This window comes from Rhinolophus hipposideros, assembly GCF_964194185.1.
Source record: "Rhinolophus hipposideros genome assembly, chromosome: 20".
NCBI classification, from domain to species: domain Eukaryota; kingdom Metazoa; phylum Chordata; class Mammalia; order Chiroptera; family Rhinolophidae; genus Rhinolophus; species Rhinolophus hipposideros.
Window position 1 is genome coordinate 38,948,380 of NC_138066.1, and position 288,358 is coordinate 39,236,737.

At 43.9% G+C, this 288,358-nt stretch overlaps 2 protein-coding genes and 1 long non-coding RNA gene across 14 annotated transcripts; 2 read left to right on the forward strand and 1 right to left on the reverse strand.

Moving 5' to 3' along the window:
* The first annotated feature begins 15,006 nt into the window (after nt 1-15,006).
* On the forward strand, nt 15,007-60,988 carry WNT3 (Wnt family member 3). Of its 2 annotated transcripts, none has more exons than XM_081027496.1 (5): nt 15,007-15,220; nt 52,059-52,300; nt 55,865-56,130; nt 56,714-57,201; nt 60,788-60,988. In XM_081027496.1, the coding sequence occupies exons 1-4, from the start codon at nt 15,141-15,143 to the stop codon at nt 57,191-57,193; spliced, it is 1,068 nt and encodes a 355-aa protein (XP_080883622.1). In that variant the 5' UTR covers nt 15,007-15,140; the 3' UTR covers nt 57,194-57,201; nt 60,788-60,988. The 2 variants fall into 2 exon arrangements, with proteins under 2 accessions (XP_080883622.1, XP_080883623.1); XM_081027497.1 differs by lacking the exon at nt 15,007-15,220 and adding an exon at nt 38,270-38,368 and having other exon boundaries at nt 56,714-57,189.
* Nucleotides 60,989-66,020: 5,032 nt separating this feature from the next.
* Nucleotides 66,021-192,839, reverse strand: NSF (N-ethylmaleimide sensitive factor, vesicle fusing ATPase; the record flags this gene model as incomplete). 3 transcript variants are annotated; one of them, XM_081027499.1, is made up of 21 exons in its annotated part: nt 192,732-192,839; nt 174,605-174,690; nt 172,638-172,737; nt 169,805-169,844; nt 164,579-164,745; nt 161,743-161,850; nt 161,176-161,251; nt 157,853-158,008; nt 130,337-130,536; nt 118,589-118,754; nt 117,461-117,535; nt 117,101-117,288; nt 109,658-109,753; nt 108,648-108,804; nt 105,421-105,554; nt 94,914-94,980; nt 92,536-92,615; nt 72,369-72,503; nt 71,162-71,275; nt 68,113-68,168; nt 66,021-67,665 (listed from the first exon to the last, which is right to left on the reverse strand). In XM_081027499.1, the coding sequence occupies exons 1-21, from the start codon at nt 192,741-192,743 to the stop codon at nt 67,647-67,649; spliced, it is 2,232 nt and encodes a 743-aa protein (XP_080883625.1). In that variant the 5' UTR covers nt 192,744-192,839. The 3 variants fall into 3 exon arrangements, with proteins under 3 accessions (XP_080883625.1, XP_080883624.1, XP_080883626.1); XM_081027498.1 differs by having other exon boundaries at nt 66,021-67,954; XM_081027500.1 differs by lacking the exon at nt 66,021-67,665 and having other exon boundaries at nt 68,109-68,168.
* A 35-nt stretch (nt 192,840-192,874) lies between these two features.
* On the forward strand, nt 192,875-213,405 carry LOC308488145. Of its 9 annotated transcripts, none has more exons than XR_013991860.1 (6): nt 192,875-192,928; nt 193,189-193,264; nt 193,638-193,791; nt 201,794-201,935; nt 204,051-204,170; nt 209,904-213,405. It is a non-coding gene; the product is annotated as an uncharacterized lncRNA (long non-coding RNA). The 9 variants fall into 9 exon arrangements; XR_013991861.1 differs by lacking the exon at nt 192,875-192,928 and adding an exon at nt 195,529-195,921 and having other exon boundaries at nt 192,962-193,264; XR_013991862.1 differs by lacking the exon at nt 192,875-192,928 and having other exon boundaries at nt 192,973-193,264.
* The last annotated feature ends 74,953 nt before the right edge of the window (nt 213,406-288,358 follow it).

The following is a 288,358-nucleotide window of genomic DNA, read 5'->3' on the forward strand; positions in this document are numbered from 1 at the left end:
TTGGGCTCCAGGCTCTTCCTCTCCTCTCCTCTCCCTCCTTCCCTCCCCCTTCCCCACCCTCAGTTGCGGGGTCCTGCTCCGGGAGGAAGCAAACCGGGAATCTTCAGCAAGGTATCTCTAAGAGGAACCAGCTGAACCAGTGGTACACTGAAGGCTTTTGCTCCCTGTTGTCCCTCTGACGACAGCTGGGAGAAAGGAGATGGGGCAGGAAATGTGCAAGGTTCCTCCTCTTCCAGGCTGTGGCCTGGAGTTGCCCCCATACCTGCTCACTCTCTCGGGGGACAGTCTGGAGGAAGATGTAATGTACAAATGGAAGAGGCTGGCAGGGCAGTACCCACACACGCAGCCCCTCTGAGCGACTTAGACACAGATCTCTCTGCTCCCAGGCCCTTTACTTCCAACGGTCAGAAAACAGTCACTACAAATATGCCTGTGAGCAAAGGGTGCCCTCCGATGTGTTGGCTTTCGCAGTGTACAACATGCACAATTGTGTATGTCAGCCCTACAGGCGGATAGCAGGTCAGTCCTCTGCCCTGTGAGGGGGAAACTGAGTCTCGCTGACCATTAGCTATTCCTCCAAACCTCCCCCCATGTGTGTTCCCAGTGAGGACCCCACCACCTTCCTGTGAACCCAGCCTCGGCCCTTTGGAGTCACCCCTCATCCCCTGGATTCTGAATGAGGTAGCTCTGGGTTCACATCCCTGTTCCAGCACTTCCTAGGACTGTGACCTTGGTGATGTGACACGGCCTTCCTGGGCCACATGTCTTTCATTTGGGAGGTGAGAGCAGTGTCATTTCTCACACGGGGCTTTTGTGAGGGTTAGATGGGAAACATATTCACGCCCCAGGACTGCTGAGTCCCCACCATGGATCCCAGCACCCTCTCCAAATACTTTATCGTTTAAACTTTAAACTCTGCCAAAGGAGGGACATCAGCATGTGGCTCCGTGGGAAGGTAATCTCTCTAGTCCCATCGTTGCAGTTTGATTATCCAAGTAAAGGGCTGAGAGAGTGAGAAACAAAAAAAGAAAGAAAGAAAGAAAAATGATATATGAAATACTTTCAAAAGTCCTAGACTGGGTTTTTCCTGAAGTGAAGGGTTACTTTACAATCTGGAATCCTTCTGCCTGGATTTCTTTATTTATACATCTAGCTTTGTATTTATTCCAGGGAATTACTGAGCAGCACACCTGTGCCTTAAATGGAGGCTTCCAACCAAGACATCACTCCGCGACCCTGGACAACGCTGCTCGCCTTCAGGCTGGCTCACCGAGGAGGCTGATGGCTCCACCATGGGTTTCATTTTATCGATGAATCACCCCCAGCATACTGAGTATTATCAGGTGTCAGGACTGTGCTAATTCATTTCCTGATCTTATTTATTCCTTCCAATGTCTTCAGAAGTTGACATTACCATGGTCACATGGACCGTTTTTAAATTATGGACATTTGCAATATTACATACTTGTCTTCCTCTTGTCAGTGCAATGCAACACAAAGATATACAGAGAGTGTACTTGTTCTTTGCCCTTAAAACTCCATTTCCCATAGACATGCAAAGAACAATCTCAGACTTCCTTCTGGTTACATCCCTGGAAAAAGCAGACCGTGAACGAAGTACAAAAAACACCACCAGTTTCAAGAAATGCAGCTCCTGTCCCTGGGAGCCCCAGTTGGAATTCCAGTGGCCCCTGTTCCTTCTTGTGCTTCTCCCCTGGAAAGGGGATGAGGGTTTAATATCTGAGGTAAATTTCAAGATCAGGGGTGAGGTGTTCTTAATTGCCCTCCCCCACCTCAGCGTTCATTGTCAGCATCTCTCCAGCTGCTGTTTCTAGAAGCCCCAGCAGGTGTCACTGTGATCCTGACCATTCTCACAGGCCCCTGTTTGGGCCTATATGCACACCTTTGAGATCTGGGGGGCTCCAGAGGTGGGACCTCACCTCCAAGGAATCCCACAGGGAGGGTCCTGTCCCGGAGAAAAGGGTCCTGATCTGTTTCACTCTCTCCCAGAACCATTTTAGGGAAGGGTTCAGTGAATGTTCAACCTCATGGTCAAGGGATACAGAAGGTGGAGAGTGAAGGGGAAAGAGGGGAGCTAGACCTTCCTCCTGTCCCTCCAAGCTGGCCAGGTCTCTTCTTCCATTGCATTAGGAGAGTGCCCCACTCCCCGCCAACCCACCTTACCACCTGCTCTGAGCTTTGGGGACAAATGTTAGTGACAGCTGAGGGCCACACGGGGTCAAGAATCCCTACACTGATGAGGAGCCAGAAGGCACAGAGGGGGCTGTAAATCGGGGAGGTTTCCTGGAGGAGGTGCGTGTGGACTAAGAGATTAAATCATGACCCTGGCTCCTATGAAGAACAAGAGGGATAAGGGGCCCACCTAAGGGGTTGGTACTGTTTGGGGGAGGAATGCTGACAGGTGAGCTCATCATTGGTCATTTGGGGCGATGTTTCTGGGGTTGCAAGAGGCTTCCAGGGACTCTTCCCTCCACAAGCCAGAGAAACAGGAGTTACAGACTAAGAGAGTGGGGTGGGTCGGAGCCTTGGGAGGAGCTGGCAAAGGGTTACGAGGGAACAACAGGAGGCAGAGTTGTGAGAGGGAAAAGGGAGACCTTCGTGCCAGGCTAAAATTGGGTTGTCTAGATGAAGAAGGGACGCGACCGCAGAGGAAAGAAGAGGAGGCAGGGAGGGAGGACTAAACCTGTGCCCAGGCTTAAGGACAGGACTGAGCCCGGCCACGTGCGTTTGCTTCCTTGAGCCCTTGACTTTTCCTGGGATGAAAAGTCAGTGACAAGCCAGGGAGATGGGCTTTTCCACGGAAAGCGCTCAACACCTGTTCCAAAGCCCAACTAGACCTCAGAGGGTCCAGGAGAGCTTCCCAGTTCCCCGCTCTGGGCTTCCTGATGGCCCATCTCTCCTCCCCTCCCACAGCCCAGCCATATTACCCACCCCTGGAGGCCCTCATGGGCTCAGTACCAGTCACCACCCACCCATCCGGCCACTGCCCAGGGCACCACTACCCACAACCCCCACCCCCACCCCATCCCGCTACCCCAGAGTTGGCAAATTTGCCCTTTGGTTATCACCTCATGGAGATTTGGCCCTTCTGGAAGCAAGTCTTGACACCTAGGGTGGGACCTGGCCCTGGATGGGGATAGAAAAGACTGGACAACTAGTAAAAACACATACTTCAGCAGGAACAAAACGCAAAGGAAGTTGGAGGAAAAGCCACCGTCCCCAACAGGACCTGACAGGTAGCCCCTCATGGGCAATCTCCCCCTGTTCCCTCCTTAGGAGTCCTGTTTACCAGGACATGGACTGGAGGACATCTCAAAGCATACATGTACGCAGCGTAAGAGATTTCTCAGAAGACACAATGATTTCTCCTTTTTGTCCAGACCTGGCCTCTCCTGAGCTACTTCCCACCTCCTCCCTCACTCACTCACAGGACAATCCCGTGGGGTGGCCAGGGAAGCAGGGCTGCCCACTGCCCTGAGCAGGAAGCCAGTGTGCAAGCTCAGGCGAGCCTCCAGCAATGTCCCAAAGTACAGCCAGCAGCCAGACAACCAGCTGGGAAGTCGGCGGGGGTTGGCTGGCCATTTCTTCTTAACTCTAACACTGATGCTTCGAGGGGGGCTGGTCATGCTCCCAGGACTAGAACTCAGGCTTTAGGGGCACGCCAGGGGATCAGAAGGAAGTGCTAGTTCTCTCATTCAATTGTTACATGAAGCAGCAGAAGCTGCAGCCTGTTTCCAGCAGGCGTGAGAACACCGCATTGAAGGAGCCTTACACCAGGAGCTCACGTTCTGGGTCAAATGAAATACAATCGGTGGGGACCCCAGACCTGCATCCACGCACGTGTAGACTTTCCTGAGAGCCCCTATGCTGAGCGTACCATGCATGACCCCCATAGTAGGTGTCTCTCAATTGACAGCTAGGGACTGAGACACTTAAATCCTTGTGTTGCAGACAGCCCTCACCCTGTATTTACTCTCGTGGTTGTGTGGTGGACATGGAAACAGATTCAGTCACTGTCCAGGCTGAAAGGACACGTCCCCAAGTGCCAAGGCACAGCCTCGAGCAGCCTGTTTCCATCCTGGGATGTGTGACAAGAGTGCAGGCCGGGCACTTGTCAGCTCCCCAGCCCTCCCTTCTAAGTCCCCTGTTGAGGATTCCTAGACACCCCATGGCCCCCTCTGAGCCCACACATGGCTTTTCCACGGACATGCCATGTTGGATTCCCCTGGTCTCCCCAACCCCACTTGCCCCGGCCAGCTTCCTGGGGCCCCTGACTGGTGAGTTTCACCCCAGAAGTGGCTGTGGCTTTCGGTGGCCAGGGCTAGCGCCTTCCCCAAGTCCTTTCCGTTGCTCTGTGGCCCAATCTCCTTCATCCATAACCCTCAGGAGTGGGGGCAGGGCTGGGGGCCAGAGGGGTTCTCTCTAGGCAGCGGCAGGGGGTGGGGGCCAGGGGCTCCCCTAACTGCAGAGGCTAGCCTTACACACCCAGCAACACATGTCCCCCTTTATGGCCAGCGCTTTCTCTCGGTGCTTAAAGGCAACTGTGAAAAGAGCAGGGCTGATTCTGGCTGCCTAGCCGTCTCCTGGCAACAGGCCTGGCAGGAGGTCTTTCTTTCTCCCCCCCACCTCCCTTCTCTCCTCCACTACCCCCCTCTCTTCTTTCCCCCCTGTGTCTTGTGTTGTGTATCATTAAAACTTCCCTCCCAGCCACTTCGCAGCCAACAACCAGGCCCTTCTGGGGCCAGTTCCTTTGGGGCAGCTCCGCCAGCCGGCCCTGGGGGTGGGGGCTCTGCGGGGTCAAGCCCCCAGAGACAGGCTTTGTGTTCTGGAACCAAGGCTTAAACTCAATTTGGCAACCTTCGGCACGTTCATGAGGGGCAGCCACTAGAACTGGCCCACTCCCCAGGCACCTCTTCCTTCTTTCCTTTCTTCCCCTCCCTTTCAGGTCCCAGTCTCTTTTGCTAGTGCCAATAGTGCCACTGGGCACTGCCCAGCCCTGCTAGGGCCTCACGAACAACCCCTCCCCTAGAAGGACAAGCCTCCACTGAAGGCTAGGACGGCTCCAGCCACAGGTCTGCAGTCAGCTCTGGACCAGTGTCCTGGTCTGTCCTGAAAGGGGCAGGGACACAAAGGATAGTGGGCCACAGGGACCATCCAATCTGTGAGTGTCAGGACCAGAGGTCCTCATTTGGCCACTTCAAGCTAGAGGCACACTGAGGCCCAGAGAGGGTAAGCGCCTTGTCTAGGGACACAGAGCCAGTCAGGGAAAGCTGGAGCCCTGGTATCCAGTTTCCTTCTTCTGAGGCTGTTTATACTCCTTGCTGGAGGGAAACACGTGGCTCTCTGAGCTGATGCACCTTCTGGGCCCTGACCTGCCTACCTCTAGTGCAGGGTTGAAAGGGTTTTTGAACTTGACCAGGTCATCTAAGGCCCTCCCCCTCCCCCACGCAAAAAGCCTCCATCAGGCCTGGACTGGAGCGTGACCCACCACCTTGCCCAGCTCCTCTGGACAACGGGGAGACAGGTCAACTTCCTTCTCCACCTCTCACCACCATCACCACGACAGTGAGGACGTATCTGCGTCACTGAGGCCTGGAGCTGGCTGGAACAGCCTGTCATCCAACATATTCATAAGTCTGGATGGACGGCCCCAAGTCTCCTATCTGACACTTCAAGGCAAGGGTGATTCTCAGCTCGTGGCCAGGGTGACTTCCAGATCCAACTCCAGTGCCCTCCAGTTCTGCCAGCTCCAGTCTCACTCACCCTCAGGGACCCCAGCCACCCAGCAAGTGCAGGCCACCCAGAAGACTCCCTGACCCCACAGGCTGGCACTGGCAGGGCACCCTGACTGCAGGCACTCATCTCAGATCCAGTGTCTTCCAGACTCTTCCATGTCACCTTCACACCACAGCTGCATGCACACTGTTCTGTTTTCTTAACCCTTTTCTTTAAATTGATTTGCTTTGTTCTTGATAACTTCAATTAAAAAGGAAACTTTAGATGACTGTGATTTTCAACAACGTGATTTCATTCTAACCAGAGACTGTTGCCCCCACTCAAAGGCTCTGACTGTCCCTGTCTTTATTAGAAAAGGATCTTAGTAACTGTTGTATTAGCATCAAACCGACTTTCTCCTTGACAATACTCAGAAGGAGTGAAGAAGGGAAGAGGGAATATGAATACATGAGCTTTCTCACTGAGTTTAAAGTTAGTTAACACCATGTTGCATCTCCTGGGGCCGCCATGGTCCTCTCCAGTCTCTGAGAAACATTCCCATTAGTCATGGAAGTGCTCTCAAGCTTCCAACCTTTGGCCAAATAACATTGCAGACTTTCTTAATTTCTGGAAAAGAAACAAGAAAACAAAAATATTTTGGTAATGCCATATTCTCTGATTTGGGAATCAGAAAATTATTTCTCATCTTAGCACCCACCCCCTTAATGTGCAGAATAAAGGGCAGAGGGAGGCTGGGGAGGGTCAAAGTAGGGTTGGGTGAGGAGGATGAGGGGAAGGAAGGCTTTGGGGCCCACCAACACAGAAGAGCTGGGAATATCATCGTTCTTACCATGGTCCCTCAATCATTAGACAGTCTGGTCAAGATTTTGCCTTTTATTTTTGTGGGGGTCACAAGTAAATGTATCTTAAGGTACCAGTATTTGTTGTCTACTATATACCCTGAAGTTCGTTGGGTCAGTTATGCCATTGGACCCTGTGAGCTGTAGAATTAGTATTCTCATTTGCCAGATAAGGAAACAGGCACACAGAGGACTAAATCACTTGCCCAAAGTCACGGTTAAGCAGTGGAGTCATAATTTGAAATTATTCAGACTGATCACAGAGGCCATGTCCCCCCCCGACACACACAGCCTGAGGCTCTCTAGCCAGTAGGAACAGAATTTAGGAGATCCTGGCCCCGCAGGTCAGAAGGTGAGGCTCATGCTCAGAGCCCTGAAAATGTGGGTGGAAGGCAGGGCACAGCCCTCTGTTCCCAAACAAGCCTCCACCAACCCCTCAAAGAAAGTGCTGTGTGCATGTGTCTGAGAGCTGCTTCTCCCCACACCCAGGGAGCTTGAGGAGGCTGGTGAATGGAGAGTTGAGATCACAGGTGGGAGAGAGAATGTGGAAGGAGGTGAGCTGAATGGCTGCAGCTTTTTTTTTTCCTGGAGATAATTCACAGACCATAAAATTCACCATTTTAAAGTGTACTATTCAGTGATTTCTATGTTCAATATGTTGTGTACCCATGTCACTATCTAATTCCCAAACATTTTCATCTCTCCCCAAAGATACCCTGTACTATTAGCAATTAAACTGCTGTTAAGGAAAAAGCAGCATGAGATGGGACTACATTCTGGATTAATTTCAAACTCCGCCTCAAGCCTACACTCTTTCTTTTGTTATTTCTTTCTCCCCCCAAGCCATCTCAGAGTGAGTCTCCAACTCCAGGCTGCAACTACAACCTTACTGCCACCCAGACCAAACCCCCAAACAAAGGAGAAAAAGCCTAACTAGCCCTTAAATTAAAGCAACTCAACTTGTAAGTCAATCAGCAACACTTCATCTAACTGCCCTGTACCAGACACTATGGGCAGGAGGATACAGATTTCAGTTAGGGGGACTTTGGTTGCAAGAAACAGCTGCAAGTGGCCTAAAAAAAAACAAGGAAAATGTATTATTTCATCTAACAAGAAGCTCCGAAGCAGGACTCCCCTGGAGTCAGCTGATATCTTAGCAATGGTGTCAGAGATCCAGCTTCTTTTTCTCTCTTTGTTCTTTTCTTCTGGTAGTCAGACTCCTTTTCTTCCCTCGTAGTCGCAGGATGGCTGCTGCAACTCCAGGCATCGCCCCTCCCTTCCCCAGACGCAATGATATCTAAAAGCAGAAAAACTGGACATTTCTTAGCTTCATTTTAAGAGTGTAAATAAAGTTTTCCCAGAAGTCCTTTTGCACCCTTCAACAGACCTCCTCTCATGTCTCATTGGCTGAACCTAATTAACATGTCTATTCTTAAACCAATCCCTGGTAAAGGGTAGGGGTCCCCGTGATGGGCTTAGACTAATCAGGATTTATCTCTGAGCCAGGTTGGGAAGGGGTGAGTACAAACTGGGGAACCCTGCCAGCCTAGAGGAAGGGGCCAGCAGTGTAAGCTACACTACAACGTAAATAAATAGAAGACTTTGCCCTTAAGAGAATCAAGAAAAAGCAGCTGAGTGCCATCAAGGAATGGAAGTGGCACTTACTGATCACTTAACGTGTCCCAAGTGCTATTCTGGACACTGCAGACATCACTCCACTAAAAATAGGCAACAGCCATTTGAGGCAGGTTCCTCATTTTTTCAGATGAGGAAATAGGCTCAGAGAGGGTAAGTGATGTGCTCAGTATCACACAGTAAGAGATAGAGCTGGGATTCTTTAGGGGTAGCGGTGGCGGTATGATATCTGGGCTCTAAGACAACCACTCAGACAGAGGGTCTCCCCAGCCAAAAATATGGAACCCTATTCAGGCCTCACCAAGGTGAAGGAGCAATGGCGATGGATTGCGTCAGGTATGGGGCAATGCCAGACAGGTGCCCCTGCATTGCCCAAGGACCTGTCTATGCCTATCGCAAACAGAGCCACCTGTTCCTGGGCTCCTGCTGGCAAGGCAGCTCTGATTCCACTGCCAGCCCCCTGGGTCCCCATTCATGTGTCCAGGCCCCCAGGACCCAGGGCCAATGGCAGGGCCCAGCCTAAGGTTCCAGCAATGGTGCTGCAGGCTGCACTCGTCTGTGGGGGGAAATTAGCTGGCAGAGCTCTGGAGGGTACAAACCAGGATTTGACCAGAAATCTCTGCACCCTCTCCAAAGATAATATTAGGCTTGTTCTACCCTATTTCCCTAACGTGCTCCCACCAAAATCTTCTCCCAAGACCCCTGAGATAGAAAGAACCATCACAGCTCATAGTTTGGAAGGAAACATTTTACTTGATCATCTGATGGATAACTGTCTTCCCAGCACATGGCAAGGCCAAAACCTGGACTGTTTTTGGTCACCAGTGCTCATGTTGTGCTCAGTGAAGATGTGTTAAATGAACGAACCAGCCAACACATGCACAGAACACCTACTGTGTGCAGCATGTGTCTGTGTGTGTGTGACGGGGTGGGGACGAGGCTGGATGGATGAGTTATTAACGAGACAGGCAGGCTTCTTGGGGATGGACCAGTCCTCCCTGGAGCTCAGCCCCAGGCTTTGCCCACAGCAGGCACCAAGTGGATATTTGTGGGTGCTGGGAAAAACAGAAACCCTTCCCTGCCCTTGGAGCCAGGTAAAGGGGAGCCTTAGCTTGGCTGAGATTGGAGACAGAAGAAACGAGGGATGGCCTTTGGGCTGCATCCGGGGCTCTCCTCCTCTCTTATGCCTGCTTATGTCCCACCCACCAGGGAGTGGAAGGAAAACTGGGAGTGACAGTCCTGACCAAGAGAAGCCATGTCATCAGCCACACACAGACAGATATGCAGAGGTCTGGCTCTACTTTCCCGCACAAGGAGCGCTTCCATGGCAGGAACTGACCTTGGATTAAAGCCCCAAGGCCTCAGGCAGGCCAGCCATGTCTGGGTGGGAGACTTAGGGCTCTGAAGCAAAGGCAGAAGAAAGGGGATGGAGGAAGGCTGAAAAAGAGGAAGGAAGAGGAGAGGAAGAGAAAGAGAGGCAAGGGGGGAACATGGTGCACGCAGAAGCACAACACAAGGCCCCACACGCCCTGTGCAGCAGCAGTTCCAGGTAGGCTGCCAGCCCCTCATCTCACTCCACCTGGGGCAGTACAGGGGTCACCTGAGAGGGAAGCAGGAGCCAAAAACCAGTGGGGTAGCTGGGATGAGCGGGGAGCTCTAGGGGCCAAGCTTTACTCGAGATGGGGAAATGAGGACCCCAATGGGCCATACGGAACCCTGACAGGTGACAGTGGTCCTCCCTTCTGTGGCCTCAGCCCCTGCTCCTCTCTCCCACCCTCAGCCAGTCATCAACAATGTTTATAAGGGGCCTACTATGTGCCAGACCCTGCTCTGGGCATTGGGGCTTCATCAATCCCAAGGGGTTTAGATTTTAGAGTAGGAAATGGACATTAAGTGAGCAACTTAACAGGTGTATTTGATGTGTCATGTATGTAAGATAAGGTCAAGGTTAAGGGCTATGCAGAAAAATAAAGTGGAATAAGAAGGCCAGAGGGATAGGGTAGGGGGGCAGCTAGTCGTCTGGAGGGGTCTCTCTGAAGAGGAGATTTTGAGGTGGGTCTCCAGGGGGAATGTCAGACAAGATTTTCCTGGATAAATCCTTCTGGAGGAGGTTCCTGGGTGCCTGAGGACGAACTGCTGAGGCTGGCAGGGCAGAAGGAGCGACTCAAGAGAGAGCGGCCTGTTCCTCAGCTCCTAAGAGGAGAAGCAGGAAACCCAATATTTATCATTCACCATCCGCGGTCTGGCATTCTGTCAGCACAGTTCTCATTTAACGCTGACAACTCCCTATACGACGTAAAGTATTATCTCCACCTCACATGGACTAGAGGAGGGTCAGAGATAACTGGCAGCTGGCCAGCGGTGCCCTCCCCACCCCATTCTTTCTGTTGCTCCCACCCTTCTAAAAGACTTTGACCCCAAATCATTTTCCAGCCCTCGGGGAACTGGAGATGACTAAGTCTGGAGGAACGACTATGACAGGGAAAACCCCTCATGTTCCCACAGGTGGCACCTGTGATCGTGGGGTGCGGGTGGGCCAGACCAGGAAGGACTCGGTGACATCACCTCTGTGTGCAGCCTCCCATATCTCCATTGACACAAGGCTGACGCAGCCGCAGGGTCCCCGTCTGGACGCCCAGGAGTGCAAGCTGGGGACCTCACATCGCCTCACCTGCCCTCGTCCTGTATCTCGGCCGGCCCGCCCTGCCAAGGGAGCCACCTGTATGGAGAGGTGAGGGGAGACCCAAGCCACGCACACCTTATCCCCAACTAAGCTCAGGGATTGCGAAGTAGATTAAGGGCATTCACTCCCAAGAACGCCTACTTAACCCGGATCCCCAAAGAACCCAGCTGCTCACCCACAGAGAAGCAAGCTCCCCGCCCACAGGTGCAGGGCGGGGCAGGGCCTCCTTCCTGGTCTGCAGACTCCCTGCTGTATTATCAGCCCCGCCGCCAGAGGGTGCCCGGGGTCGGGCAACGGAAAGGCTGGTAGGCTTCGCGGGGAGGGGCGCCTTGGTGCGTTCCATTGACATTTGTTGTTCACCAGTGTGTTTGCCCTGTGCAGGTTTCTGGCATTTCTACTCTGGGCAATTTAAAGAAATTAATTCCTTCGCCCACCACCCACGCTATGGCCAGCGTGCTTGCAGGTTGCCCCGTTTTCTAGTGGCCTCCAAAGAGCTGGCTTGAAACCGTTCTGCGGCACCTATAGCTCTCAGCAGAAAGTTCAAAGCCCTTCCTCTTTACGGGTCGGAGATCGTGTAGCCCCACGCGCCTGCTTCATGCGGTTCCCCGCGTGGGTCACGTTGTTTCAGGCCTCTGGCCTTTCCGCACTTGCTGCTCCCTCAGGCTGCAGCAGCTTTCCCTCGCCCTTCATCCCCCCCAGGCGGGTCTGGGCGCCTGGCTCCCCGGCCCCAGCCTCCCCGGCCCCAGCACCCAGCAGCCATCCGGCATGCTCCCAGCAAAATGGGAGATTTTCTCCTCCCTCCGCGCGACAGACCGGTAGCCCCCTGCGGGCGGGCGGGGGCCAGGCGGCCTTGTTCTTTGTCTCGGCGGTGCCTTTTCAGGGGGCGCGGTCCAGCGGCCTGAATCCACTGCCGAAGGCTGTGTGCCCCCGGGGAGTGCACATCAAAAGGAACCTGGGGGCAGCTAGAGGTGGGGGTGGGATGGGGATGGGCGATCAGTCTGGGGTCCCCGATATTAACACACATAACAAAATGTCTCCCACGTGCCAAACCCCAGTCCCCAGGCCTCTGGGCCCTGGCCCTGGCCGCCCTCTTTGCCCTTTTTCAAGAGGCCACCCTCCCGGAGGGTGGCCTTGGGGTCCACCGCATGGAAGGTTCCACCTCACTCACTGTAGCTGGCCTTGGAGTGAATTTAACCCTTTCCCCATCGAATGCAACCTACCCTGCGGTCCGGGGTGCCTATTTGAGAGAGGGTGTTTCCCTTTGTGACACGTGTCACGGGGGCACCCTCCCCCTCCTGGGCAGGGACTATTCCTGTGTTCCAGCAGCTCTGGGCGGGCAGGAGGAAGGAAATTAAGCCTGTGTTGAAGGAAGGACACCTGGCAGGGGTGGGGAAAGGGCTCAGGAATCCCCTCCTCTGAGGAGCTTTCAAGTGGGGGGGAAATCCCCACACAGCTTCCATTCTCCAGGGCCATGTAGGGCCACTAGCAAGTTCCCACATTGCCTCTCCCGCGCTCTCCTTTACTTTCTCAGGCTGTGAGGCCAGCACACGTCTAGATTCCACCCTCCCACCCACTTGTTCCTCAGCCTCTATTTCATTCCCTTCCCCATGCTCAGGACCTGGGTCTTCCGGAGCTCCCAGGCTACCTGGAGGAGGCATCAGATACAATGTGGTCCTTCAGGGAATGACCAGTCTAATCTACATGGCCCAGAGCAACTGGCTGGGAATATCTCAGCTAACCCCCACCTGAAGCCTCAGAAATCTTTTGCCCCCACTGCCCAGGGCTGGGACCGGTGGAATCTTGGGGCCCAGAAATAACCCCAAGAGGTCATCTAATACAGCCCCCACCTCCCAACCACATTGAACCCATATTGTGGCCAGGGAAAGTAGCCCTCCTCAGCTCTCAGAAAACTGATTATAGGGCTCTGGAGTCCCCCACACTGTCAGGCAAGATTTGAGCTCCAGCAGGTACCTCTGATCAGAAAGCCAGCTGAGAGCCCTGGAAGGGTAGGACAATAGTCCAGGTGGCACCTAGAAGGCCATGAGGAGTGTGTGTGGAGGGCTCTCTGCTCCTAGAGCCGGGGTTCTGGGGATCCACAATTAGGGACAATGGCAAATCCACTGCGACTTCCTTTCCAGATGAATCAGAAACTAGATGCCCAGAGCCAGCCCCCCATGGCGGCATCTCTAAGGGTCCCCATCTCTGCAGCCTCCAGCCCATCCACTGTCCTTGGAGAGGTGAGGGCTTTTTCTTCACCTTGCTCATCCTTCCCCCTTTCAGCCTCTCCTCTTCCCCCCTTTTCCCTTCTTTCTCCTTGGGCTTCCTCTGCTAGTGTCCCCTCCCTCTTCTCTCTCTGTCTCCGCTTCTCGCTCTCGGTCTCTCAGCCTCCTCTCCCCCCCCCCCCACTCCCTTCTGCACTCTGTGTCTCCCTTTTCTCCCCTTCCCTCCTCTCTTTCATCTCTCCCCCCACCCCACCCCCTCCAGGCGGGCTAGGAACGCGGCAGAAGCCGTGACAAGCCCAGACGGCTCTCCCGACCCTTGGTGCCCCGGGCCAGTTCCCCAAGCTCCCCGCGCCCGAAGCAGCCTTGTGCGGAGAGGGCTCTCAGGATGCGCAGAGGCAGCGAGTTCGAGCGGTGGGCACGGGGGGCCTGCGGTGGGCACGGGTGGCCTATATCGAAGGCCAGAAACGTCTGGCTCCCTGGTATGAACTTGCTCCAGCCGTGCCCCTCACCTGGTGGAAAGCCTGCGTTCCAGGCTTCAGCAGGACTTGGGGTCGGCTCTTGCGCTGCCCCTTCTGTTTCAATTTCCTGAGCAGCGGCCCTTGCCTGCCTCTCACTGGCCTTGCTTTCTTCTCCCCAGGCCCAGCGCTGTTCCAGGGTCCCGAGTGCCTCTGGGGATCTTGGGTGGCCAGGGAAGGGGTTTGGGGGGCAAGCCACCCAAGCGACAGTGGGAGAGTCCCCCCAAGGTCTGTCCTCCATCTCAGGACCACTCAGGGATGAGACCTAATTCCTTGACTCTGGAGAGGGAGAGGACAGAAAGAATCCACCCGGGACTTTTTACTTATGGTGACCGGTGGGGTATTTGGGTGTATTTGGCGTCCACACAGGAATAAAGGGCATTATCGCCAAAACTCCAGGTTGGAGCCAAGGGCTGCAGGCAGGGGCATAGGGGGTGGGAGTTGTGCCTGGAGGGCAGCAGGGTCTTCCAAAGACCCCAACAGCTCCCTGCTGGGGTTGCTGTATTTCACCGCCTCGAGACGGTTCATCCATAAAATCCAAATGAAACTGCGGGTCGTGCTTCTGACCCGAGCTGGAGGCCGGGCCTGAACCGCTCGAGGAAGAGAAAGTGACCCGGCTCCGGAGCAGGAAATGCAACTGGCCGCTGGTGTCAGTTGCAGGAAATGCAAAGGCAGCAGGAGGTCCCGATACCGATCTGATCCCTGACAAAAGACTCAAATGACACTCCGCTCTGTCCCCCGGCGCCGCCCGCAGCCAGACCTTCGCGACTCCGCGGACCCCTGTGCGCGCCTCTCGGACACCGGGCAGCGGCCTCGGGAGGCTGGGTCGAGCGACGGGTGGCTCGAGGGCGTGGGAGGCGGGAGGCTGGGAGGGGTTGCATTTCCCAACCCCCTCCTCGACCCTCGGATCCTGTCCTGCGGAGCGAGGCTTCTGGAAACATCTCTGTGCTTTCTACTGTCGATTCCCCACGGGCCCAAGTCCCAAGGGGTCACGGTCCCCCGAGAGAAAAGGAGCCACCTACCCATGCCCGGGCCACCCCGGCACCACGTGAACGCCCCGATCAAAGCCCCAGCTCCCTAAGCCTGGCAGGCGAGGGGCCGCGGCGGTCCCGGGCCGGCAAAGGGTCCAACGTACCGTGTCCCTTCAAGTTCTCACTATGCACGGGGCGCGGGCTTTGCCCAAGTTTGCTGGGCGATGCCCTTCCCGGAGCCCGACTCGTGGGCCGGGCGGGAGGGGAGCGTGATTGACAGGCTGAACTACAGACTCATCTCTTACCTTAGGCCGCGGGCGCTGATTGGCTGCTCGCTGACATCCTCAAACCCGGCTGCTTCGCGCTGGGCTCGGGAGGGGGGCGGCTGCGGGTGGAGGTGCGCTTCTGACAAGCCCGAAAGTCATTTCCAATCTCAAGTGGACTTTGTTCCAACTATTGGGGGCGTCGCTCCCCCTCTTCATGGTCGCGGGCAAACTTCCTCCTCGGCGCTGCTTCTAATGGAGCCCCACCTGCTCGGGCTGCTCCTCGGCCTCCTACTCGGTGGCACCAGGGTCCTCGCTGGCTACCCAATTTGGTGGTAAGACTCGCCTCTTGTCTGCCCGCGGCCCGATTGCTTCTCCGAGTCCCGGGGAGGTGGAGGGCGCCGGCTGGGGGTGGGCTGCAGCAGGGCTGGGGCTCCTTTCTCCTTGCCTTCTTCCAGCCCCCCACCCACCCACCCCTCCTGGATTTTCTGCTGGTGTCGCCTTCAGAATCCAACTCCTGGCTTCTCTGATAATCACCATTTTCCCTGCTACTCGCCGCAGAGGCTGGAGGACTTTACCCACCTCAGAAGGTCTCTTGTTCTTAGATCCTGACCCTCCACCCATCTGAATGTGGGGACCCCAAAGACCCTCCATTTGCTTGCAGTTGGGTTTCTGAAAATCCAGCGCTGTCCCTGGGGCCCAGCCACTCCTCTTCTCCATTTTGGGGTCTTCATGGGCAAAATCCTCCTGTTCCTTTCCTGCCACCCCCACCTCTGCCGATGCCTCCATCAAGAGATTTCCCCACAATAACCCCCTTTTGCCTTCATATTTCAGACCCTTATGGCTTCAGGGATCCCAGGGGCAGGGGAATGGGGGGCGGATTTCATCAGATTCTCCCCACTCTGCTCTAGATTAATCTTGAGCCCCAGAAGTGAATGTGGTATTTGCTTATCTGAGATGCCATTGAATTCGGATTTTATTCATTTCTTGCTTGTCCATCCTGGCGAAAGGAGGGCTCCTTGAAAATGTACTTGTTCAGAAGGGGGTGGGTTTGTTCTTTGACCAAAAACCCAATTCTCCATGTCAAATTCGTTCCTTTTGGAAAACCAAGGACCGAGGAGAAAGGGAGAGAAGGAGAATTCCATCCCTGAGAAATGCGGGGATACAAAAGACATTTTTAGTAAATAAGGCTGGGAAACAACGCGTGGTGTTTTTTGGGGGTGTGCGTGTATGGGGGTGCTGACCAAGGAATAAACAGCCCTTTGGGAGCTCCAGTTCCTGGGAGTCCCCTTGTTTTCCAAGCGGCCCCATCGCCCCCCGGCAGGTCCCAGAGGCCAGAGGGGAAAGACACACTGAAAACCAGTTCTCTAAATTACACCCGCCTCTCTTCAGTCCCCAGCCCCCTGCATTCCGGAAAACTTTAATTAAAGAATCTTCCCCTCCTGGATGTAGGAGAGCCTCGGCCTGGGGGGGTGGGAGGTGAGGAGGAAGAATTTGGGATCTGTGAGTTAGAAGAGGGGCTGTGGCGCCTGGGGTGAAAGTCAGAGAGGAGAGCCACTGGGGTGTGTTGCCACCTGCATGTTCCCCTTTCCCTGCCTTGCCACCCCCTCCCCAGCACAGGATAAGGGAGGCAGAGCCAAGAGATTGGGGGCCACACCCTGAGTCTGCCTCCAGTTATTTGGGGGTAGCTGCATTTGTGTTTGGGTGTTTGGGGGCAGGCGTGGGGGCAGGAGCAGGGCACGGCCAAGGGTCTCTGTTTAGAGGGTGCTGAGAGTTGCTCCCAGGACAGACACCCAAGGGGTAGTCTTTCTTCTGCCTAACCCATCCTTCCCATGGCGCTGGGCTGGCCTGAGGCCTCCTGTATATAAAGAAGTCTGTGGGGTGGCAGGAGCAGCCAGGATTCCGGGCCAGGGGTTTTACTGGTTGTGGGGAAGGCCACAGTGGAAACCAGTCCTGCCTCTCCTGCCTTTCTTGACCCCCTTCTATCCCCCGGCTCAGGCCATGCCGTTCTTTGCTTTTACAGGGACACTGGCCAGGGTGAGGATAGGAAGAGAAGGCTTGGGAGCCCACAGGCTACAGGGATGAGAAAGAGAGACCAGGTTCCCCTACCCTGTGAACTGGAGGAGGACTTCCCGGGGGCAGTGCCTGTGGGGATGAGGGTCTGGTGTATTGGGGAACATCTGGATAAGGACCACCCTACAGAAAGATGTTGGGAAAACCTGGAAAGCCAGGGCACTGGCCCTAACGTCATGCTTGACATATGTCTTGTTTGAGAGTTGGGGGGACAGGGATGCTGCTTTGTCTGAGCAGAGAGACGTGAGTGTGTGTGTGTGTGTGTGTGTGTGTGTGTGTGTGTTTTCTAGGTCTGTGACCCTAAGGGCTGTCATCTGTGCACGAGTGTGCTGTGTGTGTAGGAGTGTCTGTGCCTGCAACGGGGAGACTGCTGTGGATGTGAACTCGGGTGGGATGTGCTTGGGCGATCCACGGCCCGGGCCCGGGTGTGCTGTGTCTGCATCCAAGTGTCACCAAGTGGCTGTGTGATGTGTATGTGTGAGACAAAGTCTAGAAGCATCTGTGCCCATGTCAAGGTCAGCACCTGTGTCTGCCTGTGACACTGCATGACTGTGTTCATGACTGGGCATGTGTGTGTGTGTGCGCGCATGTGTGCGTGTGCGAGCATGTGTGCGTGTGTGCACATGCCTTCATGACAGTGTAAGGGGAAAGCCCCACAGATGTCTTTGTGCATGGATATCAGAGCTCACGGCCGTGACCTGATTGTGCTTGTAAGTGTGAGTATGAGGGCTGTGTCTGGGTCTGCCTGTGACCCTGTCCTCAAGGGCCAGTGACCATGGCTGGGAGAGTGGTTATAGATATGTTTGCACACATTACCTGGGGGTGTGAATGACCTCCCACGACTGGCTGCTTGGTGGGTGTCCATGGTCCTGGAGCGACCGTCCAGCAGGAGACAAAGGTCTAACAAGGAAGCTGCAAGGGGCACAGTTGAGCTGGGATCTGGGCTGGGAGGTGTGGGCCAGAGCTGCAGAGCCTTCCTTGGCACGAGAGCGTCCTGTCTGTCTGAAGGACTGGGGTCAGCAGCCCTGCCCTCTTAGGCTGATTGGCTTTGGTCTTAGAGCTGGGATGGAGGCTGACTCATCTGCTCAGAGCTGGGGCCAGGGCCGGGGCTGGGACTGAGACAGTAGAGTGTATGGGCTTCAGAGTCATGTTCCCACTCTGCTCCCCGTTCCCCCCCCCCGGCCTCCCCCTCACCCAGGCAGTCAGATTCCAGTCCTTTTAGCATCTGAGCCCATGGTGGCTGCCCTCTTTGGCCCACCCAGCTCACATATTGCCCAGGAGGGATTTACAGGGGAAATCAGTTAGCTGGGATTTCTGTCCATGCCACCCCTCAGGAAGGCACCCCCCCACACACACACCATGTCCTGCATTACTCAGTCCCTGAGAAGGTGCACCAGAGGTAGAGCTATGAGGGTCCTCAGACAGAGAGGCTCACAGGAGGAGACGTGCTCCGGGGCCCTGCAGCCAAGTAGTGGAGGAGCTGGGACAGGAAGAGGTGACAGCAAGCACTGATTTCTAGAATTCTTCTTGTCAATTGCAGTTAGCGCCTGGTTGGAGGAACTTGTCTTTCTTCTCCTTCTTGGGGGAGAAAATGAACTATCTTATCAGGGCCCGGCTGAGAGCCTGCTACATTCCAGAGGCAGAGAGGCTCTGATGGAAGGGGCCTATGTGGGAGATCGGTAGCGTACCCCACCTCTGTGTGACCCACCCATCTGGCTGGACCTCTGTTTCCTCCTTTCACGCAGGGATCACAAGTCTGCCCTGCCTCACAGCTCCCAGGGGAAAGTTCCGCAAAAGTCAAGGGCAGTGAGCTGGGAAATACATCTGAGTTCTCCTTCCACCGTCCTGAGACCCATTCATCCCCTGACTCAAGAGCCTGCCCTAAGCCCTGCCTCAGTTTCCCCATCTGTCAGGTATCCCCCTGCCTCCCCAACCCACTCCTACCTCCACCCCCTTTTCAGAGGCTTGTGAACATGTTCAGTCAAACCCTGTGGGGGTCAGTGGGCTGGGCCCAGGGAGGCACCTGGAGACTGCGGGGGAGGAAGGCCCCCGGGCCAGGTGTTAACACTTGTAACAGGCAGGAATTACAGCTGGCTGGGCTGGGGCTGGCTGAGGAGCTGAGCTGGCTGGAGGCTGTTGATCCCACAGACAGACAGACAGACAGACAGATGGGCAGATACCAGATCGGATGGCCAGGCTTTAAGCGGGTGGTCTCCTTTCCAGGGCAGGCCTTTCCCTGCGGGGATGTGGTGGAGAAACTAATCCAGGTCTCTTGGAAGTGAGTTAACAGCTCTCCTGCCCACCCCACCCCCACTGTAGGCGGAGCTTGGTGTCCAAAGTTGGCTGATCTGTGTGTATTCTTCTGATGGGACCATATTTTGCTTTAAAAGAAAGAAAAAAAGGCAAAACAGGTCAAACTTTATAATAATACCAGGAGCCTGGAGCTGAGTTATGTTCTTGGAAGAACCTGCTTTAATGTGTGGGGAAGGCATGGGAGAAGGGGTGACTGTCAGGGAAAGTTCCCCCAGAATCTCAGCATTTTGTCAACAGCTCCAGGGCTAAGAGGTGAGCCATGGGGGGAGTCTGGGCCCTGAGCATCATCCCAGCCCTAGGGAGCCTGAGGTGTGGGAAGACTGCCCAGCGGGAAGACCTTTGGGGGGAAGGTCAAAGCAAGAGCTGGACCATGGTGCCCAGTCCTTTAGCTGGCACTCTCTTCTCCCTTCCTACAGCTTTCCCAGTGGCAAACCCAGCCAGATCTCACCAGCACCCACATTCTGTGGCATCTGGGTGCAGGCTCAGTCACCAATGGAGATGGAAAGGGTTCTAGGTGGGAATCCCAAAGAGTAGACTTAGCTATGCAGGTGTCCGCCTCCTGCCCTCCACGGAACTTAATGCCGATAAACCTGAATGGTATTTGGCAGATGTCAAATTGAAAAGGTGATATGGACATGAAGTGGGGGGAAGGGAGCTCGGACCCTAGGGTTCTCTCGATTTTGAACAGGTCTCTCCTTGGTCTGGGTAGGAGAAAAGAATCCTGGGTTTGGGGCAGGAGAGGTAACTGTTCTCAGAGAAGGATGCAGCTAATAGACCCTTCTGGGGAGAATGGGAAAAAGGAAGACCTTTCTGGCTTCAGAATGGGGTGAGCCCAGAGTTCGAGGAGGACATGGTCTTCAAGTCTTTTCTACTCACCCTGCTGTGAGCCACAGTATCCCTCTCAAGCCACCAGAGGGGAAGATATTCTCTACCCCTGTCCCTAGGTGGGGGAGGAGACATGCCGCGCTCAAAGGTTAGGGCCATCCTGATATTACACCTATGCGTCATGTTATCTTGTGTGCCCGGAAGTGCTTAGAGCCAGGAGTGGCGAGGCTTGTGTCTGAGTTCTGAGTTTACCGCTGACTGGCTGTGTGACCTAGGAAGAGTCCCTTTCCTTCTCTGTACTTCAAGACCCTGCCTCCTACTGCTCTGCCTTTTTCTTGACCATCCTTAGGGGTCCAGAGAACTGATTAATTGCTCTGAAGAATGGAGCTCCAGGCCACCCCAGGGCCACTCCCCCAGGGAGTCCCTCCCAGACTCATTCAGACTTTCAGAGCCTGCCTTAGGCAGCCCAGCCCTTTACTTCTGCAGCCCCATCTGACCTAAATCCCAAAGCAGGCAGCTCCACTACTGCCAAGCCAGCCTGCTTGCACCTCCAAATGTTCACATTCCCCCAGAGCCAGGCTGCTCACATTTACCTACGGCTTTTTCATGTACTACCTGGGTGACCTCGGGCAAGTTAACCTCTCTGAGCCTCAGTTCCCCATCTGTAAAATTAAAATAATGACTTCTTCTATCTCATAAGATTGTTGTGAAGATTAAATGAGTGAATACATATAAAGCTCTTAGAATAATGCCTGGCATACAGGAAGTATTATATAATGTTATTTTCATCCCTGTCTGCAAGCTATTTTGACCCCTTTATGTCCTGAATCTAAACTTGCCTCTTCTAAGAAGCCCTCCCAGATTGGCCCTACCTGGCTCAGTTTTCTCTTTATTCTCAGAGCCAGTTTGCCACATACGTGGCACTGGTGACCATGAGCCTATAGCTTTTTTCTTAACTTGAGGGATATAGGCCAGGTTGACCTGAACTCCGCTCTTTGCCTGCCTGGGAAGGGAAGGGAAAGAGAGCACTGGAGTCTCTGCTACCCCTCCTCCCACCCCACAGTTTGCAGACTCGTACCGCCACTGCCATTTCCAGCTAGGACCTGGAGCCACCTCAGGCTGGTCTGAGGAGGGGTGGGGGAGGCAGGCTCGCTGGAGGGGGGGAGTGGCACTGGGGCCGCCTGGAGCAGCCCAAGCAGAAGTTGCTCCTCCAGGAGCTGAGAGATGATTCAGGTGATTTATAGACAGAAGGCAGAAAGCTTGGCTCCTGGCAGAGGCCTGCTGCTTAATTACATTCTTTTGGAGGTGGAGGTATGAGTGGGGCGGCAGCAAGGTGATTGACTTCCCCCCCTCCCCCCTCCAGGCCTTGTCCCTGTAGCTGTCCCAACTCCAAGCAGGGTCCCTCTTTTTCTCCTGATGCTGAAGAGAGAATTCCCTGTTCTCCATGAGAGACTAGGTTGGGAGAGCAGAAAGGGCTTCTGGGGTGGATGAGGTGGAGAAAAAGGGAAGAGGCCCGAGTCCTGGCTCCTGAGACTTCTCCAGGGAAGTCTGGGATGCAGAGGGTGCTGGGACACAGGGCCACCTGGGAGAGATCACTTGGTCTCCTCCCTGCTTCTGGGCAGGTGAATGGCTAACCCACCTAGGGATAGGTTTTCTAGAATCTTCCTGAGGGTGGCAACCCTACACTTTCCCTTCAGTACCCTATACAATGACTACTTTTAGATCCTTCTGTCAAGGGTACTCTTTTTCTGTTAGGTTACAGGCTGGGTAGTGAGGACCGAGCTCTGTGCTAAGAGGTCAAAACCCAATTCTTTGGTGTTAGGCAACCTGCCTCTGTGGACACAATGGCTGCCTTAGATCCAGAAGGGTCTCCCGGCAGGGTCAGCCTTGTATCAGAGGGAGAGAAACTTTCCTATCCACATGTTAACCAAATGTCTCGGGGAATCACCGCAATTCAACTACTAAAGCCAAAATCACTTCTGCGCTGTTGACAAGCAGCCCCATTCTGTTCAGTTACCTGCTGTGGTGACATCTGGATTCCTTCTAGGAATGCTGACCCATGAAGCAACCGGCCTGACATTTCTTAGTTCTCAGGCAGCCTCTGTTGCAGCTCTGAAACCCCGAAACTCCGCCTATCGTTCTTGAGGCTAGAAAGGTGTGTCGGGGGCAGGGGGTAGGGAAGCCCAGGCCAATAATGCGTTTATCTGTTTGCAGCTTGGCGTGTACAGCCGGGAGGAGTTGGCAGGGGTCAGGATGGGGACACTAGACAGCTCTCTGGTTCCCCCTGAGGCAGACCTTCTCAAAATGGCCTCATTATGTGTATGGAGTGAATTCCAGTAATGTCAGGCACATCCATACATCTAGAGAAAGGACAGAGACACAGAAGTATGTTCAGAGACAGGAGGGGGCAGTGTGGGGTGGTGGGTGGTTTTTGAGCAGGGAGTGAGGGGACCTGAGACCTGGCTCTGCACTAGTGACACTGTGACATTAAGCAACTCTCTTCGCTATTCTGGGCTTTAGCAAATAGGGGGGTTGGATATGCTGCTGGCCTTGGGCTTCCAGCTCTGAGCTCTCAATGCTGGATTCTGGTCACCCAGCTATTTGGATTATCTCTGCCTTGTAGGTGGTCACTGAGAGCTGACCTCAGGCCAGGGTGCAGAGTGCTGAGCACAAAACTTTACACTTAAACAGCTATGGGATCATGGATGAGTCTCTATACCCCAGGCCTCGATTTTCTCATCTGCAAAATGGGCGATAATAATAACACCTACCTGCAGAGCTGTCAAGAGTTTCAGAAGGAATACTTCTTATGAAAACCCTTTAAGACGTGTCACATTCTTTCTAGAGAAGTTAACATTGCTTATCCTAAAAAAGCCAGCTTCTGGTCAGAGGGTGCTCAGAACGGACCCATCAAAACTCTCTGAGCTTGAGGAGATGGTATTTCCAGAAGAGGAGGAAGGAATAGGGCCCAGTGGAGTTCTCAGCTCCTACCTGTGTGGTCCGTGAGGCACTGGGGAGCACCCAGGGGAGGGAGCAGAGATTTGAGTCCAAGTGGGCACAGAGCACAAAGAGGTTCACAGCTCAGGGCATGGGCCTTGGGAGTCCTCAGAGATCGCAGGTCTGACCTGGGCTCAGCCAGACAGAGTAGGATTTCTAGGCAGGGACACAATGGTGGGAAATGTCGGTAGAGGTGAGGAGGGCTGAGGGTAAAGGAGCGGCGCTGCGACTTGTCTGGGGCCTGTGGTCATCAGGAAACCCTAATCACCTAGATAAAGACTTCCAAACTGGGAGACCATTCCCTTAAACTAGGCTGGAAAAAAAGGGAGGACTGAGAGAGAGAGTGTGTATGTTGGGGAGCAGAGGGGGATGGGAGCAAAAGGACCCAGCGCCCAGGTCTGTTGGGAGGGCCATTCTGCGAAAGCTGCCCCAGGCACAGAGCCCCACTTATCTGCCAGAGCCAGCTGGGCCAGCAGGGAAACCAATCTCTTTACAAGGCCCATTAGGAATGCAAACAGGAGCTGTGGCAGCGCAGTGAACCAGCATCCTGCCTCCTGTCCAGCTCCTTGCCGCTTCCCAACCTGCCTTTCTGAGGGTATCTCTCCCCTACTCTAAAACCTCCTGTGGCTCCCACTTCTTGTCTGGCACTGAGGCTACCTAGGATTGGCCTCTACCCCCCTGTCAGTTGTACGTTTTATAACCACCCATGAGCCCCCCAATACCCCTCTGTGGCTGTTTATTGAAATACTTTGCCACCCCCTCTCTCCCTGCCCCACACTCAACTGCTGAAATTTTGTTTTGCCTTCAAGACCCAGATGATCAAAACCCTCTTCCTTCCAGAAGCCCTCCTAGGTTCCTGAACCACTGCCCTCCAAGCAGGGAAGATGTCATCACTCCCTCCTTCTCCCCCATGGGACAGACATGCCATATATCCCCCCTGCCTTCTACCATTTTCCTCTACTAGATGTCACCCCCCCAAGGGCGCATCTGTGTTTTAGCCACTTTGGGCCCCCCTCCTCCAGTGTTCAGCATACCGTCCGGGTCAGGTAAGCAAGAGCAACTCTGTGCTGCCTGTCATATACCCCGTTAAAGCACATGGACAAAAGTGGTTTCTGAGAGTGTCAGCTGCACACGTGAATCATGACAGTGTCATAAGCAGACGGAATGGGAAGAATGAATATAAACCTCATTCCCAGATATGACCCAAGGCTCGGAGCATATGGCTTCTGCTGACTTGGAAAGATAGTCAAGCCTGGTGCCTGCTGTCCCCTGACCTGAGGGGCTGCTGTCCCAGAGGCTGAAGTGAGCCTTGTCACGGTAGTCTCAACTCCCCTGGGATTATTTCCTCCGGCCCAGCTCCATTTGCAGAGGCTTCCTGCCTGTGGACTATTTCTGCCCCCAAGTTCACCAGCTCACACTACGCTCAGGTGTCCAAATCTTTAGTTTAAAGATCCCATTGGGTGGGACTTGTTTCTCTAGGCAGGAACAGGTCAGTATGTTTGTCGCCAGTGTCTGTGGGATGGTCCCTATTCTCACATGATGATCCTGAACAAAACTGCCCATTTTACAGATGAGACTTCAGGTCACACAGCCTGTACTCTGAACCTTTGTCCCGTTGGGCCCAAAGCTTTTTCCTTCTAACACCGTTCAGGCTCAGAAGTGGACTTCTTATTTGGGGCAAGAATTTATATACTCGTATTCTACCTTGTTCCTCAGAGGATGGCTTTGAGGAAAATTACATTTGACCTTCAACTTGAGAGCTGCTGCTTTGGGTTATTGATACCGTTTCTGAACCTCTGGGAAGTCTCTTATTTGGGGACATCTGCAAGTCACTGGCGAACTTTCCACATGTCCTCAGGCTGGGATTGTATGAAGCTGGCAATAGTGACCAAGTGACCCATTTGTTGGGGGGTGGTAGCCTCAGGCAAACCACTGCTTCCTGGGCCTCTATTTTCTCACCTGTGAAAACAGGAGGGAGGTAGAGTAAATGACCCCTCACATAATTTCCAGCTACAAGATTCATCATTCTATTTAATCCTTTTTTTCTTTGTATCCACTCTCCATCATAACATACCAGAAAACAGAAGAATCCTCTTTCTTTCCTAAACCAATTATTGTGTTAGTATCTCTGATGTAGATGACTTTTTACTTGACCTTTACGATACAGTATTTAGCTTTATCACTCCCTGAGGAACTAGCATGATTTCTCCTTTTAGATAAAGTTTCCTGGTTGTTAGGAAACCCAGAGTCAAGCTTGAGGCTCAATCCTTGTACCTGTATTGACCTTGACTTGACATATTTGTCTTCTTCCACTTCTCCTTCATCCTGATTTTGTATTTCATTTTATGATTTAATCCCATGTGTTTTGTATTCTAAGCTCTTGGAGGGTAGGCACGGTCATGCACACTGCTCTATTCTCTGTGCCTGGCAAGTACAGAGTAGATGCTCAATAAATATCTGTAGTCTTTGGCATAAATATTTGCTGTCAGCCACTTCAAATCCTTTCTGGAAAGCGGCAAGGTGCACATATATTAAAAAAAAGAAAAAACCTTACTGTATTGGGGAATTGGCCCTGACTGGATAGTTTTGGGTTGCAGGAATTCTGATTCGTTTCTTTATCATCAGCTTTCTCCTCAAGTGTACAAAAGCCTTATCTCTGGGAAGTCACCATCTTTTCTCTACTCCGTGATCTACTTTATTCTAAACTTGAAGTTTTAGAACACACTTTTCCTCTTGGGTAGCTCTCTTGTCTGTGGCCAAAGCTTGTGCTTTCCTCTTTCCCCAGATGCCTTCCCATCTGGTTCCTCCCACCTTCCCTTGCCCGGGAAGCCAGCCAGAGCTATTGCTGCCATTCTGCAGGTGATGGAACGCCCTGGTGGCATCAACCCTGTCTCTCCATCTGGGCTGTTCCCCCCTCCACATCCCCAGCAGCCATCACTGTAGGGCATAGGCAGGAAGGTAAAGCAGAAGGAGGCCGGGCTCAAGGTCACGCAGGAAGAGCATCAGGGACCCTCGTTGCCAGTCAAGCCCTTACCATTAGCAAAACCCTAAAGGGGCACTGATTTGGCCTGGGAGGTACCAAGCCCCCAGCCACTGACAGAGCCTCAGAGAGGGACAGAGAATAGTGGCCAGCAAGGAAGCCCAGATGTCCTCTCAGCTCTGAGTAGCTTCTCACCTCTTCTCTGTTTCTACCCTTGGAAAACACCTCTGGAGATCACCCCACCAAGCCCCTTGACTTCAGGAAAGAGAATGCCTAGCCACAGACCTGGTGTCTTCCATCTTAATTGAAACCTCTGCAGGAGAAGCTTCTGGAGCCTTCCTCAGCTATTAGTAAGGATGGAGTCTATGACCTTGGCACTGTCCTTGAAGTTAAAACAACCCCCATGAGATCAGCATCTGCATCCCCATTTTATCTTTGAGAAAAATTAAGGCTCACAGAGCCCCAGTAAAAAGACAGGAAGCAGGATTTAAGGGCCAGTGAATAATTCATTGTGTATGGTGCATGCTGAGGAAGTATAGCACACACATTAACTCATCCTCTAATGGCCTCATGAGGCAGATACTCTTGTTATCCCCATTCTACAGATGAGAAGACTGAGGCCCCAAGGCAGTCACTTTATTGCCCAAGGCTTCACAGATGGCAAATCCAGAGCTTCAACCATGACACAAACTGCCTAAAGCCAGGCCTGCCAGGCTTCCCAGCCCTTTCAGTGATACCACATCCCAACAGTCAGGAAGTTCCTCCTTAGGTCTGACTGCAGTCTTTCCTGACTTAGTCTAAAGCCTAATTCTCTTTTGGTCTCTTGGGGACATGAGCATCACTGTAGATTTTCAGCTTGCACTCAAGAAGCAATCTATTTCTCACTGTGCCTTCCCTTTTCCAGAACAATCTCTCCCAGATGACCCAGCCTCCTGTACACCTTTAACCACCTTGTTATCCCTTTTTTATTTGTTGCCTGACTCTCTACATCTTTTTGCAAGTGCTGTGACCCACAGAATTGTCTGCCTTTAGATCAGGGCAAAGGGGGTCCTGCCCCAGGCACTTCACTGTGGTGTGGTAAGGCCGAGCCCCTCTCCGCAGGGCAAGGAGTCTGGACCTCAAGGGGTTGTACCCATCCAGGGCCCATCCCCCTACCCCAACCTTGCTCCCAGAACTCAGGTCCCTTAAGTGTCTTGTTCAAATGGCCATGAGCCAACTTCTGAACTGTGTAGACCTCTGCCTGGGTTCTTCTCATCAAGGCAGTCATGCTGCTGGCATGGGTGCCCATAGGGCAAAGAGGTGGTCAAAGGGAGGCTGTTTACAGGGCCTGTGAATGGACCTTGGTGTCCAGTGTGGGATGGAGCAGAGGTGAGCGGATTGCAGGCTTGGGACTGGCTCTCCCATGTCACTTTTCTAGCACAGAACTCTGGAGGACCTCCCCTTCTAGGTGGTGAATAAAGTATTTTACCAAGATATGAGGATAGAATGTTTTTCTTACTATTGAAGTATACACACAGGGAAGTACATATATTATAAGTGTAAAGCTCACTGAGTTTGATAGAATATGTTATATTTAACAGTTTGTTAACCTGACATGAAACTGTTAAATATTGGGCACATGGTGGATGAAACGTCATTTAGTGCTTTTACCCCATGCCCTGTCAATGTTCCAGCCAGGTCTGGGGACTTGGATGGGAAATGGGGCCCCCCAGGGTGTGACTAGCACAGAATCTGGAAGAAGGCTTGCTTTCTCCATCTTTGCATCACCTTATGTTCCTTCCTTATGAGGTTGACTGCTTTCTGCATCGACAGCACTTCTGGCTCCTTCATAGCCTGTGCTCACCTCTTACCTTCAATGCCCCTTTTGTTACACTGGAATCCTGTCTTACCCATTCTCAACCTCAAATGATCTTCCTTCGGGTTTGGTGGTGTGGGTCGTTTTTAAAAAGCCCGATCAGAAAAGTATCAGCTAGGAGCTCTGACTGCGTTGTTCCACACTCCTTAACATGGCCCAGAAGGCCCTGTGCGATCGGGCCCCTTCCTAACTCTCCACCCTAACTCATCCCCCACCCCTACCTCCTCACCATAAGACCTGCTTTTACCTGTGTGGGTAAGAGTATGGGCTTTCGGGGACATCAGTCGTGGGTCCTAGATGGTTATGTGGGTGACCCGAACCTCTCTGAGCCTGTTTTCTCTCTGTAAACTGAGGGCTACAGTGAGACCTAACACGGGTCTGACGTCCACACATGTTGCCATCATTCATCTCATTTTATTATTTGTGTTGTTCTTATAATATCTCCCATCTCCAGATCTTTGCGTTTGCCCCTGCCTTCCTTTGGAATGACCTCGGTGAACTCCCATTCATTCTTCAAAGGACAGTTCAGAGTCCAGGTGCAGCCTTCCCCAAGCGCCTGGCCCAGCTCAGCGCCCTTCTGGGCATATCTGTTTCACTGACTAGACTGTGAACCCTCTGTGGGCAGGACCAGGTCTCCATCATCTTTGCATCCACATTACCAAGCACTGGACACATAGTGGGTCCTCTAAGACGGGTCGCGGGAGGAAGGGACACTGAGAGTCACCTACCAGTCACAGGCTGTCTTCCAACCCCGCTGGATTCCCACTGCCTCCAGGAAGTCCTCCCGGGAAGACCTCTTGGCTCTTGTCATTAGTTACCTCTTCATGTTTATCTGTCTTGTTTTCCCAACTAGAGTTAGCCCCTTGAGGGCAGGATTCTGCTTTGGATGTCTTCATATCCCAAGCAAGCTTCACACGTCTTCCTGAATGTTGTAGGAGCGCAGTTGGTTGTTGGTTGGTTGGCCAGCGCACCAGGTTCCTTCCCCAGCAAGCTCGTGTCCAGGCTCAGCTGGTTCCCACTCCCTGAGACAGCACTTTCCCTTGCTCTGTGATTCCCCAGGGTGTCCAGCTCTGAGCTTCCAGCCTCTGTGCTGGGAGGCAGCCTGGTGTTCCAGAAAGAGGGTAGGCTCTGGACCTAAACAGGCCTTGGTGTACATCTCAGATGTGCTAATTTATAGCTGTGGGATGTTGGGTAGTTTCTTAAAAATATCAATTTGTTCATCTGTAAAATGGGGGTAAAAATTCTAATCTCAGGGCAGTTATGAGGATGAAATGAAATAATACACAGGAACTGAGTTAAAGGTGAATGAGTGCTGAATGAATTAAGGATTTCTGAAGGTCCTCCCATTGTAGCAAGGATTATAAAAATATTCTATCCCATGCCAGGCTTCTATGGAACAGAAAGATCTGAATTCCTTCCTAAACAGAAAAGGCCACACTCGGGAAAAGCCACACACTTTCTCTTGGTTTGTCCCATCTAACTAACCTGTGTGAAGGAAGAAGTGAGTGATGGACAATGGACTCTGGCCTGATTTTGTGTCCTGGTGTCCTACTCAGTCAAAATACTCACAAAGGCCCCTAGTTCTCCAGAAGGGAAGGGTAAGTCAAATGCGGTGGTAATTGGAGTCTTTACTGGGGTTCCAAGAACTGGTCTGTGTAGGTTTAATATGGCCCTAGTTAGTGAGTTACACATTGGCTATTTCACTGCTAAGCACAGTGAGTACAGAAGGCCTGGGTGGGTGCAAGCTGAATCAGGGATGGCAGCTACTGTGTGCTTCCAACTTCAGGTGAGAGGGGCCTGCTATACCATAGGAAGGAACACGAGGGAACTGAGGCAGAGAGGCCACGTAACACGTTTTGTTCTTACAAATATTTGTGATTACAAACTGCTAGCAAATATTTTTTTATTATGTGATACCTGACACACACAAGAGCAAAAACATACCATATAATATAGAGCACATAATAACAAGATGAAAACCTGGGCCTTCCCACACCCCTGAAGAACCAGAACATGATGGGAGGCATTGCATCTCCCTGTGGGCTCCTTGCCTTCCATCCCCCACCTCCCTCAGACATGACCACATCCTGAAGTTTGCATATTTATACCATTACTTTAGTTTCCCCAGCTAAGAATGTCTAAACAATACATATTTCATGCTGCTTATTTTTAAGCATTACAAAAATGGTGTCATACTATATGCAGTTTTCTATAATTTGCTTTTCTCCTGCTGTATTATGTTTCTAAATTTCAGACTACGTTATTGGATATTACTGGAGTTCCTTCACTTTCACAGATGTGTAATAGTCCACCATGAATATACCACAATTTGTCTATTCCATCTGCTGACAGTGGACGAGTGTCTCGAAGTGCCCATGAGGGAGAGTAGTACCTACCAGGAGTGGAACTTTGGGTTGTAGGATGTGCCAATGTTCTGTTTTGCAACTTGGCGCCTACCTGTTTCCCAAAGAGGCTGTGCCCATTTACCCTTTCATCTTTGCTCTACATTTTCACTGACACTTGGAACCAGGTGACTTCATTTTTTACAATCTGGCAGCTACAAAATGTGATCTGTGGCCTTTGTTGGCAGAAATGGGACTGGTGTAAGGTCCCAGAGCTAGAAGCAGCAGAGGCAGGGCTGGGACCCTTCTATTCATGTCGACACGTGCATTTATTTGACAGAACTTTTGGTCTGTGTCGGGTGGAAATCCTCCCCCACTTTAGCTTTCAGTCCCTCAAGCTCCTCATATTATCTGCCAAAGGGCCAGAGGGCATCACTGGCCACAGGAAAATCAACTAATAGAGCTCCAGATTTCTCTTCCCGACCTCACCTCTCCACCTTCACCGTCTCTTCCCTTTCTGCTCCTCAAATGCACCCTCATGGGCCGTGAACGTCTTGCTCACTATCCAGAAATAATGCCACTCCTTCTGGGAGAGCCCATCCCACTAGAGCCAGGGCACAGTTCCCTCCTGGCTCTCACCCCGCCCTTTGTCCCAATGGGTCCTGCCTGAGTTATAGCAACGACATGTCTCAGGTGCCACTTCAGGGAAGACCAGCAGGCGAATTCTTACCTTAAATCTTTATCCAAACACTGGACTCCTTCCTTCTGGAAGAAAAGCCCTGAGCTCTTCAGCACACATCAGAACCCAGATGTGGCAGCCATCTCCTGCTGGGATCTCTGTACTCAAGGCTGGGCCCTTCCTGCCCTGGAGCAAAACACTTCCCTGGACCTCCACTATAAAGATAGTTTTCCTTGTGGAAAACCTTTTTCATATCATTCCTCCAGCTGCCCATGACCTTCCCAGGATTTTTCCAAATCCAGCTCAGAGCTGCCACCTTCCTGGGCATCTTCCAGCCTAACTTCCACCCTCTCTCCCAGCAATTCTGTACGCATGTTGGGCCAGAGCTGGACATCACAAAGGGAGCTTCTTACACCAATCCCATATAATCCTGCTGAGAAGGGCTTGTAGGGTCAAATAAATTTGGGAAGTGCCACCTGCTACTTCCAGCCTCTTAGTGTTAATTGTACTCATTAGCATATTAACATCTTATTAGCATATTAGCAACACAGAGAGGCCCTGCAGGGATGACCCTTGTTTTCATTGGTTTAATCTGTTTTCAAAAGTATTTAACCTCGGAGCCTGTTTCCCCCCTCCCCCCCCCCACTAACAACTATTACCCATTTGGGAAACGTGATGTATAAGATTCTCCTGCCCTTGTCATGTCGTGTCAGTTTGTCCTTGTTGTCTTATTCTCCTCGGCAATTTGGCAGTGATTTCTCTGACTTGAAAATCATCCTATGTGAACCAGTTCAATCCACAGCACCCATTCCAGAGGGGCTTGAGTTGAATGCATGCATGAAAGAATGAATGAATGAATGAATGAATGAATACGTAGAGCAACCAGCCAGTCAGTCATCCGGCTGAATCTCCTCTCCTGAGAAGCAGTCAGAAACCAGGCCCAGCTGGCCTTTGGCCCCCGGAGACCCCAGGGTCAGACCCTCTCTACAGTAGTTCCACAAAGCCTGCCCCCATCACCCTTGGTAGAATGAATCACTCTTCAGTATTAGGTCTCCTGTAATTTTCTTTTTAGGCATTTGTCTGTGAGACTGGGAGTCCCTGCAGGGCACCTCTCAGTATTGTCGTAAGTGGGTGCTCGGTCCCCAGCTGCAGAGTGATGGACCTCTCCTCTGACTCCTTCCAGAGGGATGGTAGAGCACTGTGGCTATCCGTGTAGGCTGTGGGGCAGACTGGATGCGTCTCTAACTACCCAGGTAATCTCAGGCAAATTACTTAATCTCTGCACTTCCATTTCCCTGTCCAAATGGAGGCAATGATAACAGGATTTGGGGGAGCATTAAATGAGTTTGGATGTGTAAAGCACCTGAAACAGTGCCCGGCACAGAGACTGGCATTGGCCTGTGTCAGCATTTACAATATGTTCTGCCAAAACTGGTAAGAGCTTTACATACGTTATTTCGGTGACTCCAGCCTCTTTGAAGCAGGTGATGGTTCCATTTTTCTGACTAGGAAACTGAGTCCTCTCAAAGGAGCATGGTAGTAGGTGGTAGTCGTGGGACCAGGACTCAGGTCAGCCAGGTCGGCCCGCCCTGGCCTGTAAACATGATGGTGCTTATTACTCAGGGGTTGGGCAGCTCCTCTACCTCGTTTCACCTGTAATTACCCCACTGAGAACCTGGTCAGTTTATGGGTTTCCTTGTTTTTGATTCTCAATCCTTCCCAAGAAGATGGAAATCCACGGCACTGCATGATTGGGTTTTACGTGCACGTATGAGCATTAGAGAGAAGAGTATGTGTGTGTACGCAAGTGAGAATGAGTTATCTGAGAGGCCCAGGGGTTGTCTACCTTCCTGGGTGATCCAATAAAATAGATGCTGAGGCAGAACTCACTTTGAGATACAAGGTAGAAACGTCAGCCGTGAGTCCACACTGAGAGACCCTGGCATTCAGCGTGGTATCAGCACCCCAGCACCTTGCCCAGGGCTCTGTGTGCCTGCGAAATGTTTCCAGGCAGGACACCTGTGGTCAGTTTAACGCGGCAGGTTATCCAGGTGAAAGACAGAAGAATTCCTGAGTGCTAGCAGGCATGGATTAAGGATGGTTATAAAGAGGCCTCAGGACTGGGGGGCATCTCTGACCCCCATGGGCCTTCTGCCCTTCTTAGACCCCATAGACTGTATTCTTCCTTACTTAGGAGGAGAACCCCAGAAGTCACAGGGCCCACTCTTCTCTTCTTTCCATACTGGCCAGGGCTTTATTCTAGCACCATCCCTGGTCTGCCACACAACAGAAGTGAGATGTGGGGCCTTGGGAGGAGGGGTTAAATGTGGTGATGTGAACGTAGGAGGTTTAAGACGTACGTACAGAGACTGTTAATCTTGGAGCAGAGATGGTTGGGGGGCTTCATTCTAGGCAGGGGAACAGCTGCTCCCTCAGCATCTGAGGACAGACCCAAAAGTCTCAGGGGGACAGAGGTGAGGTAAGTAGGTAAGATTTCTCATGAAGTGTCACAAAGCAAAGGCACCCTTGAGTGGAAGCAGCCGCTGAATCTGGTAGAAGGAGTGAGAGAAGGGCGCTGAGATCTTTCCAGCCTGGAACGAGGAGAGAAGTCCCCGGGATGTATAGGCTCTATCAAAAGCTAGCGTGAGAATCTGGTAAGGTGCCGAATTTTAGATTTTTATCCTCTCCGTGTTGTACAGTGTGTTCTGTGAGTTCCACAGAGAATCTGAATTCCATAAAGACACGGTAGCACCCCTTCTCGCAGCCAGTAGCTCCTTAGCGCCACAGAATGCCAACTGAACTCCCAAAGTGGGGCCACAGACAGAGCCAGTGGATGTGAACACTGGGTCCTACCGCCTCCCACGGGCCAGATGACCCCAGTGTTCCTTCCATCTCTGATAGGCTCCCTTCTAGGGGGCCGGCCCTGCGTAGGGCCTGAGCTTCTTTCAATCCCCACTTCACTGCCTGTGGAATCTAAACTCATCATCTGGGACCTGTCTGGCCTCCTTCTCTCTTGGCTCCTTGAATTTCAGTATTTTGTGTCATATTGATGTCCCAGAAGTGCCCTTCCTCCGTTCCTCTCAGGGCACAGAAATCCACCTCCTAGCCCACACCCCCATTTGAGGTCTTGTGGAGTATCTGTCCGCCATCCCTCTCCACGTCCTCCTTCACTTGGTCTCCCTGTCTCTACCAGGACAGTTTGCGAGCTGGATGGTCTCCATGCTCACATCCCCAATTCCTGTGCACGTGGCCCATTCGTTCGATTGTACCCTCCTCCGGATGGAGCACTGTGATGCTGTCTGTTATCCCCCTCATGCCCGTTCAGTGCAAAGCACACAGTGGGTGCAGAATAAATGCATTCTGCCAAATGAACCCGTTATCACCAGAGGGTGGGATCTAGACAGACAGCAAAATAGCAACAGAACGGATTTGGGTCAGACAGATGGGGAGCAGGGGGTCAAACCCCACCCCCACTTACTGGCTTATGGTTTCCTGTCTGAGCCTTAGTTTCCTCACCAGTAGAGACAATATCTAACTCTCAGGGCCGTTGAGAGGATTAGCTGAGAAACTGGAAGATGCTGGAACGGGTGTCATTTACCCTGACCTCTCTTGGGAACTCTGGCCCAGGTTTGTCAACATCTGTTGGGGTTGGCTTCTTGGAAGAGGCCCTGAAACCATGTGACCTGTTTCACACACAAATCCCTCCAGCCCTCAGACAGAGGTCTGCTCCCCTGTGGGGATGCCTTAAGTATGGGTCTGCCCTTGTCTGAGATACAGTGAATTAAACGTCCAGTGTAGAAGATCCATGACAACATTCAAAAGAAAAAAGATCAATAGGCAGGAGTCCTAGTGTTTGAATTTACAGGGCTGTAAATCCAGAAAGCAGGTTGAGGGGCAGGACAGACCTGCATCTCCCCTCCTCCTTCTGGGAAAGATGTGGAACCCAGTTGGGGAAAAGCCTTGGTATCTTGAACTCCAAGAGTGTTTGATGGCATCCTGCATTTCCACCCAGAGAATGTCCGCTTGCTCCCCTCCTCCTTCAGCCCTCCATCAACATCTTCCTAGAGACCTTGTCCTAATAAATGTCTCCCCTCAACGCTTTGCCATCTCAGCACCACCATTTCCTAGCTGTGTGACTCCAGACAAGTTACTTAGCCTCTCTGAACCCATGTCATCACCTGTCAGATAGCAATAATAATAACCTCAGATGGTTCTTTGGCAAATTAAAAGATATATTCTATGCAAAATGCTTTACATGGCTCCTGGCACTAGTCAGGGCTCAATAAACATTAGCTATTATTATTAATAATAACCATTCTGAGTGTCCCAGTAAATTGGTTCCCTCACGACCTTACTTACAGCAGAGTTCAGTAAATTATTTCCTCATGATCTTATTAACCACTCTCTACCCAAATAAATACACCCCACATTATATTATTCACCATTGGGTATGTACCTGTAAAAACGTTCCTCTTTATTTCATTTATAGCTCTAAATGTCTCCATTACCTCATCTCCCAGTGTTTTGTGGGCACCTCCTCCTGTCTGTGGTGACTCTGGCGTTCTCTGAGGCCAGGGTGGTTCTTGAGGGAACCTTAACTGGAGCTAACCTGCTTTGATATTTTGCCCCTCGTGTTGAGCACGTGTCCTATTTGTAGATAAATTGGTAATTAATTTTTTTTTTTACTTTACATGTTTGCTATTTGTGTGTGCATGCATGATTTTATCTTTTATGTCCAAAGTATGTTTCCCTGGAAGAAATTCCCTTCTACTTTGGTGATGGATGTGACTAGAACACAGGACTAAAAGTATAGAAATTCCCTGTGGCACTGCCCTGGTGTGAGAACAAGCCTGGTCTGGTGGGACGACAGGGTGTCCTATGCAGTGATGGGAGGTGAGGGGCCAGGAAGTGAAGACAGACTGACAGGAGGTGAGCAGGCCTCTATCATGGATTCGTAGAGAAAAAGCATTTCCCAGATGAAAGATGAGTGGGGAATTCAAAGTCCTAGACCAAAAAAAAAAAAAAGGCAACTGTGGGCAAGAACTGGGAAAGATGTGGAACCCAGTTGGGGAAAAGCCTTGGTATCTTGAACCCCAAGAGTGTTTGATGGCATTCTGCATTTCCACCCAGAGAATGTCCGCTTGCTCCCAAACAGATATGCCCCACTACAAGGCTAAGCAAAGTGAGCTGGAAATCAGGAAGAAGGGACATAAGGGCAGAAAAACCAGAGGACATGAGAGTTGACAGCTTGGGCAGGGAGTCACCAGAGAAAGCATGAGGCTGTGGGAGGAAATGATTTCTTTTGAAATAGACATTTTATCTTGTCTTTTCCAATGCATGTTAACGTATGTCTTGTAACGCACATGAAACATGAGCACGGTCGCTGGCTGGCGTGTGATTTCGACCTAAGTGTATGTAAATGGAGGGACATGCCCAAACACACTACTGATGTGCTGCTGGATCAAAAACGTTTTGCTCCCATTGCTATAAAGATGGGGAGACTTGTTGAGAGATCAGAAGAGAGACAGTGAAGGAGGGCTACTTCATGAGAGGAATGGACAAAACCTTGGTTGGAAAGGATGGACTGGTGCCTCAAGCAAGAGGAGGTGCCCCCCCCCAGATGGCAGAGGGCTGAGGCGCCCCGCTGTGCCCCCACCTCCCCACCCCCATGTGACCAGAGGCAGGTTCTGAGCTTTGTTTGCCACCCAGGACAGTGCTTCTCCACCTTGCCTCCTCTTAAAATGGTGACAGAGAGGAGGGGGCACCCGGACTAATTAAATCAATTTCTCTTGGGGTGGGGGCTCAGGCATCAGGTTTTAAGCCACCCTGCGGGGTGTGTGTGTGTGTGTGTGCATTTGTCGTGCAGCCGGGGTGGAGCACCAGCGACCTCCCCTTCTGATGCTGTAACATTTAATGAGGTCCTGCACGGACCCAGAACACAACTCCTAATAGGTGCTGAGTAAATGCTTGCAAAACCCAGGCGCCTGTGGTAATGAGCCCTTGAGAAGAAAGGACAGAGTGAGTGACTGTAACGACCCTGCAGAGGAACTGGCAGCAGGCAGCACTCCAGGCCTGATGAATTTGGGGGGGGGGGGTGGGGGCTCAAAGGAAGATGTTGAGGCTCGCTCTGGCTCCTTCGCCTGCGGAGGGGGAGGGGGAGGGGGTGGGGCGGAGGGGCAGCCACCGCTTTGAACTTGCGGGGCGCCTCCCTAAGCCCATCCGGGGAAGTCCAGGGGCCGGGCAGGGCTCTTCTCGCTTGCGCGTGCTCCGCGCAGTGGGGGGCGTGGGGGCACCAGGCGCGAGGAAGCGCTCCCGGGAATGCGGGGAAATACCCACCTGGGAAGGCAGCGCGCGGACGCCGCCCTGAGCGCCTCCGCCCGCCCGCCCGCGCCGCGCGGTCCTCCCCGCGGGTCCTCCCCGCGGTCCTCCCCGCGGGTCCTCCCGGCGCGCACCTGCCGCCCGCGGGCTCCAGGGCCCCCCTGCAGGCAGGTCCGGGGTTTGAGCAGGTTCCACTAAGAAGTCCCCACGAATTAGTTGAAGTTCGGATTGTTATTGTTCCTTCAAAGTTTCATTATGAAAATTGTCAATCAAAAAAAAAAAAACACAGGATAGCAGGAGCACGCATATACATTTCTCCTAGTTCAATTGTTTTAACAGTTTGCCATCGTCACTCCTTCTCTCCTTTCACCCGTCCGCATCCCCCACCACACACACACACACACACACACACACACACACACACACACACACACACACAGTTTTGTTTTCACTGAACCATTTCTAAGTAAGTTATAGCCATCATGACTCTTCTTCCCCGCATTTCCAAAATATAAGGATAACCCTCATGACCATAAATCCAATTATCACACTTAAAATTATTAATGATTTCTAATGATTAAGATTCCCCTCCCCCAACTATCCTCAAAATGCCTCCATGGCTAGGAGTTTCAAACTAGGTTCCAATTTTTTTTTTGTTATGTCTCACGTTTATTTTAATCTCAAACACCCCACCCTTCCCCAACACACACACACTTTAAACATACGACACTGATCTTTTGAAGAGTTCAAGCCTGTAGCCTTGTGGGCCGTCCCACATTCCGAATCGGGTTGTTCTTCTCTCCCTCGTGTTTTCCTGATAACTTAAAGTTACTTCTAAAATCTTGGTGAGATTCAGGTTAAACATCTTCAGCCAGAGAACTTCCTGAGGGATGCTGGGTACTTTGTATCTCATCATTTCATACCATGCTGCTGTCACAGTCTGGGGGTCGTTTTTAACGATCTGGTTTCCTGGGCTCCTCTCCAGAGTCTGATTCAGCACGACTGATTTTGGAGCCTAGTTGTCTGTATTTTTCAAAACCACCCCAAGTGATCTGAGCTCCGTAATGCCACAGTCTGCATCTCTGACCCTAGCAGCAGCTGGTAAGTATTAAGACATGTCCTTGGTCCATGGAAGGGTGGGATGGTCTGGGTAGGTGAAGTTCTGAAGGCCCCAGTCCTCACCAGGGCCGGTGGTCAGTGCTGTCTGGGGATGAGCATCTAGACCCCAGGAGGGGAGGAAGATGGGCTACCTGGGGGCAGCCCCCAGGCTGAGCTGGATGTTCTTGCAAGAGTAGGAGTGCCTGATGTACATCTCTGTGCTCCCACACTCAGCAAAAGGCCTGGCCTACTGTACATGGTTGTTGAGTGAAGACAGTAAAGACCAGGAACTGCTTTTTAGAGAGTGAGCTCCCAGCCGAGCAGCCCTGCTTTCCACCTTCCCTCCTGGGCAGCCCTGCTTTCCACCTTCCCAGCCCTGCCTTCCACCTTCCCTCCTGGGCAGCCCTGCTTTCCACCTTCCCTCCTGGGCAGCCCTGCTTTCCACCTTCCCAGCCCTGCCTTCCACCTTCCCTCCTGGGCAGCCCTGCTTTCCATCTTCCCTCCTGGGCTTCTTCGAAGAGTCAAACAAAGGATTTGTGAAGCCAGCAGCTCCACAAACAGACTGAGAAGCCAGCAGCTGTGTAATAAGGCCCAGAGAACTAGTAGAGCCATAGCCTGCCCTTAGTTTGCCCTGGTTGTCACCTGTGGGATCCGGGGTGGGGGTGGTGAGGAGAGTGGCTGGGGTAACAGGTGGAATTTGCTCAGTATGGCAAGAGGAATGGGAGTGCCAAGTGCGTTGGTAAACCGGGCACTCTGCTCAGCATACAAAAATGAATGAAATCATTCATTCCTCTCAAAACAGTTCAAGTTTAGTGCAGAGAGTCAATGGACAATTCAATTGAAGGTGCTTAAAGTTACCCCTGAGGTATGTGTAAGAGCTGGGAAATGCAGTTTAAACTGGACACAATAAGAGGGGATTTTAAAATTGGACTTTGATGGATGAATAGGAGACTAAAGTGAACAAGACGGCTGTGCAGGCTATGTCGGATTTTTTTACCAGATGAGTTGGGCTTCTGAAGGGTAAAGCAGTGTGGGAACCTAGCAAAATCCCGGCCTGGGAACCAGCACACTTGGCTTCTCAGGACAAGCAACCAAATCCTCGTCTCCCCATCTGTAAAATGGGAGACTAACAGAACTTAGGGGCTGGAGGAGTGGGGGAGAGGAGAAGTGTTCTCAGACTGAAATGAGCTAAAAATGCAAACATGGTTTAGGGAAAGTTTAAATTAGACTCTGATTAGTAGACTGGGGGGTGAAGGAACTAATGGCAGAACTCTAGGGTAGAAGATGTCCAGGGTGAACTCAGCTTCAAGGCCCTGCTTGAATGTCATGTCATCGAGGTCTTCCTTGCTTTTTTCAGCCCCTCTTTCCTCAGCATTCCCATTCGTTGTGGTTTCCACCCCTAAAGGGATTTCTCACACTCTGCCACTGACAGTGGTCATCTGCAGGAATGTCTCTCCTACACTGAGGCAGGGCCTCTGAGGGGGGGCGGGGGTTGGAGGTTCGTCTTATACTCACTAGGCACACAATACATGTGTACTGAATGAAGCCCCAGCCCTTGGACTGGGGGCTTCCAGAAGAAACTGCATGGTGTAAGGAGACAGTTCTGGCTAGGGGTCAGAGGCCTAGGCTGGACGCCCTGTGCTGCTTCCAACCATTGGAGGAAAGCTGAGCAAGAGTCACATCGCTTCTCTGGGCTTTCATTTGCCCGGAGAACTGGACTGGATAATGCCCAAGGTCCTGCCCAACTTTGATGGTCTACGGTCTGATATTGTGACAGAATGAGCAATGTGTGTGGCCATTTACACAGAATGCTTCTACAGCCTTTCTAGGGCACTTTTATGTTGTCATCCCCACAAACGCCCTCCAAATAGCAAGAAATCTGCAGAAGATTCTCAGGCAGAGACTGTTCCTCAACAGGCCTTTATTATCTACCTTGTACTCAGAGAGCATTCCAGACACATCTGGCCACACCATGGTTTCTAGAAGGTTCAGCCTCTCTCGCCTGGAAAGACTAGACTCTTTTGGGGGGAACTTTGAGAGAGTTGCCCAAAACCAGTGGGCAGGAGCATTGTGATACACAGCTAGTCATTTAATGTCTTTGGGCCACAGTGGCCTCATCTATAAACCAGAGCATAACAGTCCTTTGCACATCTGAAAGTAGAGGCTAGACCCACAGCTTTCAGCTCCAAAAGGCAGGGTCTACTGAACAAGGGTGAGATCATTTGGGCTTACCTGTGAGTTCTGACTTGCTCAACAAAGCAAGTGCACTTGGGTGGTATTTCCCCTCCTGGTCACTTGTGAGCACTTGTCCACCTGTGCTTTTGGTGCCTCTCAGGAGACCCTTTGGGGACTTGGGAGTGAGGGCCCCGGTCTAGTCACCTTTCCCTTCTGACACCCACCTGGGCTCAGGCCCTTCCGTGCCTTCTTGGGCTAGTACCAGCCTGAAAAAATAGAGCCACAGCTCATTGTGTCCTTTCGGGGTGCTGAGAGAGCACCCAAATTGGAGCTGCAGAGCTCTCTTCCCTACCTCCCTCCCTGCCTTCCTCCCTCCCCCACTTCTTCCTCCTGGTCCTCCTCCTTCTCGGCCGGCCCCTTTCTCAGGCCTCTTTCCCCCTCCACCCGCCTTCTTCTTCCTCCCAGTTCTCACCCTCCTTTCCTCCTCCTCAGGTCTGACCATCCTGTTCTGCACCCCACCTCCCAATTTGGCTGAAGGGGACAATCCCTTTCTCCCAAACCCTCCCCTGCTCCACTCTGATCAACTACACTTTCCTATGAAATTGAGAGAAGAAGAAAAAAAAAACCCCAAAAAACAACCCTCATGCTCACAACACAACAAAAAACAGGTTTAAACATTTTACAGGTTTCAACATTTTTCAGGCTGCCTTGTCACATCTTATCAGATCAGCCCGGAGCCGCAGGCCAGGCGCTCTGGGAGCTGCTTTGGAGAACAGAAGCTGTAACATTCCAGCAGAGGCTCTGCCCCGCCCTCTCCTCTCCTCTCCTCCCCTCCCCTCTCCTCCCCTCCCCTCCTCTCTCCTCCTCCCTCTTCCCTCTTCTCCCCAAAGAAACATCCTACAGGGCTACCCAGGATGGAGTGCAGGGCTAGCACCTGCACCCCTTTCTCTCTGGCTGGGAACTCAGTCTTTGATGAATCCCAGGGCTTTGATAGTTTGCCCACAAGCTTCTCTGTGGCCCTTCTAGGCTTCCAGGTGGTCGGTCTTAATTTGCCTCTTCTGAGGGCCCCACTTAGCCCTGAAAGGTAGCCTCGAGAAGTGTGGGGTCTCGGGGTCCAGAGGGGAGCTGTCAAAGCCACTCACAGAATGGAGCAACAGCTGCTTGGCCAGTAGAGCCCGGGAGGTATATTGGAGAGTTTAGGGAGGTAGAGGAAGATGGGAACCCCCACCCACCCACTCTCCTGGCCAGTCCTCAGGGACTGCTGCTCAATGGGAGGGAATGGCTTTTTACATTGCTTTCTTTTTTGGGCGGATGTGTGTGGTTTTTTCACCCATGGCTCTATGGCCCCTGGCCTATAATAACTCCGTTTTCCTTACATTCAACCCCAATACTCCGCCTTCCTGTTCCTGCCACTCTCATGGTGACCTTGGTCGCCCAGTACAGGTGACAGATCGAGGAATGGCTGACCTAAATCCAATGACCCAGGTTTTAGCTGTCCAAACCTGAAGAAGAGACCCAGACCCTGGGTCCCACGGCAGGAGGGGAGAGTGGCCTTTGCCACTCCTAAGTGGGGAAGACTGGTCAGGCTGGGAGGTCCCACCCTTGTGCACAGACAGTTTCCCTCTTGCACTCCCACCTCCCCCCCTACCCCCCCCCCACACACATGCAGGGGGGCACAGGAGGACATGGCTGTGGAATGAAGGTTTGGGATGTAGGGAGGAGGGTGGGGACAAAAGTGGAAGAGGGAAGGAACCAAGGAAAGGAAGAGCAAGGTGACTGACTCTCTCCAAGTATGTTGGCCACGTGCCTCCCTGGGACCTGAGCAAGAATGCTGGGAACCAGGAGCCAGACCTGGGTGCTTGGGCCAATGCTGGCCGAGCCAGGTCCCACTAACCTGCCTCCTATAGAGTTTCAGGAGAGCCCTCCCCACCTCTTGGCCTGAAGTTCTAGCCCTCGGGTGTGAGGTCCTGGCCCCCAGCCTGGTGCCCTCCCTCCCAGGGGAGCCCTGCGTTCCTTAAGGCACCACTGGGGCCCCTCCCTTGGCACATGTCAGCCAGTGCTCTGTCATGAGGCTCCCGGGTGTCTCACCCTTTCCCGTGTGCCCACTGGGGGAGATGAGGCCTCACGTATCATTCTACCTTTAGCTCCAGGACAAAGATTCCCAAATCTAAGCTTCTAGCCTCTGTCTTTCTCTTGGGCTCCAGCTCTGCACCTCCCACCAGAGGTGCCTGGAGGTCTCACTGGCCCCACAAACTTCCTTCTCTTTGTTCCCAAACCTGCTTTACCTTTTAAGTTCCCTTTCTTTGTTGATGTCATCTCAATCTTCCTGGTCATCCTGGCTCAAAATCTTCGTCATCCTTTTCTTTGTCCTTTGTTGGCCTATGCGACCAAACAACTGCCCATCCTTACTCACTGCCTTCTCTCTGCTCCCCATGACACTGTCCTGAGACCCACGGCCACAGACCCCGCCGACCTAGACGGGAGGGGCTCAGCTCCAGCCATACAACAGACTCAGCCCAGACCAGCGAAACCTGTCCCCTGGGGGCTTGTAATGTGCAGCCAGGCCTGAGCCTCTCCTTAGCTTAAACTCACACTGGCTTCCTGCCGCTTTCCCAGACTTCGGTATCTAGTGCCCACCGCCTGGCTCCATTTTGCAATTAGATTTTGTCTAACAGATTAATATTCCAACACTCAGCTGAGGAACCTTCAATGGCTACTCAAGTCACTGAAAGATAGCGTGGCACACAGGGCCCTTTCCCCCTTCTCTGCTCTTTGTACAGTCCCTGGACTCCAGCTGGGGTGGACGGGCTGCTGTTCCCTCTCCTGACACAGCCTGGGGCTGTTCCCTTCCACCCCATCTCCTCCTGAGGGCGTCCCAAACACCCTCGCAGCCATCCTTCACCAGCTCAGTGCACGACTGCCCCTCTGTAGTGCCTTCTTGATTACCACTGGCTGGGACCCTCTCACTTCTCCTATCCAGGATGTCCTTGCTCCTACCATGTCTCTCTGGCACGGTGGTTACTTGGGTTGTAAGTTACAAGGGCCTTTGGAACCTCTGTCACTCATTCATGGTACCCAGACCTAGCAGATGCTGGCAAAGTGCTCATTGGTCAGCCGCCTCCTAGTCTGGGTGCTCCGTGGGCGTGGCTAATTTGTCTTCATGTTCCCAGGCCTGGCGCTCTGCCCAATTCAGTCATCACCCACATGTGTGTTGAGTGAATAGGCAGGGAATGAATTTGTTTCCCTGAGACTGTCACCTACTCTCTCAAGGTCAGGCACCTCCAGTCACTCCGCATAGTTATTGCTCTTGTGAGGCCCCAGTCTGCACGGCTGGGACTGAATCCAGACGGGAAGTCCAGCAGGACCTGTGCCCCGCTGGGCTCAGAAGCTCTTGCAGTTGCTTCTTCGTTGACTCCCCTCTGGACCCTGGGTCCCAGCTCAGTGTGTGGATCTTTTCCACAGAAACAAGGGTGCCCCTAGCCAAGCTGGAGACACATGACAGGCAAATGGCCCATCCATCCCTGCTGAGTGAGTGAACCAATGGCGGGTGGGGAAAGATCTAGAGAGACCACCCTGCTTCTTTGATGAAAGGCCTCTAATGGGCTATCTAGGCCTCATCTGTGGACCGTGGAACCATGTGAATTCTTTTGGATTCAGAAGTAACTCCCTGTTTTGTCCTCCACTGAGAAGGATACGGTATAGGGTTAGGGTGGGAGGGCATAGAGCTGTGCTCAGCACCCATGGGGCCAGGGAGGACCAGTAGATGGGAGATGGGTGAGGAAAGACGGTAGCTTGTGAATCTTGTCTTAGGTCCCTCCTCTCACTTCTCACAAGCTCCCTGCTGAGGCACCACAGTGAATGTCCCCAGGGTAGGACCTGTGGCCTCCCGTGTCAGGAGCAGTGATTGCCTCAGCACTCTGGGTTTTAGCTCTTTGGAAGCTCTAGGAGTTGGGTGCATCAGGACCCACCAGGCCCCACCCCTGGCCTGTCCGTCTGGGCACATGTGCCCCTGAACTTGTCAGGTTTCCCCTAATGACATCCGCCAGCCCTGAGTGGCTTTTTGACCTAACTAGAAAGGCAGTAGTAGCCTCAAGTTCCAAGGCCAATGCTTGTCTCTTTATTTCCTGCCCATTTTTTCAAGCTTTCCCTTCCTGTTTTAGAAGTTTCCGTCTCGTCCCAAGCCAAGGTGGGGTCCCTCTGAACCCAGGGGCAGGAAGGGCATCTGTCTAGTACTGCCCAGGAGCCAGCAGATGGAGCACCAAGCACTGGGCTATGGTCAGCTTTCCAGAACCACCATGGTCACTCTAGAGGAGAGAGACAACTGACCACAAAGGAGCTGGTATCTGATTCCTCCCCCTTTCCATCTCCCTCCTCCCTCCCTGCCAGCCCCTGTCTCAGTCACTTTGAGAGACACTAACCAGTTCTTTGGTTCAGAATCCTAAGGTGCCCTGTCTGTGGCTGGCAGAGATAGTTAGGCCTCACCATGGGGAAGGGGAAGGCGAGGGAACCACGACACCAAGAAAGACATGACTGGGGGAGGCTTGGCCGTGCAGTTCACTCTGAGACTGGAGGGATAAGACAGGGAATCCTGGAGCCCTTCCCTGGGCTGCGTCCTTGGATCCACCTTCCAAAGCCCCACCCATATGTGGCCATGTGACCCGAGAAAATGACAAACCCTCTCTGGACCTCAGTCTTCCCTTCTAGAGAAGGAAGGGATCAGACCAGTGGTTCTCAGGTTGCACCCTGCAAAGGGGCTATAGTTGAGGGAAGGGTAAGGTTGGGGGTTGGGACTCCAGGCCCTACCACCCCTCACCCCCCAATTTAACCATTTTCAGATGTACAATTCAGTGGCATTAGTATATTTGCTACGTTGTGCAATCATCACCACCATCTATTTCTAGAACTTGTCATCATCCCAAACAGAAATTATATTCATTAAGTAACTTCCCTTCACCTTCCCCAGCCTCTGTCAACCTCCAAGTTACTTTCTGTCTCTGAATTTGTCTGTTCTAGTACCTCATGTAAGTGGAATCATACAATATTTGCCCTTCTGTGATTGTCTTATTCCTCTTAGCACAGTGTTTTCTACGTGCGTCAGAACTTCATTACTTTTCAAGGCTGAATAATATTCCACTGTCTGGATAGCCCACACTTTGTTATTCACTCATCTCTTGATGGACACTTGGGTGGTTTCTACCTTTTGGCTCCTGTGAATAGTGCTGCTCTGGGCACTGGCGTACAGGTATCTGTTTGAGCCCCTGCTTTCAATTCTCTTGGGTCTCTACCCAGGAGTGGAATTGCTGGGTCAGGAGGTAGTTCTACATTTAGCTGTTTGAGGAACAGGTTCCTCTTTGTATCTGTTTTATGTATAGGAGAAGGGGGAGGTCATGTATTTGGAAAAAATGGCGCAAAAATAAGAAACATCCTAAACTAGAGGAGCCCTAAGGCCCCTTCAATCTCAAAAATCCTATAATGTTGGAAGAGTCCAAGGTCAAAAATATAGATAAGTTTGGGTGCAGGACAGGCTACCCAGTTGGGTGTGGGACTCCAACCCAAATGGTTCCTTGAGGGAAACATGGTGGGGACAACAGTGTGCCCCCCTAAGGCACATAGTTGGCCCATAGCCAGCTGGCAGCGGGGCAGGTCGTGGCAGAATCTGTGGGTGAGCAAAGACAGTGTCCCTGTACAGGACGCCCTGCATGGAACACTTGTTGGTGTCACACCATATGTTACGCGCGTAAGTCAGTTCAGATCTAGGCAGACCTGGAGTCTTTGGTTAAAATTTTCAGCTCTGCCCTGTGCTCACCATGCAGGCCCACCTTCAGCCCTCTGGAGACAGAAGGTGTGTGCGTAGAGGTACTAACTTGGGTGGGGGTTGGGGTCTGTTGAGGCCGTGCATGTGATGTCAGTCAGCCTGTTTGGACAGGGGAGTTGGCCCTGAGCGGTCAACACAGGTCTCACAAGCAGCCTGTTGCTGGCTGGCACCTGCCACTGCCCATCTGCCTGGCGGCCTGGCTGTTCTCAGCCCAGCTGGGTGGTGGGTGGCTGGGGTGGAAGATGAGCTGTCTTCAGGGGGAGGGTGGCAGCGCCCTTGGTCAGGGCAGGGCCAGGATCTGGGTATAAATAACCCCTGCCCAGCTGGGACGCCCTGGCAGTGCCCTCCATCCTCCCCCTCACCAGCTGCTAATGCCAGGCGGGCCCCTACCTCTCTTGGGAGCCTCGCCATTGTCTCAGGACCTAAACGTAGGAACTTCCTCAGCGGAACCCAGGAGTCTTGTCCTGTGTGTAGGCAGAACCTCCGGATTCCTGGAGGCCTGGGGAGCGGGGAGGGGGGCTGCGAGGTGGGGGGTGAGCAGACTGGCCTTCTGGGGAAGGGCTCGTTCCTTCTCTTGAGAATCAGCCAATACCTCTCACATACCTGGCCTTTCGGTAGACCAAATGTGCCTGTGCTCGTGTGGTGTGTGTGTGTGTGTGTGTGTGTGTGTGTGTGTGTGTGTGTGTGTGTGAGAGAGAGAGAGAGAGAGAGAGAGACAGACAGACAGACAGACAGAGAGAGACAGAGAGATAGGGGAGGTGTCAGGGACAATGGCAGGAGATACCTCTCTGTACTCAGGGAACTTACACAGAACAGCCAGATGGAATTGGAAACAAATCAGTCCAGCACTTGGAGATAAGAAGGTTTGAATAAGGTAGAGGCAACATCCAGAGGGAGGAGAAGTTACTACTGTGGAGGGGACCCAGGAATCAGAGGTTGAAGGATGGGTAAGATGTTTGCTGGGGCGTGGGCAGCGGAGAGGCACTCCAGGTGGGGGGCTTAGCTTGTACAAAGGCATGGAGGTGTGACACAGCCGGCTGCTAGTCATTCAGCAGCCTGGACAAATCTAATCAAAGCCACTCACACTTTGGTACAAAGAATTGAGGAGAACGCGTCTCACTGTGTGACCTCCCCCAGGGGATCGAACACTTCAGTAATAGGGACAAGAACCTGTGAGTTAAACGAACACGTGCCTGCCTCTGGTGGTGGAATTGCAGTCGTGAGCAGTGTGTGGGTAGGAGGCTCAGGGTCAGGGGTGGCAGGGCACATTTGGGAGAGGGCAGCTATCCTGCAGAAATCAATCCCACAGACACAGCCTCATTAGTCGTAACATCAGCCCGGAGAGCTAACCCCTCATCCCCGGAGGCCCTTGCTAATTACTGGCAGGATGTCCACATTGGAGTTAAAACCCTTGAATGGAGCACCCTGGAAACATCCTGATGCCCTTGCCCTTGCCCTTTGGGTCACCTTTAACACTCAGCCAGATCGCATGTCTGTTCAGCCACCCTAGTTAGGACCCAGCTGCCAGACAAGGGGCCAGCTTTGCTCTGATTCAAGGCATTCTTCCCAGTGATGGATGGGAAAGGGCTCTGAATATTCTGATGTGTTCTATCAAGTCAGGGATAGGAGGGCAGGAGGAATGAAGCTGATGACAGGGCAGGGGACAAGGTGCGGGGCATGCCCCTAAACACATGGTAACCACGATGACCACCATTTACTGAGGGCTTCCTATATGCCAGGCACTTATACCATTTGTACCTCCCATTTATGTCTATTTTACAAATGAAGAAATTGAGGCACAGAGAGGTTAAAAAAATTCCTTGAGATCAGCAGTTAGGAAATGGCAGCGCTGTATTTGAACCAGGTAGCCTGGCTCCCAGGTACACAATTTGTTGGACCCAGGCAGCAGGAAGAAAACAGGGTTTGGTGGGAGCGGGGAAATGAACTCATCATCTCTGAGGCTGGGAGTTATTTTTGGAGGACATCACATGTGGAGTCAAACCCAGGGTCTGAATTCTGACGAGGCCACTTCCTTCTGTAAGCCACCCAACTTCTCCGTGCCTCAGTTTTCTCATCTGGAAAATGAGATGACAGCACCCACCTCACAGTGCTGTTGTGAGGATTAAATGAGAAATCTGCGTGAAGTGGCTGGTACGTAAGTGCTAAATAAATGATTCCTGTTATTATTGCTAGTGTTGAATGTGACTGCAGAGGACAAGAGAAAATCTGCTTGGTTTGGAGGAGAGATGACAACTGTACCATAGGAAGGACTCAGCTAGCAAGGGTTTGGTGACCCACAAGGGACTGTGGCCTCTCCCTCCTGGGAGATGTTTGGGAAGCAGCTCTGGCATTGGTGGCCAATCACGCCATGCCAGCCAGTGCCCGGGGCTCGGGGTTCTGTTGGGCTGGGCAGGCTACCTGGGACCCTGTGGGAGGGAACTGGGGAGCAGGGAGCCTCTTGTAGGGTTGGGACAAGTGGCAGCCTCCCTAAGTGGAAATGAAGAGCCAGCAGGGGCTTGCCCATATCTCAGTCCTGCTCTGTGCGGTGGTAGCCAGCTAACCTGGCTCCATGGGTCTGGTTGTATGACCTTGGGCAAGTCATTTCTCTCTGGGGCCCTCTGCTTTCTCATCTGTATAATGGACCTTGCACTTTCTTAGGGCTCCTCTTGTAGGTTCTGATTCTGGTCCAGGGCTCAGCCTCCTACTTAGTATGAGGATACCCAGGCCTGCAGAGGTACAGGGCAAAGGATGTGAATTGGAAAAGGAAGTGGAAGGAAAACAACGAGAGGAGAGGGAGAGGAAGGATCCCTGAGTACCCTTTGGGCCCCACTTTCATCTCTCTGAGCAAAGGGAGGCTGGAGGCTTGGGAATCTGGCTTGGCTGGTGTGCAGACCAATAAATGGGCAGTGATATGGGGCAAGCACCCCAGGTGCCAGAGGTGACCCTGGGACAGGCCTGCCTAGGTTAGTGTGTATAGTGGGGGCAGGAGGCCAGGCTAACAGAGAGCGTGGGTCCTGGAGGGCCAGTCTACACCTCTACGGACAAACAGGGATGGCGGCCCTGGTGGGGAGACTGGGGAGTACTCTGGCCAAAGGGGAGGGTCTCCAAGGCTGGGGAGTGGGTGCCAGGTCTCCCCACGCTGTTCTGGGACAGTCAGGGATCAGGTCAGGGTATGGGGAGGTGGCAGGCAATCACCACCATGCTCCTCATGGTGCCCCACTCAGGAAGAAACACAGGTGTGGCCATGGGGTGGCAGCGTCCTCTACCTCAGCTCCCCTCTCCAGCTGTCGCCATATAGGGCTTCAGGGCCTATCCATCAGAGGAGAGTGTGGAAAAGGCCTGGGCTTCTTCCCAGGGGGACCTTCTCCTGAGCCTCCCTCCCACGATGGCACTTTGTGGAGCCACCGGCACTGAACTCTGGCTCAGTTTCCCTCCCCAGTGATTTCAGGACTGCTGGGGCAGCTGGCAGGGCAGGGCTGGATATAGTGGTTAAGAGCACAGGGAAAGGCCTGAACTGGGAGGGGGGCTCGACTCTGACACTTTGTGGTCCTGCAGATCGGCAGGTCACTTAGCTCCCTGGCCTCAGGTTCCTCATCTGTGAAATGGGATGGCGACGATGATAATGAAATTCCGACCTCCCAGACTTGCTGTGAGGATTACATAATGAGAGCACGCAGAACCGGCCCAAGCACATAATAAATGACAGAGCTTTGATGACCATTATCACCCCTTTTTATAACTGGAAATAGGGCAGGGCAGGAAAGGGTGACCTGCATCGCCCTGTCAAGTGCTGTGTACCATGTACTCATTGGGGGCTCTGGGCCGACTCGCTCCACCCCACCTAGGCAAGGGCTCAGTGCTGAGGCCCAGGGGGCACATGGACCAGTCCTGCAGCCACCCTCACGTCTCAAAACCCAGGCAGGCATTGCCCAGAAGGGACGACGGCACAGTGGTTTTCCCCATGGGCACTGGAGTCAGATGGCCTGGGGTCCAACGAGCAGCTCCTTAGCAACTCTGTGGTCTGTGCTGGTTACTCGACCTGCAAAGCTAAGCCATCTGAACACGGGGCTCATGTAACGCCCTCCTATGTCATAGGACTGTTATAAAGATTCAGCCAAGAAAGGACTCAGTCCAGTGCCCAGTACGAAGGAATTCAGGAATAGCCATTCTCAGTGGTAAGTCAGGCCTGTAGGTCGCACTTCCTTCTCTTTAAAAGGGCTTGATGCTCAAGAGCAATAATGTCTCGTTAACATTACCATCAAAACTCCCAGATCTCGTTCCCCAATCCCTGCCCCAAGAATAAACAAACAAATGGGAAAATGAGGGCCCATCTCATCCCTCTGATGAGCCCAGAGCCAGCCCAAGGCAGATGGCCACACTGCCCCTCTCTGGTGTCCATCACAAGCACATAGTAAGGGGTTAAATGACAGGTGTTTGGTTCATCATAGTCTCTTGTCTAGAAAGCTTTTATGTGTTTTTTCCTGGTCAACCCCCTGGCCCCCCACCCTGGGTCTTCTAGACCTTCCCAAAATGTCTGCTATCCCTTCGTGTAAGGGACTTGACTGAGGCCTTGGTCAGTGCTAGGCATAAAGGGAGAGGTTATGGACCCCGCTGTGCTCCTTCTTCCCTCTCACACTGTCTCTGAGCACAGGGCTGAGTGCAATTGGCCTTGAAGCTGACCCAGACCCAGGATCATTTTCTCAGCTCCTCCCACAAAATGTCATTCCTGCTGTTACTGTGCTAGGTAGGGATAGCAAGTAGAAAAGTAGCACCTTGGTTTTCTAGTATTTTAAACTCTTATTCCTCCTCTCCCAGCTCCCCGCAAGACCTTTCCTTCTGTTGACTCTTTATAAAACCTGAGAGATTGACAGCATGTTGATTGGAAAAGGAGGGGCAGAAGAATGCAGGTCACATAGTGCTGTGTGGCTGAGTATGATCTGAGGTCCTCTCCCTCCTGAGCTAAACAAAGTCAAGCTCCAATCTGGTGAGAGGAGAGATGACACTCTAGAAACTTCTATGGAGCTGCGGAGATGGTCATGGAGGCCATGGTGGACCAAGGACAGAGGACCTGGTGCAAGCCACCAGTTCCCTGGGGAGACATTGGGAGGCTCTGGGCTGGGCAGGCAGTGTCCTGCGGAAGAGGCAGAGGGGCATTGCCATGGGTAGCTTGTGTGTGTGCAAGCTCCCTGCTGGGACTGAGGCTACCCCGCTTCTCTGCTTTTTCTGAGATGGGGCTGAGGTCAAGTTGGCTCCTTCCACCCTCCTCTTTTTAGGTTTGAGCTCTTTCCCATGGGTCATTGGAAGTCTCATGTGGACCCAGAAACTTAGACTCCTCAGGAGGTTGCCCAGACCAATCCTTTCATGCCCATCAGGGAAATTGGCCCAGAGCCTGGGAGGGACTTGACCAAGGTCCCCAATACCATCTTTCCAGTCCTAGATTCTTTTCATGTATTGTAATGTCCTCCAAGGGCCCCCGCGAGAGGTTTCTGCTGGTCTTCCTGCCCCTGCAAGCAGATATGCCCCTGTCAGAGGGCTGACTCTGCCTCGGTCAGAGCTCTGGTCTTCGAGGGCAGCATTTGGTGCCAGGTTTCTCCGGGTTCAGGCTCACCGGCCCTCTGCTGCCCCATCTACCCCAGAGAGCTCATGAGGAAGAAACCATGCCCAGGATGAGCCATGTGCTTTGTGCCCTCTGTGTGCCCACAGGTCCCTGGCCCTGGGCCAGCAGTACACATCCCTGGGGTCTCAGCCTCTGCTCTGCGGCTCCATCCCCGGCCTGGTCCCCAAGCAATTGCGCTTCTGCCGCAATTACATCGAAATCATGCCCAGCGTGGCCGAGGGCGTGAAGCTGGGCATCCAGGAGTGCCAGCACCAGTTCCGGGGGCGCCGCTGGAATTGCACCACCATAGACGACAGCCTGGCTATTTTTGGGCCCGTCCTTGACAAAGGTACTGTCTTGGGGCTGGGTAGGAGGTGGGGGTGGGGTGGGTTGGGGGAGGGCATCAGGACACAGTGACTCTTCCACCTCAGGGTGCCTCAGCTCCGAGCCCAGGGTCCCCAGGGGAGGATGACAAAACTGGTCATGACCCAGGGCCTCCACGAAAGTGGGTCAGATCCTTCTCTGGACAGACCCAAGCTGTTGCCATGGTTGCCACACCTTCCCAAGTGCTGCTGGCTGCTGGGCAGCCCTGAGATCCTCTAGGACCCTGAGACCCAGGGCCGGCGTGGAGGCTGCCGCCTTCCAGCTTTCACAGCAGGGGCTCCAGGCTTTGAAATGGAGAGTTGTGACATTTCACCAATACTGTGTTAAGTGCTATGCAAATCTAGTTTTGGGGTGGGAGGGTGGCATTGCCACCCCTCGACCTGCCCCCCCCACAAAGAAGATTCTGGGGCTGAGGAAGACGCTGGGTGCTGGTGGCACTGCATTGCTCCCAAGTACTTCTGTGAGCAACTTCTGCTGGTGTCCATGCTCCTGCAGCTGGACATACCCACGGATTGTGGTGGGGCTAGAGGGCATGCTGGCCTCTGGGTAAGTTCTCAGCCATCTTACGACCTGGGAGTCTAACAGGCTGCGCTTCTAACGAATGGGAGTCACACAACTTGACTTTAAACATGAAGGCCCTGGGTGAGAGGGACAACTGCTCCCCAGAAGGGGACTTGGGGGCTGGTGAGTTCTGGGCTGAAAATGGGCAACTCTGAGAAACTGCAGGAATTTAATGATCCCACCTGGCCTCCAGGAGTCACCACTCTTTTTGCACAGCAACTTAAGCCTCTCGCCACCAACAGGGCTTTGCCACCCAAACCCTTGAGTCCCAAAGTCCTTCCTTTTAGAAGAGCTGCATTTATAGCCAGAAGGAAAAGGGATCTGAGAGCCAGGGGGTCCTTGGGGGAGGGTAGTGGTGGGTAATGGGGTGGGGGGGGGGGAAGCTGACCTCTCCATTTTGCAGTGCAGTCTCCCTTAACCTGTGCCTCAGGTGAGCAGGGTTTGTCTGACCTACAGCCTATTGTGATGGGACCGAAGGGCAATTAGCGAATCAATGGGTGATGATTCTGTTTACGCTTCTGTTACCAAAGCTAATTATTCCTTGTTTACATAAAAGGTTTGGCCTCTAATTGGGGCCAAGTGGCGGCGGTTTGCATTTCAAACCCGATCTTGCTGTTGTCGGTCTCAGCGCCTTCCGGTGCCCCACCTCGGGCCAGGCAGCGCTGAATCAAACAGCCTGGCGTCTAGACGCGCTCCCTGAAAGCAAGACTCACCTTCCGATTGCTCTTCCCGCTCGGGACAGTAGCCAGTGAAAATCGGGTCTTGGAGCTTATTACCCACTCACTTATTACCCATTCCAGTTTCAATCACCGCTGTAGATGCTAGAACGTGCCTTCATCTCTAAATTGCAAGAGGGCAGTTTTGTACTGGGAATGTGAGGAAAGCTAAGCCGTCTCCGGGGAGGGGTCTCCGGGGAGGGGTCTCCGGGGAGGGGTCTTCGGGGAGGGGCCCCCGCACGCACACGCGCCCCCGTGTCCAGAGCCGGGTCGTCCGTCACCCCCGCGGGGTGGGCTGCGAGGGGCTCAGCTCTGCCCCCGCTCGGAGACCGGGGCGGCAGGAGTCCTTCTGCTCCGGGCGCGCGTCTTCCGCGGGGGCCGCGGACGGACGCCCCGGGACGGGGCCCAGGCCGAGCGGCAGCCCGGGCGCCGGCGGGGGCGCTGCAGCCCCGAGCGCGCTCCCCGGGCGGGGCGGGGCGGGCGGGGGCCCGAGGGGCTTCGGCGGCTTGAAAAGCCCCGCGCGCCGCCCCCCACCGCGCGGCCCGGCCCCGCGCCCGCTGCGGCCGCCGCGCCATTCACACGCCCTCTGGCCATTCGGCGCGGCGCGGGGGCGGGGGGGCCGCTTCAATGGGGATTTCGCCGGCCGGCGCCGGGGCTGGGGGCGCGGCCCGGCCGCGGGAGCCGCCCGTTGCTACGCGGTGGCGGCCGGCCCGGCGGCCCGGGCCCGGCGGCCGCATTATGCGGGTAATGCGGTGTGACACCGCGCGAACAAAGGCGGATTGAGCGGCCCAGCGGGCCCCGCCGGCCGAGGACCGGCACAGCAGGGCTGTCAGCGCCGCTCCCAGGCTAATCCCCGCCCCGCCCCCGCCGCCCCCGCGTCCCCGGGGCTGGGAACCGAGCGCAGCCCGAGGCGCGGGCGCCGCCGCCGCCGCGAGAGGCCGCAGGCCGGGCCGGAAGCGAGGCGCTCGCCCTTGGCAGCCCCGCCCGCGGACGCTGACCCGGGAGGGGGCTGCGATGGGGCAGCGGAGGGACCGCGTGCGAAACCGGGGCGAGCGCCACGGGCCGAGGCCGCCCCCGCCCGCAGCCCGCCCTTGCTGCGCGGGCTCCACCGCGCCCCCCCGGCCTCTGCTGGGGCTGAGGACGGGACCCTCCCCTGCAGACGGCCCCCCGGGGCGCTGAGCCTCTAAGGAAGCAGCGGTGGCTACGAGGGGCCACCTGGCTGCCTTGTCTGCCGAACTGCCATCTCGCGTAGCACTGGACGACAGTCCGGGCTCCTAGGCCAGCCCAGCATCTTGCAACCTGAGTAGCCTTGGACAGGTCACCTCCCTGCTCTGGGTTCCTCGCCAGTAAAGAGAGATGGTTAGACTGCAGATCTTTCAGGCCTTTGCCTCTCTAATCGTCAGTGTGTATCTGTAGAATGGGCCTGAAAGACTCCCTGCCCCACGGGGTTAAGGGGATTTAATGGGATAAAGGATATGGAGGGCAGAATCTGGTGCCTACCAAGCACCCAAGTGGCTATCATCATAATGATGTTTGGGGGACACTCCTGAGAATCTCTCCTTTTTCTTCTCTGGACCCTGGGGCAGAACCAGGGGAGTTGCCCCATGTCTTCTGTCCTCCCAGGAGGGGCTTGGCCTTCTCAGCCCAACACCTTGGCCTCATCTGGGTAGAGGACAGGAGGATGGGAAGGGGGAGATACTGGCCACACCTCCTGGTCAGGAACTCTGATAGCAGAGGGACATTGTTTCCATTCTGTGAAGAGGGTGGCTTCAAAAAGGCAAGAGCCTGCCCAGGTGCACCAGGTAGGGAGTGGGGGAACTTGGGTAGGTTGAGGCTGTAGGTTCCCAGGCCTTCGTCTCCACAGACCTCAGGCTCTGGAAACTGAGAAGGTTCAGGCCTGTTCGGGGCTCTGTGGAGTTTGGGAAGGTGGAGGGCAGGGCGCGTGGGGCCAGGACAGAGCAGGGCCATCTTATCTATTCAGCAAACTGCCAGAGCCATCATTTCCACCCCTGCTTCTAATAGGCTGCGCTCTGCCAGCTGTTAAAGCCCTGGGTTAATAAGTTAGCCGCCCTGGGCCTCGGTTTGCTCATCCCCAAAGTGGGGATACCTACCAGGAGATGGGCCAGCCTCAGTTCCTCCTACTTCCCTCCGCAAGGGCGGGCGAGCCCTCCTTCCCAGCTGGGGAGGTTGAGGCAGGGCGGCTGCATGTCAGGACCTTGCCTGAGCAATGCCTCCCCACTCCCCTCCCGCAGCCACCCGCGAATCGGCCTTCGTGCACGCCATCGCCTCTGCTGGCGTGGCCTTCGCAGTCACTCGCTCCTGCGCTGAGGGCACCTCCACCATCTGCGGCTGCGATTCCCATCATAAGGGGCCGCCTGGCGAGGGCTGGAAGTGGGGCGGCTGCAGCGAGGACGCGGACTTCGGGGTGCTGGTGTCCCGGGAGTTCGCGGATGCGCGCGAGAACAGGCCAGACGCGCGCTCGGCCATGAACAAGCACAACAACGAGGCCGGCCGCACGGTGAGTCACCGCGACCCTGCCCCGTGAGGGAAGTCCTTGTGGGGCCCGGGCTCCCTGCTCTTCTTTTTCCCCTTGGCCAGGCTGGGACCCCACCCACCCCCACCGCCACCCCCAGTCACTCCGTTTGTTCACCCTCCTTTCTCCTTGGACTGTCCCGGGTCTTCGCCCGCCCGAAGCACGTACCAGCCAGCCCATTCTGTGTGCTCATGTAGAGCCCTACATGTGAAGCCCGTGGGCCTGGCTTTGAACCCAGCCTCCACCCTCTTCCTATGGTTGTTTGACAGGGTGAGTCACTTAAGTTCCCAGCCTCAGTTTCCCCATCTCTTAACCGTGGATAACAATCCCTATTTGCGATGGCTTTGAGAAATGGATATGATTTCTGCCAATGCTTGGAGTGTACAGGGGAGGAAAACAGTGGTCACCATTCTTTGGGGTCTTCATCCCTGATCAATTCTCATCCTGGCACAGGGTAGGCACGGAGAAGGCTCTAGGGATGGGGGATGTGCAGGGGCAGAGCGGGAAGGTCTAGGTGTGCTCCCAGGTGGGGTCAGTCTGGGGGCCAGCGGCTACTCCTCTTCCCCAGACCATCCTGGACCACATGCACCTCAAGTGCAAATGCCACGGGCTGTCGGGCAGCTGCGAGGTGAAGACCTGCTGGTGGGCCCAGCCCGATTTCCGTGCCATCGGTGACTTCCTCAAGGACAAGTACGACAGCGCCTCGGAGATGGTGGTGGAGAAGCATCGCGAGTCGCGTGGCTGGGTGGAAACACTCCGCGCCAAGTACGCGCTCTTCAAGCCGCCCACCGAGAGGGACCTGGTCTACTATGAGAACTCCCCCAACTTTTGTGAGCCCAACCCAGAGACAGGCTCCTTTGGCACCAGGGACCGGACTTGCAATGTCACGTCCCACGGCATCGATGGCTGTGACCTGCTGTGCTGTGGTCGGGGCCACAACACGAGGACGGAGAAGCGGAAGGAGAAATGCCACTGCATCTTCCACTGGTGCTGCTATGTGAGCTGCCAGGAGTGCGTCCGTATCTACGACGTGCACACCTGCAAGTAGGGAGCCAGGTAGGGTGGCGGGGTGTGGGGGAGCTGGGAGGCCTGGGTGCAGGGAGCTGGCTCTGCCCATCTCCTTTTCCTGACAACTCCATACTATTTCTGAGTGATCCAAGACACACGTTCCTACAGCCAAAATAGGAAGCCGGGCTTTCCCAGGCTTAGATGGGAATGGTCCCGGGTGGATAACACAAAGCACAGATAACAACCAAGTGTATGCACCTGAGGTCGCAAGCAATTGATTACAGTTTCCATCCAAGTTAGTCACTTACGAGCCAGGTCAAATTTTTGCACGGCCACTGGCTCTCATCATTGAGTAGATGAGGAGCCAGAGGAGGGACACCACGCGGTTGGAAGCTGGGATACTTGACTTCTGGTCCCAACTTTGCCCTTACCTTCCTGTCCCTTTACTTCTTTGGCCCTCAGTTTTCGTACTGTAAAATAAGAGGGTTAAAATACTTGAAACAGTGGGCCGAAGTCTCTTCTACCCCTGGGGCAGAGTCATTGTGCATCCACCTTGAACTTAGAGGGCAAGTTTTTGCACAAGAGTAAATCCTACCAGCCTCGAGGAGGTGGGTGGGGGAAGCGGTGTATAAGCCTATATCCTGACAGATCTGAAGCTTGGGTGGAGCGGGGCGCACTCTCACCGAGTTTATGGATGGTGATGGGGAGGAGGAAGGAGTCAAGTTCAGAGTGATGGTGGTGAGTAATCAAGGGATCAAAGGCGGGTGGATTATGTTGCCAAGCTTCCCAGAGGTGGCCGGCGTGGGAGACACCGTGCCTGGCCCTCAGATCCATAGGAGCCCAGGATAGGTCAAGATTGCTGTGGGGTGGTCCTAGGGTCTCTGAGGCTGGTGTGTCCTTTCTCCCTTTTCTCTGCCCTGAGAGGGAGCCTAATATCCAGAGGCATGAACCCTGGTCCAGCTTCCACCACTTGCTAACTGTGTGATCCAGGTAAGATAGTCTTCCCACACCTGTCTTCTCATCTGTCATCCTCCCTAGAAATGCTGTGAGGAGCAAAGGAGAAAGCATGGGGGACAATGCTTGCTTCACAGCAAAGGACTTTGCTGCTAGGTCATCACTGGCTGGGGCTGTCAGGAGAGCACCCCCCTGCGTCATGCAGTTCCACACTTGGAGCTGGGGTGCACGTCTGTGCTGTGTGGGCCTGGGGGAAGAAGCTGACATCATGGAGAGAGCTCTGGCTGAGGAGCGCCTCACCCAGCCCACCTGGGAAGCCCTTCTGTGTAGCTCAAGTTACATCCTGGTAGGGACAGAGTCCAGAAACGCAGAAAAGAGGCACCACCTTTCTTGGTGTCTGGAAAAGCAGTGTGGTGAGTGGGACGAGGACGAGGTGGTTCCCACCCCACTGCTCACCAGCCGTGGAGCCTTGGAGCCCAGTTTCCTCATCTGTGCAGAGGTGGTGATAATGAGAGCCTAGCAGAATTTTTATGAGGCTCAAGTGAGCCAACAGCCGTGACTGCTTGTCTGAATACAGTACTAATAGAAAGTGTGATGAATGCCATTAGGGAGCTGTGACATGAGGGCGGTCACGATGCAGTGAAAGGGTGTCATCAGTGGGGCAGTTTCATTTACTGCCTTTCAAAATGATAGCAAAGTCATCACGTGAGAGAGAATGCACAGGCTCCTGGTGGGCCGTCCAGGTGGAAGGAATGTTTGAAAGCACAGTGGCCACGTTCCTCTGATGTCCACTATGGCCAGCGGCAGCACAGTGTCCCCCCTGTCCAGCAGGACACAGCTCTGGCCATTCTGAGGGGGCGCTGGGGGAATCAGAGTTTAGAATGCTCACACTGGACAGAGGGCCACCTGTCTAGCTTGTCTCTGCCTTCAGAAAGCCCCAGATGTGGGTCCTGTTGAGGCCACAGCAGCACGCCGGGCCCCATCACTGGCTGCAGGGGGCTCTCAGGTGGCACAGATTCAGGACCCTGGAACTGTTTCAGCACCTCCCCTCCGCAGGTGGGCAGCAAAGATAAGCTACCTGCCAGTGGGGAAGGTGCTGCCGTGGCCCTCAGAAGGCCCCCACCTGCAACCCCTGTGCTAATACGGGTCCTAAGAAGAACCAGGGCTTTCCATCAGCTCTTGCCTTCCCATTCCTGAAGTAGTAATAGAATGGTGTTTTCCAGTCTTATGGAAAGTGCTACATAGACACAGTTTTAGGACACCATGTTCAGGTAGATAGTGACCCCCAATGTGGGACAAGCGGAGAATTTGCTCCCAGTGCTATGCCCTTTCTGTTAATATTCAACTTGAGTGATTTTGGGCAAACTGTTTTACTTTTTCCTCACTTGTGACCTGGAGATAAGTGCCATGTCCCTAGCAGGGTTGTCGTGTGGACTAGAGGCTGTGACACCAAGAGCTCCAGCACAGGGTTCAAGTGCTCGAGGAGGCAGCAGCTCCCGGGCCAGGCTGACCTCCAAGAGCAGCTCCCCCCAGGCATGCTGCTTGGTGTGGGGCCAGAGGCTGGGACCCCTCCTCCTGTCCTTTCCTCCACACTGACACTCTAGGCAAAGTGGGAACTTCCGAGACAGGCTGGCAGGGACCACACGGACAGGGCCTCTGGCTTTTCTCTCGGCTACTCTGACTCAGTGAAAGGAGGAGAGAGAAGGGAGCTTCAGGGCAGGATGCGTGCCCTCCACACACTTGGGGGACGGGGGTAACCCCAGTTAACATGGCTTTATGCCACAGGAAGGCCCGGCTCCTGATCCTTTCTTAGGAGGAAAGCATCTTTTCCATCGCTTGTAGCTTTTGTCCGATGTCTCAGGCTAACCACGGATTTCCTACCTTACAAATACCAGGTTTATTCCTTGTTATTCAGATATTGTGAGCACAGTAAACTGGAAAGGGCTGTGGACAAGCCAGGTGGCCTGGCTGACCCTGGGTGCTGATCTGTCACTAACTGGGACACTGACTGTGAGACCTGGGACATGTCCCTTGAATCTTGAGTGTGTTTCTGCCCCTGTCAAACCTGTCGGCCCCCGGGGAGCTGAGGGTTGACTAGGGATGCCTGCAAAGCTCAGGCTTCCAATCCTTTGTGAGAGGTAAATATACAATGAATAAAATGTACACCTGGGTGTCCCATGAGCAGGACTTATTCATAATCATGTAATTCAAGAGACTGTCTCCTGTTTGGACAGCTCATTATGAAATTATCTAGTGTGATACAGAAACATTGTATCTGCTTAGGAATGCCCAGGAATCTGCTTAGTTGGAAACAGGACCCTACACCTGCCAGGTTTCTCTTAGTCTCTACACAAAACGAATTCCTTCGTTAGGGTAGTGACCTGTTACTGGACCTCCAATCATGAGGCCCCAGCTAGAAGGTGGGGGAGGTGGGATTCGGTTCCCCCCGCCAGACCGTGGACGCCAAAGCTTTACTGTTCCTGTAGACCATGTGTCCTTCCTCAGCGGTGGACCCCCAGTATAGGAGGCGACGTGGAAAAGCCACTCAAGTTCCCTCCGTTACCGCCACGTCCAAGAGAAATGTTGCGATCTGTCAGCAGCCTCTGAACTTGGCAGCCTTATGGGCGGTCTCCCTGGGAAAGCAGTTCTGCTTCTAATTCTTCCTCTTTATTTTCCAAAGGGCCCCGGGAAAGGTGAAGTGTGTGGCTGGGCAGATTCACTGAAGTCCTATGGGGAGCAGGACCCAAGCCGGGCTCAGCCCTCCGCATCGGACAGCGAGGAATCCAGACTGTTGCCCGATGCACGTGGGGTAAATTACCTGGACCCAACCTGCCCACTGCCTGGGAGGCCTCCCTCCCTCTCTCCCATCTTAAGTTTCTCACCCTACTCTGGATGGTGTGTGGCATTTAAAGAAGGGGCTTTCTTTTTAGTTCTCTGGGGTCTGATAGGAACAGACCTGAGGCTTATCTTTGCACGTTAAATAAAAATGGAAAAAAAATTTCTACTCCAACAGAACAGGCTGGGCTACTGTGAGCTCTTTGCCTGGTGGTAAAGACATCAGCATGGGCAAGATTCTGTCTCCAAACTGCTTCTCATGGTGACATTCCAAGATGCCTGTGAGATGGGAGTTACGAAGTAGGACAAACCCCTGCAGTCTCCTTTTGTCTGTCTACTCCCATTCAAACCTGATAGACTTTCACGTTCTGATAAAAGCCATAGGTTTAGCGAGGATGAAGTGGTGGGGAGGCCCAAGGCAATTGTTAGAGAAGGGTTTTGAGTTTTGAAGAACTGGGAGTTCTAGGTGACCTGGTAAGTTGTTTGAAGAGCAGTTGTGTGTTCTTCTCAGCCTCATTTTCTCTGTAACCCTGTTCTGCACGAGGCTCTTGTGAACTGCAGTCAGATCTGAAAACCTTTTTCTACCATCTGCAGTTTCCACCATTAATGCAGTATTTTCTTTTTTTGTAGTGGACATTGTAAATAGGTTATGTGTGGGGGAGGGGAGTGGCCTTCTCCAGCCCAAATGGTTTCCTGAAGATAGGAGCGGGCTCTTTGGAAGGGGCCATTCTATCCCTCCCAGTCCTGCTCACCCGCAGATTCTCCTTCAACACAACGCCAGGTAGAGCAGCTGGACTCGAGGTCACCTTAGTATAAATTAGACAAAGCGTCAATGAGAGAGAGTAGCAGTCTATTCCTTAAGTTCCAATTTTGAGACTACTAGATGGGGAGGGTGAAAAAGATTCCTTGTTTTCCTCTCCAATAAGGACACGTCTTTCTGCCTCCTTTTCTGCCCTTGGCCTGCGTGAGTGAACAGAAACGCAGTTCTTTACCCCAGATCTTCCGGCCTCACCTGCATGCTGATAGCTTCAATCCATGCAGTCGCTGAGGGGCAGGATTAGGGTGTTCAAAGCGGGGCAAGCGGTCACCTCCCTTGGGAAAAGCACCTCACAGCTGAGTTCTCCTTCATCCACACTGGTCCTCTACAGTGTCCCAGAGGAAGGGAGCAGAACAGGCAAACGGATTCAACAGTGTGAACCAATCTCACAGTGCTGTCTTAAGGCGAGTCAGAAAGAGATGCAGCGGGGGTAGAAAATAGAACAAAGTGTTCTCTTCCTTTTCTCCCTTCTCTCTTTGGTCTACCTAACACTGGCCTAAAATACCAGGTCAAGCAATCTTCCTGCTCGCTCAGGCAGGTTTGCCAAGACGATCGTCTGGAGGCCATGCCTGCACTCTTGAATCTGTTGGCCACAAGCCCTGCTAAAGATACACACCCCATCCCCGCTATAGAATCTGAAATGCCCCTCCTCATCTCACCTTAGACTGAAAAGTTTTAAATCATGTCAACCGGATAATGCTTGCTTTATGTGAGAATTATTTCAGCAGAATGGATACAAATTTTCACAACAGTCTTTTCATATCTATGTATTCTATATTAAAAGTGACAAAGTCATGTTTCTGGGGCGTATTCAAGTAGCCGACAAGTAATTATTTAATAATAGTACATCGAGTGCATTGTAATTATTCTCGCCGTAGTCAGGTAATAGTATCCAATGGAAATTTCCTACCAACCTGCTGTATCCAAAGTTTTGTAAAAAGTTGTAGAAGTTGTTGATCTTTTTGATTTTATATTCAAAAAGTCTCTTTTTATAAATATTATTTATTATACAATGTATATACCTTTGAGTTAACTAAGATTATATATTATATAAATATATATATATTTGGAGAAAATATATTTCATCATGCAGTTTTTTTCTGTTAAGTCATTAAAGAGAAGGTAAACAAACTTCAAATGGATACATTGTACAATGTGTGCAGTTTCCAGATTCACGCTCAGGTCAAGAATATCAGGGTCTGAATGTGGTGGCCTCAACTTGCACTCTTAACTTAGTGGCCCAAATGAAGGTCATTTCCTTTGTTTTCTAGGCCAGATCACCTGAGACGTCATGGACAGTAGGTCTGATCTACTGTAGAACATTCTTACAGGCTTACTTTGTTCTAAATCAACTTCTCACAAAGAATTTCCCGTTTTAGAAATCAGCAATTTGGGCAGTAATTCATTTCATAGACTCCAGCACTCCCAATGCACAAATTAATGTCACAGACACTCAAAGATGTGGCTCAAGGCCAGCAGACCACGACACTGACCCTTCCTCACCCATGGTTTCAACTCCATTTATCGGGAAAATAGGATTTGCTCTGCTGAAAATGAAAGGACTGGAAATGGCCCTCCCTTGCTAGCTCCACTCGAGAGCTAAGCTCCAGAAGGGGTAAGTTGGGCGGGAAGAAGAAATGGTGTGCCCTGAGCTCTGGGATATCTGCAACAAGTGTCACTTGAAGTTTTAGGCTGGTCTGGGCAAAAGGGACCCACCAGTGGGCATGCTCTAGGGAAGGGCACTCTTTCCTTGGACTGCTGCTTCAAAAGGACTCAGCTGAAGCTCCCAAGTAACACCTTCTCAACAATGAGATGCTATAACTCAGTTTTATGACGTGAGACATAAAATGTTTTCAGCCCTACCCATAAAATGTTTATGTGTCACCGTGAAAATGTTTTCTTTTTCTTTCGTTTTCCTAATTTACCTTTAGTAAGAACAAATCTTATTCATTTCATTTTGTAGGAAAAAAAATGACAGTAAAATAAAGCGGTCTGCCTTGTGCAGCAGAGAGGGGCTGCCTGCACTCCATTCAGATCTCCAACCTTAGATTAGGAATGGCTACTAGAAGGTCATGAACTGCACTTTGCCCATGATGTGTCTTTATTTACTCCCTGAGAAGCTTAAACCACACAAATTGTTGTTTTCAGCTGTGCAAGGAATTGGACATGGAAAGGATACCAACCTCCCTTCATTCTACAGTGGCGCTCATCTTGGTTTTTCGCTTTTACATAAAGCTAATATTCATCTACCTTAGCATTCTAGGTATTTTTTTTTTAACCTACAAGATTGCCAAATATTTAAATGGTTCCTACCAATACTTACCAAGGCCATTTGTAATCCTCTCTCTAATCAATCATATTCAATGATTAAAGAGAATAGTTTATAGCTGTGCTTGAACATTTAGTTCCTCCATAAGCATAAATACTAATAAACATTTAAAAACACAAGGAAGTTTGAAAAATCCAAAAGAAAAGAGACAATATCATGAGGAGATATCTTTCAAAGCAGTATTCTTTCATGGAGAAAGAAGGAAAGTGCAGGTGAGTTCAAGGATGAGGGGATGCAACACAGAAAAGGCAAAACGAAAGAGGGCAAGGGAACAGCAGAGAAAAGCAAGGGAAAGGCGATGGAGGAATAATTCTAGGTGTACCCAGTGGCCCGATGGTGTATCCGTGCCGGCCTTGGGTGCACGGACACGTGTATGGGTGGCTGACACACACACACACGTTATTTCAGCAAAATGATGGCTGCTACTCCGTTGTCTTTTCTCCTAGCTTAACAGAGAACTTTCTAGAAGGCAAAAACTCATCTTACCATTAATCTTAAACTCCCCAAATAGTGCGACAAAGTCCGTTGTGTGGAGACTGTATGCTGGGAGATTTTCAAATGTGAGTCGTCCTTGCAAATTCTGTCTTCCCTACTTGGGAATCTTGCCGATCACAGGTGCTATGTCCTGCATCTCAGTGCCACGGGGTCCACACACACACCCTCTGTGGGCCCCACTCCAGGCCCCCGTCTCGGCACTGCTTGCCAGCTGATGAGAAATTTAGATCATTTTGCAATAACTTCTGACATTTACATGCTTTTTTGAACTCACACACGTCTTTCCCTGTCACTTCTTTGAAGAGGCTTATGGATCAAGTTGCCAGGCAAGGAAAATGAAATCTTGCTTTTACCTTCTGTGTTTGGGCTGGGTTGGTTGTTTATAGCTGACTCAATGCTTCCAGAAGTCTGTTTACCAGGATTTGATTATTATACACACTTGAATCTACCCCATTACTTGCTCCTGAAACTTCAAGGGGAGGCCGTTCACTGTAATTTTTAGGATAAGAAAAGATGGTCTTAAAGCAAAATCTGTTTTTCAGGTTTTAACCACCATTGTACAGTTTTTCTGTTACATTAAAAAAAGTGTTTCCGTGAAGACGTACACATTTAGAAAGGATAAAATAACCTCCTTTCTTGAGGTTTTAATTATATCTTCTGACAAAAATAAAAATATAGCCTGTTAACAGTTCATCCACAGATGAAGGAAATGTCCGGCTGCAGCTAGCAGGCTTTTCCCTGCGTTATCAGCAGGCCAGGCTATAATCTTGTATGCGCTCTGCCCGACAGCTTCGAGACTCCACCTTTTCAAGGCCACACAGGGAGCAGGGTGGCCTCAGGGTTCCCTCGCAGGAGCGTGTGGGCAGCCCCTGGGAGCAGTCCCTGCTGTAGAGAAACTCTGAGGGGGGCCCCTTACCACAGAGCTTTCTGACTTTCTGCGCTGCCTCTCGTTCTAACCCAAGCCAACTCGAAGGATCGGGATTTGGGCTAAGAGACCTGATGGCTCCGAAACATGCAAAAAGGACGAAGGATACTGAAATGAAGAAATCGCGGTGACAGTGTTTGAGTCCCTTGGTTTGTATGTTTCACAGGAAGGAGTATTTCTACTTGAGAAGCAATTTTCCTTTCTGGTTTAAACCCACTGATGGCTCTGGTACACTTCAGTTTTTTTAATAAGGTGAAAGAGGTAAAATCAGTATCAAGATTCTTATTGTGTATTCATTAACTTTAAAAAAACGTGCTGCCTTTGATCAGTTTTTCTTTTTAAGTAACTATACTTTCAAAATAATTAAAATCAGAGATTTTTAAATAAAAATCATCCATCTTCTTATACTAGTTATAACAAAACATCCAAGAGGGGTTTTTCTGAGCCTCCTCTTCTTCATACATTCGTATCAGTTATATACGTTGTTTTATATAAAATATTAATCTACAGAGTGTTTTCAAGTATATATACTCTTTATTGCATTCCTTCATTTGCATTAAACAATATAATATTTATATTTTTCAATATAGTTTTGGACAAAACACAAAGACATTAACGTCGTTTAATAAGAGACATAAGTTAATACACCGTGTGCCGCTTTCACGGGAAGAGAAGAGGCAAGATCTAAAACAGGCACGGGAGTCCAGGATACTGGCTGCTGGGAATCACAGAATTTCACAGTACAATCCACTTTTAGAAAAGCCACAGAATAAGCTAGGGATAAAACCCTGAAACAAAGTAGATCTGATGTACAAGACTACCAAAAATATACAGAGGGCGAGATCTGGAGATAATCTGCCTTCTACCATGTGACAGATGACAGAGCTACACCCAAGTGCCACTGCGGCAACGAACCTGGGGGCCATGCTCAGCACACTCGATGGCTTCCGACTCCTTGTGCTCACATTTCCAGCAGCAATATGGGGGAGACTGGCATGCTTCCTAATGCTCATCACCAAACAGGATGACCTATTTAAATCCCATGTACCTCAGAATACAAACCACCCGTTCTTTCCCTTTGGAAGAAGTGTGCAGAGGGTAAAGGGAATGTGTTAAATGTACTGGAATGGAGTTAAAGGGCTGAGGGAGAGGCCAGAAAATGGTCTATTTCTTTCTGGAGAATAGTGCTTTATTTAGATGCTAGATAGTACAGCTAATTTAAAATAAAGGAGACATTCTAAGTAATTAAGCTAAGGAAAAAAGAAAAGTGGTGATGCGAATAAACCTTTAATATACTAAGGAACTGACCCATTTAGAGTTGGACACTAATTCGTGCTGAGAGGTTTGTAAATTATTTTAATGACTTCTTTCTTTTTAGGGGTGTACGCTTTCTCCATACATTACTTTCCACAAGTTTTTAACAATATCTAATGATTGGTAACGATGAGCATATCTCTTACCACAGAGCAAATCAGTTACATTAAGGGGATGTCACAACCAACACACTAATGATCTGACTTTCTATTAAGAAAGGTCTGCTGATTGCAACTTGGAAACATCTCTGAAAATGATTGAGAACAGCATCAGAAACCCAAAGTCCCATGTCTTCAGGCAAAGATAACAACCAGCTTTCTGGGAGAAGCTTTAACCAAACACCGTCACCTTCAGTATTAGCACAGGGAAGCTGTACGATAATCCCTTTGAGCCCATATCTCTATTCACTGTTCCTGGTTTACCTATAGAAAGTCTTCCTTCAAACTGGCCAAGTGTTGTCTTGCACCATCATTACATTTATTGAGAGGTTTGGGGTGGCGGTGGTGGTAGTAGGGGGCTGAAAACGTGTAGTGTTCACAGTACAGTATATCTCCCACACCTAGGACTGAGGAAGAAGGAATCAGCTCAGCTTGCACGGAAAGGGAAGCGCAGAATTCTAAAGCAAATTTGTACCTTCCACAAAACAGCATCTCAGTAAGCAGAAGGAAGGGTGTTTTAGTGCACGAATCATGCAGAGCGAGCACGTGTCGAAGGCAGGGAACCTTTCACTTCAGCCAGTATCTTGAGTAGGTCTAGTGAAGATCCCAGGCCACTTTTATCTTGGTCGCTTCTCTTGGTCACTATGTATTTGCAAACAGTCCATTTTAAAGGTCAAGGGGGCTACTGAAAAAGAAATACCCAAAACACACAACAAATAGATGAGGGTCTGCAAAAAGCCATTCATCACAAATCACTAAAATCTTAACGACTTTTCGAAATCTTTCACTATGCATTTGCTATTAGATGATCATGTCACAAAAGAAAATGGTCACAGCTCCATGCATTTCAAAGCAGGTTCCCCCAAATATGTACCATTGAGTTTTTTCCTGCATTGTGACAAGGAAGTTTTGTGAAGCAGGACGGGGAGAACAACCCAACAGTACAACCATTTTCCTTGCTTGGTCTCTCAGACCTGCAACACAGCAAAGAATTCTAATAAGTGGAAACAAAGTTGTCCAAGAAGTGTTGAGAATTTAAATTTATATGCACTGTACAGCAACTCAGACTAAGTCCTGGGATTTAAAAGAGTGGTAAGTCTGCTTGACAGTCTTAAGTGTGGTTTGTACTTACGCTCCTTCTTCTCTTAAGAGAGCCAAGAATTTTCTCACACGATATTCAGGATCCATCTAAATACATCAGAAGAAATAAAGACGACGGGTTAATGGTGCCTTCTAATAACTATGCGCTTACTTCATGCTAAGGAAATGCTGAGTTTCATACTTTCATCAGTGCTCTGCTGAGTCACAGAAATGTGTTACCTGTTCCTTGACCAGTATTCTGATACACAGAAAAGCAGATTGCATCATTCAAGAGAAGTGAATGGGATTTCCTAGCCTAGAGAGTCGCTATATTTGAGGTTCCAAATAACCCAGCTGGTCACTCACAGGCACCTCAGTTGTGTGGCCCCTTAGCTAGCGCTATGTGAGGAGGCAGCACGCCAGAGAGGGCCAGTGTGGGACCAGGTGGTGGCCACTCATGGGTGTGCAAATGGCATCCAATTCATAGGACTCATCTAAGGCATAAAAGTGAGAGCAAACTTGAAGGAACCATTAATTGATGTTGATTAAACCAAAAAATAGCTTATTAATTCTCTATGATCGACAATTTAGCTTTTCTTAACCTTGGTCTTCCTTGCATAGTTTCTTCTCTGCAATTAATGAAAAACATTGTGCCGAAACTGAAAAAAACAAAGAGTGGGGCTGAGGCCACTGACAGGATCTCTGGGAAATTCGGGTCTCCTGTGACTGAGAACAGTGTCATGAGTCTAAGGAAAGATGGAGGAGCTTTGGTTCAGGTTTTGGGTTCAGGCCATTATTATTAATTATTCATTTTATTCATATTTATACCAATTTGTTTAACTATAGTCTCATTGGTCCACCAGAGATGTGAAGTTATCTAAAAAGTGATCATTAAAAATATCTTTAATTCCTTAAGGTGAATTTTTATTGTAAGAAACACACCTAACTTTTAAAAAATGTTCCAGGGCAGGAGTCTGTTTCCCAAGAGGGAACTCCCTGCCCTCCAGGAACAGCTTTCAAACGCTCTGTGCAGCTGTGGGTGAATGTGAAACTGGGTTCCCCTTCTAACCAGTTTTTTATTTTTTTCTTCTTCTTCTTTTTTTTTTTTTTTTTAAGTTTTCTTCTCTTCTATCCCAGAAAAACATCCAACAGAAGTTTCAAATGTATCAAAGTTAAGAGGTCAGACTACAAAGGACTAAGAAAAAGTGTGAATAGCTAACAAAAGAAACAGTTTTCCTCTTTGGGAATAGAATTACATATGAATCAATTGTCGAGTTCCTAAAAAAAATGGAACTGGCTGGAGCGCAGTTGTAGTCAGTACTTGCAGGTCTTTGCCCATTAAATATATTTAATATGTGTAAGCAACGACTTACTGACTTGCCTGTAGCTATGGAATTAAAAGTCAAGAGAAAGGGAGGAAAAAAGTAATCTAGATAAATGACTTTATTCCCTCAGGTGACATCCAGTCAGAGCAGATCCTCAGCAGTGTGCAAGTTTTAACAGAATTGAGTATGGTGAACAGAGAGGTAACATGACTTATATTCTGCTAAACTACATGCCTCTTCACTTAGGCTCCGTCTCTCTAAGGCAGATCTAAAGAGAATTCACTCAGCTGCACGAAATCCATTTGACATGAAGGGGTTCAAACTCAGAGGCCTATGAAGTGTCATTCGCTGAAGATTAGGCCTCAGTGCCCCACTCTCACTTTCTACCCCACGTACATAAGAGGCATTAACTTGATCACTGACCTGCAGGCATGAAAGGAAGAGGAAGGGGTAGGGATTGGCGAGAAAAACCCACATAGTTTCTTCCATGCAATTATCGGGAAAAAAAATTTGTGCTGAAACTAAAAAAATGAAGAGTAGAGCTGACTATCTGACAGGTTTATCTTCTTCCACGGAAAGAGCCAATACATCTGTATGTGGACTTTTACCCAGAAATACCCTAAGCAAAGTGATTAGTCTGTAATTTTAATTTATTGCTTAAAATGGAAAATAAATAAATTGGCTTAAAAACAGTCCAAGTGAAAGTAGAAGAGATTAAACTTTAGGTTTCTGAAAACTATAGTTTTATTTTCAAATAAATTTACCAGCAAAGATTACAAAGCATTCACTTCGTGTTTATAACTTGTTACTGGTCCAAGAGCCTATTTCAGGTGTGAATGAAACTTCCCCTCTGCCACCCACTGCTCACAGTGACCGAATGGCAGACTGAACAGTAACACACAATGCGTAGAAGGCAGCCCAGGTCCTGGGATAGATTCAGTCAATTCAAGGTTACTGAGCACCCTACTACATGTCTGGCTCTGTTCCAGGGGTTGTATATTTAATAGTGAGAGACAGCCAAGGTCCCTGAACTCCCAGAGCTTGGTAAGGATACATTTATTATCTAAGTAGCATACCAGATAAGGACAAGATGGACATAGGAAGGGTACATGGAGGGGTGGAATTCCAAAAAGAGGAAAGGTAAGTTGCCAGTAGACGTGAAAAAGTCGCAAAGAAGTTTCATTCGTCTTTGCCGAGGCAATAGACTGGGGCAGTTTCCTATGTGATCTTGGATGCTCGAACCCTACAGTAGTTTGCATGAAATTTCTAGGAGCTCAGCCAGGGGAAACGTATGGGGCTGAAGTCTAACCTGCACAACTCAATTACCTTGTCCCTTACCACAGTCTCCCAAACCCCTTTTGGTACGTGTGCAGTAGCTTCCAGACCTCGGATGGATGTCAGCCCCTCTCCATCAACTGGCAGTGACCTTGGGTGACTCATTGACACCCCATGTGGGACAGTTGGGGTTTGTCTCTAAAATGAGGAGATGCAGAGCAATTGCTCTTTGAAGTCCTTTCTAGTTCTATGATCGAGTGACTCCGGAAACTAAAACTTAAAGTAACTTTATAATATTTTGTTCTATTTTTAAAAAGCGGGAAAGAAAAGTACCAATGTTATTGTTTGATCTCAGCAGCAGGCTACTAATATCAACTTGAGTTCGGAAATAATAGGAGAATCATAACAATTAATTAAAACCTTAGCAAAAGGAAATATAAGACCTCATGGTACATCATGAAGCCTCTGAGTCTGACTCATACGGAGGAGGAAGCATCTTACCTGTAGGGACATTTCAATCAACATTAGTAACTTCTTGATTCCTATCCAGACCGGCTTCCCTTTTACTTGCTGTGCAATTGTGGTACGTTCCTTATCCTTGAAGTTGCCCAAAAGCTACAAAACAATAAAAATAACAAAAGCATTTTTATAGGAAGTGCATCAACAGCATTATTAGCTAATCCTCACGTTTATCCTTAAAAAAGCAGTGATAAGGGCTAGCTGACTGGTTCAAGCTGACAGGATTCTCTCACATTTTAAAATCGAATCTGACCTTCCTAAAGCCATTAGTGTAATTATGAAAGTGAAAACTGGTATCCTAAATCCTGTTTTCCCATAGGCCTCCATTATAATTTAGAGATATATTTACTGATGGTGGTGGGGAAATAGCTTCAGTCCATAATAAATATCAGTTAAAATTTTTAACATTCCTTTCTAGGAACAATCTGTATGTGTCAAAGCAGACTAAATTGAATTCTCTTACCCAACTCCAGCACAAAAGCTGCTCAAACAGGTAACCTGGAGACATTTATCATACAAATAATTTCTATTTTGTTGGGAGTATGCTCCAATTTTATGGGTCTTGAGGATTTTAGGACGCCTTCATCACTGCTGAATAAGTCACTAGATAATATTTTCTAACAAATCTCACGAAGTCATTTGTGCACATTGATAGTAATCAAAAGTTTAATGAAGACCTATTTTTTAAAAAAAGAAATTAAAGACTTTGTCATCCTCAAAAATACTGAAGAAAACATTTCCATATTATGAACTTGTTAGTAAAGTTGTTCCTTTTACTTCTGTAGCGTTTTAGAAGTTTCTAAGGTTTTAATCATTGCTCCAATTTATTAAATAAATACAAGTAAATGGGCTGGAAGCTACAAATGACTGATTTTTCTATGTATTGATTACTTTGCCTCCTTCCTCCCATCCCAAGTTTCTGATCCATCAATACGCATTAGTCATGTTGGGCACAGAATAATTCATTCCTGGCAGTTTGTGTGCTGCTGACACTGAGAATGGGAAATTTACTCTTACTTCTAAGTCATCTCTTCTTCAATTCCTGAAAATAACTGAAGGTATAGCCCAGGTCCCATATTCTAGGTTAACAAACTAAACACCAGCTGCGATACCTAGCACCCCTTAGCATTTTTTTCCAGCCTCAACCCCTTTCTTATAAACAGTGAGCAATCCATTGACTCATTCTCACCTCCAAAGCTTCCAACAGCTGCTCTCCTGTGGCAATGTTGGGCACGTGGATGGTGGTGCTGAAAGCATTAAGCATTTCCATTTCCTGAAGGACATCTTTGCGGCTAGTGGTCCCAATGATAAGAAGCTTGCGGCCCTGATCATAGGGAGAAAACATGTTGAAATACACAGGATAAAACTGATTGGGGGGGCCGGGCTGGTGGCTCAGGCAGTTGGAGCTCCATGCTCCTAATGCTGAAGGCTGCAGGTTCGATTCCCACATGGGCCAGTGGGCTCTCAACCACAAAGTTGCCGGTTCGACTCCTCAACTCCCGCAAGGGATGGTGGGCTCTGGCCCCTACAACTAAGATTGAACACGGCACCTTGAGGTGAGCTGCCGCTGAGCTCCCGGATGGCTCACTCAGTTGGTTGGAGTGAGGGCTCTCAACCACAAGGTTTGCGGGTTCGACTCCCACAAGGGATGGTGAGCTGCGCCCCCTGCAACTAACAACGGCAACTGGACCTGGAGCTGAGCTGCGCCCTCCACAACTAAGATTGAAAGGACAACAACTTGATTTGGAAAAAGTCATGGAAGTACACACTGTTCCCCAATAAAGTCCTGTTCCCTTTCCCCAACAAAATCTTAAAAAAACAAAAACAAAAAACTGATTAGGGAACTAGAGTAAGCCCAAACAATATCCATTTATTTAGTCACAGAAATGCAAATGATTAGGCAGTAGAGAAAAAAAAATTCAGAATTTTCCTCTTCAAATTCCAAAGAAAAGTATCAACAACATGATTCAGAAAGAGGCAACAGCTGTTTCTTTTCAGTCACATCAATAAAATAATGGCTTAGTAAATCAGGGAGATACACAAACCAAACAGACACTTCAGTATATATTTTTCACAAGCAACATGGCAGATGGTGGAAATTCGGGAAAAAATGAAATGAATGAATGAAAAGTCAGTATCACCTACTTAGCAAGCCTCTATTATGTTTTTTAAGGAATAGGGTAATAATAATAGTTTACATTTTATTTAATATTTAACTGTGAAAGGCATAATGCTTTACATAACTCTCATTTAATAGTTTTAAATTTCATTTTTATTTTTTACCCCAAAATACACAAAAAATGTTTAAAAGCTATACCAGGCTTATGCCACCATTCCTGATTCCCTCTCTCCAGAGGCAACCATTTTCAACTCTCTTAGCTTTTCTCCTGGCTTTTACTTCCTTATCTTTAAATAAGATAACACTGTAATTTTAAGATTTTTGTTTTCAGCTTTAAATATTGCTTACTGATTTCCTATTATGGAAGATGGCTATTTAATATCAATTTTGCACTTACCCCTCATATGTCCCTTTTCTCATCCTGTAAAATATAGTTATTTTACAGTCTTTGGTTAAATCTATATTCAGTATTTATTATGATTGTATAAATGTGATTTATGGCTGAGCCATGTAGTATACTATTAATTTCCTTTCTTGGGCAATATTTTGTTTTTATTAGTTAATAATTGCCATTTCCCCCCTTTGCTGTTTACCAGGTACCTATCACAAGTTCATCCCCAAACAATCACAACCATGAATATCCTTTCAATACATTCAAACATGTCAGGGGATTTTAAAGTTTTGTTTTGTTTTCTTGAAGACATTCTCCTCCTGAAGGTTTCTGTTCTCAGAGCTCAATCTGAATCAACTGCTCTCTAGGTCCCCTGCACAGCTGCAGTTCTAGAACTTTCCTCTCTCCTTGTTAGAACCCATTTCCTAGCTTTCCCTTTTCTTCATTTATTCTCTCTTTTCCATGGTGCATATACTTAAAAAGTTTCTTGAGAAAGTTGACATATGGAAGCTAAAAATTTCCTTGAATGTCTGGAAATGCTTATATTCAACTCTTAATATTGTACACGGTATTTATACTTGACAGTTTAGCTAGGTATAGAGAACAACGTCAGAAATAATTTTCCACTGAGAATTTAAGGCATTGCTCCACTGTCTTTAGATGCCAATTTAATTTTCTCTGTTTCCAACTTTTTAAAAAACATACAGTTTTAAAGAAATCTTTTCTTTATCCCTGTTCTGTAATTTCAAAATTATGTGCCTTGAGAAAAGTCTTTTTTTACTCATTTTGTTGGCACTAGATGGGTCCTTTCTAAACTGGAAACTCCAGTCAGTTCTACGAAATTTCTTTGAGATTTCCTTCCATTCATTTTCTGTCTCCTGCAGTGCACCTCCATCCCTTCCCCCCTCAGAACCTCCATTAGTTGGATACTGGTCTAATACTAATCTTCAAATTTTCTTTCTTTCTGTTTTGCTCCTGGTTTTTATTTCTTTCTCTAATACTTTTTAGGTTAGCATCAACTTTATCTTCCAACCTTTAAGCTCTTTTCATAATATATTTTTGATTTCTAAGAGCTCTTTCTGGTTTCTTGAATTTTTAAAAATTACATCCTATTATATTTCATCGATAACAATAACTAATTTTAGATCTCTGTGAATACTTCAGATTTAAAAATGTTTTCTTCTGTTCTCTGTTTTGTCTTTTTCCTCTGGGTTCCTTTTTTTTCTTTCTATTTGTTCACTGGAGGCTTTCATCAAGAGTATGGTGACCGTTGGATTACTATTTATATTTAAGAGTTAAACTAATGACTTGAAGCTCTGAGACTGAGGGATGATCAGATAAGAGTTGGCTGATTATTGAGGGTCCCTCAAAGGTCAGGATGTGTTAATTTTTTCCCAGAGAAGAATCTTCTAGTCTTCTTCCTGAGGGTTATGAAGCCTAGTTTCCAGCATACTGGAAGGAGGTCGGGGAAGGGTCTGCGCATCTCACCATTCAATATGGAGACTTTCATTTACTTCTATTTGCAGTATGGCACCTCTTTAAAGCAATTGCTCATTTAATGTTCATTATAAAACTGAGAATTAAGTACTAGTATTAACTCTTATTTTACTGATGAAGCTACTGAATCTCACAGATATAAGTAATTTGTTCAAAGATAAGTAAGTAATAAATGACAGAGCCAGGAATGGAAACCAGATCCAGAATCCAAAATTGTATACTGACTTTCTTCATGCAGAAAAATGTATTTTTAAAAATGTTTACTTGGAAAATGGAAGAGGAACAAATTTTAAACTTATGTCACTAGATTTATATACACTCATTCCACAGAAAAGCTTTTAATACAATCATTAAACCTATTCACAGATCTTAGAAACTCAGGACGTTAAAATAAATGTGGAAAATAAATCATGTGGAAATTAAAATAAATGTAGGAAAAGATTTTAAGCAATTGAAGAACAGATGCCAAAACAATTTCAATTTGGGTTTTGTAAACATTACACTACTACTCTCAATAATGCATGCTAACCTGTCTCAATCTTACTCATTGTTTTTGTCCATCTACTGTGCCAAGAATGGAAAACGTACCCACATAAACAAAGGCATGTCAAAGGAAAAAAAGTTGAAGTCTTCTGGTATAACTAGTGACTGGCGTATCAGATGAATGGGTGATCGTTATTGTTAGTCAAGAAATCAACTAGCTACAAGTCAAACACATTATCAACAGACCTTTACCAAGCTCCTAGGAGAATACAGAATAGACCTTGTAAATGAGGACAGATACAAAAGAGATCATTACAATACAATATGGAAACGTGTAAGGATTATCACAGGAAGTCTGTCAGCCGGGTAGAGGGAAGAAACATGTAACAGGAACATCCCTTTTTTCTCTAGAGGTAATACCTGAGTGGAGTGTTAAGGAATGAGCAGGATGATTAGGAAGATAATGGGGGAGGACACTATAAGCCAGAAGGAACAGAAATACGTAAGTCCAGGAACGAATGAATGGCTCAGTTGGTTCAGCTTGAGATCTGGGCAACAGGGTTGTCGGTTCGATTCCCACATGTGCTAGTGGGCTGCACCGTCCGCAACTAGAATGAAGACAACGAGCTGCCGCTGAGCTGCCACTGAACACCTGGGAGGCCAGATGGCTCAGTTGGTTGGAGCGCGTACTCTCAACCACAAGTTTGCCGGTTCGACTCCTGCAAGGGATGATGGGCTGCGCTCCCTGCAACTAAGACTGAACAAGGGCAACTGGACTTGGAGCTGAGCTGCGCCCTCCACAACTAAGATTGAAAGGACAGCAACTTGATTGGGAGCTGATGGGTCCTGGGAAAAACACACTGTTCCCCAATAAAGTCCTGTTCCTCCTAAAAAAGAAATATGTAAGTCCAAAGACAAAAATAACAAAAACTGGGGTGTTGGGGTAATTACGAATACATCAAGACTTATAAACTACTATAACAGAAAAGTGGTACTTTTAAGTGTTTCTCAACACTAAATTCTAGTGGTAAACTTAGGAACGTATTCCTGAAGCCTAATACATGCCTAATAGATGCCAGAGGCCACACAGGGTGGAACATCCTCATTACCTTTAAAGGTAACTGCTACTTCTTTTCCCCCCTGAGGTTTTTAATGTTCCATAGCCCGTAATTCAAACTCCCTCATCTTGCTCCACTCTCATGGAGGACAAGGTTGGCCCCAGAAGAATGGCATTGAGGAGGAAGCTTCTTACTCATTCCAGAAAGCTGGAACTGCTCTTTTCCCAGCGAACCTTGCTCCAAACCTTAACAGTGACTACTCTCTTCAGAGTGTTGAAAGACTGGGCAATGTAGAGCAACTTATAATGGAGACGCTAATTTATGTTTTGCTTTTCTTCTTGTTTAACAAGACTGCAAACACTGCAGAGAGGTCACGACCCAGGCAAGTTCAGGCCTTGACTTGTAAAGCGTCATCTTTAAGAAAACACTGAAAAACGTTACCAAATAATTAAATTGTGCTGGGTCATTTTGTATATTAATTAGTGGTAATGCTCATGAAGAAGCTTTATCATGAAAAAGCAGCTCTGAATGTGTTAATACAATAAATTGCACGGCAGAATGTTTTGGAGGAAAGGCTGCCCGCAGCATGAAATAGGAACGCTAGTTTTTTAAAAAACAGTAGTAGAGCTTAATCCAAAAGGGTAAATCCAACTTGTTAATGCATGGCTACTAGTCTGAAGTCTACAGCCCCAAAACATGCCTCTTGATGGGAAGAAAAAAAAAGTACAGAGATATCTTATTTGGGGCGAAAAAAATTAGTCCCAGCATACTCTTTACTGAGACTTGTTAGTCCTGCTGCAATAAAGAAGAGGCCTAAATAAAATGCCTATCGGCCAATCGGATTATCATAAACATTGTTCCAAGGTTAAATAAGTATTAGTTAACTAATTCTTAGAACCATAAGAAGTAACTCAGGTGAAAACATTACCATGAAAAAGGCAAGACTCAGTCAGGTGTTGATCCTTCAAAAAAACCACTTCTTTACATGATGAAGAATGAGCAAAGTACTAAGCAGAATCTAAGCCTTTTGCCACACAAAGGACTAACCAGATAATCCACACCCTTTCACAGGCCCTGCCCATTGATTGGCCCCAATAAACTGATTTGTAACAAAAGTGCATGTGGAAGAAAGCTTTTTTTTTTTTTCTTAAATAAAATGCCACCAATATAATACTGCAGTGCAATAGAAGGGCTGATTTTAACCTGTGAACAAAAGTAAAGTCAGTTATGCAGTAAAGAAAGGCCATTTTTTCCATATCATTCAATGGCAAGCAAGTGTAATACACCCTTGGTAAGCAGAATTAACTGTGAACAATTGGAAACCCTGAAATGGATTAAGAAGTGAGTTTAAAAGTGCAACTCCAAACTGCTGTGTGCTGGGAGGCTTAAACTTTATTTTTTGACTAGTAGGATTTGAGAGTTTTGTAAACAAGAGTGAAAATTTTCAGAATATTAAGAATTTATAAACCTGGTAACTAAAAGATACAACAGATTAGTTGATCAGACCCTTAACAAGAATATTTTTCTGTTCAGGTATTTATGGAATTATGAGATGTGGTTTGTGCCTCCAAAGTGATTACAAGTTAGCTGGGAAGAGCAAATAATATTCAGGGACCGCTACCAAGTAAAACATAAGTAAATATGAACTCGTAATGGCTGAGGGGACATGGCACAAGGGGACAGTTTCATTGGCATGGGGTCATCTCGGATGATTCCTGGTACAGTAGGGACAGTGACAAAGGAGTCCCTGGAGGAAGAGGGACGGGTCTCCATTGGGTGGTGGAGGCAGCTGAGTCCGCACTAAGGGCTGAAAACAGTCTTTTGAGAGAGATGGGGAGTAGGCAGCCAATACAAGGAAGATGCAGAATGCTAAACTAAGGAAGGAGATTTAATATAAAAAGCAACAGGGAACTAAAGAAGGTTCTTGAGGAGGAAGAACTGTGATGAAGAGAACAGATGAGCCCGGCAGCTATGTGCAGGACCACCTAGTGGCCGGTGAGAAGGCTGCTGCCCGGATGACAGGCAGTTCTAACAGTGAACAGGCCGGGCCGGGAAGTGTCTGCACCTTTCACGGACAACTCACATATGTGACATCCTGTTTCATGCAAGCCCAGGGCTAGCAAAAAGCAAGGGAAGAGAGGCAAGACCCGTGTGAGATAGGTCGCTTGACGCTGTAGAAAAAGTACAGGCCCCATCCCTCAGAGCTGTGTGATTCTGGCTAGATTATTTCACTTCTCAGGACTTGTCTCCCCCTCAACCATAAAAATGGGATTAAACATCCTACCTACCTGTCAGAGTACAGCAAGAGGTGAAGAATGCTTGGGGGAGGGAGGGCCTTTGCCATTCTTGTCAGAGGAGGCAAGAATGAAAGGAAGTGAGCCTTGAACGAATGGTCTTGAGAGGAACCTGAAAAATCGTCCTCTGCCTAGGTTGTCAGGAATCCAACACATTAGATTGGGTGGGCGAGCAGTGGGGCACCTGAGTCCTTCTTTCCAGCAAAGACACTAGCAGCAAATGATACAGAGAACGCATTCTCCCAGAGGGCCAAGAGTCACGGTTAGGAGAAGATGAGAGCACCAATCTTCAGCTTAACTAAGGTTACTGTGAGGCCCAGACGGGGCCTGAAGCTAAAGATCAAACACCCCCTCAGAAGGAGTCCTGGCGGTAGGTGAGAGCGAGCCCCCCCGCCCCCCAAGGGGCAGTGACTTCTGAGGGAGCAATCAGTTCAGGGCAGAGGGTGCGGAAAAAGCTCTCCTCGTAAGGCACTGCAGTCCATCACTTATCCTAGCTTCAGTCTTGAAATGGGAATCATTTCTCATATTTTTTACTTCGTTTGTATCGTTCACTATAGAGACCTTTATAAAAATTCTACCCACCACTGTGCTTGTACAACTTCATTGCTGCATTTATTTGCAAGTCTGAATCTTGTTTCTAGCCTGTCAACTCCCTGAGGACAGGAGCCATGTTTTATTTATCTGCGTCCTTGCAGTTCTTAGTACAGCATCCCTGGCACACGGAAAACACTCCTATGTTCCCTCTGCCTAGAATGCTCTCCCCTTACATATCCCACAAGGTTCTTCCCCTCTAAGTCAAGGCGTTGCTTAAACGTCACCTTTTCCACAGGCCTACACAACGCACCCTCCTCCCCAACCCCATTTGTAACGACACTTCCCCTCTTCTCACCTCCCTTTATCCCGAGGTTCCCCCAACAGTATGAATCACCTTTTCACATACTAAATACTTGACTCATTTACTGTCTTTACTTATTTATTGTATTTACTGCTGGTCTTCCTTCATGACGACAGGACTTCTGTCTGTCTGGTGTTAGTGATGTGTCCGTAGTGAGAAGTTAATACATTTGTGTTGAGTGAATCAATGGTGATCTCAGTGTAGGTGTCAGAAGCAGCAGATCACTCCTTCCTTGTTACATTCTCTATTGTGGCCCTGGAAGAATGCGTATTATACGGTGTTCGACAGGAAAATATGTCTCTTAGCCCCAAGTGTTGAATGCTGTGATAACAAGGAGTTTTAAAGAAAATAATCTAGAATCGATGGCATATATGCTTCATTTACAATGTAAGTAGATGCAAAGGCTGTCATCTCTGTCTTTTAGTTAATGAATTGATCACTCAATAGTTAAGCTATTGATTGGATAATACAGACTTCTCTAACAGAGGAGAAGGTAAGAGTCATAGAGACTAATTATTTAAGCTAGTAAGATAACAAGTGTTATTAAGCACCTCTTACAACTCTCGGTTTCCCCAAACCGAGGGAAAAAACTGAGTACAACTGAAAACAACCAGGAGACTGGGCAGCGAAAGGGGAGGAATGGGGCCTCTTTGCATATCCTGCATGCATTTCTGATTTCTCATGCTCAGATGTCTGTAACTTCTTTTTTTGGTAGTTAAATGTTTAAGTTGAATACCAAAGGAAGGATGTTTCAAATAAATCATGCTACAACTAGGCAGACAACTAAACTTAAACTCTCCATTAGATTTTACCCCGAAGCAAATTCTTAGGCTGCGGTCTTTGTAACCATCCTCATGGTACTGCAAGTAGGACAGAGGACAATCAGAAGGGAAAGTCGTGATGCAGATTGGAAATGAAATGAGAAACTTCACCCCAAATAACTGTAAATAATTACTATAGGTGAGCAGCCCACTTTGTGATATTAAAGGATATTTTAGTACCGATTTGTGAAAAAGATACTGAGTCATCAGATTTTATACTCAGAGTATCTCTTAAAGAGGACCTAGTCCTCTCCTCCCTCTTCCGGTTATTTTGTAGATGAGAAACCCAGGGTGAGACGTGAAGTGACCTGTTCTAAGCTTTTACTTCCAGGAGGGAGCTGAAACAGTACAGGCCACACTGGTATTTCCACTACATTTTGTTGTCCATTGTTCCTATTTGTGTAATTTTTAAGTCCTATCAGCAATGGCTGAGCCTTAATTATGAGTTAGGTAGATATATCACCTAGAAATGCTGACCTCTGAGCTCTTAGGAGAAAGGGTTAATTAAGAAAATAAAATTGCACTGAGCACGCTACAGTCTTCTCAATGCCAAAGGGACAGTTTTGTAGACATGTTTTCTCATTAGACACTTAAGATGACCACTGATGAAACCAAACGCCTCAACCTTGCATCCACAGATTTTCCCTCCTTCTCTCAGCTTTTAGCTTGATATACCCTACAATGACTCCTGCGCCTATTAGGTCAATTTTCTTCTCATTTAATTTCTACCCCTGTGACTTCTTTTTAAAATAAAATTTATTGGGGTGACAATGATCAACAAAACTATACAGGTTTCAAGTGTACAATTCTATAATACATCATCTATATATTGCATTATGTATTCACTACCCAGAGTCACTTCTCCTTCCATCACCATATTATTTGACCCCCTTTGCCCTCTCCTACCACCCTCCACCTCTTTTACCCTCTGGTAACCACTAAACTTGTCTGTGTCTATGAGTTTTTGTTTCTTTATTTGTTCGGTCTTGTTCTTTCTACCTCTGTGATTTTTATCCCTAATATTCCTCTTTATTTTTATTTATTTTTTGTTATCTCTCTTTTATTTTATTTTAATTTTATTTTTTTTAATTTATGGGGGTGACATTTGTTAGTAAAATTACATAGATTTCAGGTGTACAATTCTGTATTACATCATGTATAAATCCCATTGTGTGTTCACCACCCAGAATCAGTTCTCTTTCCATCACCATATTCCTCTTTTTTAAAATGCTTTCCAGAGTTTTCTACCAGTATGCAATTATCTCTTATGTTCAAGATTTTTCAAAGCTTGATTTCTCTCCACACTCTGCCCTCATTTAACCCTTCACAACCCAGTTTACTTCTTTAGGCCCCAACATTTCAAAACATGGATTCAATGTGCCCAGTCACAATACCTCACTAATCTGGAGGCAAATTTGCTGAACAATTTCAACTATTCAGAACACAACCAAGAACCAAGAAATAAGCAAAAATCCTCTAACTTCTAGGACTGAAAAAACCCCAACTCAAATGAGGTTCAAATGACTTTATTCACAGGGATTGCTGACCTATCTATCCATTAGGCATAATGGGCACAGTGGCAAGGGCCCATAACACTTTGAGGGACCCACAAAATATTCTTTCTTTTAAAATTGCCAGAGAAAGCCTTGATTATAAGTATAGTCCGAACACTGCATGGGCTATGCTTACACTAAAAATAATTACTTGATGTCTTTCTGAAATTCGAATTTAACTAGGCACGCTGTATTCTTACCTACTAAGGCTGACAATGCTGCTCAGAGCAGATTCAGCCCCAGACCAGAGTGGGCGGCTTGGTGAACAGGGCATGGGCTGGGTGTTAAATAACCTCAACTTGCTCCTTGGCCTTGTGGACAAACTCCACAACAGAACAGGTTGTCCTGGATTACGAGCTCTTGGAGAGCAGGTACAATGTCTTATTCATAGTTATGTTTTTATGGTGTGGAACAAATGTTTATTAAATGCACATCCTAGTAAAAGCATATATTCCTTAAAGTAATATTTCAGACTTGCCTGTCAAAAGAAATATTTTTGGATGGAAAACAAAGTTCCCATCTCCCTTCCATGAAACTCAACATAATTGTCACCATCTATCTTAGTCAACCTTAGTCACATTGGCATTCAGCTGTGATAGGTTCAGACTGGAAGCACAGCACCGAGCTGAATGCCAGGTGGGTTTCCAAGGACAACTGCAACAGTCATGAGGCACTGTCACACTTTTACTCTCAGGACCACAGGGTGTCTTATAGACCAGACCTTAAATTAAATCAGCCTTAAAGGAAAAAAATAAGGTTACAAAAATTATTACACAGACAAGTTTAGAGACAAAGGGAGATTCTCTTAACTCTGTTAGTCAAATAGCAAATTAGTTAGAAGGACTAGAATGAAAGAATTCTGACAGTTACTCTACTAAGTTAAAAGTGAAAATAATAGTATACACATTAAGTTTTTATTTTTTTCATGATTATAAAGTAATAAACGCTTATTGTAGAAAATTTATAAAATACAGGAAACAATAAAGTTGGAAAAAATCACTAATAATCCTACCGTCTAAGACACAGCTGTCTTTAAGATGGGGAAATCATAGAACTTCAATTCACAGTAACATATTTAAGGCAGTGAGGCTAGATAAAGACATTCTAGCAGAGAGAATTTGTCTCAGCACCATTAGCATTTCTCTAATGATTAAAATTTAGGTATTTAGTTATGAGTTATCTGAAAATGGTACACACACACACACACACACACACTTGTAACTTTCTTGTATTCATTTACTTTTATTTAACATTTTGTTCTTTAAAAAATGTCTTGTTTTATATGTTTTAAAATGAACATCATCTTATAAAATAATAGATATATTAAAATACTAGTAGGATGAGCTCAAATTTTTTTTACTAGTAGGGTATGTGTTCAAAAAGTCTGGAGGCCATTAATATAAAGGCAGTCACAATAAACAATTTGGCATACTTCTTCCAGTTCTTTTCTCTTTATAACTTTAAGGTGATTTGATAGTCATGCAGGCACTTGCTGATAAAGGCCCAGTTTACATAGACAATATGTCACTACTGTGTTTCCCCAAAAATAAGACCTAGCAGGGCCATCAGCTCTAATGCGTCTTTTGGAGCAAAAAAATAATGTAAGACCCAGTCTTATTTTAATACAAGACTGGGTCTTACATAATATAATACAATATAATACAATATAATATAATAAATATAATACCGGCTACAATACTCGGTATAATAAAATAAAATATAATACCGGGTCTTATATTACTTTTTGCTCCAAAAGACGCATTAGAACCGATGGTCTGCTAGGTCTTATTTTCGGGGAAACATGGTAGCTGGGTGGCCAGAGCTTCTCATCTGACTGCTGCCACCTGGTATTTCTCCGTCCTCCCTGCCCATTATTACTCCTCTTATTCCGGAAACTGGCTCCCTTCTTCCATTTGCTCCAAGGCTGGCTAAGGCAGTGTCTGCAGGAGCGAGATGGCTAGCAGCTAGGAGAAAACAACCAAAGTTGCTATGCTCTTTCTTGCCGACATTTCTAGGGCTACTTCTTCGGCAGTAGCCAGGTGGAGATGAGCCCCTTCGATAGTGGCAACAAACCAAACTTTGTTGGTTTTATATAATTTTTTGTGTGATGACAGAGTCAGAATTTTCTTTGAAGTGAATAATAAACAATAACTGAGATGTGTTTTGCAGTTTACGAAGAACTACAAAAAATACTTATTTAATTCTCTCAACTTAAATATTTTTATTGTTCCTATTTTACAAATGAGAAAATTGAGTCTCAGAAGTCTTTGAATTCTAATTCCTGTGCTATTTACACTGCCAGTTCTATGTATAGTTAAGAGTCACCATCTTCAAAATATCCATTTAACAAATATTACCATCTACATAATCTAAACAGGTTAACAAACATAAAGAAAAGAAAGAAACGGCAGGGCCATGCAAACTGTCCAGACCTCTCCTCGTGAAAAGCACTTTCTATTCCCCAATGTGACGGGTAAGTAGAACTGTCAGGATGAAATTGTGGTTATAAACCAAGTGGTGACTTAAAAAGATCAAAGAAGGCGTGGTTCCATCTTCACTCCAACAACTATCAGGAATATTCATGGATTATTCTGGACCCTTTGTAAGCTTCCTCTTATTGGCTCTTCTTACCCAATAGCTGTCATGCCATGTAGTATAAACCCCTAGAAAATCTCCAAAGATCTGTGTACTTTGTTTTGGAGACAGGAAGGTAGAAGAGAAGCTGTAAAACGCTATTCTGTTCCCCCTTCAGTTAGGAGAAAGGGGAACTTTGGTTACAAGTAACAGGTGGCTGCCAAGGAAAAAGCAAGTAGTTGGGCCAGTCTGAAGGCTGAGGACAAGTGTAACGGGTAGTGTCCTCAGGAATCTCACAAGGGCCAGAAGCCCTGGCCCTCCCTCTACTGCTTACCCTGTTGAGCTCTTCAATTTATGTCTCTGCTTCATTCTTCCTTTTATAACAGGGATCCCTAATCCCCAGGCCAGAGTATTTGTCTTAGGATTTAGGAAGCTTCTAAATTTCAGCAATGACAGATGGGGAAGCAGGGTGTCCCTCTTTCTTTTTCCAGTGTTACAAATAAGGGACGTTGTGCCTTGGCGCTCCAAGCTGGAACTCTGAACTCACTTTCCATGAAAATTTGCTATATATAGTAGTTACATCCTTCAGTTTTTCTATCTTACAAGCTAAAGGTTCTGTGGACTATCTAAAGGCACCTCTTTTCTTTAAAACAAAAACAAAAAATGAACAGGCAAATACATTTCCAGTTCCATACAACAGTCTTAACAAAATACTAGACCCTCTAAGAACTTTGAATCAGCAACAAAATAGGATGAAATAGAATCTTAGGCCCCAAGCAATGGGAGTAGTCAAATCAATCAGGACCAACATCCATTCCCTTTTTGAAGATCTTGGGATAAGACTATAAATCAGTTGTTTACAAATGGCATACTCTGTGGACGATGGCATATTCCTGCTTTTCAGCAACTCCATGCTTTATACCGTCTATCTGTGTAGTCCACGGGTTTACAGAGAACATCGATACACAGAACATCGCTACACAGTATCTTAGTTGGCTCTCCATGGGGTAGGTAAGGCAGGAGGAAGTATCTCCATTTCATAGATGAAGAAACAGCTACAAAGGTAGTAAGGGACAGTTCAAAGTTATACAGGCAGACGATGACTGAGCTAAGACTGAAACTCAGGTTTTCTGATTCCAAATCCAACACGAAGAGTAAGTTCTGTGGAGACGGTACTCGTAATTAGATTCGTGGCACCATGGAATACTATGATACTATAATCGATACTTTTCTAACACTGATATTACGTCACAGTAACATATTTAAGGCAGTGGGGCTGGATAAGACATTCTAGCAGAGAGAATACTGTCTCAGTGCCATTAGCATTTCTCTGATGATTAAAATTTAGGTATTTAATTATGAGTTATCGGAAAATGGTACACACACACACCTCTTGTAACTTTCTTGTATTCATTAATACCTATTATAGATGTGCTCCACCAAAACAACAACAACAAACCCCCCTATTTTGAAAACATGGTTTTTATTCAGCAGATATCTGTAGCAATGTTTTATAAAAGGACTCACCACATTTCTCTGTCTTTTAATGTATTTGAAATTGTTCTACATCTACATAACAGTCATGTGCCACTTAACGACGTGGTTATGTTGAGCAAGGTATCGCTAGGCGATTTTGTTGTGGCACGAACATCACAGAGCATACTTACACAGACCAGACGGCACAGCCCACTACCGCAACTGCACGTGCTATACTTTCGTACAACTAGCAGCACAGTATGTTTGTTTACACCAGCATCACCAGAAACACATGAGCAATGTGTTGTGCTGCCATGGGATGGCTCTGATGTCACTAGGCAACAGGAAGTTTTCAGTTCCATTATAATCTTGTGGGACCACCGTGGTACACGCGGTACATCCTTGGCCAAAAAGCTGGGCAGCGCACGACTGTACATGAATTATACGCATGTTCGATTCACATAGAACTCTGAGACAATCTACCATACTAAGCAAAGTATACTCATAGAGAGTTTTATACGATGTGGTAGCCATCTCATGCCACGGACTTAATAAACGGGAAAACTGGGCCCCTAAACGGTCAATCACCGTTCAGCCATTTTTCAATAAAGAAGTCCAAGGCAAAAGTCACCGCATCAGTGATTACGATTAATGTGTCTGGCAAAATGACTAAACCTCCTTCCTAAAGTGGTTATATATCTTATTGAGTCATATTGTAGTCATTAGCCAGAGTTAATTTTGAACAGATAGATGGGGAGATACTCATGTTGAGGCCTGCACGGTTTGGAGTCTCTTCCATTATCTACTTATTTCGCTAAAGCAACCCTAAGCCTGAAGAGTTGCTTAATATTACCAAGACTTCCTAACAATATCTCTGAAGTAAGACTGTACTAAGATGTCATATAAAGATCACGTAAAAAGCAATCTTGTTTAGAGACTGGTAATTGTTAAAGCGAAACCCATGGAGAAACAAATATGTCTGCCCGAGTTGCCATCAGGAGTTTACTAAGTTTCTGTTTGGTTCACATGTTTAGAGCCCATCCTGGCTCTGATCACTACCTGTTTTTATTAGATAATATTCCCAGGTGCAAGAGCAGTGAGGAAGTTATTTTTTTTCCAACAATTTTATACTTTAGCTAAAACTCTAACAACTGGTAGTTAGGTCTGAGTTCTAATTCAGTAATATTGCTATGAATTTGGAGTGGTCTTCCTTTGTAAAAATTTGTATTTTCCAAAGGGTTTTCTAACTGGCATGCTGCATATGAGTTACAGGTGGGCTAAGAGAATCAATTCTCGTCGGCCCTTGGGCTGGCTGCATCTCTGGCCAGCTGTGAGTGGTGGCCTCACACCTTTACATCCTCAAATGTTACCATTTTCTATACGCCACGATCTGAAAAAGGTTGGGAAGCACTGAACTGAATGAGGATTGGTTCTCCATAAATTACAAGGCTATTCTCGTACATGCAGATGAGATTTTCCAGTCTGACTCCAAAAGTGTTAAGTAAAACTAGCATTAAGGCAGTCACTCAATGGGCTTAACTACTCTCACACTTGTTGAGGAAACTGGGAAGTCATGTCATTTTACAGCCTGAGGAGTTCCTTTTTCAGGTACTTTATTCTGTCTCTCCCACCCCATCCTACAAAAAGAAGGCACCAGAAGAGATCTATGAGGAAAATAACAAAGGCATTGGTGCTGCAGGTTGCGGGAAGATTTACCTGGCCCTGCCACCTTACTATACTGCTGCTTCCTTGACATTAAGACCAAGGCTTTCAAACTCCTGATCTTGAAAAGCACATTCTCCTCAACTTCCATAAATCTGCAAAACTTGAAAAGAGCCCCAGTGTCATCAAGTAAAAGAGGCGGCTTTAGGGCTCTCACTGGAAGGAGGGGTGTCTTCAAGCCTCTCACGGCTAAGCCGGACATTTCCTAACACTGGACAAATTGTACGTCCAGCTCAGGGAGGGTGAACGGCAGTGGTCTTTTACCCTCGAAGCCAATTGTTAGCTTTTCACAGGAACCAGCAGGGAAGCACATGTGAAACCTCTGTGGTGACGGTGAGCGCCCCCATGCCTTGTGTGACTCTGCATGTAGATGAAGCAGCCTGGGAGCCTCTGAGCTGTGGCTGCCGAGTTCTCAGAGCAGCCCTTTTCTCCGGCGTGGCTCCCTGCTGGGACAGCCCTTTTCAATTTTTCTATCCCCCCTCGATCTCTTCTCCTGCAGAACACAGGGAAACTTGATTGAAATAAAGACCTAGGGAACATGTTTTATTTTCTCCTGTTCAATCCATTTTAGAAAAGCTTTTAATTGGTTTTAAAAAGATGCTAAACAAAATGTGATGATGTTTTTCAGTCTTCATGAACTACCGATACCACTTTTTATACTTTCAAAAGACTAATAAATGAATCATGAAATTAACTCTCCAGCTAAATTTAAAGCAAATCCACTGAACATCAGGTTCATTAAAAATCTATGCATTTACTTAGAAAAATTTTAAATTGAAAGAAAATTATCCTAGTAACTGAAATCTGACTTGAATTTTTAGTCTTATGCTGAAAATCCAAGACCAAAGCAATCACAAAGGGTAAAAAGGAAGGCTTGTGAACCAGTTTTAATAAGCCAATTTACAACGAGGAAGAAGAGTGGGGGAGGGGAAAAGTAGAAAAGAGAATATCTTGATACATAACAACATAGTGCCCCCGAAGGGGTTCTTTTATTTGAGCATGTGCACACATGCACACAATTTTTCTGTGTGAAAGCTGGAATTACAACAAATGCAAAATTAAGGATTCTGTGACTGAGATGATTACTCTATTGTATATATGTACCATTCCTCTTTTTAAAGAAAAATACCTGTTTTCTTGACAGTGATAGTTTTCTACCCATCTATGCATTTCTACAACATTCAGATTCATATACTTTTAATATTTAATGAAAATATCTAAAAACCATAAATGCTTCTGCTCTAAAATGACAAATATTCTTGACACTGGATCAGCCTGAAATTTTCCCAAGAGAATAGAAATGAATTTTAAAAAGCAAGGTGACACAGAGAAAGCATATTTTTATTTTGTTAAATATGTGCCAACAAGAAATATTTCAAACATGAATTTCTTCTGCCACTGATTCACTTATACAGGAAAGTCATCTAGCAGTCCAGGTCAGAGTCACTAAATGCTGATTAATGACAGGCTGGTATTCTCTTAAAAGAGAATCTCTGCCATTTCCAATCACTAAGGCGACCAGATCTTTTACTTCTTATGTATCTTTATATCCTTCCTTTTCATTCCCAAGAGAAATTCATTCTACATCCCTTTTTAATGGTCCAATTCCTATTTCTAAGACTTCTCCCAGCTGGGCCAGGGGCCTTGGGTGCTCACTCCTTACTTCTAGCTCTTTATATAATCCCCCTCTCATCATTAAGTAGCTTCTGAAACCACTTTTTTTTTTGGTAACCATTTTATTGAGATATATTTTGTATAACCCACAACTAACTGTTTTGAAGTGTACGATTCAATGGTTTTTAGTATATTCCCAGAGATGTGCAATCATCACCACAATCAATTTTAAAATATTTTCACCACACCAAAAAGAAACCTCATACCAATTAGCAGTCACCTTTCATTCTCCCTATGTACCCCTCCCAATCCAAAGTAACCACTCACAAATCTACTTTCTGTTTCTACAGATTTGTCAATTCTGGACATTTCATATAAATGGAATCAAACAACATGTAGTTTTTTGTGACTGACTTCTTTCGCTTAGAATGTTTCCAAGGTTCATCCAAGTTATGGCATGTATCAGTACTCATTTCTTTTTATTGCCGAATAATATTCCATTTTATGTATATACCACATTTTATTTCATTGGATGAACATCTGGGTGGGTTCCACTTCTTGGCTATTATAAATAATGCTGCTATGAACATTCGGGTACCAGCTTTTGGGTAAGCATATGTTTTCATTTCTTTTGGGTATATACTTAGAATTGTGGGGTCATATGGTAACTAGCTTTAACCTGCTGAGTAACTGCTAGATTGTTTCCAAGGCTGCATGATTTTTATACTGTCACCAGCAGTGTACAAGGGTTCCAATTTCTCCCTATGCACGCAAACACTTATTATTATCTGACTTTTGATTATAGCCATCTAGTGGTTAAGAAGTGGTACCTCATTGTGGCTTTGATTTGCATTTTCCTGATGGCTAATGATGTTGATTGAGTATCTTTTCATGTGCTTATTGGCCATTTGAACTTTACTTATTTTTGAATCTTATCATTTTAATCAAAGCTTGCCAAATAATACAAGCCACAGTTAAACAGTTAATCCTACTAAAATGACACTCAAAATATATTGTTTTGTATCAATGATATATATATATATAGTTGAATAAATTATTCATGAAGTGCATATATATAAACCTGTATCAGATGTTGTAAGGTTCAAAAGCATGAGATAATGTTCTTCTCAAGTCTTACAATGATTTTTACAAAATAGGAATTTATTCCTAAGTGTTTAATCAAAATGTTGCAGGTCATTTGTTAATATGTTGTTTATTTCTATTAGCATTTATTTTAGATTACACATAATTCTCAGGTAGGGAATGTCTCTCTGTTTAAATCAATGTGTACAGTTCTTAACAATGTAAAGACAGGCAGTTTGAAAAATACCACTGAAAAGTTATTCTTCCCTCTCTTAAGTGACTTTTAGCATAAATTCTTTTTATGTGGAAAAAAAAATAAGAAAAAAATATATATCTGTTAAGAAATAAATTTAAATGCCTGGAAAGTCTCCCAATGTAATAATTTATAAAATGCAAATTTCATAAAAAAGGATTTTTTGGTATGTGATTTATTTATGTTTGTATGTATGTATGTATGTATGTATGCGTGTATGTGTGTTTTTCCAGGACCCATCAGCTCCAAGTTAAGTAGCTGTTTCAATCTAGTTGTGGAAGATGCAGCTAACAGTGGCCCATGCGGGTATTGAACTGGCAACCTTGTTAAGAGTACCACACACTAACCAAGTGAGCTAACCAGCTGCCCTGGTACGTGATATATTTAAATACTGGGGTTATTTTTGTTCTAGAAACTTCAGATATATCTATTTATGTATTTATTGAAGGAATCAGAGAAAGGAAAAATATACTCACTTCACTTCTCTAACTTCAGCCTTACTTAGTATAAGCTAAAACTCCAATTACTGGGAATGATAGTTTATGGAAATAGGATTAAAAAAATCCTTTCACAATGCATATATGTAATAAAATTTCAAGGTTGTTATAGGTTATGTTTCTTTTCACTATTCCAGAAATTAAAAACAAACAAACAAAAAAACCCTAGAAAATCAAGACAAATCCTTTCCTTAAGGTCTAACACACACACACACACACTTTTAACTATTAAATCACCAGCTCAATATTAAATATTTTCCATAGAGCTTAGTTTATATGTCTAACTTCGAATATGAGATTTCCATACAGACATTAAGATGTTTTGCAAGTTAGTACTTAATACCTTTGTATCTGCTTTTGATTGGCATTTCTTCGAGGTAATAGCATGTAGAATCAATCAAGAGAATTTGTGTCTTGTGTCATAGCCAAACATGCTCTGGCAGCCTCTACATAATTAACATATTTAACCATCCCTCTTAGGTTAGTTTTAAATGTGTTAACCTATCAAAGTCACCAGTCTCCAATCACCACATCAGTAAAAATGCAACCATATGAACCAACATATTGGTTATAAACTCACTCCTTAAATATGCCACATGCCACAAGAGAAATAACTGAAATTCACCTGTCAAAATTAAAAAAAAAAAAAAACAGTCTGCCTATAGGAATTAATTTCCTCAAATACAAATTCTTAGAAAACCTATGAAATGATAAATGAAACAAATGGGAACATGTATTTAATCCCTTCTATATTAATATCATGATCTCTCATAGAAGATGAAGTGGGGATAGGATGTGTATGTAGTGTGAGGGGGAACTTAAAAAACAAAACTAATTGAAACTATGGGATCTTGAGAGCTTCAAGAAAAACACTGAAGAACTTTTCTGACTGTTAAGAAAATCATTTACGTTAACACAGAAGGTGAGACTAGATGACCTTCAATTCTGTATGTTTATTTAAAGAGAGTGCACCGGTATATGGAATTTACCAGAAAAACTGTGAAAATGTTCTTTTATTATTTTTACCTGAGGAGGAGCCTTTTTCAGCAACACAAGAAGAGCCTGTAACACCAGGTTAGAAAATCGAGGGCCAATTGGGACATAATCTGGAAGAGAAACATTGCTATGTTTAGGGATCGGTACACATATGCACATATTCCAAACATTCAGATTTTTCTAATCCTGTTTCCCCAAATATAAGAGCAAAAATTAATATAAGACCCGGTATTTTATATTATGTTATATTACATTATATTGTATTGTATTATATTACATTACATTATATTATATTATCTTATCTTATATTATATTATATTATAAGACCCCGTCTTACATTATAGTAAAATAAGACCCGGTCTTATATTGATTTTTGCTCCAAAAGACACATTAGAGCTGATTGTCTGGCTAGGTCTTATTTTCGGGGAAACATGGTACATCAAGAGAAAACTCAGCCCAACAGCCATGCAACTAATGGTAATAAGAAAAAATGTCTCTGATAACTTGAATGTTTAAAATATTATTTAGGAACTCCTACCAGTAAATTTTTTAAAAATAGCTTCTACATATACATTTTGAGTTCATGTAGACATCTTTGTCTGCTATTCAGAGAAAGTTTTTTTTTTAAAAAAAGGATAAAAACCTCCAGATGCATTTATGAAGCATTTCCAAGGAATTGCTGCAAACCATGGCAATACAGTAAGTACACAGGCAACAAAACACCATGCTAGAAAACGATTAGAGGGGAAAATGGTAAGTAAGGGGCTTAATTATAACTGAAAAGATGGTAGAGCCACTAAGATTGGTCCTCAGGTGGTGAAGAACAAAGAATTTACTAAGAGAACGTTCCACCTGTTAAATTTCTACCAACCCTTGAAGATTTAGCACAAATGCCAGCTCCTTAGCTTTCTCTGCACATTGCATATGCACCCTTGCCCTGTGCTTACAGCTACCTTCAGGCATCAGCCCTCTGAAGTCAAAGTGATCCTTCCCTTTTCTGATTATCCAGAACAATGGCACACTCTACTCTGCATTAAGTTTTGCCAATATATGTTATAACAACAGACAGCATCTTACTTATTTTTCTGAGACCCTAATAATTCTAACACTGTAAGGGCTCAGCAAATGCTTGTTGAATAAATGAACAGACACGTACAGATAACTATTCATACAAGTGAAAATATACTTCGAGGGCACACATTCCTGACATAGTAGTGTTGCTATGACCACACATCTCAATTGTGTTTAGATAAAGGAATTCACACAGAGCTATGAGTATGTGCCTAAAAGCTTTTAAAGAAATAATCCTATAAACTGGGCTGAAATGTATCAAAAATAGCAGACCAAAAACCCAGGTCACTAGATAAAACTCTCAATTTAAGACCTCACAGATATACCTGCTTTGTTAAGAACAAACATTGCCTTAGGATATAGAAAAATAACAGAGGGCCTAAAGCAAGTCTGAAAATCATGGGAAAAACATAGTCAGAACAGTTAACTTGAAATCATTACTACAACATTATGGATAGCTCAAGGAAGAAGGGATGGGATTCATCAGGTGTTGGGTAGTATTTTCGGAGGTTTATTAAGTCACCAGGTGGGTTCAATTTAAACACAGTTTATTACAACATCCTGAGCCACTGTTATTAAGTTTATTCCAGATTTATCTAATTTTTGCAATGAAATAGAATGTAAGAGTAACAATACTTTTCTGGCATTTCCTTGTAGATTACATCTTATGAGCTGAGTGCAGGGGCTGTCTTACCCATCTTTGTGTCCTGTAGGAGTGTACTTAAACTTAGGAAATGTTTAATAAATATTTTTTTTTAATCACTTAGAGCACTTTTAACTTTCAGAATGTTTTCAGTATTATCATCCCATTTTTTTCTTCACAATTACTCAATTGGATAAGTAAGGAAGAGAACAGTCTCTTTTATGAGAGTAGAAACTAAGGTACAAGGAGCTTGCAGCTTCTGCCCCAAGTGTTACCACACTCCAATCATAAACCCTTCTTTCATTAGTTTTGTCAAAGTTCATAAGTGGAACCTCTGAGCTACAGGCAGCTCAGAGGTACTAAATAGCAAATATATCCATTATCAAAAATTACTAATTATTTATTATGGGCAGGGAACTCCATAGAAGATACAAACTAATATGAGGCAGGAGTCCTTACAAGAAAGCAGTTTATAATAGAGTTACGGTCATATTTAATAGAGTGAAGGCATATTTAACACGAATACCACCACTGACTAGAGAGATAAGAGATAATGTTATATTTCCGTATGAGACAAAGAAAGGTATTTCTATTGCTTTATAGTTTGTAAATATCCATTATTTTTCTCTTGTGATTGGTGAGACATGAGTTGTAATGTGGCAAAGATAGTACAATGGCAAACGTTATGACTCACCAAGCAGTCTCTCAATGTCATCCACGACTACACAACTGAGCTGGGATTTGTACGCATCATCAAAGATCTGGAAGAAAGCAAAGCCATTTGTTACCGCACTGCTCTCCATAACTATGACAATTTCCCAGAAGGTGAAATTTAATTAATTCTTGAGCAATATCTAAACAAAGCAGAGTAAAACACCAATATTTCAGACTACACTAAATTAGAATTTAATAGACAAAGCAGTTATCGTCTTGCCCAAGATGATACAACTGGATCACGGCCGTGTCATACCTGGGATGCTGAAAAACAGCTGGTCATTAATCAACTGACAAATCCCATCAAGTTTGTCACAAAGGTCTCTCCCATCTATGTCAGGAGCATGACATTAGTGTTGTGACTCAAGAGCTACATGAAGCCACAAGGGAAATGTAAAATAAAATTGGATGTTATTTTATTATCTGTAAAAATTGTGGCCCCGTTAAGCAAGAATAACAGCCAAACAGCAGAAGCTGTCAACTCAAATCAGACCATAACGGTCAAAGTGTTTGTAAAAGAATTAAAGTTGGGTATAAAGGATCAGACAGATCTGGTTCTATCTTTAGAATCAGACAAAAGGTAACAGTACATTGTCTTATGACAGCCAAAGACATGGAAATTAAACCAAGCAGTGAAGGAAGTTCTTATATCCTGACAAGGAGGTAGTAATTTCAAGCCAGACAGAAGAATCAATTTATGTATAATTTGAATATACGTGCTCAAGGCCTTGAGACCAGCCTTTTTGTAAACGTTGAGGGTTCCTTTTCCAGTGACTATAATTGGGGCTCAGTGCATCCCACTGGGGTCATCAGTAAGAATTTCCTGCATCCCAGTCCAATCTCTGGTTGATAGGTACCGTCAACCAAGATGGTAACCACCCCTCCCCCCATCTTGCATGGGGTGGCATAAGGTTCCTTAGTAGGCATCTTTTAACTATAGAAGATTAAAACTTAGGTAGAGAAATAAAGTAAATCAAACCTACAATATCAATATTTTCATACAAAGTTTAAAGACAACCTATGTATGCTTGGTCTTTAAAGTATTTTTAACAATTCAAACAATTTACCATATTAGAGTAATAGATTAGCCTTGCTAGTTCAATTTAAAATACGCAATTGAATAATTAATTTTATGGTGGAAGGTAAAAGATAATGTCAATAGCCTTGCAAATGGTAAGGAAAAGCTAAGATTAACCATATTTCATATTATGTCTTAATTTATTACTAAATAAATATACTTATATATTTACTTTGAAACTTGGAATGTTTTGTTTGTTAGACAACTGAAGTCCTGCAAAGAGAAAATAAAATATTTTGTATGTGTAAATACAGTTTAAGATAGTTAAAGGAATTTAAATTGTAAAAGGGACAGCAAATTTTACTAGACTTACAAATAGAATAAGCAATGTAAGTGGACTTTTTTAAAGTTTAAGTTTTCTTTTTGTGTTGAAAAACTAGCTCTTAAATGATACAATTTTGATATATTGACTTTTAATTTTTTAGACCTCAAATTAGCTACACATGGTCTTTTCTATGCCTTTCTCAAAAGTCACCTTCAAAGGTGCCAAAAAAAACCCCAAACCCCACAAAAACAACAGCAACACAAAACAACTCACGCTGACAATATGGATGGCACGTTCCTCCCCAGCAAACTATGTCTGTAAGGGAGGCACTGTCTCCTCACTACTGTTTTCAGGGTCTGATACCTCACTGCTGCTTAATCAATGTCTGCTGCACGCATGCATAAGGGAAAGCATGCTTCAGGAATGGCTCTGCTGCTTCCCTCTGCATTCCCTTTACCTCCCAGTCACCCTCCCACACTGTGTCACCATCCCATTTACCCTTCCATCCTTAGCTGTCTATCTCCCCAATGGATTGTGAGGTCCCTGTCAGCTCCAGTCCCCAGCACAGAACAGTATTTAGTAATGATACTTGCACAATGGAGTCAGTGGTTGAAACCATACAAGTTCTAACTCCATCTCGCCATGGGTCACTTGTCTCTCTTCTCCTTTGGCACAGCATTTTGTATTTTGTGTATGTGGTATGGATACACTGTATTTTTCTGGGTATTATACTAGACAGTAAGCCTCTGGAGGCAAGTGCTCTTAACGATCTCTGTGTCCTCTTCACTTAGTATAATGCCTTATCAGAAAATAATCCATAAACGTTTACTGAAAGAATAAATTTAAGCATGTATATTCAAGTAGAAACATCGAGGAAGTAGTTGGAGATGGCCCTGAGGACGCTGAGGATGAAAGCATCCTTAGGGTCATGACTGCTGAAACCATGAGAGGGAATGAGATCTCCAGGAAGAAATGGTAGAGGCAGAAGAATAAAAGGCTAAGGACTGAATCTTGGAGTGTTGCTCTATTTAGTCATTCAACAAATGTTTTTTAAATTCCTATTGTGTGTCAAACAATAATGAAGGCAGTAGAGAGAGTAATGAATAAGACAAATATGACCCTACCTTCACAAAACTTAGTGGTGGAAGCAGGTGACATGTAACTACAATGAGCGTGGCATAATGCCAGAGGAAATACATGATGATTGGTGGTATTGAGCAAGAGAGCTGTGGTGGTCATGGGGGGAGGGTCCCCAAAAACATCCTGGTTCTCTTTCTGGCATGTTATAGGATTATACTTCTTTACCCTCTCTTAAGTTAAGTATGATTATGGGGCTTACTTTGGTTACTGACATGTGAGGAAAAATGTATCACTTTCAGAAAGAAGCTTTAAGAGCCACTAAAGCCACTTATGGTTCGCCATATTCCCTTTATCCTGCCTTGGCTATTATGGAATCACATGTGGGATGGAGCCTCTACTATCTATTAGCCTGAGTCTCTGAGAAACTACAAGGAGCAGAGTTGTCTCTCTGAGCCATGATGGACAGGTACTGGGAGCAAGAAACAAACTGTTATGTTAAGGCACTGAGATTTGGGGGTTGCTCGTTATTGCAGCGTAACTTAGCCTATCCTGACTGACAGAGGCTGATGGGAGTCAATGCTGCACTCCTAAATTTAGGAAGTGACATTTAAGTTGAGACCTGAGGACGAACAACCAGTAGAAGACAGCAAAGAAAGTGGTCTAAGCAGAGCATACTGAATATGAGGAGGCAGAGAGGTGAGAAAATTCAAGAGCACTGCAGAAGCTGACATGTAGTCAATAAGAATGAAAATGAAGAGGTGGCAGTGTTGGTGTGGTGTGTGTGGGGAATGGTGGGTGAGAGATGAAGTCAAAGAGAAGTGGAAGAGACAATGGAAAAGACTGGAAGCTGTTCCACTGTGGTTCTTTGCTATTTTTTGAAGACTGGACCAATACAACAGTCAACGTAATCTTATAAACTCAGGTGAGTTAAAGGAGTCACTGAAAATAATGCTTTGTTCTTCAAAATATTTTTCAGAATTCTACTAAAGGCTCTGATGCAGCATATAATTCTGTCTGTTGAGCTGTAATATGGATTAGAGCCACAGGACCCAGGAGCCTGCTTTCTACACTGTTCCTGAATCAGCCCTTCTCCCTTCTTAAAAGCAGTATAGAGATGACACAGCTACAGGGACATTAAGGACACTGCCTGGGTCTAAACTGATGATAAATTGTCATGTAGTCTCATCAACTTATCTCAGACACTGTGATTCAGGAAGCATTACAAATCACTTGACAGTTGACTGCATGGGCTACCTATGACATTTTAGAAAAAAAATACCTACAGCAGTCATTTCATGTTTTTTTTACAGACTGCTCTCAATGTACTAATTACTATCACAGGGAGAGGAGTAATCACAGGTGACTCTTAACAACATACTAACCATGACCAAGGCAATGCAATTCCAGTTGTAACTTGACCAGTTTCAGTGGACCAGTCAACTGAAACTTCTTTGGGGAGCAACTCAGCTCTAATTTAAATACACACACCCCTTTTACCTCTTACACATTCTTTGCCTTATCCTGTCACAAGTGCAATACAAGGTCTCACTCTCCTGCTGGATTCGTGTTTTCTGCCTCATCTCCTCAGCCCCTTCCATTCTTGGCGTCCTGGCCCAGGCCCAGGGAATTGTTTACTAAGAAGATACTCAGATTCGACTGGGAGTAGGTGCCAGTAGGTGCCTACATGGGAGTAGGTGCCAGACTAAAATCTAAGTGAGGTATTTACAGACTAAGCCGGGACATTCTACCACAACTTAGGCAGAGAAACCTGAAAAGGAGAAGTACTGGCAGGAAAGATGAAAACAAACCAAAAAGGTACAATTGTTCAAACGACCCCTGTTAGAAACCTGCAAGTGAAGTGCCAAACTTCCCCATCAGTCACAGCACACACGCCGTGCCTGCTCTAGAGCAAATGACGCCAGTGCACCAGTTAGCCGGGGGGGGGCTGACGCTGGGGCTAACGCAGCTAAATCTTACAGGCTCTTTAAAAAATTAATTTTCAGTTCTGATCCTCTCATGTAGTAAGATGAAAGTATGATGCTCAAGCCTTTTCTTGCTGGGGAGGTTATCAGTAGGGGATCATGGAAGTGATCGTGCAAACCAGGACACTTGAAAGCGGGGAGCTGTTAATAAACTTGCTGGAACAACAGGTAAAAACCAGGATTGCTCAAAGCAAACTGAAGTGTCTGATCATCCTAGTTTTATCCGGGAGTTTCCTGTAGAGCAGGTAAAATTATCAGCGCACACACACGCGTACATATGTACGTGTGTGTGTGTGTGTGTGTGTGTGTGTGTGTGTGTATACCTAGCCTTAATGTCGGGTGAGAAGTCTGAAGGAGAAGGCTAAAGAAAAACAATGGGAAGAACCGAAGAAAGAAAAAGTGTGAAAACGAGTGGCATTAGCCACCATGGAACTACTGAAGACTGTTCTGTAAGATGAAGAGCATTTCTAGAAAACACAGAATGCCATAGTCTATTTCTAGCTGTGAACATAAAGAGACTGCCATCTTCAAACTCTCTGGTACCACCTCTCTTATGTGCAAAGGTAGGTGGTGGGTCATACAAGGCGACTTAGAATGTGAGGAGCCTGGGCTTGTGGCAGGAGCAGCCTGGCTGCAGGAAAAGGAGGTCTGGGGTTCCTCACACACAGGGGTGAAGGGCAGTCTGAATGTGGTCCTTGGGGACACTGCAAACTCCCTAGGCACACAGCCCACTGCTAGAATCTACAGACAAACTGGGAGACACCTGTGTGCAGGGGAGGGGCAGCCGCTGCAGATGCTGGAGTCTGTATGGATACAAATGGAACATGCCAGCAGTAGCCCCGTGTTAATCCCAGCCTTTTAGAATCACAAACCATAGCAAAGTGTGTTCTAAGTAGATTCGGTCCTCCATTTTATATAAACTCTTCAGTTCTCTCAGGTAAATGAAGCCAAATTCTCTGCTTCTTTTGAGGCTGAAACAGTTCATCTCAGTTCTGAGGTGGTTGGCGTGAACTACCTAATTAGTAGGAATCTGATGACAGTAGCAATCGGATGACTTAAAAATCCCCAGTGTAGTAAGTCTGTCAACAATTAGTTGAAAGTATACTCTAATCATATTTGGTAGCATATAAAAACGTAAATGAGCAAATTCAAATCGGTGCTATCAGTAATAATCTCCAGTTTCTAAAAATAACTTGGGAGTACACCAAGCAAACATTAGCTGTCTTCTAATGAAACTGCCTCAGGAAGTGGACCTAAACTTCTGGCAAAGCAGTAACGCTTCCTGGAATGACCTTATTTGTTCTCCCTGCTTTTCAGGAAAAATTCTAACATTTTCACATAACACGAGCCACACAGAATGAGGTGTTCTTAATGGTATGAAAAGTCACAAGGTCTGAAAGTTCTAAAGATCTGCAGCACCCTCCTCTGTGTGCCAAACAGATGCAACCGCCAAAAGACAAAGTGCGTGAAACAAAACAACACCAGGCGCCCCGCACCCCCACCTCCGCCATCCAGGGACCCATAGTCACTTCCGGAGTGTCCACTTCTCTCAGTTAATACATGCACAAACTTCAACAAATGAGCTACATGATATATTAGGATGTTAACCCAAAACATCCAAATTCTGTTGCTTAGTAACTGCTGTCAAAAGATCCAATTTCCAGCTCTGCTCTTTGTATGGACTAAACCATGAAAAGAGGAGGATTAGGCACCATGATTCTGCTCTGTGCACACTACAATTTGCAGTGGGATTTACAGGAGGATATTCAAAGAAGATTATTTCTTTCTTGCAAAGCTAGTGGAAAGGAAAATTTCTTCCACTAATTTTCAGTCCTTTAAAAACAAGACAATATTATGTTATCAATGGGTATAGTTTTATAAATCACTGACATTTTTACTTAATTTTATTCAAACAATTTAGTCACATCAGATTGTTCATCTCAATACTGATTGTGCACTCAGAAAGCATCAAGATTAAATAATTAGTTAAAGTCAAATTCTATTACTTTCTTTTGTTTATTCAATGCCACTAATAGAACTAGTAAAACAGATTTCTAAAAAGATATAGATGCAAAAATGGATAATGAAATTAAAATTTTAAAATAGAATGAAGTTGGGAAAATAAACATAAATAGGGGAAAAGAGTTAGATCTGTGAATACTTCAAATATCTCATGGAACATATAGTACTGCCCCCCAGAATGTGAGGATAATACCTCATACAGACTTTGGCAGTATTGAGGAGTTTATGTATGGAGAAAGGACTTATTAAGCAAATTAAGAGAAGCACAAAGTGAATTTTAAATTAATTGAGAATAAACTAGTCTTATTTTTTTAACACCATCCATAGGCGAACAAAAAGCAGTAACTTAATTACAATGAAATCTTAGATAGTATTTCAAAGAAACCTAATGACCCTTTCTATTGACAAAAACTCTTACCTCTGGGTTTAAGTAATAAAATTGTACACAAATATATCCTATGAATTAACTATCCAGACCACTCCTCTTTAACAAATATTAATGTGTTATTATTAATATATTTCTGAGTTTCACAAACTATTGCCATTGTAAAATACTTTAAAAAATCTTTAAAATTGAGCATTTAGTCATTAAAATGTAGTTGAAAAAATAATTAAATGCCAATCTTTTACCTATGAAATTGGCAAATGCATATTTTAATAACATCAAGTGGGGGTGAGATCCAAAGAAACTGATGCTCTCATCTGATGGGGCCACTGGTGTCAATTGGTACAACTTTCTGACGAGGTGGTCTCCTATACATCATGAGCATTCTGACATAAAAGTTTTGATAGCAATACTGTCAAAAATCTTCAAAATATTCATATTTTTACCTTAGCAATACTGATTCTGAGAATTATCTTAAGGAAATAACCAAACGTGTGTACAACGTTAAGTAAAAATAAACACTTTACTAAGCATATACTATATCCCAAGGCACTGTGCGATACTTTACATAAATTACCATTTCATTTAATTCTTGTAATAACCCAAAGAGGTAGCTATCAATATTATCTTAATTTTATAAATGAGGAAACAAAGGTTTATAGGTTAAGTGACTATAACAGCTGGTAAATATGGTGGAGCTGGGATTCAAATTCTATTTGAAACCTAAGTTCAAGTTGTCAGCCAGTAAAATATAATGCTACTCTAAGAAAAATCTATTAAGAAAATGGGGGCAGTAATTTCCCTGGTTTGGTAGTTCTACAAATTATTATTTATAATTGTGAAAAAAATCTGGAAACAACCAAAATGTTCAACAAAAAGGGAATGTTTAAATGGATATTATGTAGCTATTAATTCAATATTCAGATACATTTTAATGACATTGAAAAAAGTTCATAATATATTAAGTGAAAAAAGTAGGATTAAAACAGTATGTCCAATGTGATCCCCAGTGTGTGTGTGTGTGTGTGTGTGTGTGTAGAAGAAAACTGGAGGACAAATATGCACTCATTTTTATTTTCTCCTATGTTCTTTTCTACATTTTCTAAATCATTTTTGTAATTAGGGAAAGCTACATTTGGGGGTGAGGTGGAGAAAAACACTTATTAGGAAAGAACTATTCTCTCAGGAATTATAAAAAAATTATAAATTATTTGTGCTCTGAAAAAATAATTAAAACATCTTTTTTCTATCCTCACACTGAAAAAGAAGGGAAGAGAACAGTGTGGGGAGATAGACTAAAACTACTAAAGAATGGCATTTATATTTCATTTTCAAAAGCAACCTGGAGGACTTAGCACCTTTAGACTGGTTTGAGCCCTAAGGCTTTTGTCAACCCATCATTAAGCAACAATCTGAAAATTCTTTGCAGGGAAAGATTTTGCAACATTTCTAATGTAGTTCTAAGACACCTATGCTTCATTCTTTTCTGTTCTGTACTTTAGTTACAAGGAATATTATTTCCCCAAGGAAACCCAAAAAGTATTTAATTAATTTATTATATATGTGTATATATGTATTTATTATACTGCTGAAACAGAAATAACTTTTGTAAATTTAAGGATGCATGGATGATCCAGACAGTGAATCATGAATCGAAACAATTTTAAATAAGCTTGTATAGACACTTATTTTCATATTCCTTAGCCTTCCACTCATTTAAAACTCTGCCTTGAAAGGCTTCAACAATTTAAAGATTAAATCATAAGTTATTAAGCCATTAATTTAACCATTTAAGCCTCTAAAATCAGCACATATTACCTTCCCCCCTCAAGTCAATTTGCAAGAGATTAAAATAATAAAAATGATAATATCTCACACTTACAAAGCAGCTTTGATCTGCAGGAGCCTAAAGTACTTTTTAAAAACTTTATAGAAAAGCTCGGACCATCCACCCACATCTCAAAGTACATCTAAGGCAGACGTTGGCAGCTGGTGAAAAGTAATGGAGTAATTTACCATCTGCACAGAAGATGACTACTTTTGAACAAGTATGAGGAACAGACTGAGTTAGAAAAATGCCAACAGAATTAGCTGTTCAATTAAATGGTAAGTTCAATGGCCACAGATTCCAAGACCTATTACGGTATTTAAATTTTTACCAGAGGAAGTGGCTTACGGGTTCCCTTTAGAAGGGAAAAAACAAAAAAAACTAACTCCTATCTACATTAGGGAAGTTATCAGTCCTGGTGATTCTGTCCAGATTTTCTCAAGGAGAGATACCACGGGTTTCACCTTAGATACAGAATAAACTTATTATGATATTTAAGTTCTTTTTGTGCCTGGCAACATTTCTCTCTCTTTCATACTCAATTTCAAAGAGCCTTATATAGAGTATTTATCTTGACATTTCAGTGTGTAGGGCTGGAATCCTGCTCCAAATTCTGCCTCCTCTGTTCATTTCAAGCGTCCTACACAAATAATTTCCTGCCACCTGCACAAACAACAGACTAACTTTTCAAACATATTTTTTTGAAGCCTGCTTCTTTTTAAATATTTCCTCTTCAGTCTCTTCTCTAAAGAAAAATGGAAGTAATTCTATCCTACATCTTTATAAAGAAAGGGCCTCTGAGGACGGTAAAAGAACACCTGGGTTGTCTTCATGGGGTAGCACTTCGATTCTCAAGATTCTTTTCCCTGATTCTGATTTTTCCACGTCTCTTTAACTTTTAGTCAGTTCTTATCTATAAAAGATCGAACATGGAAAAAAAGGATTTAAGTAAAGAAATACTCCGACTAGATACAAAATAAAATTTCTTCACTGTCTGGGAGTATACAGAATCAGAATGCCAATGGAAACACTGGCTACTAAGTGAGCGGAAACAGCCATTAAGAGTCTTCATCATTGATTTTTGTTGTTTTTTTAAAGAGTAGCCACCTACTATCTCAGAGGACTTATACGGCACTTGCTTGAATGTATGAGAGATGCACCAGATGATCTTAAGAGTCCTTTCAGCTCTGGGATTCTATTCTACGCTGTTCTAACTTTCACTGATAGTTCAAAGTGGCCATATTGAGAAGATGACAAATGGCACCTGGATAAAGGAAGAAGGATCAAGACTACATTAAGCTGCCAAGCAGACTCTGATTAGCTAATATAGCACCATCCTTTAGTAGGGAGGTTTGAAAATATCTTTCCAATGATATAACCTCTGTATACAGTCAACTTAACTGACTCCTAACAGTAAGACTTTGTACACTGAAAGAACTTACAAAAATCTTAAATGTATTTGTTTCACTCTTAACTATGATATTTCTTTCAATCAAGTCAATACAAATTTAAGAAATGAAAATTCATCATAATATGTACTAAACAAAACATAATTTGGCAGATAAAAGTACTCTAATAAAAATGCATTGTAAAGTTAAACATATCTAAAATAGTTGCTGTTCTCCCCCAAAATTCTGCTGATAATTTAGTTCCACTTGAGAAGAACATTAGTTGCTATGGTTTTTCTGTGTGTGTGTGTGTATGTGTATGTGTGTGTATGTACATATATGTATGTGTGTATATATGTACACACACACATACACAAAGATAGATATATATATGCACGTGTGTATGCATATACACACCAAAGAGATAGGAAATTAAAATGAAAGTAAAAATTTTGATACCTTTTTCATGGCCTGACACTTGGCTGTCTCAGAAAAGCCAATCATCTTATCAGGAGAACAGATCTTGATGAAGGGGAAGTTGGATTCCTCTGAAATCTTTGCAGCTAAAGCAGTCTTCCCACTGTGAGGAGGGCCTGCATAAAGACATGAGCACGTCAGGGGAAAAAAGCCAACCTAAGCAAAGGGGAAGAAAACAAGTTGAAACTTTTATCCACAATGTACTGAGGTCTCAACTAGTTGCTCATTAACATTTCCTGACACAATTTCATGGCAGACGTGTTTTCTTTTATTTATTAGCAACGAAACTTAATGAACTGATTAGCATTTCTCAAAAGTATGATGAAATACATTCCTTCTTTCTTTCTCACATAGCCTTAATCTTTCAAACTTCTGGATAAATATATAAAATACAAGGGTTTGGCTTCTTTAAAAAAAGTGCATTCAAACACATATCAGTATTTATGTTATTACCGTGTTTTCCCGAAAATAAGACTTAGCTAGACAATCAGCTCTAATGCGTCTTTTGGAGAAAAAACTAATATAAGACCTGCTATTATATTATATTATATTATATTATATTATACTATATTATATTATATTATACCTGGTGTTATATTTATTATATTATATTGTATCATATTATAATTATATTATTAAGACCCGGTCTTCTATTATAGTAAAATAAGATCGGCTCTTATATTAATTTTTGCTCCAAAGGATGCATTAGAGCCAATTGTCCGGCTAGGTCTTATTTTCAGGGAAACACAGTAGCTCTATCAAATCATTTGTCTAACAAAAAAAATACAATCTTAGGAGATGATATTGGAGACAGGGAAAAACTGCCTTATTAGAAGCAGATGTGACTTAAAAAGCTAGAATTCTAAAGACGCAGGCTTTCTCATAAAGGCAACCCATATCTACAAACTTACCTGTATTCAGACAGCTCTTCTTCTTCCCTTTTGTGTATAATAGAAAATGTGTCCCTCTTCCACCCATAAACCAACCAATTCTTCCTTCCCATCTTCTCAGAAACCTGACATTATTGATAGTACCCTGTATGTTCCATCTCTTCCTCCTCCCTGAAGCCGTTTCAATAGCATTTAAACATGCTCTCACCTACCTAACAATATAATAAACCAAAAAACTCTTTCTGGCCCTCAATGCGACTCTTTCTTCTCCTCTCAAAATGGAACTTCCCTATGTGGTTATCTATGCTGGTTGCCTTCACTCTTCACCTTCCATCCATTCTCAAATAAACCCTATGGCTTCCATTTCCATTACACGGAACAGGCTCCCATCACAGTCATCAATGGCTTTCCAGTCACCGAATCCAACAGACATTTTATCTGCTGGGCTTTTAAGAATATTTGTACAATTGATAACTCTCCTCTTTCTTTAAATGCTTTTCTTTTCTTGGCTTCTGTGATAGCACATTCTCTTTTCCTCATTCTTACCTCCCTGGTTACTCTTGCTCAGTCTCCTTTGTCAGTTCTTTCCACTTTACCTAGTCCTTCAATGCTGACACACGTCAGAAATCACTTCCAAGCCCCCTTTTCTTCTCAGCCTATACCATTTCTGTGAGTTCATCCACCCCCTTGGATTCAACACCAGTCTATATACTGACAGCTCATGAATGTAAATGGCCAGCCAGACCTCCCTTCTGGGCACCAGACCTACGTATCCAGTGGGCTACTCAACATTTCCAATTCAGTGATTTTACAGGAACCTCACACTCAACATGCCCAAAACGAAACTCATGATTTTTCTTTCCTAAATCTGCTTCTCCACTAGGGTTCCCAATCTTAGTAAATAGTACCCTTTACCAGGCCGTGTATACTAGAAACCTGGGATCGTGTTTGATACCTGTACCTTATTCTGTCTAGTTACTTAATGTTTCTAATCTTTAGCTTCCCTAACTATAAAATAGGGATAACAGCTGCATCTCTTCTCAGGATTGAAGTGGGGTTTAAAGGAGATAATATGTGTAAAGTGATAGTACAGTGATGGGCAAATAGCAAGAGTTCAAGGAATGATAACTTAATTATAATTAATAATTAATTAATAATATTCATCATAATAATTACAGTCTCTTTTATTCTACCTCCTAAATATTTCTCAAAATGGTCTACTTATCTCCATCTTCATTACCATGGTTATTTCAAACTACAATCAGCTCTCATTAAGACTAACGTAACTGCTTCTAACCATTAAGGGACATCTTTTTTTGCCTCTCCAATCTAGTCTCACAAAGCAGTTGTGATGTTTTGAAAATACAAATCTGATCGCGTCACTTCACTACTTAAAACCCTACAATGGCTTTCCTTGCCCCTTAGATGGAGTCTAAATCTTTAACATGGTCTACACATCTTTGCACGAACTGGCTCCTGTCTACTTCTTCAGTCTCATGTCTAGCCAATGTCCCTTTCTATTTCAGTCTCCTTCCTGCCCAAGGCTTTTCCACATGCTGCTCCCTCTTCCTAGAACATCTTCTCGGATTAGGCTATCTGGCCAGCTTCTACTTATCTTTCAGGTCTTGGCTTCATGTGTTTCTCTTAGTGAACCCTCACCCCCAGAACTTTGGAAGGGTTAGATTCCTCTGTCATGTGGACTCGCTGAATGTTTCTCTTGAACTAATCATAACTATAAGCAAACAATTGGTGAATAGAATGTCCTTCCCTTTTTGTCTACTTGTAAAATCCTAACTGATTCTTCAAAGTCTAAAATAAATACCACTAAACACCACTCTAAATTAAACACTAAATTAAATTTTCTCGATCACGGCTGGGCAAAATGACTTGCATTCACACACACCTTGACACATATATACTGTAGTTAGGAATTTGTTTACATGTCTTTATTCATGACCAAACTGAACTCTGTGAATGTCTTTGCATCCCCAGGAACTAGTTCAAGGCCTAAAATGTAGTAAGTACTCAGTGAATATTTATTTAATTGAATAGAGTACTATGTGGTATTACCCAGTCTATTAAGTAACACAGAAATTTAGATACAAAACTAGTTGCTATCATTCATCAGTAACATTATATCCCCAAGAGAACTTTAACTTGTATTGGTACATAGGCTGGATTACTATTTGCAGATGATGAACAGGTTTAGAAATGAAAATAATTCATTTTCCTGGAATGTGCTAAATGGCTTTGTAAAAGTGCTGATTTTGATGTGTTTTTTTTTTTAATTTTTAATGCCATCTCATCATTTTTTCTCACCTTCCAAAAGGACGCTAACCAATGGTGTGCGGTCACTGTTTTTAGTCTGCTGAACCAGCAGCTCCCCGTCTTCTAGAACTCGTGTGACTGGATCGCCCCATTTGATGATGCCATTCATAATGTAACTTGCATAGTCCTCTTGGTTTGTGCCAAATGCCTGTGGAGGAAAAGGACAATTTAAAGTCTTTTGAGCATTGATAGTAAGAATTAAAATATTTATGTAAAAAAACCTGAAAAGCAAAAAGCCCCAAAACACTGTTAATAATTTCTCCTTTAACCATTTAACTTTTCACCCAATTGGGGGTGGGGGTGTGGAACCTGCATTGGGTGATTTAATGGAATAAAACAATAGATTCTAGGCTCAGATTCTACCAGAGCCCAAGCCCTTGTAATCCCTGAGAAAGGGTACGTTCCAACATGCTTGTTTCTGTAAGGAGTATATAGGTTTTGAGTGCATTTTAAGATAACTGACACCTTTTCTTAAAAGGGCACTTAGGATGATTAAGAGTTCTTAGAAACCATAGCAGTTAGAAGAACTAGAAGTTCCTCTAGTTTCAAGAAAAAGGCATGCCTTGGAGGAGGTTGGGGAAAGGTAGACAGAGAGGAGGATATGAGAGTTCATTTTAAATATCATAAATAACTAACATATGGAGGATGGATGAATTAGGATGAATTTTGTTTTCGGTAACTTTAGATTATATAAGAACCAATGAGAAAACAAATTCTAGTTCAATATAAAGAACTAATAATTAGTCTCAAAACGGAATGATCTGCTTCATAAGATGGTGAGCTCCCTATCACGAGAAGTATTTCAGTAGTTATGGTTAATTACCCAGCCATCGGTTAGTGTACAGATGTTTCTCATACTGGACACTTCCAATACTGAGATTTCCTGATTTTTCAAAACTACATATGATATAACCTCCCATAACACTAGGTAAAATGGTACTTGTTTTTCTCCTGAATTATTATTTTTTTTGGCTTATACATCACTCGATATTCATACTCACTGGTTTGATATCATTTTCCAAAGAGGCAAGGAAGTCCCCTCTTGTCACCTGAAGGCTTTCTGCTTTCTCCATGTCCACTTCGACTTTAGTACTGGCCTAGTTAAAAATGAAAACAAAATGTAAGGACTTCCAAGATTTAAGAATATTTTCAGCCTAAGAATGTAACACCTGAAGATTTTAAAAAGCATTATTTTCACAGACAAAAAAAGAAACCTCTCTCTCAAATTTACAAACATGTATACCTTTGCTTGAACAGTTCGATTTCTAGGAATTTATCCCAGAAATATTTCACAAATGTGTGCAAAGTTATATTACCAGGACATCTACTACAATAATCTGTAATAGGAGAAGACTAGAAGCAAATTAAATGTCCACCACATGGGTACCAGTTAAGTAAATTATGACATGTCTGCACCAAAGAACACTGACAGCCATTTCTTTCTAAATGAGGCACGAGGCAGAGAAAACACATAGAGGGTCTCTAAGAACAGTGGCTCTCAGCCTTGGCTGTATGTCAGAAGAACCTCTAGAGCGTTTGAAGGTATAGCTGCCCAACCCCACCCGCTTCAGGATTTTGACTTAACAGGTCCAGCAGAGGGTCCAGGCATCAATATTTTCATGAAGTGCCACAGGTAATTCTGATGCTCAACCAGGTTTGCAAACCATTATTGTCGGAGACCAAGGACCAAAAACTGCTTTGTACTCATACTTTGTGCTTGAAGAACCTAGGTGCCAGCTCCAATATTCTGCTGACTGCACCTGGAGCTGACACAGAACAGACATCTGGAGAAGCGTCAAGGCCTTTGTCAGCCTTGGAGCTGCCTGGACCTGATGAGTGATTGAGATACCAATACACTTTTTAATGTGACTGGGCTCACTCCCAATAGTACAAGGCAAGTGAGTCTAATTCTTAAAATGGGACTATGGTTTTTTAAAAAAGTTATCTTAAAAAAAATCTGATTATAAAACAAAAGTATGTTAAGCAATATCAACTCCTATCGATTACTATGAAATATGAGTCATGTTCCTTTAGGAACAGACTGCTGAGACACATAAAATGACAGACATCTTTTTTCAAGTTAGCTTTTTATGGGTTAAAAAGAGCTACGTCAGGAAACTGGACCAAAATGACAAACAGAACACATTTATTTATCTCCCTTCTTGCCCCAAGTCCCATGAAATAACAGAAAGTGAGAAAGGTTAAACAATGTGGAAGATACATCAAGATGTTTTCACACTGATCTAAGAGGAGTCTGAGAAGGAGAGAAGGGAATGATAGAGAGAAAAAAACAATAAAAAACAGAAGAAAAACAATTTTTCCACAGCTGAAGGAAGGTGTGTTTGCATTTTAAAGGGTTCAAATGAGTACTGATCAGGATAAATGAAAAGATGGCCACATCTACCTAGACACGCTGCTGCTAAATATCAGCGCACCAAAGGTGAAGAGAAAGTCCTAGAATCTTTTAGAAACCAAAAACAGGTTCCCTGCAAAAGAACCAGGATAAAACTGGCCTGATAACTTTCACTGGCAACACTAGAAACCAGAAGAAAATCTAACCACGGTGTTTTTCAAACTACATCTGGCTATCTATCCTAAAAAATGCTTTCCACGTGTACACTGGGAGACACAGGCAAGCATTTCCATGACAGCATTATGCACTGTTCTAGGCACTAGAGACAGCAGGAGGAGATAAACTTCCTGCCCTGTGGACCTTACATTTTAAATTGTGTCATAATAGTCTAGAATATTGTGCATTTGTCCAAAACAATCAAGACTTTGAAAGCTATCCAAGACATATTGTCAAGTAAAAAATATAAGCTGCAGTACAATTCCATTAATGTTTTTTTAAGCATATATGTTTATGAATATAAATGTAAAGAAAACAGATTACAAAGTTATATCCCAAATGTTGGCTACCCCTGGAGAGGGAAAGAGAAGGGGTGTCAGAGATGGCCGTTCTCACTTTTCCTTACATACTTTGGCATCCTGGAGTCTTCTACAAGAGAATGTATTCATGTACGACTTCTACATTTTTAAAAAGAGAGAAAGTAACAACTAATATTTAAATAGATAGACCAATATTCTACTTAAATAAAGAGAAAAATTAGCATTTAAATTGTTAATTGGCACAATTGTTAATTGCTTTCATTGGCACATATTAGGCATTCAATAAATATTAATCACATTTATTTGATATCTCTAAGCTAAAAAAGGGGGGGAAATGGCGTTACAGGAAACAAGCATCTCCATGAAAGAATTATAATGCTCAGTTCATAATTTAGAAATCTCTGTTAGCTTTATAGTTTCTAAAGTACGTTCATATCCATTATCTCATTTCATCATATGCATTATTTCACTTTATCCTTATACAAGCCTGGAAGTTTTCTTAAATTAGTGGTAAGGGAAAATTAATTAAGGGTAGCTATAAGACCTCCTTCCTATGTAGTCTTACATAAAGGTTTTAAACTCTGGTTAAGATTTTCTGACAAATCTAAAAGGATTCTACAACGTGTAAACTCTCAGGTGAAAGTGAAAAGTGAGTTCCGACAGAATCATATTAAAATCCCAATGAAGCTACCAGACTCACTTTATATTCTCTCTATATACTTTTTACCACGATGTTTTGAATTTTGTCATACTTATAGTCATTTGAAACTGAATTCAAATGATATTCAGGATAAATGAAAAGAAACATGTAACAATATGAAGGGAAAATCTTGTCTTTCAATGTTTGACAAAAAACGTGATAGATTTCAGGACTGAAGCTGGTGTGAAACTTATTTTTTCACTATTAAGAAAGGACTCATCCAATGAATTAAAAGTAAATTAAGATGGATTGGGTAATTTTAGAACAAGTTGTTTTTAGGCACTCCAAGAATTTTAGAAGTTACCTAATTGTAAACAATCAATATTACAATTATAAATAACTCCTGCTTATTCATTAAAATAAGTTTTCAAAGGATTTTTCTTAGCTAACTTTCACTATTTTATCAAAATCAGTGAGATCTTATTTTTAAAAATTCTACAGTTCTAAATTTTTACTCATTCAGAAAACCTTTTCTCATTTGTCTGAATTAGAACGATTTTCCCCTGCATTTTATTTATAACAGCTAATCAATATTGAAGAGGCAACATCTTTCAGCTTATACCTGCAGGAACTAATAAACTTGTATTTCAACACTAGCAAATATCAAGTGGTCACCCTTAAATTTCATAACCTTTTAAATCTGACCTTTCAGAGTTCTTATCATTCCTGTTAAATTAAAGGTAGAATGACCTTAATCAATCAAAATTCTACAGAAAAATAAGAAATAATTTTATTGAAATTCTGCAAACATAAATCAGAGCTTTGATTCAGTTGTAAAGTACATGTGTGTGTGTGTGTGTGTGTGTCCTCAATTTATTTCCTTACAATAGATTAGAACAGAAGAAATTTGGGTTATGAATCTTCTCTACCTGAAGCATAAATTCCTTTCAAGATAAAAACAACCAAATGTCACATGAATTTTAGTTGACTACAAACATGGGTTCAAGTACAAATGACACAAACATCAGGTGTTCATGATTGGATTTTCCACTTGTTTCAGAAAGCCTGAAAGAAGTTTAACAGGGAAGACTTGTTTAGTTTGGTCCACTTGATTTTAAGTCTAAATCTTTTGAAAAGGGAGCAAAATAACACTACTAATGGCTTTTCATTATACAAAGAAAGAACATCATAACAAACAGTTGAATGTTGTGTATAAGTTCTATACTGACTTTAAATCATAAGTTTCAAATTACGTATTCATCAATCACTACTAGTGAAGCGATATGAACATCCACAGCAATGGGAATACTAAGACTGTATGCCTTTTGTTCAGCTGAGGAGTCTTGTCGGGAAAACAGTGTTTAAAGACCTTTTGACAACAGAGATTTTTAAAAATGCAGAAGAGGAAGTAAAATGTCAGTACTATTTCTTTTGGGGGGGTGAGGTTAGTGTCTTACGTATCTTTCCCTTCCTTGAAGTGTCTACAAGTCTCTTGCATTAGATATTCCATAGATACTGTAAAAAAAAGCTCTTTGGTACAAAAGGTGTTGATCACAAGTTAACAAGCATCACCTGAAGTTAAAATTAAACATAATTCAGCCACATGGAAAAAGTGAGGAAATAATGTCCACTATTTGCCCTACTTCTTATTGGAAAATCTGAGGGATAATATATTCTGCACACAGGTAACCACACATATTAGTTTTACAATTAGAAAAATGATAACTGCAAACAGTCAACAAAAATCAGAAACTGAAGATATTGAAAAGGCTATATATATGGTATCCTCTCAAATCAGCCAATAATAACAAAAATGGAAATAACAACTAACATTTACATATAGTTTGTAAGGCACTTCCACAAACAGTATTTGATTTCATTTTCACAAAATCCCAATGAAATAGGTAGTTGTCACTCCTTGACAAATCAGAAACAAAAAAGTGAAAGAAGTGTACAGCATAGCCACACTTTATGACTATGAAATGTGATCTTTCCACCATACCTCATTGCTTAAAGAAAGCATGTGCCTTAGTGAGACGATGGCTTAGACATATGTTGGGATAAGATTATTGCGGTAAAAATGGCAAATAACTAAAATAAGAGAAAAATCCAGTGGCTAATGCCGATGAAAACTCTAGTAATTATTGTGGATTATATTAAGAAGCACGGATGCGGTCTGAGGTGGAGGGGGCAATTTTCACATCATTTACACAGTTTTTCTTGAAGTCACTATCACTTCTTGCTTAGAAACTTCTTATGGCAACTAGAAAAAAGGAAAATAAAGGGAGGGAGGGAGGAAGGAAAGAAAGAAGGAAGAGACAAGAAAGGACCCATCTTGTAAAGGACCCAATATTATATTCCCACACTAGCTAGACCGTTGGCTTTTTTATTTTTATTTTTATTATTATTTTTTTTAATGCAGTAGTACTGGTATCCTCCTCCTACTGGGTCTCCAGTATTTTAAAGAGATTTTTCTTACCTGTCTAAAGTGGCTTCCTCCAGTATGGCACTGAGCTAGAACAAAGTCACTTTTAGTATGCAGGGAAATTAAGACTTATGGATGGACTTTGATTCAGAATACATAGTATATAAGTTTACTAATTAAAAAAATACTTACTAAACACCTACAATGTTTTCAGTAGGTAGACCTATTTGAGGTACTGTGAGAAATTCAGAGATGGGTAAGATACGAACTTAAAGTCTAGAACAGGGGTTGACAAACTTTTCTGTAAAGACCCAGATAGTGAATACTTTAGGCTTTGTAGGCCATGCAGTCTCTGTTGCAAATCTTCAGCTCTACCACTGTAGCATGGAAGCAGCCATAGACAATACATAAATGAATGGGTGTGGTTGTGTTCCAAAAAAACTTTATTTATAAAAACTGGTGATTGGCCAGATATCGCCCATTGGCCACAGTTTGCTGACCCCTGTTTAGAACCATTGATAGAATGTACCCAAATAACTAGAACATATTCAACCTAACTGTTCAGGCTTTTAAACTTCCTGCAAGAACAGTTATAAACGTTCCCCTCTCTTGTCTATTTCGACAACTCCCTAAATACTCCACTCGACACAGCTGCCAGCGTGGTCTTATGTTTTAACACTATGCCACTGCTATTCTTAAAACTCTTCAATGGCTTAGCACTACTCACAGAAAAAAAGTCCGTACTTCTTAGCACAGTATGAAAGGCTCTTTGTGCTCCAAGCCCTGCTTCAGTCTCCTGACTTATCCCTCACAATCTCGCTCTACCTCCCCTCCCCTCCCTTTTATGCGGAAGCAATACTGAATTAGCCTAACACACCACGCTACTTTGTGTCTCTGTTCCTTTGCGTATGTGTTCCTTCTACCTACAATGCTCTCCCCACCAAGAGACACATCTACCCAGAAATTTCTCTGTGAAGGCTCCTCTCAGCCCACATGCTGACCACATCTGACACCTTTCACTTCCTTACCAACCTCGTACTTTCTATTAATTACTGCTTCTGAGCACTAGACTGTGAGCTACCCAAGGCTGGGTGATTTACTTTTTTGCAGTTGTAGTATTAACCCCCAGTACGGTGTCTGGCATATAGTATGTGCTGAATAAATCTATGTTGCACCAAAGTCAACCAAAGGCACCATAAATGATACATCACTGTTTCAAGAAGGAAAACAATACATCATTTTTGAAAGAGAAAATCAGAAAAGGTTTGAAGAAAGTGGTGACACATGAATCAGGTATTGAAAAGATAAGTAAACAGAGACTCTCAATGAAGAAAAGAACAAAAACATAGAAGTAGAAAAATAAATTAATATCTGCTGACCAGTGAGTACTTCAGTTTGACTATAGCATAAGGAGAATAATTGGGAACACATCTGGAAAGGCTAGTTTAGGGTCAGGACTAGAGGACCTTAAAGACAAGGCTAAGAAGTCTGTACTTGGCTCTGTAGACAATGGTGAGTCACTGAAAGTTTCTGAACGGTAGAATAATATGAAACAGGAAGATTAATCAAACAGAAGGTGGGTGGTGGCCAATGAGAACTGAAAGATACTGCACCAAGACAGGACTGACAAAATCCGGCAAATGACTCAACATAGAACATGGCAGAGTGGCTAAAATCAAAGAGAATCCTGACGTTTTAAGGCTGGGAAACTGGGATAACAGCAAAATAGAAGCAAGAAGGAAAGTCATAAACAAAAGATAGCAAATTTGGTTTTGAAATATTAAATGAGACCTGATAAGACATCCAGATAGAGGTATTCAATGTAAGCTGAAAGTGGGAGACATACTTTCAAGAGACAAGATATAATTCTGGGAGTCATCTATCTACAGGTGGTAACTAAAACCTCAAGAGGAGAAGGGATGGTAAAGGATCAAATGTACTTGATCAAACTTTATTTACCAAAATAAAAGTATCCTGGTGTATATTTCTACCATGGTATCAATAGCATGATTGTACTAATTTGCAAACATGTCCATTTTTCTGACTGAATTCCCCGAGGGAAGAGGTTATGCTTTATTATCTTTGTGTCTCCGATTTAATACCTCCAAAACAGCAAGTGTTCAGTGTATTTGCCGAATGAAGCAGCCCCTATCTATATTCTAGCACGTAGAAAATCCAGCTTCCTATGACATGTTACAACTCAACACAAAACAAAGATTAAAACAAAATTCTTCAAAATCTCCATCTTTACACGTCTATCTGTATGTATCAGATGGTGGCAACCTAAGGTAGATGGGTCAGTGGTTACCAGAGGGCTGATGCCACCATTATCTTTTGTCCTACTACTCTCAAGATTTAGCAGTTGACAGTTAATTCCTACTCCTTTTACCATGTCTCTTCTCTATGAAAAGGCAGCGTTACCCTGAAAGAGAACACTGGCACAGTCCTTGTAGGGCTGCAGACTTCTCATCTGTTAGCCGACCTACTGACCTTGATGTGTCTGTTCATAGCAGTGGACTGTGCTGCTCGCACCAGACCCTCCAATTCAGCACCGCTGAAATTCTTGGTCTCCATGGCCAGTTCTTTAATGTCGACGTCAGCAGAGAGTAACTGATGCCCTCTCATCCTTGCTGTGTGGATGTGAAGGATCTGTAGTCGACCTTTCTCATCTGGTAAGCCTGATAAAAGCGAAAATAAAGTAGAGGTTACTATAACCTAATGCTTTTCTTATAGTACTCAAGCATGTAAACATCTGCTTCTCACAATACATAACTTTTCTAATGAACATTAAAGCATTAAGTTAGATGACTTTGCTCCCACTGAGCCCTGATCAGTGACGGGTCTGCTTACCTATTTCCATTTTAACTTCCAGTCTTCCAGGTCGCAGGAGAGCTTCATCTATCAGATCTGGTCTGTTGGTCATTCCTAAGCACAGATGTTAAAACAACATACAAATGATGGGAGTTCAAAAATAAGGTAAATGTTCCTCCAGTATATGTAAAAACAGTGATTTACTTACAAGCTAAAAGGACATTTCATAAAAGTCAAATAGAAAACCAGATTACTCTCAAATAACAATACCATTTGTTCCTATTGGTAGTTACAAAATAGTCACAGGGATGTTAAGTACAGTGTAGGGAATATAGTCAAGGGCGTTGTCAAAATCATGCATGGTGTCAGGGGGTATTAGACTTATCACAGGGATCACTTCATAAGTTAGATAAATGTCTAACCACTATGGTGTACACCTGAAACTAATATAATACTGAAAGTCAACTGTAATTGAACAATAAAAAAATTGTTTAAATCAATCATTTGTTCTTGATCTACTCTAGTGAAAACACCAAGACTTGGCTTTAGGATTTCACTACTGTACAAGGCAGTGGAATATAAATGCAATGAAAACTTCCAATATCTAAAAAGACTTCAGGGGCAGAGACGGTAAGTGACTTGTCAAAGTGAGGGAGGGACGACGTGAACACGATCTGTTACCCCCAAAGTCTTCCCTTTTCTGTAGGCCAGTGGTTTTCAACCTTCATAAACAGCAGACTGTTTTCCCCCCAAAAGTTATTTCAAGAAGAACCTCAGCACATAAAACAGTTAAAAAAACCCCAGTGGTAATAGGGATGCAGGATCTGAGGCTCACTCCCTGCCCGTCACAGACCCTGCAGCACCTCTGAGGTCCCCTGGAGGCCTACAGGACCCAGTGTGAAAACCACTGTATTATATTGTGCTGCCTTTTTAATTTGTGGTTGAACTATATAGTAAATATATGCTTAAACCCATGAGTCACCAAAACCCATCTTTTATTTGTCCTATTCAGGCTAGACACTCAATAGTCAGACTCTTCAGTATCACTTGATTTTAATTTGGAAACGTTGGTAACATAATATAATTACAACCTACACCAATCTTAATTCAGAACCTAAGCGTCTAATGTTTGTGAAATCACAGTATTTTTTTTCAAAGCAAACATACCAATGACTAAGATGTTGTTGAGCTGCTCTACTCCGTCAATTTTGGACAGCAACTGGTTGACAACAGTGTCATGAACTCCCGTGCTACCGGCCATGCTTCCTCTCTGCTTGCAGATGGCGTCGATTTCATCAAAGATGATGATGTGCAAACCACTGTTAGCACCCAGCTAGTAAGGAAGACATCAGACTAAAAGTCATCATTTGAATATATTATTAATCATAAAAGTGAAACAATGCTTTCCGTAGATTAACTTGGCTCCATTTTGATAAATAAATGCAGCAAGTATAATCCTGGTTGCTGCCCTCTCAAAGGTGACAAAACCACATTCTCAGAATTCTGCAAACTGCAAAGGCATTCCAGACCCTCACATTGAATAGCCATAAAACAAAAATACACATTATATACTGATGACATGAGCAGTCTATCAAATAACAATATTAATAACTGTTCATTTACACATTTCTAATCTCACTATCTGAAAGAATTCTTATACTTATCAGATGCATTTCTTAAGTCAATGAATGGCAACTCCCTCCCATTTTCCCTGAGCTCTGGTGAGAGGATTGTCCAGAAACAGGTTGAATGTTCATTTGTTTGTCATATTAAATAGCTAAATGGTAACTCCACCTAGAAGTCTGCTGGGAATTGGGGAAATGGGGGAATGAATTAAACACGCACGATTCACATTCAGTTCTATCACATGCAAACATTAACTTTTCCTAACAGTAAAGTGAGAAGAGAGACACAGTTTGTGAAAAGAACATAGTCAAAGGGGTGCTATTTCTTCTGCATTAGCTTATATAGTTTGAAACTTTCATAGATAAACATACTTTTAAATGCTAGTAATTCATTAGGTTAACATGTGGCTTCTAACAACTTATATTTAAGTAATTAAGTCTCTTATTTGGAACCAAAGGGTAAGTGCACTCTAGAAAATTTCTTTAAAAAACCACTAGGGATTAACAAAATAAAACAAAACAAAATAGGTGAGAATGAACATAACCTAAATATGACAACATATAGATAATATAAATGATGGGCATAACGAGATTCAGGATTAGATAGGGTTGGTATTCATTAAAGCTCTGGCATGGATATAATCTCTTTAAAAACATATATATTTAAAAAAAATTTTATTATAAAACTATTGAAGCAAAAGTTGTAAAATTGTAAAATGTTAAAAATAAACTATGTTATATCACTTAAAAATAAATACTGATAACATTCTGCAGACTTATTTTGTAGTTTAAATTTAATTAAAAAATGGGAATTCACTGCAACTTGTACTCGCTTGAACATTAATTGTTCTTTGAAAACAATTTAAAATGGTTACTTTTTCTTCTAATTGTAAAACAATATTATAAAAATTTGGGGAAAAAACAAAAAATTTAAAGAAATCACAATCGTCCAAAATTCAACTAGCTAAAATTAACTCCCCTACTCCACATTGATTCCTTACTGCAGGTATTTAATAATTTCTAAATTTTTAGTATTTATGTACGCTGTTACAATGAACATTTTTATACTTAAATCTTTGACTATATATTATTACTTCCTGAAAACAAATTGTTAGATGCCTACAACAAAAGCAGCATGAAGAAAAGAGGAATGAAGAAAACATGACAAAAATGAAAGATGAAATTTACATCAGAAGCAGGAAGAAAAATTGTTCCAAAAATGACTTGAAGGCAAACAGACTGGCTCTAAAACAAACCTAAGCACATAAAGTATTTTTAAAAATCAAAACCAGATAAAACACTGGTTGATTCAGCAATTTCACTCCTTGGTTTATAACAGCTCTGCTCACAAGTGCCCCAAACTGGAAACAACCCAAATGCCCTTTCGTGGGTAAATGGATAAATAAACTATAGTACATCTATACAACAGACTACTCAACAATAAAAAGAGATGTGCGATACACGCAACTACCTGGACAGATCTCAAAGGAAATATGCTTAGTGAAAGAAGCAAGTCTCAAAAGGTTACATTATGATCCCATCTATATGACTTTCTTGAAAAGACAAAACTATAGGGATGGAGAACAGGAGTTATTAACAAACTGACCATAAAGGGACAGCATGAGGGAATTTTGGGGGGTGACGTAAATATTCTGTATCTAGATTTTAGTAGTGGTTACAGGAAACTACACATGAGCTAAATTCATTAAAACTGTACCAGGAAGGGATAGTAGAAGAGGGTAAAGGGGGTCAAATATATGGTGATGGAAAGAGAACAGACCCTGGGTGGTGAACACACAACGTGATACATAGATGATGTATTACAGAATTGTACACTTGAAACCTATGTAATTTTATGAACCATGGTCTCCCCAATAAATTTTAATTAAAAAAAAAAACTGTATCAGAAGAAAGTCAATTCTACTTAATAATAATAAATAGAACCACAGATAAAATATCTTATAATACATTCTCCTTTCATAGTTGGAGTATTGTTCATTCTTTAATGCAACTCTATGCAAGATGATAAGCCATGTGTTCATCAAAGTTTCCAAAATTTAGGTTAGGTTTCATTAGTTTTTCCTCTGAATATTACTTACAAATTGTTCTTCCACAAATGTTTTAAAAATTAAATTCAAATCTGAAAAAAATTAATTTCTCAATATCATATTTATCAAACAGATGTCTGATGATAAATGATAGCTTGCAGTTTAAAAAAAATCAACACCAAAAACTATTCATCTTTCCATCTGCAGAAAAGACTGAGAATGAGGAATTGGAACTACAATCTTAGCTGTGCCAAACATTTCTATATAGTGGGGTATTAAGTCTTGCCGTCTTCGGTGAAAAACAAGAACACTCCTGTTTGTGACTAAAAAAAACTGTGGGACTCTACATTATTTTTAAAATCCATTTTTATTCAAGGTTGTCTGCCAATACAGCATGAAACAAAAAGCTGCTATAAGGTATGAATGTTGCTGTCAATGTGCCTTATGTTGCCACTGGAATCATGACTTCCTTCTCAGGCCAACCTTAAAAATCGTCTATGTGGAAGGGAAGCCAGAGACAATAAGAACACTGTGTTTGATTAAATGATCACAGGAGCAATCTGTCCTAAACATAATTCAGTACAATTCTGACCTTTTCAGAACCTTACTAATCTTGTGACCTGTCATCAGGTCCCTTCCCCCAACCTCGTCAGTGCAATAACATCAATTTTTACAGGTGTGTTATTTAAATAAAGCCAAGTTCTTAGTGCAATAAATGAGGAATCAGGTAAGGAAGATGTCAAGATTAATGTTCACAGATTAATATAGCTGAATCATCAATAAACCCTTTACTGGAATTTAAATTTCTACAATGCAGTCGTCTTCAATTCGCTGGCTTCTGGCTCTGTTCTTAGCATCTGAAAAGTCTTCTTCCATAGAAACAGAGCTGATGCTGTTGAGCCCCTGACAACAGATTTCGAAAACCACCGTTCTATATTTAACTAGCTTGACCTATATGCAAGTGTTCATCTCCGTCAGCATGGACTGTCCAGAATCAGAGGTGATGCTTTTCTTTATTATGTAACACACATATACCCTCCATGGGGTCATTACCAAGCCATTTCTGGATGTAAGAATTGAGAAAGGTATCACTGAAAAGGCTCTGATTAATACCTATCTAGAAAGTATTTACCAATGCAGTTTTATCATATTATTGTCATATTTAAACTGTCTGCAAGTTTATTTATAAAAATTGATATCTCATGACAGTTTTTTTCTTAGATGTCTTCCAAAAACACCAAAAAAGAAAATATTATTTTAAAAATAAAATAAAACTCATTCTATTTGGCAATTACCATATGGGTCCACTGCATCTTTCTTTAAATCTAAGATACATTATGCTATTTCAATATTCTAGAAATTATGTCACTGTTACTCATCAATTCCCAGCGATGCTAAAAAAGACTAAAATAATAAGAAAATGGAAAAATGACAGAACTGCTTAGAAGAAAGATGCAATAGTGAAATAAATATCACTCTGACATCCAAAGTATTGCATCATCTTTCAAGAAGGTGTAAAAGAAGTCTGGAGACACCATCCACCAACTTTGCTGCCTGACTTTAGTTTTAATTGAACACAGTTGAGAATTCAGATTTTTAAAATTCCCTGGCCATAATGGCAAAAAAAGAAAATTGACAGAGAAGATATTTCATAATTCTGGGAATCTGAATATGAATGCAAAGTGTGAGAAGCAGCACGAGACTCTAGTGAAGATGCTAAAACTGATCATTATAAGTAATCTCACTCTGTGCCTTTAGAGGATGATATCCTACACAAACTTTCTCAATCTCAAGAATGAGTGAATAATGTATTTCTAAGGACAAGAAGAAAATATGACATTTTCATCCAGTTACTTATTCAACAAGAAGTCTTCATTGTGTGATATTCTGTGACAAGAAACTAGGCCATCTCATCTTTCTTTCTTTCTTTCTTTTTTTTTACCATCTCATCTTTCTAAAAAGACACATGACAGTATTTTTTCATCTTTTATTTTATCTGTGCATCAAAATTTCCTTGATATGGTTTCTAAGTAGACAAATGCTGAAGGCAGGTCCTAGAGAGAGATAGCCAGAGAAAACAGATGATACAGACATCAAAAACTGTGCTGACCGTTCTATAAGGGGTATACAAATCTAAAACCAAAAATGTTTTGCAAGCATGGAACATCTGAGGACTGTCCTGTTTTCAACAAAATTAAGAGCCAAAGATTTTTAAAAATTCTTCAAGTATCGTGTCTTGATGCAAAGTATAAGAAGAACCAGAAGTAATAATAAGCTAGAATCTATTTAGAGATGCATTTGAAATTTAAAACCAGTATACACAAGTTCATGCATGACAATTGATGAACAGTTAGTTACATTCAGAGAGGCTCCTGCCCATTTGGGTATATATGTGTGTCTTCAAAATCAGGAAAATACGGAATAAAAATTTGACTTGCTATATTTAAGCTCTTATTAAACATTTTAATCGTCGCTCACTTCCCTTTAATCGTATGCTTGTAAATTATTTGTAAAATAACTTAAAAATAATTTTTAAGGAGTTTTCAACTCAGCAAGTGGTGAGTGACTATTTTTCTTGGTATACTGAGCATTAAAAATATATTTGAAGTAGAAAATATTGTAGTACTAGGGATGAACTGTAAAACTGAATTGGTTCTGGGACTGTCGGAAGAGTTGAGATTAGCAATTGGATTTGCATCATCCATCAGGACCCCTGCCCACTAGAACCAATGTGGCTGAAATGGCCAGAGACCTGAACATGAACAAGAACTTAATGGAATGTAGGGAAGCAGGGGAGAAAACCCCTTGTGTACAACTGAAATGATTAAGCACCCAACAAGCAGACTTGAAGTATTAAAAGGGTTGTTATAAAGACAGTGTTTAAAAATTTTTTGTGTGAATTAAAGTTTATTGGGGTGACAATTGTTAGCAAAGTTACATAGATTTCAGGTGTACAATTCTGTATTACATCATCTATATATCACATTGTGTGTTCACCACTCAGACTCAGTTCTTCCATCACCATGGAAGAATCATCTATTTGATCCCTTTTACCATCAACAAGACTAAGAAAAAGTAGGAAAGAACAGGGTAGATTCAGTAAAGCTTACTAGATTAAAAAAAATTGGATGTTATGTTTCTGTTATTCATATTTGATCCATGTAAATCTATTATTCACTTTAATATTTATATATTCCATTTCCTACTGGGGGAGAATCAAGACACTTGTGTTTTTTTCTCCCATTACAAATAGTGCAGTAATCAACATTCTAGTACATGTCATTTTGTGCCCAAGTTCAAGAGTGTTTCTGGAGGGTAGCTGTCCTGAAGTAGAACTCAGGTGTCATGAGGCTTGTGCATGTCCTTTTTTGTAAGATCTTGTCAAATTAATCTGCAAGATATTACCCATTTGATATACTCTTCTAATTTATACTATGACTAGTAATGTATATGAGACCCTGTTTCTCCACAACCTCACAAACTTTTGGTGTTATCAGTCTTTGTAAATTTTGCCAGGTCGTTCATAAAAATGTCTCTTTTACCATGCATTTTCCTGAGCATCTTTTCATTTGCTTATCTTCAGTTGGGTTCCTCTTCTGAGAATTGCCTGTTCATGTCCTCTGCCAGTTTTGTTTTGTTTTTAAAATTATGGTATTTGTCTTTTTCTTACTTATTATACGGGAATTATTACAGAGAATTTTTTATAGAAGATGTCAATTCTTTGTGGATTATATGCATTGCAAATATCTTCTCCAGTTTGAGACATTTGTATTTAGTGTAATTTGTCAGAATTATCTTTATATTAATGCAGCCAAATTAACATTTTTTTCTTTTATAGATTTCTAAATCTTAATAAATTCTTCCCTCGCATCAATTCTTAAAGCTTTTTGCCTATTTTTTTTCTTCTAAAAATGTTTGCTCTTGTAAGTTTTCGGGTTTTTTTTGCAAATCTATGTTGTGAGATAGGCACTGTATTTTGTCTTTTTACAAACAGAGAGCTAATGATCCAAGCCCCATTCACGAACAGTCTATTCTTTATCCGCTGATTTGTATCGTCACTTTTCATAGAGCAACTCTTCCTATGTTCTATTCTGTTTCCTTGGTACTTTTGCATGAATATATAACACTCTCAACTACTATAGCTTTCCGTTAAGTCTGGATAACTGATGAAATAAGTTTTCATTATTCTCTGAAATTTTCACAGTTCTTCAAGCATAAAAGAGAAGTAGGAAGAAGAATTACGTCTTCTTCCAAAAAATTCCTATTAGTCTTGATTGAAAAAGCATTGAGTTTACAGATCAAATGGGCAGAACTGTCATTTTTATATTATCAGTGTTCCCACATGTGAACATGTTCTCTTACCATTTATTAGCACTTGAAAAAAGATTTTCAAAAATGTTTATAATTTTCGCCTTTAATTTTCCTGTTAGATTTAATCGTAGGTACCTTATTCTTCTGACAGTTGTAAGAGAATTTAAGTTACATTTTCAGTATCTTCCCATTTTCTTTGTCTTGTTATTCCTTTCTTGCCTTCTAAATTATCTGAGTTTTCTTTATTCCTTCTCCAGATTCTCCTCATGCTTTGGAAAAGCTTGAGTTATACACAATTTTCACATACACATTTGACCTAAAGTTTTATGTTAATTAACATTACTAACTTCCCAAATAGAAGGATCTTACATGAATTTATTCCACTTCCCATGTTTTATTCTCTATTTTAGTTCTATTCTTTAAAAAATGTCATATTGATCATTATTACTGTTGTTTTATACAATGAATATTTCTTAAATGTACCTTTTTAAATCTTTTTTCTGAAGTATGGCATAATAGAGGAAAAGTTCACAAAATATGAATGTATGCCTCAATGAATTGTCACAAAATGAACATCCACATAACCATAACAAGATATAGCCCTTTCCCACCATTCTCCATAGGCAAACACAATCTAATTTTTATGGTAATTGTTTCTCATTTTCCTTTATAGTTTTACCATCTGAGCATGCATTAGTAAACACTATACTTTGAGCTTTATATAAATGGAATCATCCAGTAAGTATTCTTTTTTGTCTGGTTTCTTTTGCTCAACATTTATTTGTGAGATTCACAACTGTATATAGCCATAGACTGTTTATTTAATACTACTGTGTAGTACTTCATGGTATATTTACATGACAATTTATGCATTTACTGGATATAAAATTCTAAGTTGATAGTTTATTCTCTTTCAGCTCCTTAAAAATGGCATTCAACTGATTTCTGGTTTCCATCATTTCTGTTAAGAAGACAGATGCCAACTAATTGTTGCTTATTTGAAAGTAACCTTTATTCTTTAGCTGCTTTTAAGATTTTTCTGTTTTCAGCAGTTTAACAATGATAATCTTTAGCTATAAATTTTGGTATTTCTCTTGCTTGAGGTTCATATCACTTCTGGAATCTATGGACTGAATTTACTCATCAGTTTTAGATGAGTAAATACTCTTTAAATACTGCTTTTGCCCCATCCTCTTTCTTCTTGACTATCTGGACCTTTAAGCACATCCTTATGGTATTTTCTCTTTCTCATTCCTTTCATCCTTTGTCTCTGATTATTTTTGTCTAACATCTTTCAGTTCACTAATTCTCTCTTCAGATGTGTCTAACCTGCTGTTTAAACCTATCCACTTGAGTTAATTTGTTACTAAATTTTTTATTCCTAGAATTTCCATTTGACTTTTTTTTTGTTTCCAATACTCTACCAAAATTCTCAACTTTGTTTCTCTTTGAATGTGATAAGAATAGTTATTTCAAAAGTCTGCACCTGAAAATTCCAATATCCAGAGGCCCAATTTCTATCCTCTTTTGTTTCTCTTTCTTCACGTTGTTTGTGTATCTGGTTGTTTTTGCACTTGCAAACTACAGAAAGAATTTGTGGTCTTGCATGATATGACCTTCCTCCAGGAAAGATCTACAAATGCCTGGGGGCACTAGTGATTTAGGAACCCTCAATCTAATTTTGGAGAATGACATGACTCAAAGCTGATCTATAGCCTTTTTGAGAGCATATCTACTTCTAGTTAACCTTTGCTCCTGTGGTGTAGCCTGCCAGGGTCCCAACTGAAAATGAGCCATGTTGATCAAGTGTACCCTCTTTGTGGGCCATAGGCTCTAATCTCTGTCCCCATTACTTCCATTAGCCTATCAAAAGGGCTACATAGCTATTTATCAGCATCCTCCAGCAATGGCTAATATCTCCAGAGAAAGTAATCATTTTTTTTCTGGGCCTCCATCAATCAGGACCTTTTCTCCTGGACTTCCATTCTCCCCCTAGATCAGGAGTGTCCAAACTTTTTTCAAAGTTTTTCACCAAGGGCCATATGCGGTAAAATACACAAACAGCCGGGCCACTCACTCGAGGTGAAGTACGTATTGCCTCGCCTGGTTTATTTAAGTAAACTAAATATATTTTTGGAATTTGCTGCAGGCCAATTAACAATGGATGATGGGCCGCAGTTGGCCCGCGGACCGCAGTTTGGACATCCCTGCCCTAGATCTCGTAAGTTCTTTGATGCCCTCAAGCAAAAAAAAAAAATAATAATAAAAATAAATAAATAAATATTTTGTTGAGCTTTTCTGGTAGTCTTCAGTGGCAGGCATGGTTCAAGTTATCTAATCTGCCACTACCAGGAGTAAAAGTTCCAGATTTTATCAACATTTTCACCAATTTCATTGCTCATCCACTGTTTCCTCTGGGTTTAATTTTCTTCAGTCTCAAGTACATCCTGCTTCCTATTCTTCCAGCAAGCTTCTGTGACTAGTTAATTCTATTAGCCTTTGCTTGAAACAGTATCTTTATTTCACCTTTATTTCTGAGTGAGAAACTGGGTATAAAATTTTAAGTTGACAGTTATTTTCATTTAGCTCTGTGAATATTAATATATTCCTACTTAATAATTTCCACTGTTTTCAGGTCTCTCTTGCTGTCATTGAAAAGTTTGCTGTCAACATAATGGATTTCCCTTTGTATGTCATTATCATTTCTTTTTTTGTCTCTTTTTTCTTTAGCATTCTCCAGTTTCACTACAATGGGACTACAACTAAGTCAATTTTTATTTACCCTATTTGTGTTCATGGTGCTACATGAATCTGAGTATTTATGTGTTTTATCAATTCTAGAACATTCTCAGCTATTCTATCTTTGAATATTGCTTCTTTACTATTCTATTTGGACTTCTCACTTTAACTCTGTTATCTAAATTTCTCTTTCATATTTTCCATCTCTCTATTTCTCTGTGCTACATGCTGGCTGATTTCCTTAGATCTATTCTTGTTTATCACTTCTCAGCTGAAATTGCTGGCTTATGTTTAACCTGGTTGCTGAGCTTTAAATTTTGATGATGATCTTTGCCATTTATTGAAGCTATTTTTAGCTTCCCCTCTGAGACTCCTGTGGCCTGAGTTGCTGGCGCATCCCTTGGGGATGCTTATATCTAACAATCCCATGGTATCATTAGCCCAAGATTCATTTTTAAATTATTTTCTCAGCTTGGGGGCCTCAGACTATAGATTGTGTGATTGTGTGTGTGTGTGTGTGTGTGTGTGTGTGTGTTAATTGTAAGCTTCAGTAAAGGGTCCACAGTTTAGAATTGCTATGGGAGATTCCTCAGCTCCCACTCCAAAACCCAGGCAGATTGTTAGATGTTTTTGTTAGTTAAATTTTTTTGTTATTTTTCTGCGCTGATAGGCAGATATTTTCTAGTTCATTCTTTTCACTGAAGACACAACTCCTTTGAAGATTCCAATTCACAGTCCATACCTTAAGTGGGTTCAAGGACTCATTTTCTTCCCGCAGTGGGTGCTAAAACCCAAACAAATTCATTACCAAAACCGAAAGCTGCAACTCATATCTTTGCCACTCTAATTTCAGAGTTTTCTTTTCATTTCTGGAGGTTTCCTTTTCTTTCCTGAGAATTCAGTTATGCATTTAAAATTTTAGTTATATTTTGCCAGTATATGAAGGCATTTGTAGAAGGAAGGTTGCTTAGTCTACTGTATTGCCAGAAACAGAAATACCATGGCATTATTTTAAAATTTTCTGTCAATGAAACAAACATGTTAATATGAGTGGATTAGTCTGGGTTTTCCAGTGAAACAGAGCCAATTGGATCTATAGACATCTACAGATCCATTGTATTAGTTACCTGAAAATATAAAGATATACTGATATAGATATACTAATATAATTAGTCAACTGAAAAAATATATATCTATATAAAGGTCTATAGCTAGATCTCTATTTATCTGACTCGCTAGCTATAGAGAGGTTAATTATAAGGCATTGGCTAACCCAATTATGGGGGCTGTCAAGTCCCAAAATCTGCAGATCTTTCTGTTCTATCCAGGTCTCCAAGTGATTGGATAGAGCCTACCCACATCAGGGAGGGCAACTGCTTTACTCAGTCTACTGATTTACATGGTAATCTCATCCAGAAATACCCTCACAGACACACCCACAATAATGTTTAACCAAATGTCAGGGCACCCTGAGGCCCAGTCAAATTTACACAGATAATTAACCATCACAATGAGTAAATTCTGGTTTGATTCTTAATTAATTTTTTTTCTAAGACCAAATCAAGCTTGCCTTTGAGACCTAACAACTCATACTGTTACTCTACAACTGAGTTGACTCAGTGATAAGTAAGCTGGCTATCTGCACACGGACCTTACATATACCGTGTTTCCCTGAAAATAAGACCTAGCTGGACAATCAGCTCTAATGCGTCTTTTGGAGCAAAAATTAATATAAGACCTGGTCTTATTTTACTATAAGACCGGGCCTTATATAATATAAGATTAGAGCTGATTGTCCAGCTAGGTCTTATTTTCAGGGAAACATGGTATACAACTCTACATAATTCCCTTTATGGATTTAATTTCCTCCCTTTCCAAAGGATGAGTTCAAATCTCTGGAAGTAATGCGGACTAAAAGTGTCACCTAAAAATATATTCATGATCTGTTTTGGTAAAACCTTTGGTTTATACAATCATCTACCTTTGTATTATGAACATGTGGATAATGGCATCTGTTCACATCACGTAAATCCCCCATTATCCCTGGTTCAATGATGTAACTTGGCACTAAATAAATTTTACCTGTAAGTTTTTCAAAATATAGATCACAGTAACAAGTTTTCCACCATAACTCTAGGTTTCATTCATCATATAAGTGATAACAAACTTTTACTGAATTATGTTAACATTACCCTCCTTTGCTCCTCTTCAGCATCAGCGAAGAGTTTGCGAATGTTAGCCTCTGATTCTCCCACATATTTGTTAAGGATTTCCGGCCCATTGACCACTTTGGGCTCTCGTGCATTCAACATCTTGCCGATCTGCCGAGCCAAAAGAGTCTTACCACAACCTGGGGGCCCATACAACAGGATGCCTTTAACATGTTTGCAACCTAAAAAAGAGAAGAAAAGAGTCTTATGTCAACTAATTAAAACTCAAGACAAACAGCTAAAGGAAAGTTTTCTTTCTTTTTTCTTCTTCATATACACATTATGAAAAATACAGTGATGCCATATTAACATATATTAATATCCACGTGCCATGAACAGAACAACCATGAACAACTAAAGTTCTTTTTAATAGAAAATCCAGAAATAATTCCTATACCAGTACCAATACTTAAAGGGGAAAGCTGCCAATTGAAGGTCTTTGGAAAAGTATCTTTGAACTATCATTTAGAACAAATACTTTTAACTCTGAAAATGTCTCTTTGAACTAAACATCTAATTAGGAACTATTACTTATTTGTGATTACTCTTCAAAGTCGGGGCAGGGTGGGGGGGAAGATCTTTTTCTGGGTGAATTTAATCTAACACAAATCTATGATACAGTACGTTATGGAACCTCTATCTTAGTCATAGAAATGACAGGTTTACCTGTCAATACAAGCACTTGAAGAAAGGGCAAACATGCCTAAGTTAGATGGTACAGAGCAATCCATAGGCTCCAGATGGATGCTACAGACTGGATAAAGGTGAATGTCCTACTCCAGGTGACTGATGCCAAGTGAGGCACATGTTTTCCCAGAACCATCCAGATGAAGATGAAGTTTCAACAGAACAGGGTTCAATTCTTTTTTAGATAAGTATTGCTTAAATGCCTTGAAAGTATCACTAACACTAGCAAAACAGCAAGACTAATGACATAGACTTCCCAGGATTTCTCTAGCCAGCTCTACATGAGGATTTACTCCATTTCTAAAGATTAAGATGACCTATGGTTTCTGTTTATTCACTCTAGGAATTCTCGCCTTTCTAGCAGTTTCACAGTTAAGACGCATGACTTTTTAATGAGTTTTTTCTTTATCCTAGACCATAAAAGCACTCTGTGAAATAATGAACTATTAGATTTCAGTGTTACACTCAAAACTACAGGTGAAAAAGAAAATGTCTGGCAATGGAATATAAATCACGTGTTTTCATGGAAAATAGTTGGTCCTCATTTGGAGTGAAAGCCTTAAAAAGTATATCTTTAATAAAAAATTATGACAATACATTTAATAACTCACATAAAAGACATTACAAGATATAACTAATTCTACCAGAAATTTTAGATTCTGAGGAGGAAGACTCTTTGTGTTGCCAGTATGGTCATTGCTTCTATCATTATGTCAAAAAAAGCCTCCTTTTTAAATTCCTGAAAAGCAATGAGATCTATGCTTATGGAAAGGCTTGTAGAGACAAGGGAAATTCAGTGGAAACCCTTGAAGGCTTAGTCTTAACCCTTCTCATTACAGAGTAAATTCCTGTCCTAAGAACCATGGCCTAATAAAATGTCTTTCCCTTCAAGCACGAGTGGTAGGAGATAAGAAGAAAAGCCATGAGCTTCACCTAGAGGTTAAAGCCACCAAGCACTACCAGAATCCAAGTCACTGGGACACACGTGATGAGGACTCCGGAACCTGCCTTCTAATCTCCCCTCCCTGCCAACTGTTACCATCATCATTTGAGATTACTCATGTATATAAACCAGCTGCAGAGGTAGGTCATGGTGGTGGTGAAACAGGTACAAGGAGAGGAGAGCCAGGAAGAAGAAAATGAAGACTTGCTGAGTATCTACACAGTACCAGGCCTTATCCTCATCTCCAGTTTCTTAACTTTCGCCAAGTTTATCAACTTCCTTCTAACCATACTTCCTTCCATATTAAGCCAGACTTTCTTTCAAGGACTCTCAACTCATTGGCCTTCTTATACTTCCAGTATACCCATCCCATGAGCAATGAATACAATATGGTTTTATTGCACCCACACATTGGCCACAGAGCACAGCCAGAGAAAATTATACCACTGTGCTGATATCCTCACAATTTCATGCTACTCAATTTCAGTTCTACTCTCACTGCTTTCTCAATGCTGCATGCCACCCTTTACTTGTTTCAGTTAGTTCATCTCCCATGCCCCTTAGCAATTATCCAAATCTTCACTATTCTCAAGTGCTACCTCATGCCATTAATTCTTAAAAATGACCTAGATTCCTACTGTGCATTTTTTTGTTAAAGACTATCAGGTATGGACCCCCTTCAGCTCCCTGATTCTGTATCTACAAATTTATCTACAGACATATCTATTCTCAACCTCAACACTGGTTCTCAGAGGATGAATTTCCTTCTTCTTCTCCAAGGTTTAAATTACAATTGTTTGTGGATATACTTTCTACTCCATTAGACAGTGAACTAACTGTTCAAGGGCAGGTACTGTCTCATCATCTTGAATTGCAAACACGTAGCATAATGCCTAGCACATAACATGTACTCAATAAATGTGTGAATAAGTAAACTGTGGATTCTTTTCCTAAAACACTCAAAGAAAATAACAGAGAGAAAACCGTTTTTAAAAATTTATTTATAGCTCTTAATTTATGGAACAGTGTTTACTTTTATAGCTAAATAAATTTAAATACCTAAAAAACGTATTTGCAATGACTAGGACTGCAATTTTAGCAAAACAAACTACATAATATATAAATACTAGAATCTTAATGCTGTAATTGTTATATATGTAAAATGTTAAATTTAATGTGTTTTGAATTAAATTGACTCCGACCTTATACAATAAATAAATAATTCACAAAATATTACCAGGGAGTTTGAGAGAGAGAAATAGAATGTACATCCTTGGAACTTATACATAATACAGATCTCTGAAATGACAGAATCTATTCAATATAACATCAACAGAAATGTCACGGAGGCTCTACTCTGCATTAGAATTATAATTCTTTTAGGACTTCAAGAAAGCACATCAAAAATATACACTGACATGTGAAGATTTTCAAAATTTACTTCCACAAAGGAAGCAGTTACTTGAATAAGCAGTGGAAATGGGACTTTGTTATTACTATTATTATTATAGCCTATTCTGACTTATTAAATAAGCATTGGTCTCTAATTTTAAATGAGTCATAAAAACTCTTCATAAGTAATTCCATTCAACAGAAGTGTGTTAAGCTCCTGTTTGGACTAGGCATGAAACTAGGTGTTAGGGATACAAACAAGAAAAAGGCCGTCCCTACCTGCAGGGCATTCCTGGTTTAGCAGGAAAGACAGAAACAAAAATGGGTTATCTACAATATAATATGACATTATCAGAGATGGGTATGAAATGTTTTTGGAACCCAGCCAAGAGAGACTGATTCTGTCAGGGTGATGGCAGAAAATCAGGGATGGACATAGGAGAAGACGTAACATTCACTCTAGGCTTCGAAGGATAGTAGGAGGTTCCTGGAGAGGAAATGGCTCCCTGAAGAGACAGAACGGGATGATCAAAGGCACGGAGGTATGGATGTAGAAGCTGTCCTCTCCAAACAGCCAGTAGTAACCTGTTGTGGCTCAGCCTTGGAAGCGAGGAGAGGGGAGTGCCTGCAGATGAGGCTGACGGGTTTCCGTCTACGGAAAGCCTTGACACCATGCCCAGGAGTTTGTAATACGTTTCGTTAAAACCGGAGGTTTTTCATCAGGGAAGGTGCACAATAAGATATGTGTTTAAAACTAACTCTGGTGGCAAAATGGAGGAAGGACTAGTGAACAAAGAAGCAGAGGGTGAAAGTCTAGTTGGAAGAATGCTCTTAACTTTTTTCTGAGGACACTGCCTCCCTGGCCGGCTCTGGGTTTTCACCAATTAAGCTTTAACATCCCTTCAAGTCCTTTGGAAACACATGAACAAATGGGTGCAGAGGGCTAAGGAGGACACCGCCCTACTGATGCCCCGGCTGATGTCCCAGCTTTCTCCTGAGCTTCTCCAGGACATGAAAGCACGTCTCTGCTGCTGGGGAGCCTTGCTCTCTGGCTGCTGGGCTGTCTGACTGCTGAGCTACACTGACTGCTGTCACTTTTTCTTTCCTTATGTCTTACATGCCCCCTCACTACTCAGAGATCAGCGACCTGGGTTAGGAAACTAAATAGCAAAGGGCAGCCATAGACAAAGGAGAAATCAGTGAAAGTGACTTGTGGAAATGGTCACATTCTCTCATTCTCTCACTTTCTTTACTATGGAATAGTCTAAAGTAACTCCCCAGAAAAATGCACATGTACAAAAAATTTGCACATTATTTTGAGGGAATTCTTAGATCCTCTGACGTCCATCCATGAAATCCAAATTTAAAACCCCTGAATGTACAACTGAAGTAATCCAGACAAGAGACTAGGAATGCAAAGAGGCAATAGCAGCAGAAAAGAAAGGAAGGTGTGGGAGACATTCATCAGAACATAAGACGCCAAAGGAAAAAAAGAGAAAGAGGAGTCAAGGATGACCTTAAGGTACGTAGCCTGGGCACATGGGTAATATGAGGATAACTTCGGAACATAACCAAGAAGATAGCAAGAGGAGGGCAGAGGAAATCATTACTTTGTTTTTGGCTATAAGGCATTTGAGATTCAAGCAGTAATGTCCATTAAATATACAGGCTGATAATACTGTATGTCAACTATAATTTCAAAAATAATATGTTCCTGAAATGTAAAGTACAGCATAGGGAATATAGTCAATGGTATTATAATAGGTATGTACGGTGTCAGGTGGGTAGTAGACTTGGTGGGATTATCACTTTATGAGGGGTGTAAATGTCTAATCACTAAGTTTTTTTATACACCTGAAACTAATAAAAAATCCTACTGTTGTCACAAATACATATATTATATACATATGTATGTACATACACTATATATACACACACACTATATACCACACATACACACTATATACCATATATATATATATGGGCTCACAGCTCAGAAAAGATATCAGAACTATTAGTTCAATATTTTTGAATGCCTGCTCTGGGGACATGAAAAGCCACTTTTTGTGACAACAGGGACACATGCCGCAGAGATAGAGGATGAGGCCTGGAAGAAAGAATAACACATTGATAAAGCAGGAAGTTCATGCTGATCTGGGTCACAGGGTCTTAGACTGGGTCAGATAATTTCAGAATGAGGTGAGAAAGGAGCTAAGTAGTATAAGCAGGAACAGCCAGAGATCACACTTGCAGGAACTCTGGTAACTCAGAGGAGGGATTCCGGGCGATGGGATGGAATCTTATTATGAGACCAGTTAACAAAGGGGAGAAGAGAAAGTAAGCTGAGGTTTTGCCTGTGGGGTTCTGTTTACTATGTGCAGTAGGGGCTTAGGTCATCTATAAAATGAGGGATGAGACAATATTGGGAAACTTGGTAAAGGTTTACAAAGAACAGGGTAATTGGGAAAACGTGTGGGGAAATGTGCCTGAGCAGACAGATACCGTTAGGTAAGTGAACTCAGCATATAAAATTCAGGCCATTGAGGGACTCTCCTCTTTGTTGTAATTATATGAGCAACTTACAGTGTTAGGTAAGGTGTAGATTCTTACTCAATTCTCTAATTATAAATTTCATCAAAGCTGGCAATACAATATTGGCTTTTTTGGTTTTAACCATCTCCTTCCCCCCCCCAAACAATCTTAAAGTTTAGCAACATAAGGTAAATAACAATGTTAAGTTAATTTAATTTGAAATCAACATATTTATAGCTCAATTCTATTACCTAATTTTCTCATCCAAAATATGAGGTCTAATATTTGTTAACATTTTTCTTCTACTTTCCACAAAGTTTGACGCTTTAATTTTCATTTCTAAGTCATTTGCATCTTTTCTCCTTCCTTTGTAAATTATATAAGTAAGAATTATTATGGGCTAATAATATAATCAAATAAAATATAGTTCCAGTGCATTTTACTATATTCAGTTATTTAACTGCTTGTTTTACTAACTGTTCCTGTTAATCACCTTCTTAAAATTCCCTAATTTTATTTGAATGAGGCAAACACAACTCTTGGTTATAGTAACATAAAGGAAGGTGTTAGTGAAGAGCATATTCCAAAATGGTCAAAAAATAGATTTATACACGTGGTTTTGGAATTTAAGTTGCTAATTATATTTGCACATAGTTGTAAATGAAGTTCTTGGATATCATATTTCACTCATTCAACAAATATTACATTTGGTAGTGTGAAAATGATTCCTTCTATTTTCTCAGTGAAATAAAGATTCCAGGATATCAGCTACTAGTGAAGATGAAAGAAGAGAAGAGGCAGTGTTGTAGGTTTCAGGACAATGAAGAACTAGTAATCTCAGGGAGCAGGAGAGTAATTGACTAGACCAGGAGAACACACAAGGAATACCAGGAATTACTGATTCCAAGACATACTGAGGGACCACTTGAGAGTTGGTTGTTAAATTTAAAGTGAGATCGGACGTCATGGTTTTGTGCTTTTCTAAAGCCATATTTAATGGTCTGGGTGTTGATACAGAGTGGGCAGGTAGCTGAGACACACTGGGGGGCTTTGACACACGTAGAAAGTGAGGAGCACGGCCATTAGGGTGTATGTAAGGAAGATAAATGTGGGAGAACATGGGTAGAGGGAAGAGAGGACAAAAAGGCTGGAAAGTGACAGAGTAAATTAACTGCAGGGTCCCGTGGGATCCAACTTGCTGAAGTTGGAATGATGGGCATGCTAGAAGCAAGGGACAAACAGTAGGTGGCTAGAGAGCAGGATGCTTAAAATGACATCCCAGAAGTGGTGACTGGTGGTAACGCCACAGTTGTGAGTCTGACCCAAGAGTACCCGGGTGGCTGAGAAGCAAGGAGCGAAGGAAAGTTTCATGGAAATGAGGACATCAAACAACTATAAAACTAGAATGTTGAACAAATTACCAACAAGGATACGAAAGTCACCAACAGCATACAGATAAATAAAACACACAGAGAAGATTATAGGTAGGAGAAGCAAGTAGGCCAGACAGTGTCTTTATTTGGCTTCCCTGTTCGTTCTTCTCTAGCAGTGCTACTCTTGTTCTCCAAATGTTACTGATAATGAAAAGTTTTAATGTTTACTAATATATCATCAAGTAATAGCTATTACTAAAGGTACGAATGATACAAAATGTCAAAGAAATAAACATAGCAAATGACAATGCCATGTTTACTAAGGATTGAAGTGCATGAAATACTGGAACCTTGGTACAGGACTACATTGAGTAAAGAATGTAGTATAAGACTTGTCTGTAGCTCATTCTAGACCCCTCGTATAAAGTATTTTTAATGATTCCCTACAATATGAACCACAATGCTGCATTTTAATTGTTTCACAGTAGATATCTGTCCAAAGGATGAAAGTATGATTTGTGGTCAGGTGCCAGACAGGTGAGGATTGACAGAATTAAATGCATTAGGAAATAAATCAAGTGAAAAACCTCTAAAAAACATTCAAAATTATAATAGTTCCACTTTTCTGACCAGTGGTTCTCAGACTTGGATATCACAAACCAGCAAAAGAATTTAAAAAAAACCCAAAAAACAAAACAACCCTAGGGAGAAGTGCTGTCATTGAGTTGCTTAGTTTTTATTTTGCAAGATAAAGATTTCTTAAACAAACCCAAACCTTATATCTTCTATCACCACCATTTCATATAAAATATATTTTAGTGTTAAAAGTTAGAATGGACATAATCTCAGAATAAAGGACATTCTTTTGTATTAAATAAACTCAGTTTTATGTGCGTTGCTAACAGTGGGGGCTCTAGCGTCAGCTTGCCTGGATTCAAATCCTGGTTCTTCTACTTACTAACTAGAAATGATAACAGCAACTACCCTTGAAGGTTATTATGAGGATTAAGAATGATGCACATAAAGCAGTTAGCATAGTTCCTAGCATCTTGTAAGAGCTCATAAATATTGGCTACGAAGTAATATTAGCTTATTTTTTAATCATCTTGCTGTAGATGAGTGATGAAATGGAGCCAGATTACCAAATGGCATGTGAGAATTAGAGCACTATTAAATGATGATTTCGCTTAGAAAATATTTTCTGAGAGTAACTATTGTGACCATCTGGCCCTTTAAAACTTTATCTAGGGCCGGCCCAGTGGCTCAGGCGGTTAGAGCTCCATGCTCTTAACTCTGAAGGCTGCCGGTCTGATTCCCACATGGGCCAGTGGGCTCTCAACCACAAGATTGCTGGCTCAATTCCTCAAGTCCCGCAAGGGATGGTGGGCTGCACCCCCTGCAACTAGGATTGAACACAGCACCTTGAGCTGAGCTGCCGCTGAGCTCCCGGATGGCTCAGTTGGTTGGAGCGCGTCCTCTCAACCACAAGGTTCCCGGTTCGACTCCCGCAAGGGATGGTGGGCTGCGCCCTCTGCAACTAGAAAACGGCAACTGGACCTGGAGCTGAGCTGCGCCCTCCACAACTAAGACTGAAAGGACAACAACTTGAAGCTGAACGGCACCCTCCACAACTAAGATTGAAAGGACAACTATTTGACTTGAAGAAAAGTCCTGGAAGTACACACTGTTCCCCAATAAAGTCCTGTTCCTCTTCCCCAATAAAATCTTTAAAAAACAAAGAAACAAACAAACTGAACAGTAAAAAAAAAGAAACAATTTAAAAAATTTCCCCTTCTTAAAAAAAAATTTATCTAATACTATTGTCACTTAAACATTGCAAATTACAGTATCCATTCCATTGATAAACCTCAAGCTTCAAATTAAATGAGCAGTGAATGAGGTGGACCACATCATTTTCACAAAGATTTCACTAGTGTTTGGTAAGTCAGGATTCTCCGTAGCTTTAGCCTCTCTTCCTCCAGGGAGTCAATCCTGCCTGCTTCTCTTCTGCTTCAGGCAGTCAATTCCTATCTATTTCTCAAGCTTTCCAAGCTCATTTAGGGTCAATATGTAGCTAATCCATAAAAACCAAGCTACCATGATTATCAGTTCCACATGGACACACCCTTCTATAATTTTTTCCCCTGCCTGTTCTGTCGTTAACAGATTTCTTTTCCAAAGTTCTCCTGATCTTCCCGATTGCAACCATTCTCATAGACCCTAACTGCCAAATATTAGAAAGCTGCCATGCCCCTTTCTGAAGGAGCACACACCCTGCTCTGCCGGCACTCACTTGGGATGACTTGGTTCCACTGGAATGAACTGGGGCTATTTCCGGGTATGTCATCCAAAAGGGTGTTTGCAATGAGAGATTACCATAGCCCATCCTTTGCCTCTTAGTTTGAGATAGATTAATATGCTATGCCTTCCACCTTACTTCTACGTAGCTACCACTCTCAGTTGAATTAGCATTTCTCCCAACAATGTGTAAAATATGGAATACTGTTTTGAGCCCCAGGTATTGCTATCCAGTGATTATAATCATACATATTTTGGTGGGAAGAACTTTAAGAGGCTTTTAAGGTGTGTGCTACAAATAGCTTCAAATTTCTGACCTACAAGTCTAAGTAGAGTAAGACCTTATCCAATATAATAAGGCTTATCCAGCCCTGCTGACGAAACTGATACATGAAAATATGTATAAGCAATCTAATATACTAACTGTAATCTCTTTTCTTAAAATAGCTCAGTGAAAAATACATAGCCTTATTCTGTAATAAAATGAACATTAATCTTTACTACTTACCATCTTTCAAACATTATCCAAAAAAGTGACAAGTTTGTATTTGCTAAAGTCTTCTATTTTAAAAAGCAGTAAAATTTTCTTTGTTTCCCTGAGATAATATCAGAGGCAAGCTGCACTGAGGAAAAATTGTCAGTCAACTTTTAGGTTCCAAAAGTGGGGGAAAAAATTATAGCACAAACTAATTACACAAAGGTGAGCAGAATGATAATAAATCAGAAGTAATCTCTGTCAAATTAGCATCAGGTTAAGGAGTGTTTAATTCACTTTGTGGGCAACATGATCTATGAAAGGAGAGAGAAGGTGGGTTTTGAGCAATAACTGATGTTTAGAGGGGAATCCCAAATAGCTTCCAGTTCAAATGCAGACAGATTCACCATGTTTGCCAAAGACTGAGGCTATCAGCAGACTAGTGGCAAGTCAGGACATATTCACAAGTCTTACAAGCTTCTCCCTGCAGTTGTGCAAACCAGATTTGAATGCTTATTTTTAAGTAATGCATGCACTTGCAGAACGTACAATCACCAATTAATATTAATATCTGATCTTTTGCTTTAAAGTTTGCATAATTCCAACTTTTCCTAGAATCATGAGCATTTTATTTTTTTTTAGTTCTATTCAACTTATCGTTTCAGTGGTAAGATCTGATTATTTAATAAACAGTTCTGAATTTTCCAGTCATGCAGTAAGGACCTGGAGCGTAGCTTCCACCAACTCATAATACAGGAGGGCCTTTTGTTTGTTTCAAAGATTGCCAATTACCACCTAAAACAGGATATTATCTACATTTCCCTAGCTGTGCACTTATCAACTCTTTAAGAAAAGGAAGTATTTAAGACTGAAAACACAAATGCTGACCCCACTTGAGCAGTTAGGTCTTTGAGAATCCATTCTCTGGGTATCACTTTGGCTAGTAGAGACTTGCTGTTGCCCCACCAACTTGAAAATACCAAGAGCACCTTGAATTCCGCTACGATAAAGTGAAAGCGGCCTCTGCCCTGAGCATCCAGCAGCCGCGCACTGCCTACCACCTGACTGGTCTCTCCCCAAGTTAGTCAACGGAGATCGAATACAGATCGTCTCCTTAGATAGCCTAGAACGAGAGATGCGTAAGAGTAGCAACTCTCCACACTAATCTGTGCTGACACCCCCACCCTTTTACCCTCCCTCCCAGGGTGTGGCCTGGTATTCCGTGAATTCTTGATGACAAAGATCAGGCTTCTACTACAGCAGGTCCGGCCTTGCTGGCATCTGGCAGCAGGCATCCTTATTGGTTTCAGAATTTTATAGCTTTTCCTTTCTTCTTTTTTCCTCTGTTCCTTAGCTTTAAACTCGTTTTACTTGCTGTTCTCTAAGGCCCCTGCTTCAGACCAACCAGTATCTTGTCTTCTCTAGCAGACAACTTATTCATTCTTTTCCCACACCTGGAAGTTCTACTCTACCAGTTCATGTGCTTCTGTTCCTCAGAAACCCTCTCCTTAATGAATGCCACCGAATTAATTCTGATCACCTCTAATTCACTCTGTTAATACCACCTAGCTCTGATCACATCTTTGGGTTCTATTGCTGAATACTCAACAATAGCAAACAGAAGTCAAACTTTAACTGGGCACCAATTTAACAACGGAGCATCACTCCGTTGATTTCCAAGTATCACTCCTAGAAATTCGAATTCATTAAGTAGAGAGTGGAGCTGAGGAAGCTGAATATTTAACACTGTCCTCCCTCCACGACCACGATTCTAACGCCAGCCAGAGGGCACTTTGAAAAATATCATTAATACTTACAAGTGACACTGTATTAAATTGCCTTCTAAGAGTTCTTAGGCTTTTATTTTATTTAGTATATATGTTTTATAGTCTTAGTTAAATCACAAGCTGAAAAAAATACATTTTTTATTCCTTGATAAGTTGTAGCTGTAGAACAACAAAGAGCTATTCTAACAAGATAAAAGTTATCGAAAATAAATGTAAGATGTCTGTACTTGAGTACAACTGGGGGAGACAGGACTTTGTGAAAGATGACTCTTTCACTCAAGATGGTTTGTTTTACTCAACAATAAATTCAATATGAGTCAAGACAGAATCCGTGGATGTCAAAAATGTGAATGCAATTTTAGGCTGCATTAAAAGAAGACTAATGTTTTGAATAAAGGACGGATAGCTCGGGTCTATTGTATAACAGGGACCACACTTGCAGTACTCCACTGATTCCCAGGTTTCACAACTTACAGTGAATACAAACAAATGTTAAAGTTCAGAGAAATGTGAACAGAATAGTAAAGGGCTAAAAATCAAGTTATAAAAGGATTAGCTAGCTGGAGGAACCAACCAAGCTGGGAGATCCAGCTTAGAAAAAAGATGAAACAAGGGGGAATTGATTCTGGACAAAATAGTGTTCTTCACATTCCTAAGGAATTTCACAGGGAAGTAGGACGGCCCTCGTTCTGGATAGTCTTAGAGGGAGAACTAGAGCATGTAGAAGCTACAAGGATATACATCTCACCTTAACATAAGGAAGAGTCAACTTAAAGTTGTCCAAAGAATGGAATGCAGCATTCAGAGAGAATGAGTTTCCTGTCACGGGACGAATTCAAACTTAGCCTGAGCAACTTGGCAGAAGTTATTCGGCAGAAATGGAGAGAAAATTCAAACAAAAGACAAGTGTGTGAACTAAATGACTTTTATGATCCCTTCCAATACTCTGAGTCTACAATTCCTTTGATATTCTCTGATCGAATCCTGTAGTTTTGCAAATAGAATGAGCTTTAAAATAAATATTCCAGGATGGGAAGGAAGAAAACTGAAGGCTCGGAAGATAATAAGGAGGCAATTGCTATGGTTCAAATGTAATTTACCAAAGCTAGGAAAAACAAAAAATGGAAGATCCAGAAATAAAATTAGGCGTATTCAATAATGCACACATAAATATAGCCAACTGATCTTTGACAAACGAGCAAAGACAATACAATGGACAGTCTTTTCAACAAATGGTTACTGGAACAACTGGACAGCCACATGCAAAAAAAAATTAATCTAGACACAGACTTTACACCACTAAATTAGTGTTCCAATCAGCAATTCTCCAACAAGCAATTGCTAAGAATTGAGAATTCTCCAATTGCTCCAACAGGCAATTCTTGGAACACCCGCTGGGTGTCTGATAATGCAACTAAATTCTGACGTTATCTACCAGGAGATAGCATCAGATGCCACAGTAAAGGGCACAGTCCTGTAAGACAAAATACCCCACCCCACCCCAATTTCAGACATCAGGCTGTTTATTACCTGTGCTTTTGACCAACTGGCTATAGATCTGAAGTCCCAAACACCCCCTTCTTGGCAACTCAGTTCAGACGTCAGTGTAACAAAGTTTTGAACATTTTAAGAATTCATTTCAGTAAGCATTCTAATGGGAGATGGTGAAAACATCTGGAGATCCAGCCATATATTACATACAGTAAAGACCTAAAAATCACCACTAAATGGTTGAATAAAAGGATGCAGCCTCCAGAAAATAGTGAAGCTTATTCTGCAGAATGGGAAGTATGGCTTCGGGTCCAAATTGTGAAATCTGGAATAAAAAACCCTGGTAATAAATCATTTTAAGTGGCTGAATTAAGAAGCCTAAAGGGCACTAAACTGGGAGTAAGGAAATCTGAATTCTAGACACTACTGTGATTTTATAGCTTAAATACGTTGTTTACATTGCTGGGGTCCCAATGTCCTCATCTATAAAATAAGAATGAAATCATATTGTTCTCTGCTTTTTCTGTCTGACTTATTTCGCTTAGCATCATACTCTCAAGATCCATCCATGTTGTCACAAATGTTCCTATATCATCTTTTCTTACTGCTGAATAGTATTCCATTGTGTATATATACCACCTGAAATCTATGTAATTTTACTAACAATTGTCACCCCAATAAATTAAAAAAAAAAAAGAATGACATGGATAAGATCAGTGTTTCTCAAACTGGTGTTCCTTGGAACATTAACAGGTATATCTCTATGTAAGTATGTTTGTTAAATAAGTTTAAATTGGGAAAATTTTCAATGAGATCATTTCTAAGGTCTCCTACTCTAACAGTCTAATTCTGATTCAAATATATAACTACTTTAATGCATTTAAGTCTACAATATCTACAGATAAACTGTCTACTTTTGATTAGCTCACAGAGAGGAGTATTAGATAATGCAAAATGGGTGTCAATCCTTTCGAGAAAATTCCATACCTTGACAACAGCAATTGAGAGCAGAAAGCAAAGGATCCACTAGCAAAAGGGGCAAAAATAATGTTTGAGAAAGGACTGGATAATTAAAGTAATAAACATAAACAATGTCTTCTGTTCCTATCTATCCTTCTAAACTATATTTTCCTTTGAATTCTTATATGAGTTGCTAAAACCAGAATTACTGAATTGCAAGTTCAATCCATTCACTTTTAGGTAAAATGGAGAAAAGGATTAAATCTTTGGACTGTGGCAATAAACTAGCATCTCTCCTTATGTTGACACAGTATCCCACCTGGAGCCATTGCTACTACTAAGAAAAATCTGAATTTTGAACAACTGAGTTCTATGTCATTTAGTATCACATAGGGTCAGCCTTCTATAGTCAAATAAAGAAAAATCAGACTACAGAGAATGTGTAACTCAGTCAAGTGAGTCTTTCCTATCTCTCTTTTCCTACGCTCATCAAAGCCACAATTGGTTGCCTAGATGAAGAGTTACAGAGGAAGCCAAAGTAATCAGGTAGCAGACAGAAAGGCAAGAAGAACCAATAAAGAGAAGTTTTGTGGAATGAGAAGTCCAGGAACACAAGGAACGTGTCAGGCAGAAAAGTCATTGTGGGTCACCATGGAAATGTCCCAGGAATGCACTAATAATCTGCAATTTGGATAATTCTCCTATGTGCGTATATTTGAGATTTGACTGAATCTATCTGATGTGTGGATTAGCAGCATACTAATTATAGGTTTATCCTACAGTAACCATTCATTATCAAAAGGCTCTTAAGTCTTGCTAAGTTTTCTCCCTCATGACAGGATTCTAGATAGATTTTTAAAAATCAAAGCACTTCTAAAAAAATGATATCATTGTGGTAAATGCATGTATAAGCAGTACAGAAGTTCAAGCTGCAGATGTGTGTATCTTTATATATCACTTTTCAGTGACTCTGAAATAATACAACTCAAACTATTACTTGCCCAGAGACAAGGTAGTGGGTTAAAGCCAGAGGTGTTACTGAAGAACTCACAATCACATGTAATTCTTTGAGTATTGGGTATATTATCTACCATAATGTTCCATCACAAATTTCACACTATTATAAAATGGTACAGAAGGGATTTACTGCTGTTTAACTTCTTTGAAAAACCTCAAAAAATACCATGTTAATTATTAAAAAGCAAAATCCAAGTTTCTTGCGTTTTTTTTTTTTTTAATTATGGACATATTATCAAAGGTACATTGTTCCAAATAACAAATCATATAGAACTCTTCTCTGAGAAAAGTCTTTTCTGAATCATGGTAGAAGTACGCTCCTAAATAATACTGTGTTAAGTTCTGGGCAGCGTTTTGCTAACAGTATTACTAATTCTTTCTTCCACTTCCCTTCCTCTAACATCCTATTCTCTGTTGTGTCTATCAAGATGGTTGTTGTTTTTCCAAGTCAGTATATTACACGTAAGAAACTGACAAGAGTTATAGAAGTGGTAGAGCATTTATCAGCTCCTCTTTGATGGAACGTGATAAAAAGTAAATATAAATCAGCCAAAGTATGAGTTCACAAACAAAAGAAAAAATATTTCTAAGTGTCCCCTTGACTACCTTATCAACAAACACTGTTCAAAATGGGTAATTACAAAACAGCATAAGAGGATAATCTAAGGCGTGTTAACTATTTTCAACAGCAACAAAAGTTTAAAATAATAAAATACATCTAAACGTTTGATTAAAGGGAAGGGATTAAAGACTTTTGCCTTTCACAGTTATAAAAGTACCGTTGGCAATATCCAACCATGCACCATCTACAGAGTATTTCATAGTGAGCCAGGTAGTGTGAGAAAATGTATACACATGAATGCTACCCTGCAGAGTAAGTAACTTTGCAGGTGAGGATACCGAGGCTCACAGAGTGTGGGGCCCTGAAGCATGAAGAGGACCAGGGCCGTACAGTCAGTGGTCAGTGGTAATGGCCAACTCAAAGCCAGTTTTGCTTTGGCGTGCCCAAGGGCCGCCCTACTGCTGAGGGAAAGATGCTCATTTACTCTGACAGGATTATTTGGATAGACTGCTGCTATTGGTATTTATCTTTTTGAAAAACAAAATGGCATTAATGTGTTCTTACATGGAAACAAGCCCAAGATACACTATTAAGTAAATAAAAAAGTCACAGAACAGTGACTAGTGTGTTCCTATTTAAACAGAAAAATAAATCTACACGAATTCCCATCGTCAAAAAAACGTAGGTGTATAAATGCTTAGGAAGAGGTCTGAAACAATTCACACCAATTTCTTTTCAGTGACTACCTTTAAGAGAAGGAGTAAAATTGGTGTGGGTAAAATGAAGGGAAATATCACTTTTTACTCTGCATATCTGTGTTGTTTTATGAGGATGCATTACGCTTATAATCTATAAAATAGAAAATGCATATGTGCGCGCGCGCACACACCCACTACTGACCTGGTGCCTTTAAATCTGGGCACTTTTCACAGCACCCTAATGTAAGAATGCAATTCCCGTTGAAGCAGATGGTAGGTGACAAGAACCTAAGCAAAATATTTTTTCCTTTCTTATTTCTGGAGTCTTAGCTCCATTTGGGACCAACAGTAGAGGTCTTTCCTAGATTAACAAGGAATCTAGAAGGATCTACCAATAGATTTAGTAAAAAATTATAAACATCACATCTGCTCTGACTTTTAAAGGACATGGCTCAAGGCTTCACCTCGCCAGTGCATCTGCTGTGTCCCCATACTGCCGGCTTTGCTCATTTGGTTCACAATGGGCCTCATGCTTTACACAACACTGCTCTGAGATGTGCCAATATAGTGTTGTTCCCAAATACACGGGAAGCATTTTGAGGGCAGGACTAAGGTCTAACTAAGTGTCCTCCAATTGAGATACATCAAGTTCTTGGCATTTATGCCTTTCCTGAAAACTCATATTATGAGTTAGCCACCATGCCAGGAGCAGAAAATACACTAATGACAAAAATGAACAAGATTGCTTCCTTACGGAATTCATATTATGCTCTGGGGGTACAGACATGAAGAAAGGGGCTGGAATATAGACATGTAATAAGCAATTATATTATAATGTAATAATGCACAAAAGAATATATGGAATTATTGGAACACATAGGAGGAGCACTAAAGCCAAAAACACTCAGGAAAAGTCAGATCAAAGCTAGGGCCTAAAGGGAAGAGTTGGATAAAAAGATGGTGAACAAATAACCTTGGCTGTGGAGGCAGGTGAGAGACAGTAGCATGGCAAATTAGAGGACCTGAAAATAGCACAGGCTGGCTGGAACCCAGAGCAGGGGGAGGGGCACAGGCAGGCAGGCGGGAGAGGAGAGCTTGGCAGGGGCCAGACCACAGAGGGCTTGTAAGCCACGGCAGGAGTGAAGGAGAGCTACCGAAGAGTTTTAACCAGCGGAGCAACAGGATCAGACTTGCCTTTTTATAAAAATCACTCCAGTTCCAGTGTGGAGAATGGATTAGAGAAGGGAGCAATTCAGGCGAGAGAGAATGAAGGAAGGAGTCCTGAAGGAAGGAGCTGGTGGGGGAGACGGACAGACTGGGCAGACCTGAGATGCTGAGGAGATGGCAGCCCTGACAGTCCATTCTGTGACTGACTGGAATGGGAGGCAAGGGGAAGAAAGGAGTTAAGGAAGGCGTCTAGGTTTTCGGCTAGAGCACTGCCTGAGAGAAAACACAGAAGGAGGGGCATGGAGGGGGCAGCTGAATGAGTTTAATTTTGAGCTCACTTTGTGATCATGAGATAGCCAACAGGTGATGCTGGTAAAAATCCAGAGCTCTAAACTAAGACTGAGATAGAATATGCATGTTTGAGAGTGAATGGCCTGAAGATACTAATTGAAGCTACAGAGAGATGTGATCACTTTGGGGGAAAATAATTACAGAGTGAGGAAAAGAGTAGGTCTTAGAGAAACTCCTGAGGAACTCCAACATGTTCAAGGACACAAAAGAGACTGAAAGAGGCCAGCGAGAGGTAAAAGGAAAACCTGAAACGCTTAGAGAGAGACCAAGTAAAGAGGCTACTTCAAGAAAGAGTGGTCAACTGTGGACTTATTAAACACGTGTGGCTTGATTGAAGCTACCCTTCAGTAAATAAAAATAGCAGTAATTCTTACTCTCTAACTTCAATGCAGGTTCCAGTTTCTGTCCATGGCAATGAAAATATGTGCAATGATATTCTCTACTCACCCCAAACGAGGTCTTCTGGTTTTCTTATTTCTAACATTTTCTCACTGAGACATCTAATTCTGTCATCCACAAAAACTAAATCACCAAATTCTGCTAATTTTGTCTTTATAATCTTTTTCATAGCTTTTCTTCCCTTTCCATTCCCGTTGCACCACCTTAATCCAGGTTTTAAGTACCACACAACTGGACGATTAAGAGTCTACTCATCTCCCAGACTGTTCAGTCTTTTACCTCCTCTCTACAGCAATCCTTTTCACACAGTATCATCATATTAATTATCCTAAAATACTAACTTTAATTGCTTTATTCTACTGCTTAAAATTCTCAATGACTTCCTATTATAATCATTTGTTCAAAAATTTCATTCATTTAGCAAATATTTATGTAGGGCAGAGCTTCTCAAGCTATCTATGCCAAAGTCCAGTTTGTTTGATTTTTTTTCTAAGTTTTTAATCCATTGCAGTTCAATGTTTTTGTAAAATACAATTAATAAAATTGTGGTAATGGTAAATTGCTAAAAAAAAAAAAAAAAGGTTTCTACATTTTTACTTTCAACCTCAATATTTATCTTACCATTGGTAACAATGGTTCACGGTCCAGCAATGGTCTACAAACCACATCCAAACAGCCCTGATGTTAGTAAGACATGGATAAAAACACATCACAGTTGTACCTTCAAAGGCCGTAGAACAGTGGTTCTCAATGCAGGGTGATTTTGCCATCCAGGGGAGACAATTTTTTTTATTGGTGTGTGTGTGTATGTGTGTGTCTGTGTGTAGGGGGTGGGAACTACTGGCACAGAGTGGACAGAGACCAGAGACGCTGCTAATCATCCTACAATGCACAGGACAGCTCTCTCACACCCCCAACAAAGAATTATCCAGCCTAAAATGTCAAAAATGCTGAGGCTGGGAACCTGCCTTCTGAAGGTAATGCAAAGGAATAATTATACTGCATTAAGAACAGAGCTAGATTCGAAGTACATACAAGGCTCAGGGGAAGCATAGGAGAAGACCCTGGGCCGGAAAGGTTAAACAGAAACAATCCTTTCAAAAAAAAAAAAAATCATCTCCTGCATCATGGCTTTCTACAACCCAACCCCAACCTCACTCTGAAATCTAATTTCCTGCTTCTTCCCAACAACAGCTTTGCCAGACTGGTCTAAGCAGTGAATTCTGTACTTGGTCTTGTCTGTCACTCTGCCCAGGATATGGACAACCATCCCTCTGCCCCCCTGTGCAAAATCATTCACCATCTAAGGCCTCACCCACGCTCCGCCTCCTCTACAAAGTCTTTGGTGAGTCTCTTAAAATCCTATAGGACTTATCATCTATACCACTCATTGGGCATTTTATTATGTACTGGCTTTTGATGTCACTTAAAATTATGTTGTTTAACTTCTATACGATTATTTAATTTTAACACTTATGTTCCATCTCTATGTTGACAAATCACTTAAAACAGAGCTGCTGACACACCCATAGTGACCACCTCCTTCCTGGATTATGCTACAATACGTGCCCAAAAACACATGAAGAAAGTGGACTAGCCTTCTTAGACCTACAGTTCTACTACCAACTCTTCACGTCTCCTGAGCTTGTGACAATTTGAATCCATCAGGTTACTGGGAAAGCAGCTTATTCATAAAACCATAGAGTCTGAGAGAGTTCACTCACTCTCATAGATCGAGCACCTAAACTTCTTACTCCACGCCAAAGTAAGTCCACTGATTTTTGCCACATTCAAGTTCCAGAAAATCTGCCTGAAACAAGAAAATTAAGAAATCTCAATTGAGACAGTTTCTCTACTCAAATTTTAAAATCTGAACAGATAAAGAGATCTTTATGCTTTCAGGCAACATACTCACTGCCTTGACAAAAATATCTGAGATTTTGGAAAATGCCTCTAATCTGCAGAAGGGGAACAGGAAGAAAAAGAGGGGGAGAGGAAGAGGAGGAAGAGGATGATGATGAAGAGGAAGGAGGAGGAGGAGGAGGTGGCTGAACCATTTAGCAGGGGAAAGTTTAAACAGTTGTCTTGTCTGATTTCTAAATACAAAGATCTGATTTCTATGGTTTATAACTATATATACTCAACATGTAGAATTCTAGCAAATTACTAAAGTACTGGATAGCTCTGAATGCGCAGGCAGTCATTTATAAGCGCACACAGGATATGGGAGAGGTGAGACCGGACCCACACACCTTCAGAGTTTTAACAATTCCTCTCTTCCTTTTGTTCCCCAAACCTATTATAAGTTCTCAGAACCTTTATTTATGAAAAGCTTTGCAAATGTCTGAGAATTAATTAGGGAAGAAAGGTAAAGGGGAACTTGTTTACTCATCACAGGATATTCTCTGACATCAAGTTCAAGGCTTTACTGACCACGTGATTCTCAGCTGCATCTTTCAGTATTTGGAAGGCCGTTCAGAATACAGACTCGGGAACCGGACATCCTCATTTCCGACCCCAGCTCTGCCACTTACGAGTCGTACAAACTTCCTAAGTCATTTCCTTTTTCTCCTCTATGGTTCCTGAGCCAGGGCACCGAGTCCTAGTCCCAGTTCTGCCCGTGACTGCTTAGTGACCTTAGCTTCTACATCCGTAAAGAGAAGGAGCCAGGGGGTTGTACTAGATCAATGGTTCTCAACCAAGGCTGATTTTGCCCCCAGGGGACATCTGGCAATGTCTGGAGATATTTTTGGTTTTCCCCACAAAGGGTGGGGTTGGGAATACTACTGGCATCTAGTGTGTAGGGGCCAGTGATACTGCTAAACATCCTACAATGCACAGCACCCTGTGTCCAATAATTATCTGGCCCCAAATGTCCATGGTGTCACAGTTGGAAAACCCTTGGCTCTAGCTCCTCAAAGACCGCCTCAGAGGTCCCCAAGAAGTGGGGCTGACAGGACCATTTTAATGGATTTATATGATGGGCTTTCATGAGAGAACAATATGAGGGTTCAGAGTAGGAACTCTGAGCCCAGACTGCCTGGGTTCACATCTAACTCTACCACTTACTAGCTATATGTTTTGTTACTTAACCTTTCTCAGACTCACTTTCCTTCTCCATAAAATGGGGACAGCACGTATCTACCTCATAAGGTTGTTGTGAGGATTAAATAAGTTAATGTACGGAAAGCACTTAGAATAGTGCCTGGCACTATAAAAGTATTAGCTACCACCACCATCATCCCAACCGAAATATGGATGGGCAGGAAAAAACATGAACCGTTTCACTTTAGGAGTCACAAGAGTTAGACTCCTCAGCAGGAAGGTTCTGAAGACTGAAAACCAATCCAAGCACAGCTCCTCTCGTGTCAGAAATTCTGCTCTCCCTCAAGTCACCTTTCTCACCCTTCCCGCTCTAATGCTTTCACAGCTGCTTCAAGGCCTGGATGCGAATGTTCTCACAATTTGGAAAGAATATAAACCACCTATACTCATTACTATAACGCAGAAGGTAATGCAAACAGTTTGTCACATACCAAAATGTTGTTTTTATCTTTCCAGTAGAAAAGGACAGACACTTCTGCCTACCCTCTGAAAGGGGCTGCCATAGATGGCCCGGGAATGCGGGCCTTCACCCCTGCACTCTTCTCCTCCAAGGAAACTTCATGAAGGCAGTGGAGCACACCTCTCCCCTGCTCCCTTGCTGCACTAACTGTGGGGCTACCCCATGGGAGAGATAGATAGCACGTGGTATTATCTTTTTGTCTGTTTTCTTCTTTTTTTTAATTACACAGTAGAACTCTAATATCAGAGTAACACATTCAGACGTAGACGTATGCAGACTAAAAGAACAAAAATCTCCCTGTGTTTCCCATCCTAACTTCCCTTTCACAGAAGTGAACAATTTATTTTTTCAATTTAATGTGTGCCTGTAGAGACTTTTGTAATGCATTTACTTTCAGTTTTATATATATTTTTTATTAGAACAAATGTGTCTGTACATTTAGAGCTATATCCTTTACGATTTGCTCCGCTGTATTCCATAATGAGGATGGAAGGATGTAGCATAATTTATGTAATCATTTCCTGACTGTAGACATGTAGGTTCAAACTTAGACTTCAGTTTTATAGTGACCCAATTACTGATGTGTAACTCAACTGCAGCTGCCTGCAAATCTAATGCACTGGTGACTCACAGGTCGCTCTGTACCCCTAAAAGATTTCTTTCTAAAAGTCTGTTTATAAATAAAAACTGCCAACTGAACTTGCATGTAGTTTGACTCTGAGTTATAAGCACAGTCACATTATTTCTATTCAAATGTAAGTAAATTTGATTAAAATATTAAAACCAATGGGAAAATTAATTTGAGGTTAAAAATTTCAATGTAGAGGAAGGCACCAATAGTACTTTTTTATGGTGTGTGCTTGATCTCTAATTTCTGCTCTAGAGATTTTGGAAATCACATGGTCAAAAGCCAGTGTCATCTTCTAATTAAAAAGACACTTTCTAAATTTCCCAACCTGAAGTCAGAATTAGTAAATTATTAAATTATCATATTCCTCATGTCTCAGTATCATCTATAAGTACTTTGTGGAAAACCAGAAGGGGGAAGTTTTGCATCTCTAACTAGTGAGCAATTGCTTTCTTTTCCTTTCCTAATAAATTACAGGCAGACTTGAACAGATGTCAGGTTGGCATTCAAAACCTAAAATATAGCTGAAAAGCAAGTTATGACTAATACAAGGGGAGAAGATGAATGTCAGAAAGCTTCATTTTCTTCTTCTTTTTTTAAAATTTCAGATAAGCTCTTTAGCCTTAGGGTTCCTTTTACAGAGCCCTGGAGTTCGGCTAGATGTCTTAACCCCCATTTAAATTGCAATCTCTCCTCATGAGTGGGGGTGTGAAAATGCATTCTGCGAGTGTCAGTGTTTATGTTAATCTTAGCAAGGACGCCCTCTCTCCCCAACATGGCATGTACAAAACCTTAGCGCCCTTTCTTCCACTGTATTTTATTTGCACTGTTCTTAGCATCTGAAAGATGTCTGTATGTGACTGAAAGGCTCCTTATCTCTTCACAGCTCTACTTCATAGAGTAACCGGAGTCCCACTTATGATAGCAGAAAAGAGTTGCTTTCCTCTAGAATTTCAAAAGAAACTTTAAAAGTACAGATTGAAAATGGGCTTAGAGAGGCAGGCACAGAGTAAAGGGGACCAAAAAGAATACACTGTCAGTTTCAAAGAATGGGGGCACAAGACCATAACAAGTGGCTTTCCTTCCCACTTGGATAGCGGCAAGATATAGATTCACTGAAGGAGTGTCCGGCTTGGGGAGTGAAGTTTGTACGCCCTTTTCCTTCTGAGCTCTAAAACGGATAACTTCTGCCAAAGCCCCTTTCCTTGAATAGATGTGAGCCTCGTCCTAAAATTACATAAAGGGATGCTAATTCTTTAACAATTATTCCACTGTTCTTTGAAAAGGATTTGTGCGTGTGGTTTTTTTTGCTCTGACATTTACAGTTTAGAGGTAATTGCCAGGGATGCTGAAAACTCTGTCTTTGCCAACAAAAGAGCTACAATGAGAAGTGAGGTCATCCATCAATTGTTTATCCTGAGCACACTCCACAAAACTGCATGCAAAGGAATAAGTATGTCTAAACTGAAGAAAATATTCAGTTGACACCAGAGTATGCTCAAGGACAGCAATCAGCTTTTAAATTTACTCACCTGTACTTTCAGATACCGGTTTTTGGTGCCCAAATTTCTATCTGGGACTCAAAAGGTGCTTCACTGAGTATAACCCCCCAAAGTAAGGATTTAAGGTCATTCCTAACTAAACGTCTATCATTATGGGGGTTGGATGACACTGTAACGAAATAGCTACTTGGTATCCACTAAGTGCAAGGTATAGGTCTAGTTTTCTTTGCTAATGCTTTAATATACTTAAAAGGAAATGCTGCCAGATGTGGGTTTGGGTGAGTCCAACCGCTACACACAGGGAGACAGTAGTTATACTGATTCAAACAACAACAGCAAAAACAAAAGTCTTAAGCAGATATTCCCCGGCCTTTCTTCTTCTTCTTGCAGGGCTATACGCGATTTCTTTTCCTCTTGAAGTCTTTCCATGATTTTAATTCTATGAAAATATTGTAACAAGAAGGTATGTACTACATAGTTGAAAGTACTTCAAGAGAGAAACTAATAGATTGGAAACTAACAGGTAGGACACTTATTTCATGTATATTACCTCGTCCGATCCTTAATTTTATTACATAATTCTGTGCCTCTGGTTAGTCCTTTAGTCTTCCTATATCTCATCAGCAACATTTTGTATGTATATAATCTGCATTTTCAATTTTGAAAAGCAACATGAAGTTTTACAAGCAAAAAGAAAGGACTATATTACCTAAAAGCATAATTATCAGTCTCATAAACACGACAAAAGAGAATTCTAAATTTATCACTGTGTGAACTTGAAACTTTGATGTATAGGCAAAAAGATCCATTCAGTTAAGATTCCTGTTTACAAAGTAGACATAACTCTAGACTTCATGGTAAAGATAATGATTTGGTCTCAAGCCAAAAAGTTCTCTGCTTAAAACAAAACAAAAGAGACCCTTAATTATTCTTTTCTAATCACTTTTTTTTTCATTTGAATTGATTTAAACAATCATACCTAATGGCCAACTGGATCCCCAAACCACACAGGTTTATTATCTATTTAGTTAACAAAGAAGAAAATAATCAGGCAATTTTGTTTCCACCTGGCAGGGTAAAAGAACATAAAAAGACTTGTGCAGTGTTGTTTTATATTCTATCCAAATGCAGCAATTTGCACTTTTATACACTTTTACCAAAGCCTAATGAGAACTTTATAACCACACTGTACTTGGAGTGCAATAACTACTCTACTACCTAATTCCCTTAAAATTCAAAGGAAAAAAGAAGCCTCTATTGAAAAATAGGGAATGACACATGCATAGCAAGATAATTCTTTCTCAGCCATTTTACCATAAAAAGGTAGCTTTAGGACACTGAAAATCGTCACTTAGAATAAACAAAACGTCTTACAGTTCAGCTCAAAAGCCAAGGTAGCTTTATATTTATTCCTTTTTAAATAAAAATTGATAACACATGCTTCTTGATGACAAAAAGCCATAAACAGAGAAAAATATGTTACTTTTTAAAAAAGGACAGAACTTTTTTCTCTAATTAAATTAGTGTAAAATATTAGAAAAATAAATCTTAAAAAAGGTTCTTGAAAGTAGTACAAACAAAATTCAAGTCCATTGTCCTTAGTCAAAAAGCATGCTAATGACAACAAAAGCATATTATTATAATTCAACTAATTTCAATGTAGATCACAGAAACACAGATTTAATTCACTAGAAATTCCAAATCTGTTGTGGTTTAATTTCAAACTTTTCAACAGTTGGCAATAATCACAAATCGACCAACGTGAGTTTTACTCCTTTATGCATTATTTACTCAATCTAACGAGCAGGGTTTAGATAATATACAAACACAAAGCTAGTATCGGAATAACTGATTCTTCAATACCGTGTTTCCCTGAAAATAAGACCTAGCTGGACAATCAGCTCTAATGCATATTTTCGAGCAAAAATTAATACAAGACCTGGTCTTATTTTACTATAAGACGGGGTCTTACATGATATGACATGATATGATATGATATGATATGACATGACATAACATAATATCAGGTCTTTAATATAATATAATATAATATAATATAATAGCCGGTCTTATATTACATAATTATATTATATAAGACCTGGTCTTATATTAATTTTTGCTCCAAAAGACGCATTAGAGCTGATTGTCCGGCTATGTCTCATTTTTGGGGAAACAGGGTAGCTTCCAAACTGTGAGAAAATAGCTATAATGTAAAGATACAGCTTTACAGAAGCAGTTATTTCTGTACTTGTTGGCTGGATAGTATAATGTTCAAAGAAACAGAATCATTAGACCCTTTCTCCACCAGGGCTCACTCTTGAAAACCAGAAAAAAATATTCTACTAGAATAACTTACAACATTTGGAATTATCCTTTTATCTCTGAGTATACCTGAAATATACTTAAACAATATTTTCATGTCTTGATCATAAAGCTTTATGAATTTACTGTGCTTCAAAATACACATTACCAAGATAGTGAACTAGCACATTTTTTACTATTTTCCAAATTAAAATTGTTTTTTATGGACTTGGCCTTTGTATCTTTCAGATAAAAAAGTATGTTATTGCCATTTCAAGGTGTACAAAACTCAGGTGATGAGGGTCTCTGTCATTTTCTCTTAATCCAATTCCAAACTCGACCTTTACCCAGTGAACAGGTGTGTGCTCTGCCTGTAATTTATCAGAGTGAGCGACCAGGCAGAAAAGCTACCGACAATAGGAGGCTAATAGAACCAAGCACTTAGTGCCTAGAAAGCAGTTCTTACCCCCACCATTATGAATATACTTTTATCTTCCAGTAGCAATTTAAAGATAAAGAATGATGAGGGTGAGGGGAGTAATATATTCATATTCCTTCGGATTTTTTTGGATACTGTTTTTATACTAATAGTCTGCCAGAAGCTGTTTTGTTGTAAATTCCTTCTCAGATATTCTGTTACTCACATTCCAATCCACTCTATGATATGGATATGAAAGCAGTCATGACAGCATTTCCACTAAGGCAAATAACGCCACTTCACACAGATAGATTAAATAAATCTTCAAGAAGGAAAGTGATAAATGAATAGTGCATTTCTTTGTATGCAATATGGAAACTCCTATGTATACCCTGCATTTGTCTTATTGGATCAAACTTATCTAATTTAAAAATGCGCCCAGTCTCCATTTACTAGGTATGAAGATTTACCAACTGGGTAAACCAACGGCACGCTAAAAAGCAGCAGTGGCTATTAGAACAATGCCCGTAGTCTAATAGTTAATGATTACTCAGCAGGGTAAATCTTACCCATAGTGGATCTTTAGAGTCAGATGAAATTTCTAAATATTCCCTATATAAAAATATTCATAAATAACTAAATAACATGAAATTTCTAAATGTCCTATAGGAAAAAAAAAATCTGAATAAACATATAAAATGGAGCAAACCCATAAATATTTCTATGATTTCCCCATAAAATTAAAATGTAATTTTGAAAGTTCTAACACTTCAAAGATTTTTTTTATTTTTATTTTTTTAGAAAACTTTTTTTTTAAAGAAGTTAAAAGAGAAAACTACTTTGGCAGGTCTGAAGAATAATTTCAAAACATTACTGAAAAGAGACTTTATCCCACTCATTAAAAAAAAAAAAAGAATACAAGATTTTATCAAATTTTTCTTTTTAAACTTACCCATCTGCTCCACAATCTCTGGAGGAAATACTCGGGAAGCAAATGCTCGTCGAAAAATATCTGAAAATTCCTTGTCCAGACCTCCTATTCCCATTTTTTCAAAGTTCCAGTCAGGATTGATGATAGACTGGCGATTTTCCTTGGTTTTAGCTTTGCCTGTGTCAAACAAAGATACACGCACGTGAAACCAGACCTTCATCAGTAAGTGTGAAAAGACAGAGGACCCTGGGCACCCTCCACGAATAAAGAGAAGCTCCCCGTAGGCGAAGATGAACAGCATGCTCGTAGCTGATGCTCTAATCAGAAGGATGAGTTTTGCTATGTTAACTACTTTGTCTTGTCCCATTTAGGGTCGGTAAAACACTTTCAAAATGACTAGTGAAACTCATGCTGTCGTCCCTTTGGAATCAATCCATGGAGCTTGGTCTTATTAACCTTTCATCCTAACCAAGTTAACTAATTTGGTTGATGAGAAGAAACACCATGTGCATCACTGATGAAGACAACACTAGCTGCCAGAAATGCAACTGAAACCCGGCAGTCCCTCGAGGGCCCTAAAACAAATGTATTTCAATATATATGTATTTATCTAGATTAAGTTTATAACTGGGTATATAACCCCTGGGCCTGAGAAGACACACTAAATAAATTTGATGTTTTATTTGCTTTTTCTTCACTTGCACAGAGAAGTCTAAAATCATCCTAAAGTCTTCAATGATTTCAAAATTTGTATTTTCAAATTCTTTCATGACAAAAATTATTTTACTTAAATGTCATACTGCCACCTAAAGTAACTTAAGAGAATCACATTATCTCAAATACAAAGAATAAAAAGTACTTTACTACATTCTACCAGGAACAAACAAAGAGGGCCGGCCCAGTGGCTCAGGTGGTTGGAGCACTGTGCTCCTAACCCCGAGGTGGCAGGTTTGATTCCCACATGGGCCAGTGAGCTGCGCCCTCTACAGCTAAGATTGTGAACGACAGCTCTCCCTGGACCTGGGCTGCCATGAGCAGGCGGAGGTCGGTGTGGGCTGCCAAGGGCTGCTGTGTGTTGCCAGGAGCAGCTGGTGACCAGCGTGGGCTGCTGTGAGCTGCTGTGAGCAGCCGATGGATTGCCTCAGCTGGGGGGCACGCAAGGCTCATAATACCAGCATGGGCCAGGGAGCTGTGTCCTACACAACTCGGCTTGAACCAGAGTGGTGGTGGTGGTGGGAGGTGGAAAAAGGAAGGAAAAAAAAAAAAAAAGAAAGTCCTATTGTATTTTTTTTAATTAGGGAAGAAAAGGTCACATTAGAAAAAGTTTATCCTAGACGGTAATTTTATGGTGAGAGTTTTATGGACTTAATCAGGTCCTTTATAAAGCTATGTAAAATATTTTTCTTATACTCTACTGCCCTCTTGTGGCCAAATTTACTGTATGCTAAATCACTACACACTTTTATTTTCCAAATGGGAGGAACCTATCAATCACACCTTTGCATGAATTACTTACAAATACCCACATTGTATGAGTCACACAACTCCCTTTTTCAAAGTTTCAAAAACACTAATACAAAAATATCACTGCAGAAATGGATCAATAATAGGAGATTTTGATATATCCTGCATCCACAAAATAACAGTCATTAAAAATTATGTTGTAAATGTGTATTTATTGAGATACTTGAAATATGTTAAGAACAAATTACAAAATAGTATGAAAATAGAATCAAATTTTAAAATTTTAGAGTTGTATGAGCTGTTTTTGAGTATATTCTATAAAACATTTTATAATTAAGAAAAAACAGTAAGGGGGAATGATAATCTATGGATCAAGAAAAAAGGCCACACATTCAAAGAAAATTAAATACCTTGAATGTGATGGTATGTAACCAATGGAAATCCTCTATTTTCTATTGGAGTAGACAATCAACTTAGTTAAATCAATCAAAAATAAGAGTTACTATACAGTTCATGGTATCATTATTTTAGTGAGTTAAGATTTTTAAAGACCAATCTGCATTATTTTAATATAATAAAAGTAGGGCTAACGTAAAAGAGCAGCACTGAACTAAGAATCTGTTGGAAAGACTTTCGTTACCTGCACATTTATTGATGAGTCAGAAAAAGAGTCAATGAGAACGAGTTTGGAAGCTAACAGGAATAAGCCTGAAGATTAACTGATGAAGTCAGAAAGAGTTGAGTCTGAGCGCTAACAAGAATAGGTTTAAAGATTAATCTCCTGGCTAGCATTACATGTGCAGGCTGACAAACACAGGACAATTTTCGGAGGAAGCCAACTGCGACAACTGTTTTCAGAAGAAGCCAGTGGCAATAGTAAACGACTGTAAGATGACTAGCCCCCTGCATAGGAAAATACAGAACTCCAGCTCAGCAGCAACCCGCTGCAGCTGTCCACTCTAAGACTCCCCCCACCCGGCAACTTCCTCTCCCCCTCTCCCGCCAGTGCTTCTCTCCTTACTACCTGCAGCAGCTGTCCTCTTTAGACACTGCCATGGGCATTCTTTCTGCCCAACCTTCAATAAAACTTTCTTTGCTTTACTACTTTTCTGAGTCTTGTGAATTCCTTCACCTTTTGTGAACGACCAGGGGTTAATTCTACGCCAATACATTCATCATTCAACTCAATAACTAAGAGAAGTGGTGCTAGTATGGCATTTAACACAGACTGGGTGAGGGACATGCTACAAACTGACCAGTTCTCAAGGTCATGAGAAACCATGAGAGTTTGAGGAATGTCAGAGATTAGAGACGACTATGGAGACTAAACAACTAGCTTTAGTGTGGAACCCTGAATTATATCCTGAAACAGAAAAAGGACCTACTGAAAAAACTGGTGAAATTCAAACAAAATCTGTAGTTTAGTTAGTAACAACATAACAATGTTAATCGCATTTTGGTAACTGTACTATGGTTATTTAAGACGTAACATCAGAGGAAGCTGGGGAAGAGTACACAGGAGCTCTCTGAACGATTTTTGCAAATCTTCTATAAGTTGGAACTTACTTCAATACAAAATTTAAAAATTAATTTTATCTGGATCTGTTCCCTTATTTATATGTGGTTACTAGGAAATTAAAAACTACATATGTGGCTCGCATTATGTCTCTATTGGACAATGCTGATCTAGTGAAGGTTTTAAACTTTCTTCCACATCAGCACATCTGATAGACAGGAAACACTTGGTGGTTCTGTGAAAAGCTTTCTCAAGGGAGGTACCTCTATTCTCCGTCCCCACTTGAAAATCACTGTAGTTGAGTCACTTATAACAACAGCAGTAGACCCCCTTCATTCAGAATCCTCTAAAAACTGAATCTTACCAATAAGATTGAGTGATGAATTTTCTGCTTTTTCAAATGCAACTTGACTGTTTCCAACAACTAGTCCTACTTCAATCTGTACAGAAAGACAATAATTCGTAGTTAGTCTAATGGCACACTCTGAACTGCTCAAAGCAAAGCCAAAAACAAAGGGGAAATGAGGTCTCTGAGCAAAGCAAATCTGCCAACCTATCATCTAAGTTACATTTACTTTTGTCATAACTACCTTCCTATTATTCCTCTTTTCTTTATTTCAACGCATGTATCTTTTCCTAATGCCTGTCTTATTGTTACTATTTATTTACAATTAATATCATCTGCATTCAACCAGGATTACAGGTACATATACAAATTTCAAATTACTATTAGGTCTGCAAATAAGTGTTATGTTATATTTTAACAACAATGATGGCTATAAAAGCAATTTTCTCTCTCTACTATCTTAAAAGAAAGAGTACATAATATGAAGGAATCACTGAGCAAGAGAATGGGTAGGAAATTTCTATTAATCTGCACAATTCACATCATAAAGGTTATCTAATGAAGATTATTAGAAATAAAACATACCTTCTGTCTTTTACCCGTTGCAGCCTCTCCCTTCAGGATGCTAGGATCCATAGCTTCAATATCCTTTACCAGCAAGCCAAAAAGCTTTTCATTGAAGTTAAACACAAGCTATATAAAAAGAGGTAAGGAGAAGAAAATCACTTTATGATACAATGGCTAGACTCTCACATCGTCACCAATGTTTTCCAAATGCAGGAAACCAGCTTTGTCCTGTATATCCCTCTCAAATATGCTCCACAGCAAACCACCCATCTCGCCAATAAAAGGAAAAGGGAACTAATATTTATTGAGTATCTGCTACATACCAAACTAACACCACAGGAGGTTAAATAATTCATATTCACAAATTCTCTTGGACACGGAAATTATTCCTCAGTTTTACAAATGAAGAAGCTGAGATGCAGAAAGGGGCTAAGCAATGGGACCCAGAGTCACAGTAAACCATCGTGCCAGGATTCAAGCCTGGGTCTGCAACTCGGATATCCATACTTCGTTACAACAAACACAAAATGCCTGCCACACCAGTGCAGAGACAGAGTCTAAACACCCATTAGCCAAGTATTTACTGAGTGCCTTCCACAAGCCATGCCCTCTTCCCCATGCTGGGGTGTAATGGGTAAAGCTGACTGCCAATCCTGCTACTACTGACCACTCCAAAGGGGAATACATACTAAGAACAGTGCTTTGGGGTAAGACTGATTTCTTCTTTGTATTATGGAGGATTCTCTTTCATGGGATTTTAGATGTCTGCAAACACCAAAGCATTTTCTATTAAACATTCTTCTAAACATATTCTATTAAACTACTAAAGCTGAAGGAGAAGGTAAAAACAATGAAGTTTAATGAGGTGGTTTGAGCATAACTATCTGTCAAAACGTGCAGGAATCTGGAGGAATGTAGTACAGCCCAAAAAGCAATGGACAGGTAGCCAAGAGATTGTCAGCTAAACGCTTTCTGGGGGAGCCTTCTCGGGCTGTTTCATCCAAACGCTGGCTCCCTACTGCATCATCTGGTTTTGCTGACATCAAATATTTAACAGTACGTGGCATTTCTATTTTCTGTCTTCCCAAATTAGAAAGAAAGGTCTATGAAGAGTAGGGATTACGTGTATTTTATTCACTGCTGATCTGCAATGCCTAAAATAGTGGCTGGGACATACTGGTGTTCAATAAATATCTGTTTAATTCATTGGTCAATTAACTAGTGGGCCCTTATCTCATCTACACCCCTGGATATGTAGCCAGGGGCACGTCATTTATCTTCTCTGGACCTAAAATTCTTCATTTGCAAAATGAGGAGGTTAGACAAGAAACTCTCTGAGGTTCACTCCAATTCTAGGAATCTGAAAAATAATAATAAATGCACTGTATCCATTTCCTGTCTCACAGTGACTCAGTTTCTACTTGCAAAAGTTTGAATTATGTGTGGATTATCAAATCCTTTGGAGTCTTGTTCTAGATCTATTCCATTTCAAACAAAAGAATGAAAAGAAATAACACTCCTTTCAGTCCAACAACTCTTTCCTCTACCACTTCTCTCACTCCTTAGGTGAGAGGCTGCAAGGACAGTCTAGGGAAGTCATTAGAGATCAGAATGCTACAAGCAAGGATTCTCCAATAGTTTGGTCTCAGGATCCCTAAAGCCTAAAAATTTTTCAGGATTCCCCCAAAGCCTTTGTTTATATAAATTATATCTACTGATATTTACCATATTAGAAATTAGAACAACAAACATAATATTTATTTTAAAATGAATAAATCCATCATGTGTCAACAAAAATAAGTTTTAATTTATTTTTAAAAACTCTGTTTTCAAAAATAAAAAACGTAAGTTGGCAGAGTGGCACTGTCACATTTTAATGTCTGGCTTACTGGCAGACAGCTGGACCCACAGGTCTGCTTTAGCAGTTGATATGCGGCACCAGCACACAGTCCAGTGAGAGAATAAGAGGAAAAGATAGTGTCTCGATATTAATATGAAAATAGTTTGACTTCACAGCCCCCCTGAAGGGCCTCAGGGACCCTCACGGAAGTAGGACCACACTTTGAAGATCACTGCTATATAAAGCTAGGGTAGACAGAAGGAGTTAGCAATCATTAAAAGTCATAAAGAAGGAGACAAATGTAATATAAGGGCAAAAAAGCAATGATTATTAATGTGCACAAACAAATAGCAATTTATAAACTCACACCTTTTTAGAGTACCATTTTAAAAGAACAGAATTTCTCCCTAGGAGGTTAACAATATATTAAGTGAAGTACAAAAGAAAAGGGCAACATCAGCAATATCATTTTAAAGAAGAGAAAATCTGGGCTTCAGAGGTTCTATGAAAAACCTGAAAATATATATACATAACTTTTTTAAGATTCTCAAAGAAGTTCATAACCAAAAAAAGTTAAGAACTACTTTTCTACAGAAATATATCAGTAATAGAGAAAGACAGCCAAAGACTAAACAAATACTCCACAATAAGAAGTAAGAAATTTGAGACATATGTCTGCAGTATTCCCAAATTTACAGAGGGAAAAGCTGCTATAATTATATGACATTGTAATCTAAAAGCTACTTTAGAATTTTTCCAAACAGACTACTAGACGGTCAGTGGCTACATCTCCCTCACCTTTTATCACTCATCTTGGATATACCTGCTCATATTCAAAGCAATTCTCATTTAAAAAGTATTAGGTTGGTGCAAAAGTAATTGTGGTTTAAAAGGTTAAAAATAATTGCAAAAACCTCAATTACTTTCAGACCAACCTAACAGAATTGATTTTGAACAACGACAGGAATTAGAATGCCTAGAAAGTGAAAGGAATGAAAGACAATTTCAAACTACCTGTTGTCCCACTGAGAATGCCTGGTTGTTGAACTGCTGAATAAATTCCGCTGCCATCTTGTCAGTATCATAAGGGTTGGAATCGATGCTTTTTTTCTGCAGGAAATCAATCTCGATGGTCGTTGTGCCAATACACTGTTTGGCCTTGTCAAATGTATATAAGGACACTAAGGGTGGGAAAGAAGCGTTTTTTTTAAAATCACAGGGACACCAAATACTTGCTATGTTTCAAGTAACTAAAAGTTTCACATAAGTGAATCATAAAAGAACTTGACCAAAAGGAGACTATATATAGCCTTCACTGAAGGGACACACAGGCACAGATTTTAAAACATAGTAATAATCACCAGAGATTTTTTCCCCCATTTGAGTTAATTAGAACATATTGAACAATATGCTCCTTCTACGTTTAACGCCCCTCAGGGGGAAATCACAGCCCCCTGCTCCCCAAAATGACCTCTGCATCTTCCTCCTCCTCATCCAACAGAGGACATTTACATTTATAAGGAGTTGGCATAGCACACTGTTTCCAAACAGATCTTTCTTTGACACAAGAAAGAGCTAAGGTGAGAGCTGTGTGGACTCTTTTGCCCTAACAAAGTAGGACGCAGGACCCAAAAACATAAAATTAAAAAAAAAAAAGGGTTTGAGAAATAGTGTTTACTAGAGAGGGTTTGCTCCCAAGCAACTTAGAGTTTGACATTTCCTTTTTAATACTATAAAAATATTTACTGTGCACCTACTATATCCAGGAAAATACTGTAAGTTCTACATGTTTGTAACTCATCTTTGTTATTAACAGCACCTCTGGGTGTGTGTTAGATACTTAATGTATTCATGAACTATTTACATGAAACAACAGCAAAAAAAACACAAAACCCAGTCTCCTTGCTAATAACAAAGGTGGCAAGATAAAGATACTTTAGAATCTGTATGCTTTAATAAATTCTGTTTGTAACTAGAGGAAAATTTAGTGCTCTGTGCCTTGATTTGTCACATCTATAAAACAAGAAGGGTGGATTAGATATGTCTTTATACTAAATTCTTCACACTCTTAAATTCTGTTCTAAATTTATTTCTTATAGTCCAGCCACTTGAGTTATATACAAGGATATTCCATAAATTCTTTGAATGAAATTGCTTGTGTAATTGTATTAAAATATTAATAATATATTTTGCTTTGCTGTCATAAAGAGAGACACACATATTTTGAAGATAAACATTTTCAAAAGCAAAATAACACAGAAAGCCAAAATGAGGGTTAGAAAATGTACAGAAGATCACAAAATAAGTTCAAATCGCAGCTGAAAGTTTCAGAATACTCTCCTGCCTCCACTTTTGGACGTCTTGCTCTTTCTTAACATTTCCCAGAAAGTACAGGTTATATGCTGAGTAACTTTCATAAGCAAGAGAGCTTAACTGTTTTCCCACGGAGTGAAGATATGTATAGGATGAAATATTAATGTAAATATGAACACGTTGATTCAAAAATTCTATTTCCAGGTGTCTGTCCCAGAAAGACTCTTGAACATTTGCCTAAAAAGAGATCTATAGGGGGGTTCATTGCAATATTATTTGTAATAGTCAAACAATGAAAAAAATGCTGATCAGTAGGAGAATGACGAATACAATAAGGCATACTCATAATATGGAATACCGTATAGCAATTTTAAAAACTTGATGTATATTTAATAAAGGTGGATGGCCCATTAAAACATAATATTGAGTGAAAAAAGTATATTGCAGAAAGATTTGTATGGCATGATCCCATTTTGTGCACGAAAGACTCCAAAACAATTCCATGTCATAATGCACATACAGGTACGGGTGTACCATCTTTGTACCAAGAAATATGAATAAGTATATTAAAATATCATTATTGACTATAGTTTTCAAGTACATTTTAATTTAGGGTCAATGTTCTTAAATAGAAAAGAACAAGCTGCCACAATTTCAAATACTATGAGCGGTAAGTACCACGGACAGAGTCACAGGCAGCACCATGGACAGCGCCGCCATCAGCCCCCCCCCCCCCCAAAGAGACAGGTGCCCTGAAGATTTCATACAGGAGGAGCAAAGAAGGGTGAGAAGGTTGAAAATGTTTTATTTTCTGGCTAATATCAATTTAATGTCAAAGATTAATACAAATATTTTTATACACAAAAATATAATTTACAGCCAATGCTTTGAATAAACGTAGACATCACAATGACAGGTTTACTACAATGGTCAAACACCTGTGTTAATTGAACATCAGTCTGCGATACTTAAAATATGGCATTTCCCGATGAAGAGAAGACGAAATGATTCTTTTGGAAGATTCCTCAGAGTAAAATCACTGACTTGACTAAAAAAATCCTCACCTTACAGGCAGAAGCCCTGTTCCAGAATCTCTGCATCAGCACTCCTCACACCACGTCTCCTATCCAACCTCCGCCTACATCTCTACTGACATGGACCCAGCTTTCTGCCTGATGGCCGCATCATCCACATGACTCAGGCCCTCACACCCTTCCTGCCAAGCTTCCTGTACCTGAGTCCCACCTGACCACTTGGTTTTACAATTGTGCCCATTAAGTCTGTTTGATTCACTGTTTAAAGAACTGACTTTACAATCAAGATAAAGCATTTCTGGTAGCAGGAGCATGCTTTAAACATGATTTAAGCCACAAAACACATTTCTCAATTCATCAAGATTTATAACCTTGAATGTTTATACCTTTTCACAACAGAATTTATCTATATTGAAAGTTAAATTTAAACACACTCTTAATTAACCCTGTATTTAGAAAAACAAGTTTAAGACAAAATTAGAAACCTAAGCTATATACAAATACATTTTCTCATTAGATTAACAAGTGTTCGTTTTTATTTTTGCTAATGTCTGCAAATAGGGACCCTGGCTTCATGCACTGACCTATTTCCCTTTGGGGCTGAACTCCTGCACTGTCTCAGCTTTTCACTATGTTTCAGATGAGAAGGTTATAGTTAATGGAATTGCTTTTATCAGTGTTTCCCAAAATATGGCTGGTAAGAACCACTTAAGGGTGATTGTTAAAAACACAGATTCATGACTCAGACTCCCCAGGGGAGAAGCCTGGGAATCTCTTTTTAAAAAACAAACTCCCCAGGTGTTTCTTTCAGGCAAGTTTGGAAAGCACTTGCATTTTCTTTCCTTCCCCTACTGTACCTATGAAGGTGACATGAAATTATCCGACAAGATTCATACTCCATTTTCCCAACTTTGCCACACTGCCAAAGAGACAATCCAGTTTTTGCTTATAATCCACAAGTGGCTTAGTCCTATTTCCCCCTGAAGTCATAAATTGCTTTCTGTGCCCTTCCCCGGTGAACTACTGATGACTTTACTGATGACGTTTCACTTTAAAAAGTGTATCGTATTGCCACACTTTCTTCTCCTTAACCTAAATCTGACTCATCTTTCTAAACACAGAGGAAACATATCTTAGTATACAGTAAAATGTAATCACCAAATAATAGCAATTATTCCTCTTCAACATAACCTAAACGTTTAAAACATTTTTTCCATAGCCGTAATTTCACAAAATCCTATTCAACTTAATTCTAGGCAAGTCAAATAATCTCCAAGGAATTCATTCCCTTTGATTCCTGCATTCTCCCCACTCCTCACTATATTCCACATGGACATTATAATCCTTTTCTAAAGGTTTAATTTTGATAGGCTCATTCAGAAATTCTCAGTAGCTCTCAACTGTCTTTGTGTTAAATCCAAAATTTGCAGTATGTACTGCTAGGCCCTCCCCTAACTACATACTCTACTCCCACCGATACAATCCATTCAGGCAAACATACTTCCTGTAATTTGCTTGCTCCCATCTCAATGCCTTTTATTTATATTGTTTCTCACCTTAAAAGCCTTTCTTCCTTGTCTCTACCATGTAATGTTTCCCCTCTACTTCATAATCATGCTCAAAACTCCAGTGCCTAATTTACAAGTGCATCAAAAAATAAAAACAAAAAAAACACCTAGGAATAAATTTAACCAAGGAAGTAAAAGACCTGTACTCAGAAAATTAGAAGACATTGAGGAGAGAAATGAAAGAAGATACAAATAAATGGAAGCATATACCGCACTCATGGATAGGAAGCATTAACAGTTAAAATGTCTATACTGCCCAAAGCAATCTATAGATTCAATGCAATCCTTATCAAAATGTCAATGACGTTTTTCACAGAACTAGAACAAATAATCCTAAAATTTATATGGAACCATAAAAGACCCCGAATAGCCACAGTAATTTTGAGAAAGAAGAACAAAGCTAGAGGTATCACGCTACCTGACATCAAACTAACACAAGGTCACAGTAATCAAAACAGCATGGTATTTGGCATAAAAAGAGACACATAGATCAATGGAACAGAACAGAGAGCCCAGAAATAAACCCATGCCTATATGGTCATTTAATCGATGACAAAGGAAGCAAAAATATGCATTGGGTTAAAGACAGCCTATTCAATAAATGGTGCTGGGAAAACTGGACAGATACATGCAAAAAAAATGAAACTGGACCACCTTCTTACTCCATATACAAGAATAAACTCAAAACGGATTAAAGATTTAAATGTAAGACCCAAAACCATAAAACTCCTAGAATAACACATAGGCAGTAAACTCTCGGACATCATCCTTAGTAAATTTTTACTGATTTATCTCCTCAAGCAAAGGAAACAAAAGAAACAATACACAAATAGGACTACATCAAACTAAAAAGTTTTTGCACAACAAACGAAAAGACATCCTATTAAACGGGAGAAGATATTTGCCAGTGATACATCTGATAGGGGGTTAATAGCCAAAATTTATAAAAACTCCAGTGCCTAGAAAATTTTCTCTGGCTAATTTTCCAGTCTCTAATCAATGCATTCACTCCTGTTCTACGTATCTTAGCACTTTTACACAGAGCTCTTAATGGTACATAGAATTTGTACAAAGAAATTACCTTGTACATATTCTGTGAGCTATGAATGTGCAGATATTGTTTCTCCCATTAGACTGCAATTTCCCGGCAGACTAGCAGGCAGATGAAGAGGTAAGGATATAGGTACCATAACTATTTACTTTCCATTCTCAGATATCTCATCAGTAATATGAATATGATGAATGTTTAATAGCCCAACAACCAGTAACAGAAAATTTCTGTAAGTATGAGAAAACCTATCTCAGGTAACTAAAAATATACCTACCTTCTATATCTTGCCCAATAGAAAGTCCAGCCCATTTTCTCTGTAAAAGAGAAAAAACACACACAAACCAATCAAAATTAAAGAAATGAGGAATTTCTATGAATTTCAGGAACACATTCAAAGACCAAAACATGGTGTGCTGTTACGTGTTGAATTGTGTCCCACAAAAAGACATGTTGAAGGCTCAGCCCCGGCACCTGTGAATGTGACTGTATTTGGAAATAAGATCTGTGCAGATGCCATCAAATCAGGGTGAGCCCTAAGCCAATATGACTGGCGTCCTTATAAGAGAAGAGACACACAGAGAACCACAGGCAGGTCATGTGACAATGGAGGCAGGGACTGAAGTGATACATCTACCAGTCGAGGAACACCAAGGACTGCTAGCAACACCAGGAGCTAATAAGCAGGGACCGGACTCTTCCCTGAGGCCTTGAGAGAGAGCACGGCCCTGCTGGCGCCTTGATTTCAGAGTTCTAGCCTCCAGAACTGTGAGAGAATCCATTTCTGTTGCTGCAAGCCACTCAGTTCATGGTACTTTGTCACAGCAGTCTAGGAAACTTACATGCTACAGTTTATATCTGAACATTAATCCCAAAACATACAAGGTTTGTCTTTTTATAGTAAAGCCAGCAACACTGAGTAGATGTTCCTTTGCATATAACATAATGCTCCTGAAAACCTTCCTAGTAGGATATTTCAGTGCCCTAAATGTACTATGGTCAGTTATACTGTTTGTTACAGTAGCACAAAAAGAAACATACTCTAGTCATAAAAACTAAATTAAAATGGGTCTGATAATCTCTACTGGAACCCAAGAAGGGATTCAAATCATTAGGTGGTCACGACTCATCTTTGTGTACTAGCCAAAGGATTTTCAGGCATTTGCAACCAGCCTTTAGCTTCTCCTCGGGTCCTGACTGGTTACATTGGCAATAATGGATAGAGGCAGGCCAGATTGTGTTTAGGTAGGAATTCGGGACTGGCTTGGTATATTCAAAATTAGTAATTACTGTAACACTCCAAAGAACAGTGAAAAAATAATCTTTGGCTGAAAATAATTTTTGGCTGAAAATCAATAGGTTGTTTACTCATCTGAACATTGTGGGTTTTGTGGTAGATAGTTAAGAGGATGCTGAATTTTAAAAATGGGCAACATCAAGTGCTCTCCCTTCCCGTTTTCTCACCAGACGTCACTTACCCCTCCTCTCTGCCCATCACACCCCTCTTCTGTATTATCCCATCCCACTTGCAGCCAACCTGAAATTCAGCAGCATGCTGGTTAAGCCCAGACTTGGGTCACAGAGCAGCCTCAGTTAGATTCTGTAGTTCAATCCCAGAGACAACCTCAAAGGATGATAATAATACTATCAATTGTATGGAGTTGTTTTGAGAACTGAATGAGCGAACACATGCAAAAGTACTTAGAATCGTATATGGCTTATAGTAAGGTAATTGGGGAAATTCTTTTTAATAGCAAGAAGACAAGGAGAAATAGTCAGAAACCCCATTTCTGACCACCAGAATCCCAGATGGAGCTCAGGGAAAGTTGGCAAACCCTGGAATATCCCAAACCTTTGATCCACAGAAACAAATGTGAAAAGTAGTCCTGATGATGGAGAGGCATTCAAACAGAGAAAAGGGAAATGGTGAGTGAAGATTTCCCATCATTTTGAGAGCTTCAAGAGATCTTTAATAGTTCCCCCAAAACCGAGTGTTTGATTGATCTCTTTCCCTAAACCTCCAGGGGAGTAAATCAGTGCTTATTAGCATATTAGAGGAGGTAGGGGTAGTATTTACAATTGGACTTTGGAATCAGCAGCACAGGTGAGCTGATAAGGGGGAAAGACAAGTACTTGTGTGCTCCCAGGTTATGTATTATGTGCCTGGGGCAGTGCTAGGCACGCTTCCCTCCACAGAATTCACCAACAGCTAAGAATGTAACCATCATCCTTCCAGTCCCTACAGGAGCCCAGCTAGTTAGGTTGCACCGGGATAACAACGACTCATCTCATATTCTTTAGTCTGACATAACTGCATTTTAAAAAATCACTAAGAATTTTTCCAAGTAAATGTTATTTTTATATCTTTTCTGTGACCCTGGGAGTTAACATTAAAATAGCTTGACACCTTATCTGATAGCTACCTGATATTGCTGCGGAATTTTTAAAAATTAGAAAAAAAAATCAAGACAATAAAAGGCAGACACAGTAAAATTGGCAATTAAGAATATATCTTTAGGGGCCGGCTCGGTGGCTCAGGCGATTGGAGCTCTGTGCTCCTAACTCCAAAGGCTGCTGGTTCGATTCCCACATGGGCCAGTGGGCTCTCAACCACAAGGTTGCCAGTTCAATTCCTGGAGTCCCACAAAGGATGGTGGGCAGTGCCCCCTGCAACTAAAATTGAACACGGCACCTTGAGCTGAGCTGCCGCTGAGCTCTCGGGTGGCTCAGTTGGTTGGAATGTGTCCTCTCAACCACAGGGTTGCCGGTTTGACTCTCACAAGGGATGGTGGGCTGCGCCCCCTGCAACTGGAAACGACAACTGGACCTGGAGCTGAGCTGTGCCCTCCACAACTAAGACTGAAAGGACAACAACTTGACTTGGAAAAAAGGCCTGGAAGTACACACTGTTCCCCAATAAAGTCCTGTTCCCCTTCCCCAATGGAATCTTAAAAAAAAAAAAAAATGTATATATCTTTAAATTCCATATATTACCTAGATGTTTTTCTTCAATGTGAATCAATACAGTTATAGGGTGATGCTTGCTTTAAATGAATTGATTCTTCTATGACTTTCAAGAATAGAAGAGAAACAATGAACATCTGTGTTACCTGGGGTAAGCTGAATGCAATGCTCCCTGGAACCACTGACGGGTGGGTCCTCAGGGTAAAGGTGTATCTGTGGCTGGGAGAGGTCCTCACAATCACGTGCCTAAAGACAGAAACAAAGTCAGTCCTTCCTGTCAAAAAGCTGAACACCACAATTGCCAAACGTGTTCATTTCCAACAACAGAGGCTGGATATGCACCAGGGAGAAACAAGGCATATGTAAGAGTCCTGAAGGAACAGGACCACAAATTTCATTTCCAAAAAATGTTAGCAATTCAACATGTTGTCTAGGCATAAGGAGTACCTTTAGGCCAAACACACATCAAGCAGAATCAGGACCAAGTTCAAGAGAGTACACACTCGTACCATCCAAAATATCAACTTTATTACATTTCCAGTTTACATAAAACTGATGACAGTGATTTAGAGCCCTTAATATTAAGTAAAACTTAAATGAATTTCCTCTCCCGAGAATTATTTCACATCCTAAATAGAATAAAGAGAGGAGAACCAAAGATAGAAGAGCCAGGATATAACAGTCAAAAAAAAAGTTAGTTTTTAGGACTAGTCTTTAAATCTCTCTGCAGACTCCCTCACAACAGGTTGAAAAGGTAATAATCTGTAAAATTCAAAAGATGGTAAAAATAAAATTTTTTCATAAAATATATCAGCTTTCATACAGATATCAATAATTACTATTTCAAAGCATTTTGTGCTAATTCACCCTGCTCAGAAATTACCCATAAATAGATATCAGCTCATGATAATCTCTTACACCAAGAAACTACCAAGAACTGTAAGATAGAAGCTTCAGACTATTAGGCAATAGCGTTCTTTTTTAAAATTATCTTTTAGAATGCTATACTTTTTAAGTAGTAATGATTAATGTTTCTATACATATCATTTTGCCACTAGAATACAAGTTCCTTTTATCTACTATATTTTAAGTAACTCCATCATGAGTATAGTGAACATTTGACATATGTAAAAGAATTCCATAAACAAATTCTCACACTGATTATCTACACTTCACTTTATATGTAGAAAGTTCTATGTTCCAATTAGCATCAGAGAATTTTTAGGACTGAAAACAATATTAATACAATCACATAGTATAGACCCTTACACTGAAGCTGAAAACCAAAAATGATGAGCAATCCTAACTCGGTGAAACTCATGTATTTCAGATTGCTTTAAAGAAAACAAAAAGAGAGAGAGGCTCAGCTCAGTTAAAATCCTGCTTCTTTGTTCCTTATTGCTCTGGTTTGCCTTGTGGTACAGCTCCTTATCTCCTTACCTCTACCAACCTCAGAACCACGTGGATGGCACTGAACTTGATAGCAGGGTCTTCGGAAGTTCCGGCAGTGGGTGACATGAGTCAGTTAAAATAAGTGACAATGCAAAATGCTTGTGAAGATTCTACATTCGTTGTGCAACTTCCAATTGTCATGTCTTTTAGATTATCATAGTAGTAGTGGTCAAAATAGCTAATATTGATTGAGGACTTATTAATGTGCAAAGTACTGTCCTAAGTGCTTTATTTGTATAACTATCTTCACAACTACCCTGAGGAAGATACCATCCCCATTTTACAGATTAGGGCATAGAAACAGAGATGGCAAATAACTTATCCATGGTGTCACCCAGTCTGTAGACAGAGCCAGAATCCAAATTTAGACAATCTGAATCAGAGCCAAAAACCCAATGATTGCATTATATGATTCATATAACCAGTTGCTAAAAAGTAAGTTATATGTAAAAAGCTATGTATGATTTTAAAAACATTACAGTTATCAAAATTTAACACAGTAAAGACTGATATACATAAGTCTTACTCATCTCTTTCATTTTCGAACTCAGCAAGGGGAATAATAAAATATTATTCCCAAGTTTACTAAAAAATAAGGGCTCTCTAGAAGTCTCTAAAATACCACCTCGCAGGTTAGAAGAGAACAAAGTCAGAGACTCACTGGCCAGACTGGAAATCTTTCTCATTCACAACTGCACAGTTGGTTAAAGATAATTCATCCGTGGGACATCGCGCAGCTTGCATACTCTATGAAAATCAATAATTAGGAAAATAAAATTCAGTCATCTTTTACAACCGTAAAGAACAGTTTACACCTTCCTGTCCTCTATTCCTCATCACCTGTTGCACACATCTGTTGTTTTTGACTCCCAGCATCCCTTCCTTTGTGATAATAGCAAGCCCTTCATTTGGGAAGCTGTTCCCTCCCCATTCCAGAGGCTTTGGTGGGCACGCCAATCACAGCACCTGGACAACTGCAGAGTCCCATTCCACCCGGGGGATCCTATGTAGACAGGTAATAAGAGAACACAGGCATTCTGTCTTGCCTCCCCACTACATGGAGGGAGGCTTTCTGCTCTAAAAGAGAATAAAATTATCACAGAGAAAGCAAAGGTAACAGAGACACAAAGAGACACCTTGAAACACAGACCCCACAACGAGTTTTAAGACCTTGAGTCCTAAATATTGGTTATGAGCCAGTAAATTCTCTTTTTTGCTCAAGCTTATTTGAGTTGGGTTTCCATCTCTCAAAGAAAAGAATTTTGACGGATTCAAGCACAATAAGGTAAATTCAGTAAGTTGGGTAAAGTGTATCATGGAAAGTATCTTTTTACAAGAGACCCCAAGTGGCTATGAATCATATCTCCTATAGATTGAGAAAACCATCTTCCAAACATCTCCCAACAAAGATAATTACAGGGTATATCTTTTTAAAAAAGCAATTAACAACCTTTTTGATCAACAGCAACTAGTAAAACATTCCTTCATATAATGCATTTAACCAATAACCCTTCTACCACCCTCTAGGGTTTCCTAGTTAGTAAAACATGACAGTCACAGTTTGTTTATGACTAAAGTTCTCATTCTTTAAATCTCAAGCCAAAGCTGATTCTTCTTAGTCTCCCGAATACAAATTTATAGAGGAAAATAAATTACTTTTGGCTGTGCTTTTGTTTTAATTAAAAGACTAGTTTCAATACAGTTACCCCAGTTGTTTGGAGCAGTGATCTGTAAAGTGGGATATGTGCACCTGAAGGGTTTGCAAGATAATCCAAGCACCAAAATAAACCAAATTTAGAAACAGACCTCTGAATAGGTGTATCGCAGAATATTACACTGAGAGTTTAAAGAATAATGAAGCATCACCTTGCTTTCTGTCTTAATAAAAGGAAAATGAGAATATATTTTTCATCTTTAGCTCATCCTTTATTTCTATTTGTATACATTTAACTATGTACATAAACTATTAGCATATGTTATAAATAAATATGTGTATATACTGGGGATACATAAAACATTTGTTACTTATGGGATTCATGATAAACTATTTGGAATCATTATTTAGAACATGAAATGAATAAAGTCTGGGTCATAAGTTTGCTTTCTGAACGAGACAGTATTTTTGCCCACGGTCAGTTTGACCAGCCATCTGACAAAACTGAGCTTTTTAGTTTCCCTACAAGCTTCTTTCTTTTACAGTAGTCCCCCTCCTTATCCATCTTTCCACCATATTAGTTATCCACGGTCAACCACAGTCCGAAAATATTAAATGGAAAATTCCAGAAATAAACAATTCATAAGTTTTAAATTGCATGCCATTTTGAGTAGTGTGAAGAAATCTCATGCCACCCGCTGTCCCGCCCCAGATGTAAATCATTCCCTTTGTCCAGCGTCTCCACACTGTATATCCCTCCCGCTCATTAGACATCTAGCAGCCGTCTCGGTTATCAGATAGGTTATCAGAGAGAGAAAGACCACATTCACATACATTTTATTATAGTTTATTACAATTGTTCTATTTTATGATTAGTTACTGTTGTTAATCTCTTCCTGTGCCTAATTTATAAATTAAACTTTATTACAGGTGCATATGTATAAGAAAAAACATACTATATATAGGGTTCGGTACTATCTGCTATTTCAGGCATCCACTGGGAGTTCTTGGAACATATCCTCTGTGAATGAGGGGGGGACCACTGTATATTCTTCCCTCTTCCCCAACTAGGAGCCCCTTGCCTGCCAACTCCTATTCACTTTACAATTCTCAGCTCAGACATTACTTCTTCTAGAAGACATTCCTAGACACCTTACCCTCCCGACTAAACTGACAAAACAAACTTCAAGTGGAAGCACCTGACTGTATTTTTATTTTATTGTCTGTTTATATGTTTGCATTGCATAAAAGACAGTAAACTTCTCAAGGACTAAGACTATATCTTGCACCAGTTTTTGGTTTTCAAGGTTAGTATCGGGCCTGGAATGCAGTGAGTGCTCATCAAACATTTGTCGAATAAATGAACTCTGGGTCAATACAAATCTATCTCAACCGCAGAATAAGTCAAAGAACATGCATACAAAGGACATTTCAAGCTTATTTAGGAAGTGCCATAATTAAAATTATCTAATAGTTCAAAATTACACAGAACTGATACAGCTAAAGTGACTTTTTAAAATTATAAAACGCTGTTAACCTTTTTATTTATAAACTTGTTTACATGTCAAAGAGGTGGTGCCCTTCAAGAGAGAGTGAAAAAATCTTTAGAAGTCATCTGGCTAGCCAACTAAAGCAGATGCTGTGAGCAAAAGGGTTCCCTACTGGACTCTAGAAGCATCTGTGTTTTTATGGTAAGCCAAGCAGGCTATCTCATTTTTCTCATCAAAATATAAGTCCCTATAAATAGTAGCTCTTTACTTACCACAGGAAAATTCCACCGTTTTTCTGACACTGACCTTGCCTCTAGGAAACAATAAAAAAAGCCCAGCCACTGTAACCAGGTAGCTATTAAGAAATGAAAATACAAAACTGATGGGCAATTTTATATAAATGTAGTAATGTGAGTAACCAGAACATTTAGCTGTCTGAAGCCTGTAAAAATGTTTTCATAAACAACTTGAAATATAAAAAATTTTTCATTGCTGCTCGAAAAGTACGAAAATCTCAACAAATCTTTAAAGGCAACTTCAGTGAAATTATATCATTGCCTTCAAAGTGCAGAAAGAGAATTTGCTTCCCTCCATAAAAAAAACTGGGGGCATTTAACCAGGATTCCTCTGGGTAACATTATACAGTTTTTGAATTTAAATAACATACTTTCATCCAAAGGTCCACTTTAAAAATTGGATTGTTTAAGTCTATGGGTTATTGTTTACCAAAGAATTTAGGTAAAATAAACAGGGCAAAATAAACAGAGAAAAACAAAGCGTGCAGTCGCTGACTAAAAGGGCTCATTAGCAGTAACTGGCCCTTACCCTAACTAACTAACTACAACACTCGGATTCACTGGTTCTTCCTCTGTGACGCTTTGGGCCTTGGTTACCTCTCTCAATATTGTAAGGGTAGCACGAACTCCAAATTAACCTATAAGTTTAATATAATTATAAGCAAAATCCCAATGGGTCTCTCGTACATTTGATCTAAACTGCAACTGGCAAAGCAAATACAGCAGGGGAAATGGGAGGAAATTTTTTTTTTTTTAATTTGTGAAAGTAGTCAAGAAAAATTTCACAAAGAGTGAGGGTGACTGGCTCTACTAGACGTAAAAGTGTGCCATAGACCATAATTAAAACTATGTGGTATTGCTACAGAAACAAACAGCTCAGTGGAGTACAACAAACCATCCAGAAATAGAACCAGATACGCATGAGAACTTAATACAGTATATGAGATTTATAGTGAGCGGGGGAAAGCTGAAATGGTGTTGAGAAACTTACTATCCATTTGGTGGTTGGGGAGGGTGTTAATAATAATAGCTAATATGTTTTGAGAGCTTATTATGTGCCAAGCACCGTTTTAAGAGCTTTAGAGCAGAAAGCATCCCAACCCACAATTCTCTTTCCTATTGCCAAAACCTAAATAACATTATTTGCCTCATTCTAGTTAACATTCTGAATAGTGCATACTTAGGAGCGAAGACTAGTCTAATTTTAAGGTGACTAGATTGAAGATTCCATGTTTTCATCCTACAGCCATCTCTAATTTGATTCAAGCACATAACGCAGCTCCATTTCACCACATTCAAGAACCACGACATTCTCTTCCGAACCTTACAGAAGCATCTCAAAGCATGTATCTCAAATGTATCGGGGGTAGAGTCCTTCAACTGTAGGTTTGATCCCAACCTATCTATCCAGCCTTTGCTCTTTCCATCTTGAGTCACTACCAGTGAGCCTCTCTTCCCAAAGGCATGTCCAAGCCTCTCAGTGACTTAAAAAGCAAAAATCCCTTAACTCTACTGTTACCTCAGATTATCAACCTTTTCTCTGTTCGCTTCCCAATCAAATTTCACAAGTCCACTTTCTCATCCTACAGCAATCTTCTTCAACCATCCTTTGAGATTTTCCCCAGCAACCACTTGATGGTCATCGCTGACTCCCAAGTTGCCAACGACATTGTAACTGCCCAATTTAGTGGTGTCTCTCTCTCCTCAGCGTTCACTCTCGTTTCTCTTGCTGTCCTCCTCATCTCCGTTAATACCATCGTTATCCTTTCAAGTCGCTCAAATTCCCAATTTCAGGGTCATTCTTTACTTCACCACCTAACCCACCCAACACACACAATTGGGGGGCAAGACCTATTAATTCTATCTCTACACTTGCATTTGATTGCTCCCTTTCATCCTCACAACTGCTAATCTAGTTCAGCCCACATCATCTCTCCCCAAAACAAAACAAAACAAAACAAAACAAAAACAACAACCTAATTAGTTTCCCTGACTCTAATTTCCCTTCTCCAATTCAGTCTTCCCTCTGGCGCCAGACATGACCTAAAACTAAAAATGTGATTTCTAAATAATAAAACCCAAACTCCTTAGCATGATACTTATACCCACTTATGCAGGCCTATCCTCGTTTTTCTGAGTCATCTACCTCAATGTCCCACCCTGACGCCGGGTACTCCATATTCCAGCTCCAAGCCTTTGTTCACACTGTTCCTTTTGCCTGTATTTCCTATTCCAAACCCCTTCCACCTATGAAAATCTTACCCATCTTGCAAAGCCAAGTTTATGAAACTCTCTGGTCCCTAGTAAGACTGAGTATCTCCTATATCTCCTTTATTTGTGCTTCTTCAGCAGTTTTATCACCAGCTGTCTTACACTATTTAGTTGAGTACCATGATTCTAAGCTCTGATAACACCTGTGCCATCCAATGAATATGCAATATGTTAGTTAAACTTTTTATTAGCATTTTTTGAGATATACTTCTGCTATGGTCTGAATGTCTGTGTCTCCCCAAAATTCATATGTTGAAAACTTATGAAAATTTAATCCCCAAGGTGGTGTTAGGAGGTGGGGTCTTTGAAAGGTGATTAGGTCATGAGGCAGAGCCCTCAGGAATCGGTTTAGTGCCCTTAAAAAAGAGTCCCCAGAGAGCTAGCTCACCCCTTCCACCGCGTGAGGACACAGCGAGAAGTCTGCGACCCAAAAGAGGGCCCTCAGTCAACCATGCTGACATCTTCATCTTGGACTTCTGCCCTCCAGAACTGTGAGATACATTTCTGTTGTTTATAAGCAACCCAGTTCAAGTATTTTGTTATAGGAGCGTGACTAGACTGAGACAACTTCTATAACATAAAATTCACCATTACAAAGTATACACTCCAGTGCCCTCTAGTATATTCACTATGTAGAGCAATCATCACACTATCGAATTCTAGAACATTTCCCGCACTCTGAAAAGAAACCCTGTACCTATTAGCAATTAGTCCCAATACTCACCTCCCTTCCTCCCCTGGCAACCGCTAGTCTACTGTCTGGATTTGTCTATTCTGGGCATTCCATATAAACAGAAACACACAATCTGCTGTCTTTGTGACTGGCTTCTTTCACATAGCACAATGCTTTCAAGACCATCTATGTTGTAACATATGACAGTACTTCACTCCTTTTTATGGTTGGCTTATATTCCATTGCATGGATGGATATATCACGTGTATTTATCTATTCACCAGCTGATGGACACTGGCTATTCCCACTCTTGGCTATTATGAATAATGATGCTATGAATATCCATGTACAAGTTTATGCATGAACATATATTTTTCAACTCACTTGGTTATATACCCAGGAGTAGAATTGTTGGGGCCTTATGTTTAACTTTTTGAAGAACTACCAAACTGTTTTCCACAATGGCTGCACCATTTTACATCCCCACCAGCAGTGTCTGAGGGGTCCAATTTCTCCACATCACCACCACTTTTTTTTTAAACTATAGCATCCTAGTGGGTGTCAAGTTGTATCTCATTGTGGTTTTGATTTGCATTTCCCTAATGACTATGATATTGAGCACCTTTTAACGTGCTATGGGTCATCTCTTTTTTGGAGAAATGTCTATTCAAATCCTTTGGCCATTTTAAAATCAGGTTGTCTTTTTATTGTTGAGTTTTTTACATATGTAAGGATTCTTTACATATTCTGGATACTAGACCCTTAGCAGACACACGATTTGCAAATATTCTCTCATTCTGTATGTTGTCTTCACTTTCTCGATAGTGTCGTTTGATACATGCAAGTTTAAAATTTTGATGAAGTCCAATATATTTTTTTCTTTGATTGCTTGTGCTTTTTGTGTCATCTCTTAAAAAAAATCAGTTTAATCCAATGTTTTCACCTATGTTTCCTTCTAAGAATTTTATAATTTAGATTTTTGATCCATTCTGAGTTAATTTTGTATATGGTGTGAGGTAGGGGTTCAAATTTATTCTTTTGCATATAGATATCCAGTTGTTCTGGTATCATTTGTTAAAAATACTATTCTTTCCTCATGGAATATTCTTGGCACCCTTGTTGAAAATCCATTGACTGATAAGAGTATGGGTTTATTTCTGAACTCCCAGTTCTATCCCATTGGTTTATATGATTACCCTTATGCCTCTATCACATTGTCTTGTTTCCTCCACCTCTGTAGTCAGTGTTGTAATCAGGAAGTGTGTCCTTCAATTTTGTTCTTTTTTTTCAAGGCTGTTGTGGCTAAAAATAGCTTTGCAACGCTCTCTGAATTGTAGGACCAACTTGTCCATTTCTGGAAAAAGGCAGTTGGAATTTTGAGAGGATTTTATTACATTTATAGATCAAGTTGGGGAGTATGGCTACATTAATAATATTAAATCTTCCAGTCCATGAACACAAGATGTTTTCCATTTATTTAGATCTTTAATTTCTTTCGGCATGTTTTATAGTTTTCAGTATACAAGTCTTATACTTCTTTTGGTTAACTTTATTCATAAGTATTCTATTCTTTTGATGCTATTGCAAATGAAATTGTTTTCTTAATTTCATTTTCAGGCATTTGTTGCTAGTGTATGGAAATGCAACTGATTTTTGTATATTGATCTTGTATCCTGTAACTTTGCTGGATTCATTTATTAGCTCTAATAGTTTTTCTTTTTTTTGGTAAATTCTTTAGGATTTTCTACATATAAGATCATGTCATCCACAAACAGAATGCCTTTTCAATCTGAATGCCTTTCTTCTTCTTTTTCTTGCTTAACTGCCCTATCTAGAACCTCCAATATAGTAATGAACTGAAGTGGTGAGAGCAGACATCCTCATCTCGTTCTTGATCTTAGAGAGGAGAGCATTCAGTGTTCACTAGTAAGTATGATGCTTAACTTGCTCCAATTCATAACTTGCTCTGAGAATCTAACAAGAAAAGATCTGTGAGGGTGTTTTCAAAACTGTAAAATACCATTCAAGATATTTTTATTTAGTACCTTAGTGTTCTTACTCTGAAAAGTTTACTCCAAATGTTAAAAAGATCAAAACAATGCTTGTGAGTCTCTTTTTTAAAAAAATTCCCAGCATCCTGATGAAGGTTTGGCACTTGCGTTCTTTTGAAGGGAGAAGAATCTTTGGAAAACGAATTAGAACAAAGATCCAAGGTCTAGAGCCTCTCCTTAGTCCCTGTGGACTCTTCCCTTAGCAAGACTCAAGGCATTCAGGAAAGCAGAAAGTAGAAATACAAGACCGGCAAGAAGCAAGAGGCAGCATGGTACAAAGGAAAGAACACAAGATTTAATGCAACAAATTAGCTGTGATTCCAGTTGTTCAGAAGCAAAAAAAAAAAAAAGACACCTAAAAATATTACATGTAACGAACTTCACATCTTCAAAGCTACAAAACCTACTGACTTCCAGCCGTAAGTCTGCACTATACTTATCTAAATTGAGGATGTTCATCTGAGTCACTATAATTAAACATAATATGCTAATAATTCATAATGTAAGTGCTTATAGTATTGAGAGGTTTCTCATTTAATTTAATAAATTCAGCTTGATAATAAATATAAGCACAATATTATGGTATTATTTATATTTTTATTTAGAAATAATTGTTTACCAATAATTGAGTCAAAAATTGGCTATTGGAAGGTAAAAAGGAATTACTAACCTACTCTGTTTAACGGAATGAGTATTTAATATCTATCTATAATGCCCAGGCACTGTGCTCTGTGCATATACTCAGTTAACAACCAAGCCCAGACTACTTTTATATTTCTTGAATACTGAATAAGAATAAAATATAAAATATACGTAAGCTATAAAACACCATGAAATAAATACCATGTAGCTACCACCCAGTTTAAGAAAAAAAAACATAACCATTTCTTTAAATCAACTGTTTATTAAAGAAAAACATACATACAGGAAAGTGCATACATTATAAATTTGGCTCCAGAATTTCTAAAAAGTAAACACACCCAAGATAACCAACACCCCGTTGCAGAAAGAGAACATCACCAGCATTCCACACTGAGCACCCCACCGCCCCCCCAGGTCACTAGCCCTTCACTCCCAACCACAGATAACCGCTACCTTGTTTCTATCCCCAAAGATAGAAACCATAGATTAGTTTTGCCTGTTTTTGAAAACTTTATATGAGTGGAATCCTACAGCATGTATTATTTTGTGTCTGACTTCTACCCTCAATATTATGAGTGTGAGACCCATCCATGTTGTTGCGTGTAACAATAGTTCATTCATTTTCATTGCTTCTTATAGTATATAATTATATGAACATACCACAATTATGTATTCATTTAACTTGTTTTTAGTTTTTAATTATGAATACTGTTGCTATTAACATGTTTGTACATGTCTTTTGAATAATATACGAGTATGTATGCATTTCTAAAGAATATATTCTCACCACCCTTCGCAGCCTCCAGTAGAATTGCTAGGTCATAGGCATACATGACATATGTTCGCTTTAGGGAATTTTGCCTAATGTGTATAGTGTAGTGTTTTGATATAAGTATACTTTGTGTAATCATTACTACAATCAAGCTAATTAACATATCCATCACCTCATATAGTTACCATTTTGTGTGTGTGGTGAGAATACTCAAGAGCTACTCTCTTAGCAAATTTCAAGTATACGATATATTATCATTAACTATAGTTGCGATGCTCTCTTGCATTTTAAACTGTTTCTATGGGAAGGTCAGTCTGGGTACAAATGCCCAATACTGCAGGAAATAACTATGCTTTCTTAAATGTCTGAAAATTGGATACAGATGAAGGTATTAAAGGGAAGAAAAGTCAATAACCCTTTGAAATTTAGAAACAAGGCTGAGTATCTACATTTGGAAAGAAGTCTGGAAAAAATACCTTCAACAATTTATAAGGAACTTTAGCACACCTGGAGAACTCTTAAAAGAGGTTGCACGAGCCCCACCTCCAGACTTCCTCATTTAATCAGCTTGGGGTGGGGTGGGGCCTGAGAATTTGCATTTTGAACAAGTTCTCAGGTGATGTTAATTAGCTGGTCTGCAGTCCACTCTGAGAATCACTGTACTAAGGAGAAATAACTTCATAAAAACAGAATTACTGACAGGTTCATTTCCCTCAACAACATCAGAGAAAAAAAAATGTCTTCTATTTTTTGGAAAAGTTTTCAGTGATGCTCTTGGTCCATTTCATCATTTAACTTGGTAAATATAATTAAGTTTATTTTTTGATGAGTAGTACAGTGACTGGAAGGCAATATATACAGAAAACAGTTCTCAGACTCAGTATCTGCAGGTGAAGAAAGGGAATGTACTGCAGTCCAGCAGTAAAGTTATCTCTGTGCTATCTTATTAATGATTTAGATAACAGAATAAACAACAGCAGAGTATTCAATAACTTGGCAGAGAATGTAACATTAAAATGCAAACTACAGGCACTGTCCAAAAATAATTAAGTATTCAGAAATAAATGTTTATTCATTAATCCAAAAATCATTAATATTTCCATGCCAGGCTCTGTTCTAAACAGTGGGAACTAAGTCTGCTATCATCTCCCAAAATTTTGTTAACATTATTCTCTAGGAGAAAAGTAACTAGGATAACTAAAAACTTTTAATCCCCCGACACAGATGTTCTTTGGAAGACCCAGAATTAGTGATAATTACTATTTTCATTGCTTGCCAAACCAAGCAAGAAAATGTTTGTTCAGATGCACATAACACTAAAACACCTTACAATTTAAGAAAATCTACTTGTGAAACACTAAAATGCTCTTTACTACTTAATGATTTTAAAAATAAATGAATGTTGGATTTCAAAAATGATAAGTTATTTCTTAAATTAATAATTTTCCCATTTTCTCCATTACCACGATCTACACGGTTAGTGCAGAATAAATCAGAACTTTAGCACTTCATTCTGAATTTAGCACAGGACCAAAATATCCTGCATTACTCATAAACAGCTGATGCAAATTCATTTGGTTTCAAATCTATAGAGCACAAAGCTGTGATAAATTACTGGCATTTTTTTGGCTTAATGTCAAAAAAAAGGAAAAGAAACTCAGCTTTTTAGAGTAATTCAGCTGAATTTTATTGAAAAAAATGTAGGTCAAAATCAATAGCAATTGGTAAATTTAAAAATGAAGATAACTTTTTTTAAAGGAGGAAAGATTTAAGTTGCTCCTAAAATTCATATGGAAGGGGCCAAGAAACGCCAAATGAAGAAAAATACGGAGGGGACTCACCCTACCAGACAGCAAGAATAATTGTAAAGCTATGGCAGTTAAAACAGTGGTATTGGTGCACATATAGACAGAATAGTGATCAAAACAGAGTCCAGACAGATTGGATGTAAAACAGAGAGAGCATACCAATCCGTGGGAAAAAGGATGGACTCAATTTAAATGAGAGTGGGACAAATGGTTATATATATGGAAAAGATAAAATTAGCTTCCTAATTCACACCAAACAAAAATAAATTCCAGATGAATTAACTACAAAAGTGTGGAAAAAGCAAAACTTTAAACCTTTTCGAAGAAAATTTTTCTGACTTCAAGGTGGGGAAAAATTTCCTTAAAAACACACAAATACACTAATCAAAAAGGGGGAAATGAGTAATTACAAGTATAATAAAATTTAAATCTAAAACTTTATAAACATGAAATAATTACCACTGTCTGGGAGAAGAATCTCTTTGCAAATAACAAAGGATGAGAATCCAAAGCATACTCTCCAAACCTCTCCCCCCCCAAAAAGGAAAACTCTACAAATCCATTTTCTAAAAAATGCAACAGCCCCACAGAAAAAAAATGAGCAAAGGATATACAAAGGTTAATTACAGAAGAGAAAATCCCAATGACTAATATGTAAAATGCTCAATCTCACTAGTAATGAGGGGGAAAAAAAGCAAATTTTCCCCCCCCTTTTTTTTTAAGGAGGGCGCAGCTCACAGTGGCCCATGCGGGAATCGAATCAGCAACCTTGGTGTTAGGAAAAAAGCAAATTTAAACAATGAGATGGTTTTACACCTCTCATATTGTATAAATTAAAATGCCTATAATATTAAGTGCTGGAGAGGACCTGAGTAGCAGGCACTCCTATTCTGCAGCTAAGAGTGCGACTGATGTAACTAAGATAAATAACTCATCCCCCAGCAATTCGATGTAGCAATTCTACACAGGGTATATGTATGTCTCTAACACATATCCTAAAGAAACTCTTACATATGTATGTAAGGAGGCATATACAAGAATGTGCACTCCACAAAAAATAAATTGGAAACCACTTAAATTGCTCTCTGATACGCAAACAGATTAATTGTGGTATAGTCACAGAATAGAATACTACATAGTAAACAGAATTAATTGGTGCTGTGTATGTCAACATGACTAAATCTCAAATGTCATTTTAAATGAAAAATGCAGGTTGCAGAAGGAAATATACAATATACAATATTAACACCATTATGCACATTTTAAAAAACACCCTAAACAATATATTTTTGATGGGCACAAACATATGTAGACATAAACAGAAAGGATCTATACCAACTTTAGGACAGTGGCTATTTCTGGGAAAGGTTAGTGGAACCAAGAAGGGATACAAAGAGGATTCAACTGGATCTGTAATGTTTTATTTGTAAAAATTAAAAGCTCTGAAGCAAATACCAAAATATGTTAACACTACTTAAATCTGGATAATGAGTGTGTGTGTGTGTGTGTGTGCGTGTGTGTGTGTATATATATATATATATATATATATATATATATATATATATAATTTGCTGTACTTTTCATCATTCATGAAATCTCTTAAAGTGTATATGAATTTAAAATGCACAGAGTCTCTAGAAACAGTTATAATCACACGAGGAGTATTTACTTTTCATCATAAAAAATAAGTAGGAAATTAGAAATTTAGAGATTAAACAAATCACTAGGAAACTGAAGAGAGTGTAAAGTAGGCCTCAGAATCCATGCAAGGGTATTAATACTGAAGTATGAAAAGGATCTCATTAAGAGATTATTACCTAAAATACCATACCCAGAGTAAATACCCTTAAGAACAGCATTATAGCAAGTGTCTAGTGTAATGCCAATGCAGATGTTTGCGAAGATCACTGTTCTGCCAGTTCAAGAATTCTCAACAGAAAAATAACACACTTTCACCTCACACCTTTGCACCTTGATTTTAAATACTTGAAAATACATCCACGTTAAGCATAAATTCTTCTGGGTTTCAGAAAGAAGAAGCTATTTAATAATGCTGTAAAGAGTTCAATTTTATTTTCTAAAATATATTGCATTTGAAGATACTTTCAATAATCTCCACTAAGGTAATACAGAAAAGCAATAACTATTGCATATAAGATTGCAGAAATATGATATGCGTTGGTTAGCAAAATTGATTTAGAAAATGAGACGAGATATTTATATTATTTGTTTTGATTTGTGGTACTGCACCTGAGCTATCTCCAATTTACAACATGTGCTCCAAAACTTCATCTGAAGGTTGGTTATTTGGTAAAGATGTCATTCACTCATAAAATGTTATAAATGAGTAGGTTTCTGGACTAAGCTACAAAAGTTTCTTCAGTATACTACCTGATACTAAAATATTCTAGCCTGTCTAGTCAAAACAGTGGATTAAATAAATTTTGCCTCTAACATCTTTCTACACTCCTTTTAATTCCTAAGAGCTCTTTCCCTTAGATTCCTATTTAACATCTTCTTACCTGTCTTCACAACAAATCACCTCAATGAGGTGTAAGAATTTAGGAAGAAAGTGATCCGTTGGTTTATTTGCATTGACGTATGCATATTTTCAGAAAAGGACTGCTCAATCTCCAGCAAGTGAGATTTCTGGCAATTTTAAAAGACAGATTACAAAAAAATTCAGGAAATGCGGAAAGGCTTTCCCCTTCTCTTTTTCAGTAGTGGAATGGTGGTGACAGTATAAGGGGCCTACAAAACACCACCACATAGAGTAGCTTTAGTAAGAAGCCTCTTCCTACCTACAGTCAACTCTTTTAAGCTAGTAAGGTTGCATTCAGATTCTTTCTTTACTTCTCATTCCATGATTCCAGAGCAGCTATAGCATGAGAATTCTGAAAGACAGTGTGGAGGCCTAGGGCAGGGGTAGCCATCGTATGCGGAGTTCATTTTAAATAAGAGTCCATATTCAAGGTAAGCAGTAAGAATAACTTTAGAATCTGCTTTATTACTAGGAAAAATTTAGAACAGCTGGAAAAAACTTATTGCCTAATTGAATCTTTTTGAAAAGCCAAAGGGAACCAGATAACTTTAAATCAATAGGTCATTTTATTGTAAAAATGTATCCAACTTACCATTTCTTATTTTTTTCTCATATAGGAAATACACTAAAACAATAACGACAAAAATTATTTTATTTTAGGTTCTTTCCTTTTCAGATTATAGGCTTCAAAATATCTTAGGGATTAATCAAGTTCTGATGCCCTCGATGCATATACTGAATAACATTATACATTTTATTCTGTAGCCAATTTCCCAGATGAACTAAATATGATGCTTTCTTCTAAGGCCAGAAAAAGCAAAGGACAAGATATACTATAGGTAACTAATGTTATCAATGGCAAAAATCAGTGGTACAACACACACACACACACACACACACACAAAACTTCAATTACAGTGAATATAAATACCATTTACAAGATGATGTCAGAATGCCAAAATTAATTAAACTAACCAAAAGCAATAACAATTCGAAATGGCTTTTTCTCCCACTAAAAAGGAAATACAGAACCCATTTTAAGAGTCTAACAACAAGGCTAACTCTGTTTTCAAAATCTGATAGGTAGTTACTAGAAAATTATGGCTATCAGAAGAAATGATAAGACAATCAGAGATGGGCCAAAGGGGTTCAGATTTTCCAAAAGGTAGTTTTTGAAAATTAAATTTTGACAGCAATCTCCAAAAAGTTCTAGGTAAGTTAATGCACCCAAAGTGTGTGATGTGTGTGGAGGTCTCTAGCAGCATGCTCAAGGGCAATTTCTGACCCTGTCTTATTCTACTGTGTATCAATGACTTGAACGTAGACGTAGAAGTCATGAAAACAAAACTGGAAGAGAGAGCTGCTATGTTGCATAACATGAAAAAAATCAAGACTCAAGAAGAACTTCAACAAGAGCAGGTATGCCCTGACCTAAAAAAAAACCCACAAAAAACAAATGACCTATAAAGGGGACAAATGTAAGGTCTTACATTTAGGTTCAATAAAACAAATATATAAGACCTAAAATGAGGAGAAGACTAATTTTAAAAGAACATGAGAGTTTTAATTGACTGTAAGCGCTGTATGAGCCAAGATTTACTAGAGAAAAAGAGCAAACACAATTTTACTCTGTATTAATAGTGGTAGTGTCTAGCTCATGAAAACACAGTTCAGTATATCCTTCACTAATCACTGTTGTCCACTCAGCACATCTTAGAAGAAACATCTACAAAACAGAGGGAGGGAATATGTAACCTGTCTTCAAATATCTGAGGCGCTATCATGTGGAAAAGGAATTGTGTTTAGTTCTACGTAGCTAACTCTAAACAGCAGAAATAATATCTATGTATAAAAGTTACATGGAACTCCATATAAAAAAGATCTTAACATGACAGTAAACGAGCTAGCTTTATGGAGGGCGATGTACCCTCATCACTAGAGTATTAGAAGAGAGATTAGATTCATTTTCAACAAAAATGTGTTGAGCAACTAGGTCCGAGGCAATTTGCAAAGCACAGATGACAGTGAATCAAAAACTGACATGGTCTCTGCTTTACTGGAAGGGAAATTCTAATAATAGAGGCAAGTAATCAGACTAATAAATTTAAAATGACAAACATACATCTCTAAGAAAAGGAATACAGTTCAAGAGCATAATTCAAAGGATCCTGACTTGTAACGTGGGATCAGAACAGGCTTCCCTTAAGTAGCTGAGTGATCTGTGAGGAGGGAACTGGTTGGGAGCAAAACATCACAAAGAAAGAAACAGCACATGTGAAGACCTTGTGCTAAGAGAAACCACTGTAGGTTCAAAGAACTGAAAGGCTTATATTATAACCCGAGCATAGAGAGTAAGGAGGGGAATAGAGAGAAGCAGGGGCAGAACCACAAAGGACCTTGCAGGCCCGCTTACAGATTTGGTCTTCTCCCAAAAGCAATGGCATGCTATTGAGGGAGGGGTTTAATGGACATGGAAGGAATAATCAATGTGGAGAATGACGTATGGAGACCACTTAGGAGCTTCACGCAGTAGCTCATACCAAAAATGATAGTCGTGTTGGGAAAAGGAAGTGAAAATGAAGACTTCAGAGAGGTGGACAGATTGGAGAGATTTTTAGGATGTTAAAATGACAGAACCCAAGTGACCAGCCCAGTGAGTACAGGATAAAGCAGCAATGCCCCAAAGCAGATTCTTTGACCTCAATACCTTTCTTTGGGGGTGGGGGAGGAACAGAACTCAGTGTTGAATGTCACTGGGGGATGTGATGAAGAGGTAAAAAGAATGACACCCCACCCCAGGTTTCTAGCCTATATAGTGGATGGACGCTGGTACCATTCGCAGACGTAGGAAACACAGGAAAAGCACTCATTAGGTGGGCTAACATAATGGGTTTGGATTTGAACAAGCTGAATTTGACATGCCTTCATTTCGAATAGGCAGTTTGACGTACTGATCTGGAACTTAAAGGATAGGTCTGGATTGGGAGTAAAATATTAAGAAACACTGACATATAGATAGTTGAAGCTGTGAGCTTAGACTAGATGGTCGGAGGAGAAAATAATGTGAGGAGAGCCTTGAGGAATCTCTGCATTGAATAACCGGGCAGAGGAGGGTGAGTCTGCAAAAGAGACGTATGAGTAAAAACAGGAGCAAGATTTCACAGAAGCCGTAAGAGGAGCGTTTTCCATGAAGGAGGCAACGGTCAACAACGCCACATGCTGTTGAGACATCAAGTATGACCAGGAATGAAAAATGTCAATTAAGTTTAGGGACACATGTCAATGGGATGACAGGGCCAGAAATCAGACTGTGGTGGGGTGAATGGAGAGCAGGTGGTAAACAAATGGGAGACAATCAGTGGAGGCAGTTCTGCCAACATCTCTGGCTGTAAAGTGGGAAGAGACTAGGTGACAGCTGTGGAAGTGCAGGAAGGGTTTGTTTTAAGATAGTGGGAGCTTGAATAAGTTAAGAGGGAGCAGGTGAATACACAGGAGTGGGGTTCCTGAGGAGGTGGGAAAAGACAGGGTCTGAAGCATAGGTGGAGGGAATAGCCATAGATAAAAAGGAGAGGCTATGGGGCAAAGGAAGAGAAAGGTCGAAATAAACGACCTTCAAGGTCTCTTCTCATTCTGGAATCTCATGACAATTTCCTTTAGGTAGGACATTTGCATATATGCATAAATCTATGCAAACTTATTCAAATATTCTAGCATAAGCAGTCAAGCCCCTCCTTATCCCGGAATGACGCAGGTTAATGTCCCCAGGTTTATGACGAGGGTAGTCTCCGCACGGGTCCATCCCTCAGGGAGCTTCTAGCTCCACGCACACTGCAGTACAGCGCAGAACCAGCCCTATCTCCCCTCGCCAAACCCCACGCTACACCGCGATCTCACGGGCTGAAGGAGGAAGTAAAATGTAAAACCCTGAAACCATACCATATCCTGCTGCCTTCGAAGTGACCGTCATTCATAAAAGCAAAACGCGACACCCAAAACCCCCACTGCAAGCTGAAGGCATTCCTGTCGGATCCAAGAGTGGCGGTCCCCCCGATGGCCGGGGTTTAACGCGAAGTCATTTGCGCTCCCTCCTCCTTTCCCAAGACCTTTTATTGTCAAGACCCAGAAATGGGTTCCTAATGATCCTTCGCACAGCTCTCGCCCCAACGCCGCAGGCGGATCCCCCGCAGTTGTTTCCGAGGCTGCACCTAACAAGCCCCCGCAAGGGGGTACTGAGAAAGCCCCCGAGTCCGTCAGACGGGGCTGGGACGGCCACAATCCTGCGGCCGCCTTGGGGACGACAGTTACAGCCCCAAGGGATGGAAAAGGAGAATTAAAGGAGACGCGGGAGCTCCGGCAAGCCAGGGGCTCACCTCCCCTGGAGCTTTCTTGGGGGGATGGAGTGCATGAGGAGGGCTATTCCCCTGCCACCGCTCCCCCTTCTCACCCTCAAGCCCTTCTCTGCCCTGCCGCCCCCTCCAACAAGCCGTTTGCTCAGACCCCCTCCTCCTCCCCTGGGGCCGCCTGAACCTCGCAGTGCCCGCAAGCCCGGCGCCCCCGCCTCTAGCCGCCGCTCCCGAGCCGGCACTCACCCGGCCCGCCATCTTCGCGGACACGTCCGGCTTCGCCGCTGCAGCTCGGCTCTATGCAAAGCCCGCCCCCGCCGCGCGCGCGCCCGCCGCCCGGCCTCGCGCAGGCGCGCAGCCCCCGTAATGCTGCGCGCGCGCCCGGCCGCGTCCCCGCAGGGCGCGTGCGGGCGCGGCGGCGGCGGCGGCGGCGGCCGCCAGGGGTGGGTGGGTGGGTGGGGCGGGGGCGCCATTTTGAACGGGAGCTGTTGGGGGCGGGGGCTGCATGACTGTATTTCTGGAGCGTCCGTGTCCGCCGCGCGACTCTCTCTCCAGGGCTGCTTTTTCGAATCTCCTCACAGCCGGCCATTTGCGCCTGACTTTGTAGCGAGGCCTTTGAGGGTTTAATCAGTGAGCCCCTGCTTATCTCTTTGCCCGCTGCTCTTTGCCCTTTAATGGTCTTTATTTGGCTTTATGCTTCCAGACCCACTGAAATTTGAAAATGTAAGAGCACCCAGCGCGGGTACTGGCCTGCCCCTCAGGAAGAGCAGTAAGGAATGGTGGGTTTTAAATTTAAATTCTGCGTGAATTCAGGCTGTTTTCTGTAGGCAGACTTGGTTTCCTAGCTGCTGGAAAGTCTCCCAAGTCGGCATATGTGGGTATTTAGCTTATGTATGTGTAGCCTGGAAAACTAGTTAATATTTTCTCCTAATTTGAAAGTGAATTGTGATTATTTGCATATTTTTATTTTTATATTATTTTATTATTAAATATTAGATTTATAAAGGTAATCTGTGTCTTTGACAATCTTTGTCATTCCCCAGTGTCGTTTCATTTTAGGCAGTATATGTAGTGGAGTTTGAATGAAATGTGCCCTAAATTTCTTTCTTTCTTTTTTTTTTTTTCAACCTCGATGTTGTTCACTTTCTACAGCACCATTTCCTCACTGGAAATTCAGAATCGGTCATCATCAGAATAGATGGCATCGTGCAAGAAGAGGGATTCTGCCAAATGGGTTCTCTGATGGTTTTATTGCCCTCGCTGTCTCATATTTCTCTTCATATTTACAAAAGATAAATGAGAAACGGTAGGATTTGTTATCTTTCATTTCTCACAATTAGAAAAAAATAGCTTTTCCCAGCATGAGGAAAGGAAAGAAAAAAAAAATTAGAAGAGCTGGGCCTGCTTAGCAATTTAAAATTAAGAATTAATACATGAGTAAGTGACCTGAAGATGGGCCAGAGACCGAAGGAAATACTCAGGCCAGTTTCGTAAACCCTCACACTGTACCCGAGAACCAGAGTGCTTTGTTGGACAAATCAGACGTTAACTAAATCACAGGTGGATCAGAGAGTTTATGAGGAAAGAACTGTTTGAATTCTGATCCACTGGTATTAACTTGCAAAGCGATAAAAAACAATTAGAATGGATGGGGAGTCAGGTTCTTGTCCTTTACATTTCTCTGCAAGTCACTCGCCTCGTCCCTTCACCTGTCTAAGCCCCTGTTTCTTTATTTGTAAAGTGAGAGGTGTAGTAATTAGATGAACTTAATGATTGTGTCTTACGTTTTTTGATACTTTGAATTTGAATCTATAAACCAAAGAGCTGTTATTCAACTAATTACCAAATCCAAAAGATGATGTTGGCTCTCAGTTCAGTGATTTGATATTATTTTCAAGGCCAGAGAATAATGCAAATGTATTTATACCTCAGGTTTGTTACTAGGAAAACTAAATTATAAGGGAAAATGTCTGTAATCCCTCCACCCAGGAGTAATATTTATCACCTAGGAAAGACGGGTCTGCTGGAGAGGTTCCTGTGTGTCAGTTTATGAGCTTGTCTACCCATAATAAGGAGCCCTTTGTATCCTCTCTCAAGTTGTATAAATGCAATAGAATGATGTGCACAGCCCTGCGGTGTCTACTAAAGAAATTGGAGGAGGTCCCGTCCTTAAGGTTCTTAGTGTCCAGCTGGAGAAGATTCTGAGACATTTCTCCAGGTCATCACATGTCTGCCCATCCCATCTGTGCCTTGCTCTGATAGTCAAGGTCGTTTTAGAAACAGTGGAGCTGATTCGGCATCACCTTCTGAGCAATCCTTGCAATGATAATTGTCCCGGTTTTTGCTGTCTCCCTTTTTCTGGTCACAGCTCCCCCCAGTTCATGCAGCCTTGGAAATATTGTCAGACAAGGTACCCTGCCTGCCCTCCCGAGAGGGAGCACAGAACCCAGGCAAGGACCTGTACCACCCCTGTTGGAGAAGATGTCACTGTGAAGCAGACAAAGGTGGTCTTCAGAGCGCCTTTGTACCCTTCCCTCTGCACCACCTCCTCTCTTTCCTAAGTTCTTTTAGCATTGGTAACCTAATATATCACTCTTCCCAGGAGTAAATGCAATTTAAGGAATACTGCCTGAGAGCAATGCCTAACCTAAGGAAACAAATCTCTAATTGCCAAATTTCAGAGCCTGACTTCTCTATTGTGAGCTATAAGTGGATAGCAGTCCTTATTCTTGCCCCTCCAATCATAACTCACAGGTTAGCCACCCCTGCCCTAAGGCCAGGCTTTCAGGGAGCCTTGTTGAAAACTTCATTTTACAGCCCCATCTTAGCCAGTTTTAGGGAGACAGTGTTGCCATCTGTTTGTTTTCTGTCAGAGAAACCTATTTCCCAAAATGATGGATCAGACTAGAGAACGGAACAAAATGGAGAAAGGATATGGAATTGTAAAAGAACAGAAGATCAGCTGATGCAATGCAGTAGTCAGGTTTTTTTTGTTGGGCTTATTTCTAGTATTAGTATTATTAAATAGGTTTTTTGTCTTTAGAGGATCATGGACAAACACCCGTAGTCACTGAAATCAATTCATTTGAAAATTCTGAGTGGGCAAGAGAGATGATAGAATCCTCCGTGGAAAGGAATGAATGTTGCTATGGAAACCAGACCATCCTTTAGTGCAAGCCCCAAAGCACTTGCCAGGCTGCCTAACCCTGCATACTAACGTGAATCCAGAGAGCTGCCTGCATCTCTGAAGAGAGATTATTTAGATATCAGCTGATGGACTTTTATGCATCCTGAGAAAAAGAAGTCAGAGTCTCCTGGGAGTAGCTGCACGTCCTAGAACATTAAGACACTCGAGGCCCACAAACCATAGCTGACTGGGATGACTATATTGGCTACCTGTGACAGCTTTCCAGAGGGCCCCTGAGAAAAAGTGCAGGTATGTCTTAAGGGGCAGGTTTCTCCTAAGGGCAAGTTTACCCGAGGGCTGTTTCTAGGGCAAGAAATATGTATAGCAGCGCTTTCCAAGAGAGGGAGAAGACATCTCTTGAGCAGAAGTGTGACCAGAATAGAGGGATAAGTTCAGTAATACTTGACGGAAGGTGTTCTGGGTATACTGTGCAACATTTAAACTTTATAAACTCAAATGTTGTCATGTGAGAATTAGAGAATTAGCATAGATACATAATGCATTCAGCACCTGACCCAGTGGTTACACAGCAGATATGACCACTACCAAGAGTACTATAACTAATACTAATAACACTTAACCAATTGTACAGTCTAACTCAGAGATGGGGAACTAGCTCCAAGTAAGATGTTTCTCAGAGTGAAATGATCTCTGCTTCTCCCAAGAGCACTTTGTACTTTCCATGCTGTACAAATAACATTATATTGACAAGAAGTGTTTTCCATTAAGAAAAAAAAAAAAAACGCTGAATCAATATCACCATAAGCAATTTATCTTTATTGAGTCACCACAGTTGAGTTTGATAAGCTTCCCCTGAACAGCTTTCATGATTTCAATTAAACCTCTTTCCTAATCATCCGTTTTGTATTTTTGAAAAAGTAAGTTGAGTTTTGCGTTATAAAATCAGTACAATATTTTCTTTCAATAGCTTAAAAGAAGTCACAACCCCACTTCTTGAATAGTCACCAATAAATTAGGTCTATTTTCTTTTAGTCCTCCCCTGTATATTCCCCATGCATGTTATTATTAAAAAAAAAAGTATGTATACAACATGTATATAAAAATGTATGTGTGTTTATATGGTTGTAATCCTTTAATAATTGAGTGTCATGTGGGTAGGGACTTTGTTTCATTCGTAGGCACGATGAATATCTTGGGAAAACAATGCATGTTCTCAGATTGTGAGGAGTGGAGGGATAAAGCCCTATTACTAGCCCCAATATTCCTTCTATAGGTACAAACAGAAGTAGGTAAAAACGATTTCTTTGCTGTTTCACCTTTTTATGCAGGTTGGGATGACTCAACCAATGTCCATAGTTGCTGGCAAAACAACGTTACATCTATGCCTTGGAAATTAGCAGAAGGACATGAATAGATAATTTATAGATGAAATAAAAATACTATTAAAAATTTGGAAAAAATGACAAGTAATCAAAGAAATGAAAATCGAACCAACATGAGGTTCTTTTTTTGGGGAGGGGAGTTATCAAATAAGCAAACGAAACACTAACAACCCTTTTTTTATTAACCCCAACCCCATGCCCCCACCCGGTTGGTCCGAACGCTTCCCTGGGTTAGGTTAGTTCTTGTTGGTCGCACGCAGCATTGGGGCAGGGCACATGTGCATTTTTCGCCGGGACTTGATGAGCTGTCACTGGAAGGTGAATCCGGCATTTCCAGAGCTTCCTGCGGTAGCTTAGGTATTGAGGGGCGGGCCTCCTCCCGCCAGGCTCTTATTGTCCTTTGCATTGGCCAGACATGTCGTCACTCACGAAACGTCGAGCTCACTGGTACGAAAGCTCCAAGAGGGCGGGTGATTGGTTGGTTGCTGTTCCCGCCCCCGCTCCAGTCACCAACCATCTTGCAGAGTGCAGCGGAACTGCTAAAGCCAGCGGTGAGGATGGCACTGATACGTAGGTGTGGCGCAGTTGCGTCGCTGGCTGGGGAGGAGGGACAGCAGTACTTAAGGTCTCGCTGGATTTCCGCACCGTCCGCTGGCGGGGAACCAGAGAGCAGCGGGTGGCCTGTGGAGAGGGGTTCGGCTCCTTTCCCTTCTCCCTCTGTAGGGCGGAGGCTGTGGGGATCCCAGGGCCCTCCGCTTTCCCAAGGGCTGTCAGGTCGAGGGGGAGCAGCCTGCTAGCCGGGCAGGAAAGGCTTTGGGAGGCTTTCCCCGGGGCCCGGCGCGCACCTCGCCCAGCCGCTCTCCGTACCCTGGAGGTCTTGCCTCTGATTCTCCCCGTTAGACAATTAGTGCTTGTGGCGGCGGAGAGTGAACGCGCCACGGAGGCGCCGGGCCGGCGGCGTCTTCCTCCGGAGACGCGCCTCTGGCGTGGCGGGTTTGGGTGCCTCTGGCAGATGAGTAGGAAGAGGAGGAAAAGGGAAGCAGGAGGGAGGACCTCGGAGGTGTATTACGTGTGTTTAGGAGGGCTAATCGAGCAGGAGTAGTCGCCTCGCAGGGCAGTTAAGTGGGAAGTACCTCCTCACAGCATGTTCCTTACGCTTTATTCTTCTCTGTGAGACAGGAAATCTCCATAGTGTTGTCGCCCGACCAGATTTTGAGTGCTGTGAGGCCCCGGATTCTCGTATACTTCCTACAGGCCTTTTCGGAAGGGTTAAAGCATGCCTCCTTGTTGGTTGCAGCAGTTCCCGTATACCTCATTTATGTACAGGATAAATGTGTTCCTTTTCTCGGGTCGTAGGAGGGCCTGGCGTGTGCTTGGACATCATTCGTGATGTTAAACTCCCGTAGGAGTCTTGGTTCTCCGAGGTAGGGCCTCCCCTCTGGGTGTGGTGACTTCCCCTCTGAGGCCACTAGCAGCAGGATGACAGATTGGCTGTCCCCGTCGCAGCTTCCCTCTGCTCTGCCCAGAGCAAGCTTTCCTTCGGTTAGCAGTTTAGAAGGGCAATTGTATTTGAAACAAGGATGTGTGATTTTTGTTCTTTTTGAAGAATCTTTGCAGACTTCCAGGAGCTTCGTCAGAGGCGAAGACTCAATTCTAGCGTTAAGTCGTTAATTAGAATGTCAAGCTCACCCGACGAATAGGCTGATGTGTTAAAAAGACTGAATTTCTGCAGAGCTAGTCTGTCTTTAATATTGCCTTCCTTTATAGAATCTATCCTGCACTCTATGAAAAATAAAATACTGAGCATTTATGCTGTTGGAAGTCAGTCAGTATAGTGATTACCTTTCGAGGGGTAATGATTGGGAAGGGGAACAAGGAGATCTGGGTCGCCCGTAATCCTCTTTTTGATTTGGTTCATGACATTTCATTAAGCTGTACAGTTATCTTGTGTGACGTGTTTATATCCATGTGTAAATTATGTTTCAATAGAAAGTTTCAAAACATTGGTTGAGAGTAAGGCGATGGTCAACCCTGGATACTATGGTATGGCCTCAACTTTTGCCTAGTTAATTTCTCGGATTGTAGTGCAGTTTCCCAGTGCTGTATTTCCTCACCTCTGAAAATTTTTAGTTTCTTTTCTGGGTATTGATATTGTCTGCTAGCCAAAGGCAGCTACTAAATTTCGAAGACATATTGCCATTTAACCTACTTTAAGGGCTTTGCTTCACATATGTAAAATAAACTGGTTTCTCTGCTTCATAAGTTTCGTTTCAAGAGAGTTTCGATGGGGCCCGGCCCCGTGGCTCAGGTGGTTGGAGCGCTGGCAGCCATCGTGAGCCGGGGCACAAGGCTCAAAAATAGGAGCATGGACCAGGGAGCTGTGTCCTACACAACTAGACTGAGAAACAACGGCTTGAACTGGAGTTGGGGTCAGGGGGCAGGGGAGAGGAGTGTTTAGATGAATTTATTGTGGCATTGTTTTCATACTTAAGGTGACTGAAGCCTGCCACCATAGTGGTAGCACTGAGACTGCGCTTCCACATATCCTACTTGGAAACTGCAGTGGAAAAAGAATTTTCAAAAGGTTTAGTTGAGTTTCCTTTTGAAAACAAGACACACTACTACTTATTGGCAAACTGTACTTAAAATTGTTCAAATTTTACTCGATGCCACCTCTAGTAAGAGACCTGTGTTTTATGTCGTTTGTATATCTCTGCAAAGAACAATTATTTGACTTGCCTTTTCATATAGCTAACAGAATTGAATGACAGTGGAATGTTTTTGAAAAACTGTTTCATCTCTGTTTGGGAAAGAAGAGATGCAGATTCTATGGTGGGTTTGGGTGGCGTAGGAAAAACCACCATCCTGTATAAATTGAAGCTGAGACATTTTGTGACTGCTTTCCCTACTATAGGCATGTTAACGACCTGTGACAAGACCAATTTACAATTTAGCATGTTCTACTTTTACATGCTGCTTATATTATTGTATATTTCTTTTTAAAAATCTTGTTCATCCCAACAGCGTAAACTTTTTGAGGACAAAAACCATGTAATATTTACTTCCCTAATTGCTCCCTGATAGCTGTAGCACATTCCTAGGTTTACAGAGGAGTCATATGAACACATGTAGGCTCAGCAGATTTAACCCTATCTGCTTGGCAAAAAAGAAAAAGATAATAGTGATTAAAACAGTGAGGGCAGTTATGCCCTCCGTTTCTCAGCATGTGTCCCAGCCTGAGCCTCAGATGGAGTCAGTCTTCATTCTGGCTTGCCTGTCTAAGTGGAAACATCTCTCCACACTGAGTATGCGCCTCGTCTTTAAAGATGCAGACTTTTACCCGCTTCACTCTGGCTCAAGCCAACTACTTGAACTGGTGTCCAACTGAAGAATCTGATTTGTTCCAACGCTGTAGAACAATCTGGCATGTAACTCTTCCTGGGAACCTGCACTGTGTTTTGTGGGCTGTTTAAGGGTTTTGCAAACACAGCTCTGACAGGACTTAATTTTTGCCTTAAGAACTGCTTCTGGATCCAAACTCCAGAGTGAGACTAGGCTCCCGAGGATGGCATGTGAATGTCAGTGTTCTGAATGTTGGAGTAGGCACAAGAACCAAATGCTCAACTTCCAATTTGGGCAGGAGCTTCAGAGGTTGCAACATTTGAAGAAGGAGGAAACCAGATGGAGAAAATGTTCATACCCACAATTTAAAAAATGTTGTTAATTCAAATAAAAATAGCATAATTGATAGATTTTTCTCCAATTATAAAAATAATTTATGTGCCTATAATTTCATACATATAGAAAAATATAAACAAGTTTTAAACTACTCCACTATTAAGATTTTGGTGAATATCTTTGTGAAATCATACACGCACTGTTTTCCTATTTATTTTGCATTAAACAAAAATGTTTGGACCTCTGTTTATGTCATTTCCTCTCTGTGGAATGCTTTCATGCCTCCTTCCTTAGCTCCCACCCCCTTTAGCTAATGCCAGCTCATTCTTTTGGTCTCAGTTTAAACTATTATTGCTCAGGGTCACCTTTCCTGACCCCTTGGACTGGTTTTCCCCTAAGTTTCCATAGCAACCAGAACTTTAACTCTCAGCACATTTGTCATTGCTTGCTCATTGTGTCTCTTCCTCCCAACACTAAGAGCAAGAATCATGTCTGTCTTATTCACCACTTTCCCCAGTGCCTGGCAAATGCCTGGCACATAGGAGATGCCCAGTACATAACTGGTGAACGAATTGAATACCCAGGAATCGTGTCCCTCAGTATCCACACCCTTGTGTAGTCCCCTTCCACAGTGATGCAGAGCTTGGCCACCTTGACTTGCTTTGCCAAGAGGACATCAGCAAATGTCATTCAAAGATTTGATAAGTGCTTGTGCCTTGGGGCTTGTCCTCTCGGCACACTGCCACCACCTTCAGAGGAAGCTCAATGCTCTCTGAGGATAAAAAGACCATCTGGAAAGAGAGAGGCCCAGCCCAGTTGCCAAGTGATTCAGTAGCTGAATGAAGCCACAAGAGGAAGCCCAGGCAACCCACAGAACTGTTTGTTGGGGAGGGAATCATTGTTCTAAGGCACTACATTTGGGGGCTTGAATAGTCTGATACAGGTCAACATCAAATTTTAATAATTGGGTAGTATTCCGTTATATAGCTATAGTTTTAACAACTTTCCATTATTGGATGATTAGGTTATTTGCAGCGGTTTGTTTTTGTAAATGATGCATCTTTAACATTTTTGCAAACATGTATTCTGTCTCCTTGCAGTTATCCCTGGAGGGGCACTTGCCATGTTGAAACTTGTGGACATTTTAAATGTGGACACACATTGCCAAACTGCTCTCCAAAAAGGTTGTGTCACCAACTATAAAAAGTGTTCATTTCTCTGAGGAATTTGCCAATGTAATAGGTAAAGAACACTGGCTTCTATCGGAATTTCTTTTATTATGAGTGAATATATTCAAACATCCATTGGCAATTTGTATTTGTTCTTCTGTGACTTGTTTTTAATATTGTTCAGCTGTTTTTGTGTTGGGATGTTTATCTGTCTCTTAGTGATTTAAAGAAGGACATCATCATGTGTCAGTTGTTTTCCAGCCTTCCAACTTTTTTTTTCTGCATTTTGCCATACAGGCGTTTAAAATTATCAGGTAGCCAAATTTACCATTTTGTTTTTCTTCTTTTGGTTTTAGTATCAATTTTAGAAACGTCTTCTCTGCTTCAGGATCATAAAAAATATTTACCAATATTTTCTCTGGCTAATTTCATGGGTTATTTTTATTTTATTTATAAGAACATTATTTCATCCATTTGAAGTTTATTTTGTTTTATGAGTAAGGTAAAGATTTCGTTATATTTGAATAGGCTGGTACTGGCCAATAGAACTTTCTATAATGATAGACATCTTCTTTGTCCTCGCTGTCAGGTTAAAACAAGGTATGACTAGAAGTGAAATTTGAAACTGAGCAGGCCCAGGTGATGGTGAGTCTTGACAGCCACGTTGGAGATATGGGTGTGAGAAGCCAAGGAGAGGTTTATTTTTATTATATTTTAAATATTTCAATAAAACACGTGTAAAGAAGTCATATGACCACATTTTGTGTTTTTGAGAGCTTTGATTAGAAAATGGTGAATGATTGAGAGAGGAAGAGTGGCTATGGTGAGATCATTGTGGCTTTTCAGTAATTGACACCAGAAAGGATGGTCTCTTGGATTAGGGTAACTTAGATATTTAGAAGGTTGAACTGATAAGATTTGGTAATGAGATTTTGGTAGTGAGAGAGTTGGGCATGTCAGGGATGCCTCCTAGGTCCCCAGCTTGTGGAATGAAGTCTCACTGCGGGGGTGGCAGGCTGAACGGGTGGAAGTCCTAAGTTTTTTGGGGTTTTTTGACATGCGCTTTATTGGCGCCTTTGAGGCATCTAACCAAAGATGTTGGGTAGAAGGTTGGATTCTGAGTCTGAAGCTCAGAAGAGAGATTTGGGTTGGGGTAATGTAAATTTGAGAATTGTTAGCACAATGATGGTCATGAAACCCCAGGAGTGAATGAGATTACCTAGCGGGGTGTAGAAAGAGGAGAATGGATGCGGCAGGATGTAGTCATGGGAACTCCATCGTGTAAGGGTCAACTGAATGCGGCTGAGCTCACTAAGGAGACTGAGAAGGTGCATCCATAAAAATTGAAGGAAAGTGGGAAGCCAGGGAAGAGTTGCAAGATGGGAGTGAGCAGTAGTGTCAGATATAGTCAAATGTATAACAACTGAAAAATGTTTGTTGGATTCATTCCTATGGTGATCACTGCTGACCTTGCTGAGACCAGATAAGGAACTGGTGAAGCAGAACTAAGGTGTTAATGAGTGAGGTGACAAAGCAGGTGCAGTGAATGCAGCTAAACTTCTTAGAAAAGTTTGACTTTGAAAGGGAAAATAGGGGGTGGTAGCCAGTGACGATGGGAGATCAAGGAAAGGTGTTTCTGTTTTTGTTTCTGTTTTGAGAGATGTGAAAGACTTGACTACGCATGCTAAGAAGAACAAGTTGGAGATATTTGGAAAGGCGGAGAGAATAACAATGGGGAGATTCCAGACAATGTGGGTAGATTGCATCCAGCATATAGGTGGATGGAATTGGCATCAGATAGTTCCCCCTTCTATTGTTCCAAAAGGGAGGGAGAAAAGCATGGGTGAAGATGTAGGAAGGTTTCTACATTGTGTCGTGTGAAGTGGAAGTCAGTCCCATTAATGGCTTCTGTTTGCTCTGAATTACACTGTAAGATCTTTTACTGAGAGGAAGAGAGAGGTGCAAGGTTGGAGGTTGGAGAGAGTAGAGGTTTGAGACACCTGTCATGATAAATGGGAGAGCAAGTTTACACATTGCTTTTTAAGTTATAAATCTTTGACTAGCAAGCTACTTTCTAAATTTAAAGTCCAAATGTTAAAGCTGTCCAAATGTTGGTTGAAATTATTTTGATTTGGATTGTTCAATCAGCAGAAGTCTTCATTAGAAATTATCCATCTTTTCAATTTAGATTTCAGTGTGGAGATGGTGGAAAATAAAAATATCAGCTTCACAATCTGGGATGTCAGTAGCCATTGCAAAATCACTTACTTTGTGATTTTACTGGAGACATTACTTCAAGGACAGTAAGGTAAGGGTTATCTAGTCTATAGCTTTGGAACCGTTCATGTTAAATGTGTCTAAAGATGGATGCTTGAAGCAAAACCTTGTGGTTCTCTGTTTTATTTGGACTATCAGTCATTCCTTCTCTTTTGATGGCCCACTACACTTACTGAAGAGGTTTCTTTTTGAGAAATGGTCCCTGCGTTCCTAGAAAAAGTACTTAGGCTTTAATGGCCTACATAAGAAACTCCTCTTAAAAAATAAATGGTTAGAAAATGGTTATTATGATGAATTTCATGTTTTGTTTGAAAGTTATATGTACCTTAGATGAAGTACGAGTTTTTGAAGAATTTCAGTAAAACCTTTTAAACCTGTTGAGAATATCTAAAAATAATGCCTCTGGAGAGAAAGAGATGAAAAAGATGGCTGAAACCCCAAATCCCAAATCCCAGCGTCTTGTGTGGTCACAGCCCCTCCCCGCTGCCCTACTATTGTGCAAGTACCTGAGTAGGCATGAGTATCCCAGGTCATTACTGGATTTTTTTTATCATTGGTTTCTTCAAGATAAGGGTTTTTTTGTGGTTTTGTTTTTGGTAGTATAGGATGGTTACGATCAAGATAAGGATTTTAATGTGTCCCCCCCACCCCGTTCAATCAATCTATTTGAGTTTCTTTCATTGGTTATATTTTGGATAAATGATATCTTACAGAATATTGCCTGTCAAGATATTCATAAACTAGTCACATTGTTTTTACACCCTGATTCTCATGTAGAATCATAACCATATGGCATCTACAAATTACTCTTTAGAATTTATTTGGAGTCATTTAATTTTGAAGTTTCTACTACTGATGGTGTTTTCATTGCATGCGTTTCATAGTACAGACATATTTTCAGTCTTTTCAGACCAAATACCCAAGTCAGCTGTCTCTTTGTATCTTATATCATTATTTTAGCTATTACCTTTAGCACTTAGCTCTAGTTATTTTCTCAGCTTATAGATTTTAGAATGTCTTTCCTCAAGATAGTGCACTCATTTTTTTTTTTTTTTACTTAGTGGAAAATTTAAAATAAATACAAAAAAAAAGAAAGGATACATAGCGAGCCCCCATATACCCATCATCCAACTTCAACAGTTATCAATTGACATTTTGCCCAGAGTATATTATAGCAAATCCCAGACATGAAGCCTTTAACTCATACATTCTTCAGTGTTTATTTCTAACTGATAAGGCCTTTTCTGTTTTTTTTTTAAACATAATCTCCGTGCCATATCATGCCTCCAAAATTAACAATAATTCTTGAATATTTAGTACCCAGTTCTTGTTTAAATTTTTCCAATTGTATCAAATATGTCCTTTCTACATTTGATTTTTTGCATTAGGATCAAAGTTCACACTTTGTATTTCACTGTTATGTCTCTTTAGTCTCTTATTCTACAACAGTTCCTTCCTCCCTTTTTTCTGTGCCTTTTTTTTTTGTTAAGTGTTTATCCCACATTCTTGATTTGGCTAATTATTGTGGTTTCATTTAACTTGTTTGCCTCTCTATGGATATCCTGTAAAACGGTAGTTTGTTTTAGGGGCTTAATTAGATTCTGGTTCATTTTGGGGGCAAGAATACTTTATAAGTGATGCTATGTACTTCCACTTAGGTATCACATCTTAACACAGAAGTGTGGTTGTCACACTTTTAGTGATAAGTGGGTTCAGACGGTCTCAACCTAATTCCCCCAAAATGAAGTTCCCCATTAACCTTTCACCTAATGGTTTTAGCATCCATTGAAGACTATTACCTAGATCCATTATTTCATTAGGAATTACAAAATGGTGGTTTTTATAGATCTTGTCATCCCTTCTGCGTTTATTAGCTAAAATTCTTCTAAACAGTGAATTCCCTTATTAAATAATTTGGTTTCTCTGAAATCTAGTTTGTACAAGAAAGGCAGGGAAAATGCTTAATTCTTTCCCTTTATTGATTTTCAGTGAAATGACTTGATGCCCTAGCGACTTCCATGAGGACTCTTAGGTGTTTATATTGCTGTGTTTAATCCATTGCAGACAATATTCTTTTTGAACTCAGAGTAGCCATTTGTCTTGGATTGGCACTTGCCATATTGGCCAAACCATTGTAATTCCTCCTGTATAAAAACTAGAAAACATGGGTTTGAACCACAGCTCTGCTGTGAGACCTTGGGAAAGTTAGGTAATCTTTTTCTGTCTCAATTTCCTTAACTGTAAGATGGAGGTAATACCCATTATGCTGGATCACTTGGCTTAAATGAGATTAATTTTGTAAAATGCTTAGTTTTACAAGCATTTTGGCTGGAAGGTAGCAGACACTCAGATGGAAGCCTGTATTTGTCTGGGTTCTCCAGAGAAACAAAACCAATAGGGTGGATGGATTTAAATATATGAAGAGATTTATTATAAGAAATTGGGTCACATGTTTACGGAGGCTGAGTATTCCCAGGGTCTGCAGTTGGCAAGCTGGTACTCAGGATTGTACGTTCCAATGCAAAGCAGGAGAAGACCAATGTCCCAGCTGCAAGACAGGCCGAGAGAGTGAGTTCTTTCTTCTTCCTCCTCTATGTTCTATTCGGGCCTTCAGTGGATTGGATGAGGCCCCTCGTCTTGGGGAAGGCAATCTGCTTTACTCAGTCTGCTGATTCAAATGTGAATGTCACCCAGAAACACCCTTAGGGACACACCCAGAGTAATGTTTAACCAAATATGTGGACACCCAGTGGCCCAGCCAAGTTGACACACGAAATTAACCTTTACAGGTCCCAATTGTCAGAGGTTTTACTTCATTCCCTGGCAGCATTCCTTTTGCCTATCCTATGCTTACTTGGCACATTAAATCACCAAGTAGAAATGCCTTTTTGTTCTCAGTCTTCTATTTATAACTAGTCTGATTTTACAGAATTTCAGTAACTATTCCTTTGACAGAGGGAAACTGGCTGTATTCTAGGACCCTAGGGTGGGTCATTTAGACTCATCACAAAATTAGCAAATGGGGCCCATTTGAAGAATGGACTTGCTATCTGTAGTAGGTCCAGGTGTCTCAGCCACAAGTAGTCTTGGATCCTGTCCCTATTTTTTCTGCCAACTTCCCAAAGGTCAGGCTGTCTTTTTTAATAAAAATTTTCTTTTTCAGCAGTATATTGAATATGACAGACTTACTGAAAGCTTTTAGCTCTCTATTAAGACACTTAACTGCGTGTGGGTTTCACTTGGATAGTCTGGAATTTGAACTGTTTGTGTGACTCCTTAGTGGATGATATTGTAGAGAATGCATAAAATGGTCCATTAATTCTCACATGGAAAGAGTTTTCTCTTTGATTGTAGGTTATTTTAATTTGTTAAATGGCAATATATTTATATGGTTTAAAATTCAAAAAGAAATAAAAGTATATAGTGAAAAGTCACTGGCTCATTCCAGTCCCCTACCGGCCCAGTCCGCCTCCTGTAGACAATGACTTTCACTTCTTGTATATCCGCCCGAAGATATTTTATGCAATACAAGCAGCTATAGATATATATCCCTCCCCCTTTAAAAAATGAATTGCAAGAGAACTGACTCTGGGTGGTGAACATGCAATGTGATATGTAGATGATGTAATACAGAATTGTACACCTGAATCTATGTAACTTTGCTGACAGTTGTCACCCCAATAAACTTTAATTAAAAAAAACAAAACAAATTACAGTATATGATTCATGTGTACATTTACCTTTTCTAGGTTCTTTTAGTTCAAAAGTGTAGTCAGTCTGATGCTAGGTCCTTTTGTTTCTCATGTGAGGATACATACAAATCAGAGTATAAAATAGGACCTAAATATTTATAAACCTTTATTTTTGTTAAGAATAGCAAAGGGATAATATGCCAGCTTCCACCCTGTCTGTTTTGCACTGGAGACTAATGATCTAAAGATCTCTTCAAATTTCTGGATAACCTGGTTTACTCAGTGATGATAAGAGTCCAGAGCTGCTGGTAGCGTTTTAATCTTTGAGGGGAGTTTTGGATGTTTTGCATTTAAAAAGAAATCTGTGCCATAACATGCATGACTTTGACTCACATGCAAGCCCCAAACATTCAGAAGCTGTAAGAGCTCCCATCTGCCCTAGTGGGAGGCAGTGGCTGAGTGGGCCGGGGATCATGGAGGGAAAGGACGGAGGGCCAGATTGGTTTTCCCTCCCAGACATAGTGGTGAAATCTCAAAGAAGGAACCTCATGGCGTCTCACTGCCCTTTCCTTAGCAGCAGCGCCCCTAATGCAGTGTCCCTACAAGTGGTGGCTTAAGCTGAGCACAAATACCTCCATTCACAGCAGGCCGTCCTGAGGCAGCTTATTGTACCTTCACTTCTATTGACTCGTTATCACGTTGACTTCCTGTACGTTTTGCCCACTGACCTCCAATCTGCTTATAGAGCTACATAAAACTAGTTAAACCTCTCTTTATGTCATAGCCCTTTAGATATTTGAAGAAAGCTGTCAGTCCCCGCAATGAGTCTTCTCTAGGTAAAATGTCCCCAGTGATAGCAATCATTTTTCTTAGGACATGGTATGTGATTCCTTTGCCATCCTATCATTCTTTGAATCCCTCCAGTTGGACTATGTGGGCTCTGGCCCTGACCATATAACATTCCCAGGATATTCTGACCGACATACACTCAAGCGTTACCCTACTGTTTGTTAGGTTCGATGTCAGTCCAGAATTTCACTAGTGAACATAGTGGATTTTCAAAAAAGAAAATAACAATTTTTTTAAATTATAAAAACAGAGCATGTTCATGGTATAAATATGCAAATAGTTCAGAATATCAAGTGAAGTGAAATATTTTAGGCCCATTCCTCAGAGTAAAACATTGCTAAGTTTCTTACCTCTCTTTCTAGAAATATAACTTTCTCTACCTATATAAGCAGTTACATGATTGTATTCATATTTAAGTTCTGAAGAGCATATCCTACATTCTGTTTTGCAATCTGCTTTCCCCCTTAGCACATCTCTGATGTTCTTCCATGTCAGTTCATCAGATCTGCCTTATTCTTGAATGCCAACTTACATTTAGTTTGAGCTTACTATGTGCCAGGCACAATACTAGGCATTGGGGATACATCAGAGAACAAGATAGAGATTCTGCCCTCTAATTGCTTACATTCTAGTTAGAGGCGATGGGTAATAAAGAACGTGCTAAATAAGTAAATGTGTAGTCACACGTGCTGAGTGCTGTATTTAAAAAGATTAAGGAGATGAGTTTGGAGAGGTCACGGGGCAGAAGTCATGCAGGACTTGCAGACCATCAATACTGACCCTGACCCCAAGACAGTGGGAGCTGTTGCAGGATTGTGATGGAAGAGTGACTTGATCTGATTTTCACTGACCGCTGGGTTGAGGATACACTTTAGGGGAGCTAAAGGAGGAGAGGAGACCAATTAGGAGGTTACGTCAGTAATCCAAGTGAGAAAAGACGGTGGTGAGATCAGGGTGGCTGTGGAGGTGGTGAGAGGTGGTCAGATTCTGAATGTGTTTTGATGGTAGAGCCAGTAGGATTTCCTAACGTGGAGTTGTGAGAATTGAGATAGAGAGAGAGAAAAATGGATGAGTTCAAGGTTTGTGGCCTGAGCAACTGGAAGGCTAGGGTTGCTATCAGCTGAGATAAGACTGTGGGTTGGGACAGGTTTTGGGGGAAGAGTGTAATATTTAATTATATGAATACAACATTGTAAACTGACTTTTGAATATTCTCTTTCAAGGATCTCCCCAGTGTTATGAACACAGCAGAGGTAACAGACAAGTTTGGCTTACATTCTCTTCGCCAGAAAAACTGGTGCATTCAGGCTACTTGTGCCCCATGAAGATAGGCTTTCAGAAGGCCTGGACTGCTCTCCAACAAGCTCAAAAACCGGAAGTAATTGTGAGCAATCCATTCCCTGAGCATCATGGCAAAATCAGCTGGCCTCTTCTTTGTGCATGGGCGTGTGTGTGAGGAGCCGAGCGTGGATGTGTGGCTGGGAGTGGGGGCAGCTTTCTCACACCGTGCATGTATAATGCTCTAAGAAAAGCAGTCAACATTTTAAGAAAAACCAGTGTTATGTTTTAAATGCTGCCTTCCATTTCAGTAGCTTTGATGATCGTTTCTACAGTTGATGGAGGAATCCTAAGGGCTTACCTGTGCACTCGCCAGAGTGGTCTTCATGGGGCAAAGGAGGAGGAGAGTGGGTGCGAGGACCGAGTTCAGTTGTGCAGCCCTGGCTCTGTTGTTTCTGCATAGCTGGTATCTATAAAAAGGAACTGTCCTTCTTTCCCATCACTGCCAGAGCTAGCAGCTCACTTTTCAGTACTTTAAAGCAAATGGTCCTCTAGAGAGAAAAGGCATTTGCTTACCATTGGTTTGAAGTTCACATTTGAACTTTTCCCTTAAGTTATATTCCAGCTTCGACTTCCGGGTTTATGTGCTTTATTTCAAGGAATCAGTGATCTTTTTCACTAGAATATCCAGATTCCATTAACAGTATAAAATTATCCAGTCCTCTCCTTATGCTAGCTCCTTCCGTCATTTGCCTCTTATTTGCCAAATGGAGATCATGTAGGGTAGCAACCCAGAATGAGGTGAAGGCTCTTTATTGGGGCCACACAGTCAAGCGAAGAGTCTGGGTAAAGGAAGCAAGGTGACAGTCATGTTTGAGTCCTTGTGTCACTGTCTCAGGTTTCAGGCTCCTGAGACTGCTACTCCCACTTTTTTACTCTGTGCTGAATGTTCTACGCTCAAAGCAGGAGGTTTGCTCCCGGGATGGAATCATCTCCATGTACAGTATCTTAGTATGACTTCTGGTTTTGGTTAGTTTCTGTTCCCAGAACTATACCTGTGAGTCCTGAGAATTTGTGAGAGAATCAAGCGGTTCATTTAGGGGACAGAATTCTGGGCAACTCCTGATATTACCCCCGAGCTGGTGGTAAATTTTGCTGTGAAAACTGTCTTGTCTAAGAAAAAGAAATGCATCCAAATTTGTATGGAGGAAGTAAAATTGTCATTATATGCAGATGTCATGATACTATATATACAGAACCCTACAGACTCCACCAAGAAACTAGTAGAGCTGATAAATGAATTTAGTAAAGTAGCAGGATACAAAATTAATATTGAGAAATCAGTTGCATTTGTATATACCAATAATAAAATATCAGAAAGAAAAATTAAGAAAACAGTCCCATTTACAATTGCTTCAAAGACTATAAAATACCTGGGAATAAATTTAACCAAAGAAATAAAAGAACTGTACTCAGAAAATTATAAGACACTGAAGAAAGAAATTAAAGAAGATATAAATAGATGGAAACACATACCATGTTCACGGATAGGAAGAATTAACATAGTTAAAATGTCCATACTGCCTAAGGCAATATACAAAGTCAATGCAATTCTTATCAAACTACCAAGGACGTTTTTCACAGAATTAGAACATATAATCCTAAAATTTATATGGAACCATAAAAGACCCCAGATAGCCTCGGCAATCTTGAGAAATAAGAACAAAGTGGGAGGTATAACGATACGTGACATCAAATTATATTACAAGGATACAGTAATCAAAACAGCATGGTACTGGCATAAAAACAGATACATAGATCAATGAAACAGAATAGACAGCCCAGAAATAAATCCATGCCTATATGGTCATTTAATCTATGACAATGGAAGCAAGAATTTATGGTGGGGTAAAGACAGTCTATTCAATAAATGGTGCTGGGAAACCTGGACAGACACACGCAAAAAAATGAAGCTGGACCACCTCCTTATACCATATACAAAAATAAATTCAAAATGGCTTAAAGACTTAAATATAAGATCTGAAACAATAAAATTCCTAGAAGAAAATATAGGAAGAAACTTTACAGACATTACCTGGAGTAAGATTTTTACTGATATATCCCCTTGGGCAAGGGAAGTAAGAGAAAAAAATAAACATGGGATTACATCAAACTAAGAAGTTTTTTCACAGCAAAGGAAACCATCAATAAAACAAAAAGATATCTTACTGAATGGGAAAAGATATTTGCCAATGATATATCTGATAAGGAGTTAATATCCCAAATTTATAAAAAAAAAACTCAACTCCAAAAAAATCAAACAACCCAATTAAAAAATGGGCAGAGAACATGAAGAGACATTTTTCTAAAAAAGACATACAAATGACAAACAGACATGAAAAAATGCTCAACCTCACTAACCATCAGAGAAATGCAAATAAAAACCACAATGAGATACCACCTCACTCCAGTCAAAATGACTATCATCAATAAGTCAACAAACAACAAGTGCTGGCATGGATGTGGAGAAAAGGGAATGCTTGTGCACTGTTGGTGGGATTGCAGATTGGTGCAGCCACTATGGAAAACAGTATGGAGTTATCTCAAAAATCTGAAAATGGAACTACCTTATGATCCAGCAATCCCACTCCTAGGTATCTATCCAGAGAAATCCAAAACTTTAATTCAAAAAATTTTATGCACTCCTATGTTTATTGCAACACTATACACAATAGGCCAAGACATGGAAACAACCGAAATGCCCATCAGTAGGTGACTGGATTAAGAAACTGGGGTACATTTATACAATGGAGTATTACGCAACCATAAAGAAGAAAGAAATCTTACCATTTGCAACAACATGGATGGACCTAGAGAACATTATGTTAAGTGAAATAAGTCAGATAGAGAAAGACAAATGCCATATGATCTCACTTATATGTGGAATCTAAAGAGAATAAATGAATGAACTAATCAGAAACAGTTTCAGAGACATAGAAGAAAAACTGATGGTTGCTAGATGGGAGCAGGGTTGGGGATAAGGGGGAATGTGAGGGGATTATAAAGCACAATTGGTAACCACAAGATGGCCACAGGGATACGAAAGTTAATTTGGGGAATGTAATCAATAATGTTGTAAAGATCTTGTAGGGTGTCCGATGGACACTTGTCTCATTAGGGAGACCACCTCAGGGAAGATGTAGATGCCTGATGACTGCACTGTACACCTGAAGCTGAAGCTGAGCAATAAGGAATGTCAACTACAAGTTTATATATATGTATATACACATATATATGTATATGTATATAGTTACAAGAAGCGGAGTACAGCATTACGAATGGCTGTGTACGATGTCAGAGGGATAGTGGATGGGGGGTGGGGGGTTGACACAGTGTGGGGGATATAAATGATAAATGTCTATTACATTGTTTTGTGCACCTGAAACTAATAAATATAAAATTAAAAAACAAAACAAAACAAAAAAAACTGTTTTGTCTAGACCGCTCTCCAAGGTGCTGACTCCCTTTTCTGATGACAGTCATGTCTTACCTGGAAACATGCTTTATGTTGTCAAAATGTAATGAAAATTAGGTGAGCTAGGGTCTCTCAGTGGTCTCAAGCTTGTTTGCCCAGACAGCTGTTGGCCAAATTTGTACCTAAGTGCTTCTACTACTTTACCTTTTAAAATTCCTTTAAAAAAATCTATTGAAATTACAGAAGAGGAGAATATAAGGTGAATTTTAGTGAAAGTAAACTTTATTTAGTGATAACAATGAAGTTGATATTATTAGGAAGAAATTTCATGCCACGATAAATATGGGTGCAATGCTTTTAAAAAAAATATTGACTTTAAAGAATGTTCATTGCAATACTGGCAACTAAGTCCAGATTTGCTTGTTTAACCATGGCATGATTCCTGAGCAATATTGAGATTCCATCCTAAAATGGATGTGACTGTGTCTTATACTTCTGTATTCATGCTTGGTACAGTGTACTTAGTACAGTGCTAGGGTTCATCGAATACTTGTTGATGGGTTGAACAATAAAGAGCTTGCTTTGGAAGGAAGAGAGGACAGCCATGTGCTTCTGAATGTCTTGAACTGCTTTAAAATCCCTTTCCCTTTCCATCTTAGCAGACTTTCTATTGAAAACCCCCAGGGCACTTGTACAAAAGACAACCACAGGGGTGCTGTCCTGGCCCTATGCCTTTAGCAGTACTCCTCACTGGCATGACACTTTCAAATACAGTCTTTCTCTTTCAATGGTTTTTGGAGCTGGTGAGTTGGGGGTAATTGGGGACTCTTCATTGTAGTGGCTTTGAGCAGACATTGGGTCCCCGAAAGCCATGTTCACATCTCAGCTGTGTCCTTCACTAGCAGCTGGCCTCTGGCCAGTTACTCTTAGCCGCCTTGTCTCTGAGTTTCAGTTTGCATACCTGTTAAATGGGAATAATACTTACTTCATAGGGTTGTGAAGATTAAATGTCTCAGACCTGTGTGCCTTGCTCTGGGGTTTCCCTGAGGCTCTCTTGATACCCAAGTGTAAACAGCAGTGCTGGCCACAAACTGATCAGCATTATTTACAGAAGAAGTGAAGTAGGATGGGGGAAGAGGGCTATGTTTAATCTCCTACTCAGTTCACCTAATCCTGCTGAATGCTGTCTGCCCTTTTCTAACCATGGTATGTGCTAATAAGACCAGCATTCCTTTTTGGAATGCTTGTCCAAAAAAGCATATTGTTATATCCCACGCTTCCTTTTTTTTCCTTCATTTTTTAAGTTCTGTGGTATTTGGTATATTCACAGTTGTGCAACCATCACTACTAATTTTCAACTATTTTCATCACCCTAGAAAGAAACTCTAGATCCATTAGCATCCATTCTCCATTCCTCCCTTACTCTAGGCCCCTGGCAATCACTAATCCACTTTCTGTTTCTATGGATTTGCCTCTTTTGTGCAGGTGAGAGGCTTGGGGGGCTGGTGGGTGCTTCAGGAAGTGCTGAGGTGCTGTTGGCCTGACCACAGTGTCAGTTCAGAGGCATCAGTCAGTTACAGACGAGGCCGAGCCCCAGGGAAGACTGCCCCTTAGGTAGGCTACCGTGAAGTTTGTTATCTCAAGAGGGAGAGGAATGCTACTAATAATATAGTAGTAATAATTTCTCAGGGACAACAGGTGTGAAGTAGGACATACAGTCACCCTATCAAAATGGCCAGAGCTCTGAATCTGGAATCAAAGGCTGAGGCTGAAATGAGAGCTTTACCCTTTCACTGGATTCAGTTGTGCTGCTGAACCTCTGAGGCTCGATTTCCTTGCCTGGAAAGGAAGTCCCCAGGCTTACCTGGGGTACAGTTGTGTGTGAATACCAAGAATATGGGGCAGTGGGGAGGCGGGGGGCTTCATGTGTCAATTCTGTATATTGTGGATCCTGCAATCTGTTTGATCTATTTAAAATAATGCTTTAACCAGGCTGAGAGTATTTGCGTGTAAGTTGCTCAGCACAGGAGGGTATATATGCTTCCTGCAGAGGGAAGTTTCAAGTGAGGTATGACAACTTATAGTGAGTGACCTGAGTCCTTTGTCCACAGGTGTCTGGTAGAGGTTGTCAAATTACACAGAAAATCTGATGATATGCTGTGGAGATGCTCTTTCCTTCCTTTGAGGAATTTGATATTCTTTTCACCTTTTTTGGTAGCAGCTTTATTGAGATATAATTCACATACCATACAGTCCACTCAAAAGTATACAACTCAGTGGTTTTTAGTACACTCACAGATTTGTGCAGCCATCACTGCAATCAATTTTAGAACATTTCATCTCCCCCAAAAGAAACCCATATCCTTTAGCAGTCTCTCCGTATTTCTCTCATATCCCCCAGCTCTAGGCAAGCACGCAGCACTGATCTTTGTTTCTGTGGATTTGGTGGGGACGCTTTTTAAACTTTGCTCAAGAACTTTTCTCCCATTTTGATTTTCATTCTTATTTTACTCTGATGCATGGCACGCAAAGGCCTCTAGGAGGACGTCATGGCGCACGCAAGCATCGGATGGACCATCGAATAGGTGACCTCCGAGAAGTGTCCGATCATTAGAACAACTGCTACTGTGGCCCGTGGATAACTTGCTGCTGCTCCTGGCCACTAGGTGGTGCTGTTGCTCCACGCCGCTGACATCCACGCCCCCCTGGCTCGGGAGGGCCACGGGGGTTCCTGAGTGTGGGAGAATCCATCATTTTGTCTGGATATCAACAGTAATCCAGAAAACAGAGACCACAGCCAGGGATACGCCTGGAAGAGAAAAGCAAAATAGGCACCTCGAGCAGACGAGTGGGAGAACCAATAAACAGGCGGCCGCAGTATTAGCCGCAGAATCACAACGGTAAAGCAGTAATCACTGAGTCGTTGGACACACTTCTAGGCACTTTACACACACCACCTCTAAGCTCACACCCAGCAAGGCGTGTGTATTACATCTGCTTTGCAAAGGGGGAAACCAAGGATCCAGAAGGTAAAGTGGCCTGCTGGAGGCCAATGGCCATGAGTCCAACGCGGGGCTGGGGCACTGGGACCCAGACCTTCCAGTACAAACTGCTGCCCTGGACTGTGCTGAAGACCAGCCACCGGCCTCCAGAGTTCAGCAGATGGGGCGGGAAGGATGCAAAAGTGCCCGGTGGGAACCCCTGGGGGGGGGGGCCGGAGCTCTGGACAGCGCCGCGTGTGCGAACCGTGTCAGCTGACTCGCAAGGGGGCATGAGTAGGGGATGGAGGCGGAAGAGCCAGGGCACAGACGTGTTACTAGGCCAGTGGGGACCACAGCCAGGGGAGACCGGGACCTACCCTGGTCGCTGGTCATGTTCTTGTGAAGCAAAAGCGAGAACCGCGGTGTTCTGAAACGATCGTGGCGATGCTTGCACAGGTATGAATTCACCAAGAGCCATCAAATCGCTTACAAGGGGCGAGTTGCATGGCACGTAAATCATACCTCGACAAAGCTGTATGGGAGTTATAATCATGCAACCAATAGCGACCAGGGTGCCAAGCAGTGCCGTGGGCACTTTGAGAAGAGTGTGAGATTAGTATTTTAGAGTCCACAGCTGTTCAGCCTCTGCTTGAATGCTTTTCGTGCCGGGAAACTCAGTACCTCAGTAAAGCAGCCCAGTCCAGTTTGGGGTAACTAATCTTTAGAAAGTTGAAATCCATCACTTGCCCTTATCCTGTTGCACAAAACACACCTCTTTGCGTTGCTATATAACATTTCTTTCAGCACTTGTGGGTGGTCATTGCATTCCCCCCAAGTCATTTCATTCCATGCAGCAATGCCCAGGGATTTTCACAGGACAAGATTTCCGGTGTATCCCATCCTCCTGGTAGCTCTCTGCCACACTTGTTTTGATCTGTCGGCATCCTTCTTAAAACGTGGGGGCCAGTGGTGGACCTGATGTTCTGCAGATGCCAGTGCTCTGGTTAACAGTTTGGATCCTAGAGTTAAGGCTCGCTGGGTTCAAATCCTCACTGCACTACAGATCAGCTGTGCGATCGTGGTTAAAAATACCAACCTCTCTGAGCCTCAGTGTCTCCCTCTGAGTTATTGTGAGGATTGTCTACCTGTGCAACCCCCCTTTAGGTGAGCTTGGCCTGGCTTGGTGATTGCTAGGGCAAGGGATGGCAATCCAAAATAGCTGGCTGTCACAGCTGCTAATTAGCCTGGCTGATACACACAAAGCAATCTATCTGTACGACCTTTCCCCCCTTCCAATACAATAGACATCCTTTTTGATAAAAACTACACAAGAAGTAGAATGAAAGCGTTCATATAAACAGCCCAGGACCAGCACAGAGTAAGCACTCAGTAAACAAAGCTGTGGTTGCTGGGGCAGTGTGCACTGGGACCCTCTCTCCTTCATTCTCCTGTGTAGCTTAGGGTTGCCACTGCTGTGTTTTGGCAGCCACTTTGTGCTAATAGAGCACACCTGAGCTTCTGATTGTGTCAGCACTGCAGGTCTTTTAGGAACCAAATGAGTGACATTTGTCTCTCTGCACTTGGTCTAGTCTCTGGCCCATCATCCCAAACTGTTGTCTTCATGTGAAACTTGGGTTTTTGTCATGGAATGCATCAGTTCTCCCTCCATCTTGCTTTCTGCACATTGGGTACCATGACTCATAGATTATCTGAATCGATGGTGAGAAATATTGAATGAGTCAGGGGCATGCCATCAGAAACCTCCCTCCTGCTTGACTCATTCGTGCAACCAATACTTACTGAGCACCTGCAATATGCTCAAAATGGGTGCTGCTCAATTCTTTAGATGTGGGTATCGGCCACGTACAATTTGGGTAATTATACGTTAACTGTAGCCCTTATTTCTTCATTTTGCCCATCAGGAATCCTGAAAGATTCTGTTAGGTGCTTTGCTAACATTAAGTATACACTATGCCCCGCAGTGCCACCATGTACCAATCTATCAATGGCAATTTGACCAATTACCCTTAGTGAGCCACCCTGGCCCCTAGTAACACCTGTGACCTTTTATTAAGCAGGCGGACTCTATCTGGCCGCAGGTCAACATCAGGTACAGCAATCTGTAATTTCTGGAACCCACTTTCCCAAGTCTGGGCAGCTTTTCTCCGTGTCCAATTTCCCCCCACCCCTGTCTGCTTCTCGATTTCTCAGTATTTACCAGTAGGGGTTCTGCTGTCACCCTGGAAAGCTGTCGGATATATTCAGTTGGAATCAGGAGAGCTGAGCTCGTATACAGCAGCAGGGCTTTCCTTGAATTCAGAATCATCTATCTTGGGTCCCAATTACCCCCTAGTCATGTTTGTTAATCTTTCCAGGTTGGAGATTATTCCTTTTAACAAAGGAAATGGAAGAAAATTAGGACAAAGGAGGCTTTAACTTTTTCCCCCTAGTCTTTTGTTAACATCACGTCATCTGCCTTGAACAGTGAGTGGGTGGGTGTATCTCTTCCCTGTTATTCTTGCTCTGAAAAAACATTTAGCATTTAAGGGCTGCATTTGTTACATTTTATTACAAGCCCTTCTCATTCTGGGATTCAACAATAATAATCATAATAATAGTACCGCCTAATATTTATTGGATACTTAACAGTGTTCTAGGCACGGTGCTAAATACCTTACACGTACGTATTTGTCTCATTAGTAAACATTTCTGAAACCATCCATTCTTATAATTTGTCCTTTGGTTTTTCTCATTCATGTCCTCTTAAAATCTGAATTTAGCCATAAGCTCCAAGGGCAGCCACTTGCATTTCTTTCAAAGCTGCCGCTCTTTACTTTCTGCTGGGTGGTGGGTCCTGCCTCTGAGGTCAGGACGAACTGGGTATGCAGGAGTCCTGTTTTCCAAGATGTGCAGGAGGGGCAGGTTCCCTGGGGCTGGATGGATGATGCAAGGTCTTGACTCAGGGTAACTGAAGACAATGTGAGGGAAGGGAGAAGCTAAAATCTAACCGAGGAAGGATGCAGAAGGTGGACAGGGCCTGAGCATTGTGCCCTAGAAGTGCAGTGGGAAGGAGTCCAACGATTAAAGTCCAAAGGAAACCTGAGCATGGTCAGGAAGTGGAGAGAAGGAAATCATTCCAGATGGAGGTGGTCACTGTATGAACCCATATGTGAGAATTCATTTTACATGTCAACTTGACTGGGCTGAGGGATGCCCAGACAGCTGGTAAAACAGTATTTCTGGGTATGTCTGGGTGGGTGTTTCCAGAAGAGATAAGCTTTTGACTCAGTAGACGGAGTGAAAAGATTCATCCTCACCAATGTGAGCAGGAATCTTCCAATCCATTGAGGGCCAGAATGGAACAAAATGATGGTGGAAGGGCGAATTCTCTCTCATTCTTCCTGAGCTGGGACATCCATCTCTCCTGCCCTTGGATATCCTGGTTCTTGGGCCTGGGACTCAGGGCCTTACACCAGGTCGACCCTCCTTTGGGACTGAAATATGCCACCAACTTTCCTGGTTCTCCCACTTGCAGACAGCATATCATGGCATATCTCAGCCTCCATAATCTTGTATGCCAATTCCCATAATAAATCCCCTCTCATATATCACTATATATCCATGGGTTCTGTTTCTTTGGAGAACCCCAATACACAATCATTTCTTTTTTCAATAATGATGGTCAGAAATGCACCTTTCGTCTCTTTCCTCAGCCTGTTGAGGGCAGAGGCTGGCAACAAGCAGGGAAGACCTCACCGGATGCTGTCCTTTGAGCAGAATGAGTCTTTCTAACCATTTCCTAAGAATGGAATTTCCTCACCCCTCCTGGATCTTGCCTCTGTTCCATTCTGTGATTTGCAGCTAAAGAAAAGATGGCGCCTCCCCACTGTGCTTTTCACTCTTTGAGTTAAGGGACTATGTTTTTGCCAAATTCCCTGTCTGGGGCTAGCACTGCGTAGGTGAGTTCATGAATGAAATCAAAGTGTTTTCCTTATGCTCTTCTGGCTGGGTGATGTAGAAGAGAGTCCCAGAACCGTATCATTTACATTTCTTTCTCCTTTAACCCGCCCTAGAAATTCCCCACGATGCATCCATTCTTAGATGTGTGGATTTCCAGGCAAGTGTTTTGTGCACAAATACTGCACAATATATATTACTTGTTCATCTGACAAAAGGCCTCAGGAGAGACTAGCACCCCAAAGGAGCAAACAGTTCTCTTTCAGGGTTCCCCAACCCAAAGCAAACATCGTAGGGATGAGCCTGTAGCAGGCAGTTAGTAAATACTTGGTAACTAATTAGGCAGTGTAAATATGCAAAAGTGGTAAATTAGAAAAAGAGCAGCGTGGTAGATAATAAATAATAAAGTCACAGAACAGTGGAATCCACCTCTGGGTGCTCTGTGTGTAGGGAGGGGCAGCACTGGCCCTGAATCCCAGCCCCACCACCAGCCAGGCAGAGCTCCCTTCTAATTAGGTTTCCATCGGGATGATACCACCTTTAGCTCGGGATGTTATAGCAGTTCTCGTCTATTCTTGGAACAAACTCTTGGGAGATTGAAGTGGGGGTGGTGAAAGGTCATCCGAGTAATAAGTGAATTCACTGTGATCCACTTCTAAGTGAATACTCACATGTGGCTAATGGAACCTTACCCAGCAATGTAAACCCGATTGGGCTGCCTCGTTTCGGATGAATGACACTGAAACAAGAGCTCAAGAATTTGGATGGCCGACAGAACGTGGCTCAGGAAATTACAGGTTTCAAATTTCAGAAAATTTGGTGAATTTAGACGACTCGAATATCTTCTCCGCGGTAGGGTAGGCAACCTCGGCCTCCTAGTTCTGGCCGCCAAGGGTTTGCTGCTGAGATGGGCACTGACAGGAGTAAAAATATTAATGTTCTCAATTATCTTGCCAGTTATTGAGACATGTAAACATCCACCTTTTCTTCTGCCCTCCTTGACAATCCCCTTTAAGCAGCTGAATTTTCTGCTGTCATATCCAAGAGGATGGGTTGTCTGGGGGGTGTTTGCTCACCCTGGCAGGGGTAGGTAGGGCTTGGCAGGCCTCAGAGGGCCAGTGTGACAGAACCAAGATACAAATCCCAGCTCTCTGAATCCTCCAACTGGCAAATTTTCGCTTCATCTTCCACCACCCATGCTTCTCTTTCTTCTGCTATAGGAGGGACACCTACAGAGCATAGAGGTTTTTGTCAAAGGGCCTGAGCTGGAATCCTGCCTGGCTCTACTGCCAACTAGTTAGATGATTCTAGCTTTCTGAGGCCTAATTTCTCCATCTATGAAATGGGTATGACAATTTCGGCCTGAACCATTCACAAGGCTGCTGGAAAGGGTTGGTGCCTAGATGACTGCCCTAAGCATTAAAGAACTGTATGGGTGCTGGTTTTGTCGCCCACAATCATGGGATCCATGGCTCTCAGGACCAGCCCCAGTAGCCTCTGTGTCGATGCGGGGCTGCCCTGCAGATGGCGCTGTGGCCTGGAGAATGTTCTTAGAGATAAACCAGGACAGGTGGGACTATACCTGAGAGTTCAGCAATAGGTGGGTCTAACCTGGGTTCCCACTTCCTGTATGTCTTGGATGTGTTGTCCCTACAAAAGGTTTCCCACTGTCACATTTGGTTTCTCATAGGGCCAGTTACCTGCTAAATCAGTGATCCTCTAGATCTCCAGTGGATAGAGCAGTGGATCTCACTGGTCTCCTCTGCCCAGGCCTCTCCTGCCTGGCCTTGCCCTCTGACCCCTGTGAACCACTGCAGCAGGACGTGTGTGTCCTTCAATCCCTTTGGAGCATCTTAGCATTTAGATGACTTCCCTGGGCTCCACCCACCTGTGACGGAGGCCGTCCTCGTTCAGACTTGGTTTCCCATCTGGGATGAAGCTCTGAGAAAGGATCTAAGCCAGTGCTAAAAGACTGTAAGCCCCAGAACCCCACGCGGTGCTCAGAAGACAAAGGCCGGGGCTAAACAGGGAGGTGTGGCCCCAACACAGGTTGGAATCCCAGCCCCACCACCAGCATTTTTGTGATGGGGGGAGAAGGAAGAGGGGGCTCCTTATGGGGCAATGCCCTAAACCTCCCTTCCTGGCCTGAGAAAAGTAGAGAATGATACCTGCCCTCTAGAATGCAGTAGTAAAGACTAACTGAGATGAGTCATGCAGTAGGCTTGACAGAGTGCCTGGCACATGGTGATTTTTGAATGGGGTGGGGGTTATCTAACAACGGAGAAGAGGAGCACAGCTAGTGGGGGAGGATTCTAGGAGGGAAGTGATGGTGGCTTCTGGAGAACACCACTATGGTGAAAGCCACTATGGGAACCCACCGTTACTCTGCTGACCCCTTGGCACAGGGCAAAGTGAGCCAACCATCTGGTCAGCTGTTTTTGCAGCAAAAATAGATAACGTCAGAGGCTGTGAGAGCTGAGCTCCTTTGACCCATATCTGGGAGTGGAGGCCAAGGCCTCCTGGGGACCACACTGGAGACCACCGCACTCTGTCCTGATCAGCACCTTCCAGGCCAGCAAATGACAGGAGCCAGTGAGTGCAGGGTCTCATCTCCAGGAAGCCAGTGCGGAGGCGTCACTGCATTGAGCAAATCACAAAGTACTGGGACTGTGTCCCCCTCCTGGTCAGTGATCCTATCACCCAGGGACGTGATCTCCTCTGTCCCATGAAGACAACCCCTGCCACAACTGTGGTATTATCACACTCCACGGTTCCAAGTGCAGGTTCTGAGCCCAGACTGCCTTGGTTCACCCAGCTCCCACATGTGACCTTGGCAAGTTATGTAGCCCCGCTTTGCCTCAGTTTCTTCAACTGTAAAATGGAGTTCTTGTGAAGGTTCATCAAGTTAATGCATGTAAGGTGCTTGCAACAGGGCCTGGCATTTAACACGTGCCCATGTGTAGGATCTGGTACGACTCGGTGCCCCAAAACCTCATCTCTTTCTCTCCCTTTAAAACAATCAATCTCTCTGTTTTCCTCTTACTTTCCTTTCCCCTTCCTTAGCTCAGTATTCATTCAACAAGCATGTATGAAATGCCTGCTATACAAGTATGCCAGGTGCTGGGCAGGGGAGGGTATTGAGGACACAGAGATGGAGTAGAGAGTGAGCCCTACACAGGACTCTCCAAGGCCCCACAGCTCATCAGACCTGTGCTACCAGGCCCTGAAGACTGATCCAACCCAGCCCTCACAGAAGACAGGGCTTCCATCACCCTCAGCCTCCATGGAGAGCTGGTGATTCTGGAGAAGGGGAATCTTCCTTCCTGAGATGGGAGCTGCAGAGGTAAGAGTCTGGCTGGGAGTGAATGGGGCTGCTAACTGACAGCACAGTTGTCCAATCCAGCAGTTTCTCTTCCAGGGACAGCATGCCTCTGCCCTCTTCATGACACAGCCATCACTCACAGGACACCACAGAATTCTGCAGGACCAGGCACTGCAGTCCCTCCCCAGACAGGGTAGCCGATGTCATGGGGGCCTGGGGAGTTCTGAGGGGAGAGCTGAGATACCCTGCCAACCATGTCACACCCTCAGAGTCACACAGAAATGTTCTTACACACATCAGTGGCTTTGCATTGGCCGTCCTCTCTGCCGAGCCTGCCCTCCCCTACCTCAGGCCTTCTCCAGCTGCCAATGTCTCATGTATCCTTCAAGACTCAGTTCCTGGGTCACCTTCTCTGGAAAGCTTTCCTCAATGCTCTAGGGTAGAAGGAATCTCCAGCTCTGATGCCTCGTATACACTTTTATTACCACAGTGGCCACCATGAAGGATAAGCATTTGGACATCTGCCACCGGTACCGGGCTTGGGACAGCTCCACAAAATGCCAAACACCCTAACGCCAGCTGCCAGCTCCTTAAAGTTTAGCCACTGATAAAGCCTCATGCAGTATGGAATTTGGTGAGGCAGGATCTCAGGGAGTTACTAGAGTGAGAAGACTTGTGGTCACCAGGTTAATGTAAATTCTGGTTTGGTGCCAGAATTTACTGAGCCTGAAGCTACTCAGCAAAAGTCTCAGAGCACACCGAGGCCAGTCGCTGGCCACCTGGGTATGTGGGACTCTGATAGTTCTCCAAGAAAGAATTCCATGCAGGTGGAGCTGGCTGCTCTTGGAGAAAGTGCCTCCAGCGTTGGGCAGGGTAGGGTCCCAGTGAGTCAGAAGGGCGGAGCTGCGGAGCTCACCAGACCAATCAGATTTGGATTTGGCCGTAAGCGTCGGGGGAGGGCTCAACACAGGAAAGATGGCACCAGTTTGCCAGTTGCACAAGAGGAGGACCCCTCTCAGAGAAAATGCTGACGGTCCTCCAGCCCTTGTCCTGGAGCAAGCAACTCAGTCTGTTTCCCCATATGTCTCCAACACCCACCTGAGTTACTGTCCCTTCGCTGGAGCCCAAGGTGAGTGCCCGGGACTGAGAGAGTCTGGGTTTCCCATCACTTTCCATCCCACCCGGATGGCTGGAATCCCCACTGCTTTTCGCAGCCAGATGTGGGGCTCCTCTTCCCGGCACCAGTACTCTGGGCTGAGGAGGCTGGTGTGGGGCTGGGGTCCCTCACTCCTCTGGAGGGAACCTCCATGGCCAAGATATCCCTCCCAGTTCTCAATGGCCACACGATGGTTTGGGGTTAGCCAGTTGCACGTATCCGCCCCTCCCAGCAGTGTCGACATGGCTTCTTTATATCCTTAGTTATAAAACTTTGTTCAGCCAGACTTCAGTTGGTTCTCCAGGTTGATTGTTGTATAATTTAGTTGTAATTTTAATTTGTTCACGGGAGGAAGAAGGCACAGTGTTTATCTACTCTGCTATTGTGGATCTCCTCTCGGCAGTGAGTTCTTGAGACTGAAGGCCAGGTCTCAGCTTTCTCTGTATCCTACAGCTGAGCCCATAGTTGGCACTCAATAAATGTGTGCTAAGGAATGGATTGTCATTGCTGTCACCATCCACCTCTATATGAGTTTCGACACCGAGCAGAATCCAATCCCTGCTTGGTGCTTGGCCTAGAGTGGCAGGCTTGCTTTTGTGAGAGGTTGGGGTTTGGAAGGCCAGCTGGATAGAAGGATCTAGAATGAGGAGGCTTTTTCTTAGATTTGAGGCCCAAGTCTAAGCTCTTTTTTCCTGATGAACTAGGAGAGACCAGTTTGGAATTATCTCTAAATGTGCGTGATGAGTATGAGCTCAGAACTAGTTAAGCCTCTCATTCCCATCTGAGGTGACCCACAAAACATGAACTGCACCAACCAGAGGTGGAAGTGAGACCGGGCTTCATGGGCAGAAACCCAGGGAGATGCCTCACAGACCACAGAGGGAAAAACAAAAAAACAGTTTAATTTCGATTTTGTAATGCAGAAACATAAAGTGTTCCACATGTTTGCTTTTAAAATGGAGAACCGAGAACATAAAGATGACTTCACAAATGAAGGAAGTAATTAGAAAATTTTGTTCTATGTGATGGCCAGTAAAGGGAGAAAACCGGGAAGAGAGAACAGGAAATGGAAAGAGAAAAGAAGGAGAACAGAATGCAGAAATAGTAGTATGAAAGGGGCGGGGGAGAGAAAGAGAAAGAGATCTTTGAGAAAACTGGAAGAGATGTATGGACAAACGTACACACAAACACACACATTTTGATCTCATGAAAGACTTGGTTTTTAAAATTTGTTTTTGTTTGTTACTGTTGGGTTTTGTTGTTGTTGTTTTACTATTTTAAGGGGGGCAATTTCGAACACATTTTTCAGTTGTTTTCTGACATCTAGAACGAAAAGTTGCCAATGAGAAGTCTGATGCCATTCCTAGTATTGATCTCTCTTTGTTTTTACTATCTGTGTTTTTCCCCTTCTAGAAGCTTTTACGATCTTTTATCTTCACACACATCACCATGAAATTAGTGTGGGCCTTTATTCATTCATTGTGTTGGGTGCTCAATAGGCTTTTAAAATCTGGCAATGCAGGTCCTTCAGTTCTGGAAAATATTTTTTCATTATTTCTTTGACAATGGACCCCCTTTCATTTTTTTCTATTCTGTTTCTTTTGTTGAACCTCCTAGGTGGATCTTCTACTTTCTGTATTTTTCTCCCTTTCATATTTTCCATACCTTTCATTTTTCCCACTTTCTGAAAGATTTCCTTGACCTTATCTTCCAAATCTTTCTATTGGCTATTTTGTTTCTGCTATCATGTATTCCAGATCCAAGGGCTTGCTCCTTTTTTTTTCTGCTTATCCCTTTTTTTTTAAAAAAAATAGTTTTTTCGGGGGCACAATTTATATACCATAAAATGCATCCATTTTAAGTGTATGATTCAATGATTTTTTTTAAAAAAAAGTAAATTTGCAAAGCTGTGCAACCATTATCACAATCCAGTGTGTATTATTCCCTCTTGTATAGTCCTTTGTCCTAGTTTCATGGATGAAATGTTTTCTTTTATCTCTCTGAAGAAACTAATGACCATTAAAATTGATGTTTTCTTTCCTCCAAGTTCATCTCTTTGGTTGTTGATGAGCTGGTTTTTGTTTCTATCTTTCATGTTGGAGACTTTCCTTCAGTTCTTGGTTGTTGTTTGCCGTCCACTAATGTTTAAGAGTAAAATATTATTAAAAAGCCATCTGGACACTCTGTGCATGGGTATCATTTGTCAATCAATAAACTTCATCACAGGAATTACATGAGGGCCATTCCTTTGGGGTTCCCCAAATGTCAGCAGCAGGGGGTCCTTCTAGGGGCCATTCAATTTCTCCAGAGAAGAATCCACCAACCTCCTCTCTGGGGTGTGGTGGATGAGTGGGGTGGGGGTAGCACAGATCTGGTTGCTAAGGTCCTTGGAGATATATGTCATAGGGGCTTGGGGGTACGACCATTTGTGGATAGACTTTCATTTAATCCTCCTGTTTTCTCTCTGGTGTTGCTCTCCTATTGTTTCTGTTTATCTGGCCTTAGACCCTAAATTTCTCCATTGAATAAACCTCCCTGCTGGGGTAGGAGAAAGGTGGTCACCTGACTGTACTGAATGGGAGCGGGAACTTGGGCACCTTTCTACCGATCCTCCAGTTTACATTGGGAGAGCCTGCCCAGTTTCCAGTTCTACAACTCGTTCTTGTCTTTTGCAGTCTCCGGTGCCTGCAGTTCTGGTGTCTTGCCAAGATCCCACAGCTTGAATTGGCTCCATTCTCATTACCGTCCCCCTGTGTAGGCACATGGTATTCAGATTTCTCGGCTTGGATAATTCTTCCACCTGCTTTCCATCTTCCAGAAATCTGTTGACATCCTTTGTCTTCTGCTATTTTTCTCTCTCATTCTTTCCATTCTTGTGTCCTTATACCTCTTTTATTCTTTAAGTCACATTTTAGTGTAATTTCAGCGTTTCAGTGAGAAATCCATGTGTACCCTTTGCCAGGTTTAACCTCAGATGTGGGATTAAAGATCTTCCAAGCAATATTGTGTTTTTGCTACTACAGACATAAGGAGAAACCAGAGGAGGCCTCCTGTGTTCTATACTAAATATGTTATGGATTTTCTTCTTATCAGAAGGATCTTTCTAATTTGGGTCACTGGTTCTTAAAAACGATGTGGGAAATGGACCGAAATCCTGAGAAAGGAGCCTGAGATGATCAAAGGGATCCAGGGGATCCAGGGGAAAGTTGGAAGGTGATGGGTGATGCTGTTTAACTGGGAGAGAAGGCTCAGGGATGGTTTAGTTATTATTCATTTGAATTTGTTTTTCTTAAAGTGATTTCCGTCCTGGTATATTTCCACTGTCCTATTTTCTATTGGTATGAACTTCTAAGTTGCCATAGAAGAGGCATCTGAAACCTGAGAGAGAGGAGGGGTGGAGGTGGGACTAAGGCTGTATTAATCAGGATGGGTTAGGCTATTCTGCAGTAACAAATAAATGCTGAAATGTCAGTGTTTTAACATAGGAAAGATTCATTCCTACCTCATTTCACCATCTTATCACTGCTTGGTAGCTGCCTCCAAGCGGTGGCCCAAAGCCCCAGGCAATGTCTATCTCATAGCTATACTGTCTGAAACACATGGCTTTCCAAGGTTCTGCAGAAGGGGAGAGAGAACTGGAAGATCATGCGAGATGTTTTTAAGGGCCAAGACTGGAAGTAGTTTATATCACTTCTACCTACATCCATTGGCCAGGACTCTGTTACACGGTCCCAAATTACCTGCGAGGGAAATGTGGTCTTCCTGTGTGCTCTGGAGGAGGGTAGAGTGTGGTGAGGATGTTGCATTGTGTCTGCCATCTGTCTACCAGGTTTGCGGAGGGAGATGCCAATCATCTTAGAGAGATAGGAAATAGGGTCTCCGTGTCCACAATGCCTGGCCACGAGGAAATAATGGTAAACTAACGTAGGAGATAGCAGTCAGACATAAAGAGAAATTTTCTGACTTTAAGGGAGTCAAACATTAGAACAAGCAATTGAGAGGTGACAACTACCCTTGCAGAACCCTAAGAAAATCGCTTGTGGGAATGGATGGATCTACCTGCTTGAGGGATGAATCTGAGATCCCACCTAATTCTGGGATTCTACTCTCAAATATGCAGGCCTCAGAGTCTGTAAAGCTGGAGGGCCAGGACCAGGGATGGATCCAGGTTTTGTGTCTAAATTATGGACACAAAATTAAGTCCAGGGCTTAGAAGGGTCCCTTGATATGGAGGGCCTCAAACATAAACTTAATAGCTTCCCAATAAATCCTCTTCTGGCCAGTACAGGCCCACTGAGCCTTTAGAACCAGTAGATTCCAACACATCTTCCCCAACAGACTTGCTCTTCCAGATTCTATATCACCCTCATGATTTCCCCCCCCCCCATTCTTTAACTCAGCAAAAAGTTGTTGAATCGCCACCATTTGCAAGGCCCTGGGTTGGTCCCTTCGCTACCCTCCTCTGTTGTAGGGCTGAGGTGGGAAGCAGCCCAGAAAGCGTAGGTCCTGACCTGCGGAGCTCCTGAGGTCCTTCAGGCAGCATCAGGGCAAAGCAGGAAGAGGAGAATAGGCACAAAAACCAGATGGGGCAGCAGGGCCACGTGTGACTTGTGGACGTCAGGCCCCCGTCATCAGAGGGGAAATCAACTCTGTTCTCTGCCTTGCTTCTGAAAAGAAACCTTCCTGCAGAAGCTGCACAGAGACCCCAGAAGCCTGCTGTGGAACAGATGGCTCGGCTGTTAGCTGGAGCCCCCCTGTCCGACACATCACTCCTCTAGTGGGGCTGGAGTCACGTGTCCGTATGCAGTCAGCAGTCTGCACTTGAACACTTAGGCTGGAGCCCAGCTGTCAGACAGTCCCCGGTCCTGTCTGGGCCTTTCGGCGCTGATTGAACTGCAGCCTCTGGAACACTCCAGAACCATGCTAGATCCTACAATACAACCTTTGAGGGTTTTATTTTCTCTGAGAATGTTTAAGCAGCAGAAAAAAATCACAAACCTGCAGAGGTTTCTGAGGCCCTCTCGTCTCTTCAGACCAGGCCATGGATTTGCTGGGCCACCTTGTAGAATACCATCTCCCTAGGCTTCTTTTTCCTTGTCATCTGTAAAACTGAGAAAACAACCTCTGGGAAGGGTGGTTTTTGTCACTGTGGTCAAGGTCGGCATGAGCCTGAAGGGACACTGATATCTCACAGTCTATCCGCTGCTCCAGCTGCCCAGGTGCTAACCGGGGTTCCCAACCCATTAGGTGCAATGGAGAGAATTAGGCAGCTCAGGGGGCTTGAACCCCTGAATTTGCTTTAGGATGTTCTTGCAGTATTTGCACTGACTGGGGCCTGGCAAGCCGGGCGGAAGGAATAAAAAAAGCAACGTCCTTAAAGTGATATATTTGCCTGAAAATTTTCGCATGGAGACATACTGTTCTGAACACAGAGTTGAAAATGCATTTTAAAAGGCTTTCTAATGAAGCAAATGCAAAACAACTCACGTTAGATAAATCTCCTTGGCAGAGAGCTACTGGAGGGAGAAAGGAAGCTTTCTCAGTCAGAGAAGATGGGCTGAGGAAGAAGTGGGGGACCAGAGAAGGTCTGGGAGGGCAGGTGTGGGCTCCCCTCCATGGTTTACTATGACCCAATTTCTACCCAGAAACCCCAATGTACTGCTCTCCGCTGTTTACACTAGTTGTTTTTTAAACTCCTTGGACTGTCCTCTAATTTGGGGTCTAAATGCTTTTAGGAGCTTCACTGATGGACTTCGGGAGATGCCAAGCCCAACTGATAAGTGCAAAACTTCATGTATGTGAAAAATTTTTATGTGGGGGACTTAGAATTTTTTCTGGGAAGAGGAGCCTAAATTTTCATCTGATTCTCCAGTGGGTTCAGGACCCGGTAGAGGAGAAGGCTGACAGCACAGGATTCCAGCTGAATTACTGGGAGGGTGGGGAATGTAGGCCACTCCCAACCTTAGGGTGAGCCAGTTACCCAAAAGAAGGTGGAAACGTGAACCTCAGAATGCTTTTGTTCCTCTGAGGTCTGCCCCTGTGGCATTCATACTCCCTGACAAGTAGCAAGAGCCTTCTATGGGTAGACCCATTCAAAGCCCCCATTAGGTACCCGAGTGAGCCTGGCACTGTGTTGGGTGTGGTGGACATGAAGAAGATTAGACATGGTTCTTACCTGACTGTGTGTGGGACTGCCAGTTTAGGAGATTAGATGCCCAGAGAAATTCCAATACCATGTGTCATGTGCTATAAAGGAAGGTGAAAGAAAAGTCTGGGCCACTCTGAGAGAGAAAAGGTTTGCACAGGCCGGAAGCTGGAAGGCCATCCAGAAAGGGGGTGGCATGGGCCTTTGGGTCAAACAGGCTGGGGTGTGAGTCTAGGCTGGGTGACCTCTGAGAACCTCAGTTTCCTTTTCGGTACAATATAACGACAGCTAGTCATAGAGTTGTTGGGAGAGTCAGATGAAATCATTTTCACAAAGCACATCCATGGATTGGACTTGAAAGTGAGATTTGGCTTTTGGAAAGATCTAGGAGCAGCAAGGGCAGTATGAGTAGAGCCACGGCTCAGGAGGGTACTTTGTGCCGACTCAGCAATGCTTCCACACTACGGCTTGGAGAGATTCACCTTTGATGGTCCAGTGTCGTGTGGATTTAATGACTCAGCAATTCTTGATTCGATGATACAGCAATTGAAATATTTGTGAGTACCAGTGATTAAGTAAGGGGTCTTGGGGTGGGTAGGCGGGAGCTATCTCTTATCAGGCTCAGGTACACATATCCCTTTTCTGGGAAATGTGATGCATAGACTTCTGGATTTACAGAGAGAGAACGGCAGGTCTCTAAGTCATTTTACAGACTCTGAAACCATGACTGGAGGCTTCTCAGGCTGGAATATCGTAACGGGTGGGAGCACCACCTGTGATGTGCCGTGAATTGTGGAACCATGGCCACTCCAGAGGCATGGGAATTACTCAAAGGGAGGAAAGAGAAAGGAAGCAGTGTGGTACGATTGTGTGTGTGAAGGGAGCCGCGCAGGCAAGGGAGAAATAGGCAGCTTGCAGTGCAGTTCCAAAGACATCGAGGAATTTCCTGGCTGGGAGAACCACTCACATTTTCCTGCTTTTGCAGAAGGGGCTGCTGGAGGCTGCTGGGAGGAGAACTGGAGGTTGAAGCACCTTCCTAAGTCCTGGGCTCACGGGGGACTAAGACAGTCTTGTCTCGACTCGGCCTTCTGTGTTGTGCCTCTGGTTGCTCGGAGGTGGGGGAATGACTAGGACGGTTTGCAGGTGTGATGTGCCAGGTAAGGTTGGTCTGAATGCATCTGTCCATCCATCCATCCAACCGTCCATTCGACAGATACTTCGTGAGTCTCCTGTGTGCCAGACACTGTAGCAGGCATTGAGGAAAAAGCAGTAAAAAAGACTTGTCCCTCATGGAGAGCAGATCCTGGGCCTTCCTGCTCCCTCCTCTCCCTGCTGGGAAGTGAGAACTAGCCTTCCTATTGCAGCTATAAAGGGCCATGTAGTACATATTTTAGGTTTGAGGCCACCGAGGTGTCTATAGTAGCCACTCCACTCTGTCAGCGGAGCCTACAAGCAGCCACAGACAATACGTAAATGATGTGTGCGGCTGTGTTCTAATAAAACTTTATTTACAGAAACAGTCCAGCTGGGGGCACACTTCTGGAGAAGCACAGAACTGGGAAGGGCCTCACAGACCAGGAGTTTTCAACTGTAGCTGCATATAAAATCACTTGGGAAGTTTTCAAACAAAATACCGACATCTGAGCCCCACCGCAGACCAATCTCATCAGACTTTCTGGGGGTGGGGACTGAGCACAGATGTTTATTCAAGTTCCCCAGGTAGTTCTAATGTGCAATCTGCACTGAGAACCACTGGTCCAATCCAACTGCATCATTTTATTATATACCAGGGAACCGGAGCCCAGGGAGAGTAAACAAGTTGTCCAAGTTCACACGGTCAGTCTGAGCTGAGGACTCATCCAAGGTGGCAAAGTGGCATTAGGATCCGACTGTTTAACCCTAGCCAGACCTCTCTCCATGAACCCGCAATTCCGCTCAGGGCCGGAGAGAAGGCGCCTGCTGCCTGTCCTCTTTCTCTGTGACTGCCTCTCCTTCTGACAGGTGGATGCGCCCAGTTCAGATTAAGATGTTAAGATGGCCTGACCTACGGAGTTGGGGGTGTGCTGGTGATGGCACCCTGAGCGCCCTCCGGAAGAGCAGGGTTTTGAGCTTCCCCACTTGGGGAGGCAGCATAGAGGGCAGTCATAACGCAGGCTGTAGGGAGAACCAGATCTCCTCTGACTCGCTGGATGGCTCTGAGAAGGTCCTTAACCCCTCCGGGACTCTGTTTCTCTGAGAACAGGGACCATAGTACCTGCCTTGTGAGAGTATTGTACGGACTAGACGAGCTTACGGACATGAGATGTTTAGCATCGTTCCTGGCACAGACTGGTTCTATTAAACAGAAGCTATTACAGTAGTTTTAGTTCATTTGAGATCCACTTGTGTGACTTTCATAGCGTTCTGTGTGGTAGGCTTAGCAAAGTGAGAGGCAGGAGCCCAGGCGGAAGACAGAGGGCCTTCTAGGCGCAGGGATGGTGGAGGACAGGCCCTGAGGTGGGCATGACTGAGCTGTGATGAGAACGGGCTCTGAGGACTCACACAAACGTCACCACGTCTGCCCATCTCCAGACTCTGCCGCCCAGAACCTCTCCTTCCCCAGCTCCCGAGCTTTGTTCTGCTGCTGCTCGAGTTCTCACTGCAATCTATTGGTTTGGGGTAAATGGCCTCAGAGTGAGGGAAGGCACGTTGGTAGCTTCTAAGGTGCCTAGGACCCTGCGTGGCACATTATACGTACAACCAGTAGGGCAGAAAAGAAAGTGACTTGAAATAAGTGAGACAGGTGGGGGGCCATGGCAAGAAGGCCAAGGAGCTTCCATTTGATACAGTGGGAAACAAGAAGCCGCGGTTGGCCCAGCTGGGACTTATAAATGAGCCACCCAGGGGGTCCTGGGGACCCTGTACTGCTCTGTCCCAAAGGTTGGTTGCTGTGGGAGGAGAGGAGTCTCGGCCTGGCTGGGATGGCAGTACTTCCCTGCCGTCACTGTCACCCTTCCTTGTGAATCTTGCAGGCAGCAGCTCCTCCCCAGAGTTGCAGTCCACTTTCTGGGTCTCTGCCAAGGCTGAGCCCAAGGTGCCTGAGCCTGCTGCAGCCACTCAGCCTGGCAGTGCTGGGCAGCCTGCCCACGGCCCAGGGGTGGAGGGCGAGGAGGACGGATGGGCTTCGGAGAGGCAAGGGCTCCTTGGTACCCTTGCGTGCTGGTTGCAGCGATGGGACAGCCTGTGGGCTTAGAAGGAGACCGGTGTAGTGGAGTCAGGGTCCACCCATCTAGGCCACAGGTGATTATAACTGCTTTCTGAGTCCTGATGCCACCCTTTTCATCAGTGATAACACAGCACAGTGGTGCTGCCTGTGATTTATCTCAGCTTGGCTTTGCAAGCCATGTTCTTAGCCTCTCTGCTTCCTTTCTCAGGGCTCAGAGATCTTTTCTTAGGTGGGCCACCTGGGGAAAAGGTGTTGGCTTTTCAGCTGGTGCTGACGTGCCCTAATTTACCCATGCTTCACCTATCTCAAAATGGGAGTAGGTGAGCCAGGGAGAGTCCCCTGGTACATGTAGTGCCGTGGGAGAGGTCACAACAAGGGGTTGTAATTTCTCCGCAGTTTGTCCCCTGGAGGAAGCATCTGTTGGTGTGCTGGGAGGAGGGTCCCAGCTGAGCAGACAGGGCCTGTATCTGGAGCCAGCCTCACGGGTGTGACCAGGTCTCGGCCCCTGCTGCCTCCCAGAGGCCCTTGGCTTTGCTCTGAATCAGGGGGCCATTCAGGGGCCTGTCATCCTTCTCTCCCTCCCCGTGTGGCTGACTCACACGTGGCCTCCAGCCCCCACTGCCCTGAGGGACACCTGCCCACGTCTTGGTCACCTCTTGGTTTATCCTCCGTGTGAGCTGGGTGGTCTCCTCAATACCACCCTTCCCCCTCAGCACATCCAGTCAGCTCAGTCCCGCGCTGACCTGTGCCAGACCTCGTGGCGTGTCCTGCAGAGCCAGAGATGACACCCCTGCCCTCGGGAAGCGGGCTTCCCCAGGTGAGAGGGGAGGTTCAGAGACTAACATGGGATACTTGTGCTAATGGCAGGATATGCCAGGGTCCTCATAGCTCACAGAAAGAAACTCTCATCTCTTGGGGCAAGTGGTTGGCAGAGCTGGAACTCAGGAAACCAGGGTTTTGCCCCACGGTAGCCAAATATACAGGTGGTGACATTGGGGGAAAATGACTTTGGATTTTGTAACAAAAAATGTTGCTGCATTTACCTGATGACAGGACAAGCCCCTATGCAGTAAGATGCCTGATAGGAAGAATAATTATTTCAAATGGGAAGCTTCCAGTTGCATACCTAATAATTCCTTGCCCCCACCCCTAGCCGTATCAGGCACTACCACGGACATCGGGGTTCATTTCTGGTGGGTGAGGGTGCTTCAGGGAGCACGTGCTGCTTGGGCTGAGTCTTGATGAGTAGGCAAAACTTTGCCAGGCAGGTGGTGGGTGTGGAGGGAGTTCCGGGTGGGGGTAGAGGTATGAATGTGTGCGTCGTATGCAAGTCCTGTCTCCCAGCCAGATTGTGTTTTCTGTCGTGGAACATGATGTAGACACAGTAGGTGCTCACCCCGAGGATATAAGCAAACCTCACAACCCTCCCTGGACAGGCTCATTAGTTCTGGAGTCTCCTGGTCCCTTGGATGGGAAGGACCAGCCGCTGCTACCGCTGCTGTTTGGGGTCCCCCACCGTCTCCACCTTTCCCCTACTCTTCATGGGGCCAGACTCAGAGAAGGTTCTGGAGGCAGTGGCTCTAAACTGCCCCTCCATAGGACTACCCGCTTAGCCAATCTGTTTCCCTTGCTCAACCCCTTGGACCACCCCCAGCTGGCTGCCGCTCATGCAGTTAAAAGGCTCCAGAGGTCCACTGATCCACTTACCTGTCGCCACTCTTCCGACTGATGGCACTTCTCACCAGGTGTGGGACCCATGTGGTGTTGGCCCAACAGGACGTTAAACATGAACATTCCTGAGCTGCTAAGGATGGAGGCTGATGAATGATGCCACTTGGGAAGGACTGAGATATTCACATTTCTGTCCAGTGGAAGATCTCTTTGGGTCAGGAAGTTACTCGTGCTGCCCAGAGAAGTGGATGGGTTCCCTCCCACGCTCACTTACTGCTGGAGAGAGGACGGGCATGGATGGGGCCTCTTGTGGGCCGTGCAGTCATGGAGCACCCGGGTTGGAGAGCTGAGCTGGCCCACATCTAGCCGGAGCTGGACTTCTGTCAATTCTCGCCCAGAGGGCACACTCCTCCAGGTACATTGTTGCCAAAGCATCTGTGCTCAGATGAACTTTGAGCAGTTGCAGACGGAGGATGAGACAACCTCCAAATAGCCACGAAGGGCTCGGGACAACACTAAACCCCAAATTTCCTGTATTGTGAAAACAGCATGGGGCCCCCAGACAAGGCCCAAGGGCCACAAAATAAAGAACAAATAGTACGTCCATCAGAGAAAGAACCGACGTATCCTGATGAGCCAGTTCTGACCAGAGGTTTCTTACTGGCCGCTATGGTTGTTCATTACACTTGCGAGGCAGTGTAGGGTACTGGCAATGAGCGCTGCCATTTTCTAGCTGTGCACCCTCAGGCAAATTACTTAACCTTGTTGGAACTTAGTTTCCTTATCTGTAAAGTGGAGCTAATAATTTTATCTACCCCATAAGGATACAGTGATTAAATAAGCCCTTAGAAGAGATGCTGTTGGCCAGTAATGACAATCGCAGTATTTCCTGTATAATTAATTGTGTTGACCTCTCATCCTAAGCCTGGAAGCGTTCAGTCATTTGAATGATCAATTCTTTGTCCTTTTCCTGAAGTCCAAGTTCAAGAAGACTTCTAGGTATTATGGATATCTGGACCAGGTGGGCCCTACCTGACACTGAGACCCAACAATCTAGAGCCCAGAAAGGTAGAACCAGGTAGGCACCATCCCCTCTTTCCTAGATGTCATCCTTTTAAGGTCCACCTCTAAGGGCTTAGATTCGAGTCACCCAGACGCAGCCCACCCTGGACTTTTGGACCAGGCTGAAGGTAGCCCTGGACCCCGCGTCACAATTCAGGCTGTCTGCTCCTCCTAGCAATGCTGGAGGCACTGGCAAAACGGAAAGAAAACAAGTTCAGTATCTGGCTGGGATATGTGTCTTTTCCATTCCCCTGTACAAGAATGAGCAGAGTAGGCGTAAGATGGATCATCTGCCTTCATGGCTCAGGGTCTAGGGCTGGGGCGGTATGGCATCCCTGCCCTGCCTGGCAGCTGAAGGTGAGGACACTAGTCAGGCAGGTGCTGAGGGGAGGTGGGAGGAGGCAGAGGCGGGAATGGGGTGGTTTGAGGAGAGGGTCTGAACCTGACCTGGGCAGTAGCTCCAGAAGAGCAATCTGTGAATACCCAGGCGTCCAGGCAGAGGTCTCCCTTCTGGGGACTCTGTCCTCTCATCTTATTTGTTGTAACTGTTGGTGGCAGTAGGTGTTGGACTGTGCAGGCTACGGACTGGGTCTGCCCCCAAAGCCTTCCCCACCCCTTCCTCCTTGATCACTTGCTCTCCTGGCCACTGGAGCAGATGTCCTCGTACCTTGCATCTCATCCCTTTCGCTCACTTCCGATTCAGCTGCACCCGTGTTAGACCATTGCCTCCATTTCAAGAGCTGTCATTGGGCCTTGAAGCCTTGGAAACTGGCTGAGCCCCTGCACAGAATGGGGGGGGGAGGGTGTCAGGGGGCACCTGGAAGGGCAGGGGAAGGGAAGGGCAATCCTCAGCCACTGGGGTAACAATGGGGGAGAAGTGTGGCCTCCCGTGCTTCAGGGGTCAATCCTGTGGTGAACTCCCCGTGGCTTCCGGGGAGTGGCTAACCAGTGGCTAACCTACTGCGTGGCTAACCAGCGCAATAGGTCACCCTTGACTGGCTTTCTCACCACCCGTTTTCCCCTCCTCACTCCTGCTTCCTGCAGTCACCTTCCAAATTAAGCATCTGTAGCCAAGTTGTCTCCGGCTCTGCTTTCTGAGGACTGCAAGCACAGATGGCACCTGATGACCTCCTGTCCTGGCAAAGGTGATTGGTCCAAATGACGGGACCCAAGCAGGGCCAATCAGAATCCTCCCTGGATGACTGTGAAGCTCTCCTTTGTGGGAGCTGCAGAGGTGGCCAGAGTCAAGCGCCTCCCCACCGTGGAGAATGCCAATCTGCTGTCAGAGAGGGAGGCCCTGGTGAAGGAAGGGGAGACCAGCAGAAATGACACAGGGCTGGGGAGAGCCTTGAGGTTTTGAGCCCCTCGTGTGAGCTCCTGATATTCTGGTTCCTGTCGCTCTTCCTCAGCACTGGGAACCAGGAGCCTTCCCAGCAACCAAGGCAGTAAATGTCCTGAGGCTGGTGTGTCCTGGGGTTCTGCTACTCGCAACTGGGAGAGGCCTGGCTAACAGAATGCTTCCTTGTCCCCAGTGGGGAGGCGAACTCCTTGTGCTCCTGGAGTCCCCTCTGTCACTAAGATCCTGGTACAGTGCCTGAAAGCATGAGGTGCTCAGGAAGCTGGGCTGAGTAGGTGAATGAATGAAGGAGCGAATGAATGAATGTGGATACATTGTGTTTTCCCCTGCTCTTCTTTCTCCCTGCCATCATGGGCCTGCCTATGACAGCCTCTTTTCCTATGAAATGGAACAGATAATTAAGCTTTAGATGGTGTCAAAATTAAGAGTGAAAAATTGAGTAGATGAGTCAGGTCCTTTGTATGAAGAGAAATGATGGAACAAAGGGAGGGAATTAAATGTACTTAGTATCTACTATAAGCCAGACTCGATTATTTCATAAAATTTTGACAACCACAAAGACTGGGCATTATCCCTATCTTAGAACTCTATAAACTAAGGCACAGTGTTGTGAAGCACTTTGCCGGAACTTTTAAAAACAGTAATCATTAGACTCAGGGCTTGGCTTAAACCATTCTAGTAAGTGTCTGGTGGTATCTTGTGGTTTTAATTTATAATTTCCTAATGTTGAGCATCTTTTCATGTGATCATTTGTCATCTGTATCTCTTCGGGAATGTATGTTCAAGTTCTTTGTCCATCTAAAAAAGTTCTTTGGTTGTTAGGTTAGTTGTTTGTTACTGGTTTGTTATTGAGTGCTGAGAGCTTTTTATATTCTGGATACCAGTTCTTTATCAGATATATACTTTGCAGATATTTTCTATAAGTCTGTGGCTTGTCTCTTCTTTTTCATAATAGTATCCCTTGAAGAGCAGATTTTTATTTTGATATTGTTCAACTTACCAATTTTTTTCTTTTCTTTTTTTTTAAATTAATTTTATTGGGGTGACAATTGTTAGTAAATTTACATAGATTTCAGGTGTACAATTCTGTATTACATCGTCTATAAATCCCATTGTGTGTTCACCACCCAGAGTCAGTTCTCCTTCCATCACCATATATTTGATCCCCTTTACCCTCATCACCCACCCCCCACCCCCTTACCCTCTGGTAACCACTAAATTATTGTCTGTGTCTATGAGTTTTTGTTTCTCATTTGTTTGTCTTGTTCTTTTTGGTTTATATACCACATATCAGTGAAATCATAGGGTTCTCTGCTTTTTCTGTCTGACTTATTTCACTTAGCATTATTCTCTCGAGATCCATCCATGTTGTCACAAATGTTCCTATATCATCTTTCCTTAACGCCGAATAGTATTCCATTGTGTATATGTACCACAACTTCTTTATCCATTCATTTATCGAAGGACATTTTGGTTGTTTCCATGTCTTGGCCACCGTAAACAAAGCTGCAATGAACATTGGCGTACACGTGTCTCTATAGAGAAATGCTTTTATATTTTTGGGGTAGATACCCAGGAGAGCGATTGCTGGGTCATATGGTAATTCTATTCGTAATTTCTTGAGGAACCTCCACACTGCCTTCCATAGCGGCTGCACCAGTCTGCATTCCCACCAACAGTGTATGAGACTTCCTTTTTCTCCACAGCCTCTCCAACACTTGTTACTATTTGTTTTGTTGATGAAAGCCATTCTGACTGGGGTGAGGTGATATCTCATTGTGGTTTTCATTTGCATTTCTCTGATGATTAGCGATGTTGAGCATTTTTTCATATGTCTATTTGCCATTTGTATATCCTCTTTGGAGAAATGTCTCTTCAGGTCCTCTGTCCATTTTTCAATTGGGTTGTTTGTTTTTTTGTTGTTGAGTTTCATGAGTTCCTTGTATATTTTGGATATTAGCCCCTTATCAGAGGAACTGTTTGCGAAAATCTTCTCCCATTCAGTTGGTTGCCTCATTATTTTGTCAATAGTTTCTTTTGCTGTGCAGAAGCTTTTCAGTTTCATATAATCCCATTTGTTTATTTTAGTTTTTACTTCCATTGCCTTTGGAGTCAAATTCATAAAATGCTCTTTGAACCCAAGGTCCATAAGTTTAGTACCTATGTTTTCTTCAATGCAGTTTATTGTGTCAGGTCTTATGCTTAAGTCTTTGATCCATTTTGAATTAATTTTGGTACATGGTGACAGATAGCAGTCCAGTTTCATTCTTTTGCACGTAGCTATCCAATTCTGCCAGCACCATTTATTGAAGAGGCTGTCTTTCGTCCATTGTATGTTTTTAGCTTCTTTGTCAAAAATTATCTGTCCATATTTATGTGGTTTTATTTCTGGGTTCTCAATTCTATTCCATTGGTCTATGTGTCTGTTTTTCCACCAATACCAAGCTGTTTTGATTATTGTAGCCCTGTAGTACAAGGAAAAATCAGGGAGTGTGATACCTCCAGTATTGTTCTTTTTTTTTAATATTGCTTTGGCTATTCGGGGTCTTTTGTGGTTCCAAACAAATCTGATGATTTTTTGTTCTATTTCTTTAAAAAATGCCATTGGGATTTTAATGGGGATTGCATTAAATCTGTATATGGCTTTGGGTAATATGGTCATTTTAACTATGTTGATTCTTCCAATCCATGAGCACGGAATGTCTTTCCATTTCTTTGTGTCTTCTTCAATTTCTTTCAAAAATGTCTTATAGTTTTCAGCATATAAATCCTTCACATCCTTGGTTAAGTTTATTCCTAGGTATTTTATTCTTTTTGCTGCAATTGCAAAAGGAATTGTTTTTTCTATCTCTTTTTCTGAGATTTCATTGTTGGTATATAGGAAAGCAATGGACTTTTGTACGTTGATTTTGTAGCCAGCAACTTTACTATATTCATTGATTGTTTCTAATAGCTTTTTGGTGGAGTCTTTAGGGTTTTCTATGTATAGCATCATGTCATCTGCAAAGAGTGACAATTTAACTTCTTCATTCCCAATTTGGATGCCTTTTATTTCTTTCTCTTGCTTGATAGCTCTGGCGAGGACTTCCAACACTATGTTGAAAAGCAGAGGTGATAGGGGACAACCTTGTCGTGTTCCTGAACGTAGAGCAAAGGGCTTCAGCTTTTCACCATTAATTATGAGGTTAGCTGAGGGCTTGTCGTATATGGCCTTTATTATGTTGAGGTATTTTCCTTCTATACCAATTTTAGTAAGTGTTTTAATCATAAATGGATGTTGTATCTTATCAAATGCTTTTTCTGCATCAATTGATAGAATCATATGATTTTTGTCCTTTATTTTGTTTATGTGATGTATCACATTGATGGATTTGCGAATGTTGAACCATCCTTGTGCCCCGGGGATGAACCCCACTTGGTCGTGATGAATAATCTTTTTAATGCATTGTTGTATTCGATTTGCTAGAATTTTGTTTAGGATTTTAGCATCTGTATTCATCAGAGATATAGGTCTGTAGTTTTCTTTTTTTGTGTTGTCCTTACCAGGTTTTGGTATCAGGGTAATGTTGGCCTCATAAAATGAGTTAGGGAGTACTGACTCTTCTTCAATTTTTTGGAAGAGTTTGAGCAGGATTGGTATTAGATCCTCTTTGAAGGTTTGGTAGAATTCACTGGTGAAGCCATCTGGTCCAGGACTTTTGATTTTGGGAAGGTTTTTGATGACTGATTCAATTTCCTTACTGGTGATCGGCCTGTTAAGATTTTCCAGTTCTTCATGATTCAGCCTTGGAAGGCTATATGTTTCTAAGAACTTGTCAATTTCTTCTAAGTTATTAAATTTGGTGGCATATAGTCCTTCATAGTATTCTTGGATAATCCTTTGTATTTCTGTGGTGAATTTTTTTCTTTTATGCTTGGTCTTTTTTGTATCCTGGACCAGAATTTGAACCCAGATCCGTGGGTGGCAAAGTCCTTCCTCTTGTTACATTTAGTGTCATGTTTCCTCAAAATCTATCCTCAGACCAGTGCCAGGCAGGCACCCCCCAGAATCTCCCAGGGAGCATGCTGAAAATACAGAGTCCTGGGTCCCCACCCTGGGGAATCTGCTTCAGTGGGCCTGGGGAAGACCTGGGAATGTGTATATGTAACAACTCCCCAGGTGACTGTGTGATCAGCCCCCTATGGAATGGACTTCAATGAAGGCCCCTGGCCTTCAGACCTGGCTACTTCTTGGCTTCTATCTGGTACTGCAAAGTGCTGCTGCTGGTGGCATTTCTTGGTCCATTTCTTATTGTGTCTCTTCCCTTCCTTCCTCCCTAGCTCCTGAGTACAGTGTTCAACAGTCAGCTGGTAATTAAGACATGCTTCTGAACTAACCCACCTACTCTCCATCGGTCGGTGGTAGAGGAAGCCCCATTCCACAGCTGGCACTAAATAGAACCAAGTAGAAACTCTGTAATTACTGACTTTGGAATGAAGTGCTTGTGGGCTGCTCTCCTGAGCCATGGGTGGCCACTTAAGCCTGTTTCCCCAACCTCCAGACCAGCCAGAGGCTTCCCCACCCAGAGAGATTGTTATTTTAAAGTAGCTCCAAGATCGGCTTCTTGGACTTAAAAAGGACACTTCTGCAAGTGAACAGCTGTGCCAGCCTCCAAATAAAGGGAAACTGTATTCATTTACAGGGGGTGGGAGTGGGGAAATGAAGTGTGTTTTAGTTTAAGAGCATGCAGAGGTTTTTAGCCACTTTCTCTGGCATGCTCAGTTGTGACCTGCTTTCCCCGAGCAGATGGAGTTCTTAGGGGCAGAAATGACGTCCTCCCTCAAACCATGGGCACCCAAAGGCGGTAGTGAGTAAGGGAAGTGAGATCTGTTGCACCTCTACTCTGAGCCAGGGCTTGATATTTTATTTAATCCTTCTAATAACCTATCAGGTTGATATTATTATTCATATTTTACAGATGAGGAAACTGAGGCTCAGAGAGGTTATAGAACAGCCAGGAAGTGGTGGAGCCGGGATTTAGAATGTAGCTGAAACTGAGCTACTGTAATAAGGAGGCCTCGGCATACAGTGGCTTAAAGAATGCTGACATTTATTTCTTTTTCATATAAAAGCCCAGGTCAGTAGGAAAGCTGTGCTCCAGGCAGTCATTCAGGGACCCAGGATCCTGCTGTCTGTAGCTCCACAGGTCCCTACAACTGGGGTTGGCAAACTTTTTCTGTAAAGAGCCAGACAGTGAGCCTTTTAGGCTATGCTGGGCATATGGTCTCTGTTCTTACTGCGCATCTCTGTTGTATCCTGAAATAGCCGTAGACAACATGCAAATGAATGAGTGTGGCTGTCTTTTAATAAAACTTTATTTACAAAAATGGGCCAGAGACTGGATTTGGCCCAAGAGCCATGGTTTGCTGGCCCTACCCTAGAACAGTGGTTTTCAAAGTGTAGTCTCAGGGCACCAGCAGGATCAGCAGCTCCTGGAAACTTGTTAGAAATGCAGCTTGTTAAGCCAGTCCCCAGACCTACTGAATTAGAAACTATGCTGCCTTTTAGTAAGCCCACCAGGTGATTTCTTAGGCATGTTGAAATTCAAGAACGGCTGTTCCAGAGCCCTGCCTCTCAGCCCTGGCTGCAGAAGAGCACTACCTGGGGAGATTTAAAAGCTCTCAATGCCCAGGCACATCCCAGGGCAACTACATTAGACCCTTCGGGGTGGGGCCCAGGCATCAGCATTTTAACGCCCCCAGTTGATTCTAAGGTAGAGCCAGCACTGAGAAGCATTGCCCTAGAGCACTTACCATCTGCTTGGTCAGAGCTGGCTTTCCACCTGGCCTCCTACCACTCCTGCGTCTCCAAAGCGGACACCCTGAGCTCCGTGTTTTGGTCTCTTCCTTTGCGTGACCTCCCAACCCTCTCAGCATTCTGGCCCCTTCCCGGGGACTCTGTGTGGGGCTTCATGATATGGGAAGAACTTGTTTTAAGTTTGTCAAACTGATGGATCTCTGGCAGGAGTGGGGTGGGAGGAGGGGATGAACTTCATGGGGAGAGTGAGGGGAGTGGAATGGAAACAAATGAGGAGGAAGAGAAGCAGGAGAGGGAGGGGGAGGTGACCACAGTAGGAGGACTTGGGTGTGGAAGCACCTAGCACAGTGACCTGACACTGGGCCTCAGCGAAGTCCAGTTTCCTTCCGCACGCACACTGCACGGCGACAAAGAGCAGCGTCCAGATAGCTCTGAATGTTCTTTGATACCATAGCACTTACATAGCACTTACTGTGGGGCTGGCTTTCCATAAATTAACTCACTGTGTTCTCACAGCAACCCTCTGTGGTAGGGACTATTGTCATGCGGGGTGTCAGGTGGGGTCTCTAATCCCGCTCCCCACATAAGAACACAGGACATGGTGAGGCCAAAAAGGAACACCCACAGAGCCATAGGTAGGGGAGTCACACCACTATAGTCTTGCTGGCAGCTGGGTTGGAGACACAGGAAGCAGGAGCCACACTATCTGCAACCTGCCATCCACTTCTCTCTGCCAACCAACCTCACTTGCTAGCTGCACTCCGCCATGCTAACTGCAATCCGCTCTTGCTAGCTCAGCCACCATCTTCTTGCTAGCTCCCCATTTGCTGCTAGCGTAGCCACGGCAGTTATATCAGTGGCCAATGGCTCACTGGTTACAGCTGATGGCCAACCAGCCACAGCTGATGGCCATCCAATCACAGTTGATGGCCATTTACTACCCGAGTGAGCACCTTTCCACATGAGGCCGAGAGCCTGGAAACTGCACTCCTGGCTCTGTCCCCACAACTATCATTACCCCCATTTTATATAGATGAGGAGACTGAGGCTTTAAAGAGGTTAGGCGACCTATACAAGGTTACACAGGTAGTCAGTAGTAGAGCTGGGATTCAACTCAGGAAGGCTGGCTCCAGAGCTGAGCTGTTGGCTGCTATGCTCTAGTATTATTATTCTCATTTCACAGATGAAGAAACTTGTTCATGTAACAAGCCAGGAGGTAGTAGAGGCAGGATTTGAATCCAGGCCTCTCTCCGACCAAAGCCCTTGGATTTGCCTGTTTGCTCCACAGCTGGTTTGGGTTCCCCTCCCATCTTCCCTCCATCTGTCCACCCAGCATATTCTGGGTTTGCACGTGTGTGGTTGGCTCACAGGGGAGCAGGAGAGCCCATCCTCTCGAGTGAGAAGGCAGATTTTATTTCTGTTCAGAGCCATCTTGGGTTGATGCTGGGAGAGCTGCCAACCCCAGCTGACACACTTTTCCCTGCCAAAGCTGCAGAAAGGGTGGGCAGCCCCGGGGGGGCACCAGGGAGCCCCATGAGACCAACTTCTCAGGTGAGTCTCAGCACCCAAGGGAAAGACAGGCATGCCTGCTTCGTCTGCCTTAACTACAATCTCTTTCCCCAGGTCGTTTACTGGTCCCGGCTGCTAAAATCTCTCTCTCTCCTCCTCGCTGCTCTGGTCCAGAGCTGAAAGGAACCCCAATAAGCCATTCATTCCACGCTTTCCTTTAGGCAATTATGGGAATCCTGGTTATTCCCATTGCACAGATTCAGTCATGGAAGTTAGCTGCAGCCCCTCTTGGGGTTGTCCTCTTTCGGTCAGCCCTACAATTTCCCACATGTCCCTGATGAAAAGCGTCACCTGGCGCATTTGTCACCTATATAGTTCACTGGTCCTCTGCTCTGAACATTCTGAGGCTGTAGGCGAGAGCCCGGGTCTGCGAATCTTCCCGTTTGTAGCTACGCCAGGTGATTCTCATCACCAGGAATGATGGGAAATACTGGCAAAGAGGGAGCCTACAGGTGCGCGGATTCTCCCCCATTTCAGGTGCAAGACCCTGACTAGCTCTGCCTCAGCTGTGCCTAAAATTGTAACAACTGTCCCTGAAACTTGGATGAGTCTTACGGGTTTGGAGGCTCGTATAGCAACATTTCCCTCCCCACCCAACTCAGGAAGTCAAGAAGGGGCTGGTAGGACGGCGTGGGTGGTGTCTCCACCCCTCTGGCCAGTTCTGCGGTGTCCCATAGGGGATGTTTGCCGAGGATCATCAGAGAACTCCCAATGGTCTTCAGATGTATGAATGTCTTATCCCCATTTAGCCAAACCCTCCAGGCGCTGAGGGGCTCCCCACTTGCCAGAGGTCCCTGGCCCATTTGTTTCTGGTCTCTGTGGGAAAAGGCACAAGGCATTGGAGGGGAAGTTTGTTTCAGGTGTAATGGGTTAACGTATGCGGATTCTTTGACACTCCGTCCTGAACAGGAAGAGCCCGATTCCTCTCCCCTTGAGCATGGGTGAACTTAGTGACTTCTCTCTAGTTAGTAGGACAAAGCGGAAACGGCACATGTGGCTTCTGAGACTAGGTCATAAGAGGCACGGTGGTTACCTTCTCTTTCTTGGATTACTGGCTCTGAGGGAAAGCCAGCTGCCAGGTTGTGAGGACACTCAGGAAAGCCAATGGAGAGATGGTCAGAAACTCTTGCATAGTGAGAAACTGAGGCCTCCTGCCAATAGCTAGCAAAGAACTGAGGCCTTTGGCCCATGGCCATGTGAATAAACCATCTTGGAAGCAGCCCCAGCCACCCCAGTCAAGGCTTCCGATATCTGCAGCCCAGGCCAATGCTTCGTCTGCAACCTTGTTAGAGACCCTGAGCCCAAACTCCCGAGCCGAGTGGCTTCTGAATTTCTGATTCACAGAAGCTGTGAGATGATAAATGTCTGCTGTTGTGAAATAGTAGAAAATACATATATCAGTCTCTGCTCCCAGGTCCTGGCTCAGAGCTCCTAAAACCCTTGTGATTTCCTAAGTGATAAGAGCATTGGGAGTATGGTTTGTTCTAATATTTGGTCTCTGACCCTGGTTTCTGACACAACGCTCCTAAGTCCCTTGGAATTTCCTGGGTGACAGGAGTCTTTTGTTCTAATGAGGTGGCTCTTGGTGAACTCATGGATAGTTTTAGGATGGGGGCTGATCCCCAGAGAGACCACGCCATGATTAGAAGCTTGAAACTTTCAGCCCCACCCCTCAGTCTCTAGGGAGAGAGGGGCTGGAGATTGAGTTGGTGACTGCCGTGCCTGTGTGATAAAGACGCCCGAAAAATCCCCAAAGCGTGGGGTTTGGAGAGCTTCTGCGTTGGTGAACACACCCATGTACCAGGAGGGTGGCACATCCCAACTTCACGGGACCCTTTAGGATCTCACCCTGATATCTCCTCATCTGGCTGTTCACCTGTATCTTTTAGCATATCCTTTATTGTATAATAAACCAGTCAATGTGTCTTCCTAAGTTCTGTGGACCATTCTAGCAAATTAGGGAACCCAAGGAGGGGATTGTGGGTTCCTCAGTTTGTAGCAGGTTGGTCAAAAGTATGAGGACGACCTGGGACTTGCCTCGGCATCCGGAGGAGGGGGGCAGTAGTGCAACTGAGCTTTTAACCCGTCCGACCTGATGCCATCTCTGTGTAGAGGGTGTCAGAATTGAGTGAAATTGCAGGACACCCGGCTGGGGTTGGAGAATTGCTTCATGCGTGGGGACAATCCCGTCACATTTGGTGACCAGAAGTGAAGTGTGGTGCTATGTAGTAGTGTGAGAGGACAGGAGAAATAGGAGTGTTTTCCGCATACAGTTCTTTTAAGTTACTAAGTTTTGGGTGATGGTTAAAAATGCAGTAATAGAGAACTAATACACAAAGCCACAGCAGCAAACTTCCTGAGAGGGCAGGTGAGCGAACTGTGGCAGGTGTGACACCCAAAGACCTGCCACCACTTGGTGGACAGGGCACCAGCGTTTGCAGGGACGAAGATCAGTGCTTTCAGGTGCATTATTTCTCTTGTTGTTAACGCCATTGTTCTCCCTGTCGTGCATGGGAGGAAACAGGCTCAGGGACGTCAAGTCCCTTGCCCAAGGCTGCTGAGCTGGTTGGCGGTGGGGCCAGGACTGGAGCCCAGTCTCTCTGCCCTTGTCCGTGCTTTCCCACGCTGCCACACTGCCTCCAGGATCGTGGTGACCTTGGGCAAGCACCTCCCCTCCTGAGGGCCCCTTGCATGTGCACGAGAAGACTGACCCTGCCGCTCCTGGGCTCTGGATGTTCTGAGACAGGTGTGTGAGCACTGCCCCAAGAGCCTTTGCTCTATGCCCTGGAGAAGGGCAGCCCTGCGTGCTGAAGGTCTAGTGAGCCAAGGATGGCGACATGACAGCTGGGCTTTGGGGGGCTTGCTGCAAACTTGCAACACCCCCCACCCCACTCCTGCCTTCCCTGGCTAGACACAGACACACGTACCCAGGCCTGTTTGCAATGACACCATCATCATCCCCTGCCCTTGGCCTATCTCCTCTCTTCACCTCCACCCACACAGGGGACACTGGTTCAAGAAACATGTGCTCAGGTGATGAGCCTCAGGTGTGAGGCGCTCGCCACTTACAGGGAACTGATGGCGGAAACACTGGCTGGGGCGCAAAGCCAGCCCTGGGGCGGAGGTGCTTTCCTGGAGAGTCAGGTCAGGAGCACAGGCCAGAAACCAAGATCTGGAAAAATCCTGGGACACTGGCTGCTTAGTGGTTGCCAGCAGTTCCTGTTCCTCTTCTGGGGCCTTTGACATTCCTCTTGGCATCTGAATTCTTTCTTCTCCCTTTCTGCAGGCCAGGCCAGATGCCACTCTGCGACCCTCCTCCCCAGCTCCATTCAGGCCTTTGGGACACTTCTCAGCCGTATCTCTGGGTCACAGCTTCCATCGCTCGGTCCCCTCCCCACAGGTCACACTCCATTAGCTCCAGCTCTCACAGGTGGTGGAGCTGCCCCAGGAGCTTCCTGCAGCCCCAGCTCTTCCTGAAGAAGCTTAGTGCTTGCTGAGAGGAGATGGCCGCCTCCTCCTGCTGCTCAGGCCTCCAAAGTCTCTTCTGGGCCGTGTACTTCACCATCATCTTCAACAGCCTTTTTCCACATGGTTTGATTCCAGGCCTCCTAGGGCTGAAACCCCTTCTCTAGACACCCCCACTCCCCTGTACCCATCTCCCACACTGGGAGTAAGGACAGATGGAATAGGGGTATCTGCACAGCTTGAGGGGCAAGATGTGGGGACACGCAGATAGGGCAGGCCCCAGGAAGGACAGATGGACAAGGCGTCCAGCTCTTCCCTTTCCTGAATGGCCACGGGAGGAATGAGGTCGCCACCCCAGGCCTCTCACAGAGATGCTGAGAGTGTGAATGAGAACAGCTTGCGAGGGGCTCTGATGGGCACGGCCTGGTAAAGAGACCTTGTGTAACCTTCTGGACCTGGCATTGAACCAGAGGACAAGTCACGTGACCCGAGTTGCTCTGCCCTGTTAGCCTTCCTGGCTCACATCCCAAGTGCTCCTACGCTCTGCAGGCACTCTTTAATCTGGGGAGGGGACGTGGACTTGTCTGGGGGGTGTTCCTGAGATGCATTGTGTATGTTAAATCTCATGGGTATTTACACATGTACATCCTTTTCCCTGGAGTGTCTGCCGCTTCTTGAAGGGGTCTGTGACCCACTAAAGGGTCTAACTTGGTACCAGCCTCTCCAGACTGGCTCACATGCATGTTTACTACCAGCGAATCTGGTTTCCATGTTTCAGGGCTTGGAACATTCACCCTGCAGAAGCGCTCGCCTCTTCCCTTAGAAACCTTAACACTGAACCTGCTTTGGGAGGCTGAGACCAGCCCTGCCAGGCAGGTGTACCCTCTATCCCCCTCTTCCTCCCAGGCAGACTTGAGTTTTCCTCCACCTAAAACTGTCGCAGCCTGCATGTCCCAGCCACAGCCCAGCCTACCGGTACCATTCTCAACAACAGGAAAATCGTTTTCCCGGCGTGGAAATCCTGGGTCTCGCAATGCACTCTCAAAGGCTTTTTAAATTTGTCATTGAAATCCATGGGCTTCTGTCTCGTAGAGGAGGGTTCATGTGTTTCCTGGACCTGAACTCAGCTTCCTGACGTGACGTGCGAACAGGGCTGTTCACGTGCTAATGGCCTTGATCGTGGCAGAAATGACCCTGTCTTGGTCTTGTCTGAATTCCTCCCCGGTCCTGCTTTAACTTGAATCTGAAAGCTGACCACACATACAAAAGCCAAGAACAGCAAAAGGTTTCCTCAAGGAGTGCCCTCTCCCGGGAGAACTTTATGCATTTTTTTGTAGGAGATAAGTTCCTGAAAATGTCTAGACCATCAAACGTATGAAAGTTGGATGATGGTCTTATGCCATCCAAGAGGCAGTGTTGCCTCATGGTTAAGAACACGGGTAAGGTCCCTGGTGGCAGAGGTGTAAATCTGCCACTCCTTGGTGTATGGCTGAGAGACCTCTCTGCCCCTCAGGTCTTTCAAAAATGGGAATGATTATAGTAACTACATTGTAGGGTTCTTGTACAAAGTAAGTGAACATTTTTAAAGCACTAATCAGTCTTATATACTGTATGCATTAAAGATTATTGTTGTATTTTTTAAGGTGGGTTTAGACTCAGACAGCTGAAAAGAATGATCGACTCCTCAATTATATTTTGCCACTAAGAAAGGATCAGTGACAATCTATTTCTAAGACTTTGTTTTCTTTCCCCTATGAAGGAATCCAGTCAACCAGTTCAAGACCAATGAACACTCAGATTTAAGCCAAAGATTTGCTGCTTTCAGCATCTTAATGATTTTTATTTTAGTTTCAATTGTATTAAGTTTGCAAAAATGTTTCTTATTACCAATACCTGCACTTTTATTTTCCTGTTTTTCCTCATTTTTTACATCAATAAACACAACATATTCAAACAGTTGCATCAATATGTCATATGTCTTAGGCCAAATGGAATGGCAATGCTCAAGAATGGGACAGTTCGCTGGTGGCTTGTGTCATTTTATGACATCTCTTTTCTTTTTTTAAAAATTAAATTAATTGGGGATGACAATGGTTAGTAAAATTACATAGGTTTCAAGTGTTCAATTCTGTATTATATCATCAATATATCCCATTGTGTGTTCACCACCCAGAGTCAGTTCTCCTTCCATCACCATATATTTGATCCCGTTTACCCTCTTCTACTAAACCCCCCCTTTCCCTCTGATAACCACTAAACTATTGTCTGTGACTGAGTTTTTATTTCTTTGTTTATCTTGTTCCTTTGTTGCTGTCAGTTTTATATACCACATGTCAGTGAAATCATGTGGTTCTTGACTTTTTCTGTCTGACTTATTTCGCTTAGCATGATACTCTCAAAATCCATCCGTGTTGTCGCAAATGGCAGTATTTCATCTTGTCTTATGGCAAAGTAGTATTCCATTGCGTATATATACACCACATCTTCTTTATCTAATCATCTATCGAAGGACACTGGTTGTTTCCATGTCTTGGCACCTTACGACATCTCAACATGTTTGCCAGTGGATGTGCAAAAGTACACGTTTGGTGAAGGAAAATCCGTTTAGGAATGTCAAAGTCCAATGTATGATGCTGGTGGTGGTTCTAAAGCCAAAGACCATTGAAGCTGGGACATATTTCCAGGTGTAAGTCAGAATTGTTGAAGGGAAAATTTGTCACCATGGAGTTGGAGACAAGTATCCTTCACTTTAATAGCAGACCCATTGCAAGAGAGCTGGCTATGAAGCAACCCTTCATAACGTGAGTCATATATATTTTCAAATTTCCATTATGAAATTAAGATGCTCTTCTACAGGGTAATGAATGGCTTTGAAAAATTTTTGTGATGGGGCTAGGTCTATGTCATGCTATGATTGTGGTCAGAGAGATTTGAGAGCACTTTTAATAATTGCTATTCCTGCCTGTAGCAGAAGCTTAAAAGGGGGGAGATTCTTAAATGGAATTGTGGTGAGCTCTGTTGTGTACTGTGCTTAAGAAGTTACTGAGAGCGGCAGATACTCAAGGCTGCCTCTTCAGTGTGGCCTGGATTCCTCCCGCCTTTTGTTCTCCTGGAGAGTGTCTTCCATTATAGCTGATAAGTCTCACTAACACCTCCATTTCTTTATCTCATGTTTCTTTGTCTCCTTTTGTGATTGGTGTGGGTTAGACACAGTTGGAGTTTCTCACTCTCTTTATAATTAGGGTTTATATAATCTTGCTTTTCTCCTTACTTTAATGGCTGGGCACCATGTGTGGCACTGAACCAGAGAGAGAGGACTGCCGCTGGGCCAAACTTTTACGTGTTGATGGATGGTCTGTATATAGAAGCAACCAAGGGCCCCAGAGGAGGTACCGTCACCAGATAGCACATTTCAAGGACAAAACACTGAATTGCATCTTTCTCCTCTTGTAGTAATAATGCCCCCTACTTTTTAATTCTGAGATGTGAGCTGTTTGGGTGATGGGGTTTGCTAAATTGATAAGGGATGACAATTATTAGCATGTCAAGTGGCATTTGGATCATATAAACATTTGTGAATGTTTTTTCTATTTCCATCTCCTACTCCTGTCCTGCCAGTGGGCATGTGAGGTTGACAATGCCTTTTAAGCTTCTACAGGTCAGCCTGGCTGCCACTGTGACTACACTATTCTGGGGACTCCAAGGAGGTTCCAGAGACCGAGGGGAGTCCGGTCGTGCGGTCCTGGCCAGAATGGGATTTCATCATTGACTTTGTCATCCTTACGCTGCTTCACGTTATGAGGACTTCTCCTGTCTTGGAAGAACTCTCTGTGTCCTCACCGCTCTCGTTAGCATTAAGGTCTCATCAAGTTCTTGGATCAGGTTGTCCCAGGAAGTCGCGACTCCCTCCTCTCTCCCAGACTTCTGTACCAGTTGTCATAGCTGACAGAACAGTATGCCGTGTCCCATTGCACCAGTGGGAACGGACATGTAACAAGTGCAATGCTTCCCTTTGAAAGCACCTTAACCTCCAGGGTTCTAGAAAATAAGCTATTGCCCACCTTTGTCAATCCTAGAAGCTCATGTTTTAATCAAGTTAATTTACTTCAAAGAAGGTGTGATAGAATTGTTCAGGCCCACTCGAAAATCCATTTTGAGGGGTTCTGGCATTTAAAATGTTTTTTAAATTATTTTCCTGATTACGAGAGTAATACATGCTCCTTGCAAAGAATTAAGAAAATATAGAAAGGTACATATAAAAAAATAAAATCTTCCAAAATCTTACCTCTCAGAAATAACCATCGTTAGCGTTTGAATGTGCCACCTCTTTTTGGCGCAAAACTATTTGTACAATTAGGTGTTACTTTATCTACAATTTTTGCTTCTTGCTTTTTTCAGTTTATACAACCAAAGCGTTTCCCTATGTCATTATCTATTCTCCACAAACACCATGTTAATGACTATATAATATTTCATTTTCTGTTTGTACCAGAATTTGTTTAGCCAGTTTTCTATTAGCAGGCATCTGAGCAGTTTCCTGTTTGTTGTAATTAGAAATGATGCTGTGATGAATATTCTAGTCCAGGAAATCTTTCTCTGCGTCTCTGATAATTTCCGTAGAAGGAATTCTCAGAAGGGAAATTACAGAGTCTCAGATCTGCTGTATGGAACGCCTCTCCTTACAGATGCCTGGGGAGGTGAGGGGCTCCCATCACACCGCACCCCCCTAACCAGTGGGTGGCCTTTGCTGCCTTTGAGGCCTGAACTGGAGTCTCTTTATTCATGCAGGGGAGCAAAGCAAAGGGGGCCTGCAGCCTCCCCGGGGTGTTCACCTGAACCACTCCATGCAAAGTAGAGCTTCCCCCTGCAGGAATCGTTTCATAATTAACTTAGAGACTAAAGCATGTTTAATTAACCATGGAAAGCCTCCCAGCCATCTGCCTCTGTTTTTATTTTGAGGAAGATGGCAGATCTCTTTTTCCTTAGCTCTCTCTTTTTGGGGATGGAGCTCATTTCCAGGATCTTGGTTCTCCTATAGAGCAGGGCCCTTGCTTTGCCAGTGGTGCTCAGTGGTGCTCAGTGGTGCTCAGTGGTGCTCCTGTGTGGCAGAGCTAGGGGTTTAGCTTGAGGTGGCAGCCAGGTCAGCGGTGGTGCAAGCCCCTGCCTAGGGGCAAGCTAGGCCAGGCAAAGGTAGCACCTGCTCTGGCAGAACACTGGCCACTCGAGAGCGCCACCCTCTGCCTCTTGGCTGCTGTCCCACAATCATGGGCCTGTGGGACATTTGTGCAGGAAGGAACCTTAGAGAAAAAGACCAACAATCTCATTTCTCAGGTGAAGAAACTGAGGCCCAGAGAGGCTCTGGGGGAGTCTGAGGACACACAGTCTGAGGCCCTACTTCTTTGTTCCTTTGTTGCACCTTTAAGGGAGAAGGTGTGGCTTTGATTTAAGTGGAACCCTAAGTACTATAATGGCTTACAAGGTCGGAACACTTTAAATTGTGCAAAATGCATTCCCAGATCACATCTTGCTGGACACTCACCCTGGCCCCTGTGTATGCGAGGGCGACTTGGGAGGTTTTGTGACGTGCCTGGAGTCACACATCTGGTGAGTGACTATAGAGACTGAGATGGAAACAGTAATCTGAATCGCTAATATATCAAAATGCCTTTTATTTCCAGGGTATTCCTCAGACGGCCCTGACTGGGAGCTCGCTGAAGAAAGATCCAATGGAACATTAGTCATTTTTCATGATACCACCTCCTCCAGGAAGCCTTCCGTACCCTCTCTCTAGGCTTGGCAGGGAGGATTTGGCAGGGAGGACTGGTTCTCTGCCCCTTTGTCACCCCACACATATCTCAGTATTATACCCCAAGGCTCTAAACTTCATGCTGTACCCCCAGTTCTAGAAAAGGGTCTGGTTTGTACTAGTCAATCAATAACTAATACTGAATTCAAGGAGACTAAATGTAGACACAGGTGTGATTGTTGCAGTAGCTTCCCCTCTTCCTTCCCATTCACTTTGGCAGGAAGTCATCTGTGATCTGGGGTGTGAGTGTCATGTGTGATGGTCCCCGAGGGCTGCCAGGCTGGCCAGGGGCCTCAGATCCTGGCACTGTCAGCTGAGATGAGGGTCTAACCTACAGACGCTGGCTAGACAACATTCCCTTTAACAGATGTATGGATGGGCCTGGAGTGGGTCTGGGGACATCTGCCACCAGGTTGCCTTGTGCCTTTTGGGCAAATCATTTCCACCCTCACCTCTATCAGAGGGGGCAATTTGACACTTCCATCCCCAGCGTTCCAAGTCCTGTGACTCTATTTATAAAGACCTCTGGCAGGGCCCAGGAGTGGCAGGGCAAAAAAAGATGAAATGTCAATTCTAGCAAGAGGTAGAGACATGGGGCCTGCTAACCAAGCTCAATTGCATTCTGCGTGTCAAAGGCTTGAGCAAAACCAAGAAAGTGCAAAGTGTGAAGAGCTCCTAGATCTACTTGAATGTTCCTGCCAGACTAAAACTCTCCTTTTAAGATGTAAATAATTTGCTCCTTGAGACTTGTCTTCAATCAGTTTCTATTTCTCCCCAGACATTACAGGCAGCGTTGGAGGCAAGGGAGTCTGTGGCGATGAATTAGGAATCTATAGATATTCCTCCCACGCTGCATGTTAAACCCAAAGCAGGTCTTGGCTCTGCTGAAACCAGATTAACCAAGAAAAGCCCTCGATGGCAGAGCCCTGGGGTCGCCCAGCCCAGAGCAGCGCTGCAGCCCCCCACCCCGGCCACAGCACCACCTTCCCCGGTGCCTGGCACACCCCTGGGACAGCTCTTCTCTAAAGTACCATAAAATGAGAGTGGAGAACTTGTTTTCTTGCAAGGACATGACCCACAAAATTGAAAAATAAATCAATGGAGGGAGATGAAAATAAAATGTAGCTTTATTCAGGGAGCTGTAGGGTGAGAGAAATAGAAAATGTTTCAGTCATTTGCTTTTAAAAACCAAGAATGGGGAGCATGTAACTCTATCTGGGGAATACAACCAGTAATAAAAATACACTTCAGTTTTATACTGTGGCCAGTTGTTGGAGAGAGGCCTAGGGGAGGAGGAGAAAGCAATCCAAAGAATGATGGAGGAGAGGGAGAGAAGCAGAGTCAGAAACAGGTAGCTAGAAATAAGGGGGAAAACATCGAGAGAGAGAGAGAGAGACAGAGAGAGACAGAGAGAGAGAGACAGAGAGAGAGACAGAGAGAGAGACAGACAGACAGACAGAGACAGAGAGAGAGAGACAGAAAAAGAGAGAGAGACAGAGAGAGAAACAGAAAGAGAAAGACAGAAAGAGAGAGAGAGAGAGAGAGAGAGAGAGAGAGAGGGAGAGACAGAGAGAGAGAGAGACAGAGAGAGAGAGAGAGAGAGACAGAGAGAGAAACAGAAAGAGAAAGACAGAAAGAGAGAGAGAGAGAGACAGAGAGAGAGAGAGGGAACGTGAGCAACAGATTCACCTGCAAAGAAGCACAAAATGCAGACAGAAAAAGAAGCACAAGCCTTTTGGCTCTGTGAGCAGCACCATGGTGGTCGGCAAGAATAAGCGCTTTACGAAAGGCGGCAAGAAGGGAGCCAAGATAAAAGTGGTTGACCCATTTTCTAAGAAAGATTGGTATGCTGTGAAAGCACCAGCTATATTCAATATAATAAATACTGGGAAAACACTCGTCACAGAACTCAAGGAACCAAAATCGCATCTGATGGTTTCAAGGGTCGTGTTTTGGAAGTGAGCCCAGCTGATCAGCAGAATGATGAAGCTGCATTTAGAAAAGTCAGGTTAATTACTGAGGATGCTCCAGGCAAAACACTGCCTGCCTCATGTCCACGGCCTGGATCTTACCCGCGACAAAATGTGCTCCATGGGCAAACAATGGCCGACCATGACTGAAGCTCATGTTGATGTCAAGACTACCCATGATTATTTGCTTCGTCTATACTGTGTTGGTTTTACTAAAAAGTGTAATAATCAGATTCAGAAGATGTCTTACGCTCAGCATCTACAGGTCTGCCAAATCCAGAAGATAATGGAAATCATGACCCGAGAGGTGCAGACAAATGAATTGAAAGAAGTGGACAATACATCGATTCTAGATAGCACTGGAAAAGACGTAGAAAGGCTCGCCAATCTACTTATCTGCTCCATGATGTCTTTGTTAGAAAAGTCAAAATGCTGAAGAAGCCCATGTTTGAATTGGAGAGACTCATGGAGCTTCACAGTGAAGGTAGCAGTTCTGGAAAAGCCACTGGGGGTGAGACAGGTGCTAAAGTTGAATGCACTGATGGACATCAGCCCTTAGTCCGACAATCTTTAAAATTCAGACTTTTCACGGTGACAAATAAAACCTGTTGGTGAGGTTTTAAATAAAGAGAAGCACACACCACACAGACACTCTATATGAAGAGGGACAGACACGGAGAGGCCAGAGCAAGAGAAGAGCCGTGTAAAGAGGGATGTGAAAGGAGACAGGCAAAGATTGAGCTCATCCAGGAAAACGGCGATTTGAAATAGACAACAGTACCATTGAGGATGGTTTGTTTGCTTTTTTAAAGAGGCAAATGTTAGCAAAATTACTTCTTTTTCCAGAATTACTTTGTAATGTATTTTCATTCCTATCTTTCTTTGAGAAGTGCAAGCATTCTTCAAACCCACTTTCCTCATTTGCTGTGACAGAAAACCCCCCGGTTAGCGTTCTCGAAAGGAAGACATCACACCACCTGTGGTAGCCTTTTACAATGGTGCCACTGAAAACCTTTAAAGTGTTGCTGTGTTGGGCGGCTGGATGGCTCAGTTGGTTAGAGTGCGAGCTTTCAACAACAAGGTTGCCGGTTCAATTCCCGCATGGGGTGGTGGGCTGTGCCCCCTGCAACTAAGATTGAAAACGGCAGCTGGACTTGGAGCTGAGCTGCGCCCTTCCCAACTAAATTGAAGGACAATGACTTGGAGCTGATGGGCCCTGGAGAAACACACTGTTCCCCAATATTCCCGAATAAAATTAAAAAAAATAAATAAAGTGCTGCTGTGTTTTCACAGCTACAGCCCTGCGGTGGGGGTAGGACGTCTCCTGCTCAGTGCTGCTCAGTGCAGTGCAGCTAAATGGCCACATTCAGCTCAATCCTGTACGATGCTCAGAGTAAACCTCATTTGTTCAGAGACCACCAATTCAGAATTGGGGATGATTCAGCCAGGCCAGAGCTGATCAGGCCGCTCTGCTTGGTGACAGAGTTTGCTGATCAAAAGCGTAATGACAACAAGATGGCAGCAGACATGTTGAATGAATGGAAAGAATAAGCACCAGGTGCTCCGGCCACATCATACCCAGTAATAGCTTGCCAAACCTGCCAAGCCCTCTCACACCTGGCTGCCAGGAACACCTCCTCCTTCTGCCCCTGCTTCTGCAGGTAAAACCCTTCCTGTCCATCATTCATCAGCCAGTTCTCATGGACGAAGCACCTCCTCTGCGAATCCTTTTCCAAGAAGCCCCTACTCCCTGGGGGTTAATTACGGCTTCCTTTGGGTTCCTGCCACCATCACTGTCATGGGTTGTTGCCACACTGCAAGTCTTAGCATATCCCACGACAGCAGGCTTTCTCAACCCTGCAGCTGTTATCTGGGGCCGGGTCCTGTTTTGTGGTTGCAGAGCTGTCCTGTGACTCGCAAGACATATAGCAGCATCCCTCACTTCTGTCCACCAGCTGCCAGTCGCCCCATCACCCCAGCTGTGATGACTGAGAACGTCTCCCATCACTGCCAAATATCCCCTGGAAGGCAAAACCTCACCCAAGGACACTGCCTTCGAATGAGCTGTTTTGGGGTGTCCGCCCTCAGAGAGGGTCGTCCTCTGGACCCTCAGTGCTAGAATGGTGCCTGGCATGGAGAAGGCGCCTGGGTTCTATGGAGGAGGGATCTAGACACTGGGACGGTGCCCTTGGGCAGGAGACATCCAGTTGGCCACCTGTGCATAGTAGGCATGCTGATGATTGAAATAGGAGCGTGTCGGCGCACGGGGTCTGTAAGCAAATCCACAGGTCTCTACTGAATGCTCACCTACCGCGAGCTAGCGGGGACATGCACGAGGACAAAAATGAAAGCTTCTACATGTAAGTCACTTGCCATGATCCAGGTCATCAGAAAAGGCCTTGCAGCCATGGGACATTGATGGAGGAATCCCAGGCAGCTTATAACGAGGCTCTGAAGCAGTGTGAATTCCTCTATAAGGGGTTAGGGGTTTAGACAAGGGAAAACCAGTGCCGGGCTTAGGAGACTACATAGAACTTGACCTGGGCCTTTCCAGGTTGGGGGGACTTGGATGAGGACAGTGGAGTCGGGGTAAATGTGGTGTGGACTGAGCAGGGAGAGTCCACCTCTTGGGGTAGAACCAGCTGGCCAGGCCCTGGGTCTCGATTCAGGGAGGCCAAGTGCCTCCAAGTATGTCTGGAAGAAGCTGGCAAACTGGTCACAAATTCAGATTCCCCCGCCGCCCAGGGTTAGTGAGTCAGTTTCACTGTGGTGAGCCCAGGACTCTGTATTTTTCACATGCCTCCCAGATGATTCTGATGCCTGGTGAAGTTTGAGACCTACTTCCCTGCGGGGAGGCATTAAAAAGTCTTAGTAATAACCTTGGTCTTCCATTGTGTGCAGCCTGCAGGGTTTACACAGCCTAACAGGCGGTGGAGCCAGACTGCCAGGGTTCAAATCCTGTTCTGTCGTTCCTAGCTGTGCAACCTTGGGCAAATTACTTGAAACCCCTGTGCCTCCATCTTCTCATCTAGAAGAGGGGATCAACAATGCCCCTGCCTCATAGGATCTTTGTGAAGACTAAATAAGTCAATCCGTGTGAATGTTTAGTGTGATGCCTGGCAGATAGTAAATGTTCATGCCATAAACATTGGTCGTCATCATCACTATTATTATTTTAGCACTTGAGGCTTGTTGAGGCTTGTAGGGACGGAGTTCCAGAGAGCAGTTTCCAGGTTCTCAACCTCACGTGGAAAGGTGCCAGCTCCGGTCGTAGATGGCCATCAGCTGTAACCAGTTAGCCATTAGCCACTAATATAACTGCCATGGCTACATTAACAAGTGTGGATTGTGGCTAGCAAGTGTGGTTAACAAGGGGGTTGTGGATCGCTGATCGTGTTGATCCTACTTCCTGTGTCTCACCCGGCCGCCAGCGAGACTGGGGTGCAGGAAGACCCCTCACTGAGGTACTGGCAGATGTTTGCTTTTGTGTCTCGACCAGCCGCCATCGAGAATATAGTGATATGACTCCCCTACCTATGGCTCCGTGGGTGTTCCTTTTTGGCCTCCCCATATCCTGCGTTCTTATGCGGGGAGCGGGAGCTGAGACTCTGCATTACAAAGCTTGAAAGGACTAAACCACCTTTCTTTAAAATATGATCTGTCACCCATAGATAATCCTGCTCTGCTCCCTCGTCTTCCAGTTACTCCCAAACCTGAAGGTTAACCGGCCCCTCCCTCCTCCAGTGGGAAGACTGGCGCTGAGGTCTCGAGGGAGGGGAGAGGCAGTATTGGAACCCAAAGGAGTGCTGGCCGGGTCAGGTCCCTCCTGCTCTGTGGCTCTGAGGACATACCTCTTGCCTCCCCAGACGTATTGGAGGCCCAGAACTTCCTTTTGTCCTTGCCAGACGGCAGTGTCACTCCTCAGCAATCTCCTCTTCGAGGGGTCCTAAGCCAGAGCAAGAAGGGAGGGCAGAAAACGGCTCCATCTGTATGAAGAACCATGACCTCAGCCTTCCTGTGTAGGAATAGCGCGACACCATGTCCAAAACCGTGGCACAAACATCCTTCTCGAAGTTTCAGGATGACCCATCGAAGTGGGTGAGTGGGCAGGTCTTGCCCATTTCATTTTAAAGAAAACAGCTTTATTGAGATAAAATCCACATACCATAAAATTCACGCTTTTGAAGCGTCCAGTTCAATGGTTTATAGTATATTCACGGAGTTGTGCACCCATCAACACAACCTAATTTTAGAACATTTTATCACCCCCCAAAAGGAACATTTTTATCACTCCCATTCCCCCCTCCTCCCAGCCCCTGGCAACCACTAATCTACTTTCTGTCTCTATGGATTTGCCTGTTCTGGACAGTTCATACGCGTATAAATGGAATCATACAACACGTGGCCTTTGTCACTGGCTTCTTTCCCGTAGCATAATGTTATCAAGACTCATCCATGTTGTAGCGAGTGTCGGCACTATATTCCTTTATATAGGCAAATAATATTAAGTAGAACGGGCACGCCACGTTTTGTTTATCTGTTCACCAGGTGATGGACTTTTGGGTTTTCTCCATTTTTTGGCTACGATGAATAATGCTGCTGTGAACATTTGTGTACCAGTTTTTGTGTGGACATGTTTTCATTTCTTTGGGTATACACCTAGGAATAGAATGGCTGGGTAGTGGGTAACTCTGTGTTTAAACTTCTGAGCAATTTCCAGATTGTTTTCCCAAGTAACTACACCATTGTATGTTCTCACCAAAATGTTATAAGGGCTCCAATTCTCTACATCCTGGCCAACACTGGTTATTATCTGTCTTTTTTTTTTTATAGCCACCCTAGTGGGTGTGAATTGATATCTCATTGTAGGCTCATCCCACATTATAGATAAAGAAATTAAGGCCTGAAGGGGTGAAGCACCTTGCTCAAGGGCACTCAGATAACCAGAGGTGATGCCAAAATTCAAACCAGTCATGTCTCACTTCCAGATTTACATGTTTTCCCTGTTACATCAGGCAGCCCTCCGACTGGAAGACTTGGTCTGGGCCTGGCTAGTGCCTGGGTCCAAGTAGTTCTTGGGGTTCACATCGGTCCCAGGAAGGGGCGCTCTGGCCATGAGCTGGTCATTGTTCCCTCTCCAGGCCAGGCTACTGGCCAGGGCTCATTAAACACCTACTATGGGCCCCGCCCAAAAGGCGTAAAGAGCACAGGGAAAGTACAACCCTTGCTCTCAGAATAAACTCATTTCTCAAATCTTTGTCAAATGAAAGATAGATTTTTTATTTTTCATTTTTTTTTTAAGTCTGGAGACTTACAACGTCCCAGCAAAAGGCAAAAAGCTGGCCTGGGGCAGAGGCAGGAAAAAAACAATGGAAGGGACCCCTGGCAGGAGGCTTGGAGAATGGTGGTCTGAGCTAGTTGGAGGCAGATTTGGTGGCAATGCTGAGGGGGCCTGGCCAGAAAGGAGAGGGCCAAGTTAGAGGTGGGTTTGACTGCTTCAAGGATGGGATTTAGCAAGTAACTGAGGAATGATGAAGGAGGAGAAATAAAGCAGAGCTGGAAGGAGGAGGGGACAAAAGGGCGAGGGCTGGTCAGTAATAGCGATATCAAGTATATACCTTCCACTGAGTGAGCACACCAGGGCTGAACGCTGCGCTGAGTGCTGGGCATTAAGAATAAAGGCGATTCTTAATAGTTTTATTTTACAGATGAAGAAACAGGCTCAGAGAGGTTAAGTGTTTCAGCTAAAGACACACAGCTGGTAAAACTCCATTGGTCTGACTTCAAACCCCATTCTCATAACCACTCAAATATCTACCGAGTGAATAACTGAGGGTTCTTGTGGGGAATATGCCGTCAGGAGTACTGGAATTGGGAACCCGGCCCAACCTCCCCTCCAGAAGACTGGTATTTAGGGAAATAAAAATGTTCTGGAGCTGATGGTTTTTCCTGTAATGGTTTCAGCCTGTTTGGGCTTTCACACTTCAGTTTACAGCCTCAGCCACTGAGGTTTGCTCACTTCTTTATTTTTTTGCAGGAAAAAGGCCAATGAATTTTTAATCAAGTTTGAGCTTGATTATTTGACCAGTGAATCAGAAAGACGTCCCCATCACAGGGTGGTGGCGGATGCGGGGATAGCAGGATGATCCCCATCTGCCCGAAGGAGTAGTGCTGGGGGGAGGGGGACCCTGGGAGCTGGGCGTCCCATCCCAGATCTGCAGCAAGAGGGTAGGTCAGTCCTGCAGGACTTTGGAGGAAACAGGATCTCCAAGGTCTCTGGGGGAATCATTTCGCACAGGGGATAGCAGCTGGTGGATTAAACATCCAGCTGCATGAGGTGGCCAACTTTTCCTGTAAAGGGCCAGATGATTTTAGGCTTTGCAGGACAGCTATGGTCTCTGCCATGTGTTTTTGTCCTTCCCCTTGCCCTCTTTCCTCTTCTTCTCCTTCTTTCATGACCATTTAAAAATATAAAAACCATGCTTTGCTCATGGATTATACAAATGCAGACTGCGAGCCATAGTTTGCCAACCTCTGAGCTCAGTGCATCTTGAAAAGTAGCTTGGATGAATATTTAAGTACACGTGACATATTTATTGAACACCTATAATGTACACAGCTTCATACCAAAGAACATTCGTGCTCTTTGCAATGGAAAGAACAGGAAGATAAATCCGGAAGCTTAGTTCTTGTTGCTGTGGGTGTGAGGCAAGAGGAACAATGTAGACCTGGAGTGAGAAGACCTGGGTACCTGGCATCCTTTGGTCCCCAAGGAGACTGTAGAACCATATCTATAAAATGGGGACAATAATGCATATTTTTGTAGAACTTTTACATAAGCTCAGGAATAAAATAATTTTGAAAAGCATATATCATCGGAGCTATATTTAGAGAGTTGGGGTGATACATACCCATGAAGAGTTAACTGACAGTCCAAAGCCTGTATACAGCTACAAAGCCAGAGCTCGTTAGGAGCACATCACATGTTGGGAGAGAAAAGAGATGGACTGAGATGCTGTCATGTGGGATTTACTATGCCAGGTACTTTCACCAGTGTTAGCTTGTGAGCTATTTAGGTGGTTTGTCAATGAGGATTGGGTTTGGCTGCTTCCTACAGGAAACCCACAGCAATAGTGGCCTAAACAAGACAGAAGTACGTCTCTGTCTCATTTAAAGTGCAAAGGTAGGCAATCCAGAACGTGTAGGGTAGTCTTACATGTCAAGAAACCAGGATACTTGTCCTTTTGCTCCATCATCCTTGTATGTAATTCTCATGCCACAAGGTCATTTCATGGTCCAAAATGGCTGCTAAACCTCCAGCCATTATATCTGCATTTCCAGGCATTTGAAAGGAGGAAGGAGCAAAGAAGATGGAGGCTCAAGGATACACAACAGCCGCCTTTTAAGAAAGTTTCTTAGAAGCTGGCTCCAAATACTGCTGTTTATATCTAATTGGCAATACCTGGCAGCAAAGGAAGCTGTCAAAATCAGTCTTTATCTTGAGTGGCCATGGGCCCAGTGAAAACTGTAAGGATCTATTTTTAAAGAAAAGAACAAAGAATATTAGGATAGGTAACTAGCTAGGCTACAATAAGTAGCAAATCCAAAGAAAGCACAAGTGTCTGGGTGGCTGGATCTGAGAGGATTTCATCAAGAGAGTGACACCAAGCCTGGCCTTGAAATAGACTGTGTGCAGACATGGGTGCAGAGGGTCTTCCAGGCAGGGGCATGGGCATGAATGGAAGCAAAGGAGAATGCATTCAGTATGGGGGAAGGTAGTGGGCAAACCAGTCTAGCCTCTAGGACTCCTGTAGAGGTGATTTGAGAATTAGTGCTAGAAACGATAATAAAAGTGAAATGTAACCAGTTGGGGACCCTACCACCTTGGGTGATGTACTGATCCTTCCCTCGTTCTCCTCTCCCTTTGATATGTCACCACACAGCCTCCTTCTGCCAGGGCTTCCCCTCCCCCCAGGAGGTGGACCTCAGGGCCTCTTGGGTACCCTCTCAATGCCGCTCTAGTCCATCCATTTTCTCCTGCATTCATCCAGTCCTAGGAGAAACTTGGCATCTTTGCCCCACTAACCCCTGCAAGTGGCGACTGTTCCCTGCTCAATGCTCTCCCTTCTCTCTGCTGCTGACACAGGCTACTCCAGTTGGTCTCTTGACTTTAGACTTTTTCAGGGGTGCATTGGGCCCTAGTCTCTGTGTTCTTCCAGATCTGGGGGTTGTAAGTTACGTTTTCCCAAGATATCTCTCAGCCCAGCTCCATGGTGGCATCTGGCCAGCAGAGAGACCTCACTTTGTTTGGGGAGATGCAGAAGGCTGCCCTCACCATTTGCTAAAAAGTCTGAAAGAGCCCATCTCCTTCCAATTGCCTTGGCCATTCTCGAGCCTTCTCTTCCATATACGTGTAGGTGGAATGAGGTAGGCCTTGCACAACCAGTGTGGGGCCAGTCTTAGCAAGTCCTCCTACCGTGTCTCCCTGAAAATGAGACCCAGCCAGACCATCAGCTCTAGTGCATCTTTTGGAGCAAAAATTAATATAAGACCCAGTATTACATTACATTGTATTGTATTATATTATATTATATTATATTATATCATGTTATATTAAAACCCAGTCTTATATTACAGTAAAATAAGACCGGGTCTTATATTAATTTTTGCTCCAAAAGACACATTAGAGCTGATGGTTTGGCTAGGTCTTATTTTTGGGGAAACACGGTAGATGGTCCGGCATCTCCCTTCAGAGAGTGTGGGTAGTTCACATCTGAAGTTCTCAGCCTTGGGACCTCAGGTGAGATTCTCAAACAGCAGGACAGGACAAGTCCTCGCTGAAGGTCCTGTTCACTATACGATATTTATTAACAGCAAACTGTGGGCTGGGCACAGTTAGCCCATCACCTATGAGGTTGTTACTGGTAAAGAAATTAACAGGAGAAGTGAGTGAGGACTGGAATATCCTGGGAAAAGTCATGAGAAATGAGGCCAGGAAAGGGGGGAGCCAGAGGCTTTCGTGCCTGTTCAGGAGCTCGGCGCGTCTTTTCTGAGTAGGTGGAATGATTCTGAGCGGGTTGTGATGTGGTCTCAACTGTGCTTTTGATCTTAAAGCAAAGTATCAGATGGATTGGAAGGAGAGGGGCAGGTGTCTTCCCATTAGAGTGTGAGTCCTGGGAAGGGCTGGGGTATGAGAAGGAGTAGGAAGAGAAGGAAGAGGGTAGGTGAAAGGGAAGAAAGGAAGGAGAGAGAGAGAGAGAGAGAGAGAGAGAGAGAGAGAGAGAGAGAGAGAGAGAGAGAGAGAGAGAGAGAGAAGAGAGAGAGAGAGAAAGAAAGAGAGAGAGAGAAGAAAGAAAGAAAGAAAGAAAGAAAGAAAGAAAGAAAGAAAGAAAGAAAGAAAGAAAGAAAGAAAGAAAGAAAGAAAGAAGGAAAGAGACAAAGGGGAAGGAGGAGAGAGGATCTGGGCTTTCATTTGCTCAACAGGAAGCTTACAAATCCTGAGTCCTTGCTGCATTGAGATGGGCTCAGATAAACAGCGCAAGGACCATCTGTGGTCCTTGCAGGAGCTCACAAAGTGGGACGGAGAAGGGAGGGGTATCCCAAAGGACATGTGCAGGGCCTCTTGGGACGTACGAAGGGCCTTCACAAATATTATATCACTTGATCCCTGCACCTGTTCCACGAAGGAAGCAGGCAGATAATATCATGCCCATTTCATAGATGAGAAAACTGAGGCACAAGCAGGTTAACTTGCTCACAGTTACATAGCTGGGTGGGGCAGAGCTGGGACTCAAGTCCAGTGCTCTTTCTGTGACAACAAGCACAGGAAAGCTACCCAGAGCTCTGGGGGGTGTGGAGTTGGGTAGAATAACTAAGGGCTGGGTTCTGGGAGTCAGTATGCCTGACTCCAAAGCCTGGCTCCATCTAAACTAGCTGTGTATACCTAGGGCACGTTTTTTAGCCTCTCTGTGTGTTCTCCCCTTTATCTATAAAATGGGAAGAATGATGCCTACCACCTAGGGTTGAATGAGGTTCACTCGACATACTGCCTGTAAAGAGCTCAGCACAGGCCTGGCCCAAAGTCAGCACTCTGCAAGTGATTCTACCGTTATGATTATATTTTGGGGTAGTTGGGGCAGGGAGGACACTCTAGGCGGAAACAATGAGCCACCTCAGGGGGATGTGGCAGGGACCCAAGCCGCTGCTGGGACCTTCTTTCTATGCCCAGACCCCCTATAATACCCTGTATCTCATCTTTGCTTCTTCCGCATCCTTCTCACATCCTCCTCTTCCTCTCCCTTTCTTTGTCCCATCAATTTCTCCTCTCTCTGCTGCTACTTGCTCAGTCATGCTAGGGGCCCTAGGGGCTAAAGACTTGGCTGACACCTCGCCACCCCTTCCATGTGACCGTGGGCCAAGAGCCAGCCTTCCAAATTGCTTTGACATCCGCTGAGGAGCTCGTGCCAGAAATATCAGCTGTTCCCCAGGTCTGCTAAAGGACATGGCCAAAGCATCTGGCTTATCCTGGAGGGGAGCGGCTTCTGCAGGCCAATGTCCCTCTTATGCCAATTCTCCTGATCCTTAGTCCAAACGGTCTCTCTTTTATTAAAAGGAGGAAGAGAGAGACAGGAATCGTATTACGAGCTGCCCTCTGGTTTCATGGTAGGTAACCAAGAAAGAGATGAGAGGTGAACTGGGCTCCGTGGTTATCACAGCAATTAGTGGGAGATTATTTACTCATCAGCCTGTAAAAATGTCCCAGTCTTGGCCGAGGTAATTACCAGGCGAGGTGGCTGGCCAGATTGGGGCACAGGGGAGGTGAGGCTGTCATTTTCAATTCACCAGGCCTCCATTTGCTGCTTGGTCAAGGGGTTCAAATGAAAAGGTTAATTAAGAATCGGATTTGCTCATCAGGTTGTCATGTCACAGCACAAAGGTCATGTCTACACATGATAACTGCTTTTAAAAGCAATCCAATTCTGCATGCATTTACTGACAGACACATACATCCTCCCCCATCTCTACTTCCTAACAAATTCCATCTTCTCCAGACCAGGTGTATGCTAGGGTTTGTTCAGTATAGGGAATAGGGGAGCAGCTGAGGCGGGTGCTGCTTTTTTGGTGCTCACTTGGGGAATGGGGCTCACACCACAATGGAGTGTGGGCTCCTTTCACAGTCGCCACTTGCCTGCTGTGTGTCCCAGGGCAAGTCACCTCCTTTGTCTCAGGGCATGTAGGAATAGATCAGTAATTCATTACCATGATGATCAGCAGGTGGGGGGTAGAAAAGAGCCATCTTGGATAACTCTTTAAACTGTACCTCCTCCAGGGATTCCAATATGTGCCCTCCACCCAGTGTCATCCAAGTTTGTTTGTCCATATGGTGGACGCTGTGGGGTGTCACCCTGATCCCCCTTTCGGGACTGAGACCCTCATTCTTCCAGCTGCTGGGAGTGTTGGCAGATGAAGACTCTCAGCTGAGTCCCTCTCCAGGAACTGGCCTCAGCCAAAACGGCCATTTGACCCAAGGTCATGCCACCTTCCTGCAGGTGGCCTGCATTCAACTATAGATGTGGGGTGTAAGTTCCCATTCCATTTGCCTCATGGTAAGACAACTCAAAAGGGTCATCTCAGCTTCAGAGATCGCTGTAAGACTGGCTAAAACCTTTGGTGAGACGTCGTCCACGTTCAGCTATTTCCTCTCTCTGCACAATCCCACTTCCTCCGCACTCCTCCACTGCCCTCATCCCATTGTGGATGCCAAAAGCACCCTCAGTAAATTTTCTGCATGCAAATCTTTATTGCAGAGTCTGTTTCCCAGGTAACCCAATGTAAGACCATACAAAAACACTGAGGGGCACTAGGGGCCACCCATCTATTCTGCAAAAAACTTTGGCACCTGGGATAACTCCAGATGTAGAAGTCTTTCTAGATGAGAAAGGATTCCATGTGGGAGGGCAGGCAGAACGTGGAAGGAGGAGGAGAGGCAGTAAATTGAATGGAATTGTTTGGTCTGTTATGGTGGTCGTTGTTGTTTTATTTCAGCTTGTGTAGCACCCACCATAGCGGAGATAACAGCAAGTGAGTGGACTTTTGAAATTATCATGGATTGCCAAATATACTAATTCCAGCTCTGGAGTGGCACTATCTGGCCTTGAACGGGTGCTGTGTTATTGCTCATTAAAAAGGCTATCTTGTTTCTGCCACGTGACGTGTCCCCCTGGCACCCTGCTCTTTAAAGGGTGGCATACTTCACCCCACAGCCAACATCACACAGGAGAAAGTTCCTGGCCCCATGGTATTCTTCGCAGCCTTTGTCTTGAGTCTACCACCCCATGCCACTTTGCATCTTCTTCGATTGTCCCTGGAGGCCTCAGCTGCTGGCCCCTTGCCCTGCCCCTTACCCCCTCCCCAGGGCTTTGCAGATTCTCCTTGACTGTGATGATTGATGTTGTGCCCCCAACCCTCAGCCTTTAGACTCCCTCCTCACTTACCATCCAGGTGTGCTCTTCATCCCATCTGTCTCGTGCGATGGGAGGGGTCTCCCCAAAGCAGCCCAGCACAAGCTCCATCTCGGCATTGCTCCCGGCGGCCAGGTGGCCTGCTAGCCTAAAACCCCCTGACCACAGACCGAGTTCAGCATTATTAGAAAGGGTATGGCTCTGGCTGGGGCACATGACTGAGATGGTCTAAGCACGGAAAGAAAGGCTGAGAGGTCCTCTCCATTCCAGAGTCCTTCATGTCTACTCCTACCGGGCACGGTGTGAATCTGGCTTCCTGTGCAGTCTCCCCTAGGGAAAGGAAGGTTTGAGCGAAGCCCTCAGTGAGCCAGCTGGGGCCTTCTTGAAGGAAATCAGGAGGGAGACATGAGAAATGGAAAACAGCCTGGGAGGAGGAGTAAGAGGAGGCGAGCCTCTGTCCATGGTTCTGAACAACAATCAGAATTAATTAAGTCGCTGAGTTTCTATTCCAGGCTCAGCACTCAGCCGTGCACTGCGAAGAAGCCAAAGGACAGAGAACCCAGTTCCTGCCATAAAATGTTTTAATAAAGTCAGAGGCAAGAGAAGACCCACATGGGAACACAAGAATTATCCTAAACAGTCCATATAATTGTGGGTCTCAGAAAACTGCACTGAGGAAAGGGTTCTGGCTATCTGCCTGGCTGTCTTGATAAAGGGGTCTAGGACCTTCCTTTAAAGGAAAAAAACCACTTTATAATGAGAGTTTCTTTCTTTTGTCACTATACCATTCCCTAGAGTATTTAAAGCCTAAAAGTATTGGATATAAAACTAGTCAGTCTAACTGCAGCAAAGCAGCCATTTAAATTTAGGAACTAAGGCTATGTTTGAAATGTAAGCATGTGATTGGATTTTAGTTATGGCTTTGAAAGAGATTGGTGAGTCATTTTTGTCAGGGTGCCTGTCCCCAAACCATATGGCCATGGTCTCTGGACCCCTTATGTTATAGTTACACCCAGCTCCAGAGGCTCACTGCTGAGGGGAAGCCATCCCTCCTTAACCCCTCCTCTGCCCTCAGCTTTCTCAAAACCTGCTGAGACTATGGCCATTCCCCTTCTTCATTCTGAGCATATGCCCTCCTTTGCCTTGAAAGGGTAGAGGCTACAGCTCTGGACTCCTTCTTTGGCTAGGGAGCACCTCGCTGCGTTCCCCACTGGGTCTCAGAAGGGGTGGGAGGAGGCAGCTTGCCTTCACCTTCATCCAGGTTATGTCTTTGTGAAGGTCCACTCCTTACAGAGGAAGGGAACTGCTTTAGCTCTGTCATTGGAATTGGAACAAAGGATATTTCACCAGACAAATACACTGACCCTATATAAGGGGCAGGTTACACACCTATTGGTCTCAGTTTCTCCTTTACAACAAGAGGAGTTGCCTGGATGGTTGAGCAGGCTTCCTGCCAGTTCATCCTCACAGGCTCTGAATCAGAAGTTGTTGGTTGGATCCTTACTTACCTTGGACATACCTGCACTGAATGGATGCATTGAGCTCACTCCCTGAAGTCTTAATTCCCTGAGAGCGGATACGCAGGGAATTCTCCATCTATGGGCACATTCATTATTCTCACGTGGGACAGTTGCTTTCAACTTGATTTGGTTTCCTGTCAGTGGAGCTGGATTAGACGACGTGGACCCTAAAGGAACCCTTCATCCATCTCTCCTCTGGGACCTTCACCAGAGCCAGGCTCACTAGCAAGCTGCTTCTTTAATTTCCATTAACTCTCAAGAGAAAAAGCAGGATATGACCAGTCTCAATGCTTCACCACCTGGGAAGGATAAATGAAAAGAGAGAAGAAAGAATAGACATTTGCTCCTCCAGAGAAAGGCTTCCCTCTCAAGGCTTAAGGAAGGGACTGTGTGATACCAAGAAAAGGCTGATGCAGCTGGGAAGGTGGGGATAAGACATAAACCCCAATTCAGTGTGTGATAAAGATGACCTAAGGACGTTTATCCAGAGAAACTTCTAGAAGAGGCATTGAATCAGATGCAGAGAGATGGGAATAATTATGTGTTGTAAAGATAGAAGCAATAATTGGCAAGTCGAATGTGCTTGGGGAGCGGGAGAGTTCAGTGGGCTCCAGTGGGCAGGTGAAGGGAGGGTGAGACGCAGGGCTGAGGTGGGCTGATGCCCAGAGCATCGCATGCTGGAGCCGAGCTGCTTCAATTTAAATAAGAGAGTTGTTGGTCCTGGTGCCAGGTCTGTTTTGGGGTTTTCGCCCTGGGATGCCAAAACTTAGGGAGACTTTGGGGCTCAGTCAAAAGTTGGTGTGAGCATGAGAATATGTGTGGAGGAGACAGTGGAGATGGAATTCATTTGGGTCATGACAGATTGATCCAAATTAGTTTTCATTTGGTCCAGAGTATTAATTCAATGTTTATTAGTAATTGGTAATTAGCTCCAGCTCAGCCCAGGCCCCAGGGACTGGCTGTCAGGTTGTGTAATTACTTCCCTGCCAGGAAAAAGGAGAATGGGGCTTCAACGTGTGCTAAGTACTGGGTTGGGGAAGAGAAATGGATATTTATCTCTTCAGTCCATCAATTTTGTTATTCTCATTTGCTGTCCCAGTGGATCCTGTATCCTCCACACATCCCTGAAAATTCTGTCACATCTGGCGTAGCTGGGGCCAGGAAGGGACATTCTGAGAGAAGTACCTAGACTACAGTCTGGGGCCTTCCTTAGAGGGAAGTTCAGCCATATCCGGATGGGCCCAGGGACTGCACCAGCCACATACATCCAGACATCTCTCATCTCTTGCCTCCAACTCCAGATTCTTCCCGACTTTCCAGATGTTGTATTGCCGTTAGCAGACAGCTAAGTGCCTTCCCTTTCAGGGCCTCTATGGGCTTCCCTTCCAGCACGCCTCCCTGCTCTCTCCCCAGCGGCGTCAACACTGGAGCTGGTGCTGGAGTTCACCACTCCCTGCCCTCGCTAGTCCCATGTGCGCCATGGGCTAGTCTGGGAGCTGCAGGAAGGGTGGGGAAAGATGTCGGGTCTGTTGACATGAGTGAGTCACTCTGAGTGGGAGTGGATGACAGAGAGAATATGACTCAGTGAAGGGACTACAATGTGGGTGACGGCAAGGGGTTTGCACAGCTTTACCTGCCCAAGGAAATATGGAAACTCAGGGGCCTTGGAGTGGGAATAGCGGGTGCCATGTTGGCCTGATGGCCCTGCCATGCTCAGGTCTCTCTTTGGGTGACCCATGTGTATGGGGTTGTCTTCCTGATCTTGTCCCATCTGCGTTCTTTGGTGCTGGATATTTTGTCCTGGTTCCTTTAGCCCTTCTTAGCCAGTGGGGTTGGTGAACAGAAGTTTCAGGGAATCTTCAGCCAGTGTCCCTGCCACCCCAGCCCCCAGCTACTGGGTCCACGTCCACCAGAGGGACTGAAGCTCATGGCCAGTGTCCTGGCCTTAGTTTTGGAGCAGAGTCTGCCATGGGGAAAGACTCGTAAGGGTCTGTCTTAGTCACTGAACACGGCAATGGCCTGTGTGGGCCTCTCTTTTTGGAAAATGGAGAGAGAGGTATTATCCTGACTGGTATGGGCTGCTGCCTTCCTTCTGTGGCTGGCACCTTGAAATGGGCAGGAGGCAAAGCGGTCTGAGGAGACCAAACTACATGAGGAAAAACACCAGGGGGGTTGCTGTCACAAGCCACACAGGACTGGCAATCACCTGCCTCAGGGCCTTTGCACGTCTGTTCCCATCGCATGGAAACATGAGTTGTTCCCATAGTGACACATCTGGAGAGTCATTTTCCTCACCTCTTTAGGACTTTTTTCACATGTCACCTTCTCAGTGAGGTCCTCCCTCACCACACAGCTTTAAATGTTACCCCACCCCTAGCATTTTCTCTCCTCCTTTTCTGTTTGTTTGTTTTCCATGTCACTCACCACCATCTAACACACTATCTTTTACTTATTTACTATGTTTCTTGGATACCTCCTTCCACTGGAAGGCAGGTGTCACAGGGGTAGAGATTTTTGTCTTTTAGTCACTGCAGTGTCTCCTCTATCTAGAAAAGCACCTGGCAGAAAGAAGGTACTCAATAAATCTTAGTTGAATTAGTAAATTAATGAAGACAGCTGAGTGCTGTTGGGACGGGTGACATGTCCAGTAATGGGTTACGCACTTTTCTCATTTGCTGTCCCAGTGGATCCTGTATCCTCCACACATCCCTGAAAATTCTGTCACATCTGGCGTAGCTGGGACCAGATGGATTATGTAGAGAAGGAAGTGGCTAAGGTCTGAGACTGGGCTTCAGGGGAGTTCGTCTCCAGCCTCAGCCCTGCCCTTCACGAGCAGTACAGTGGAGATCAGGCAGCCCACCCCAGGTCCCTCCAGGTAGCTGTGAAACTCAGGCCAGGTCATGGAAGTTAAAGCACGTTGTAAATTAGAAAGGGCTGCCCGCCTCATGGTCTCCTCCTGACTCGGAGCTGAGTCGTGTCTGACTCGAGCCACAGCGGGGTCAGGTGAGGCTGGTGTAATTAGATTTCCTGGAAGAAGCAGATCTTGAGCTGGGATCTAAATGTATAGGAACAACACTGGCAACAGCCCAGAGGGACAAAGAATTTGGAGCGGGAGCGACCAGGGCCTCCGTAGAGATCGTTTCTGGTGTTAATTGAGGACGCAAGGGGCCAGGGGAGCTTCGGCCTGCTCTGGCCACAGCATCTCAGGCTAGTTGCCCTGGCTGAGCTGCGCTCTACTCAAGTCATGCTCGTTACGAGGAACTGGGGCCCACTGCACAGCCTGGGCGTGTTGCTGTTTGGCAAAGACAACAGGGCAGTATGGGGGGCTGCTGGAGCTGGAAGGTCAGGGACGGAAGCCCTCCTGGGGCCCTGCAGCCTACTCAGCCTCGCGGCCCCCATGTTCTCCCCGCATTACAGCTTTTTGGTTGCAGGCCCCGTTCCTAACTGCTGTTTCTGTGTGTCTTAGTGACATTCTCAAGAGAGGGCATTTCTGGAGCCCTTGAATCAATGCATGGAGGGAGCAGTCACTTACCTACGCCTCATCCAAGCCTCTGTGGCCTGGAGGGCGACAAAATCACATGGCACGGCAGAGGGGTACATGGATTCCCCATTAGTCCAGAGAGCAGGGAGAACTGATCTGGAAAGGCAGCTGGGCCGGGAAGGCCAAATGGCTCGGGGTTGAGTTCAAGTCCTCATACCATCCTGCAGGCACTGCTCCCGGGAGATTCTGAGAAAGAAAATGGATTGTTCCCATAGTGACCCTGAACTTTAAATTTTATCTTTACTGTCTCCTCACTCACTCAGCAACCCCCAGGGTCCACCTCTGCCCATGCCATCTCCCTGCCTGGCTCTTCTCCATTGATTCAAATCCCACCCAGCCTTCTGAGCTCAGCTCTGCCCCATTTCCTGCCAGAAGACTTCCTTAGACACTCCAGCCCCTCCATCTCTCCCTCCTCTCCTCCTCTCATCCTTCTGTCTCTTCAAGGTCATTCCCAGCCCCGTTGGCCCTTAGTGTGACCTTCCTAAGATGGCCTTTGTAGGGTCATCTCATATTGCTGTTTAGTTCTGCTAACTTTTCATAGTTGTCTTTTCAATCAGTTGACAGCACAAACATCATGCCCCACCTCAGGTCTGGACACACAGAGATCCTCATAGAAGTGTACAGTCCTTGACCTTCAGGGCTGGACAGGGTTTTAACCATCCTCAGGTGAAATCTCCCCATTTTAGAGATGAAGAAACTGAGGTCCAGAGAATAGGAATGTTTTGCCCCAAATCACACAGTCAGGGTCAGAGCTGGATTGGAATTCAGGTCTCTTGGCTCTTTGCCCAAGAGAAAAGGACAAGAAGGAAGGGGCCTTGGCTGTGAAGTTGGTACCACAAGGCTACAAAGTGAACCAGAGCCAAGGTGGCCAGTGGCAGTCAGGGAGGCCTCATGCATCAAGGACGTCATGGTTGCCCATCTGGAGTGAGGCAGAGATGGCTGAGTTCCCCTCCTCTCTCAGGGACCTAGATCCCGACAACCTACCACGAGACATTTGTACCTTTGGGAACAGGCATTTTCCTATTTCCTCTTCTCAAATGCAGACCCCTGAGAGATGGGCTGGAAGGCGCGGGCTGGCAGATAGCTCCAGCTGGGTCCTCCTAGCAAAGAAAGGGAAGGGTGGTAGTGCAGGAGGCTTATAACTTCACCTATTTCTCACCCTGGCTTGTGGCCACGGCCGTGGTGTGTTTCCTGATTGACAAGTGATTCGAATAAAGCCGGACTGGGGATCCAGGGAGAATAAGTTTCAATGAAATGTTTATTATCAGGATTCTACTGCTCTGAGGCAGAAGCAGGTTAAGCTGACAAATAGCAGGCTGAATGGAGGCTGAGCTTTCCCCAGGCCCTGGGGAGGACGGAGCTTCAGGGCCTGGTGAGTCCAGCAGCGAGGCAAGGGCCCAGCTGTGATCCTGTTTGATTTCATCCTATAGCATCTGCTTCCTGTGGAGAGCTCCCTGGAAGACCCCAATAGTGGGAGGGATGCATGATTATCCCCATTTTGCATGTGGGAAGAGTGAGACCTACAGTGGCTAAGGGTACAGAGAGAATGTCGAAGCAGAAAAGGAATTGGATTGGGTTTGGGGGCCTGGTTCGGGCTTCACCCTAACTGGCTTTGTGATTTTGTGCAAGCTTTTAACCTTTGCTGGGTTTCTTTACTCAGTGGTGGAGGTTGGACGAGATCAGTGACTGTCAGGCTATTTTTTTCCATCTGTGACTGCATGTGCTTGTCCCTGCCATGGGCTCCTTCAGGACCACTCTGGGGACTGTAATAATGTAAACCTTTAACCGCCCTCTCCAAAAAACTCATCAGAATAATGACCAAGAATGGCATTGCGGGCATATTCTAAGTTATAGTACAAACTTCAAAGCTTTTGAACTTGATGTTTAGGGATGAATGATCTATCCAGCTCCTGGGTCCCTGTTCTGCGAAACAACAGCCTTCCCAGGTCCCTCCGCTCAGGGGGTAAGCCACCCAGATTCTGGGTTTCTGGGTATGCCTAAGGACTGGACACTGAGAGGGGGTCAAAGCTGGGTCAGGGCCAGGTGTCCAGCTTCCGTGCCCCTCACTGACCCCTCACATGCCCCTCCATGCCCCTCTGTGGGCCCTCTCGCCACCTCCCCTCTGCACGGCTGGGAAATGGGGTCAGGTGTTCAGCCCTGCGCCCTGGGGCTCTGAGCGGCCTCTTTCCACATCTCCACGTCCCTTTCTTCATGTCACCAGTGACTACTGCCGCCCAGAATGCTCCACACAGGGAGGCTGATTTACCAAACCTTGCACAAGTGTGAAATGCTAATGAATGCCCTCGAGCTGAGGCTGGCACCGGGAAGGGACAGTGCACTGCCAGCTCCCACCCAAGCACTGAGCACTGCATCAGCACCGGCAGCGGCTCCAACACCACTGAGATGCCCTGGTCAAGGTCACCCTACCTCCGGGGGGACCAGCCAGGCTCAAGGGGACCTGCTGGATTGCCCTGTGGGGCCCCGGGCACCCACGTTAGTCTTGCCAAAGGCTCAATCCAGTGCTGAGTTCAGAGCCTGCACGAGATGGCTGCAAGTGCAGGTGCACCATTCTGACGGAACCGGAAACCAGAGCAAGAAGGAAGAGAATGGCCACTTAATAGGACCTGGTAGATGATGGTTCTTCAGGCATCATCTCATTTATTCCTCACCTCCCAACAGTCCTGTACTCCGGGCAGCACTACTTTGTTTACAGGCACAGAAACTGCAACTCAGAAAGGCCAAGCAGCTGTCCCAGGGTAACACAGCTGGTGGGAGGCAGGACAGGAATTCCACCAGGCCCATTGCCTAAACTGGGGTGAGGAAACCCAGGAGTTGGATCCCTGTTTAGGGGTGGACAGAAGGGGGCCCTGTTTCTTCCTCCCTTTGCCCTAGGAGGGTGAAGTCCCTCTTCCTGCACGCACCCCCCTGCCCAACCCGACTTGCCTGTCCTTCTGAGATCCCAGCCCCGGCAATGTCTTCTCTGTTCCAGAAGGAAGAGAATCCTCGTCTCTTGCCAGGAGAAATCAATAATTTATGAGCTACTGTTCCAGTCAGAGCAAAAAACGATTTTTTTAAATGCTTCTTAAAATACAATATTAACAAGTCTTCTAAAGGGTGAAAATATTTGAATTAGGAGAAATGAATGTTTTACGAACTGGTGGGGGAGCAGTCCCCTGAGATGGGGACGGGGGTGGCTGGGGAGCCATGAGAGAGCCTTGGATCAGGGCTCACTCAATTCTGAGGCTCCAAGCCCAAAGCTACTGTAACTCAAAGGGGGTGTAGCCTGGGCAAAGCCCGTCTGGAATCAGACTCAGCACAGGCTTTGAAGGGCCTCCATCCCTGGTCCTTGTTAGGTGAGGGCCATGTGTGCCCAAGTCGGAGACTACTGTGGATTTTCAATTCTGGCCTCTTGGGACCTGCTCCCCTCCAGTGGTCCTCCAGGCCCTCTGGCCAGGTGGCTATGGCAGACTTCCTCTCTGAGGTAGATTGTGTTACTGGTCAGCAGATACGTACCCTCCCATCCTTGCTGTGAGCCCAGGGTACTGCGCTGCCACACTGACTTGGGCTTTGTCGAAGGAATGGAGGTGGACGTGACTTCCAGCCCATCCAAACAGAGGCTTAAATGTGCTTACCTCTGGGATGTCTTGGCCTCTGGGACTCCAGTCCTGCCCCAGGAGAAGAGCGTTCCTCATCGAGCCACTGCTCCTTCAACCTGGGTCCCGGGATGAGAGACAATTGGAGCAGAGCGTATCCCACCCAGAGCCAAAAGCAGTCACCGCAGCCAGCTGCAGGCTCGTGAGCCCCTTGTTAGAAGACACTGAGGTTTGGGGGTTGCTTGTCACACAGCATCCTCACAGAAAAGTGACTACACCTTGCGGGCCCCTCTGCCTCTACACCCTATTGGAGAAGCATCTTCTTGCCCCTTAGCCGGACCGCCCCCACCATCATCAAATTCATTCCCTTTGAAGAAGACCTGCTTTCCTCCCAGACATGCTCCCACCTGGGAGGGCAGAACAAGCTCCCCCAATTTTTTCTGTTATGAAAGCCCCTTTATGGCATCCACCCGTGTCTCAGACCCCCAAGCTTCAGCGGTTGTATTTTGGTAGCCATCTATTAGGACTAACTAGATTGAGAGGAGGGACATAGTGATTTAAAAAATAACTATGATTTGGTTACCCTTTAACGCTGATTATGTTTTATCCAACACAGCAGCAGTTGGCGAACGTTTGAAAAGCAGTACACAAACATAAAAGGTGTGGGATTTATTCTGTCAGGGACTGATGTACAATGGATTCCTTGCCATCTGAGGTTCTGAGGTATGGGGAAAGAGGGTGAATCTTGTAAGACAGATCACTTACCAACAAGTCCCTTAAACAATCTGGACCTCAGTTTACTCTTCTGTAAAATGGTGATAAACACATCTGTGCTGCTGGGTTTTCATAAGTATTCCGGTAGAAGCATGAATGAGAAAGCACTTGTCAGACATGGGAGGTGCCTGACTCATCCTTCTTTCTTTTGTTCTGTCTTTGCTACTTATTTAGCTCTGTGACCTCAGCCCTGATTTTCAGCTGACACTCGGCCTCAGTTTCCTCCTTTCAGAATGGGAAGCACAATACTTTCCTCCGAGCATTGTTGGGAGATCATCCAGGGTTCTGAATGTGCATGAACTCGGTGCACAGTAGGTACTAAAATCGTTTTCTCCTTTCTCCCTTCTCCACTATCCCCATCAGATCTTTTCTCATGACCATGCACGAGTCGTGCCTTCTCCAAACAGCTTTCCCAAAGCCCCCAGGAGGCCCCTTTAGGACAGAGCTCTTCTCCAGGAATGCATTCATCACAAGCTAAGACCTGACAGCTGTCAATGAAGAGAAGACCTAATCGCAAATTCATTTACGATCCTGTTTACACGTCTCTACGGTGATCCTGTGACCTCCAGTCCTGCACCTTAATTAAAGCAATTAGTGCACGGCAGTGACAGTCTGGGTTTCTCAGGCCTCTGCCAGTTTCACACTTGCCTGCACTACCTGAGGCCAGGCTGGGTCAGCCTGTCCACACCTGGTGTTCAGAATGCGGCCAGGCTCTCACCTAAGTGACTCAATTACTCTTCATAACAGAACTGGAAATAGGATCCCACTAGGCAGGGAACAAACAAGGCAGGAGAAGTGTTCGGCTGCAGCGGGGGCCATGCCATTTTTCTTTTAGCACAGACCTCCTATTTTTACATCAGTAACTGGGCCACAGTGACCGGCCTCAGCCCCCTGGGGGCTAGGACATGCTCTTCCTTCCCAAGCACCTTGCCTGTATCCTCCTGCCCTGGACTTTGCTCTCTGTCTTGAGGACAGTGGCAGGATGTTGTTATTACTGATAGCTAAGAGTGGCTAAGAGTGGCTTACTGATAGCGAAGAGCATTCATTTGTGCTAGGCATGGCTCTGAGAGTCAGTTCTAAGTGTGGTAGTTAAGAACTCGGGTCTGGCTTTGGGTCCCAGCTCGTCTGTGTCTCAGTTTTCTCATTAGTAAAATGGGGCTGTAATACCATGTTCCCCAAAGATAAGACCTAGCCGGACCATCAACTCTAATGCGTCTTTTGGAGCAAAAATTAATATAAGACCAAGTCTTTTATAATATAATATATAATATAATATACCAGGTCTAATATATAATATAACATAGCATAACATAATATAATATAATACTGGGTATAATATAATATAATATAATATAATATAATATAATATAAAATACCGGGTCTTATATTAATTTTTGCTCCAAAAGACGCATTAGAGCTGATGGTCCGGCTAGGTCTTATTTTTGGGGAAACATGGTAGTACAGGTTGGTAGGGTATGTGAGGGCTCAAGGAGATAGTGCTTATAGAGCTCTCAGTGCAGTGACTAGTACATCAGAAGAGCTCGAGAAATGTCAGGTATATCAAGGTATAAATACTTTGATTATGAGATGACTTCCCCTAATAACCCTATAAAATGGCTGACCTTGTTCCCCCTTTTACAGATGAGGAATGGAGACTCAGAGAAGTTGAGTAACTTGCCAAAGGTCACACAGCAAATAGGCTTGAGCCTAGCTGTGTGTGGCTCCAAAGCCTTTGCTCACAGCCATGGGAAGACACTCTGTGTCAAATGAAGAAACAAATGCCTCCAGGGGGTCCATGGTAGAGCCCCGTTTGATACCTGTTGCTTTAAGTGAGTCCCTGTGTGGCACGAGGCCCTTGGGGCAGAGGAAGCCGTGGGGCTGTGAAAAGATTGGGTTCAGAGCCACATGCCTCAGGGTTGACACTCCACACCTCACTGACTTCGGGCTTTTACATGTAGTTGGCATTAGTCAGCCTCAGTTTCCTCCTCTACACAATGGGTGTGAATGAGGCCTACCTGTGGCAAAGATCACAGAAACACTGGGGTGCAAAATAGTGCATCACGGTGCATGGTACAGAGTGGATGATGGAGAAATGGGAACTCCTCTTTCTTTTCCACTTAAGGTTCAGGGTGTGGGGTCCCTTCAGTCACCTGCCACCTGGGCCACCTATGATTCTGCGCTGCATGGGCTGGTCTTAAGCAAGACTCCAGTGTATCAGTCCCAGGGCACTTCTGTGATCTCTTCAGCCTGCACTTGATCTTCATGCAGCACAGGCTCCACTGTGGGTGACAGTCTCCCAGCTCCTCTCTAGGTCTCCAGGTGACCTTGATGAATCACTTGTTCTCTATGGGACTCAGTTTCCCCACCTGTTTCATAAATGGCTTGGCCCAGATCTGGAGCCACAGATAACACCTCTGGGATGGGCTGCATCAGAATCATCTAGGAAAAGATTTCAAAATATAGACCTCTGGCCCCACCCTCTGGCAGATCTGCCTCAGTAGGTGGGGCGGGGCCTGGGAATCTGTATTTTAAAACGTCTCCCCAGGAGACGCTGATACTCAGTCAGCTTAGGAACCAGCAGCCTGGTCTCTGTGCTCCTTGCAGTTCCCTGGGCTGCTGTTCCACGTCGGGACATGCTGCCCGTGTGCTGCCCTCCCTCTGGGGCCACCCTGCACCCCAGCTTGGGCTAGGTGGTCACAGCAAGGGATTAGGTCATGCTGGTTGGAAGGAGGAATGACTTTCCAAGTCAAACAGGAACCTTGGGACAATCACAAGCTCCTTGGGAACTGTTCCCATTTCTGCTGGGGACAAGGCAGTTCTCAGCAGGGAAGAGTCACACCAATGTGGTTGGATCCCCTTTTCTCATTTCCCCCAGAACCGCCCCCCCAACACACATACATTAAGGAGTCTAATCTGAAGTGTTGCCTAGGCCTTGGCTTTGCCCACGCTTTGAAACAGCTGGGTGTATGGAAATTGCCGGGGATGGGGTAAGCAGAGGGGACAGCTAGACTTTTCATTTGTTTCCAGTGGAACGTGGCTCCATGTACCTGCTTTGGGATTACGCGCGCGCGCGCGCGTGTGTGTGTGTGTGTGTGTGTGTGTGTGTGTTTTGGGGGATGATCCCATGGGAAATGTGTGCTTTTTTTTTTTTTTTTTGCGTGTGATGGGGTTGGATTATCAGAGTGGGCTTTGAAATACAAAGGGCAACCCACGATCAGCAAGAAATAAGGGTCAACCATGACAAGAAAGCTTAGCGTATAGAAGGAACTGTATTTTTTATTTAATGATTTTATTTGTTAGAATCAGAACAAAATCCAAAACAGTATCCTGTGAAAAGTGCCCCCTTCACTTCACACAGAGTCCCACCCCACAAGCAACCATTGTTCCACTGTCTTACAGATCCTTCCAGAAACAGTCTATGTTGATAATATATACATGGGAATATTACTTTTGTTCTCCCCAAAAAGGGAACATACTATACACATTCTTTTGCCCTAGATTTTTCCACTTATCTTGATGATCTTTCCATATCCACACATAGAGAATAGACGTATTTTTTAAAGAGTTGCTGGTATTCCATTTTCTGGACAATTCATTCAGTCAGCCCTCTCTTAGCCATTTAGGTCATTTCTCCAATCTTTGGTTTTACAAGGGATGCTTTAATACCACAGACTTGCAAGTACACACTTTTCTGTTTAATCTCTGGGATAAATATCTAGGAGTAGAATTTCTGGGTCAGAGGACATATGAATGTTTTATTTTGATAGGACCAAATTGCCTTCTGCAGAGATTATACCAATTTACACCCTTACCAGCAATCTATAAAAGTTGTTAGCAATTTTTTTAAATCTTTGCTGATTTGACGGGTGAAAAAAAAAATGCTTCTCCTGGTAGCCTCATTTGCATTTCTTTTATGAGTGAGGTTGAACATCTTTTCATGTGTCTAAGAACCATTTGTTCTTTCTAACTTGTGGCCTGTCTGTTCATATTCTTTACTTGCTAGTTTTGCATCTGGATTATTGCTGCTGTTTCTTATGGCTTTGGAGGAATCTTTTACATATTAAGCAAACAGCCTCTGAGTCCGTGCGAAGAGATGCCAGGTTCTTGTTTGCTTAGGGTATTTTTTCCATGGCAGAAATCTTGACTTTTATGTAGTCAAATGTATTAACCTTTTCTCGATGGCTGCTAGGTTTTATATCATATTTTAAAAGGTCTTCCTCCAAATTAATATTTATAATCTTTTAATCATATCTTTATGGTTTCATTTTTCATGTTTAAGCCTTTGATACATCAGAGATTTATTTTCATAGAAGTTGTGACACAGGGCTCCCACTTTGTTTTCCAATTATTCCAGGCCATTTAATAAAGAATCCGTCTTAACCCCAGTGATTTGAAACACGATAATTACCACATACCAAGCTACTCTGGCTCTTGGTTGGCATCCGAGAGTTTTTCTCTGTTCCATTGACCTGTCTGTCTATTCATGTTGTTCATCACCACAGCTTTATCCTATTTTAAATATTTGGTATCTCTAGGCCCCCTCACAGTTCTTTTTTAGGTTTCTGCTTCTTCTTGCTTGGTTATTTTTTTGTATGAACTTTAGAATGAATGAGCTTGACTAGTTCTAAAAAAGGAAGCTATTTCGGGGGTGGCGTGTATGGGCGGGACACGCTGCCTGTCTCATCTGGTCCCAACAGTCTGGGTCCAGCAGAGAAGGAGAGATGGTGCTGGACAGCTACAGGTGCCTCAGGGACATGCTCCCTGCACTCCTCCTTAATCAAGGAGGGCTTTCTGGAGGAAGAGGAGGTGAGGAAGGCAGAGAAGGGGGAGAAGGAGCTGGAGGAAAATGGAGGGAAAAAAGGAGGAAGAGGCAGCAAGGATTAAAGAGTCTACTCTTGGGCGGAGAAAAGACAGCGAGAGGAGCCTTTTTGGAACATGAGCCAAAGTAAAGCTGCAAGGAGGTTTCCTTGTGGAGACTGGAAAGAAGGGGGTGGGTAAGGAGGTGGAAGGCAGCTGGGAGGCCTGAGCCTAGCCAGGTCAGGAGTGGCCTAAAATTGATGAAAGATGTGGTTGGAAGGCAGGTCAGCCTCTGAGTCATGTCGGCAGGACTTCCGTAAGAAGATGCCGGGCTGAGTAGAAGACAGGCAGAAACAGACTCAAAGCCAGAGACTCCCATCAGCCTCTCCAAGCCTGCTGGTCCCCACAGGCCCCATTTCCTGTTCTTTCTGGTCCCTCCCTCCAGGGGAACCATGGCATGGGATTTGGACTTGATTGCTGTGATCAAGTGAGGGCATTTACTCACCGACAGAAATTTGAAGCCCGTTTTTGAGAGCCTGTGGTGCAGTTGTGTCCTGGGCCACAACAGAAGCACGTCGCGGGGGTGTTGCAGTTTTGTTAGAAGTTGTCATTCTCCAGGCCAAAGAAGGCGGCAAGAGCTCAGTCCTGGGAGCAGGGAGTGTAGAGTCAGGGAATGACCCACGGGGGAAATGGCTGGCACAGGGGAAAGAAGGAAAGGCTGCATGAGTCCCGAGTTTGGGCCACACTCACAGCTTTGGCAGATATCAGGAAAGTATGGATGAAGAAGGAAATGAGCGCATGGGTGAAAATGAGCCCGGAGGGTTTTCTGTCTATCCCAGGTTTCACTCACCCTCAGCTCAAGGACTTCTCACCCAGAGAAGTCCCCATGTGAGACCCTCGTGGCCCCAAGCAGGCCAGTATGCACGACTGGAAGACCACATGCAATGAGTATTTTGCCCGACCTTAGCACCCACCTTCAGACCCACTGTCCAGAGTGACTGGGACCCTCTCCTCCCTTTTCCCCTTCTAAAGCTGGCTCTTCTCTCTGCTCCCTCCTGGCTGGGCTGCTCGGGAACAGAGGCCTGCTTGCCTGCCCGAGGACCAAACACGGTTTCTTTCCTCAGCAGTTGAAATCACAGAACGTCATCAGGTCCAGCCCCCTCTGAAATGTCCCACCTGAAACACGGGGGCTCAGAGAGGGCCCACAAGAGTCACACAGCCTCATAGCAACTTTATCGATGTGACCAGAATCCTGGTCGCTGGTTTCGAGCTGCAGGCCTTGCACCTCCTTGGGGCCTCGTCCTGTGTGCTGCGGCCCACTCAGCCTCCCTTCCCAGGACCCTGCAGGCTCTCGTGCCTGCAGGCGGCTGACAGGACTAGGCCTGGGGCGAAATGGTCTTCCTTCCAGAGAGCCGGGACTCCTTGGTTTTAATGAGTTCAGGGATCAGGGGGCTGTGCTTATGTCCAGTTAGAGTGAATGGAATGTTTGTGGTTTGCTGCTTTTTTTTTTTTTAATACAAAATACATGCCATGAATATGAGGCTACAGGGCAAATAAATCTAAGCAGGTGGGGCTTTATTAGAAAATGTTCTTGCTGAGGAGCTGAGACTGTGCTCTATCTGGAAGTCACTGCTTCTCTCGGGGCCTGTTTCCCAATCTGTAAATTAAGGGGGTTGGATTAAGGAGTCTCCGAAGGCCCTTCCAGCTCTGATTTCCTGAAAGGACCAGAAGACCCATGGCACTGAGTCCCAGGCACCGGGTGAGGACAGGGGTGAGGCCCTCGGTCTTTTCCCAGGAATGAGGGTTGGCCTGATTTGTATGAAACAGGTCAGGCCTCCTGAGGACTGAGAGAAGGGGCTCTCTCAGGCCCCTTCTGCTCAGCAGGTCAGTGGGGCGGGGCTTATGTCTCCCCTTCAGGCATTTCCCACACATCTCCTTTTTAGAAGCTAAATGTCTGCAGAAGAGGCTCCCAGGGACCCAGCTGGAGGCCACCGTCCAGCAGGGGGCGACAGGCCAAGACGGGCCAGATGAGCCGAAAACATTTGCCTCCAGCCTGGCAGCTTGGGGAGCCCCCAGAAAGAGCATTTGCCCTCTTGACTCCTCAGAGGGAAAAATATACTTCATAACAGAAACATGAGAATTGTCAGAATACATGAAATCAGTAACGTAAGTTATGAGACAAAAGTCAAAGTTGCATTTGTGACGAAGTAGTATAAAAATAAAGTCAAGAAAAAACCAAATTGAGAAAAACCCTGAGCCCTGCAGCATAACACAGGTGACAGTGACACTTGAACTACGTCATCTCTGCCAGACCTTGCAGCCACCTGCATGGACTTTCAGTTCATTTCAAGTTTTGCAGAGCTTTGCATTCTCACTCTCAGTTGTTTGCAGCAGCAATCAGCTGTGTTTTCCCCCGGTTTATTAGTTAGGGTAAGGGCAGGCTGCTGCTGTAACAGAGAGAACCAACAATAGCTTAGTAGATAGAAGTTTAATTCTCTCTGCTGTGATGATCCGAACATTCCAGGACAATGGGCAACTCTGTTCACACAGACATACGGGGACCTAGATTCCTTGTGTGATGTGGCTTTGCTGACCCACAGCCCTGGGTCAAGAATCAAGGTTGGGTTTCTATAGAGGTGAGTCCCGTCTTATGGCTCCACCCTGGAAAGGAGTCCCTTTCTCTGCTCACATTCTATTGGAGAAAACTCAGCCCCAAGGTCGCACCACTGCAAGGGAGGCTGGTTAATGTGACCCTTAGCTAGGCTCTCATGTGCTCAGACTCAACTTGGTTCCTATTGAAGAAGGTGGGGATATAAAACTTGATGAATCAGTAGCAGGCTCTAGTCTTTGAAAACTGTCAACCCAAAAGTCGATTGTTTTCCCCTTCTGACAGTCCCTTCATGTGATTATGCCTTTCTAGCATCATCCATCCATTTATTACTATCCCTTCCTCTTCCTTATTCTTCTTTCCCCTCCTTCTCCTTCCCCCTCACCACACCCCTCACCCTCACTCACCTGGTACAGACTCCTAGGATAAGCAAAATGGACTTTCTAGGTTCCACAGGTCAGAGCACACACCATCCTCCAGATGGTCAGAGCTAAGGACAATGGTGTGTGTCCTTCCTTCCTTACACTGGCCATGACCATTTCACCCATGCTAAGCCATTCCCAGTCTGAGTAGCCTGTGAGGATGCATTTAAGAAACACACCAACTATACAATCTGAAACAAGCACTGATTTTGCAGGCAGGATACCTGGGTCTCACATCCTGATCCCACCATTTACTAATTTGATCCCAAGAAGGTCTCCTGGCCTCTGCTCTGAGTCTCTCTTTCTCAAATAAATGGAGCCAATGCAACTTCACCTACATACCTCAAAGAAATTTTGTGAGACTGAAACAAAATGTTTGGTTAAGAGCTTTGTATCTTTTAAAGTCTTTTTCTTTAAAGTAAACATGTTTCTTTATGGTCTGATTTGATAATTCTGACATCTGAGATCCTCTGGAAGTCTAATTCTGCTGTTTATCTGCCGATTTTCAGTCATGGTGGCTTATTTTCCTGTGTATCTTGTAATTGCAGGTTGTGAGCTCATGTTCACTTGGCCCTCCTTGTCTGTGGGAATCCCAGGAGGCCTGAGTGAAGAGTGTCAGCTCCAAACAGAATTAGCATTAGTGCCTCAAGGTGCTACTAATCTGGCCCCACTTTAAATACATTACTTGGTTTGGGGTTTTCCAAATCACATAAGCTGTGTACATTTGAACCCCACCAAGCATAAGACTGGAGGCTATGATTCCAAGTTCTCAAGAGAGACTGACTTTTTTAAATGCAGAGCCCAGGCCAAGACAGACGTAGTTCCTTCAGTCTCTCTTAGCTGATGGGGCCAGACTTAGCCCTTCAAGGATCTAGGTTTTATGTTGTTGTCTTCATTCCAACTTCCCACCTTGCTTGGTTCCCCATGTGGATTTTAAAACTCAAGACCCCATGTCAAAGAGGTGGGCTAATGCCATGATGGAAGCTGCCCCCTTCAATGTCGTCTTAGCATTCTTACTTCCTATTCTTTCTTCATTTGGGGATCCTTGCCTTGAAGATTGCCCTCACCTGCCTGTACATTCAGTGCTTCATTGAAGTGTCTTTGGTGTAATTTGCCCAGCATTTCTAGGTGTTGTGCAGTGGGAGAGGTTTTCAGGATGGGCAGTGGACTCTGAAATCCCACCATCTTTCACATCTCTTTAAAAATCCCTTTTCCTTCCCTCCTTCCCTCTTGTCTTCTCCCTAGCCTTTCCCTCCTCTCCACATTGAAGCCACACTCGTCTACTAGATCTCAACTGGGATCTGCGCATGTCCTGAGGGAACATCCTGCCAGGTTTTCTTCAATGTTCCTACTTGACCCTCCACAGCTCCTCCCTTTGGTTCTCTAGCTCCAGCCCCCTAACGTGGCCAACACTCCATGCTGCAGGCTGCACCCCAGGGTTTGTCTTCCCCACAGATTTCTCAGCAACCCTCGTTATTCATCCAGAGTCCTTCAGCCCATCACTATTCAACATGTCAAAATGTGCTCAGCCAGGAGCAGGTTTCCACCAGTGCTTTGTATCATCTCTCTGGAGCTTTCCTCCTTGGAATCAGTGTGAACATTAGGCATCAGAAAAACTCAAAGGTTTGATCCTCAGAATTTCAGTGCCAAGCCTTCACTCCCAGTTCCTCACACTGGAACTTGCAGGCTAGGATCTGCAAGATGAGCTCAGAGGGGCCACAATCTGACCGACTTCTCCTTCCCAGC

Excerpts from the sequence above, each read along its gene's own strand:
- WNT3 (XM_081027496.1), top strand. The coding sequence starts at position 15,141 with ATGGAGCCCCACCTGCTCGGGCTGCTCCTCGGCCTCCTACTCGGTGGC. Across the intron at positions 52,301-55,864 it reads TGGGCCCGTCCTTGACAAAG|CCACCCGCGAATCGGCCTTC; the intron begins GTACTGTCTTGG and ends CCCCTCCCGCAG. Across the intron at positions 56,131-56,713 it reads ACAACGAGGCCGGCCGCACG|ACCATCCTGGACCACATGCA; the intron begins GTGAGTCACCGC and ends CCTCTTCCCCAG.